The sequence below is a fragment of the Mustela nivalis genome (genome assembly GCF_964662115.1).
Source record: "Mustela nivalis genome assembly, chromosome: 15".
NCBI classification, from domain to species: Eukaryota; Metazoa; Chordata; class Mammalia; order Carnivora; family Mustelidae; genus Mustela; species Mustela nivalis.
In genome coordinates, this window is record NC_139034.1 from 15274112 (window position 1) to 15562469 (window position 288358).

General features: G+C 42.9%; 2 protein-coding genes, 3 long non-coding RNA genes and 1 pseudogene across 11 annotated transcripts in view; 3 read left to right on the forward strand and 3 right to left on the reverse strand.

The window, feature by feature from the left end:
- Positions 1-29676: 29676 nt before the first annotated feature.
- LOC309848959 lies at positions 29677-30746 on the reverse strand. The gene is made up of 2 exons (XR_014303375.1): positions 30650-30746; positions 29677-30000 (listed from the first exon to the last, which is right to left on the reverse strand). It is a non-coding gene; the product is annotated as an uncharacterized lncRNA (long non-coding RNA).
- An 80686-nt stretch (positions 30747-111432) lies between these two features.
- LOC309848957 lies at positions 111433-120035 on the forward strand. Its single transcript, XR_014303373.1, has 2 exons — positions 111433-115399; positions 115608-120035. It is a non-coding gene; the product is annotated as an uncharacterized lncRNA (long non-coding RNA).
- Positions 119234-238738, reverse strand: KATNAL1 (katanin catalytic subunit A1 like 1). Of its 6 annotated transcripts, none has more exons than XM_082700977.1 (11): positions 238720-238738; positions 182348-182523; positions 179984-180144; positions 156655-156823; positions 148587-148714; positions 147888-147993; positions 143333-143491; positions 141971-142097; positions 139628-139762; positions 124664-124790; positions 119234-123027 (listed from the first exon to the last, which is right to left on the reverse strand). In XM_082700977.1, the coding sequence occupies exons 2-11, from the start codon at positions 182507-182509 to the stop codon at positions 122829-122831; spliced, it is 1473 nt and encodes a 490-aa protein (XP_082557103.1). In that variant the 5' UTR covers positions 182510-182523; positions 238720-238738; the 3' UTR covers positions 119234-122828. The 6 variants fall into 6 exon arrangements, with proteins under 6 accessions (XP_082557103.1, XP_082557098.1, XP_082557099.1 ...); XM_082700972.1 differs by lacking the exon at positions 238720-238738 and adding an exon at positions 203092-204632; XM_082700973.1 differs by lacking the exon at positions 238720-238738 and adding an exon at positions 202716-202912.
- On the forward strand, positions 166236-167503 carry LOC309848955 (heterogeneous nuclear ribonucleoprotein A1 pseudogene; annotated as a pseudogene). The gene has a single exon. The product of its transcript is annotated as a heterogeneous nuclear ribonucleoprotein A1 pseudogene (transcript).
- Positions 238739-245706: 6968 nt separating the features above from the next.
- On the forward strand, positions 245707-259500 carry LOC309848934 (uncharacterized protein; the record flags this gene model as incomplete). Its single annotated transcript, XM_082700948.1, has 4 exons — positions 245707-245712; positions 248898-249044; positions 253948-254048; positions 259106-259500. The coding sequence occupies 4 exons, from the start codon at positions 245707-245709 to the stop codon at positions 259287-259289; spliced, it is 438 nt and encodes a 145-aa protein (XP_082557074.1). The 3' UTR covers positions 259290-259500.
- Positions 259501-285058: 25558 nt separating this feature from the next.
- The window catches only part of LOC309849258, a 4312-nt gene continuing 1012 nt past the window's right edge, over positions 285059-288358 (reverse strand). Inside the window, exon 2 of the long non-coding RNA XR_014303620.1 lies at positions 285059-285391. This is a non-coding gene — a long non-coding RNA (uncharacterized lncRNA). The remainder of the gene's footprint in view (positions 285392-288358) is intronic.

Sequence of the window (288358 nt, forward strand, 5' to 3'; positions counted from 1 at the left end):
AGGAATTAAGGAAACAAAGCCAAATTCAGTTTATATCCTTAGACTTGTAGTAATATCTATGATACATCATCAAATGAAAAAACAAGTTAGAGAGTCATATGTTTGGTATGATTCCACTTCAGTAAATAGGAATAAACAAAAACCCCAGCATACGTGTAGATTTGCCTTATATGCGCTTGCATGAGCAGCGATTTACAGAGATGTGTAAACTTTGGATGTGTCGGGAGAGCAGGAGTGGAAGTTAGTAATCGTGAGCTCTCTTCCGATATCAGTGTGCTGTATCTTCATAATCTAAAAAAGACAATCAAAAAAATTTCCAGGAAAAGAAAAGGTTCTTTGAAATTCTCAATGCTCTTTCACACATGATCACCTTTGTACCTCCTAACTGTGTCAGAAAAATCAACACTGTTATCTCCTTTTTACTGTTAAGGCAGCAGAGTCAAAATTCAAACCGCTTTGCCCAGGACCACAGGACTGTTCATGGTGGGAGCCCATCCCCCGCCCCCAAGCTTCTTGATCCTTGCGCAGAGGTCTGGGCAGACCTTCCTCCCTCCCTCCCCCATGCCCCCCCCCCACTTCCCAGTGCATACAGAAGGAGAAAAGGAGCAGCGACACCAGAAAGCAACCGAAGGTGTCCTTCCAGGCAAGTAATGAGCTGAGCCTGTAACAGCAAACATCTCTGAGTGTGCAATTATCAGTGTTTACCATACATATCTAAGAAGGCTATTTGCCTACCCTTGCTTGAAATAGTCAGCATTTGTCAGTAATCTTATCACATCATCTGGAGCCTTCAGTGCTAACTCACGAGGTTACTCTAGGTCACATGGCCAAAAGAATGTTCATAAACATCATCTACCGAGGGAGAGGGTGTGGTGCCTAACGTGTCCCTCCTCGGTATCAACCAGGTGCCTTTCCTCGGCCCTTTCTGCTGGCTCCACAAAGAAGGGCGTTGCGCAGGAGCCCAGGCGAGTCCTTGCTTGCCCGGAATCCTCCTAGGGGCATGGATTTGTGTATTGTTCCTTTGCCATATCAGCGTCTGTAACCAACACACCCCGTGCTTGCTTAAGAGAGCTCCGAGTCCCTGAGAGGTGAGGAGTGTGCACATTGTGCAAGGGCCAAGTGAATCGAGGTGGGAGCTCCAGCCAGCACCCCGCCAACTGGCGCCAACACACCCGTCCTACCGTCCTTAATGGCACTCAGCCCGCTCTCGTCTCTACTGGCATGGTTCATATTTCGGAAATGGATCAGGAGCTGTTTGGAGATTCAGAACTGTTCTTGCCAGATCTCCATGGATTCAGGTGCGTTTGACCAAGACCAATGAGTTTTAGGGGATCCAGTCGTGATGTGCAGAGGAGCAGAAGACTGGACCCAAAGCCAGTGGGCCTGCGGACAGACCTGGCTCTGCAAGTGACTGTGGCATCTCCAAGTCAGAACTTCTTCAAGGGTCAGTGTCTCCAGTATGGGACTGTTAGACCTGTCATGTCTCTGCCGGTGGATCACTGTGAGACTCAAACTAGAAAATGGCTGAGGAAATTTACAAGACTGTGTGTAAAGCACTTTAGATGCAGGAGGTATAGTTATTGATCTGCTGTGTCATAAAAAATGAGAAGTCTCTTCTGCAGAGTTTCTTACTTTCATGCACATATGGAAAATGTGTGTGTGTGTGTGTGTGTGCGCACACGTGCGTATAAAAAACATGGCTTCAATTTGAAGTCGTTCGTGGCTAATCCAAGTTCCTGGTAAACCTTTTTATAATGTTAAATGAAATTTCCTCAAGGGAGTCTGTTGAAAGTACAAGGGCAAAAAAAAAAAAAAAAAAAAAAAAGGCAATGTTTGCCATCAACAAATAGGAATTTTAAAAAGATGCTTTCTTCCCAATCGTAGTTATATCTCCTTGGCACTATGCAAAGAGCCTTATTTTAACAATGTTTTCTCCTTGTTTCTTAAATGGGAGCTTTGGGAACCAGTTCAGTACAACGTGTGGCTTGAAACTTTTAAAATGCAAATAAGTGTTTCAATTCAAAATACAGAATATTTTTCCAAATTTAAATGGTATCCACTTTGAATTTTTAGAAAGCAATCTGGCAAAGATTATCCAAATTAAAAATAATAATCTCCTTGGATATAAATGTGACAGAGCACGTAATAAAGCTAATATTGTCTGAATGTTTTCCTATGCGCACAGCTACGTGTTTCACATGGACTGGCTCATTTAATCCTTGCAACTCAATGAGTAGGTATATCCCCACCCTACCCCCACCTCCCTGGCCATTTTGCAAATGTGGAAAACTGAGTGTGTTTACTTTCACCAAGTTAAGATCTCACTTTTCCCCCAAATGCATTCATAGAACCCTCACAGTTACAGTGGATAACAAACTTAGAACACCACAAGCCCTGACAGATGGGCAGAGAATGTGGGAAGAACCCTCTTTCCTATATGCCAGGCGCGGTGCTAGACCCTTGTCACATAGTGTCCCCACCACCTTACTACTTCTGGAGGAGAACAGGAGACTCAGAGAGGTGGCAAATTCCTATTTGTCGAGATTGTTCTTGGCTGCCAGGCCTTATGCGAGGTGCTTTTCAGTAGTTTTCTCAATTAAACATGAACAGGCTATTCATAGATAAGGAAAGTAAAAAAATAAATAAATAAAAATTGTGGAAACAAACATGGGGGAAATGAACATCTCTAGAAATACCGAATTACAACTAAGAGCATGAATGAGATACGAATTACACCTATCACATTAGCCAAACAAAGTTGGCGATGGTAGTAACTTCGTGGGGAAGCTAATTTATCTATATCTTGCTAGTGACGTTTTTAGGATCAAACACTAAGTGAAGCAGCAGAATACAGATGTGTGTGTACTCTAAGATTATCCGTGGACATGAGGGGAATACAGCAAGATGAACAAAGCTGTGTGGTAGAGTGGAATGAAAATTTTAACCTCTTCAATTGTCTTTTCTATTTAAAACGTTGTTTTTCCAATACACAAAATTTGGAGGAAAGGGGACTTTGTTGTCACATTGTACCACTTTATAGAAGACGTTTGCACTTCTTTTTTTTTTTTTTTTCTTAAGATTTTTATTTATTTGACAGGCAGAGAGGCAGGCAGAGAGAGGGGAAAGGAAGCAGGCTCCCTGCTGAGCAGAGAGCCTGATGTGGGGCTCGATCCCAGGACCCTGGGATCATGACCTGAGCTGAAGGCAGAGGCTTTAACCCACTGAGCCACCCAGGTGCCCCAAGACATTTGCACTTCTGACACAAATAAATCACAGATATCACCAATACGTGATGAAATAAAGTCAAGATGTGGTCATTTTGAACTTCTACCTTCACTGAGATATTAAAATTAAGCTCTGTAGAATTTGATGATCTTCCCTCAAACCCTTCCTTTCCTTGAAGCCCAAGCATGGACTTCCTTGTCAGAGTCACATGGTTGCCTGTGGAGACAAAATGAGCACCTGTTGGTTCATTTTATAAGAATCTCATAAAATGAAAATGTCTGTATTATTTATATAAAAAGACCATGAGGTGTTTTACTACAGAACTTTGGACACCAAATGTGTGATGTGTTCCCCAACGCACACAAACCCTCCGGTTCTCTGGACACCAGCTGGGTGATCCACAATTCCATTCATTTCATACAATAACTACCTCTGCTCAGCACAGATCTCACTGGTGAAGGGCTCAGTCCCACAAGACTATCCCCACTTCAGGCACCAGTCACAAGTCCCAGATGGCCACCTGTACTTCTGACCCGCTGGCTATCCATCGGGCATTCCCATGGCCTCCTCCTTAGGTTCAATGACTTGCTAGATCAGCTTCAAAAACACATGAATATGTTTTATATACTATTACTGGTTTATTATAAAGAATAAAAATGAATAGCCAGATGAAGAGATACATAGGGTGGGGTCTGGTAGAGTCCTGAGCCACGAAGTTTCTATTCCCATAGTTCTTCACATTCCCAGCACGTGGATGCATTCACCAACCTAGAAGCTCTTGAAATCCCATTGGTAAGGGGGTCCTGTGGATGTTTCATTGTTTAAACCATTGGCCTTTGGTGGCTGAACTCAACTTCCAGCTCCTCTCCCCTCCCTGGAGGTTGGGCACTGGGGCTGAAAGACTCAACCCTCTCATCATCCCTGGTCTTTCTGGTCACCAGTCCCCATCCTGGAACTACCCAGGATCCCCACCCCCCCTCAGTCACCAATCATCTCATTAGCACATGAAAAACACTCGTATGCAAAACCAAATATATCTATTTCTCACTGTGTTACATACCAAAGACTCAGCACTAAGGAAAATGGGTAGACCTCAGAATCCAAAGCTGGAGCAGATGAGTCTCTAGGGTCCTTTCTAGATCTTCAGGATGGGTATGTTGGCCACCAGTATTGAGTTATGGGCTTACTTGCAGGCAGCAGTTCTCACTATGGGTCTCTGGGTCAGCTGCAAAAGCCTCACCTGGGAACTTCTTAGAAATGATCATCTCAAGCCCCATCCACAATGTCATGAATCATAAACTCTGAGGGTAGAGCACTGTGTCTCTGAATGAGATCTCCAAGTGCTTCTGATACGAGCTAAAGGTCAAGAACAGGGCTCTGAGGCAGTGCTTCTCCAACTTCAATGTGCATGGGAATCACCTAAGGATCTGGTTAAAATGCAGGTTCTGATTTGGTAGATCTGAAGGGACGATCCAGAGAGAAAGCATTTCCAACAACCTCTCGAGATACCCTGTGCTCTTCTCTACCCTGTGGGACCACACTTAGAGGAGCAAGATTCTACTAGAGCTGTGTGCCCCTAGATGAGCTTCAAATGGGTTCCAGGTTGCTCAGATATTGGTCATCCTCTCTCTATGTCCTTGCTACTCAGTGTGGCTCAGGACTAGTCAGCTGCGCATCCCCTGAAGCTTGTTAGAAAAGCAGAATCTCAGCACCACTCCAGACCCACTGAACCAAATCTGTATTTTAATAAGATCCTCAGGACTGGCTCAGTCAATCAGGCCGTGCTCATCATGAAGTCTGCTTGAGATGCTCTCTCTCCCTTTCCCTATGCCCTTCTCCCATGAACCCCTTTGTCTCTCTAAAATAAACTAAATATAATCTTTAAAAAAAAAACAAGATCCTCTAACTTGTTTGCAATATTAAAGTTTGAGAAGTACTTCTGGGACTTGGATGCCAATGTCACTGAACCAGCCACCAGCACAGGGGGTCTAAGACTCTACCCAGGTGTGGACTGACAATGTCACTGTCTTCCACGCTTGAAAAAGGCTGGTGGCTTGGGTCTAAGAGTTGAAAAGCTAGGGTCTCACCAGACCGAATAGCAGATAGGAGGCTCTAGATCGAGGATGAGGGGTAGCGGTCATGCAGAAATATTTTTAAATGTGAGAGCTTCAAGAAATAAGGACACTTCCCTCCCCTCCCCTGCTAAAACAACTGTTGTTGGGGCCCCTGGGTGGCTCAGTGGGTTAAAGCCTCTGCTTTCGGCTCAGGTCATGATCCCAGGGACCTGGGATCGAGCCCCGTATCGGGCTCTCTGCTTGGCAGGGGGCCTGCTTCCCTTCCTCTCTCTCTGTGATCTCTTCCCTTCCTCTCTCCTACTGTGATCTCTCTCTGTCAAATAAATAAATAAAAAATCTTTAAAAAACAAAACAAAAACAAAAAACTGTTGTTGATAGTTTTGCCAAGCAGTACAACTTTACCACAGAGGGGTGGGTGGCAAATGCTGAGGTTACATTTATCCCCTCCTAAACCTGCCCTCCCACTCGTGTTTCTGCTCCAGAAACAAAGGAAGAAAAGAGAAATGTATGATAAAGAAAGGGTATTCATTAGAGCATTTTAGAGCAATTGCCTACAGTCTTAGTTTCCTATGGCTGCTATCACAAATCGCCACAATCTTTGTAGGTTAAAACAAAACAGATCTATCGTCTGACCATTCAGGAGGTCGGAAGTCAGAAATTTAGTTTCTCTGGACTAAATGAAAGGGTAGGCAGGCTAGTGTTCCTTCTGCAGGCTCTGGGAGAAAATACATGCCCTTGCCTTTTCCAACTTCTAGAGGCCGCCCATATTCCTTGCCTTGTGACCCCTTTCTCCTTCAAGGCTGGTAGTGTAACATTTTTGAAACTTCTTCTGTCTCTCCAGCGGTGCTTCTGTTCTCACCTCTCCTCTGATTCTGACTCTGTTGCCTCCTTCTTTTCCATATAAGGACCCATGTGATGACACTGGGCGTACCCAGATAACCCAGGATACTCACCCCATTTCCAGATCTCTAACTTAATCACATCTGCAACGTCCCTTTGCCATGTAAGGGACCATATTCACAAGTTCCAGGGATTGGGAGGTGGGCATTACTCTGTCTCCCACACCCACTTTTTAAAGTTCCCCCAATGAGGCTAGTCGGGAGGGATGCCGTCTTGCCAGCGTCTGTGCTGCTGTGGTCTCTCTTTATGTTGGTGACAAGAACATCTATGTCACTGCCTCATTCCGAACTGCCAACGGTGCGGTATTTCATGTGTCAGACGCCCTGCTGTCAGCAGGACTCAGCTGAAGTTATTTATAGTGCCAATGGCTTGCCTTTTGCATTAATGTAGCCTGTTTGCAGTAAATGAATTAAGATGGGAGCTGCTCAGAGCCAAGCTGGGGAGTCTCTTCTGTTCCGTGGGACCTTGAGGCTCACAGTGAGGATTGAATGAGACTCAAAGGGTTATTTTTATTTATCCAGCCCAGCTGCCCCCACGTCAACCCCAATTATATCTGAAATACACTTATCTCATGAAACCTCCACTGAGGACTGCCTTTCCCTTCCTGCTCTAAATGATCAGAGCCAGTGAAGGGCCTTGGGCAGGTGAATGGCCTCAAATCCTCACTGCTATGTAGGAGTAGGTCAACAAGACTTCTGCTGCTCATAGGGCTGTGGGCTTAAGCAGGAAACCTGGGAATTCAGAGACCCTTCTGACCCCTGGCTCTTCTTCACTGATGCTCATGGAGTTTCTTCTGGAAACCACAAGGGATGATGGAGGTTCTCCTTGCAGTGGGACTAGAGAATTTCTTGTGTGTCCCTATGCATCTGGACATGCTAGAGGCTCGGGACAGGACAAGAAAAGCCTTGGTTCCCCCCCCCCCCAGGAGCTTGCTTAGAATGAGGAAGAAACAGTAATGCTGGAGACTGGCAGGTGTCACATTATAATTAAGGGGCTTTAAGGGGACAGAACAGAAACCCCAGTCTGGCCTGGGAAACAGCCCTTGAGAATGAGGAGTTAATCCGGAGGAGGCAGGGGTTCGGGAGTCAGGGAGAGAGGCAGGACACACAGTGAGCATTAGGTAGTTGCTGATATGCGTATTTGTGTTGTTATGACTATTATTTTACTCTTGCACTCCTGCTACCTCCAAAGGCAGCTGTAATCATAATGACATTTAGCACTCAACCTAGCACTTACCACGTGGCATGTGCCAAGGACGTTCCACCCGTCAACTCATGTAATACTCACGACCACCTGATAAAGTAGTGACAGTCATTATATGGGGAGGGAACCAAAGCACAGAGGGTGTAAAGCAAAGATGACGTGGCTGGAAGTAGTGGAGCCAGGAGGCCCTTGCTCAAAGTCCAATGGCAGACCCTGGACTTACATTAGGAGACGCTCTGAGTGCCGGGTACCTGGTTCCACAGCAAACAGGGGCCAGGTGAGGTGAGTAGCAGCACCGTACTAGACAAAGGACTCTAGCTAGATTCTCCCAACCGAGAGCTCTGGGCCTTTGGAAGTTGACAGGATGTGGGTCTCCAGATGAGGGAGAGGGCAGAGACGAGCGCCTCATTAGCTGCTCTCTACCACCATTTGTGAATGACTCCACACAGTCACAGGGAACCAAAGCTCCCAGCAGAGACAATAGCCCAAATTTAGTCCACAGATCTTGGAAGCCTGAGGACGTTCATCCTTCCAGAGCCTGCCCCTGTGTGGAGCCGCAGTTGCTTCCATCACATACGTGGGACCCAAGGACTCCCTGCGTTCTGAGGCCCACAAGTCCATATCAGATGGCTCAAATGGCTTTAATGGAGGATGTGGGTTGGGGGGACAAACACCAACACCAAGGCCGGAGTCTCAGGAAACATCCATGGATGCCCATAACACGAGCCCATATAGCTCCCTTCTGCCCCCTCTGTTATGAACCACCACCTACTACGGCCACTCTTTCAGCCCCAGTGGGTCCAGTACAACTTGGCAACAGTTCTGTTCTTCTTTCTTCCAACAGTCCACCTGAGGACCCACAGAACTCCACCTCACTCCTTCGGTCTTTTCACTGGATGGTGATGAGTCATGCGAGCGCTCTGGTCTTCCAGTCCACATGCTCCCAAAATAAACACAAGTGATTTGCGGAAGCACTTCTGGCTTGTTCCCAACAACCTGTGTGTTGCTAACAACTGGGGCCCAGCCATGCAGGTGCAGCCAGACCGGGGAGGAAGCCAGGAGCACTTGAGGCTGTTCAAGGCATCCCTCCCACAGTCAAGTCTTCCCCTTCCCTGACCGACAAAAGATTCCTGACAGTATCCGAGGGAAAACTAGGTACCTGGGGCAAATTATTCCAAGTGCCCTTCTAAGTAGCACTAGCTTTTCTTTTCTTCTCTCAGGTATTTTTCATTTTCCAGATCATACTTCAAGGCCAGAGACAACTGAATTGATCAGATTCTTCAGTTCTTTGCTGTCATCAGCAGCTGTGGTTAAGAGGTGACAGGTTCAGATCCTGGTTCTACCACTTTGTGGCCATGTGGCCTTGGCCAGCATGCTCAACCTTTCTGTTAACTAGGAGTAAAAATGATGCCTGCCACCATTATTCTGTCATGACAAAAAAACAAACAAAACAACAACAACAACAACAACAAAAACACAAAAAAGCCCACCTGAGTAATTGTATGTAAAACCCTGAGGCCTGTGGTTGATGCATTGTAGATGCAATGTGATTCCTGTGTTATTATTATTATGGTTTATTTTATTTTTCCCCCTTTTCCCTGACCTGTACTTCCTTTCCCCTCCCTGGAAAACCCATCTAAAGTTTGTGACACATGACCCACCCATGTGACACATGACCCAGGCTTTTCAAAGTCAGAATATATCCCAAGCCACAAGTTACAGCTAACAGATTATGATGACTTGTTAACAATTCTCACAAGTGCTTTATGAATTATGACCAGCTACAGTGATCACCACTCTGTCCTAACTGTGTCATTTACCCATAAAATAAATTTTTTGTAGGCAGATACTTTTTTCTTTCCTTCTTTCTTTCTTTTTTTTTTTTTACTGATGATGTACACATCTAGATTCTTAGTTGTAAGCAACAGAAATTGATACTGGTTGAGGACCTCACAGAGTGCCCAGCAGTGGCTAGGGAGAGGTGCTCCTTTAAGCCATGCCTTCTTACAGGGGCTAAGGCTGAAAAAGCCTCTATCGTCTTCAACGTATGGCTTCTGAGGCCAGCCAGGGCACCCACATCCAGAACATGGGGAGAAAGTGAAAGAGAGAAATGCCATGGCCAGACCAGAGAGAAGTGAAAGATGAGAGGTGCCATGGCCAGACCTGGAAGTGGCCCCACACCATTGACTAGAATTCAGTCTCCCAGTCCAACTGCAATGGAGGCATGATATGTGTTCTGGCCATGTGCCTCGGGGAGAAAAGGAAATAGGGTTAGTGAGTAGCTAGCAGTCTCTGCTAAAGAAAGCAAACATTTGGTCCTCACAGTCACTGTGGCAGAAAACAGGCTCTCCCTCCCACCCAGACCCATATGGGAAGGAATTCTGCAAAATTATAGAGGCTTCCAATGCTTAGCCATCAAAAAAAGATGATGAACGGTTAAAACAGGCATGACAAGAGAAACTCAGTGTTTCTCTTGAGGTTGCAAACAAGACGGTTGGCTGGGCTAAATTCATCTGAAGACTTGATTGGGGCTGAAGAGTCCATTTCTTTGGTGGTAGGGGAGGGGAGGTTGCATAAGTTCCTCAGACAAATATTCCACCAAGTGTTCCTCAATTCTCTGTTTAAACAATGTTGTGTCTATAACTTTAATCACTCAGTGGCTGGGGGGGGGGGTCCTTCTGGGTATTAAAATTTTATACACAGCTGCTACAAAATGATTCAGGATTTCCAGTGGAAATCTGGGATCTCCAAGATTGTCCCTATTCTGGCACGATTGATGCCTTTTCCAGCAGGCAATGAAGAGGTTCAGCAACTGTTCCCTTTCAGTAGAAGAAAAACTGAACCCCAGCAAAGTTCATGTTTATATTTTAGGCACCCATGTGCTATGATGGAGAAGACATGAGGTCTAGAATCAGATGGGGCTGGAGGTTGTGGGATGTGGTGTAAAGGATGGACCAATGTCTGAAACTACCCATGGAGAAAATGAAAGGGCCTTCCTTGGACAGGCATTCTGAGTTGTTAAAAGCAGCATTCCGGGGGATATCTTTGGGAAACTAATGGAAAGGCTGAATGTCAGATGAGAGTGGATGGCTCCGGTATCTTCTAAGGAACTAGTTTTTATGGGGCCCAGCTGTGTCCATTCTTAACCAGGGGGCCTGCCTTCCAAGAGGCCCCCTTTAGGGCTTGGGCAAGAAACTTACTAGTGCCCCTTCAGCTCCACTCCCCAGTTGCCCACTCTGTTCTGACTCCTCAGAGGCAAACTGTACATTCTGCACAGTGGGCTCCCTTGCCCTCTGGCTTCTAGGTGGATTCAGCCCATGGGAGATAAGAGGATAGAGGAGGGCAAAGCCCAAGTATTTATGTCCCCACTTCCTTCCCTGTCAGGTCACAGGAGGACCGCTGAGAGTCATAGCACCTGCCAGGTGGCTGTGTCCTACAATGGCTACCATTCTACTCCCCAGGTCCAGGAAACCATGCCCTCCCCTCACCACTCCAGATGTTGGCTCCCACTGTTGTTAGCCCCCAAATACTTTACCATCCCCTGCTGGTTTTTCATGACCTTGCCCACACCACCTTTGATTAATCCCTTCATGAAACTTTCCTTGGTCTGCCCTGGTGCCATTTCCCCCCACCAGGACACAGGCTGTGCAGGAAACACCTTATCTTTGATTTGACTACACAATTCCTGTCCCACTATCATGGGACAAATTCACTGTACCTGGTTGCTAGGCTGTGAACCACTCCAACACTTCTTGACTTCATTCAGATGAGTTTTGAGTGGCATGCACCCTCAAGGGGAGCTTTCTCGTAGAACATGTGTGCTAGGCTTTCTTATCCACAGCGGACAAAGAAGTTAGTATGTCTAAACAATCTTCAAAGACAGCGAAGGTAAGTTTTCTATATAATGATGACACCTGCCTTTGTAGCAGGAGCTTCTCATTCATTCATTCATTCATTCATTCAATTATCCTATTTAAGCACCTACCATGTGCCAGTCATTATTCTAGGTGCTGGAAATACAACAGTAAGCAAACCTCCAAATGTCTGATTTCATATAGTTTGCATTCTCCTTTGATTTGGGGGACCTCTCCTGATGCAGTTTCATTGCTTTCAGAAATTTTTAAAAATGATATTAAAGTTCAAAATCAGTGCGATCAAGAGGCACCTCCTGTTATGAACCCCACACGTGTACTGGAATCTAGAACATGCATCTAATTGATTACGGACTCACAGTATGAGGAGCGGGCAGCAGCCCACTCTTTCTTCTGGCTCTGATTCTGCTGATTAAACATAAATTTCTGAGGAGTGACTGGTGGTGTCAATGAAAGCCGGCCTTCGTTCATTTCCAAATGTACCAAATATTGCCCTTGCAGAGCAGACAGTGCGTTAATTTCTTTCTTCATTCATGCAATCATCCATACCTTCAGAGCACCTCTGACATGGCTGTAGAGACACGACTGCCACCTCCATGATGCTTTCACAGGACGGAGGATACCTGTCTTGACCAACATCCAGGTTCCTCTCACTATCAGCAAGATGATCTCTTTGTTCAGCGCCCCGCCCCCCCCCCTCCCACGACCCTCATCCTGTTCATTTTGTTAAGAGGATGGAGGTGCTCAGCTTAGGAAGGCCATGGTGTAAAATGAAGCAAGCCCACAGGAGCAGGCCAAAGGCTCCTGCAAACATGGAATCTCTATCTCCAGCAGAACCTGTATTTAATTCATTTCCATGAGACTTCCCGAGTCAGATCCTGTGAATTTGAAAAGTGACTCCCCAACTTGCTCATTATATCACTTTGGACTGTTTTTATGTTTCAGCTCCCAAAATTCCCAATTTTCCTTCCCTGTAGAATGGGCATGATGATAATCCTGAATTTGTAAGGTTTAATATGTGGCATGTAGAAAGCCCCCAGCAAGGGCCAGCCATGTAACAGGCACATAGACAGATATTGTCGCCATTATCTCTTCTAGTTTTAGGAGCCTTGCTCGTGATAGAATTGTGAAACAGGCCAGCACTATCTCATTTTAAACTCAAGGATCACAAAGTGCTTCACCTCCATGGGGCTGGCTAAGAGAATGCAGGATAAATGGGGCCCAGAGTCCTACAACAAGATCCAACCCCTGCGCCTTGCCCAGATCAACTTCCTCTGGCTTTAAGTGACTTTAAAAAAGATGAACAGGTCAGAGCCATAATTAGAAGTGACTGAGGATCAAGAGTGAACCAGCAAGCTTTTGCTGATCAATAGCTCCCGCTTATTTCAAAGAGAGGAAAAAAGAACCTTGAAAGGTGTTCTGGATTGGAAGTGTATCTGGAGACCTCAGCCAGAGTGCTGAGTGGGTGCTGAGTAGCAGTTCTGTACTCAGAACAGGAACGGCCCACCCCCACCCCACCCACCCCGCCCCCAGGGAGAAGTTACCATCAGTGAAACCTCTCCTTACTGGGAACTCTCCGGCTTTGCCCAGCCACCAGCCACCAGCCACGCTGGGTCCAGCAGTCCTTTCTGTTCTGGAAACTGAGCCTCTCTGACATGACATAAAACTTTTTTTTTTTTTTTTTAATCTTTCCTCCTAGAAAGTTACTTTGCAACCAAACAAATGTCCTGTCCAAACCTACCATCCTCACAGCCTATATTAGTACCCTTGGGATTAAAAGAAAAAAAAAAGTTTCCAGAAGCACAGAAAACCCAATGATAGGAGTTCCTAATACTAAACTAATGCACATGCCAAGAAACCACAGGCACGCACACACCCTCTCAGAGGAGCCCGCCTGCTGTCCTAACGTCTACAAATGTGCATGAATATTTTTGTTTGTGTTCTGCATTTAGGCTTTGTTCTAGTTTTCAGTTGGCAGTGGGTTTCAGTTCACTTCTTTCTTTATCTGTCCTCCAACGCAGGAGCAAGAGTTACTTGAAAGGGAGAGACGGACAGCTCTCAAATCTTTATCTTAAAAACTGAACTTTTTCAAGGTTGCTTTTAAGTAGATTTTCATTATAAACGCTCTGGCACACACAAATACACTCATCGAATCAGTTGCTTTTCAGTAAAACCTGCGGCAGAGGTGACGCCCTCCAGCACGCCTCTGCACCTTGTAGCCCCGCCCCCAGTTTGTAAATTGGTGCCATGTGCCCAGGGCTGGCCAATGAAATGTGAGCAGAAGCCTCACCTTTCATTTCTGGGATGAGATCGTTAACAATTGGTGTGATTCCTCCCTTTTTTCTTCCCTGCCCTGGAGGCCTCCATCTCTCTCATTTTCTGCAGGTGGTGTAGCTGTGAGATGGAGAAGGGCCAGCTGACCCATATCAGATGTTGTGAGAGATAAGAAATCTGAGACGTGAAGGCTGGTTTATTGTGGCTGCTAGTTTCGGAAGCCAGGCTAATATCAGATCGGATTTCACATTTCGCATTCATTAGAGGTAGATTACTCATTTTCAGCCTATTTCGTGTACTTAGAAGTGGGTCGTTGGTACAGCTTTATTATGCCAAGTTCATTTCTCAAGCTTGTATGTAACCCCTGCTGTCAACCCGGCACTTTGGGCCTGGGTCAGGGAGATGAGGGAACTCCCCTCCCGCCTAAAGGATTGTGCAGTCTGTGGGGGTGAGACAAACACAGCCCGAGAGCACTCCTGAACACACCTGTCTAGGTGGTGTGAGCAAAATAATGATCTCCTAGGAATCGTCTCAAAACGCTTGTTTTAGCAAATTCCCAACAGTCACAGGTGCTGATGGGAAATCCAAGAATCAAAGCCCACACTTTCTTTGATGAGACTTAATTGGACAGATACTTCATTGAGTCACATTCTATTAGGCTACTAATTGATCCTTTATCCTTTATCTAATGAGCACCTACTGACCCAGGACCACCCCATGTGTGAGAAAGACCCCCATCCCAGAAGACACACAGTTAAAGTACTATAATCGAGTTCAAGTACTGTAATAAACAAACTCACAGGAAAGTATTCATTCTTTTAAGTTATAAAATAAAAAAGCAGGTTTGAAGGGTCATTTTGTACCCACTAGGTTGTAAAAAGATGTTTTTATCTAAAACATCTCTATTCATTTGCTTGGGCTGCCAAAACAAAGCACGACAGACTGGGTGGTTTAAACAACAGAAATATACTGTCTCCCAGTTCTGGAGGCCGGAAGTCCAAGATCAAGGTGTGGGGAGGATTCGTTCCTTCTGAGGGGTGTGAGGGAACATCCGTTCCAAGCTTCTCTCCCAGCTCCTCGTGATTTGCTGAAATCTTTGTTGCTTTTTGGCATCTAGATGTTTCACCCTGATTTCTACCTTTTTCTTCATGTGACATCCTCCCTGCATGTCTAGGTCTAAATTTCCCCTTTTCAGAAGGACACCCGTCATGCTGGCTTAAGGGTGACCCTAGTCCAGCCTGACCTCGTCTTCACTCGATCATCTACAAAGACCCTACTTCCAAATGAGGTAATATTCACAGGTCCTGTGGGTTAAGCCCCCCCCTTTTAAGATTTTATTTATTTATTTGACAAAGAGATCACAAGTAGGCAGAAAGGCAGGCAGAGAAAGAGGGGGAAACAGGTTCCCTGCTGAGCAGAGAGCCCGATGTGGGGCTCCATCCCAGAACCCGGAGATCATAACCCAAGCCAAAGGCAGAGACTTAACCCACTGAGCCACCCAGGTGCCCCGAGGTTTCCCCTTTTTTAAGGGCACATAATTCAACCTGTAGCAATACTCAGCACTGGCAAGGTTGGGGCAAAACTGGTTGGCATCTCCAGTGATGTTCATAGCAGTGAAAGTAGCTATAAAATGTCAGGGAAGCCTATGGTAATGTGCGGCAGTAACTATCCAGAGGAATAGCCTCTGGGCTACAGATTTTGTTCTGAGGCATGTGTCTTACACCTGCTGGGTAGGTCAGACCTGAGAATTCTCCTTCCCAGGAGTATACAGAAGTGAGTAGAAAGCACCCAAGGCTAGAGGTTACAAAATGTTTTCTGGATCCAAGTCACTTTAATTAGATTTAAATATATTTATATAGTATAGTCACCATTTATATCCCTCTGACCTCCAAATGTTCATTTTCTTCTGCGTTTAAACTTTGGTGGGAAAGTTTGAAAAGATCTGTCTTTGGGAAATAATTAACAAAAACTGAAGTTAGCTACTACGTACCAAGGTGATTGTTGCAGCATAGTTGCTATTCCCAAACTAAAAACAAAAAGCCATTATTTATTCAGCTAGTATTTACTGAGTGTCTTCTGACTATAGGGCATTGTGTTAGGGGCTGGGAATGCAATGGTAAAAAAACAAAATTATTCTAGTCCCTATTATTCTAGTCCCTGTTTGCAAAGAGCTTACAATACCAATTGGTGAAAGTTTTAATAAATTATGTTCTTAACATGCTGGCGTAACATTCAGGCATTAAATGGTAATTTTAAAAGATGCAAATGCTATTTAAAATGTATAAAGATTAATTCTGAATGGCTTATACTTTATAACTAGTTACAACATGCATGTTTGGGACTTTTGTCGATTTTGTTCACTTCTGTATTGAGCACACAGTACATGCTCAATAAAAATTCAGTGAAATGAATGAATGTATTGAGGACCAGAAGATCATTTGCAAAATTAAAAAACTAAAACAAAACAACAAGAAAGACCACTACTGTACTTGGGTAATGAAATCATGAATGTTTCCAACAATTTCTTTTATATATAGTTTTTGCTACAGTTTGTTGGAAGATATGTTAATAAATTTATTTTTTTAAGATCTTATTTATTTATTTATTTTTGAATGAGAGAGAGAGAGAGAGAGAGAGAGAGAGATACCATGAGTGGGGGCGGGGCAGGGGAGGGTGGGCAGAGGAAAGGGAAGAAGCAGGCTCTCCACTGAGAAGGGAGCCTGACCGACGCAGGGCTCAATGCCAGGACCCTGGGATCATGACCTGAGCCAAAGGCAGATGCTTAAGTGATAGAGCCACTCAGACACTCCAAGACTATGTTAATAAATTTAAAAAGAGAGTCCTAGGTGCTTCTAGAATTTATATCCCAAGGGAATAAGAATCTTAAAAAGAACTTTGACTCTGAGATGTCTCCAAGGCTGAGAGACTATGTGACTTGGTTCTCTTTTGACCACAATATTCTTCAGTCATGCCAGGCCTACAGGCTCTGGATGGGTAGCAGGCTACTGCAAAGGTCCAAGTGAAACCTGGTGAGGGTCCAAACTGAGAAGATAATGGGGTGGGAAGGAGGAACTGATTTGGGGGAATTTCTCATTTTCTATGCCCAATTCCTCCAAGCCAGCTTCCCGAATGTTGCGCTGGTTGCTGGCTCCTTTCCTTCCTGCTCTTCTAGAAGAAATGTGGGACACGTTATCCACATTTGGGTGACTTCTAGATAAGTTTAGAAAAGCTTATTTTGGACGAGATCTGTTATAGGTAATCAGCTGAGACAGGAAGACAAAATTTCTACCTATCTTGGTAAAATATGTCCATGCAAATAAAATTTTAAATGAACTCTTGATATCTAATGGGCCTTTGCAAGTCCCTTGACTGATTTGATCTGACAGCTCCCTGCCCCTAACTCCTCCAACATTCACATAACCAATCTGGCCCCAAGCCCTATAGGTTTCTACCTAAATATGTATGTGTCAAATCCTTCCACTCTTTCCACCCTATAGCTATCATCTGAGTCCAATGCCCCAAAATCTCTTGCCTGCTTTCCTCCAGTTCCTTGTAACTGGTCTCATCGTTTCTACCCTTGGCCTTCCTGATGCATCCTCTACACAAGAGCCAAAAAAGATTAAAAGCACAACTCAGATCATGTCACTCCTGCTTCAAGTCACACCTAATTCACTCAGGATAAAATATAGAATCCTTAACATGAACTGCAAACTTCCCATATGCTGCCCCTGCTTGTCTCTCCAATCCTTCTCTTTGCAATACCCTCACTCACTTCATGGACTACATTGGCCTTTCAAGCTCTCAAATGAGTCAAGTTGTTTCATGCCTCAGGGCCTTTGCACATGCTGTCCTTCCTTCTTGGAATGTTCTCCTCTCCACTCTTTGCCTAATTAACAGCTTTTCATATCTTAGCTCTCAGCTTAGCATCATCTTCTTAGAAGGGTCTTTTGTAAGCTCTTCACACAGTTAGAAACCCCTGCTATGTTCTCCAATAATATTCATCTCTTTTCTCTCACACAGTTATTAAATATATAAATTTCTTATTAATCTGTGTGATTACTGGCTACAGGCTTAATGTCGGCCTCTCCCTTCAGGGCAGATACCATGCCTATTTGCTCACGATTGTATGCCTACCCCGTGTCCTGCAAGTCACCTGGTTCATGGTGAGCCCTCAACACACATTTGCTGAATGAATGATTTAAATGAAAAAACCCAGATATCAGTTAAACAACAAGAAGTATTTCCTGGTTATATAATTAATCTGTAGAATCCAATTTAATTCAAGAATTGCATAAAGAAGAGTAGCTGAAACATATAATAATTCTTTTGCTAACATGAAGGATGCATTCCAAGGACATACTTCTTGGTCTGACAGTTTATTTCCAGAGGTAGAAATAGAGCAGGCAATCAGATGTGGCCCAGGGTGCCAGAGAACGGATTGTCTTGGAAACATCATTAAATATTTTATAAATTAGGCAATTTCAGGCTATGAGAGGATAAAGACGTACTCAGTTTGAGTTAATGGAGGTCTATCAGCTAGGACTTTTAATATAGTATGTGACAGACTCATCTCAAACTGCCTTAAACAACAGAAAGGATTTATTGGCTTCATAACTAGAGACGAGGTTGTCTTTCTTCAGGAGAGCTTTGATGCTGGGCCTAGAGATATCACAAAAGTCCCAGTGCCTCTTTGTCTCTGACCTACCGTCCACGCATTGCTTTGTCCTTAGGTTGTACACCGTCTTCTTAGGTTCTCACTTCATGAAAGCAAAAGGGCTGCGGCTGTCCAGACCTCATGTGCTCACACATCTGAGCTACAGAAGAGAGTGGCTTTCTTCCAGAAGTTTCTGTAGAGATGCTCAAACCTGACTGATTGGCTGAATCACAATGACAAGCTGATTCCTAGCACTCTACCCCAGCACCTCCATCCCAAACTCAATATACCTACTGGACAGTCTGAAAATTGTAATTAAAAAAAAACTTTATAGAAGCCTATAAAGAGAAACAAAATTTGTTCCATAATGCTACCTTCCAGAAGACACTTCACTGAAGTTTTCCAGGAAAAGTAATCAATACACAAATGAAGAAAATCAAACAGAACAGAATGAAATGTTAAAATGTCTCTTCCCATCCTTTCCTCCAAAAGGTCGATATCTATCATCACAATTTAGTTTTTGATCTCTTTCTTTTTTATTAAGTGGGCTCCGTGCCTGATGTGGGGCTTGAACCCACAACCCTGAGATCAAGAGTTGCATGCTCTACCGAGTGAGTGAGCCAGGTAGCCCTTTGCCCCAAAGTTATCACTATTTTTTTTTTTAAAGATTTTGTTTTAATTTATTTATTCGACAGAGAGAGATCACAAGTAGGCAGAGAGGCAGGCAGAGAGAGAGAGAGGAGGAAGCAGGCTCCCCGCTGAGCACAGAGCCCGATGCGGGACTCGATCCCAGGACCCTGAGATCATGACCTGAGCCGAAGGCAGCGGCTTAACCCACTGAGCCACCCAGGCGCCCCAAAGTTATCACTATTATCAGTTTCTTGTATATTTTCCATTACAAAAGAATCTGTGCATTTACCAAAATATATAATGTATCATTTTTGAAATTTTATACAAAAGGATCACACTGCTTACACTTTCCTGTTTCTTGCTTTTTTCCTACTAGAAAATATCTCAGAGACTGTGCTCTACTAGCAAATGGAGTTCCTTTTAAACCTTTTTAGAAGATGTGAGATTGTAACCAGTTTATTTCAGTCTTTCTGTCACGATGGACATTTCAGCTGTTTGTTACACTAACAATGCTGCAGTGAACATCCCTCTTCAACCATCTTGACCTTCTTTTGTGGCTGATGGCACAGAGCCTGCTCCTAGCAGCGGGATTGCTGGGTCAAGTGTTGTGCACATTTAATGAACGTCGATGCATGTTGTGATGTTGAGTCTGCCGTCCACTCTATTCCCATCTGAAACTTCACAAATGCTGCCTTTCCATACCTGTGGGCACTTATGATGATACTGGGAGGAGAAGGTTCTAGGAATCTATGTTTTTACCTGATCATTGGGGGATTCTGGAGCGCAGGCAGGTGTGCGAGCTACCACCCTGCCTGACCACAGGTGCCACCAGAGTTGTAATCATTGTCTTTCCCTCCGACACTATTAAGGGATAGCCCTTCCCCCACACTCTTTTTTTTTTTAAGATTTTATTTATTTATTTGACAGAGAGAGAGATCACAAGTAGGCAGAGAGGCAGGCAGAGAGGGAAGGAGGGAGGTTCCCTGCTGAGCAGAGAGCCCGATGCAGGGCTCGATTCCAGGACCCTGAGACTGTAACCTGAGCCCAAGGCAGAGGCTTTTTAACCCACTGAGCCACCCAGGTGCCCCATTCCCCCACACTCTTACCAGGAGTGGGCATTTTTAAACTTTGGAATTTTTGTCCATCAAATCCATGAAAAAATGGTCTGATGTTGTTCTGATTTGCATTTCCTTACTTCTGAGTAAGACTGAACCAATTCTTCACACGTTTTTTGGTCGTTGGTAATTTTTTTTCTTCCTCTGCCAGTTTGGATCCTCGGCCCAGCAGTTATTAGGTTGTTTGTGTTATATATGGGAGCTCATTGCAATTTAAAGAAATGTGTGCTCGTGCATCTGTGTTCCAAATATTTTTTCTCTTGTTTATTATTTATTTGTACTGGTTCATGGGTCTTGGTTTGGGTTGGTTGGTTTGTTTTCTAGCCATAAGGAAGGTTTTTGTTTTGTTCTGTTTTCATGTGGTCAAATTTTAAAATCTCTTCCCTTTACAGTTCTCTGGAAGAATCTATTTTTAAAAAGCTCCCAGGTAATTCTACCAAGTTTGTGAGTTATAGCCTTACTGGATGTAAATAAGGAACATGATATAGCCCCTTCCTTTAGGAGGTTTGCAACCATGTGGGAGAGAGAGGTCTGTGTGTAAATGAGAATGTAGGGTAAAGGGCACAGCATGAGAAGTTTCAGACGAGCCATACACTAGCCTGCTGATGACGCCTGCCCAGGCCACCATCCCCTCCTGGGAGGATCTCTTCCACGGATCTTTGAGGAGGGTGGGAGGTTCTGTAAGGTAAAAGGAGGCAGAGAAAAGCCAGCTACATAGAGTGGCTGATCTGTCCTAGAAGGGGGCAGGGCAAGGGAAGGCCAAAGAGAGGAAGGGGACCCAGATGAAAATACTCTCACAATGGATTAAAGACCTAAATGTAAGACCATTCTGAAACCATAAAAACTCCTAATTGGAAACATAGGCAGCAAACTCTTGGATACCAGTCTTGGCAGGGTTTTCTTTTTTGTTGTTGTTTTTTTTTTGGGGGGGGGGGTGTTTGGGTTTTTTTGTTTGTTTGTTTGTTTGCTTGTTTGTTTTGATAAGTTTCCTCAGGCAAGGGCAACAAGAGCAAAAATAAATAATCAGCACTATATCAAACTGAAAATCTTAGCTTTTACAGGAAGGATACCATTGGCAAAATGAGAAAGCAACCTACCATTTACGAATGCTATATCTGATAAAGGGTTAATATCCAAAATATATAAGGAACTCTACAACTCAGAAACAACATCATCAACAACAACAAAATCCAATTTAAAAATTTGGGGAGGGGACCTGAGTAGACATTTTTACAAGAAAAAGACAAATGGCTCAACATCACTCACCATCAGGAAGGTATAAATCAAAACCACAAGGAGATTTCATCTCACACCTGTCAGAATGGCTAGTATGAAAAAGACAAGAAACAACTGATGTTGGCAAGGATGTGGAGGATTGGGAACCCTTGTGCACTGTTGGTGGGAATGCAAACTGGTCCGGGCGCTCTGGAAAACAGTATGGAAGTCCTCAAGAAGTTAAAAATAGAGCTACCCTACGACCCAGCAATTGCACTACTAGGTATTTACCCAAAGAACACAGAAATACTAATTCAAAGGGATACAGGCACCCTGATGTTTGTAACAGTGTTATTTACAATAGCCAAATTATGGAAACAGCCCAAGTGTCCACTGACTGATGAATGGATAAAAAAAGATGTGATGTATATATGCAATGGAATATTATTTGACCATTTACAAAAATGAAACCTTTCCATTTGTGACGTGTATGGACCGAGAGGGTACTAGAGGGTACGAAACCACAGTGAAGGGGCACCTGGGTGGCTCAGTTGGTTGGGTGACAGCCTTCAGCTCAGGTCATGATCCCGCAGTCCTGGGTTCCTTCTGACTGTCCCCATGCTCTCTTTCTCATTCTCTCTCTTTCAAATAAATAAAATCTTTTTTAAAAAAATAAATAAATACGTAATAAAAACAAAAGCAAAAAACTACAGTGAAATAAACCAAAGCCAAATACTGTATGATTTCATACAGATCTTATATAATGGGATATTTTAAAAATGAATAAATAAAACAAAACAGGCTCATAAATGCAGATAACAAACTGGTGGTTGCCATGGGAGAGGGGAGTAGGGAGGATGGGTAAAATAGGAAATGGCAATTAAGAGGCTAAACTTCCTAGGGTGCCTGGGCAACTCAGTTGGTAAAGCGCCCAACTCTTGATTTTGGCTCAGGTCACAATCTCAAGCTCAGGTCCTGATCTCAAGGTTGTGAGATCAAGTCCCGAATGAGGCTCCATGGTGGGTGTGGAGCCTGCTTGGGATTCTCTCTCTCCCTCTTCCTCTGTCTCTACCCTCCCCCCCAAACAAAAAGAGATACAAACTTCCATTTTTAAAATACATAAGTCATGGGATGCAAAGTACAGTGTAGGGAATATAGTTAATAATATTATAATAATTTGCATGGTAACAGATGGTGACTACAGTTACTACAGGCAGCATTTCATAATGTATATAAATCAGTACATTGTATATCTGAAACTGATATAATATTGTACGTCAACTTCTACTTCAATAACAAAAAAAGATGTATCTAGAATCTTAATCAAAGACATGCTTTTAGTTTAAATTTCTCAGATGATATTATTAAGAAAAGAAAGTCCTTTAGTCAGAATTGAGTAGGAGGCAATGAATAGTGTCCCAGTATTTGAACAAATCTGGCGGCCCGGCACATAATAGGTGAATGAATGTTAATAAATGTAAAAAAACAAAAGATGAAACCAAAAAAGCACATGCGAATGAGTATGCAACAATGAATAACAGATCGCTCAGGATTTTGAAACCAGTAAGTAAAATTATCGTACACTGTTTTAATTGTGGTGACTCACGCAATTTGGGTATAATTAGCCTTTTATTCTTACTCATATTTTAATTTTGAAACACATATGCAAATTTATGCTAATGAGATAGCTAAGCAAATTATCCACTGCATTTGTGGAAGCATTCCAGCAAATTTTAAAATGGGATCAGAGTTCTGACGGAGAGTTCCAGAAACGCACTTAGAAACAATGGGCAGAATCCCCTAAATACAGTGAACGTGGCCCTAGAGACACAGCTCTTTGGAGAGCTTTCATGAACATGTGTTGAGAGGTTCAGAGGGAAATGAATATTTCCCCTCAGATCCTTCTGAGCCTTCTGGATTCCGATCAAAGCCCACATCTCTGGGTCTGCCTGGGATACAAGCAGGAGGCTTGTGGGCTAAAGCTCCCCAGGGTGTGGGCTAAGCCAGATCTCTATTCCCAGGCTCTACAGAAAGACAAGGAAAGTTATGGATGCTGTCCAAACTGTTAATTATCATGCGTTTCCTTACGCTGTTATTTCCATAATCCAACTGAAACCACGGTCCGTGTGGTTCAGTTTCAGCCCGATGTTGGAATGAGGGAACACCATCCCCAGAGTGATTTCAAGGTAACTGGAAGTTCTTTCTCTGTGTTTCTTAAACACAATAACAGAGACCACAGCACTAATTCTTAAGATCTCCTCTTTTCCATCTAGTTCCCTCATACTCCAGCATCTCTTTCCTCAAAACCTCCCGATAGGCTGAGCAAGCAGAGAGGCGCTTAGATGATGGCAGAATTCTTCCTGGTGGACAGGGCTGACCGGGGAGAGGCACCTGCCCAGCAAAGCCCTCTGAGACTGTCAAGGGCAGAGACAACCTGGGACACCCAGGCAGAGTTCACTTTCATCCCATCTTCACTGGTTCCTTTCAGGAGTGTGTCAGACCATGAGTCTCCGCTGCTGAGGGACCGGCTGTCTCTGAAGGGAGCTCTAGTCCTTGCCTACTGGGTTGGTTAGAGGTGTGCTGTCTTGGAAAGCAACAGGTTGGATAGCTGTGCGGTGCCCTGTGCTCAGCTCCAGTGATGAGATCTTTCTGTCACCGGACGTGTCAAGAATCATCAGATAGAAGTGAATGTCAAGGTCATAAACACAAGCATCTCCGGCAGATGATGCCTGCATTTACGACCTTGACATTGTTACTAATGGGAAATACACCCTCTGTCCCTAGCTCAGGGCCACAACAGAGTTTCCTTTAGCTTGAGGCCCTTCCTGCCAGCCACCCCCACCACTGCCACCTTCCGCCTTGTGTCCCTCCTCCCCACTATGCGCCATGAAAACCATTTTCTGTTGAGCCACTCAGGGAGGGCTCAATAAACCCAGAATCCATCTTTTAAATGCATGGTCAGGCTTTAAATCCAGGCATTGACTCCTACCATTACCCGACTTCCCCCAGATCATCCTTACCCTCTATCAGTGTTTCCTGGGTCTGTTTTATAGAGCTGGGTGCACAGAAAGGAAGCCCTAAGGAAATAAGGAAGGTGAAAGGGGGTGTGAAGAGTCTACTTCCCTCTCACCAGGGATCTGATCTCACCAGAATTGCTTTTTCCTCAAAGACAAACTACTCTGGCCTGGCTTCCCATATTGATCTAATCAAGAGTCCAAACACAATTTCGGGACTGTCAAAACAAGACCCGCAGACCTGACACAGACAATTAACATAAGTCAAGGCAACCCACTCGCCACATCCCGTCTCTCCCAGATGTCTCATCAAGGCTCTCGCCAAACCCGGGCCCTGCCCCGGGCTGAGCGATTTGCCGCAAGCAGGTTGTTGTGCTGGGGACTCCTGACACGATGCTGGAAGCTGTAATTACCCAGTGTATAATTTGGTTGCTAAATGGATTGTTTACAAAGGTGTGCGTGATGAAATCGCAGGCATGGCAGGGCACAGAGACGAAGACGGCTGGGAGGAGGCAGGCAGGCAGTCATTAGCAGCCGTGCCTCCCTCACTGCTCCCACGTGCCACTGCAGACTCGGACCTCTCTGAGTCACTTGGGCCTTGGGCTCCATGACGTTTGGAAACACCTGGACTTCCTCCCTCAGGTGTCATCAGGGAACAAACCTCTGTGGAAGCAGATTCCCCTCAGCACTGCATGAGAGAGGCAGCTTTGTTAAACCACAGCATCACCCGCCACCTGCCCCAACCCCCCTGCCCAAGATTAGCCTGGAAGGAAGGTGAGGACAGCGGAAGCCCCAGTGGTCCAACAGACCCAGAGAAGAGGTCCTTCTGAGGCTAACCTGGGGGGTCCTTACAGAGGGATCAGGTCTGAAGCATGAGCTACTTGGATTGTTACCCACAACTGAAGTAATGCGATTGGAGACTGTCCCACTTCAGGCAACCCAAGAAGGGGAGAAGTAGGCATTATCTTCTCAGCACAGGGACTGAGATGTTAAAGACTTTCTGCGATCAGAAAACTGACCTGTCCAAACCAAGATGACATTCAATAGGGACAAGGAGAGGTGGCTCTTTTGGGGAACGTGCAAAAGGCTAGAGACGCAAAATGTGAATAATGGGTTAAACATAAAAAGGCCTGGGAGGTCAGAGCGTAGATCAAGCCGCAGTAGATTTAATAAGGAAATGCTAGCATAAAATGAAATAAAGAAAAATCCCAACGTAATTAAGCTATGTGCATATGTGTCAAAAGAATTTAAGAATGAAAGATTTTACCATGAAATAATCCTCCTAGTGTTAAGAATTTTAATTTCGGAAAGGCATGGGGAAATTAGAGAGGATCTGGGAAGAAGAAACCAACAAAGACACGGACGGGAAATCAGACTGATGAAGGGAAAAAGATAAAGAAGTCAAAAGCGCTCACTCTGCACAAAAGCAGGTGAGCAAGGGTTCGGTCCTTGTAAAACTCTGGTGGCCTCAGAAATTCTAGGCACAGTGTGCTGAGTTCTCTCTCACCCGGGTCTTTCTGGAATTTATCTCAGGCGATTTAGTTAATAAAACACTGGGTTAATATTAACACAAGTCTCATCTGCAAATCCATCCCACTCCCCTGTACAAAACCCACAAAAAGGCTACTGCCTCAACAGCTTTTCCATTGCATGGGGGAATGACCACCATCTAGCCCTGCCCTGTGTGGGCTCAGCCCACAGGGCCTGGGTGCCGACTCTGAGCTTGGGATCCAGAACCTTCCAGCCCTTTTCTGATGAGGTGGGCAGTTTGAGTCCAGTCTAGCCCCTCACAGGAGCCGAGGTCCCCAAGGGTCCAACCACTGCCAGCAGGAAAGAAGCAGACCAGCCACCCAGATTTTTCTCTCCTACAGTTAGTGGCTAAGCCCAGCTGGAAGTAAGAGGGCAAGCAAGCTGAAAAGACACAGTCCACAGAGCACAGCCTCCAGGACACTGAGCAGGGCAGAGAATGGAAAGGGAGTTGGGGGGCAATAGGAGATCACCCAGCCCCCCCCCCCCAAAAAAGGGGGGTGGAGAGAGTCAGGATTGAAAGTAACTGGAGCAGCCATCCAGCTTTTCTCAACTAACACAGGAACGCAGAACGCTTGGTGTGGCAAAGCAAGCCCCAACCAGACTTTCAACTCAGGCTCCATAGAAAAGTGGAGGAGGAGACTATGTTCGGGAGATGCACAAACTACCTCCTGCACCTGCGCTGCCATCCCCCACCAAGACCTGAGGACACCGCGCTGTAATCCACAGCCACCCACCCGCCATAGCCCAGGAGAACAAACGAATGAGAATCCGAGCGAATCATCTCTCTACCAATATCCCGACACTCCGCACCCCGCAGGCCCGACGCGCGCACCTATATAGCTCCGTGGCACGTGGCCCGGAGAATCCGACATAATAAGTATTCCATTTCAACTCCCTCCCTCTGGATGCCTCCTCTTTTTCTGATCTTATGCTATAAAACTCAATGAATTCAGCCCTCCTCTTGCAGACAAGCCAGGGCATTCAGCGGAGAAGGGAACCCACAGGGGCAGGCTGCACCCGGGAGGCAGGGAGGAAAGAGGGGGTGCGTGCAGTCCCAGAGAGACTAACATTTCTGGTGCCTAACATTTCTGGTGGAGCCAGAAGGGCTCCGAATATTAATAGTGACCATTTCAGCTTTGCTTAAGTATGATCCCTAGATCACGCACAGCTGCTTACCACCAAAAACAAACAAACAAACATTAAAAAACAAAAAACAAACAAAAAAACAAAAAAACAAAACAGGACTTTCCCCTTAGCGCCAGAGCAGGCAGTTTCATTTTGATTGAAGAAAGCCAGCTTCAAGTACGACTGAATGTTTTCTTCATTCACACCAAATCAAGGAGCCTTCACTATGCTTTGCGGACATTTTGTCTCCTCCTGCCCCTGCCCAGGGCGCCATCTAGCGTCCTTCAGCCTGTACTACGCTCTCCAGCCCATTTCTTGAAAAAAGCCCTTTCTTGTAAAGGACTGGTTTCATAGAAAATCATGAGACTTCATAGGGGGAAAAAATTGGCCTCTGTGATAGACATTTTTCAAAAGTGGTTGAGCAATAAAGACTTCCCATTTATTGGATTTCACACGTGATTTTGCTTGAGCCAAACCAAAGACTCATGACTCTTAAAAATAATGAATAGTCAGAGTACAGAGTGTTTGGGCAAGTTTCTCACGGCGGTTTTTAGGAAAGAGGTCTATGTGAGCACATAAAAAGCTGACTGGTCTGCATATTGGGTTAGCAGTGCACATTTTCCAGAGTGGGACCTCTTACAGCTAAAACTTATTTGAGCCCCCTTATGGGGTGAATTGTGCCCCCCCACTGAAAAAAGTACCTCAGAATGTAACTCCTAGTACCTCAGAATGTAACCATACTAGGAGATGAGGCAATTAAGTTAAAACGAGGTCTTTCGGGGGGGGGGGGGGGCGCTAATCCAGTCTGCTTTACAGTGGTGTCCTTATAAGAAGAGGAAATTTAGACAGGGTCTGCGCAGGCACAATGGGAAGGAGGCCATCTGCAAGCTAAGGGGAGAGTTCTGGTGAGAAACCCACCCCTTGATACCTTGCCCTTGGTCCAGCCTCCAGGACTGCAAGAAAACGAATTTCTCTTTTTAAGCCTTAAAGAAGAGATATTTTGTTATGACAGACCTAGCCAACTAATACAGTCCCTCTAAGTGTTTTTCCCAACGAAGTGGGCAAGTGTCAGGGCACTGGAGGAAAACCTGGTCACACTGAAGGTAAGAGGGTCTGATGCACACTCTGCCTCTCTTCCTTTAAACACAATGCATCCTGACCCCAGAGGTGCTGCACAGCAGCTCCTGGGACCCTCAGTGCTGAAACCTCACCCCTCCCAGTAGGGGAGCTATATATTCACAGTTCAACCTGACCGAGAACCAGGATCTGGGATGAAAGTTTAGGGGAAGCAGCAGCCTCACTCCGTGGAGGGACTCAGGGGCAGATCTGCCTTTGACCAGCTATGAGGTGGGTAAGCGCTGGCGATTTACAGCACCTCTGTGAGCCCTGATTTTGTCCTCTGTAAAATGAGGGCGATCGCGTTGCTAGGAAAATTAAACGTGTTCGCACATTTGGGAAGAGGCTTAGCACAGCGCCGGGCACGCAACTGCTCAGTACACCTTCACTAACCACTCCTAAGTGGGGACCGGGACAACAGAATTCCCAAACTTCTAAGGGGACGGTGTGCAGAACCCCGCGCTCCCCCTCATCTTGGAGGGAGAGGGGAAGAGGTGCTGCTTATGCGGTTGTGGACATTTCAATACCCCTGTTCTCTCCCTGGGCCGCAGTTCCCAAAGGACCGATGTCCCAGATAAAAGCCAGGTTTAGAAAATCGCTTACAATGACTTTCGATTTCCATAACCCCAATTAAAAAAAAATAGATCGGCTATTGAGGATGGGAACCTTTGGCTAGAAATTTGAAACAATTTTTTAAGGCGTAGAAGCACGAGGACGGCAGCGGATGGACAAGGAAAGGCTACGTGCTGCGAGGAGCCAGACTCCTTGGAACCGCAGCGCCGACTCAGCCATTTCCCGGGGAGATCAATCCTTCTGGCAAGGCCATTTCCTCCGCGCGCGCTCCGGCAGAGGGCGGAGGGCCGCCACGCGGCCGCAAGAGCCATTAGTGACTCTGGGCGACCCGTTCGCGCAGCGCAGCCGTGGGCGCGCACCGCCACCCATCTCTGGCCGGCTCCAATCGCGGAGCCTGGGCTGCACGCAGCCCTGTCGCCCGTCGCCGGGCTCGGCTGCGGGTCCCGGGAAAGCCGAGGCAGGCGACGGCCGTGCTTTGCCCTTGTGAGCTGGAGTCCCCTTGCAATGCGTTAAATGCGCACGGCGCGTCCCTGCGCCGGCTGCTGCCGCATCCAGGTGCTGAACCGCCCCCATCCCCACCCCACACCGGCCCGCCCCGCCCCCCACCCCGCTCTGTTCCCCCTAGACAGAAAGCAGGGCTCCGCCTGGCGGACACCAGCTCCCTCAAGTTTCCAAGGCTCTTGCGCGTTTTCTTTAGTGGTGGGGGTGGGTTTGAGGTGGGGCGTGGGGGGGGGGGAGTCCTAGCTTCAAATACACGCGACCCCCCCACACACACCCCAGGTGAGTTTTTTTCCATTGGTGTCTCAGAGGTCTCTGTGGCAAGATTCCCACAGGCTAAGGAGTAAAAATCAGAAATGCAATAAAAACACAGAAAGAGTAAGGCCAGGGCAGTGGGGCTTTGCAACTCAAAGCAACGCAATGCTGTGAACCACATCGCAAGGGCACACTTAGTATTTCATCTGTACTCATCTGCCCGTGGCAAACGGAGCGGGGCTGGCTCTTCTGGAATCACAGATGCTTTGGTCAGGAGTACATGCCTTGCAAAGGAGGCCGGTTTTCTTAAATATACTGAATATATAACACCCACACTCACAAAGCCTTCTGTAAAAGAAATGGGTACTGTAGGGTCAATGAATAAGAAAGGCAAAGCACGAACCCATTACAAGTGTTTATTTTGCCGGCTTGATGGAAACAGAAATGATAAGTAAAATACCTGTGCACAAACATCTAGAACAGTTTACAACTCGAAAGGGCACGTCTTATGCGGGCTCGTATTGTACTCCCTTAATAGAAAACAAGTATGTGGAAAGTGTCTAAGAATTTCACCCAAACTGAAGCTAGGCCTTTCGTCCCTGTAATGTGGGGCCACTCCTATAATTTGCTTTGCGAGAGGCGGTCGGTGCTGGTATTGGCTGCCGGAGTCTCGCAGAAGCGAAGGAGCAGCGAGCAAGCTGACGTTTTGGAACGGTACCTCGGACACTGGAAGAAGAAGAGAAGGAAGCAAAAGGTGAGACATGTCTATAATCAGTTACTTTGCAAATTAAATTGACAGACATCACCCTTTCAGACCAAATCAACAAGGTCAGGATGTCTCTCTGGTCCTGGGGTCCTCAACCCTCAGGAACAAGTAGGGACAAGAGAAGCTGTAAGGGATAAAAAGTATCCTGGGAGGCCCAGAGCCAGGGCTGCATGGGAGGAAGTGGGGGGAGGGGCAGTTGACAAGGTCAAACGGCCTTATGCTATTCGGGGGAACTGCCATCCTAGGTGTACAGGTTTTCCTCCCAGCCCTCAAGGTCAGAGCCTAGGCTACAGACTTCTTGCACTCTGTTGCTTACCTGGGAAAGACAGCCCTAGGGTCAGAGTCAGGAGAATCAGGAGCATGGATGGTTGAAATGGATGTAGGGAGTAGAACCTCAATGATGGGGGGAGGGAGTGCTCTTCGATCTACACATTTTGGATATAAAATCGTCTATACTATGCTTTAGCCTTTACCTTAAGCCTTTAACTTAAGTCATGGAGTATTTACAATGTGTTTTACTTTGAGGAGTTGTGAGATAGTCAGAAGGCAAAGAACTAAAAAAGAAGGAACTTACTACCTGTATATTAGTAATGAAATATATTTTCTCACCTAAGTGATGCTATGTAACACCAAAGACAGCCAACATCTTTCCATTATTATGTAGCAAATATTAAGCACCTGCTGTGACCAAACAGTCTTGGAGGATGTCCTGGAAGTTCTGACATGGTTATTTATATGAAGATATAATGGAACCATACTTTCCATCAGTGGTTCTCAAAATGTGGTTCCCAGACCAGCAACATCAGCATCACTTGGGAACTCATTAGACAGGCAAGTTTTCAGGCCTCTCTGGACCCACTGAGTCAGAATTTCTGAAGGTGGGGCCCAGCACTTTGTGTTTTAATAAGCCCTCCTGGTGATTCTGAGGCCTCTTGAAACTCGAGACCCTCTGGTCTATGTAACACCTGCCTTTTGGTGTCAAGTATTTAACTTCGGTTTGAAATTCAGCATAATTCCCTACATAATGGACTTAAACCAGAATTTGGAATATGGGAGCTAAAACTTGATAAACACACAGTCATCATTCCCATCTGCTACCCGGTGCGAGAGGCCTCACATAAATCAGCAGAAAACCTATGAGAAGGGACAGATAGGATGACAGGGAAAGGAATGGGCTTCATGGAACTGGGACAATACATGTCCCATGGCATGCCGCAGGGCTCTGCTTCCTGGGAGGCTCACAGAATACCTCGATCACCGTTAAAACTAAACAAGCACTTACCAAACTTAAAATTTACAGATTTTCAATTAAGTGGGCAGAAATCCCGAGAGCTTGATGAATAGCTCTAAGAAGATATCAAAAGTATTGGAACAATGGTTTACAGCTAAAAGCATGTCATTTATTTGGGATAATGCACTGTAATCAAGACCAAGGGATAGACAGCTCCAGAGCAAATTAATTAAGTTCTCAGTGTAAAAGTCAGTAGTATGCTGGAATCACAAGACAGGCTAAGGAGATGCTAGGCTCTCTTAAACAGAGTGTTTTTTTTAAGGGGAGTGTGATACAGTGAAAACAGCCTCTCCCCAAAGATAGCCCCGTTGTTATCCCTAGAACCAGTGAATGTTACCTGACACGGGAGCAAGGTGTCTTTTGGGTGTAATTAAGTTCAGGATCTTGAGGTGGAGAAATGTTCCTGAATTATCCAGGGTCATCCTAAATACCATCACAAGCATTCTTCCAAGAAGGAGGCAAAACGAAATGTGGCTGCACACGAAATTTAAGGTGATGTGAAGAGAGAACAAGAGAACCGAAGATGCTGGCCGAAGATTGGAGCACAGTGACCACAAGCCAAGGGAGGCCAGTAGCCACCAGAAGCTGGAAAAGGCAAAGGACGTATTCTCATGCAGAGTCTCTGGAGGGAGCACAGCCAGGCTGATGCCTTGGTTTTGGCCCGGTGATACTGATTCTGAATTTCTGGCCTCCAGAACCATGAGACTAAAAAAAATTCTGTTGTTTTAAGCCACAGTTTGTGGCGATTCATTATGGCAGCTTCAAGAAACTAATAGAGAAAGAAGAGACTTCTGTTTCTTTCTTCACTTAGCAATGGTGCCTTTGGTTCTGGGCACCACCATTAGGAGACAACATTTACCGAGAGAAGCATTAATAGTGTTCTGAAGTTGTTCCTCTGGTTTCTCTTGATTCCAAGAGGGAGAGTGAAGACTGATAGTTGTAATCTGTGTGGTGACAAATTTCAGCTTGAAAAAAGGAAGCACTATCAGGACAGAGAGGGAACGAACAGCCTCACAAGGTAGTGAGTCCACTGTACCTGGAGGTATTCAAGAAACTGAGCAGCTGCTTCTTAGGATGGTGAATGTTGTCAAAAGAATTCAAGCCCCAGAGGCAGAGTGGAGTCAATGTTGTGTTAAGTCCCCTTTAAATCCAGACATTCTGGGTCTGGGTGATTTTACAGCAATTCTCTGCTCTCACTGGAGCCAAGGCAGACAGGAAGAAAGAAGGTACAAAAAGGTTGTAAAAGTCTGAGTGTGCAATGATTAAACCCAGGCACGGATGTGGCTTTGGAGATGGAGAGGAAGGAATGCATTTTTAAAAAGGTTTCAGAGGCTTAAGTAATCAGTCTTTGGCAGCAGCTCGAATTTGGAGAAAGAAGAGTATTTATTAAATGCCTACCAAGGCCACTGACCCTGGAGCCATGGGCGAAATAAACACAGATGGACACGTGTCCCCAGGGAGAGTGCAGAACCCAGGTGAAATAATTAGGGGGTAGGGTTCTAAGAACGAAGTGACGTTGATGTGGGTGCATGTGTGAAAAGGAACGGACCAGAGAAGATTCCATTCATCGGAAGTTTTGGGGTTTTGGGGGGAAGTGGCTTTTGAAGGATGGCCAGGTCTCGTTCAGAAAAGAGGAAAGAGGAAAATGTGAAGGTGGAGGCGTAGACGGGGCGAGTGGGTGTTCTGTGCTATAGCAACCCAACCAACCCGTTGGGCGTGTGAGGAAACCAAGGGGGAAGGGTCTGGAGCCTGCTGGATAAGGAGCCCAGACTCCAAGGTGAGGCTTGCAGCAAAGGCTGCATTTCCAGCAGCGACAGGGAGGTCATGGAGGTGCAAAGCAGCCACGTTCAGCTGTTGTCACGTTCAATTTGAATGAGGTTGCAAGGTCTCCAGAGAGGACCTTGGTGGCCCAGCTTAGGGAAAGTACTTCTTAAACAAAACTCAGAAGTGCAAAGCAAAGGCAAAGGCTTAATGGATTTGAATCCATCAAAATGAAAGGGTTCTTTGTTTTTTTTTCTTTTTGAAGATTATTTATTTATTTTAGAGAGAAAGAGCATGAGTGGAGGGATGGACAGAGAGGAGAAAATCTCGAGTAGATTCCCCACTAAGCAAGCCCAACGTGGCACTCTCAGGATCCCATGACCCTGAGATCAGGACCTGAGCTGAAACTTTTAAAAAATGGATGCTTAACTGACAGAGCCCCCCAGGAGACCTAAAATGAAAGGGTTCTCTTCAGAGAACGACTGGATTATCCTAGGACAGATTGGGAGAAGACGCTTGCAATATCCAAAGTGCCTAGGGACCAGGATCTAGAATAAACAAGACGCCTGCAAATCACCAGAAAAGTTAGAAACCCCCTCTCCTTGATGAACAAAGGATCAGAAGAAGCATTTCACAAAAAGGAAGCCCTCCTGAATAACGGGTGTGAAGAGATGTTCAAACTCATCAGTAGTTAGAGAAATAGAAATTAAAATAACTGAGTTGGGCGCCTGGGTGGCTCAGAGAGTTAAGCCTCTGCCTTCGGCTCAGGTCATGATCTCTGGGTCCTGGGATCGAGTCCCGCATCGGGCTCTCTGCTCAGCAGGGGCTTGCTTCCTCCTCTCTCTCTCTCTGCCTGCCTCTCTACCTGCTTGTGATCTCTGTCTGTCAAATAAATAAATAAAATCTTTTACAATAACTGAGTTATCACTGACACCCATCTAATCAGTGAAAATTAGGAAGCTGGGTAACGCCAAGTGGTGGTGGGGATGTGGGGATAGTGGGATTCCTGGGCCTGCCAGAGGCGTGTGGACTGGAGCAGCCAGTCCAAAGAGCAGGACTCTGTGGGATTCCATATATGTGTGCGCTATGACCCAACAATGTCACCCCAGGCAGGTTCCCCAGAGAAGTCCTCCTGCAGCCCTATAGGGCCATGCATGAAGATGCTGGCTGCCATTGTTTGTAGAAGCAGGTGTCCTTTTAGTGGGTGGTGGTGGATGGGTACACATGGAGGAGGCATGCTTTGAAACTCTCTGCCAGAGTCAGAAAGAATAGATGAAATGTACACATAGCAACATGAGTAGAGCTTTTAAAATACAGTGTGCGTCGAGAAGACAAGAGACAATGAGGGCTATAGGACATTCATGTACATGTAATATTATGTGAATATTAGACACCGCATGTCTGATAGGGGACATGCTAATGACATATATGGGTCACATTGAAATGGTTTCCTCTAAGAGAAAAGAAAATGGAAGCCAAGAAGAGAAAGGCAAGATTGAATGAGTGAGCTAGGGGCTCTGCAGGAACTGATGAAGTGTCCAGTGAGGAATGTGAATTAATCCAACCCTCTGCTTCTGAGGGCAAAATAAAGAGATCTCTTAAGCATTATATCAATTACTAATGCAATTCTAGACCTGAATATTGAACAGATGACTTATGAGCATTAGCGGAGAAAGTGGTACCAAGAGAAGCCCATTATGGGCTATAAAATAGAAGTCGTGACACACATTTTTTTAAATGTGTAAAGCTACCTAGTAGATCAAGGGATGCCACTAGACATAGCACTGCTCTTTCCAGAAAAGCATTGTCATTATTCTTGTGGAAAGGGAAAAGAAGTGTGGACAGCATAAATATTGGTGTGTTGTTTGAGCTAGTTGAGCAATGAAATCCAGCAGAGCTTGGTTAACAGTAGAGCTTGGTTAACCAGTAGTGTTTGGTTAATCAACTTAATTCAGTCTTGAGCTGTGATTCTTAAGTTTTTGGGTTGTTACTCTTTGAGCACCTTATCAAAATTCTGGCTCCTCTTCTCAGAAACATGTACTTGAACATATACAAAATTTTAAATTCAGTATTGTGTTTTGGGGCAGTGTGAGTCCTTGGAGCCATGGATCTCAGGCTGAGAACGAGGTTCAACAAAGTTTGTAGCCAGGGATAGCCACCACTGAGACCTGAATAAGAACTGCACAATGATATCTGTGCTTTTAAAAATATCCCCAGGTTGTCTTGGTATATACCCATAGCTAAAGCAGTAGATCAAAAGTTGCTGATCCTTGGAATCATCTAAGGACCTTTTATAGAAGACAGATGTCCAGGTGTTATTGTTCAGGGATTCTGCTATATCAAGGTCTAGCAATCTGTGTGTTTTTCCTTTTCTCCAGGTTGATGCAGGCGTGGGACCTAAACTGGTCAATCACAATCCTTCCTGAGGGTGTTTCTAACTAGGAGTAGTGTGGGAGATAGTGGTCCACATCTACAATCAACCCCACTGATGCTCTTCCTGGATCTTGTCACCAGCAGGTGCACCCATCCCTTACCTGTTGCAGGTGCTTCTCCTAAAGCTTACACTCATGATTTCAGGAGACTTTCTCTGGCTTGTGGCAGCCCCTCTACCAGAGACTCCTGGGGAAATCCATGGTCCACCCTTGGAGGGTGATGACTCGAAGACAAATAGCCCGAGTTTGAGACCTGGATCCATCACTCATTGGCTCTTGGACTTTGGGCTGAATACTTAACCTTTCTGTGCTTGGATATTCTGAATTATGAATTTGAGATCAAAGCAATGAACTCAGAGCCTAACACACAGAAGAACTCAACAAATGGCAGGATTATTATATCTAAATCTTATCATTATAAAATCATATAGGATGATATTGGGAATTGGAGGTCTTGGGGTGTAAAATACAAGTCTCTGGGAAAGGAGACGAGCCCTCTTCAAGTGTGTGAAAGGAGAGTGAATGAGAGGGAAATTAGATACATGTAGACAATCACCAGAAAGCAAGCTACCTAGACCCAAAGGATGTGAGTTACAAGAAGCAGCATTCACATAAATATACCCAGAAATGTGATAGGCTCTTGCAAGAGATTAGGAGGGGAAAAAAAGTGATAAGGAGCTCCCAGCCCCTGGAAGTGTTTAAGCAGAGGTTGAGTTGAGCCGTTTTCAATGAGATGATTATTTAGACAAGTAGGACTGGCCTTTGATGTCTCTTCTAGTTTAAAAAACTTAAGATCAGTTAACCAGCTCTAGAATCTTAGGTTGCTTAGAGTTAACTTACATTGCCTTTGTGTTTAGTGCTTGCTCAAAATAAATAAATAAATTTAACTAATTAATTAATTAATTAATTAAGGAAACTCAGTAATTGGGCAAGCAATATACCAAGCTAGGTATATAAATGTATAGGAAGATCTCAGCATTACTTACACCAGGTAATCAGAACAACCTACATATCTACGGTAGGGGATTAGTTAAATAAATTATACCTGTCTCTCTTGGTACATTCATATAACAGGGTAATCTATAGCCATTAAACATGATACTGATAAACATCAAAAATAATCAGGTAGATTCAGGGTGATGTCTACAATGTTTAATAACCAGGCTAGGGGGTAGAATTGATGACCAAACAGAATAGATCCGGCCGCATCCTGAAGGCTCTGCCATAATGGACCAGCAGAGTATCAGTCCCATGTAAGATCTGTGTCCACGGGCACCTGGGTGGCTCAGTCGGTTAAGGGTCTGCCTTCTGCTCAGGTCATGATCCCAGAGTCCTGGGATGGAGCCCCGAGTCAGGCTCTCTGCTCAGCAGGGAATTTGCTTCTCTCTTGCCATCTGTCCTTCTGCCTATTTGTACGCAATCTCTCTCTCTCAAATAAAAAGAAAAAAAAAAAACTAAAAAAAAAAAACCAACAACTGTGACATTCATGCAAGATCATGAATAAAGGGGATTCTGAGAGGAAGTTCATCCAAAATCAATGGTGGGTGTGAAACTTAGGGTAATTTTTTAAACTTTCTTCTTTACATTTTCTATAGTGCTTAAATCTTTAAAATGAGAATGCTTTGTTTGGATTTAAAAAATTAAATGTTCATTTATAGAGTGAAGGTAAAATCAATGAGCAGACTTTCCTGAAAGGGTTCTGGAGCTTCCTGTCAGTTTGAAGGACCCTCTTTCACAGCATAGTAAGGAACCCCGTTCTTTCTTATTTTAGTCAGGTTACCTGTGACTATCATTTTCTCTTTTGATGTTCATATTATCCCTGATTTGGCCATTGGGAGCCCCTTCAACCTGCCCCCTGTTTTCTAGAAGCCAAGATTTGGGTGTTAAGTGTGCTCTTGGCTATTTGAGTGACAGTCCCAGTGGACAAAGCTGGGGAATATATGTGTGCATATGGATGGACATATGGATAGGGACATACACATGTACAGCTCCATTTATTTCTAGATCTATCTATCCACTGAAAACCAAGTTCCAACACCTCCAATTCTGGGTTCAAATACCTCCAATTCTAAACCAGCTAGAATTTCCAGTTTTCTCCCTCTCCATATTTGTACCTTCTTTCCCTGACAGCGCAAAACTTGCATCTCATTATCCTTAATATGGGCACTAATCTGACCAATCTCCCTGTACGTGGCCTGCCTCCTCTCTCTACTCTACCCTCCCCCCACAGCTCACCACTTCACCCACTTTCCCTTAGTGACCTTTGCCTTCCCCCCCTTTCTTTGGCTTTGTCCCCACCTCACTGGGTCAACCAATCACCTCACTGGTTGCTCCTAAGCTAGCAAAGAGAGCTTAAAACAATAAATAACTCTTGAAACAGTCCATGTGTTTCCACTTTAACTCCTACTTTTCCTATTTTAACACCATAGTTCCTTCCAGCTTGTGGCATAAGATGTTGAGAAATTCAGGCACCTGGGTGGCCCGGTCGGTTAAGCACCTGCCTTCGGCTCAGGTCATGATCCCAGGTCCTGGGACCCAGTCCTACATCAGGCTTCCTGCTCAGCGGGGATCTGCTTCTCCCTCTGCCCCTCCCCCTGCTCATGCTCTCTCTCTCACACAAATAAATAAATCTTTAAAAAAAAAAAAAAAAGATGTTGAGAAATTCCCCACTTCTGCATTCACACATACAGATCAGCACATGACCTACACAAGGTAGGTAAGTTCATAATTGCCAACCCTAACCCCCTTGGACCCCCAGTTTCAGGACGTGACTGCGTCCTTGATGCCGCCATGTGAATGCTCTGTAAGCATCTTAACTGAACACAGCCAGGGAGACCATTAATCCCATGCGTGTCCTTCCATGGGCTTCCTGGTCTCATTTCATGGAACCTCCAGGCACTCAGTTTCTCATTTCGAAAACCCAGGAGTTACTCTTGATTATTCTTTCCTCAGTGCCTATTTCCACACCTAACACATGGACTCTACCTCCCCCAATACTCCAAATCCATCATTGACTTAGACCCTCATTGCCTGGTCTTGGTCACCATCACTCACCCTTGAACCACCGATCAACTCCCAGATGGTCCTCCTGGTGCCAGCCCCCCTCCCTGGGTGGGTTGTATCATTGTTCACAGTCGCTACACGCCCCTGCCCCATCACCTTTGGCCTGGGTGGGAGAATTGCCTTGGCCTATGGATGTGAGCAGAAGCGGAAGCATGAGCGTGGGTGGGGCTGGGCTCCAGGTGTCTTCTGTGGGGGCGCCAGGCCCCCATGTCCCCTAGGGGATGTCTCCTTCAGCCTGGTCCCACAGTGAGAAGGAGCCAGGCTAGAGCGGTGGCCTCTGGGATGTGATCGAGAGCCAAGTGTCTTCATGGGGAGCAAGAACAACTTGGGGGGTCCTACCTTACCGTGGCGGAGCTTACTAATACGTTCCCTGAAATCTGTTCTGCTCAGCCACCACAGATTGTCTTTCAAAAAAAAATAATAATAATGGAAAAAAAAAAAAATGAAGTCACTCACAGTGATTTCACTCAGTCCCTGACCCTCCAGGGGTTTGCCAGAGTCCTGTGAGTGAAATCTCAGCCCCTGAGAGTTACAGAGCCCCCAGCTCTGGGCCTCCCTCCCCACCTGCAGCCAGAGGTCTCTCCTCTGCTCCTGGTGCTCCCTGAGCAATTTCCAGCCTCCCATCCCTGACCTTGGCTTTCCCTTTGCCTGGAGGAAGCCCCCTGGTCCCCACAAGAAGGACTCCTTCTCTCAGGATTTAGATCTCAGACTGAACATGGCTCCTTCAGACCCTGGGCAAGGAAGCACCCCCCGCCATCACGCCCTCCTCCCTCCGCGATGTGCGCGGCTCTCGCGACACAGCCCAGTGTTGCCAGGTCTCTCTGCTGTGTACCTCTTCCCACTGGAAGGAAACCCCATGAGTGCAGAGACCTGTCTGTCCTGGCGCTCACGGGCCTGCAGCTAGACCTGAGCCACACCCGGAGCTGAACAGATACTTAAGAAATGGAAGAAGGAGGTGTGTTCAGGTTTTTAAAAGTAAATCCTGTCCTTCACCCAGTGAGATACAGTGATGGTCTTTAGGAGGGAAGACCAGAGGACAGAAGTTTGAGGACCAGGCGGAATAAAGCATCCCAGCCTCTGGGAATTGTGGGGGCTGTTGTGGAAACCCTTTGTGGGGGGTGGGGGGAGACTGATTCTGGCCCCAGCTCTGCCAGCCCGTGGCTCTAAGATGGTAGCATGGTACCCACTTCTCTCAATCCTGATCATCTTTTCCTGAAAATGTGGATTTTTTTTTTTAATAAAAAGAAAAATGATCTCTAAAACCTTTTCTGGTTTTGTAATGCTGAGTGCATTTCACACCCAGGTCAACCAAATCCCTTTCGGAAAGGAGGTGGTTGAAAGTCGCCAACTGCTAAGTTTGCTCTTTCCCCAGAAAGAGAGTAAAAACTATGAGCCCCTGAAGATAAATGAAAAGCAACCAGAAGCCAGATGAAGTTGATTAACACCAGGTCATTTTTGGGGTGTAGAGGACCCTTCTGGGTACGGCAGGCAAAGAACCACCTGGATTCCAAGCTCCGCTGAGCACCCTGGGTCAGTTAGCACATGCTTCTGATCTTCGGTTTATTGATAAAATAGGGCTGACACTGCCAATTTCATGGGAATGTTATGAAGATTAATAAAAAAAAAAACCAAACACTAACATTTATTGAGTGCTTCGTATGAGCCAGCCTCTATGCTAAGTTATTTACACGCATTCACTTATTTCTTTCCATAGTCCTGTAAGGTTGGAACCATTCTACATTATTTGATCCTTCTACTTGATCAACGGGGAAACTGAGGCATCACGTGAACTTGCGGCTTGCCCCGGGCCCCACAGCCCCTGAGCCATAACCTGCACGACTCCTGTCTCTTATCTTCCGAGGCAGGAATCTGTCTGCTCTGTTCACTTACGTGACAGGACCAGCAGAGCCTGGCGTGGAACACACTCCATAAATATTCATTTGATACTTCCTGTCCACTTTTCAGCAGTGCATTAACTTGGTCCTCCAGAGAAATGCTTTTCTGACTTCCATAAATGAATGCTGGGAGCCAACTGCTCTGGAGAGTCACTTCACCCTAAGCTCTGGGTGAGGTGTGTGCATGCGCATGTGCACATCTGTGTGTGTGTGTGTGCACGCAAGCATGTATGTGTTAAACTTCCATTTTTAAATTTTTTAAATTTTTAAAAATTTTTAAAACTGTGTGTGTGGTGTGTGTGTGTGTGTGTGTGTGTGTTTTGTGTGTGTGTTCCAGCAGCTTTCTGTTGCCAGTTGTTTCGATCAGCCCCAGGTCATGCCCGAGGAGGATGCTGTGTTCCCTGTGCAAACACAGCTCAGCTCAGAGAAGGGCTGTGGGGTGGATAAAAGGTGCTGGCCGCCTGTGAGTCATTCTAATAGGGTTGGCAAGGCTAAGTCACAGCAAAGTGAGGCCATGAGCAGAACAATAAAACGACTTTTGAAAGCAGGCAGAAATGTATCTAGCTTTTGTGTCTCTGAGCTGTAGTGTACGGAATGTTCCCAGAGCTCAGGAATTGGAAGGATCTGAGACGCACAAAAATTCTGATTGCATATTTTTTAAAAAGTAAGTTTGGTGAGTCTCAAGGCTAGGCATACTACATAATTAACTCTGCTGAAACGTTTTACTGATTATTCTAAAAATTTATTATCCAAAGCTTTTCATTTTTTTAATTAAAGAAAAATCTCTTAAGGAAAAATAGGTTTCTTGTCCGGGTCTTGTTTTTCCCATACCTCCCTACATGTAGTCAGGAGATGGGTGAGTGGAAGAGATGGTAGAAACTTCGATACCTCCCTAGTATAACAAGGGAGCTCAGATCTCAAGATGCTAACTTTTGGCCAAAGGCACACAGTGGGGTGAAAGGAAGCCAATTTCTCGCTATCCTTAATCATAGCCTCTCAGGTTTGCAGGACTGTAAAGACCAAATTAGTCCAACCAACCCCAAGTTCATGTCTCCTTGGCAGCCCAAGAACCCTCTGGGCTTGTTTGTCCAGTCTGGGAGCTCACGAGCCCTCAGGGCACCTGTCCATCTTTACGGAGTTTTGAGTATTTAAAAGTGTTTTTATTGACCAGAATTCGACCCAGTGTGACTTCACTGTATCAATGTCTCTTCTTTGCCTGCTGCTGGGACCTCTAGGTGTCTAGTGTCTCCGGGAGTCTTGGGCTACCTCTGGACTAAAGGCCAGGCCCAGACGAGGCAGTGAAACCCACCCCGATTTCCCTGCCAGCCCTTGCGGACGCCTGTGCAGCTCCCCGCTGATAACCTTCGAAAACACCATTATCACCAGAGCTTGTCCCTCATTTCCGCTACAGGGTGACATTTCTGAAGTCTGGGCAGAAGCAACAACACAGGAGGAGAACGCTGTCTGCCCTCCCCGCCTGCTGCGTCGACATGCAGCATGGTGAGGCTCCCGGCTCCCGGCTGTGCTCCCGGAAGGTTCCTTCCTGCATAACCACAAGCTGAGAATCCACCCAACCCATAAATCACAGCCTGCAGAAGGCTGAAAACACTCCCCGAGAGCTTCTGCGCAGCACTCAGGCTCAAGAACTCCTTGTCAAGGTCTTGACAGCTTACGCTTTTCAAAGCCAGATCAGAACCCTGTGAGACGCTGAAGCCTTGCTGATCTTTTCTGGGCAGCCGGAGTGTACACAGGGGTCAGCGCCAGCTGTCAGGCGAGTGCAGGAGCAAAGCCAGGTGGAAGGACACAGAACTATGGGGAGGAAGAAGGTCATCATTAAGCAGACCGTATCTGAAGTCAGGCGGTAATTGGCACCATTTTTTAATTAGAGTGCCCGTCTCTCTGCTAAGCGTCGTATGCGTGTTATCTCATTAAATGGCAATGAATCTTCCCTAGGACCTTTAAGGAAGCTATTGTCATTCTATTTTACGGAGAGGAACTGGAGGCACAGGGGGATGGAATCATTAGGAAAGGTCATGTCATTAGGGAAGGGCTGAGACAGGATTCAAACTTAGCTTCTCTAAATTGAGAATTCCGAACCACTGCCCTGTTTGGCTCCTTCCTGTGCAGACCCTCTCTGAAGCCAAGGGAGGGGGCCTCTCCCTCCTGCCATCCCCTGAGAACGCTGGGCTTGCAAGCCCCCAGCACCAGAACGTGCAGCCGTCTCTCATTCCCAGCCCGAGGATCAGAGGCTGCTTCAGGCTGGGACTCCGTTTATGGTTTATGGAGCAAAAGGCCAAGTCCGATGGCAGGCCTAAAGCATTCCCTCTCTTGACACTCCACCCACATCGGGGATCAAGGGCCTGCGGTCGGTCACAAGGGACAAGCGATCTCAGAGAGTACTCAAATCACGTCTGGAACCTCTAGGTAGTTTAAGGGCCTTTAGGATGAACGCGTTCCTCCAAGCAAAATGCTCAAGCACTACGGATTATAGCGAGGCTGCCCCCAGCGGAAATCCCGCTGCACGTGAAAGCCACTTCCTGAACGTGGGGGACTGGCCGCGGGCGCCCAGAGTGATGCCAATCTGTCCAGGGCAGCTGCGGGACCCCGTGCACCCCGGGGGCGAGACCGGATGTAGAAGTCATCCCGCGCTTGTGACAATCCCGCTGGCGGCTGCTGAAGATGTTCAGCATTGTTCTTTATGGCCCACGGAGCACAGTCTGGATGCCTTAACACAGCCCACATGGCCTTTTTACAACCCGCTTTACTAGCTTTGTTCTCTATCTGACTCACACACCCTCCCTTCTCTCCTTTCACATCAAACCCTTCACTCTCCAAGACCTGCCAAGTCCTTCCAAGATCTGAGCTTTAACACATGCTGCTGGCCTTCTCCGGCTCAGAATGCCTACTTATTCTCCAAGATGCCTTGCAGATGCCCCTCCTCCCCAAAACGTTCCCTGGTCCCCAAGAAATACTTCTTATGTTCACATAGTCAATCATTCGAACATCTCTGCGTTCTACCCACAAATGCACTGGGCTCTTATTACGCCTTTATAGATCTCTTCCCTGTTAGACCTCAACCTTCTCAAGGCAACAGTTGTCTAAATAATGACAATGGGAACTGTAAGTAGTTGCCTCTGGCATGGCTCATGGCTTGGTAGGACATCTTCATGACTATTGGGAAAGCACCAAACAGTGGGGCTCTGGTGTCTCACTTGGCTGGTGCTTATGGCCCGTGTTTGGGGGCGTCTAAGTCCATTCCGTTTGCTGACGATCTCCACCAATCCTGCAGTTGTCACTTTTCCTCTTTTCGAGTCATTCTCCTTCCTTCCCCATGCTATTGGTCTGTCTTCCCAAAGCTGTCATTTTTCACTCATGTCCTGTTTGATCCCTCTCCCAGGGTTGGATCGCTAACTCCACGTCGGACTTCTTCTACACCGTGCGGCCACTTTTAATTGCTTAAAACCTTGAAAGCTCTGATTCAATAACTCTAGACAGGAATACAATTCTTCCAAAGAATCGTTAAGAGTTATTATGATATCGACATTTTATTCATCACTGACATAATCTCCAATTCTAGGGAGCCTAATCCTAGGAGCTCAGCCCTAGCTGGTCCTCAGGGAGACAACCTAAGCATCACGGTCCAGGTGGGTATTGTCATCGGTATCGAGTTTCATAGACACAGGACATAGGTACAGCATGCAGGTACGCTGATAATGCACGGAGTCCGCAAGAGGACTGCTAGCCTCCATCTGGGGGCTTCCCAGAGTCACAGAAGCCCAAGTCTCGCGATAACCTCCGCAGACGCTGTCAGGACCAGAAAGCCCCAAGAGCTTGTCCACACGCACCCCACCCTCCCTTTACCCCAGAGCCTGGCATGGCGTTCCTTCAACAGATCGTTTCCTATGGAGGGTGGAAGAATTTATGATCGAGCTGAGCAAATGAATGCATGACAGCCCCATCCGTGTCAACAAGACATGGATTCCTGGGGACCGATGCAAACGCGGTGGCCACTGGCATGTGGGATGGGGTTAGGGGGGGTGACAGTAAGATAATATAACTAATGGTGTCCAGGAGCCAGGGTAATCTGACCCTTCCCAGACCCGGAAGAGATATGAAGTCTAAAGCAGGATTCTAAGAAAATCTGACATGTAAGAAGAGGAAGCTAAGAATTTATTTCAAGAAACTCAAGAATAAGCTCTTGAGTTCTTAGGTAATATATACATGTTTGATATGTGCATGGACATTATATTTATGGGTGCACATACGCAATGTAAAATAAACCTATGCACGGTAGGGAACACGTGCTCAGAAATGTTTAATGACAGGGAATCATACTCAGAACAGTCTGGAGACTACTGACTTGGGAGGAGTGGCCAATCTGACTTACGTTGGTGACGTTGGAAGGCACCGGCCTGGTGGAAGACTCCAGTCCCCCTGAAATGGTCACAGACTACCCTGTAGCAGAGTGGGATAAAAGTGTCACTCCAGAGGCACCTGGGTGGCTCAGTAGGTTGGGCATCTATCTGCCTTTGGCTCAGGTCATTATCTTAGGGTACTGAGACTGAGCCTCACATCGGGCTCCCTGCTTGGTGGGAAGCCTGCTTCTCCCTGTCCCACTCCCCCTGCTTGTGTTCCCTCTCTCGCTGTCTCTCTCTGTGTGTCAAATAAATAAAATCTTAAAAAAAAAAAAAAAAGTCACTCCAGAAAAGAATCATCTCTCTAAGGACCCGGACCACGTATAGCAATTGAGAAACTATCCTAGATTTTTCAGCCAACAGAAACCCAATCCCTGTGTACATAGGCCTCTCTGACCCATAGAACTAATAGTGGTCAGACCTTATTGATCAAGATTGATCACCATTTACCTTGGCGACCATCACCTCTTCGAAGGCTACATTGGATTCCCACTATCCTGATTTTATTGAAATGGAATAGGTTCAGAGAGGCTAAAGAAATGGCAGAAGTCCCAGCTGGGAACGGCCACGCCAAGACTCTGACCAAGGCCCATCTGACTCCAAAGTCCACACTCTTTCCACCATAATGCCCTGATAATGCCTGGGATGGCCCACACACATGAAGGAAACCCTCTCCCAAGACCTCAGGGACTCGCCCCCCCGGGTCAGACTCTTCTGTTTGCAGATGTGACTTTGCAGAGCTGAGCTGAGGCTTTCCTCAGGTCAGTGTGGCACACGTTCTGGGCACCCTTTGCAATGTAAATTATTTAACATGATCAGGATAAAAGCCAGATGTTAAAAACCTTGATCTGAATTCGGAAACCAGGCACGAGAAGTAATTCAATGTTCTCCATGGACTTGCAGCCCTCAGGGCTGTGCCAACCCCTTGGACCCAAACTGGAAAAGCAGACTTCTACCAGAAAATTAAAACTTAACCAAACATATCTATAAACGGGAATGCACACACCCTCTTATCAAATATCAGTTATTAATAAACATCTTGGCTTGTGTGTTGGAGAAGAAATCATTGTTTCTCTGTTATATGAAAATAAATGATCAGTTCTAAAAATCCAGAGCTCTGGTGCTTTGAGTTTTGAAAGTTACTGACACTTTTCTATTTCCTCACCTACAACCTTTTTGTTATCTTCTGATATGAAATTATTATCCAACACATATTAACTTTCAACTGGCATTCATAGCATCAATAGTTGGAATTGGCAAGACTGGGGATGTAAGGCACTAGGAAAGAAAATCAATCAAAGAGAAAAGGGGAGAGGAAAATCAGAGCTCTTAAAACCTAAAGACTTGCAAACCATCTACCAGGCCAAATTCCCCCTTGGGGGATGTTGCGGGTGGGGGGGACAAGTTCTCTCAGCCCAGGCGTGGCATTACCGCATATGGCCAGCAGAGGGCGGCTCCTCCTTGTTTAAGGCAGAAAGCCTTGCGCCTGGAGCTGCGGTTTTCCCAGAGAAGGCAGCTTTAAAGGAACTTGTCTAAGCAGAGATCTTCCCACCACGAATTATAAATGAGTCTCCTCTTAAACTTGACCTCTGCTGAAAGGACAAGAAAGGGCTGGTGAAGAACCAAAGCCCTTGTCCAGGTTCTAGGCACACGCATTCATTCGTTAACTCTTGCTGAGTACCCATGAGATCTGGACGTGCGGCGCGTAAAGATGAATGAAGCTCCTCCTTGCTCCTGAGTTCTGTGTGCGGTGGGGCAGAGGTCCACGGAGTCCGGAGACCGGGCAAACAGGGGCGTCAGAGGCTTTTTTTTTTTTTTTTTAATTTTATTTATTTGATAGGGAGAGACACAGCGAGAGAAGGAACACAGGCAGGGGGAATGGGAAAGTCAGAAGCAGGCTTCCCGCCAACCAGGGAGCCCGATGCGGGGCTCGATCTCACAACCTTGAGATCATGACCTGAGCCGAAGGCAGACGCTTAAGGACTGAGCCACGCAGGGGCTTCCCGTCAGAGGCTTTTTTAACGGCATGCGTATCCATCCGCTCCTAGGGTAAGCCATGCCTTCGGTAAGACCCTAGTGGTCTTCCTCCCAGGACCCCCAACAATCTCGCCACCCACCCCTTCCCCCAGATTTCTGCTTTTCCCTCCACCCCAATGTCCTCCCTGCCACCAGAACCTATTTCCTTTTCTTTTATTTATTTATTTGACAGAGAGAGATCACAAGTAGGCAGAGAGGCAGGCAGAGAGAGAGAGAGAGAGAGGAGGAAGCAGGCTCCGTGCTGAGCAGAGAGCCTGATGCGGGACTTGATCCCAGGACCCTGAGATCATGACATGAGCCGAAGGCAGCGGCTTAACCCACTGAGCCACCCAGGCGCCCCGAACCTATTTTCAATAGAGTCACCGTGTGTGGTTTTTTGGTAAACCTTTCTTCTCTCCTCCTGTCCCCTAGCTTCCTTTCCCACTGGGAGGGTGTTTGCCTTACTTCCACTTCTCTTCTTTGGCCACCTGAAGCGTGGCTGTCACCAGGCCAGACCGCAGCCTGGCGCAGGCAGGTTTGCTCTGAGGCTTAGGTGCACCTTCTCAACCCACTTGGGCCTCCCACGTGTCCCTCGCGTTCCTCTGTTGGCTGCGAGCCAAGCGCCACCTCTTCTTGTTTCACCACTCTTTGCACAGGTCCCCGTTAAGGCACGTGGCCTGATGGTTCCTGGGCCCACATTCAGATCCTAGAGAAGCAGCTGATCCTCATCTTCCTTATGAAGCAGAAAGTCAGATTCATGCCGCTGCACCTCCTACCTGTGAGGTCCCAGCAGCAGGGTAGCAAAGGCTGTCTTTGCTTTGAGAGTCAGCCCCTACTGACTGCCTTTCTCTTTTATCCCCCAGGCAAGGTGCACGTGCCTGAAAGAACCGAAGAGCGCATGCCTGAAACAAGCATGCCCCGCCCACCCAGGGCACCTCTGGAGCCCCGTGAGGTGGTCTCCCCGTCCCCTGGTCAAGGATCTGTACCCTAGTAGGTGTCCCTGGAGAACTGGGACTTTTCTGTTGCAGTTTTTGTTTTGTTTTATTTTTTAAAAAAAATTTGTCAGAGAGAGCTTGAGCACAAGCTGGGGGAGCAGCAGGCAGAGAAAGAAGAAGGCTCCCCAGTGAGCAGGGAGCCCCATGTGGGGCTCGAGTCCAGGACTCAGGGATTATGACCCGACCGGAAGGCAGATAGCCGACTGAGCCACCCACCCAGGCATCCCAGCAAGGGACTGATGTAACCAAAGAGGTTAATTCACTTCCTTGGATCACCTGAATATAACCAATGTAATGATATCCAGGCCTTTTTTGGCTCCAGATCCGGGGCTGGTCTTACCATATTCCATCCCTGGTGGATTATTTATTCAATGTTTTAGGTTGACTCGTCCTCTTTGGGGGGGGGGGGGGTGGAAGAGTAGGAGAAAATAGGAAATACCAGGCTTGTTATGAAGCCAGAAATCTAAATATAGCTTCTGTAAAGAGCAGCAGACTCAATTGTGGTTTCTCTGTATCTTGAAAAAGCCGCAGTTAATGACCAAAGCAGGCCCTGCTGTATCTAGGCTGGTGACCAGCGACCAGGCCCTGGCGGCATGGTAACCGGGATCACAGCGCCTCCCGAGGACCGCAGCGCCTCCCGAGGGCCGCAGCGCCTCCCGAGGACCGCGCTCCCACCACCGCAGAGGCTCCTCCCAGCCACTCTCTCCAGTAGAAGTGGGGAGGAGCGGGGTCCCTGCAGCATCCTGGGTTCCTCTGGGGGCCTCAGTTTCGTTGGCATCAGCAGAGAGGGCCGGGGGCGGAAGGTCAGCCCATGAGGATATTCTGAAGGACTGATCACAAGTACTCCAGCTGATGGCCCGAGGAAGCGGGTCGCTACCGCACTTCAGCTGTAAGAGGGAAAAATCCCGAGGCACTTCTCTGAGCCATTTACTGAGTGAAGAGGTTTCCTGCTATCCTTGTAGGAAATCACTGGGACTCTGTCAGAGTCCTCCTTGTATCACCAAGGAAGTGGAGGCTTCAGGAGGTTAAGTATCTTGCCCGAATTTGCAAAAACAGTTAAGTTGCAGAAGCTGAATTTAAACGTAGATGTAACTCTTCCAGACCCCTGCTGTTGCCTGAACCACTAATGCTGGGCTGCTTCAGCCATAAGACTAGACAGTAAGAACCAATGTGACCTCAGTCAAGGAGAGAGAATTCCCTCCTCTGGAGGGTCAACAAGACTTAAAGCAGCTCCTGGAGGGAGATACCAAAGCATTTTCTAAGACACTGGTTAGCCCCCTGGAAGAAGGGCCTTGGACACATTTGCCCTTTGAGCTGAGCACCCGCCTCAATAGACGTTTAACTGAGCACCTACTATATGCCAGGAACAGCCGAGAACAAGTTCTTACTCTGGTAATGTTCCAGAAGAGGAGCAGAGAGTAAGTCAGTGAATAAATGAACAAGACAGATCCAGTAAGCGGGCAATGCTGTGAGAAGAGGGTGACATGGCAGCCCTGGGGTGGCAGTGGGGGGAACCTTGGGTTGGAGAGTGAAGTGTCGGCTTTCTGGGGAAGGGCTTTGGATCTGAGTCTGAATTTACTGTTCAGAAGGTGACTTAGGAAGGATCCACTGTTCATCATTTGGGGACAGGTCCTTTCTAGCCAAAGGACCAGCCAAGACCACCCTCCCCCACCAAGAGGGAACAGGCTTAAAGTTGGGGTAACAGGGTCTGATTGGAGTTTGGGGGAAGAGGGGGCACAGAGAGGCAGGGGAGGGAGCCCCGGGGGTCATGGGTGCTGTGGACAGCAGCACATGAAGAGCAGATGGGGGCTGCCCTCAGGAGCCAGACACTGCGGGAAACACTCCCCTTTACACAAGCTGCCCATAGATGGGGCTCCCACTTCAGTCCCAGGAAAGAGCCAAGGGGAGGTTCCCCACTGGCCCCTGCACCCAAGAGGGACCTTGATGAGACTGGGAAGAAGGGACAATGGCCCTGTACAGCTTTGTCCTCACCCTTGCCCTCCCCCATCCTGATCTACCTCTGGGATGCCTCTGTCCTCAGAGAGAGCATGTTCCACTCGGTTCTTGTCCCTCCTGGGCGGGCTCTGCCCCCCGGGGTTGATGCCACATGGAGGACTGTGCCCAAGGCCCAGATCTGAGCCAGTGCTAACTCGGGAGAGAAGCTGGGCCAAGCCCGTTCTCCAGCTCGTAGTCTGGAAGCTACGTCTGCCTGACGTTGCGTCTGGAGGGCAGGACAGAGGAGTCAGTTGTGGGACCCTAAGCACTCCCCAGAATGGACAGAGATGGGATCACCCTGGACGGGGAGCCAGCCGGGCCCCACTGATTGGTTCTGGTTGTGAGGGATGAGGGGTGAGGGGCTTAAGGATGCCTTTGAGGGTCCTGACCTAACCAAGCAGGTAGCTGGTGAGACAGGGAAGAGTTGGGGGCAGTGGGATGGGGGGGGCCCATCTGGAGAATTCAGGAGTTCTCTTTATTTGAGTGTGTGGTGCCTGTCGATCTCCAAGGGGAAAGATCAACTGCGCAGTTGGAGAAAATACTCCAGGAGAGATGGCTGAGGCCTGCCAACCTTCCCCCCACAGTGCCACAGAGGCCATGGGTGACACCCCTCCCCCCAACTGCCACTGCTGTCCTTTCTGCCCTCAACTCTCCCTCCCAGAGGACAGCCACGAGTTGCACAAGGGCATGGGGTATCTCCAAACTGCATTGTCCTATGAAGCTCAATTAGAAAGTAATTGATTTTTTTTAAAGCTATTGGGTACTATTATAGAGGAACCAGCCTGATCAGGGGATGTTGGGCCCAGCAAAGCCTGGCTGTGCTGTCCTGTTATGTCTTCCCGATGCTCTTGTCTGGGGTCCCTCCCTTCATGATGTAGTGAGCAAGCTGGAGGACATTAGGTTAAGCATTTACAGTGAATCAGGCCCTATGCCCAGCACTTCATTTCTTTTTTCTCATCCTCCCAGAGACTCTGGGAGGTGAGTAGTACTCTTGCTCCCATTCCAAAGATGAGGTCACTGAGGCCTGGGGATGTTAGTGAGTAACTAGCCCAATGTCACACAGATAATAAGAGACAGAGATGGGATTCAAATCCAAGTCTCTTGACCCCAATGTCATTGCTTCCGACCCTACAGTCCACAGCATGACAGCCTTCCCACTCAGATCTGGGCCCCCCAAGGCCTCTGAAGCAGCCCCAAAGAGAATGGCCCCAGAACCATAAGGAATTGCCTCAACATCTATTCCCAGTCTGTCCTTCCTAGGTGAGGCAACCTCCCCTCCCCTGCCCAATGCCACCAGCACATAGAGAAATCAATTTTTCCCATGTGCAAGTTTCTGTTCTCACAAGGCAATGTGTCTACACTGGCTTCCCAATTCCCAGGCCAGGTAGTCCTTGCTCCTGCCTTCATTTTGCCTGGTACATGGTTCTAGAAGGTGGGGAGAAGCCACAAAGGCAGTGAGTGAGTAGAAGCCCAGGAGCGTGAGAGCAGAGAGCAGAGCCTTGGCCACTGCCCCAAGCACACCTTTCCTTGACATGTTCCTTCCAGAGCCCAAGTGGGAGATGACATCAAGACCACGATGGGGCGGAGGGGGGTAAGCAGGGGCTCCAACCAGAATCCATAATCTGGTTCTGTCCCGTACTAGCTGATGACCAGAATCAGATCACCGGAGTCCCTGAGCCTCAGGTTTTCCCATCTGTATAATGGGAGCATCTAGTTTTGTAGTGTTATTGTGAAATTAGTGATAATGAATGTTGAGACACTGTCAGACAGATCCCAGACCTTCAAAATATGGGTTGTGCTTAAGAGAGTGAATTCTGGAGCTGGGCACTTAGATTCTGATTCCAGTAAGTTACGTAATACGTTTAAACTTGGTTACCTCAAAGGTAGAATGACAATGGCACTAGTTCCTATCTTAGAGAGTGGCTGTTAGGATTAAATGAGGCACATGAACAGCTTAACATGGAGCCTGGCAATAAGCTGTAGGTATTACCACCATGATCATTTTTCAAAAATTACTGAAAAGCCTAGAAGCAATGACAGCTTAGTAGCAATAAACATATTGGCACCCAAGTACTATTTTCTAAATACCACTTCCTACAAAGGACACCAGAGCTCCTTCTGGATTGGGGGCAACAAATGTATCAGGTGTGCTTTGGTGGAGATACATCCGTTTGCTGGAGATATGTCAAAAGTACATAGAGGCCCATTTGAAGGAACTCCCACTGACCAAATCTTCTGTAGCATTCTCGAGTAGTTTCCATGAGAGCAGAAGGGAAGGAAGCTCTCTGGGCAAAAGGCTGAGCTGGTAAAGGGCGAGACCAGAAGCCAGCAGATAGGCAGGCATGCCCAGGGCTCACCCGGCATTGGTTCCGCCTTCTGATTTGACAACACTCACCTGTACACAGTCACATTATTCAAAGTCGGGGAGGTCAACCCCCTTGGCCTTCTCTTTCCCCTTCTCAGAGCTCCTCTTCCACCCACGGTAGCAGTAGGTGGTCTCCACCCCTCACTCAGCCCAAGTTCTTCCGCTGAATTCTTTCTGTCCCGAAACTGGCCCTTAAGTTCCATATCACTACTCTTCCCCCTTTCCCTCTGGGCTGCCCCATCTTGGTCTCCTCTGCTCGCAGCTCTTATTGAAAATGCTCCCCGCAAATCTTGACATTTTCCAAGGACCAGATCTGGGGGTACCATCTTCTCATTCTATAAACTCTCCTTGGGCACCGTATCTTCAGACAGCCCCCTGTGTGCTGTCTACCCTCAAATCTGCGTCTGCAGGCTCAGTCGGTGTCCCAGCTTCCAGGCGTGGGTTCTCAGCTCCCCACCGAACGCATCCATTTACATGCTCTCCAATCACCCCCACTCCAACATACCCCAAATTAATGAGGCACGCTGCCCATAACCTCTCCCATCCTTTCCTGGTGAATGGTTACTCTAGCCGGTCTCCTGAAATCCAGGAGTCATCTTCCCTCCTCCACCTCACCATGCTCGAAACCCCATCAGTCACCTAAATCTTGTTTATTCCCCCTCCTGAATACTTCTCACATTCATCTCTCCTTTCCTTGCCCACTGCCCTAGGGCAGACTCTAGCCAGTTTCTCTGTGGGTTACTGAAGTAGTTTACAACAGCCTACAGGCTTTCAGTCTTGGTTCCTGCAAAATAGCTGCCCGTGCAGCGATCTTAAGACTACAGACCTGACCCTATGGCTTTGCCGTGGAGTGTGAGATCTTCCTGTACTTAGATTCAGGATCTGGTATTTCTCTCATTCTGGTCATAATGGACAATTCACAAAACTCCAATGTCATATTGTGATTTATAGGAAGAAGTATATATTTGGTTTTTGTCCATTCCTGACAGAATTCTTAGACCTTTGGAATTTCCTAAATAAGGAGCGTGATTAAACATGTCTTTTGTTATGTTAATAGCGTGACATTTGGAAAGCCCTAGGTCAACTAAGGGTAGCGGCTGGCCCTCAGAGGAACTAAGTCTGTGACTATAGAGTTGGAAATTTCAGTCCCACCCGCAACCTCTGGGGAGGGCAGAGGGCCTGGAGGTTGACTCAGTCACCAGTGGTCAGTGATTTAACCAATCATGCCTGCCAATGATTTCACTGAAAACGCTTATGTAATGAAACTGCCATAAAAACCCAATTGGATAGGCTTTGGAAAGCCTCTAGGTTGGGGAGTCAGAATGTATCCACGTGGGACGCCTGGGTGGCTCAGTGGGTTAAGCCTCTGCCTTCAGCTCAGGTCATGATCCCAGGACCCTGGGATCGAGCCCCACATGGGGCTCTCTGCTAGGCAGGGAGCCCCTCTCTCTCTGCCTGCCTGTCTGCCTACTTGTGATCTCTCGCTGTCAAATAAATAAATAAAATCTTTAAAAAAAATTGTATGCACGTGATGCCATGTCAGGACCCAAACTCCACAGGGAGTCCTTCGTTCAGGATCACCTATGTATGTCTTCATCTGATTGATAGATCATATCCTTTAATATCCTTTCTGATATCGAGTAATCTAATGAGCAAACCCATTTGCTGAGCTCTGTAAGGCATTCTAGAAAATTAATTGAACCCAAGGAGGGGATCAAGGGAACCTCTGATTTACAGCCAGTGAATCAGAAGCACAAGGAACAACCTGAACTTGGGACTGGTGTCTGAAGAGGGTGGAGGTCTTGTGGGACGGAGCCCAGAGCCTGTGGGACCCGATGCCATCTCCGGGTAGATAGTGTCAGCTTTGAGTTGACTATAGGACACCCAGGTGCCATCGGAGAATTGCTTGGGGTGGGGGAAACGCCCCTGCACGTGCACTGGAATCAGTGACAGAATCTCGCACAAACGTTCCTTGTTCTCTCTTGCTCCCCCGCCCCCAGCTCTGCCTGTTGGCTTCTGTCTACAGAGCTCATGGCCGCAAGGATGCCTACTCGTCCTTCCAGACCCAGCACATGCATCCTGCCCCGACCGCATCCAAGCCAGCTGGACCCTCTCTGCAGTGCTCCCATGGAAATCTGGATGTAACTCTGGTACATCCCGTACTGTGCTGTTTTCGAAGAATTTGCTCATACGTCCGTTTCCCCTCCCTGGGCTCCCTGGAAGCAGGGACGGTATCTTACTCACTCTCTCCAGGGTCTATCATTCACTGTGCTTGGCTTTGTAAATATTTAATTGTTTCAAGAAATTAGTCTCCAAAAACAGTGGAGTCCGAACATTCCAACCTGCGGCGTGCCTCGTCAAACACGCCCCTTTTCACTTGAAGAAACCGTGAACCGCAGCTGTAGGCGGCTGGCCCGCAGGGACACCGCTCATCGTGGCTCCAACTGGGATCACCTTCTCCCTCGAACCTGGAAAGTCGAGTGTGTAGATAAACAAAAGTTTGTGTGTGTGGCAGTTCCGGGCTTGCGCACACGGCAAGCGTGAGCATCTCACAGCTGTGGAGATACCTGGATTTCCGGGAAGCGCAGGTGACACGTCACATTCCCCATCTTTGGCAGCAGGTGCGCTCACACCAGGCTGGGGCTGGTGTCCGACTTTTGCCCTGGCCTGATTTCTTTCACACCTTTGCTTCTAGCGTGTCGCTGGCTGGCATGTGTGAGGAAGCGTGTGCTCACATGTGACATCTTCCGCCAGGCTCAGAGGGCATCTCGAGGGCAGACGTTCCTTTTGATCACTGTTTTATATTCTCTCGGCCTTATCAGGGTTATTAAGCCGTTTGGTATCCCAGGCAACCCGAAAGCAGCTCCCTGATGTTTTAACCCCAAAATGGCAGTTCCGGGGGTGGGGGGAAGAGCTCAGTCTTCACTAGCTGCTGCTATTGCAGGCTCTGCCTTTCAGGGGACCACTCTGCAAGCGACTGGGTGATGTCCATGTTCGGCCGGGGCTCTGGGTAGGGGGAGGAAGGGAAGGGCTAAGGAGGAGAACACCAGCTATGTAAGACTAGATTCTCTTTTTCTAGCAATGAAAATAGATGTTTGGGGTCTGAAACCCCAGCTGAATGCTTCTGCGGGGATATCCGCACGCTTCTCCATTAGCCCAAATGCAAGTTAATCTTGAAGCTGCTTAGCCAAAGAGCCAGGGGGTACAGTCACTGCTTTCTTGGAATGTTCAGAGAATCGCCCAAGCCCCTTTCCGGAGGTCAACATCACACCGCTGCCCTTGGCACAGAGCCACAGGGCTGTTCCCCACTCTGCTGCTGCAGCCTCTTTCCCTGGCTTCTTTTGAAACCTTGCCTTTGAATTCAGGCTCAGGATTCCTACACGTCCCCAGGTCGAGAACACCAGAAGTTATGATTTGATAAGGCCTCTAGTCATAAAACACGGGGCCACTTGCATGCGGCCGCCCGGCTCCTCACGTGACAAGTAACAAAGCGCGCTGCCAAGCATGTGTCTCCATGAGTCATTAAACTCTTCCCCCCGGAGGACCACGGGTGCTGCCTGCCAGGTCTGTACAAACGCAGAGTGGAAGGAAAAGGATGTTCTGAGCCTCTGGGGCCAGCAGGGCCTTTGATAAACAGCCACGTTCTTCAGGCCAGAGAGCGGCCTACGGATTCTTTGCTGTGTAACAGGTCATCAGCAGGGAGCTGTGTGGCGCCCAGCAGTCCACCCAACGCAGCAACTTGTCCAAACAGAGCTGCTGCCGTGCAGCCTCCCAGGGGTGGCTCCCAGCAGCGCTGCTGCGGACAAGGTCCCCTGCAAGATTTCTTATGCTGCCATGCTCCCTGGCCAGGGCTGTGGGGCTCAGATGTTTCCCTTGCTTTGGTCCCCCCACCCCTCAGCATATTTTGCAGGATCCAGAAAGGCTTCACTCTGTTACTTCTGGGGAGTCTGCGCTCTCCTTGAGCCCTCTCGGTGGCCTGCAGTCCTCCCCCCCCCCCTTCTCTGCTTAGGCTCCCCTCCTGTGGTGTCTAGGGCTATTGTCCTGGAGGTTCTGACCCAGCGTCAAGGGCACCGGTCCCTGTTGCAGTTGTGGAGGGCACTCATTCTCTCGACAGATTCTTGAGGGGTGCCTGGGTGCCTCCGTTGGCTAAGTGTCCCACTCTAGGTTTCAGCCCAGATCATGATCTCATGGGTCATGGCATCAAGAGCTCAGCGGGGAGTCTGCTTGAGATTCTGTGGTCAACAGTCTCAGAGTCTCTGCTCCTTCCGTGTTCACTCTCTCTCAAATAAATAAATACATCTTTTTTTAAAAAATGCAGACTCCAGGCACCTGGGTGGCTCAGTGGGTTAAAGCCTTTGCTTTCAGCTCAGGTCATGATCCCGGGGTCCTGGGATCGAGCCCCGCATTGGGCTCTCTGCTCAGCGGAGAGCCTGCTTCCCCCTCTCTCTCTCTGCCTGCCTCTCTGCCTATTTGTGATCTCTGTCAAATAAATAAATAAAGCCTTTTTTAAAAAATGCAGATTCCTGACCCCAACACCAGACTCCATGGATTTGAATCCCTGGGGGTGAGTTCTAGAAACCTGCAATTTGTACGCTTTCTAGGTCATCCTCAGGCATGCTAAAATTTCATGTCCACTGTTCAGTGCATCTCACAGAAATTAGAAGAAATCTCTGAGACTGTTGACCACAGAATATACCAGAACTAACACTAATTAGCGAGATGGGAGGAGATGGGCTTTAGCAGATGGTTGGTTGAGATATCCAGTCATGCTTCTTACAAAACATCTGACCTGGTCTTGAGGAAGTAGCCCAAGACCTTTAAAGGCCGGTTTGCTGAGTTTTGGTCACCAAGTAAAAATCAGTAGTCATGGGAGCAAAATAGCCTTTTCCACTTCAGTGAAGGCAGGGGGCAGCCTCGGAGAAGGGGAAAGGCCACCGGTGACAGGGGAGGGGAGTGACACCCCAGAAGCGCTAACCACCTCCAAGGGACACTCCAAGAAATGAAGATGAGGTAGAAAAATGAAGAAGGGATGAAACTCCAAGCACCAGGACGTTCACGGGACTTGAGGTTCAGGAAACAAAAACGTTTGAGTGGATTCCCAATGGGGACAGAGCTGCCATTTGTTGTGGGGGCTGAGGGCACAGTCACAATGATGGTGGGTTGTTAGCAGCATTTAGAAACCAGTGATGCCGGGCTTCCTGAAATGTGAGAGACAGTCTTCCACAGTGAAGAATTTTCTCGAGTCCCTCAGCAGATTGATGCTTGTGATTTTTCTGAGTTTATAAACAAACTTTATTTTACATAATTTACAAAAACATACATGAAATATTTTTTGACCTGCTAAAATACTCAGTTGGACCTCAAACAATGCAGGGTTTGACATGCAGTCAACAATCTGTGTGTTACATTTGACTCCCCAAAACTTACCTACTAATAGCCTACTGTTGGCCGAAAGCCTTACCAATAGCGTGAACAGTCCATTAATATATAGTTTGTATGTTATAAGTATTACAAATATTGTATTCTTAACAATAAAGTAAACTGGAGAAAAGAAAATGTTACTAAGAAAACCATAAGGAAGAAGAGATGTATTTACAGGCCTTACTACAGTATTTAGCATATTTATGAAAAAAAATCTGCATCTACATGAACCCACGAAGTTCCAACCCATGTTGTCCAAGAGTCACCTGTATAGTGAAATTTTCAGGAAGAAAACGATCAAGTTTTTTCCAGAACTCTGCCAAGGGTTGGCCACAATTTCAGAATACAGGTCAGTCCCAGCAGCTCTAGTCAGAGAATGTGCCTTGCCACTGGAAGGAGTTCGTTTGCACCTGCTGTGATTTTATGTAGACCTTCCAGCCCGTGAGCCCCTTGTCAGATCTTCTAGGGGAGACATGACTGAGCAGTGCCGTCTTTTTAAATGTCATCTTTTGTTATAAGTTACTTGCCGTTTAGTTTTTCTTTGGTGTTACATTATATGGATTTTTTAAAATTTCATGAACTTAAGTTCAGGAGAATAAAGAGAAATTACCAAATATTTGTCCCAACAGGGGCTGCTGGGTGTGATGGGGAGATAGGCGCCAGCGGACAGTGCCCAGGGCCTGTCTGCAGTGCCAGCGAGGGCTCTGGTCCCTGGGCTGCCTTCAGGGCTCCCTCTCATTCCATTTCCAGGGACTTGCCGGGACCAGCTGGCTGCTTCCAGTTGACTCTCTAGGTCCTTGGCACAAATCCAACTCTCGAAACGTCCGCCGATCCCCATAGAGCATGCGGCTCCCCTTGTTGTGGGCACAGACTCTCTGAGGAGGGTCCTTGACAATTTAGTCATTTAGTCACCAGGGACATTCCACCACTCTTGCCTTACTCCTGCTTTGGCTCAGGGACATTTCAATATGGACAGAAACCATCAAGTATTCAATATTATTATTATCAAGTACCACATGAACCAGACCTTCTATACCCATGTCTGCACCTCACTGATTCTCACGGTGTGCAAACCCCCCCACCCTCCAGGACATGAGGTGCTCCAGGGTCAGAGATGGCTTGAAGGTCAGGAAGACAGGCTGTGCCAATTTCTTGGTCATAAATATCTGTTTTTACAACGTTCTTGTGGGTCTTTCTGTATAGAAGAGCTATGCCAGATGACCTAATTAAAGTCCCTTTCTGGGTATTACATTTCACCCCAAACCCAGAGGAAATGGGGCTAAGAAATGGAACACACCAGTGAGTACCACCTTGGCTGAGCCCAGATGAGCCCTAAAAGTCCCAACACGGGGGAAGGGACGGGCTCTTCCGGTCTGTCTCTGACTCTTCCTTTGCCTTTGGATAATGGTGAAGGCCAAGGGACGCTGGGTGAGACTTGACAACTCAGTGGATCCTCCCCGGCTGCATGTTGGAATCCTCTAGAAGAGTATGGACACCTGGGTCCCACTGCAAAGATTCTGAGTCCGCTGGTCTGTGGTGCAGCCTGGGCACTGGTGCGTTCAGGCTCGGTCAGCACCGTCCGCTGCAGCTGCTCTCACCAGCTCCTTCCAGCGCGTCTTTATTCTGGCCTCTCCCATTTCTTCTAGCTCCAGGGAGAAGGCTTGGGTGATTAACTGCCAAGCAAAACCATTCATTACCCCCTTAATAAGATGAATTTGTGTCACCAACAATAAGTCATCCTGTCTCAGCCCCTCTTCTGCTCCTGAAAAATCTCCATGCATCATTCCCTCTCCTCCCTTCAAACTGATATTCTGATAAATCCTCATTTTTGGAAAGACATCTTGGCCACCAGAAGGGATTTGGGGGATTGGAGGGCACGGGGTGCTGTTGGGGAGAGAACTAATGGCCACAACATCAAATTTAACCCAAGGAGATTTTTGCAGAACCGCAGGCCGCTGGTCCAGATCCTGGCTCTGGGCAGGACAGCCCTCCAGGGCCCAGGGCAGAAGATGGGTATCTGTGTTTGTAGCGTCTAAGAAAGGCACTGCTTCAACTCTTAAGAAAATTGACATTTGGGGCGCCTGGGTGGCTCAGTGGGTTAAGCCACTGCCTTCGGCTCAGGTCATGATCTCAGGGTCCTGGGATCGAGTCCCACATCGGGCTCTCTGCTCAGCAGGGAGCCTGCTTCCTCCTCTCTCTCTCTGCCTGCCTCTCTGCCTACTTGTGATCTCTCTCTGTCAAATAAATAAAAATCTTTAAAAAAAAAAAATTGACATTTGTGATGGGACAACTTGAGTGTCTTCTCTTTAGGATCATAGACATCTACCCAGCTATAACCTAAAGTTTCTGCCCTCCCCTTGTTTTGTGTTCAGTGTCGATTAAAAACAATTATAACACCTATTATGGAGTGGATTATGACCCCCCAAAATAGATATGTTCAAGTCCTAAACCCCAGGGCTTCTGAATGTGACCTTATTTGGAAATAAGATCATTACAAATGTAATTAGTTCAATTCAGATATGGTCATTGAAGTGATCTGATATGACTATGTCCTTATGAAGAAGATGGGACTCGCACGAGGGCGGCCAGCGACACCAGGACCTAAGAGAGAGGGATAGACAGATGCTCCCCTGGAGCCTTCCAGAGAGCATGGTCCTGCAGACACCCTATTCTCCAGAACTGTAAGAGAACACATTTCTCTTGTTTTAATCCAGCCCGGTCATGAGAACCTGTTACACTAGCCCTGAGGAATGGATCCAAGCCAAGATGTAAATCCCACTTTAGTTTGTTGAAAAGAGGCAAGAGGTTGTGATAGTTACAAGCATGGGCTTTGGGGTCAAGCAACCCTAGGTCCACTCCCTCCTATGACTGGCTGTGCGACTTGGGTAAATAATTTAATAGCTCTGGGGCTCAGCGTTCTCATCTGTATGATGGGGATACTAACACCTGATTTCACAGAGCTGAAACTTGAAACAAATCAAGTCTGAGAAGTACTTACCCAGGACCTACAAGCACCCCCCAAGCACTGACACAAGAGACAGAGGAGCTTGGAGTGGAGAACTGGGGGGTTCTACACCCACCCATGTGTATGCATTGTGGTTGAGGCCCAGGCTCTGTGGGGCAGGCTGTCTGTCTGCATAATGGAAGGCAGAGGCCAGACCAGGTCGCTGCCTCCCCAGGACGCTGTCAGGGTGAAAGAGATGATGCATGGAAGCCCGTGGTGGGAGCCGCCACGTTAGCATCAAATTGCCAGTGTTATCTTTCCATCCATTCATCACTAATGATTTTAGGGTTTCCGTAGGATGGTTTGCAGCTCAATGCACAGTGGGTGTGCTGGCCCTCAGTTCACACCCCAGGCATCTGGCTGTCACGCAGCAACAGCAAACCCATTCACTTGGGTCTTACTGCTTAATTATTGCAAATTGGCATGGCTTCCAGTGCCTTGAGAGCCCTTGGACACGCACCATACGTTCTGGGCAGGAAGGCTCTCCTGGCACAGGGATGCTGCCTGTCACTCCTGCAGCTCCGGTCTGCTAAGTGCTGGATCCTCTCCAAACTCCCGGGTCCAAACACACAGGAAGCAAGAGCCTGGGACTCAGAGATGCCAGGGCCACGCGCACCCGGGACCAGCTTATCAGCCTCACGTCCAGCACTTGTCACCACTGGCAATTTCCAGCCTGGCAGCAGAAAGAGGCAAGGGGTGGGGAGCCAGGCAGTGGTCTCCTATTTCACATATAAGCGGAATGCGCACAAAATACATAGAACCCAGCAGTCCTTAACTCCCCAGGCCCATGTGAAGAGCTATGTCACTGCTTGTCTTGGTTGTCCCCTAACTATGGGTGCAGAATGAAGGAGAGCTTGACCAGAACCTACATCACTCATTCCTTCCTTCCTTCAATCAACTCGCATTTCCTGAGCTCAGCCCTGGTGATACAGAAGTGATCAAGGATGGAGGCTTCTAGAACCTCGATCAGCAAGCTCCGGAATGAAGAGTCAGCCCCCAAGCTCAGATGTGGGGCCAGCTTCCTGGAACCTCCCTGTGCACAAGGAGGAGCCTTGGCTCAGGCACCTCAGGAGGCTCAGAGGCTCGGCGGGAAGCTGTTCCCGGGAGTGGCCTGTTCACAACACCCATTTCAACAAGTGTTTAGCAAGCCTCCATGACGGGTTGGGCACCATCTGGGGGAGCTTGAGTTTCATCGACAAATTTTAAAAAGAGCTCAGGCCTCATGGAACTTAGACTGAGACCCCAGGAAATCTGAAATCTGCAACTTGAATATTTTCTGCTCCTTCTTGACCTGGGAATATTCCAGTGAGACTGGGGTTCTGTGAGACCTGGCTTCTTCTGCCTCACAAATTGACCATGGGGCCAACCACACTCTCTGCCCTGTTCCTGAGGACACTGTTTCCCTCATCTATGAGCAGCCCAGGCTTGGTCAGAGGGGAGAAACACAACATGCTCATTCTTTCATAGAGCCCGGTCACTTAAGCCAGAGCCCACAGACCCCCACAGAAGGTTCTCTTGAAGAGCTATCGTCCAGTGTGGGTGAGGCAGGCCTGTGGCAAAGGCAGGCTTGTGGCAACAAGACCCCGTCCTGGAAAGACAGGAGGGACCGCTGATGGCCTGACAGCAGCACGACCTAGAAGATCCTCTCGGGGAAGGTGACCTGATGGTGACTGGGCAGAGGCCCAGGAGGAAGGAGGCAGTGCCCTGTCAGGGAGAGCCAGGTCTGTCCAAGCTGGCATTGCCCATCCTGGTGTTGAGGGTCAGGGCCCATTCGGGAAGCCTCGATCTTTGGGTGTGATCAAAGGAAGATTCCTTCCCCGAGAATAAAAATGGAAAGAGCAGGCAGATGAAATTTCAGGTGAATCGGGAACTAAAGACTAAGCATCTAATTCATGGTAGCTTAACCTGGGCACTCTGGACATGTCAGGCCAGATCATTAACTTTCTGTTGTGGGGAGCTGTCCTGCCCATTGTGAGCCATTTAGCCGCCTCCTTGGCCTCTCTACCTGCTAGATGATGGTAACATTGCCCACCTCAGCCTTGGCAACCGAGAATGTCTCTAGATAATGCCCAAAGTCCCCTGGGGGCAGAATCCGTCCTGGCTGAGGACCGCAGATCCAGCTGTTTCCTGGAGCAATCTCCCCCCCCCCCCATATCCGCTCGGCCTACTCTTAGGTCAGCTCCCTCTTCCCGGTTTGTCCAGAACTTTCTGGCGTTTAGCACGGCAACTCCCACGTTCCACCAGCATCTGGAAACTGGGACAGTTGGTCAGTGTGTAAGCTCCTCCCCTTCCTTCCATAGGAGGCCTGCCCTGCCCCGGCCTCAGACACTGCCACCCCGTACCGCCCTGCCCCCACCCCTCTTGTTCTGTTCGGCCATCCACTCCCTTCGCCCCAGAGCTCTTACCACCTTCTACCATACCGTTTAACGTAGGGTGGCCTTCACTGTCTGCCTCTCCCCTGCAGCCCTCTTCCCACCCCCACCGTAAGCTAGTTGAGGGTCAGATCTTTGCTTCCTTCACTGGTGTTTCCCACGTGCCTCCAACCGTGCCTGGCACACCATAGATGCTCAGGGACTATGGCTGCAGGACAGTCAGGAATCCAGACACACTAGGGGCATCTGTGACCTCTGTAATTTCTCCTCTGCTTGTTATTCTCACTTTCCTTGCATGTCATGTGGCAGTGCTTAGCAAGAAAAGCTTTCCTATGAACAGGGACTGGGGGTATGTCCTTGGGGACAGCAAAGACTATGTCTGTCTGCTGGGAGGAGGGGTGGGGGAAGGGAGACTGCCCTGGAGAGGCCGAGAGCCCACCTCCCAGCATCTGGGCGGGATTCACACTCCAAAGCCTGACAGGGTGCCTAGCACATAGCAGATTCTCCACAAATATCTCCCAGATTGAGCATGGACAAGGAAATATACAGTTTGGGGGTAAAGAGCCAGGGGTCATGCTGCACTGGGTTCCAATCCTGGCACTGCCGCAGGTCTAGATCTGTCTGACCTGGGTCAACTCCCTTCCCCTCTCTAGGCCCACATGTCCCCACCTGTTAGATGGAGACAAAAATGATACTCACCTTGTCAGCATCACCGCCTCGCCGTCATGAGGATTATGAATGGAAGTCCTTCAGCCTGGTGCCTGGTACAAAATACTCTGTAAATGGAAGCTGATATGGGATTTCTTCCCAGGAGAGTGACAAGAGGTACTGAATTTTTTTTTTTTTGCCTACTTCCACATAGCCAATCATCCTAACTCAGCAACTGCAAAACAGCAGCGATCATTTATTTCCAGCTGTCACAGTCTCTGTGGGTAAGAAATGCAAGAACGGCTTGGCTCTGGGTTCTGGCTGTCACAGGAGGCTGCAGTCAGATACCGGCCAGGACTGTGGTCTCCTCGGAAGCCTCCCCTCAGATTGGAGGCTCCTATTCCAGGGTGGTTCGGTCATGGCTGACGAGCTGACTGACGAGCTGTCAGTGAGGCCTCAGTTCTTCGCCATGTGGCTACCTGAGCAGACGCAAGACATACTGGGGGCTTTCCTCAGAGCGATTCATCCAAGAGAACAAAATAGAAGCTTCCACACCTTCTCAGTCTCATCTTGGAAGTCACCCATCATCGGCTCTGCCATGCTGTTGGTCTCACAGACCAGCCCTGACTCAGCGTGGAAAGACTCAACACAAGCGTGAATACCAGGAGGCAGGGGCCGTTGGTGGCCATCTTGGAGGCTGGCTCCCCCAGATACCACAGGCTATTATCTTGGAATTGGGAGTTGCTTCACCCACACCTCGATAATCAGGTTTCATTTCTACCTCACCTGCTCATCTGCAAAAAAGAAGGTATTAGGATGGTGGATGATTTTTACTTTTCTCCTTGGGCTTTGCCATATTCTTTGCATTTACCACAAAGAGCGTGCAGTTGTTTAGAAATGAGAGAAAAACGGGAAAAAATATAAACCTCACCCAGTTTGTAACTGTCACCATGGCTGGTCCAAACAGGGGTCCTACCCAGAAGATATGCTGAGGACAGGCTGAGGTGCACCTGACGGACACTCCCCACGAGCTTCCTCCCAGTTTGTTGAGGGACTCAATGAGCTATCTATGAAATGGGGTGCTAACTTCTACGTGGAGTTGTTTGCAAGGATCAGGGAGACATTCTGGACAGATGGTTGAAATCTAGGGAGGGAAAAAAGTCACTGAAAGGCCAGATGGCCAATGACAAAGAGGCAGAGAAGGACCTTGTTATGAGGATAACACTGACTGACAACCCCCCCCCCCAAAACCAAGTTGTCACCTGTCCCGCCTGAACAATTACACCCATTCTCTTTAATGGATATGCCAGAGGGCACCTGACTTTCAGGCTTGTATGTAATTATTATTCTCACTATGATTCTAATTAGTAATATCTGATGGATTCTGGACTTAATTCTTTTGCTACCATATAACAAGCAAAGTTCCTGGCAGCTAGCTGGTAGCGGACAGAAATTCTAATTTTTCGTGAGCGACCACTGATTGTCAAACCCATCAACACCACTGAAATCCTGAGATTCACCAGGCCTGACTGTAATAAGCATTTTCCCCATTTCTTTTCCTCTCCCTCTCTAGAAACAGCTTCTCCGTGCAAATTGTCATGACAACCTGAAGAGAGGACACACAGCAGCAAGCCGAGCGCGGGGACAGAGGGTCCGTGCGTCACGATGAAAGGGAGCCGGCCAGTCTGTCCTCACTTTGCAGAGAGCTCAGCAGTATAAAACCACAGCGGATTTTGAAGGTCACACTTGGTCTTTAAATGGAAAGTGGGGTTAGGGGCTTCACCGTGCAGCGGCTTCTGGGCCTGCAGTGAGGCATGGAGGCTGAGCCGACTGTCGGGCTCAGAGCCTGCATGGGGCTCTTACGACCTGCCGGCTCCCCCCGACCCGCACAGTGGGTTTATGGTTTAATTGTGCTTGACCACTGAGCGAAGCTTTGTGCAAAGAGATAGGGAAGCGGCTCCCCTTTGATTCCTCCTACCCAGAGCCATTGGAGAAAGGAGGTTGTTTATCACAGAAGAGCTGTGAAGAGCTTCTCAGAAAGCCCCATGGGCTATTTTTGGGTAGCGGATTTCTGCGTGGCATGGAAGAAGAGAGTGTCAGCCCAGAGCAGGGAGATGGAGCGCCGGCCGGCCGTCTTCTCTCTCTGGCTGCTTGGGCAATCCCCTTAACTTCTAGACTCTGTCACTGTCCATAAAATGGAGTGTCCCCTGCCAGAAGGCAGAAGGCTCATTAAATGCTCTCCAGAGGTCCCTGGGACTAGCAGATTCCTGACCCCAGGAACTTGGCTTGTGCAGTGGAAAGAACGGGGCCTCTGGTGTCAGCACGAGCTGGGTCTGAATCCCAGATCTGCCACCTACACCCCTGTGTGACCTTCAGCAAGGGACAGAAAATTCTCCCAAATGCAATCTGCTCACAATCCCAGTTTCCAAGGCTAAAAACCCAAGAGTCCTTTTCCCTCCCAGCACCCTCAGCCCATCCCAAATCGGTCAGCAGGTCCACTTTGCTTCCCCAAACATCCCTCTAGGCTGCCCACTTCCTTGCATCTCCCCCATTGCCACCGTGGGCCAGGCACCAGCACCCTAGCCTAGAGGTCCCCACCAGCCACCCAGCTGGCCTCTCAGCTGCCACTCTCGCCCTCACTGCTCCTTTTCCATGCAATAGAGTGAGCCTTGGAAGCACCAGGTTGCCACTGGTCTGCCTCAAATCCTTCAGTTAGTGGCTTCATGCTTAACACTTGGCAGGAACTGTTCTAAATGCTTTACCTACTTTAACTCATATAATCCCCATAAGCAACTCTACAGGGTAAGATAGCTACACCATAGATATATAGAAAAATACATAGATAAGCTATCCCCATTTTACAGAGGAGGAAATTGAGGCCAAGAGAGATTAAATTAAGATTCTTGCCCCAAATCACAGAAGAGTGAGGGGCAAAGCCCAGATCTGAACCTAGGCAGTCTGACCCTGAATCCACACATTTACCTCCACACTGGATTACTACAGACCCCACACCAGCTCCTGCAAGATCCTCACCCATCTCAGGTCTCCTGCTCCTCCTTGTCTGCATGTTCCACTCACCCAGGGCCTTCTGAAGACAGGCTGAGCACATGCTGACCCCAGGGCCTTTGCACATGCTGTCCCTCCGCCTACGTCCTTCTCTCATCTGCCACCTGGCTGAATCCTCCCCCTTTGCCTCCTCTGCCTGAACATTACCTCCTCTTAGAGGACACCCTGGCCACCTAGTGTAGGTTGTAAAGCCCTGGTTGTAAGAAGAGAAGGATTTGTCAGTTCCCTGGTGTGGTCAGTCTCTCCCCTCCCCCCCCCGCCCCCACCCCTTTAGTCTAAGATCTATGAACACCTGCTCAGGTCTGTTTCCTTCATCACCATTCATGCTGGTGCTTGTGGCCTCACAAGAGTTCAGTACAAGGCCAGATGAGAGCTTGATGACCCACCTCTACTGCAGGGTGGGGTGTCTTTCAGCCTGGGGAGTGCGTGGGTGCTGGTGGAGGGCCACCTGGCATAAAGTAGCAGTGGGCTAGAGAACAGGAAGCACACTCAAATACTCCTGGCCAGGTGGTGACTGACCTGAAGTGGGGAGCGAGGGAGGCTGAATTGTCCAGGATGACCCCCGGTTTTCAGGCTGGTGCGCTGGATAAAAATGAAGGGGGGACACGGTCCTGCTCCACAAAGGGTAGTGTCTGGGGAAAGGGACGATAGCCAAACCTAAATGACTAAAGTCCCAGGCAACTGATAATAAGTGTCATTAACGGGCAAAAGGGGGGAGGGGGCAAAAATACTACTGGAACTTGAAAGAGGCTGAGATTGTTTCTGCTTGGGATGACCAGAGCCGGAACGGGCCACGGGAGCAAATACCAAAACACAGTGAGCGGAGGACACAGCAAAATTGTCTCTCCTCCCTAAAACAATTAGATTTTTCTTAACCCAGTTTGACTTCAGGAATCCCAATGTGAAAATAGTGACATTTGGCTGTCTGTTGCGGGTGAGTTCAGGGGCGCCCCCTTAAGGGTGAAGCAAGAACTGGGAGGGGCCGTCCCTGTGGCTGGCTACCTGAGCAGCAGGGAGGGGTCCGCTGTGGGAAGAACCAGCCTGAGCCTGAGAGTAACAGGGGCCTTGCCTTGAACCTCACCACCGTCTCCCCACAAAAAGGTGAGGGACATTCTGGATCAGAGCTTGTAGGCACTTTCCCATGTGGCCCACTAGCTCAGGGAATGGGAACTTCCTAGACTTTCATCCATGGCCCGGGAAAACGGAATTTTAACTAGCGGGCCCATACCTACCAAGGAGGCCTCATTGTCACCCGTCCTGTCTGGTATGGAGGACAATCCATCATTCCATCCTCTGGGCTCAGTATCCACACACCCTGTCCAGTTGATAATACCACCTTCATGGGACCTGGCGTGGTCCAAAAAGAGAGGAAAAAAAAAAAAAAAACCCAAACAAAACATGCTTTGGTGAGTGCTGTGAAGTGTGTAAACCTGGCGATTCACAGACCTGTACCCCTGGGGATAAAAATATATGTTTATAAAAAATAAAAAATTAAAAAACAAAACAAAAAACACACGCACATCAGCCTAGCCCCAGGAAACCTCGTGTGTGGCTCTCCGTTACCTCCAGTACCTTGGACATGTAGCTATCCTCTCTGGGACGAGCCTTTCCAACTTTCAGGTAAGAAGATTAGATTAGAATGGCACTTGTCTAACATTTTTTTAAGTGGGGACCTTTTTTAAATTAAAAAAAAAAAAGGAACAAATATTTAAAAAATTGAAATCTTAAGGGAACTTCAACATCACGAGCATTTAACAATGAAACACCACTGCTGAAATAGGGACAGGCCAGCCTGAGCCCACACCTGACTCCCTGTCCCCCAGCCCCCCACACACCCACCGTGCCAAAAAATGTGCAGGGCCGAGGAGCCCGCCAGAAACTCCCTTCCCCAGATGCTCATTAGGAACACCCTGTAGCTCCAGGTGACTTCCCTTGAGCAGCGTTCTTGGGACTCTAGGTCTCCCCTGGACCCTCTGGAGACGCCATCTGCCGAGCTGACATAGCAAGAGGTGTGAAGACATCTGGGAGATCTCTGTGGTCCCTAAGGGCGTGGTAATGCTGTTTGCTTTCCACGCAGTCCTCCCGGGAGGCCACCGAACCCAGGCCACGTACAGGCAACTGTCACTAAGCATGACCAGTGGTCAGGGAGTTGATACTTTCAGTTGCAACCAAATGGTGTGCAAAGTTGTCCCCATAGATGCAGGGCGCTCTGAGCTGCTTAAATACAGAGCCCGAGTGCAGAGCCTGATCAATGAGTGTTTGCTTTGGCAAATCTTAAGCCAGGCACTGATGCTAAAATCAGACTTGAGTATCACCTTGAGCCAGTCCCCTGCAAACATTCATGGACATGAACATCTCAGGGGAAATGGTACAACATTGTGGTTTCAAAGCCCAGCCAATAAAGTCGGATAGACTCACATCCAATCCCCCAACCTGTTTTCTCATCTGTAAAATGGGAAAAGCAACAAAGACACCACAGAGCTGTTGTTTGGAATAAATGAGAGAGCATCTGCTCCCGTTACCATTATTATTCATGTCACTTGGATCTGTTTCCAAGTAGTGTCCCCCTACGGAGGCATCACACACCGAGGGCACACATCGCTGCAGAAAACACTGGAGAAGCGGCCCAGCCATTCCTTAACCTGGATCTAATATCCACCTGTCTGTCTGTTTTAAATACTAAGTACTCTGAATATAAAATTATAGAGATAATCTGAGGTTCTCTAGATGATACTATCTGCCTGCCTCCAGATAAGATTTTTTGCTTTCAGTAGGCATGTGGGCCAGGGCCAGATTATCTTAATCCACCCTCCATGAGCTGGTTCAAAGCTAGTTTCAGTTTCTGTGAAGGCTGGTCTGTTTCTGAATCATCGCTATGCCTGGGGCATTAGTAACCCCTCAGTTGCCCCAACCAAAAGCCTGAAGTGTGCACCAAACTCCCTGCTCCTTGGCAGGCTCCGAAGGCAGTGCTTGCTTTCCAGCCTTGCAGGACTCCTAAAAATTCTGCTTGGTATCTCAACCTCAACGGACACTTAGAAATTACAAAATGCCTCAGTGGGAAAGGAAAGGGAATGCTGCCCCCTAGAATTCCCTCCTCTCTTTGATTTTGGCTCTTCAAGTCCTAGCTGCCTTGGTAGCTCTCTGATTCCTTCCACAAAGCTTTTTAAAAAATATATTTTATCCACTTTTTCTAGTTGTTCTCAAGGTAGGGGTTGATCCACTGTATTGGAAATAAAAGTCTGTATTTTGATTTTAATGCCTATTTGGGTACTTTTAAAAACTGTCCTGCTTTCTCCTCTGCTTCGTTCATTAAAGACCTCCCTGGGATGGTTGGGGGTAGTGGAAATCCATGCTTTGCGTGCCAGTCTCAGGTCAAATTTCTGAAGAGGCAGAAAGGTACAATGTGAGGTGAGTGCTCAATCAAGGATTCAGGTGGCCTGTTGTCATAAACCAAAGGGGCAAGGCCACAGAAGTCTTGTTCTCTGGAGCTTTCCTCAGCAGCTGAATTCTGAAGGCATTTTTCCTCAGCAAGCTGACAAACTAGGCTGATTAATGATAACTTTTCCTCCAAATAATACAGTTTAGAAACAAGGGAAGAGAGCCACCTCCTGGTAAGAAATATGGTGGTACGTTAGAGACTCAGGGAGATTTGTGGAAGAACCCTGTGGGTCCCCAGGAACCGGGGTCTGAGAAGGGGCTCACACTCAGCAGGCTCCTGTGACTTGACCTTCAGTGAGTGCGGCTTCCATCTTACCCTTTTTATGCCCTGGGTCTCTGAGAAAGGTTTCCACCATGTGGAATCTGAGAAATTGTTCCGTCTGCAAACCACTCAGAGTTCAATGGCCTCATCTAACACACTGAGTCCTCAGCAGATAACCTTCCCAGGACCTTACAAAGCATTCCTGGTAAATCCAGGGCCAAACCTGATTTCTCTGACCCCAATCCAAGCACTTTCTACCACCCCACCCTCTGTCACTTTGAGATTCTGTTTCCCAAAAGATTGTTGCTTGAAAAAACTGTTTATTTTAAGGGCCAGGTCCAGGGCTCTTTTTGTGGGGCTTTGTGGGCTTTTCTCACAAACTCCCCCAGCCCCCAAACTCCCCAGAGAATAAGAATTGGTTATGACTGTTGGCATTTTCCTGACAGGAAACCAAAGGCAGCAAAGCTAACTGGTGCTCTGCCTCAGACCAACCCAGTAGACTGACTCACTGTGTGACATGGACAAGTCCCACCACCTCCCGGGGCCCAGTTCCCTCCTCCATAAAATGAGAAAACCAGAAAACTAAAGACCTTTCTACCTTGTTACAGGAGGCTCTTTGCAGAGTCCCCCGACACCCTTGAGTCACCCTGACTGAAACCACCACGTGATGCTTCCTTCTCTTGGGAAGCTGGTGACATCAACAAACCCAGATTATTGGTCCATTCCGAGAGAGGAGCTTCATTTCCGTCATGAGGAGGAAGAGATCACATCCGTGTTATGAGCTAAATTGTGTCCCCCCAACATTCATATATTGAAGGCCTAACTCCCAATACCTTCGAATGTGACTGTGTATGGAGATAACCTCTGCAAAGATGGAGGTTAATTCAGGTAATGAGATCACGAAGGTAGGTCCTAGTCTGATATGACTGGGGTCCTTATAAGATCCGGACAGCGGTCTACAAGCCAAGCAGGGAAGACTCAGGAGAAACCAAATCTGCTGACACTCTGATCTTGAACTTCTTGATTCCGTAATTCTTGACTCCTTGAACAATAAATGCTTATTGTTCAAGCCACACTGTCGCGGGTACTCCGCCCTGGGCGATGAGTGCGGTTGGTAGATTCCCTGCTTAACGGTCCTACCCCCTCACGTTTGCTCTCCTGACAGTATCTCTCTACCCATGCACTGGAAATTCCTCCCTTGAAATAAGTAAAATAAATAAAGGTGTAATGAGATGATAACAAGGGACCTATCATTTCTGCCCTGGGAAAAGGGTCACAGCAACTCACACACAGCCTCTTGCCGGGAGCGGCACTGGCTGTCCTTGCTAAGGACCGGGCCGAGACGTGCCAACAAATCCTCTGCGATCGCTGCCAGCTCAGGGGTCTAAGACTGCTTGGCTCACTGAAGAGTCTCACTCTTGGCAGAGAGCTGGAGCCATGCAGGTAAGACAGAGGGACAACTCTACATTGCATTTGGTAGGGAAAAAATGGAACGCGAACCCCATAGCGGGTCCCCGCTGTTTGGTGTCCTACAATCCCCGGCTTATTGCAGTAAAATAAACCCGGGTACCATCTGGTACAAGAAGGCGACGTTGGCCACATCTGTCACACACACCCTAAGACACACTGGACCGGGATTACAGACTCAGGGCTAGATGGAGGGAGGCTTTATTGTAATGGGGGAAAAGAATAAAACAAAGGCTTTCAGTCAGAAATATGTATAAAAAACTGCAAAGTCCTCTGCTTAGCCAAGAAATTGTCAATCTGGGATCAATAGCAATGACTGGTATGACGGGGCCCCCCCGGCGCCCCTGTCATCACACAAAGGTCTTCCCCTCCCCTGAGTTCAAAGGCCAGGGAGACAGCATGAGCCGTGAGGCCAAACCTGGCTCTTTGAGCAACAACTATGTAACTCAATCTCTCGGATCCTCAACTTTCCCACCTGCAGAATGGGGAGAAGTATACAGTTCTCACGCCTGTGAAGAGTGAGATTACGCCAGCGAGAACCAGGTGCTCAGAAAGCAGGAGGTAACCTTGTGATTTCTCCGAGTTACAGAGCAAGCGCCTTCCGCTGGTTCCGTAGCTGAACTGGACACGCGGCACGCACGGAAGCACTTGCCCCGCACACCTGACTCCTGATTGCATCCTTGAAAATGGGATCAGGTTTGCTCAGTCTGAACGGGGCTCAAAATAATAGAGAGGCTGTTTTCCCTGGACTCGTGAAGACCAGAGGGCGGGTTTCATCCAGGTTTCAAAATGACTGGGATCCTCTCCATCAATGAGGAGTGCGATTTTAATGAGGCTTGCTGAGAGCCGTCCTAACATGCCCAAGCCCCGCTGGTAACTCTGCCCTAGGAGCGCAAGTCCACTGGCAAATAAACTAAAGGAGGAAGCTTTGGCCCGTAAGCAAGTTTTGCTGAGATCCCGTTCAAGAGCACCTACAGCCCCAAACCCCTAATTAAACAGGAAGGGAAGGTCAGCACAGGGAGAGATACTCTTGTTTTAAAACAGAACTCATTCCTCCTCCATTCTAATTAAGAAACACAGAGAGTTTGTCCTCATGGGTACCGGTGATCTTTACATCATAGTTCGAGATAAGGGTTGCTGAGAAGCTAATGTCCCCTAATCGGTCTCCCACTGTCATCGGGGCTAAAACCAGACAAAACCCAAAATGCCTTGATATGAGCCACAGGAGATGGCTCTCACATGTCATGATCTGAGAAAGCCTGAGAGGATATCCTGCCCTCCCCTATCTCTTCCACGTTTGTGTCAGGCACAGTCCCCAAGAGACTTGTGTCAGAATGTACACAGACTACCAGAGAGAGAGATGTCGGCCCCCGCTCACTGATTACCACGTCTGTCCTGCCAACTCAACTTCAATAGGAGAGAGCTTTGCTCTAATAGGGCAAAGACACTGTCTCACAGAGGCAGGGAAGTCCAGGAAAGATACTAGAAAATAGGGCCACCAGGCCTTGATGGGATGCCTGGCGGATCCCCAGTCTCCCCTTGGGCTCGATCACACAGCCTTGGGGGCTATAGAGACCGGTGGAGTCTTCCTCATTCTTAGAGTCTTTTGACCTCTTCAGCATGGTAACTTCTCCCAGAGCTCTCCAGTCCTCCTTTGCTCATCTTTCAGTGACAGTTCGCGTGACCCTAAAGATAAGGTTGGATGCCGCCTTGCCAATACCCCTGTGCCACACACCAGGAACGCTAATGAAGGCAGATGTACGGCTTTTGTGTCTTTTTATTCCCCAAGAACTATCTAGAAGGGCGACTATTAATTTTTTAATCATGTTAGAATGATATCCCCCTTTATGCTTCATTGCAAGACTTGAATTTTTAAACTCTGAAACGATAGTCCTGAATTTTCTGTTTTGCCACGTGATGTTGAGGAAAGTGATAACATCCACAGTCCGTGAAGCCCCCGTGTTCCCAAGTACCAGGCCTGGCCCCGGGAAAACAGATCTTAGACTCCTCCGTCTTCTCTTGGCCTTTATGGTTCAGGTGAGGAAATGGAAATTACTGAGAAGGATGAACAGTGGATCAAATAGAAAATCGTGGGGTTTTCTGGAAATGGAAAATGCCGGATAGGACACAGACATGTGCCCTCCAGGACCTAGAGCTGAGGGAAATCTGATTGCTGAGGTAATCAGATGGGGAAAGTCTCCTTCCGGAGAGAGAACGGCTTCTAAGGCAGGGAAACTTGATTATCACCTGAAAGAACACATTCGTATCTGAGGAATGAATGTGTCAACCTGAAACGCATGTGGGTTCCCTGAGGAAGACTTGGAAAAATAATCAGAGAGACAGACATGGTAACTGTGAAGGCCATGGTCCCCCCAAAGCAGGGTGTCCGTGCCCTAGTGTGTGCCAACATGACCCCTTGGGTAATGGGGCAAAAATAGAATGTCTATTTATATCTTGTTTATCCTTTACCATTTCTATGTCAGGTATGCTTTCTAAGGTACAAATCTGTTAGCCTGGCAGAAGATGATTTATAAATAATTGAGTAGGTTTATTTGGTATTCATGCTCAAATGTTGTTTCTGGTAAAGCACATGTGATACTACCAGGGTCTGGAGCGCAGTAATATCATTCATATGGGCTGAATATTGCCCCCCAAATTCCTGTGTTAAAGTCCTAACCTCTGAGGTACTCCATGTACCTCAGAATATGACTGGATTTGGAGATAGGGCCTTGAAAGAGGCAAGTAAGATAAAATAAGGTCCTATGGGTGGGTTCTCATCCAGTAAGACTGGTGTCCTTATAAGAAGAGGAAATGGGGCATAGGGGTGACCGTGTGAAGACACAGGAGAGAGGTCTCTGAGGCTGCCAACCCTGCCGACATCTTGAGTTTGGACTTGGTAGCCTCTGGAACCGTGAGGAAATGTTTCTATTGTTTAAGGCCCCCAGTCCGTGGAACTTTATTGGGAACTCTTTTAGCTACAGCAGACTGATACAAGGACCCTCATACTGAAATCTCTCCCATCTGAATCAAATCCTTTCCGCCGTGCAGTCCTGTGGGTTCTCAGACTCCTAGCCTCACTATTTCTCGTCTATCTCATGGTGGAGTTCTTCTGCATGCAGCAAAGACTGTATCAGGAAATGCATCTCCCCTCCCTCATCCGAAAGGACCCCCACCCAGCCTTCTGCTTGCCCCCCCTGCTCTCACACACCCGGCTTTGGAGACCCATTTTCTAGCCCCTTCCAGGACCGAGGCTAGGTCAGTGGCTTAGCTGCTAGCTTACTTCACCAAGTAAGCTAGCAGCTAAGTCAAGACATGTCCAAATCGATCCCTAATTATTCAGTCTATGACCTAAGCAAGCCCATGTCTTCAATGTCTGCCAGTGACCTTAAAGCATTTTCAACCGGGATGCCTCGCTGACTCAGTTGGTGGAGTGTGTGACTCTCGATCTCCGGGTTGTAAGTTTGAGCCCTGCATTGAGCATGGAGATTGCTTAAAAGGGACGCCTGGGTGGCTCAGTTGGTTGGACGACTGCCTTCGGCTCGGGTCATGATCTCGGAGTCCTGGGATCGAGTCCCGCATCGGGCTCCCAGCTCCACAGGGAGTCTGCTTCTCTCTCTGCCCTTCTCCTCACTCATGCTCTCTCTCCCTGTCTCTCTCTCAAATAAATAAATAAAATAAATAAAATCTTTAAAAAAAAAAACGTATAATCTTAAAAACATAAAAACATTTTGATCAACTCCCTCTCTCCTAGAATAAGTATCCATTAGCAGCCTGAGAACAACAAAGATTTAATTGAGATTGTCAGTTGCGAGTGTGAATGTTTTCCTTTCACCTGAGACAGTGGCTGGAGTTCAACTGTCCTGCTACCATAACCCAAATTTTACAACTGGTTGGTTGTTGCACAGTCAAAAACCTTCAGGTTTGGGGCACCTGGGTGGCTCAGTGGGTTAAGCCTCTGCCTTCGGCTCAGGTCATGGTCTCAAGGTCCTGGATGGAGACCCGCATCGGGCTCTCTGCTTGGCAGGGAGCCTGCTTCCTCCTCTCTCTCTGCCTGCCTCTCTGGCTACTTGTGATCTCTCGCTCTGTCAAATAAATAAATAAAATCTTAAAAAAAAACAAAAAAACAAAAAAACACCTTCAGATGGTACAAAATGTCTGCTCCAAATCAGGGTCACAGGTTTGAAAACTAAACGTTGCAAGGAAGTTGTGAGTCTAACCACGCTGCCAAAATCTGCTTCTCTTGGTGTCATTGGCCGCGCACATGCGGACAGTACACTCCGGCAGCTGACCCACAGTACGTGAAAAGACTTGGCAAAAATGAAACAGGAGATATTTTGATCTAAGTTGTGATTTCTGTGCAAGACACAAACTCCAAGAACACAAAATCCTTCCTGGGCGGTGCTGTGGACCTCCCGGGGGCAGCAGACACTGTGGTGAAGAAGGCACACTGGCTGGGAGTGTGTGTGGCCTGAGGTCAGGTATTTAAATCCTTTGGCCTCAGTGGCCCCATCAGTAAAATGGGGCTTACAAAGCTTCCTCACATGGGTGGTGTAAATAAGCACTGCGTTTACTCCTCAAAGCTCAGGAATCAGAAATGGCTTTGGAAAGAACCTGGAAGTTGCCTGACAGATGGGTATGAGCGCATCGTCCCTGTCCTTGTCGCCCCTTGACAAAGTGAGCTGCGGTGGGGGCAGGGAGGTGACCGAAGGCTACCATCGGGCGGGCGGCTCACTTTTCCCTGAGGTGGGAAAAGCGGGTAGGTGGTTCTTCCCTCCACAAGCCCATCATAGGACTTCCTCTTTTCAGAGGAAAGAATGGGGATGATTTCAACAAATAATAACCCAAACGTCTGAATAAAATTTGCAGAAACAATTGATTTTCCTCTCAAGGACTGGAAGTGGCGCGGGCCGTTGAGCAATAAAGGAGCAGCGGTAATTTTCTGCCCCATTTCTACAACAGCAACAAAAACATGACGGCAGGAAACAACGCCAAGTGACAGTCTTCATTTCCTTCCTTGGGGATGGAAAAACACATCTGTTTATTAAGTCTTTAAAAACTGTAACCACAGATTGCAGCAACGAGACAGGGCAGCGAAGAGACGGGCTGGGGGAGCCAAGTGTATGTGGCAAGCGGGTGAGGAGGGGGAGAGGAAGGGGGCTCCCAGGACGGAGGGTGGGGGGCCAGTCCCCAGGAAGGGCGAAGGGCGTGGGGAGCCAAGAGCTGGCCTTTGCGTTGAAAATGCTGCCATGAGTGTGTTTTCCCGGGTGGACCAGCGAGCTCCCTAGAAAGGGGAGATGGATACAAGTGGGGAACGTGTGCTCTCTCTAGCAAGCCATGTGCGTTTCCAGCCTGGGGAGAGCCTGGAGTGATGGATGGCCATTGACCCCGGCTTGGGAGGACTGGAAGGAATCGGTCGTAGCCCCACACCTCCCACCTCTTTCCACCTTGACCAAACATGTAGTGGAGTCTCATTCGTCCTCTGTCCCTGGGCCAGGGCCCTCCATCTGAGTTCATTTTACTGAAAAACTGAGGCTTGCCTATTTAAATTTCACACATTATGTATGTCAAGTTTAACGGGTTTTGTTTTTTGGGGGGGAGGGTGGATATCTTTTCAAAATTACTGTCAGACCTCCCTGCCTTCTCAGCATATCATGAACTCCAGTGAGCGCATTCAGAGGGCAGCGCTGTCACGTGGTGGGCACTGACTGAGCGGGGTCCCACGCTTGCTGCTTTTTATAGATCAAGGTCACCGACGCGAACACTGCTGATGGAGGGAGGCTTCTGCTCAGGAAAAGGGCTGTGCTTTCTGAGTGTGTCTGGTTTCTATCCACCGCCCCCCTTCACCAGTGGTCATTTCGTGACCTCTTCTCTACACTGCCTTGCTCACCCAGGCCTGATGTCCTCCCTGGACAACAGAATGGTTCTTAAAACTGCCTATCAGAGAGTTCCACGGCGGTATCGAATAGGCCACTCGACTAAGCCCCTGCAGACACAGCACCTGCTTGAATTCCCTAAACCTCTTCCTCCCACTCTTCTCCATCTCAGCAAGGGACGCGCCATCCTCCACAGTGGCTGCAGCTCCCAAACACGGAGCTGGCCCTGACAAGTTCCTTTCCTCACTCCCCACCACCAGACCATCAACAAATCCTGTAAGGTCAACCTTCAAAAGCAACTGACTCCTCCTCACCTTCTCCAATGCTACCTCCTCGGTCCAAGCCACCATGTCCTCTCTCCTAGATTCCTGCAAAGTATGCTGCCTGGAGTCCCAGGGTCTGGCCTTGTCTCTCTATTCTCAACACACAAGCCAGAGGAATCCGTTCAGCGATGTCACTCCTCAAAGTCAGTCTGTGTCCTTACTACCTCTCTGACCTCGTCTCTGTATGCTCCCCGCCTCATTCAACTAGCTCCACCCAAAATCCTTGCCCCTTGTTGTTCCTCATGCAAGCCAGACAGCTTCCTGCCTCAAGGCCTTTGCACCTGCTATGCCTTCTGTCCAGATGCCCTTCACTTATATAGGCACATACCGGGGCACCTAGGTGACAGCGTTGGTTGAGCACCTGACTCTTGGTTTTGGCTTAGGTTGTGATCTCAGGGTTGTGAGACTGAGACCCACTTCCAGTTCTGTGCTTGGGACTCTGTCTCCCTCTTCCTCTGCTCCTCCCTTGTGCCCCCAACACTGCTCTCGCGCGCTCTCTCTCAAATACATCTTTAAAAAAAAAGATATGGTCTCAGCCTCAGACCCTTACTCAAATATTACTTTCTAGCAAGTCCCCTTCTTTTTGCTCTCCTTCCTCTGCCTTATTTCAACATTTCTCACCATAAGATACAGTTTGCTTATGTATCTGGTTCATTGTCTATCTCCATCAGCTAGAATATAAGCTCCATGAGAACGGGGATTTCTTTTTTCACTCTTGTTCACTTTCACTCTATCCCTAACCCCTAAAACAGTACCCGGCACATAGCTAGTCATCAGCAAATATTTGTTAGGTGAAGTTTTTTTTTTTTTTTTTTTTTTTTTTTTAACTGTAGTAATTGAGCCTCCTTCCAGAAATACAGGGTAGTGATCATGAGCATGGATTTTGAAGTCAGACAAATAAATGAAGATTCAAAAACAGTTCTCCCCCACTTTAGCTGTGTGCCCTTGGACAAGGGATTGAACTTTTCTAAATGTAGCTTTATCATCTTTAAAACAGATCAGATGTTGTACAAAAACCATGTAAAATACTGAGCACAGAACCTGGCAAACTGTAGCCCTTCGAGTCCTAAGAGCTGTTCTGGGTGTTTCCCCACCTGCTGCTACCATCATGTTGCCTGTTGACCAGGAAACTGCCACCCCCTCTCCCTGAGCCCAGTCTCCCCCCAACCAATGTCTTCTACATACTGCGGCCAGAGTCATCTTCCGAAACAGAAATCTAATCAGTAATATGGACATCAAACATTTTTCTCCTCCAAAAAAGGAATAAAACTGACCATACGTTGTCAAACTCAACTTTGTCAGAACTCTGGAATTAGCCGAAGGCTTGCAGTAATCCAGGAAGCTTTTCTTCAGTCTAAGTGACTAAGTCTTGGTTAGAACAGTGAGGTTTGTGGTACTTTAACTTGCCCTGCTCCACTCTGCCCGTCTCCAGCTCTGCTGTTGCCTTGAAAACCAAACACAGTAAAGCCAGTGGCCTGGCAGCCATCAGAGGGATGGAAATCAGGCGGGAGCTCCTTAAAGCCTCATTCCCAGGGAACTTCCATGATCCGGTCAACCTGGTAGTGCCCTGGAAGACCCCACTTGTGAGATCATCTTTATCTGACCTGACTTGAACTCACTCTATGCAAAAAGCCTTGTCCCCAGGGCTGTCTACCCACCCTCACCAATTAGAGGTAACTTTCACTTTGTGGTGGGTGCTCTGTGGCTGCTGGAGGCGTTGAATGAATAGCAGCGGGGGCACACAAGCCGCTAACCAGAAAGCTTAAAAGGAAAAGCTGAGGGGAGTGCTTCTCCATCGGGGCTTTAAAAGCCTTGGCACGTTCCTGGGCATCTGGACAGCCATGTGCAAGTGCAAGGCAGAGTGTCTGCTCAGAAAAGACCTGAGAAGGCCCTGAGCTCTAACCCCCAGCTGACCTCAAGACTCTGAACAAGCAGGAAGCTGGCCACTGTCTGGCTGAGTTTGGAAGATGTGCCCCAGAGCACACACAGAGCCACACACAGACCAGTGACCAGGAGATATATGGGTCACAGGAGCGGAAGGAGAGTTCTGCCGGTTCACTAAGGACCCCGGAGCAAACTAAGCAAGGGTTTCAGTGGCTAAACATGCCAAAGACGACAGACTTTACAGACTTCATTCAGAAAGGGTATTAAGCAAAACAGCAAACGAGAAAGGCCTTCAGCCATCTGGCCCCTGGCAACCCCTTCTGCCTTCTCTCACACCTTGTAGCCACCCCTCCACCTCACCTTACCTCACTGTTTCTGTTCCACACATACCACCCTCCCACTCACCTCCGGGTCCAGGGACTTGCTGCTCCTCCTGCTCTGGCCTTGCTCCTTGTCACCTCCCCTTCTTGCTCCTAACACCCGTGCATCGGCTGGTCCTCACTCAGATAGCCCACGCTCCTAAGGATGCTTCCCTGGACCTATTCCAACTGTGCTAAGTGTCCCTCCAGAGCGCATGCCCAGCGCCCTGGGCTTAGGCTCTTTATGCTTCAGCTCTGGGGGTAAAAACCCTCACTTATTTGTCTGCTTCTCTTCCCCATCCTGGAAGATGGGTGCTGTGATTCCAAAGGCTTGCCCAGTGCCTCTTCATAGCAGGGCTAGAATGTTTGCTGAATCTGTGACCTCGGGCTAAGACAAGGCACTCCTAAGTTAGCCCTCTTTGCAGGGCCAATTTTGATCATTTTAGCCCAGTCCTGATGAGGACTCCCCTTTAGTACTGACAGTATTAATAATAAAGGGCATCTTTCTTGAGATTTTTTAAAAAAGAGAGAGAGAGAGAGAACGTTGTTCCATTTCAGAGCCGCTTACAGGCAGAACGGGCATGGCTTGTCTTTCCTGTCTTCTGTGTCTTTGAGTCCCCGCCTCCCCTTTGCCCCCAGCAGCCTGGGTCCGCATTGACGCAGGAGATGCTGGGACGTGGAAGGCGCAGGCTCTCATGCAGAGGGAGCTAGGTGTCCCGTGAAGGACAGTGGGGAAGGAAAATGGGCATGAGTCAGGGAGTGAGGGCCCAGTCATGGCTCCAGGATACAGGGGCTGTGTTCACGGGGACAGAGCCCTCCTTGGAGGACAGATCTTTTGTCTAAAGGGAATCACAGAAAGGAGCACCTCCCTGCAGGAGAAACTGGACAAGGCTGGAAGGAAGAACATCTGCCGTGTGGTCAGGCAGCCAGGACTGGCGGGGAGGCCACGGTGTGGCCCTGGGCCTGGGACTCTAGCCCCACAGCCGTTTCACCTCATCTTCCTGCCGCACTGGGTCCTTCATAAATGCCGGGCCAACTGACGAGTCCTCTGGCCACTGGTGAGTGACCAGCATGAAGTTACCAGACTCCACGGGCTCCCCTGCATCCTCCCCATAGGTCTCCCTCTGGGGCCGCACGACATCCATCCATGCTCCTGCACTTGGGGGCTCCAGGCGGCCCAGATGGAGCCCTTTCATCCCAGACACGTAGGTGGGGCCCAAGTAGCCACTGTCAAAAATGGCTCGACCGTGAATTGTGTTCCACAACATTTAAGAACTCCACTCTGCTGTAGAAGCCTACCCCTGTGGTCGTCCGGTGGGGAAGACTTTCTCAAACTAAGAAGTAGGACGAGATTAAAACCCATTGCATTTCATCACTTTAAGGTGGCGTTCTGACCGGACTTGGGAACAAACAGACTTAAAACAGTATTTCACAAGTAGTGAAAATCCTATTATATCCTGAATATTAAGAGCTTTTAACTTTGTCTTTCTTCTCCTCTTGTTAACGAAGAGTGTAGTTTGAGCCTGGGAATAAACTGGGGGGAAGAATGGCGTTCTTTGTTTGCTAATGTGTTTTCCTTTTACTCACTATTGTGAAATGTAATTTCTTAATAGATGATGTTTAATGACCCATATTAACCTCTCTCCAGGCTCTGCTGGGCATGACAAATGTGTAGATTATAACTTTTCAGTTTTCATTGAGAAGATAAAACGTGAATATATTAAATTTGTATTTTAATCATGTTTTTCTACATGAGGCCCTTAATTTTTTAATGTTGTCATTGACAAATACTAGTTACCCATTTTCCAGCCAGTGCTTTCCTTCCCCTTTAGGGCATCATCAACTCAAGGCACAGTCTTGACTTCCCAGCTGCGGGCTCCCTGGGGCTGTCCCAGGTGACAGCGCGAGTATCCAAAGCGGCTCAGGCTCATGTTCCCTTCCACCTTCGAGAACCACAGAGCAGCCCAGCGCTCCGCGGTTCAGGGAATTAAAAGTTGCTACTTTGGAATCAGATGCCTCTGTCTTGAATGAACTCCTCAGGACATGTCAAGGATTGCAAATTCACTTCCTGTCTCGACGACACATCATGGAAAGTTCTGAGCTGTGAAACAGCCTGTCCTTTTATCTTCAAAGCTTGAAAGCTCTTGGATCTAAGAAGGAAATAGCTTATTTGAGTTGAAAAAGACTATTTGATTTGAGGGTGGGTAAACACAGGGTTACCAAAAAAAAAAAAAAACCTAAAACCAAACAACTTTTAGTCTCATAAAAACCCCACATTGTTATAAATCTGCTGGTAACTCAATGCCACCTCCAAACCAGGCATTCTGCTGTTGGAAACTGCAAATCCGGGGTACGAAATAGATGAGTGGGGGATGACAGCTTATGAGAGTTTCTGCTAAAATCGGTTAGGAAAACATATTTTGGGGGGACCTGTGTGGCTCCGTAGTTAAGTGTCTGCCTTCAGCTCAGGTCATGATCCCAGAGTCCTGGGATCGAGCCCTGCATCAGGCTCTCTGCTCAGCAGGAAGCCTGCTTCTCCCTCTCTCACTCCCCCTGCTTGTGCTCCCTCTCTCAGTTTTTCTCTGTCAAACAAATAAATAAAATCTTTTAAAAATTTTTTTAAATTTTTAAAAGTTTAAAAAAAAAAAAAAGGAAAACATTTTGGAATAGGACTGAGAACCATGATATAGTGACGTGGTCCAAGATAATCTCATATGCACACACATGTGTGTGCCCATACACACACGCAGCCCACAGGCACATGCAGTCCACACCCTAGCAGTGTTTGCAAAGGTCACTTGCCGACTAAGCCAACAGGCGTTTTCACTAATCACCAGGGCTGAGGTGGACTCTGACTGATGAGGTTTGACCACAGTGATTTAAGGCACCATTGCTATTATTATCTGCCTATTAAATTGCTAATTGTATGGCCTTGGGCAAGGTGTCCAGACTTGCTGAACCTCAGTTTCTTAATCCATGAAATGGGTTAAATAATTCCTTGTATGCAGGTTGCTAATGAGGATTAGCACTAACACCAGGGAAGCATCTAGCGCAGTCATTGGAACACAGAACCTAATACACACTACTAATCATTACGGCTTTTGTTCTTATTTGTAAGAAGGGTAGGAAGGTAAGGAATTTGAGGAAATGAATGTCAATGTTCTTTTAAAAGGAATGTTCCAGGACTACAGTAGTTTTACTTTAAAATGTTGCCCACAGGGTTCTATCCTTTTAAATTTTTAGGACAGAGGCTCTGTGTGTGTGTGTGTGTGTGTGTGTGTGTGTGTGTAATAAAGCCCACATAAATAGCTATTTCCATATCTTTAAAAATGTGTGAAATTGCATGTTTGAAGGCAAGGATAGGGTTTCTGGTTTCCTGTTCCAAATGTAAGGAACTTGGATGTCCCCACTCTCTCCTAACTACAAGTAAAAAGCTGAACAGACTGAAAAACAAGCAACTCTTCTTGGGTCCATAGAGAGGGGAGGACACAGGGCAGACCGCTATCCCTGTGGCTGGAGAGACATCTGGGCAACCACTGGCTGACCAGAGCGGGGACTCAGGAGCCTGTGCCAGGACTGACGAATTGCTGGAGGCTCCATCCAGATGAGTCTGAGAGTTAAAAACTCCAGGGGAACCTGGTCACAGGGGGCCCCCCCAATATTACCCCTGGTAAACTAAGTTCCCACAGTAAATATTGGAGAGAAATTCCCTTGGGCTTCCAGGAAGTAGGAGGAGGCTAAGGAACCATTCTAAAATATCCCAGAGCTCTGTTTTTCTTTAAAAAAAAAAAAAAAAAAAAAAAACAGCCCTCCGGGGAACTAATTCACCAAAGCCTTCCCTGCTTATTATCAGAGCCTCACTGGTATGGAAAAGGGAAATATCCAACTGCAACCCAGTCCTGCCATTCTGGTCTACCTAAAGGGAAAGGGAAAACTGAGAAACATTTGTAAAGCTCACAGTGCAGAGGGACAGGCTTACTAAGAGACTGAGACCTAAGGACAGGATGACAGAATACCCTCCCTCCCCCACACCGCACCACCACCGCACCAGAGAGCTATTACGGCAGCCTTTTATGCCCGGTACATCATGTTCAGCTATCAAGAAAAATCACGAGGCACACCAAAAGGCAAAGAACACAGTTTGAAGAGAAAGAGCAAGCATCAGAACCAGACATGGCAGGGATGCTGAAAATATCAGCCCGGGAATTTACAACAATTATGAGTAATAATAGGCTGAAGGTTCTAATGGATAAAGCAGACAGCAGGCAGGGACAGACTGGCGATATAAGTAGAGAGATGGAAATCCTAAGAAAGAACTGAAAGGAAATGCTAGACATCAAAACCAGTGATACAGAAATGAAGAATGCCTTTGACGGGCTTATTAGTAGATGGGGCTGGATGAGGAGTGACTGTCTGATCTGGAGGCTATGTCAATAGCATCCTCAGAAACCGAAAAGCAAAAAGAACAAAAACTGAACAAAATAGAGCAGAATATCCAAGGAGTGTGGGAAACTCCAAAAGATGGAACATGTATGTAATGGGAATGGGAAAACAAGAAGGAGAAGACAGAGAGAAACACAAGAAATATTTGAAACAATAATGACTGATAACTTCCCCCAATTAATGTCAGACATCAAACAGATCCAGGAAGCTCAGAGAACACCCAGCAGAATAAATCCAAAAACAAAACAAACAAACAAAAACAACAACAACAAAACCCACCAGACCTCACTTTATCATTTTCAAAGTACAGAAATTCCAAGATCATTTTGTAAAATCCTGAAAGGAGCCAGAGGTTAAAAAACAAAAACAAAACAAACAAACAAACAAACAAAAAACTTACCCATGGGGCACCTAGGTGTCTCAGTCAGTTAAGGATCCGACTCTGGGTTACAGCTCATCTCATCATTTTGGGATCGAGCCCCACGTTGGGCGCTGTGCTCACTGTGGAGTCTGCTTCAGATTCACTCTTTCTCTCTTAAATAAAGTCTTTTTTAAAAAAAATTCTACCTATAGAGGAACAAAGTTAAGAACTGCATCCAACTTCTCCTCAGAAACCAGGCCCCCAAGAAAGTAGAGCAAAATGTTCCAAGTGTTGAGAGGAAAAAAACCTACTACAATTCTGTACCCTGCAAAATTATCTTTCAAAAGCAAGGGGGAAGTGGACTTTCTCAGGCAAATAAACATTCGGGTAATTTGTTGCCAGTAGTCCTGCTTTATAAGAAATGTTAAGGAGGACCTGGGTGGCTCAGTTAAGCATCTGACTCTTGATTTCAACTCAGGTAGTGATCTCAGGGTTCGAGATTGAGGCCCGTGTTGAGCTCCATGCTGGGCCTGGAACTTGCTTAAGATTCTCTCTGCCCCTCCCCCTGCCTTTAAAAAAAAGGGGGGGGGGGTGCGGAATGCTAAAGAAGTTCTCCGAGAGAATGAAAATAATGCAGATCAGAAACTCAGCTCTACATAAAGAAGGAAGAGCCTCAAAAAAAAACAAACAAACAAACAAAAAAAAGAATAAAGGAAGGTAAAATAAAAACTTTTTTCTTATTCTTCATTGATCTAAAAGATTCACAGTTTGGGGCACATGGGTGGCTCAGAGCCTTAAGCCTCTGCCTTCGCTCAGGTCATGATCCCAATGTCCTGGGATCCAGCCCCGCATCAGGCTCTCTGTTCAGCAGGGAGACTGCTGCCCCTCTGCCCCTGCCTGCCTCTCTGCCCGCTTGTGATCTTTGTCTGTCAAATAAATAAATAAAATCTTTAAAAAATTAAAAAATAAAATAAATAAAAGATTAACAGTTGTTCAAAATAATGATAGCAACAATGTATTTGATTGTGTATGCTTATGTATGTGTCTTATGTCTGTGTGTGTGTGTGTATATATATATATCTTAATGTTTGTTTAAATGTTAGTGAAATGAATGATACCAATGATACAAGGGATAGGAGGAAAGAAGTGGGGTTATTTTGTTTTTACAAGGTAGTCACACTACCTGTAAAGTGGTCTACTGTTATCTGAAAGTAAACTTGGATTAGTTATAAATGTATGTTGCAAACTAGGGTAACCACTAAAACATGCTTTTTAAAAAGTGTAATTGATATGTTAAGAAAAGAAAGAAACAGAATCATATTCAATGTTTGATTAAAACCACAGGGCATGGGGCACCTGGGTGGCTCAGTGGCTTAAAGCCTCTGCCTTCGGCTCAGGTCATGATCTCAGGGTCCTGGGATCGATCCCCGAATCGGGCTGTCTGCTCAAGCACGGAGCCTGCTTCCTCCTCTCTCTCTCTCTGCCTGCCTCTCTGCCTACTTGTGATCTCTGTCAAATAAATAAATAAATAAATAAAACACAGGGCAATATGGAGCGCCTGGGTAGCTCAGTCCCTAAGCATCTGCCTTCGGCTCAGGTCATAATCCTAGGGTCCTAGGATCGAGTCCCTCATCGGGCTTGCTGCTCAGTAGGAAGACTGCTTCACCCTCTCCCAGGCCCCCTGCTTGTGTTCCCTCTCTGCCCCCTGCTTGTATTCCCTCTCGCTGTCTCTGTCAAATAAATAAATAAAATCTTAAAAAAAAAAACAACCCACAGATCAAAAGAAACGTGGAAGCCAAAAGTAGGAACAAAGAACCCGAGCAAAAAAATCAAAACAGTAACAAACATTATAGATATTAATCCTACTATATAAATGATCACTTGAATGTCAATGGTCTAAATATGCCAATTAAAACACAGAGATTGTCAGCATGAGACAAAAAACACAACCCAACTATCTGTTGTCTATAGAAATCCACTTTAAATATAAAGACACGGGGCGCCTGGGTGGCTCAGTGGATTAAGCCGCTGCCTTCGGCTCAGGTCATGATTCCAGTGTCCTGGGATCAAGCCCCGCATCGGGCTCTCTGCTCAGCAGGGAGCCTGCTTCCTCCTCTCTCTCTCTGCCTGCCTCTCTGCCTACTTGTGATCTCTCTCTCTGTCAAATAAAATAAATAAAAAAATCTTTAAAAAAAAAAAAAATAAATAAATATAAATACACATATAGATTAAAAGTAAATGGATAGAGAAAAATACAGCACCTTAACACTAATCAGAAGAAAGCTGGAGTACCTAGATGAATTTCAGAGCAGACTTCAAAGTAAAGAAAATTATTGGCCATAAAGAAGGGCATTACATAATGATAAAGTGGTCAATTCTCCAATAAAACATAATAATTTTTAATGTATATGTACTTAACAGAGCACCCAACTCACCTGAGGCAACAATTCATAGACCTCAAGGAGAAATATATGAATCCACTATCATAGTTGGAAATTTCAACCTCTCTCTCTCAGAAATGCACAGATCCACGAGACAGAAATCAGTAAGGACATAGTTGAATTCAACTACACCATCAACCAGCTGGATATAATTGACATCTATAGACTACTTCAGAATACACATTTTTCTCAAGCTTACATGGAACATTCACCAAGATAAACCACATTCTGGGTCATAAAGCACACTTTAACAAACATAAAAGAATATAAATTATACAATATGTACTCTCAGGCCACAATGGAATTACACTAGAAATCAGTAACAGAAAGATAACTAGAAAATCCTAAAATAAAGATTAAACAATACACTTTTAATAATACATGAGTCAAAGAAAACATCTCTGGAGAAGCTTAAAAATAAACTAAATACAAATGAAATAAGAATAAGAACAAAATAAGAATGAAAACACAACTTAGGAAAATTTGTGGGATGTAGTAAAAGCAGTTCTTAGAGGGAAATTTACAACACGGAACGACTCTATTAGAAAAGAAAAAAATCTTGGGGTAACTGCATGGCTTAGTCAGTTAAGCATGAGACCCTTGGTTTTGGCTCAGGTCATGATCTCAGGGTCATGAAATCAAGCCCTGCATTGGGCTCTGTGCTGACTGCAGAGTCTGCTTGAAATTCTTTCCCCCTCCCCCACTCTGCTTCTCCCCTCCCCTCCCCTCTCTCTAAAATAAAATAAATAAATAAAAAATTTTTAAGAAGAATAAGAATGCTCTCCAATAATCTGAATTTTCACCTTTGTAAAGTAGAAAACAGAGCAAATTAAATCCAAAGTAGGCAGAAGAGAGAAATACAACAAAGCAGTAATCAATGAAACCAAAGCTGGTTCTCTGAAAAGATCATAAAATTGATAAACCTCTAGCTAGATTAAGAAAAAAGGAGAGAGGACATGAATTGCTAATATCAGAAATGAAAGAGGGACATCACTACAAATTCCATGGGAATTTAAAAGATAATGAAGGGATACTATGAACCACTCTGGCCACAGATTTGATAACATAGATGAAATGGACCAATCCCTTGAAAGGCACAATTTGCCAAAACTTGTATAAGAAGAAATATATAATCTGAATAGGCTTGTATCTATTAAAGAAACTGTATCAATGATTAATAACCTTCTAAAATAGAAATCACCAGTCCCACATGGGTTCACAGTTGAATCTACCAAACATTTAAGGAATAAATTAGGCTAACTCTCTACAATCTTTTTCAATGGATAGAAGCGGAGGGAATACTTCCTAAATCATTCTATCAGGCCAGCATTTCCCCAATACCAAAACCAGACAAAGACATTTTAAGAAAAGAAGACCATGGGGATGCCTGGGTGGCTCAGTAGGTTAAGCTGCTGCCTTTGGCTCGGGTCATGATCCCAGAGTCCTGGGATCAAGTCCCACATCCAGCTCCTTGCTCAGCAGGAGCCTGCTTCTTTCTCTGCCTCTGCCTGCTTGTGTGTTTTGTTTTCTCTCTCTCTCTCTCTCTCTCTCTTTCTCTCTGACAAAAAAAGAAAATCTTTAAAAAAAAATAAAAGAAGACCACAGATCAATATCTCTTATGACGATAGATGCAAAAATCCTCAGCAAAACATTAGCAAATTGAATTCAAACAAGTAAAAAAGAGTTACATACCATGACCAAGTGGGATTCATCCCAGGTATTCAAGGCTGGTTCAACATTCAAAAATCAATTAATGTAATTCATCACATCGAAAGACTAAAGAAATAAAGTAACATGATCATATCAAATGCAGAAAAAGTATTTTGCAAAATCCAACACTCAATCATGATAAACTCTCAGTAAATTAGGAATAGAGGGGAACTTCTCCAATTTGATAAAGACTTTAGTAATATAATAAGGCAAGGCAAGGCAGGGCAGAGCAGGGGAAAGGGAAGGGAAGGGAAGGAATACAGATTGGGAAGGAAGGCATAAAACTTCACAGATGACACGGTCATCTATCGAGAAAATCTGAAAAAATCAACAAGAAGAATGTCTTTTGAAACTAATATGTTATTATAGTAAGTTTTGAGGATACAAGGCTAATATACAAAAGTTAGTTGTTTTCCTATATACCAACAATGAACAAGTGGAATTCAAAATTAAAAACAATAGCATTTGCATTAACAACAACAAAAAAATGAAAAAAAAAAAAAAACTAACAAAATATATGTAAGATCTATATGAGAAAACCTAAAAACTCTGATGAACAAAATCAAAGAACTTAATGGAGACATATTTCACAGATAGGAAGATTTAATATTGTCAAGATGTCAGTTTTTCCCAACATGACCTCTACATTCAATGCGACCTCAGTCAAAATTTCAGGGAGTTATTTTATGGATATCAACAAACCGAGTCTAAATTTGTATGGAGAGCAAAAGACCCAGATTAGCCAACATGATACTGAAGTAGAAGAACCAAGCTGGAGGACTGATGCTACCTACCTTCAAGACTTACTGCAAACTTCAACAGAGACCAAGACAGTATGGTACTGGTGAAAGAGAAGATGAAAGGTCAATGTAACAGACAGAGAGCCCAGAACTGATCTTTGACAAAGAAGCAAAGGCAATACGATGGAGCAAAAATGTCTTTTCAACAAATGGTGCTGGAACAACTAAACTTCTACGTGCAAAAAAAAAAAAAAAAAGTGAATCTAGATACAGACATTAACACTCTTCGTAAAAATAGATCATAGACCTTAATGGAAAACACAAAACTATAAAACTCTTAGAAGATACCATAGATAAAACCTATATGGCCTTGGGTATGGTGATAGCTTTTTAGATACAACACTAAAGACAGGATCTATCAAAGAAATAACCCGAGCCTCATTAAAATTTAACTTTCTTGAGCCTAGGTGGCTCAGTCAGTTAAGCGTCTGCCTTTGGCTCAGGCCCTGCTCGGGGGAGGGGTGGGGGGGCGGAGCCAGCTTCTCCCACTTCTCCCTCTCCTCCCAACTGCTCGCTCATGCTCTCTGTCCCTATCTTTCTCTCTCTCCCTCTAAGTAAATAAAAATTAAAAAAAAAAAAAGAAAGAAAGAAATGAACTTACCAAGCCATGAGAAGACATGGAGGAACCATGAATGCGTATTACTAAGTGAAAGATGCTAATCTGAAAAGGATATAAACTGTGTAGTTAAGTTTTATGGCATTCTGGAATAGGCAAAACTATGGAGACAGTAAAAAGATCAGTGGTTGCCAGATGTAGGGGAAGGGAGATAGACAGGCAAAACACAAAGGATTTTTAGGACAGTGAAAATACTCTGTAGGATATTTTAATGATGGACATTACGTTGTTAAACATTTGTCCAACACCAAGAGTGAACAATAAGGTAAACTATGGGGTGTGGGTGTGTTTGACATGTCAATGTAGGTTCAACCTTGGTAAAAACTGTGCCATTCTGGTGAGCAATATTGACAATGGCAGAATACATAATGTGTGGAGAGGGAATATTGTGAAATCTCTGTAACTTTCTCTCAATTTTATTGTAATCTATAGCTGCTTCTTAAAAATTGTCTTTAAAAGAAATAAATTAGAATAAAATTTTTAGGGGTACTGGGACTCAGTTAAGGGTCCAACTTTTGATTTTGGCTCAGGTCATGATCTCAGGGTTTGTGAGATCAAGCCCCGTGTTGGGCTCTGTGCTGGGCATGGAACCTGCTTATGATTCTCTCTCTCCACTCCTCCCCCCTCCAAAAATGAATAAATACAATAAAATATTTAAAAGAAAAAGGATCCCTTTTTATAAGAATAAAATAAAAGCCACCGTACAAAATTATTTCTAAAGAAATGTTAACATGCTATGCCACTTATTCCAAAAATAAAATGATAGTCAAAAAATATATAGGAGTCCTTTTTAGAAGTTTTTTTTGTTTGCTTGTTTTAAAAAGACCAACTACAAAGCAATGGAAACTGGAAGAGAGTTTGGTCCAAAACCCTAGATCGAAACAAGCTCACAGAACTAAAGCACAAAAGTTAGCTAAGAACTAAGGTAAAGTAAGCTTCACAAAAGCCGCAGAGCTTTCGTTATTTAGCAAAAGGAAGTCCATTGGTGTTTAAGGACTGGAAGGAACTGATCAGAGACAAACCTTTATGTAATAGTGATTTGATATAACAGTTTCTTACACAGATCATCTTCAGAAGCCAAGGATACAATGGATTTATGGCTCTTTGGTGGCATTTCTCTGGGGAGCTAACACAATATAGCCTGAACGACATCGGCTTTCTGGTGATGGAGTTGACGTGACATGTAAGATATTTATAAGTAAGGCTGACCAAATGAGAGAATGTGAGGGGAGTACAAATGTTCTGGTAGTGTCTGTTGGGTGCTGCGGCCAGGGACAGCTCACTGCGCACACTGGCCTCCAGGCACAGCACCCTCCTTGGTGTCTGGCTTCAGCAATTGCTTTTAATGATCCTTCCTGTGAATTTCTGGCACCTTCTTTCTTGACACTTTCTACGACAGCCTCTTAGCTGGTGAGGTACACTGGCCTTTTATTCCTGTACTAGTTGGCACAAAGGTCGCCCAAAGTTGAAAGAAGTTTCCAGTGTTACCCACGTGTTGCCTGGGCTCAGCATTTAGGTGCACAGTTTAATTAGAGAGTTGGGAGCCATCTCTGGTAATCCTTTGAACCTATGTCCTCACTTGTGGAAGAGAGATAAGAGATGAGCACTGCCCTTGCTTTACCCCCATCCCCCAGAAGAATGTGGAGAGCTTCACATTCTGTCATCTTAATTTAAAAAATGAGAGGTCATTTTTCATTTTGCAAAAATAAAATTATATTACAAATTTGAATCTTCTTTTTCAAGCCACACCTCACTCAGACTCCCTGTGGGGCAGGGAGAGGCACCTTCACCTACGAAAACCACATAAGAAGAAGGGAAGGTTAGTAGGCCCTTAAGCTCTTTTTTGAAACTCATTTTGGTTATTCATTTGTTTAATCATTCAACACGGAGCGAGAGGTAGGTATTCTGACTAGCTTGTTTAAAGGAAGGCTCAGAAGTTTGGGTGGCCATGATTGAAGGAAGCAAAGCTTCAAATTTCCTATGAAAATTATCCTTGCTTAGATGAAAGATCATGTCCTCCCAGGTAGATTAGAAGAAACTCAGGAAGCAGGACTGAGACTTTCCTCAGGAAATAGTTTCTTCGATGCGTCCACACACTAAAGCACACAGTTAAAATCCCACAGTTGTAAGGGTTAGCCTTACAAAGAAAAGGGCTCAAAAAGTTTTAACGTGATTTCTGTCAAATATATGATCTTGAATATCACCTGCTGACCCACCAAGATGAGTGAGTTGTCAAATACACTCCAGGACGTTGACCTGCTCACTGGAGTTTAGTACATGCATCTGGATGCTGAGGAGTGTTGCCAGAAGAACCAAGAGTGTGTAGCAAAATGGCCACAGGACCTGAGCACCGGGCACCTCTTTCTGACTATAACTGGACTCAGGGGCTTTCTGAGAACGGTGCCATCATAACCCACTCACCCTAGCAGAACTTACCCTCATCTGAAGGTGACAGAACATTTTAAAATGATATCAAATCAGAAGTTTAAAAGGAGGACTGAAACACCGTGTTATGCCGGTTAGAGTTGAGATTTGCCCTCTCATTTTGTGCCTTCAAGTGATTCTAGACATAGCAGGTAGTTCTATAAATTTTCAAGAGGAGCATCATACATCCTTCCATAGATAGTTCCTGAGGGAACTACTCCTGTAGAATTAAAGGTAGGCGGTTGACAACATTCTGTGCCTTGTCAAAATCCTTTTTAGCCTGAATCCAATTACGAGGAAATAATCAGACAAGTCTGGACCGAGGGCCCCTCAACAAGTGATCGTCCTGATGTTTGCAACTTTCAAATAGTTCAAGAAAAAAAGTGTGTGTGTGTGCGTGTGTGCGCGCGCGCGCGCATAGACACACATACATATACACACAGATAAAACAAATGTTGAAAACAAGTGGTGAATCTAGGTGAATGGGTTCACTGTATGCTTCCAGCTTTTCTGTGGGTTTGAAAGTTCTTATGATACAAAAGGTGTGGTGGGGTCTCAGGTCTCAGGTTCACTCCACAAGACATTGGTTACACTGAGGATAACTGGGTGGCTGGGGAAGGAGGGACATTTTTTATTGTAGCATAAACCTTTCTGCACCTTTTGAGTTTTGAACAAAAGAAAATGTATTATCTATACCAAAAAATAAGTAACATTTCTATTTGAAAACTTTAAAAAAAAAATAGGAGGTTGATGAATAGTAAGTTGTCCAAGTTGTAATGTTGCCAAAAGCCTGAAATTATTCCTCGGCTTTCTTAAATAAGTGAAACTAAGTGTAGCAATAGTTGATTTTAGAGTAGTTAGGCCTTAGAGCACCTGTTCCTCCTGGACTGTATGAAATCATGAGGCTCCAGCCTGTCATTGACGGAGAAGAGAGCTAGGGCCGTTGACAAGAGCACGAACGTCCCCCCTTTCCCCAAACCAACCTCAATTCTGGAGAACCTGCAGATGTGGCAGGGGAGCGTGCATGGACCTGAAGCAGTAACAGGCAATGGTGAGAAAACCCTGGGGAGGCAGAGGGCTGTTGCTAACCGTGGGCCGGGCTGGGTGTGGGGCCGGCAGCATGCTGCTGCTGTGGGGGGTGTGGGACCGGAGCAGGGGGACGTTCTGGAAGTTTGAGGCTCAGCTGTCGCCGTTCTCCCACACTGCCTTGGCACGGTCAGAGCTCACCCACTGCCACAGAAATAGACAGCCACAGCCCTGGTCTCAAGAATGTCTGCTCCCCACCCCTGCTGACCTGAGGAGCAGATGAAAGGAAGACCAGGGGCCCGACCCCAACACTAGAACCTCACAACCTGCGGGCCCAGCCTCTTCCCAGGCCTGCGTCTGCCTGAGGGCCTACAGATACAGGCCTGAGCAGGGCTGTCGGTGGTCGGGGCAGCACACAGGGAAAACTGGAGGCCACCGTGGATTTGTGGCTTCTTTCTATGTGGGACTCCTTCCCTGCTCTCTGCTTAAGCTCACTGGGAGGAGCACGCGTGAGGGCCTGATTTTTGGCTTCTCCCTCACACACATTACCGGAGAGGGAAGCTACCAGTCTCAGAGAAATATGAGCTCCCAGGCCAAGGGAGTATAGAAATCAGGTGAGCCAGGAACAAGAAGTTATTGAACAGGAAGCATGGAGCAGCCTTTGGTGCCAGACACGCTCAAAGGAGGCAGGGAGCCACTCCAAGGCCCAGAGAGACTCTCAGGACAGCAGTAGGAATTCGGGTGCCCTGAGCTACCTCCCCAGTGTGAGTGACAGAAATCTGGGGAATGATGAGAAATCTACCTTTCCCGATTTAAGGATGTCCATTGCCCCCCTCGACACTCACTTTAAAGAATTAGTTCTTTACCACCCTTCTTATCATCAATAGCTACACACTGTGCATTGCACACTGAGGTGCGGAACCATGTCTACACAGGTCCGTGTTCGTCTCCAGCCTAAAAATTTTCAGTGGCTTTCTATCATCAACCGGAGGAATTCAGAATGACATCCCGGTTCCAAACTACCTTCCCAACTTTGTCTCCTGCCATTCTTCTCTAAATGCCTTATGACCTAACAACACAAAAATGTTCATCCCAGGATGGCAAAGAGGCCGCTTCTCTAGCACCGGTCCTGTGGATCTGTTATTACTGCATGGAACCCTCGGGAGAGGGAACCGGGGAGAGCCTGCTGTGGGTGATTCGCTTGACTGGCATGGGCCCAGGAGGTGGGGGATGGCGGGATGTGCTGTGATTTAATGAGCCTTCCCGGGATATTCTCCATGAAGACCATGGTTTCTCATAATTGCTTGCCTTTCAAAATGCTGCTGGAACTGCCTAGAAGGTTCTTTCCCACTCTGCCCACCAATTAAGCTCCTACTTGTCTTCAAGACTCAACTAAAGAGTAATCTTTCTTAGCATCACCTGTTTTCCCCTTCCAGACCCCAGCCCCTTGCCAGGACAGCTGGCACCTCGCCTTCTCCGCACCGTGGCTGTTGATTACAGGCTCATATCACATGGTACTGGTCGTATTAGTCTACTGATCTTTCTCTCCAGCTGAGGGCTCCTAGAGGGCTGAGACCATGTTTTGCTTTTCTTTGCATCCCCTGTGGGAATGCATGAAGCCTGTCACATAAATACCATTTAATAAATGCGTAATTAATTAATTAAATGTAAGTGTCTAACTAGCTAATTAATTATCGTGGATAATTGTATATTACAAGGATCTGTCCAGGGTGGTTCTTTGGAATTCCTGCCTGGAGGGAGGGTAAAATTCGTTTAGTCTGGCTTATCCTGGAGGTGGGTCAGCATGATTTAATTACAGAGCCTCCAAACACCTGCCTGCTCTCCAGACCGAGGCTTTCCCCCGAAGGGTCGCTTGGTCTCCTTCTTGGCACCTAGACTGCCTGCCTAGCAATGCTGGCCAGTGTCAAGCAGTGAACGTGTCAGACGCTAAAGATATGCTTTTTGAATTTCCTCCTAGACCCAAAGGATGACTTTGTCCTGTGGAGGGAGACGTCATATTCTGAGGGCAGGGGAAAAAAAAAAAAAAAAGTTGGGCTGTTGGACCATCCAAAATGTAAGATTTTCATATAAAACTGAGCTTCTGTGGGCTGGGGCTTCACGCAGAGGCAGCCCAGGACTCCAGGCACCCTCTGCGAGCTCCTCGATCACTTCCCCTATGCTTCTTCACCTTCTCCAGGGGCTTCTTCCACCTGGAATTCTCCATCCCACTCCCTAACCTAACCCTAACCCTCACATCTACCCGCCTTTTAAAACTGAGCTGAGGCATCATCTTCCCGAGGACACTCCTTTGATCCCTCCCGGCCGCCATCGCTGCCAGGCCCCACACAGCACTGGCCCCTCCCTCTGTCTCTCACAGCACCTGTCCCTTGATCGTGCTATTTCTGAGACTGAGTCTGCACAGATCCCAGCTAGGCGGCCAGGACAGGTAGGGACAAAGAGCTGGGCCCTCTCATCATCATCGGCCACAGTTGTAGACAGCAGACCCAGGGGCCGCACAGGCAGGCACGTGTGTGTGGCACCGCAGACTTGGGAAGGGGTGCGGTGCGGTCCTGCTGGGTGCTGACCTGGCATGCAAGCCAGCAAGTGAGGCCCGGGAAGGGGGTGGGGAGCAGTGCTCTCCAGGCAAGGCAGCCACAGGATGTGGCTTTCAGGTCACACTCGGGAATCTGCTGTCAATGGCGGTAGCAGCCTAGGAGCACTTCTTTCTTCCCTTTCTGCTACAGAAAAAAAAACACAACTTGGAGCTCAGGAATACCGCAGAATAATTGAGGTCTTCCTGCAAGGAATGCAGGCATCCTTGGCAGAGTGGAGAGGCCACCACTGGTTAAGACAGAGTGATAACACTCGGCCCCGGGACATCCAAAAGAGATCCGGAGCCCAACGTTGTTACCGGCAGGCCTGCGGCACAGAGGCACTGTTCAAAAGAGCTTTGGAGCTAAGATCTCGAGTCAGTTGACAAACAGGATTAAGACCTAGAAAAAAGGGTACCAGCTTTGTAGGCATTTCTTCCGTCACTGTTCTTCAAGAGGCATCTGCTTTGGGAGTTAATATTAAGTTCACATTTTTTTTGAAAAGAGAACTCTTTTTAAAAATCACAGACAAGAGGGCTGCCTGGGTGGCTCAGCGGGTTAAGCCTCTGCCTTTAGCTCAGGTCATGATCTCAGGGTCCTAGGATCAAGTCCCGCATCGGGCTTTCTGCTAGGCAGGGAGCCTGCTCCTTCCTCTCTCTCTCTACTTGTGATCTCTGTCAAATAAATAAAATCTTAAAAAAAAAAAAATCACAGACAGAAAAGTGTCTCTAATTCCCTCCTCCTCCCTTGAACCTGGTTTTGATTTTAGCCTTCCGGTTCAGGCTGGGTGGCTGGCACACTAAGCACAATGCAATAGCAGCACGCCTAAAATTGCAGAAGCTGGGTTTCCGAAGCTGGCTTAGCTTTGAAAGATTAACTTAGCAAAAGAGCAGATACATTGCCCTGACAATGTGCTAGGCCCTCTTCTAAATGTTTTAGATGAATTCATTGAGTCTTCCCAGCCATCCTGTAAGTTAGCTACTCTGATGATGTCTATTTTCCAGATAAGGAACCAGAGGCAGAGAGAGGTCACAGGCTTGCTTCAGGACTCCGAGCCAGGAAAGAGGAGGTTGGTATTTGCTGCAAGGCCCCAGGATGCACACTTTTAACCACGGTGATATCCCACCCTTAGCATAAAAGCCACTGAGTGAGGTGGGCAGGATACATAGGAGGGTCACCCCTATCACAGGAGGGCTATGGAGAGGCTAAGTTGGATTTGGGGGATGACTATTCATGGATGGGGATGAACGAGGGGGAAGGAATGAGAAGCTGAAGCACCCAGTGGGGGCTCTGGCCCAAGAAGCTATTCCCTGGGTAGGTGATAGGGATCCACATGGATGGTCTGAGAGAATGTCAAGGTCAAAACTGGAGAAATCCAAAACACAAGCAAAAGCTGAGATGAGCCCTAACACTGAGGATATAAATGAGTGTAAAAAGCCAACAAGAGGTCAAGAGACCAGCATGGATAAAAGACAAGGAGATGAGGTCCCATGTGGACAGGCACTGGGGTGGCCCAGTTGGAGCCACCTGGTGTGTGGTTGATGCAGTCACCCGAAGGCCACAGGGTCAGGCTGCAAGGGAGGAGGCAGCCTGTCTCAGGGAGTGCCATGATTGATAAAATGACCGCTGGCACTTGAAGTCTGGCCACCAGTAGTGAAAATGGATCCACAGAAAGAACTAGGATTGGTACCTCAGGAGCAGGAAAGGACTGGGCTGGACCTCTGACTTCCACTGGGCTGGGAGGCCATGGTTCTGGGCTTTTCCCTCAACGGCCCCAAGGGATAATCTCCCTTCTGCAGTCACGGTTGCACGGTGCTTGCTCCGGCCTTACTTGCTGAGGGTGCTGATGACTTAGGGCAAACCTGCCACCATGTCATGTCCTATAAATTCTGGCCGCTAAGCAGATTCTAAGCTATAAAACAAGGGCCCACAAGTCATTAGCAACCTACCAGTGATCCCATAATGTTCCTGTGGAGATTTGCTAAGTACATAATTTCCTTTCCAACTACTTACTGAGCATCACAATGATACAACCAAGAAAGATGTCTATTTATTCCTGGCCGGTCTCCCTCAGATTTACATTCCAATCATGAGATGGGACCTGTCACTGCATTTCAATGCATTACTTAATCAAACAGTATGCTGGTTGACCCCAGGTGTCTTAGAGTTGGGATTATTTATGGATATGGTTTCTTGTGTAAGGTCACTGTGGGGTCTAATCTACATATGCCTCTCAGGAGAGCTGGGAAGTTATTTGCATAAGAACCCCTAGGTTTCCTGGAAGGGTCTACAAAGAGGACATTTAGGACCCAGCTACCCAAGGGGAGACTCTGCAAAAACCCCAAAGGGGAGCACTTCGAGAAAGCAAGCTGTCACACCACCCCAAGGCAAGAGTGAGCCAGCCAACACTCGCTTTGCCTCAGGGGGGCATCTCCATTGGTACGATTTACCATCTACCACCGTAGCACGAATAGCCACAGGCTCTCAGTTCCTCTGAAGTCCTTCCTAGAGATGGGGATGTTCTTGGGAGCCAGACTTCCACTATGTTTGGTTCAAAACATTTCTTAAGCACCTCCTGGGGCGGGGAGGGAGAGGTGGGAAGACAACACCCATAGGTGTGATTCCTGTCTTTAAAGGCTCTTATGGTCCAGTGAGGAAGAGAGGGTGCCATGGTTTATCTTTTATCTTCCTGTTTTCTGTCTTCCTGGTGGCTGGAGCCTTCCATCATTATGTAATTACCTTTTTGTCTCTAGTAATTTTCTTTGCTTTGAAGTCTACTTTAACCAGACGTTAATATAGCCACTCCTGGTTTTTTGTGTTATTACTACTATTATTATTATTAATGTTTGCATGGTATCTGTTTCTATTCTTTTACTTTCAACCTACCTACTGGTTATATTTAAAGTATGTTTCTTGTAAACAACATATGTTGGGCCATTTTTAAAATTCACTCCTTCGATTTCTGTCTTTTGTTGTATTTAGACCATTTACATTTTAGGTTAACTGTTCATGCATCTGAGCTTAAATCAGCCATTTCATTATTTTGTTTGTTTCCTCTTGTGTCTAATTCCACTATTTCTTTTTTCTTACCTTCCCCTGCATTACTTGAGCACATTTTAAGATTCCACCTTGATATATTTGTAACATTTTTAAGTATCCTGTTCTGCATCATTTTCTCAGTGGCCACTATAGATATTACAATACACATACATAACTTATTGCAGTTTACGGTATCAGCATCAACTACTTGTGAGTGATGGACAGAAAACTTCTTTCCATTGTGGTCCCTCTACACTCCCCATTTTTACAATTAACTTTTCTTTTTCTTTATTTTTTAAAGTAGGCTCTCCATCCAGCAGGAGCCCCACAGAGGGCTTGAACTCATGACCTCAAGACCAAGACCTGAGCTGAGATCAAGAGTCAGAAATTTAACTGACTGAGCCACCCAGGTACCCCAAAAATATACTTAAGAATTTTCTCCACATATATTGAACACTACAACAGATGGTGTTAGAATTTCTGCTTGAAACTTCTTATATGTTTAAGAAACTCAAGAGAAGTGAAAGTCTATTTATCCCCCCCTTTTTTAAACTCATTCTAATGTTCTTTCTCCCTTTTCTGATCCAAACTTTCTTCTGTTATCATTTCCTTTATATATGACAGTTTTTTTCTTTCAGTTCTTAAAAAATGCTGTGTCATTTTCTTTTGGCTTTTGGTCTTCATGGCTTCAGATGAGAAATCTGCTGTTATTTGAGTTAGTGTTCTCCTATACATGATGCACTGTTTCTCTCTGGCTGCTTTCAAGATCCTTTTTTTTTTTTTTTTTTTTTTGTCTCTAGTTTATAAAAGTTTAGCAATGATGTGTCTTATCATGAGTTTCACACCGCTTGGGTTTATCCCATTTAGATATCACTCAGAGTCTTGAAACTGTAGATTTATGGCTTAACCCCACTGCTTTCCCAGCAAAAGTGGGACACTAACTCCCACTGGCCCGTTGCTTCCAAGAGCCCCACAGACCCCTGGCAGTGGGGAAGTTGAGGGCTCTTTCACACTGCTTCTTTGCTGCAGGACTGGGGTAGCAGCTCAGCAACTTGCTGGCCATCCTGACACTGGGGAAAAGGAAGAGGGGAATCAGCATGATAACTAGCCTCCTACATCACTCTGCCTCTCTAATTCCAGGTAAGCATCAGGCTCAACTACCTACTGGACTCTACTAATATTACCCAGGGAAATGGGAGCACTGCCTGCTTTCCCTGAGCACAGACTAAAAGACCAGCTACTCATTTGGCCCACAGACCACTTCCTATGGGGAATTATGGCACCACCTCCTTCTACCAAGTCAGAGGTAGAAGATTACAAAGACGCCTGCTTAGCCCTACTGAGCAGGGGGCTGGAGCGCTATTGTCCACTTCTGTGCAGCAGGGGGTTGTGGAAGATCAGCTCCCTGTTCAGCCCTGCTGAAACTCTGGGGGCAGAATTCTTCTACTGGTGTTTGGCTAGAGCAGGGCGAGTATTGCCAAAAAGGATTTCTGTTGCTAGGTGACCCCTTTCTTGGTCTTTTAGCTATGGGGAAGAAGCTTTTCTTTAAGATTCTTTTGCTCTGTGCCTGTTGGAGATTCCAGGTTGGAAGCTTCTGCAGAGCCCTGTCCAAAATATATAGAAAGCAATTTAAAAACCCAGGGACCCACCACTGTGCTGTTCCTCAAGTCCCGAGGCTCCTGGAAGTCTGCCTTCTATGCTCTTTCAGAATCTTCTTACGCTTGTTTGTTTTGTTATGTCCATGGCCCTTTAGTTGTGTGAGCGAGGAGCTGGGAGGAATGGGCTACTTCATCTTGGCTGTAACAGGAAGTTGGACTACACTTGGCATGTTTGGGAGAGGTCAGATAGGCTGCAAGAGGCCTAAAGTTCCCTTTTGGGTTATAGGCAATCAGAGTTCCTTCATGACCAAGTGTGGTGGGGAAGAAAAAGAAGCCAGTGAGATTGCCAAAAGGTTGCTGTGACATGGAAGGACAAGCTTGTATTGCTTTAAAGCCTTTCCCACAAATTAAAACGAAGTAATGATCCAAGAGCCCTGCACGTTGAACCAGTTTCCAAACGTAAACTACAGACTTTACAGAGCACAGCTCCCTTTCCCATGTTGGATGGATACATTTGGTTACTGTTATTTATTATCCAGTAGGCTACCCAAAGTACTTAAAAAAAAAAAAAAAAAAAAAAAAAGAGCCCACCACGAGCACCATAATAAGTAAGACAACATTTCTAGACCCTAAATTCTAACATTTCTTAACTGTGGCTTTTAAGACATTGCCTTCAAAAGCCCGTTACGAAGCGTAACGTACACAAGGCTCTGTGGTTGTGCCCAGGCATGCTGGAGCACCAGGCACGGTTAATTTAAATGGGCTTTCCGGGGAATGTGGTGGGAGAAACCAAATCGAGAAGCTGTCCATTGAAAAGGAAGACTTTGATATGCTGCAAGGAACAGTGACTTTTGTCCCCAATTTCTGACATCTCTTTTAACATGAAGTTTTAAAACATCTGTTTCTGAAGCCGAGCAGGAAATCTCTAAGCAGCCATAATTCTTTGGTTGTGTCACATGGCAACTACAGGCTGTCTGCATTTTTTTTTTTTTAATCCTACCAGGAAATCTTGCTTTTTCCTTTTAAACAAGTTCAAAGCAGAGCATTTAATGGGCATGTAGATGTAGGGAGAGTTTGAGAGGCCACTTTTACAAATGGTGTCAGGAGATGAGTCATGGTCAAGGATGCGATTCTGCTTCTGGCAGGGTTATGAATGGGGCTGCTTTCTTAGCAAGCCAGGGGCAGGAGAGAGACAACCTGATTCTGCGTCAGTGTCACAGAAGAGGCAAATTGCAACTGTTATTTGTCAGGTACCTCTCTTCTGGGCACCTCTTTGAAGCAAGAATGACTGTTCTGGCCCTTTGTTTGAATGAATGGCTTTTGGAACTGTGTTTCCAGTCTCCGTGACAGTGGCTTATATCGCTTCAGTGGCCGTGGATTAGGCAGAGAAGGTGTGTGGGTATGTGTGCTTGTGTTTGCCTACGCAGTTGGCAGGGGGGTGAGGAGAGTGGGGGGAGGGGGGTCAAGGTAGTGTTTTTTTTCCTTGATGAAATATATGAAGTGCCATATGGTAGAGCAACCTGAGAATACCAGGTGTGCACGCATCAGAATCTGATGTGCTGTTACCATGGAGACGTTAGCTCCCTCTGCAATGCAGGGCCTCTGTTCCCACCCAACCCTCCCCGCCCCCCACCAGGAGCATACGTGTCCAATAGGAGCAGGTGCTCTGACATACAAAACAAGTAAACCTTGAAGGCAAGCCTTTAGCAATTGCTGATTTCTTTCTCCTTGATTCTTCCTAGAGTTTTCTCCCTCTCTACTCATGGCTCCTACTTGAGCCCAAGGCCTTGGCAAAATAGTAACAATAGTGTTATTTGTTAAGATGGTACTTTGGGTTATACATATAGTATCTGCCCTTTTAAAAGAGAAAACCAAGGCTTCAAGAGAATAGGAGATTTTATACTGAAGTCTTAAATCTCATAAATAAGCTGTCCAAGATAGAACGTGAACCCAGATCCGTCTGACATCACCCTGTGCACTTAACTTCCTGCCAGTGATGAATTCATTACATCTGGAGTATACCTTTTTAAGGAATCATCAAACTTTTTTGCCCTGGCTGGGCTTTTCTAAGTAAACACCCAATGTACTCAGCGATGGGAAGAGACTAAGAGCTGAGAAGCAAAAGAAAAAGGATATGAAGCTCCTGAGGGTTTTAGAATAGCCAAGTAGTGGCTTACTAACAGGACATGCCACAACCACACTGGGAATGAATAGCTAAGACTTACGGAACATCTGTATGTGTCATTCATTCTTTCATTAAATACATATGAAGTCCAACCTTATGCCAAGCACTGTTCTGAGTCCCGAAGATGCAGCGTGAGCAAAACAAATGGACAAATATCCCTGCTTGGGGGGACTCCCTGGGCTCCCCAGTCTGTGTCTGTGTCAGGCATTTGGCCCTGGGAACTTGGAATGGGGTAAACCACGGTCCTTACCCTGAAGTTTAAGAAGCCAAGACAGAAGCACAAGAACTGAAGTGTAAAGCACTGTGATAGGTCTGGAGAGAGTACGACGTGCTATGAGTGGGGGGTGTGGGTGGTTCTACGGTTTTTCTCACTAGCTTAGATGACTGAGGCCCTCAAGTGATCCCAGATCCACTGACCTGCCTGGAGGTCCTCTCGGGGCCTCATGACAACTTCTAGGAAGTCAGAACCCCTCAGGTAACATCTACTGGTAGAGGCCTTTGTCATGTAGTGACCTTTATACCTGGTCTCCCTAAGTTGTGCAACAAGCAATTGATTAAGTATAGGATTTTACAGTTGTTTCTACCTCATTTCATTTCTTTACATTTCATTTTGCTCATTCCAGCTCTTCTTTCCACCTACTAAGCTCTTTTTAAATGTTTCAATAATCTTTAACATAATCTGTCCTTCCCAGCTTTGGGCCATCTAGAAATTTGATATCTTCAGCTTCAGCTTCTACCAAAACATTGGAGAACAGGGTTATGTACAAGGTCCTTTGGCAAGGTATTAAGCCTTCTTTCTAGTCCAGCATAGATCTACTAATTAATGCCCTTTGACAGAGTCATTCTATTAGCCAAGAACCCATTTAACTATCATTCAGGTTTACTTTTTCTACCTTGTCCCTAAGGACATGGTTGGAGATGTTGCCAAAAGTCTTGGAAAAGATCCTTCTTCCACCCCCAAAGGCACATTATACACACACACACCCCTCTACCTTGATAGAGGGGACATTGCAATTGCTTTAAAATTCCAAATGAAAGACAAGAATACCCAACTATCTGGCTCTAGCCAGCCTAGTAAACTCAGGCCTGTTGTTTACACTTGGGTTTTGTTGCAATGGTGCCAAACTGTCAGTTAAACACAAATGAAATGTTACCAGACAACTGTCCCATTTTGTTTTATTAATTTCTGAGTAGACAGGCATGGTATCAGAGCAACACATAAACAAAGTTCAGTGTTAGCATTAAATAAAACTTAGAGCAAAGCAAATCTAACACATTTTAATGAAATGCACAGCCATGATTGTGCCGACTGGTAATTAAATAGGAATGATAAGACATCCACAAAAATTGCAATAACTTTCTTACACAGTAAAAAAATCCCTGGGGTGAGAGGTAGGTAAAGAGAGGTCCTAAAAAAGGAAGACGGGAAAAGGGAAAGGGAATTAGGACCACCTAGTAAGATCAGGCCTAAGAGTGGGTTTTGCCCTTCTTTAAATCAAGCAATTCCAAGCACTGTAGTGCTTCCAGTCCCTGAAGGTGGCTGAATTTACAAGCTAGGAATTTGGACAGGGAGAGGATAAGAATATGTTTGGTTCTTCAAAAAGAAACCAAAGAATTTAAAAAACCAAATCAACTAAAATCAACCAAAGCTGATTGTAGGAGGATTACTAAGATACAAAGGTGAAAGATCGTGCTTCCTTCAAGAATGGCAAGCAACAAGAGAAAAGCAGGCTTTCCTGTGCAAGAGTTCTTTACCAGCAAAGTGAAGAAATAGATGATTCAATTAAAATCATCCAGGAAGCTTTTTAAAAATTCATACACCTAGATCACTCCAAAGCCCACAAAATCAGGATCTCAAGGGGCGGGGGGTAGTTTAGACACATGTATTTTTAAAAGCTCCCCAAATGGTTCTGAAAATCACCCTAGTTGATTATCTGGAACTTTGATGTGTATCAGTTTTACACCTATGGGTGATTCAGAATTGCTGCTGAAGGAAAGAAAAGATTGCGGAGGGCAAGCCTAGGACGTAAATTACACCAAGTGCCACAAGGTCAATACAAGTAATAAAATGTAGTCAGACTGCTTTCCTACCACCTACCACCTAGCGAAAGGGCACTCAGACTGACAGGGCAGATGTGGTGATGGTTTTGATGCAACATGAACAGGCCGAGTGGGATGTCAAAACATGAGGTTTTAGAAAACCCAAGAGAATTGGGCACTTGAGTCACAGGGATAAAATGCTGTAGGAGGTGAAAGGAAGAGATAGAACAGAAATGGGCCTTTTCAAAATCTAATCAGACTAATCTTGCCTCCAGTCACCACATGCCACAGCAGTTTCCAATTAACTCCCTTTCAGCGGGTCCTTCCTCCTCCTCCCCTTCACTGTCCTACAGGTGGAAACTGTGAGTTCAGGGAGCAGGTGCTCTTTCCACCCTACGTGCCGTTTAACCTCCACCCTACCCGGAGCTTTGTGACCTGCGTTGTCTAAGTCTCCGACAAATGCAAACACACTTAAATTGTTCTGGTCACAGTTCTGAGAGATTTTAGAAGGGCTGACTGAGGTTTGTACAGTCATTCACCTCTAGGTGCTTGCCTGCGGGCTTCCCCTCAGGGAAAGGAGTACACTGTACATGAAAGGCTCCCTGGGGCACACAAGCCATCATCCCACTTATTTGTCATCCTATTCGTCAGCCTCTCATGAAGCAAGCACTTTTGTCTCCCCCATGACCACCCCAGCGCCAAAGGACTGGAAGCATCTATTTTGCCTCTTTCTGTTGTCTCCCAACTACGGTCCTCTGCCCGGGAGCTCTTCCAGTCACTGCCAACTATTTTATCACGTTCTCATTGGTCACTGACCTCAGAACATGAACTCTCTGAAGAGCAGAAGAGGGGTGCTGGGAAAGTCAGTGGCTGAAGAAAAGTCTGCAGTTCCCACAGGCAGTGCTGGGTTATTTTTATCAGGTGAGCGCCACAAGGACATTAGAAGCCTGCGGAATACCACGGCACAGCTCGCCCTGTTTCATGTCTCCGGCATCAGGAGTCACCCACCTACTGTTCCCCCACACAAAGGCTGGAAGGAAACATACCGCGTACTACATACAGGTTTTATTTTAAATCAAATAAGCACAGGGTGCAGACTATTTATAAAACAGAGACACGATCTGCCTTGGCAGGAACTATGACTTACTATAGTGCTGAAGGGCTCCTGGTGCTCTGCTGAGGATATACAATAAATTTAAATAGGTTGCCTCCAACACAAAGGTGGCTGGAAGGAAAATGGATAGAAAACCAAATTAGTTTTCGTTCCAAGATTGACCACTCAGGTTCTGTTTCATTTCTTGGTCTCTCAGATGGGGTACGATTTTAGGAACAATGAAGCTGTTTTCTTTTACAATTAGCAAAGCAGCAATTCCTGTCTAACATTTTTCACAAGTGGATGTTGTGAACAGAATACTGTGGTCAAGTCCTGCCATGTGATCTTGGGCAAATCACCTCAGCAGCCCTCTGTCCTTTGACAAGAAAACTAAGAGAACAAGACAAGGTCTCTAAATGTCCACTCCACCCTAAAGCTGTCTGGCTTCCCAATTCGAAAGCTTCCAAATAAGAAAAAACGAGAATTAAAACGAGGAAGCCAAACTAAATAGTCCAGTCACCCACCATGTTGAGGAAGTGTGAGGTGGACAGTTGCATGGGTGGATGGACGTCACCGGTGGCAGAGTATATCATTCAACCTCTTCTCTGGAAGAGGATTATACATCTCTTCCTCTGCCATGGGACACTTTGTGAAGAGAATAGTATTTGCCAGTTTCACTGACAATGGCTTTGTGACCAATGGAACACAGAATTAATGTGCACACCATCAAAAGTTAAGAACTTCTGAATGCTTCTGAGCCCTCTTGCTCTCTCCCCTATGTCATGAGGATAGGGGGGCAACTGAAGGCATCACGGATGTCAAAATGAAGACAATGCACCGAGCAGAATTGCAGCCAAAGAAGAGCTGCAGATGACATGGCTACATGGACAAGAAATACAAGCCACCAAAATGTTGGGTTGCTTCATTATCTGTCTTACCTAGAGAAAGCTGACTGATCCATCACCCACCACTGGACATATCTGATACAGACTCAAGGTATGACAAGTATTGCTTGGCTATCATGTACTATGAGAATGGAAGCTCCTGGCCATAGTAGCTTTGTAATTCAGGGAGCACCAGGGATGCTGGAGATATAAAGCAATTCAAATATGTAACGCCAGCTGCCTCCCACAGGATTCTGGGGATGACATGACACTTCCATCACAGCTATGCCCTCAACTCACCATATATCTGACTGGAGTCCAATGTGATGGACAGAGACCCTGGTCTTACCATTACCGCCTGATTGCTAAATTCCTTTAGGTCTACGGGAAACCTTGATCCTGGAGCCAAGTCACGGAACCGGTGATCTCTCATGGTAGTTCTCCATTCACAGAGGTCTGTGCTTACATTTTCTGTGGTTGTTTATCTAATGAAAACACAGTCTTTAAAAATTTCTCAAAGAACAAATGGATTCTCTAGCTCAGTATGAGAAACACCGGATTCAATGATCTGTAAGGTCCCTTCCAACTCTGAAATAGATCAATCTTAAAACATTAACTAATCCGGACATAATTTTCCTCACCATTTCACAGGTAAATATCATATCTATTAGTGGCACACATCAACATGATGCAGCAAATTAGGGCAGAAAAACAGGTGAATTTTCCAAATGAATGGACAGCATATTTTAGGTAAAATGAACATGGTTCTAAGGGAAACCTGTCCTTACTAAATCAGACTTTGTTCAGGAAGTAATGTGTTTGTTACTTTGAGAAAAAAAATCAGAACTAATTAGATTTACAATCTGTGAAGATAGCCAAAATAAAGAGCTCAAATCTATTTTTTTATTCCTATATAGCCTGAGGGCAATAGCCAAAAGAAATTACTATTAAGTGTGAGTAATGCAAAATAGATTGTGTGCGAATTTCAATCTGAAATGTGTGAATTTAATATACAACTGTAAATTAAGAAGCGCCTTTTGATTTACAAAGTAGGCTTCGTTCATATGTAGAAAAAATTCTAACCTACAGACACCTCCAAGACAGACTAACAGACTGCACGTAAACCTGGAAAAATAAGGGGGGGATTCTATAGCCCTAGGAAGAAGCCACCAGGACTGCAGAGCTGTGCCACAGCCGCGACACATCTGCATCAGACGGCCAGGAGAGGAGCTCTGTTGCTGGGTCTCCACAGCCAGCTGTGGCCAGGGCAGCCACCATCCCGGTAGAGAACGCAGGCAAAGCTGTTTATCAACACCACAGTAACTGGGAATTACAATCAGATGCCTTGAAGCCACATGGAAATAAAAGAAAATGAAATTTGTGTTTACCGAGGCCATGTCCGGAGACTAGACACCCAGTTTTGCTCTAGGCTTTCTGCTTAGGAGCGGATTTCAAATCCAAGCTTTGCCACCAACCTGCAGTGAACATGTTTGTTCGCAGCCATGTTCCTCACGACGGTTTTGCTTACAGGGTCACAGTGAGGAAAGGAGACCTTCTGGTAGGATTACAGGTTCTCCTGGCCCACTGGGGATGGGAGAACCTACAAAATGCCAAGTACAGGAAGCAACGATTACACCACTCCCTACTCTCACAGAGCTCACCATGAGTGAGGAAACAGCGGTGTTAAAGAACTTGCTCTAATAAAAGGCAAGCCATCACTCAGATACAGGTCACCAGGAAGGAGATGACGGCTAGGTCTACCTGGTTAGTGTTCCTGCCCTCGCCACTTGCCAAATTCCTCTTCATGCTTCAGAACATGGCTGACCTCATGTCCTCTGTGAAGCCTTCTTTGTCCTTTTCCTCCTCCACACCACTTCTCAGCCACATACTCACTGTTACTGCTGCATAGTATTGTGTGATGGTTTGTTTCCAGGCTTTCTCTAGCAGGACAAATTCCTTAAAGCAGGGGTTCTAACTAGAATCTGCTGGGCATTCAGTAAGTTGAATGACTTAATAAAGGTCTAAATAGACCTACAAAAATAAGCTTTGCACAAGATTCAAATTAGAATAGATCAAAAAAGTAAGTCTTGGCTAGATCCTCCAGAGCCCCCTCCTGAATAATTCCTCATGCATTACAAAGAAAACCTTGGAAAGTTCCACTCTATGGAACCTGAGACCCTCTGACATCATGTAACACTTTTCCTCCTTGTGAAAAGCAATTGGGGCTAACATATGATATCTCCAGTCTGCGATTCTTAAGCAAGGTACACAAGGATCTGTGTGATCCTCTAGAAGGTGTGTATGTATTTGCTATTAGAAAAACAGCATGTAGCTTGTAAATTCCCGATTAAAGAGCCTCTTTGTTGAGAAATCATGCTTGCTTTTCTGTTTCTGTTGTAGAAGGGAGAAATGCTATCATGTGCTGACGCAAGAGAGCTCTAATTGGGTGCTGCCACTAAAACCCAGTTTTTGGATCAGGAAAGGTATTAAAAGAAGTGAGAACAGAACCCTCACTTCCTCTTGCCCCTACCACGTTTGCTAGAAAATAGCTGAACAGTTCTCACAAATGCCTGGCAAACACTTCTATGTACAAATGTCTATAGGCACTAGGAAGGCCGTGCCAATTCTGGGGATCAGAACCCTTTGGACAATTAAAGAATCCCACTTTTGGCAAAAGGCTGAAAGCAGTGTGGGCACTGCCTAGATAGAGCTCAGGCTGTATTTGTCAGGGAATAAAAGGGTGGTGCAACACTTTGGTCTATTTCCGGTGTCCTCAGATTTCTACTACACTGCAATAAAAGTACTGGAGTAAAGTCTAGCTCAGAAAAGACAGTGGCCCTAATTTTGACAGATCCCCAACAGCCATTCACCCTGAGTCAAAAAATGGCTCAATGCAAATCAAACTGCCCTGTTCTTTATGACTAGCAAGGGTTAGGAATAGGATTCATCACCACATCTCCCTATTTCAGAGGGACTGACGAGAGCTAGACCAGGAATCCAGAGCTGCTTCACTTGCACAAATAAAGTAAACTGGCTCTCTCAGGGGGTGTGCCAAGGAAGACTCGATCTGTAGTGTTCGCTGTATAAAGATGCCCACTGAGGACGATTCCAAGCCAGCTGGCTCTGGGAAAGCCTGTTACATGCCACCTTAGCTCACGGTTACTGAGGAATCATTGCAGTGCCTGAAACTGACAAGCACTTGAAATTCAGTATCTCATTTCATCTCCCTAGTGGTCCTGCCTTATTATCACCTCCATTTTCAGGTGGGATAGCAGAGGCACAGAGAGGATAAGTAACCTGCCCACCGTCCGGCAGTTTGGAAGTGACGGAGCTGGGGCTAGAACCCAGGTTTCTGGCGCCAGAGCTGACGTTCTCACAGTGCCATTAACGCCTCTTGTGATCCAACCAACAGACTTCCTGTGTAAATGGCTACTAGATCTCCAGCCAGACAGCAGGAGTGAGGCTTGGACCAGAGTATACATAGTGTAAATAAGACCAAACATTTGTGGTTCATGGCAGGCTTCAGCTAGTCACAAAATCCACGAGGATTCCTTCCCTTTGAAAACTCCATACGCTCCTTCCTGGAGTCTCCCTTTCTAGTCTGCCTCTCAGACCTTAACATTTTGCTATTAGTAACTACGGCTGCTTGACTCTCGCTTCTCCCTTCAACAGTTCTGTTCACATTTAACTGAAGAGTCCTTCTCCTCCTCCGCAAGCAAGGAGAGGCCAGCCCGGAGCAGCAGGGCCTTAGGCATCTCCGAGCCAATGAAAGAGAAGGGTGACAATAGGCATGTCTGCAGAAGATTTTAACAGAAGCCGCAGAAATGGTTGTGGATGTCAGCACAGGGAGCCCTGACAAGTGAAAAGGAAGAAATGACAGTGACATTCACATCGTATCTATAAGTCAGGAATTACTTTAAGACTAAGAAGAGGAAAACTCACAACAGAAATTACACCTGTCCCAAGGCATTCGAGGACCATCACGACCAGAATCAGGAAAACTGTCGGTGGGACTGGCTGAGAAGTGGAACTCCTGGGCACCTGTGGGTCAGGGAGGCAGGCCAGCGGAAGACCCAGTTCCTGACCTCAAGCAGGGGTTTCCACTGTTCCAGGATTTTGTTGCCAAAAACTGTGAGTCTCTTACTAAAAACTCTAATATCTGCAACTTAACCTTGAAATAAATTTCCTATTTCTTTAAAAACCTTCATAGGCTTAGCCAAAGGTAAATGAAAACTTCTGCATAATTAGCGAGCATGATTTTTTAATCATTATTAATAGAGCTCAAGACTTATAACTGCAGCCAGTGATTTATTTCTTCCATTTGGATCTATATACACTTTTGTAAAGTCACTTTTTCACCACAACAGTCATGAAACTAAGCACTGAAATACACTGAATCACTGTGCCCAGTGAGGAGGCCCTGGCTCAGAAAAAAAACAGATAATATTTAATCTCATGTCTCTCAGTACAAATATTCTTTGTAATTTTGGGAGGGCATTTCGTACCAATAAAATTATCTGTCAGTGTTTTCACATTTATAGCCTCTAAATTTTCTAACTTTGTGAATATGGTTATAAATTATATGTAAATATTACTACTATAAATTACAAATATTCTACAAAATATCAATAGCATCAGGGTGGAAAACTCCCAAACATCTTATTGACGGAGCGGTATCATCCCAGAAGTCTGCAGAACACTCCTGCAGGTTACCAGTGACGATGACCCGCACAACCCTGCCCTAGGAGCCGAATGAAATGAGGTCGAGTCCTGCCTGACTTAAAGGGCTTTTGGGAGATAGAAGAGCAGGTGCTAACTTGATTTCTATAAATAGAAATTTTTTAAAAACTACCTTAAAAATCTTGTAAGCGTATTTCCTTTGTAAAGTAAAGTAAAATTATCATATGGAAAAATACAAGATAAAGGGTAAAAGCATCCTCTCATGCAAGAGATTTTACATTTGGATTTGAATTTTTTAAAAATTAAGTGTTAATTCTTAAAAGGAATTCATCAGTCATAAAAATTTTTCCTAAAGTATTTAAGAGTTCATTTACAGCACAAACTAGCAAAATGTATAAGAAATCAGTGTGCTTGGAAAGTACAGAAAGATATTTTGTTTTCATCCCACATTAAACAATTCAGGGGAGAAAATGAACAGTCTCCATGAAGCACAGGAACTAAAGAGGCTATTTCTTGTGATTAGCAAATGTGTACTGCGCACAACTCTCTAATGAGAACCCAGGAAAACAGTGCCTTTCTTTTCATGTATTTCTGAACGAAGCCTCTAGCTGCCTTGAGCAACCTTCCATCCATCCCTTCGTTGCTATGTTGCAGCAAATCTCTTCCAGAGTCACTCTGGTATATGACATGCTGTCCAATTAGTTGGCAATGTATTTCCTTTTACCTTCACTGCAATGACCTTACTTTTTCTAAGAAGATTTCATACAATCAGCCTGCTGAATTAAAACTACACAAAAAGCTGTGCTCACAGACCAACTGCTAGGCAACACAAACCTGTTGAACTAAATCTCCAGTGAGAAACATTTTTTTTTTAAGATTTTATTTATTTATTTGACAGAGAGAGATGACAAGCAGGCAGAGAGGCAGGCAGAGAGAGAGGAGGAAGCAGGTTCCCTGCTGAGCAGAGAGCCCGATGTGGGGCTCGATCCCAGGACCCTGAGATCATGACCTGAGCCGAAGGCAGAGGCTTAACCCACTGAGCCACCCAGGCGCCCCAGTGAGAAACATTTTTGAAGAGAAATGAGAACAATTACAGGTGTTTCCCAATAAATTATTAATTTAATCCAGAATACAGTAATGTCTTGCTGGAATTTGTAAGCATAGGTAAAAACAAAAAAGATAATCTGTAAGAATTTAAGCATTTTATGAATGTATACATGCATAGTTGAGTATGTATGCATATTCATCATGTACGTGACAAATGCCCCCCCCAAGCAGTTAACTTCGCTTGATTTCTGATCAATCCCCTTTTGTCACTGGTGCTATGAACTTGGGAAGGTAGTACAGTTCACTGTGTTTGAGATATCACACTTATTTATTACAAGCTCTTTGCAGAGACCTGCTTTGAAGAGAAACAAATGAACCAAGTTCTTTCAGTAAAAGCAGGATAACTTATTACACTAAATTCAGAACTAGCTTAGATTTTGAAATATGGGCTCTGCATTGTAAACCGAACTAAAATATTTCATCCACATTTATCTTTGGAGGAAAAAAGTTTAGATTGGGGAAAAGGCTTTTAAAAAAGGCTGACGGAATTCATGACAAGGGTTCCAAAGGCTGCTTGGAAATCAAATTGTTCTTAAAAAAATAACTTTGATGAGTTAAGTGCAAATGAATCAGAAACATATGGATTAAATTTCCCTTAAAATACACAAGGGCTTAAAAATTAGAGGAAATATGCTTGGTAAAGTACATTTGAGAAATGTTACAAAACATATTACAAAATGTTTGAAAAACAGCTTGAGGTATTTTACAAATTGCAAACGAAGCTTGATTCATCCATCTAATTACATAATAATTACTAACACTATAGTTTAGGATTTATGTTCTGTAATACAGTAGTCATACCATGATTAGTTATTTGTCTAAAAAAGTTATTAAAGATGTGCTAACTGAAAGCATTTTGAACATTCAGAACTAAACTCAGCTCTAGGGTAACACTTCAAATATAGACAATGAACCCAGGGCCAAGTACATGGGTGGTGGCTCTACTGGTAATTGACAGTGACCATACATACAGCTAGTGACTCTGGAGCTGTCATCCAGTGGGCAGAGTGCTGTTGGGGATATTCTTAATAAAAATAACTGATAGAGCTTTATGTCACTTAAGCTGGTGGTCTAAATACAATTCATGGAAACTTTCAGAATGACTGGTTCCTATAAAAAAGTCTGTCCTGCAAAACAGGTATGTATTCACAGTCTGATATAGCTCTGACAGTGACATTCCCCAATTCATTTTAGTTTTAGAACACAAGAGCCTATAAGTCTCCTGGTTTAAAAAAAAAAAAAAAAAAAAAAAAGGGCATTACAGTTTGGGCACCTGGGTGGCTCAGTCAGTTGAGCAGCTGGGTTCTGGTTTCAGCTTGGGTCATGATCTCAGAGTCCTGGGATGGAGCCCCACATTGGAGTCTGTGCTTAGTGGGAAGTCTATAGGGGGAGAGCAGTTCTCTCTCTCCTTCTGCCCCTCCCCCTCAACTCTCTCTCTAAAGTAAATAAATCAATCTTTCCCAAAAAAAGCATTCAGAAAAGAGAAGGTAAGAATCATTAATAACCTCAGAAAAATGAGTGAATATAACTTTTATTTCAAGATTTGAGTCCTTTTGCATTTATATTGTTTAAAAGTAATCTTGGGATACAGCAAACAAAGGAATAGGCTCTGGAACTAAACTGACCTAATTCCACTCTTCCTTCCACTGCTTAGGGGACAAATGACTGTAACAAGTCTCTTTATAAACCTCAATTTCCTCTTCTGCAAAAAGAGAGTAATGGTATATCTTCTAGCTAATGTACAGATTTAATAAAACAATAAAGGTAAAGTATCTAACATACAGCAAACATTACAAATGTTAGTTTCAACCCATGATTTCAATTTATTTTATATATCTTATTAACAATCACCATCTTGGGTGAATAGGCTTTATTGGTATCAGAGGCTTAAAGGTCCTTAAGATATGTTTTTGCTGTCTGGCTTACTTTCTTTAAAGCCTATCTGCAGCATTTTTCAAGATCAAAAATAGATACAAGTCTGGGGCACCTGGGTGGCTCAGTGGGTTAAAGCCTCTGCCTTCAGCTCAGGTCATGATCTCAGGGTCTTGGGATCGAGCCCCGCATCGGGCTCTCTGCTCAGCAGGGAATCTGCTTCCTCCTCTCTCTCTGCCTGCCTCTCTGCCTACTTGTCATCTCTGTCTGTCAAATAAATAAATAAAATCTTGAAAAAAAAAATAGATACAGGTCTCATTTCCTAATCCAAAATGTGATCTTGAAAACACATCATAAAATTTCCCTGGCTCTTTCACCTAGAAGATAAGAGGACTGCACCATATCATTTGCTCCCAATTTCCTTTGCTCTGGGTTGCTGCTGAGCACCTCTCAAAACTTACATGAGAGGTCCAGAGAAGACCTTGGAAAAATTAGAACTAAAGAAGAGCTCACCATAAACTTTTCTGATCAGAAAGAGGATAAGAAGTAGCCACTGGAGACACTGCTCCTGTCCCTTGATTCCTTTCCCATGTGTCCCGGTTTGGATCCTGGTTTGCCAGGAGCAGCGGTGGCGAGTAAGCAGCCTGGGCACATCCAGGGTCAATCCCTGTGTCTGCTGGGCCAGTTGCAGCAGCCTGAGGTCATGTCCAGCCAGGGAGGGAGGGAAGTACGCTGGCCCTAGCCTCCAAGATCTGAGCCTGGTAGCTCATGCTTGCCCTTTCTGGCTATCCATTTGCAAGGCAGGGGCTGGCGCATGGAATTAAATTGATGCTAGGTGCTTTGCGGCTATAAATATTATATGACAACACGACAATATAATCAAGTACAAACATCGACTTCACACTTGAGTCTACCAGGAACAGGTCTGGGAACCAAAGATAAAGCTAAGAAGGCCACAGCCTAGAGAAAGGACACAAAGCACTAAAGCTTAAAGACTGTACAGCTCCCTACTACTCTTTATCCCCATAGGACTGTACTCCTAATTTACCTGTATTCTAACAAGCCATTTAATGACTGCTTCACTGGGTTCACTACAGACTGGAGGTAGGAACTGGAAGAGGAATAAAGGTGGTCAGTCTGATAACAGAATGGTAAAGATGCTATAAGAGCAAACACCAAAACTCAAAGACCATGTAGTGACAGGCAGCAAAGCCCTGTTCCCCGCCTTCCCATCCCCTAACTCCACTAGCTGCAGAGGGTAGCATATTTTAAGGATAACCCTGAATCATGAAGAAAAGTTTAAGCTCAAATTCTCTATTTTACCAAGTCAGAGAAGGAGTATGACACATTCTAGCAAGGTTTCAATAAAAGCCAACTAAAAATAGATGAGCATATGAAAAGATGCTCAACATGTCATTACAGAACTGGAAATTTAAAAAGCAATGTTATGCCAGTACACACTTATTAGAGTGGCAAAATCAAAACCCTGACAACACCAAATGCTGGAGAGGATGTGGGGCAACAGGAACACTCGTTCATTGCTGGTGGGAATGCAAAATGGTACAACTACTGTGGAATATGGTTCACAGTTTCTTACAAAATTAAACACACTCTTCCAATATATTTTAGCAATCACATTCCTAGATATTTACTCAAATGAGCTGCAAACTTATGACCACACAAAAAACTGCACATGAACGTTTACAGCACTTCATAGCAATTTCTAAAACTTGTAAGCAACCAAAATGTCCTTCAAACAGACTTGAATATCACGTAACAGACAAAAAGAAATGAACTATTAAGCTTCAAAAAGACATGGAGGAAACTTAAGTGCAAACTGTTAAGTAACAGTAGGATTCCAACTATATAACATTTTTTAAATGGCAATTACAGAGAGAGTCTTCACTGCTCGTCGAGGGTTTGTGGGAGGAGGAAAGATGAAGAGTCAGAGACAGGAGGATGTTGGGGGCACTGGAACTATTCTGTATGATCCAGTAATGGTAGATATACGACACAGTCCTTTTATCAAAACCCTCTGAACTGTACAACACAGAGTGAACCTTAATGTAAACTATGTACTTTGTAATAATGTAATAATAATGTACCAATAGTATTTCAAGTATAACAAGTATACTACACTAAAGCAAGATGTTAATAAAAGGGACTTGGAAGCGCTGTGGAGGGGAGCAGAGGAGGGAGGAAGAACTCTCCTCGCTGTTGAATTTTTCTGTAAATATAAAATGCTCAAAAAATAAAGTCTATGAATTAAAAAAAAAAAGTTCTGGGTGATTCATAAAATAAGATACAGTCATCTGGAAAATTCACCATATGGAACATCCATTTTACAATGGTGTTATACAAATAAGGCAAGTGTATTTACTAAACCCATTAGAATTAATTAAAAAGCCACTCTTAGATTACCTCCATCAAACTTGAAATTATCATGGCAAACACAAAAGGTCAAGTTTACAATGTGATTTTTTTAAGAACGGAAACTCTGGGAAACGTCATTCCTTACCAGTGAGGAGTTTGTTACTCTTACTGGTGGCAATAAGTGGACCAGTGACTATAGATCAAATAGGAACCACAAAGAGAACAGCAACAAGCAACACTCTAGAAATTTATTATCAAATCAAAACCTATGCACAAAGACAACTAAGCTCAGGAGACTAGCAAAGTAACAGCGCAAAATGTAAGGAAAAGCACGTTGAAGAAATACAATTTAGAAACGTCTTTTTCTTTGAATTAGGTTCAAAATACTGAGACAAACACTGAAACAAAACTCATAGCCATATACAAACCATCCTAACACGTAATGATCTGCTGGAAACCATGCACAAAATGGTAACTCAAGGCGACTCCCTGTTGCCGTACCAACACATGAATAGACCTGCGTCCATTTCTGTGTGTTTTCATAAAACACGTGGGTTCTTAGAGAATGGACACTGGAACAGTTAGATTCCAAGGTTTTTACTGTTATTAAAATAGTCTGCATTTATGAAGCTATGGGAAAGAAGGGGACATGTGTCATGTCTGAAACTGCTCCTTGAAACTAAACACATCCGAATAATGAAGCCACACCAAAAAGAGAAAGAATTATCCAGAGATTTCACAGAGGCTTAATTTGGAATATATAGCTTTGCAAAGGCAAATATTTTAAATCTCAAGATTTAAAAAAAAAAAAAAAAAAAAACGTAGTGGAGGGAGGGCAAGAGGAGAGAGAAGGAAGTGCTTGAACAAATCTGCATAGATGCTGAACGGAGTTTAAATATGGTTTCAGTTCACTTCCTCCTAAAACTATGCCTGGTTAACTGAGGTAGACTCTGGAAAAAACAAGTGCAAAGATTCAAGTTGCCCAAAGGGCAATATTTAGTCATTTCAGAGGTTGTAAAATGAAAGTGCATTTTATGAGCACAAAATCAAGTGGGAAGCTTTTTACAGGAAAAATACCTCTATACTAATTCCCTATTTGTTGTGCTGAATTTCCGAACGTATAAAACCACACTGCCGGTGACAAAGCAGTATCCAGGTTATTTATAGACATACATGAAATAAGGCTGATCAAGAAGTGAGAACGGTAAAATAAAAATAAATGACATTACCTTATTAGTTTTCCTTTTTTTTTAAATTAACAAGTCACTTGGAAATTCAGAAATACCACTGACTTAAAGAGCTGTCTAGAGCCAAAACACCTAGTAAACATTTCAAGAATTACTGTTAATTTGCATTTGCTTAAAAATGTACCTATTATCTTAGGAATTTTATTTTTAAAGTACTCATACCATTCCTGCATTAAGAAACAATATTAAAAAGCAAACATCCTTTAAGAATTAAATAAATAAAGCCCAATTTGAAAGTATAAATAAGTAAATATAATAATTATAATAGAGTTTTTAGCTTTTTCTGAAAAAATAATTAGTGGAGATGAGAATATAACATTCGGGGTTCAAATATTTTTATTCCCTAATAAGTCCTCCAACTGTAATTCCTATTCTTCTCTATTGTGACAGATTTTTAGATTCACATAAATATTATGTGCATCACAGATTAAGTGATATGTTAAAAAAAATAATACAATCAAAATAGTTAAGAAACAAAAGACACAAAAAAATGTTTCAAAAAAATGTTTCATTCAAGTTAATGTGGCCATTTCTTGGAAAACGCCAGCAAATATCCTCAACATTTTAGGCCTATCACACAGGATTAAGATGATTTATCACTAAGATAAAAGAAAGAGTGGGGATCTACTATTACACCAAAAGGATTTAATAATCAAGATAATACTGAAGGAGCCGAAGCCCACACAATATGAAATACCTGCCTAAGTCTATATATATCCTCCACCCTAGCTGGAGGAGAGAGAAACCTAACTACGCCAACTGGCTACCATTTTACAATTCTCATCAGAGATTCAACAGTATAAAGTATAAAGAACTTCCAATGCAGGAGTTCACATGAACTCAAGCTGTACAAAACCTCAGGATTATCAGTAATTTTGTGTTCAACAGAGTCAGGCTACATACAGCCAAGTGCAAGAGTGACATTTATGTTGCACATTGGTGCTGCACACACACATCCTTACTTGAAGAACCTGTATGTTTGTTGATAGTAGATTCACCAGATATATGTATGCTCACTTTTTGAGTAATTAGTGGTTTCACCCTATACTCTGACAGTCAAATAGCACATCAGAAAAACTGCAATCTCAGGAGCTCAGCTGAAGCCCCTAATTATGCAGCTCGACCTCAACACATTTCCTCTTCCAAGCTCTCTTCCTTTTTCTGGAGACAGAGGTCCAAGCCCAAAGTGTGTTTTGATCATGCTAGAATGGCTACAGCGCTACTAACTGGAAGAAGAAAGTCTGTGATGCCATCATCTAGTTTGCTGCTTGGATTTCTAGAAGGTTTCAGCCTACATTTAAAAGCCATTTGTCTAGTACATTTCATCAACACTAAGTACTTTTAAAAAAATAGAGTGATAATAAGAGCAAAATGTCTCCCATAATTACACGTGCACACGTTTACAATAAACATGAAGTTTGGGAAATGGTTTGTGAAAATCGCCAGATCAATAATAATTCCATTGTTCAAACAAACTTATTTTAAAACAGATTTAAAGGAGAAAGAGAGAAAAACCTATATATATTATCTTTCAAAGCACACACAGATTACCGTGCCTCTCCTTTTAAAATGTGAACTCATTTCATTAGTTGGAGCCAGAAGCCACACAGTGTAATTATAGAAAGTGCCCAGTCAGAATTGCCCAGCCAGTCCAACTCTGTAAGCCACAGAACTCCCACCCGAGGGTCTTGTACACTGTAAGCAACCAATGCAAGCCTGCTAAACAAAGGAGCTATCTGATCACATATTTGTAAGACAGAATTGTACAAAACTCGGTCCTAACCTCACTGTGCTGCAGAGCCCAAAACACTCATGGTTTCAGATGAAGGAACTGAATCTTTCTAATCTGATAATGCAACATAGAAAAAAACAAAAACAAAAACAAAGAAGACAATAATTTTCTCATTCTGGGTAAGGCAACACACTGTCTTGCGATAAAGACAGCGTACGACAGTAAAGGTTGGACAGAACACCCGAGCAATCTCCTCAGGATCCTTTAAGGGGTTAAGAAACACAAAGCATTCGCCACCCACTGACAGAGCAAAATGAGAAACAACGGAAATCAAAAATTTTAAAAGTGCACCTGGTTCACCAACATACCAAAGATAAGCTTCTAGGAAGCTTGAGTGTCCAAATACTACTTAACTGATAATTTTTTTAAAATCACAATTACCATATTATCCATGAAGAATTTTAGAAGAAGAAATACATGCCAACACAAATAACACAAGACCTAGAAAAAGAGTCTAACAAGTTTTAGTGATCAAAACACAGGTTTTAATAGCTGCCCTTAGGACTTCAGGGAAAAAAAATGTTACTGGATGGTAACAGTCTGCAAGATTATCTTAGTGTGATCATTTATTTCTTTATTTAAAAAGTTAATGAATGAAAGAAAACTTACTTCAATTTTTAAAATGAATTCATTCAATTAAAATAAAATCATGATGCCCTATGATTTTAACTCTCATAAACTATGCCCCAGAAGGAAGGAGGGGTGATTTATTGCATTATATAAAATCCTGGAGTTTAGAGTCAGACTTCAGTTATCTGAAAATTATACAACTCCTAACAGGGGAAACAAATGTCTTAAAGCAAGATACTAAGAGTTTTTTTGTTAAGTGTCTAAAAAGTTCTATTATTTTTAGTTTTAAACCAGGGGGTGCTCTCCAAAACTGAGAATTCAAGATAGCATCAAATGCAAATTTTAAAAAGCATCACCATTAAAGCAAAGGTTGCCCAATCCAAATGGGATAAATGTAATTTAAAAAAACAAGTATGAGGATGCTCTACTTGTGATTAGATAGAAGCCATCTACTTTTTCTGGCCTCTTTTTATTGTCTAATTCCTGTTGAACTCAATGTGCAATCAGACTTCTATGTACAAGTTCTCAACCTAGACAAGGAATAATTTAAAAATTTTAAAATGAACATCACTCATTATGCATAAGGCTATTTTGTTAAACCAGCTGTCCAGAAAACTATAAAGATATTGTTTGTTTTGCATTAGCCACAAGAGAGTGGACTTCCTTAGAATACCAAAGTATTTATTTAGAATATGAAAGTCAAGTTCAGCAAAAATCAAACATTGTTAGAGCTGAGGAAAATAAAAGGCTTATCTATTTGCACATACTGAACGGAAAGTGAAAACAAATCTAGAATTCAAGAATGAAGAAGTGCTTCTTGTGCAATCATAATATTCTCCCCACCCTTCCAACATAAGTGCCAGCAAAAAATACTAAAGACCAGAGAAACAACCTGACAAAACACTTCGAAGACCACATGCCATGAGGACATCATGAAGCTGAGTAAAGGATTCGATAGTTAATAGAAGAAATGGTGGGAGAACAGAAGGTAAGAATTCAACTATAGGATAGACTGTGACAGGAAGAGTTGAATTCTAAAGGTTTAACAAATTATTTAATTCAAAACCATCATTTTTAACAATAATTAATTTGACACAAACCAAGTTCTAAGGTTAAAAGTCAACATACATGGGTCCCTCACGCTCAGAGCGAAGAATAGAAAAAAAAAAAAAATCAAACCAACAAATGCAACTGAAAGAGAGGTCTTCTAACCCTTTTGTAAACAAGCTTCTACATGAGCACACTGATCGCTCTTTGGCCTCCTGACATGCTGCCTTTTTTTTTTTTTTTTTTTTTTTGCACGTGCAATATCAATGCGTGAAAACGTGGCATTACCAGCACAAAGCCAGGTGAGGGAGACTATCAGGCTCCCTGTGCAAGCTTTTCTTCTTTCCCAACTATATATATATTCTTTGTGGTTTTAAGTTTTTTGCCTTTAAGGGAAGCACCTCTCCAATGAAAAGTTCTAAACCTGTTTTTTAAAAAAAACTACAGGGAATTTCTTCACATTTTATAAATAAAAATACCAGAAATGAAAGAACTGACAGAAATTCAAGCAGATCCAAATTCAACCATCCATTTTTCATACTTCTCCAAGTCTGCAGCAGAGACAGACTTGGCAATTTTCTTAAGAGCCAATTCAAAGTCTCCTTTGGTAACAGGCATCTGAAGCTCCTCTTTAGAAAGTGCACGGATCTCTTCTGGACCTAAGCCATTGATTCGCCGTCTCATTGCCATTAAAGAGGCATCCCTAAAAACATACAAAATCCATGAATCCACACTGATGCAAATGTTTTAAACATTGTCAATTGTAACAAAGTTAAGAGAAAACATTCAAAAGATCATTTCATGTGTTTTTATGGTGCTGTGCAGAATTTCCCACTTTAGAGATATTCTGAAAGGTTAAAACAGGATGCAAATGACTTAAACATAAAATGTACTATTAATGAATCCTAAAAGTCGAGGTTGGACTCCAATAGTACTGAATTTTCTTTTCCCCACTTGCTCTTCAAAGGCAGCCAAGAAAGTTAGGAAACAGAAGTAGAGTTTTGAAATACGGAATTGCACACTTGAAAACAAACACATGGCTAATATTAAGATAATTCAAATCTTATAATAGTTTGTCTACAACCTAATTAGAGGAGGTAAAGCCAGGAAACTCCTTCTCTGGAACATGAATGTATCTGCATCAGGTAGATGTGCAGGCCCCCACCTGGGGCTCTGGTGGACAACTAAAGGGATTAAACCAGGTTTCTCCAGATCCTATTTTCAGTTCCATTCCGATCAGCTGTATATAATTATGAAGGTCTGGAAGAACTGGACAATTAATGCTCACAAAAAAGCTCTTAGGAAGCCAACCCAACCAAAACTTCAAATTTTATATGTATTTTACACAGTGGAACTATTGGGAGCTTGTGTGCCACTAAACTTACATGTATGTAAGAAAAATACTAGTACAAAAAGTGAGAACCAACAGATACTACAGTTTTAAAGAAAGGCTATTGCTGTCAATTGAAGTATAGTTAAGATGGGAAAAAAGAAAATCCTTATTGAGTGAGGTGAATTGTCTACAAAATATGATGTCACTACAGTGAAAGGGAAATATAGAATATATTTTATACACATAAAATGTGTATTTCCTAGCTTCAACTGATACAACTTTGCTTGCTCATCTGCATGTGGTAAAATAATAACCAAAACTAATATTATTTTATGTTGATACAACTAGGCTATAATTTAGGGCTAAACTGACCTTAGCTTGTCAAAGTCATTGTTACCAAATTCAGTATAATTTCTCAAAAACCAAAGGATAGATCAGAGAAAGACAAAATTTATCTTTGGTTTCACTCATATGTATATATATAAATATAAAAAATAATGCAGAGGATCACAGGGGAAGGGAGGGAAAACTGAATGGTAAGTAACAGAGAGGGAGACAACCCAGCAGAGATTCTTAACTCTAGGAAACAAACAGAGTTGCTGGAGGGGAGGCAGTGGGAGGATGGGGTTATCAGTGATAGGCATTAAGGAGGTCACATGATGTGATGAGCACTGGGCGTTATACACAACTGATGAATTATTAAACTCTGTATCTGAACTAAAGATGTATATCTTTAGTTAGTACTATATGTTGGCTAATTGAATTTAAATTGAAAAAAATCAGAGGAACATAAAAGGTGACCATATTGCTATACAATCATTCTTCTAACAATGACCCATGAAGTTATGTAGAAAAGAAACAAGACAAATGAGAAATCATTTCAAGGAAATGGGTCGCTGCTTTCATGTGAAGAGCTAGGAACGATACTAACTTGAAGATCAATCCTCCTGCCAAATCTATACCTAATATCTAAGGTCACAGCTCATTAAAAAAAAAAAAAAAATACCTGCAAACATTAGTTATATCAGCACCAGAATAGCCCTCAATCTTCTCTGCTATATCTTCCAATTCAATGTCAGGATCCAGTTCAACCTCACGAAGATTGATCTTCAGCAGCTCGGTTCTTCCTTTTGCTGTAGAAGATTTTTTTGTTAGTGTTGGAGGTTTTACTTTACAAATCATCTTGATGAGAAATCACGTATTAACATTCAGTAAAAGAAAGAGGAGTCAGTATCTTGAGTCCACCTAATATTTCCAACTCAGGGCATGACTCAGAATTACTGAATTTCCTAAGTGCCTTGGCTGCAATAACTAGAAATTGAAACAAAACTCAAAGAGTTTTCCTTATAGATTGTGAAGATACTTGCTGTGAAAACAAACGGTCTCTAGTCCTTTATGAAAAATAAAATCATTAATATTCAAGTATCAAATTGCTTTTAGTAAAAAGCAACATTTAGTCTAGTTTTATAAAATTAGATTGCATGGAGTGTAACTCCTATGAATCATTTTGCTCACCTTTAAAAGTGATATAGAAAGATTTCCTAGGATACAGGAAATCAGCACTTGGCATGAAACACATATTAATGTTTTTTTTTTTTTACTTGGAGAGCCAGCCCACAGACATTTGCTGTTCCAATACGACTGAAATGGTGTATTGTACTGTGTAAACGCAAATGAAATACAGAATTACTTAAAATAACCAATCATGCTTGCTGTCTTACTATCAGTGTTAATATCATATTTCTATTTAATACAGCACACTAGGATAATGCAAACTTAGGTTGCATCTGGCTTTCTATTAATTTTCTGACATGCAAAATGAAATGTAATTTTCCCCCAACTTATTTTGAAAAATCTTAAATCTACAGGTTAAAAAAAAAATTAGTCAACAACCATTTACCTTCCATTTAGACTCATCATTTGTCAATATTTTGCCATTATCAATCCCTTCACCTCTCCTCCCTCCTCCTCTTTTTTTGAATTTAGAGCTAACTATAGGAACTGCAACACTTCACCTTAAATTCTTCAGCATGTACCTTCTAAGAACAAAGATATCCATACAATTATTATACTTACCAGCAAATTCAACCCTGGTACATTAGAATCATCTAATACACAATCCAGATTAACATGTCCCCATTTTCCCCAGGAAACTTTCTTAAAATCCGTCATACACTGCATTTAGTTATAATATCTCTTTAGTATTCTTTAATCTAAAACAGTTCCCCAAAGTTTGTTTTATCTTTTCTGACACTGACAATTCCCCAGATGATCATACAGAGTTCAAAGCATTCTAGTAAAGATCCCAAAAGGTCTGTTTGTGGATCTGAACAGGCAGATATTAAAATGTTTATGGAAATGGAAAGAATCAAGGCTAACCAAGACACACAGGAAAAACAACAATAAGGTGGGAGGAACTGCCCTATCAGGATTTAAGACTTATTACAAAGTAATAAGATTCAAATCAATGTACTATTCTTGCAGAGATAGACAAATAGATCGATGATACAGAACAGGGGGCCCAGAAGCAGATCAAAGCATATACTATGGCAGCCATTTAAGACATGTGGTTCAAGCAGTAGGAGAAAATGCCAGAACAGCTACTGCCTACTGGGTAAAAAAATGAAATTGCATCCTGCCTCATACCATACATAAAAAATCGGTGCCAGGGGCGCCTGGGTGGGTCAGTCGTTAAGCGTCTGCTTTGGCTCAGGTTGTGATCCCAGGGTCCTGGGATCAAGGCCCACATCCGGCTCCCTGCTCAGTGGGAAGCCTGTTTCTCCCTCTCCCACTCCCCTGCTTGTGCTTCCCCTCTCTCTTTCTCTCTGTCAAATAAATAAATGAAAAATCTTTTTTAAAAAAATTAGTGCCAGATATATTACTACTCTAAATATAAGATGTAGGGGCACCTGGGTGGCTCAGTGGTTAAAGCCTCTGCCTTCGGCTCAGGTCATGATCTCAGGGTCCTGGGATGGAGCCTCACATCGGGCTCTCTGCTCAGTAGGGAGCCTGCCTCCTCCTCCTCCTCTCTCTTTCTGCCTGCCTCTCTGCCTACTTATGATCTGTCTGTCAAATAAATAAAAATCTTTAAAAAAATATATAAGATGCAAAATTACAAACATTTTAGAAGATAAAACAAGGAATATATTAATGAATATTCTTAAGATATATAAGATAGATAGATAAATATCTCTATATATATTCAAGAAGCTGCCCACAAAGGAAAAGACTGACAAATGTACCACATTAAAATTAGGAACCCCAATTCACCAAGACTGTAAACAGAGTGAAACACAATAGCTGGAGTTTGACAAGATATTTACAACATATATTGCAAAGTATTTATATCCAGAATATTTAAAGAACTCCTACAAATATAAAGGTCAGACCACCTAACAGAAAAATGGGCAAAAGATATGAACAGATATTTGTTATGTATCTTTTCCTTTAGTAGCCATTTGATTTTGTTACAATCCAAATGGCTACCATAGGAAAAGATATTCAAATTATTTAATAAAGAAGGAAATAAAAATTAAACCACAATGAGATAGCACTGCACACCAAGAGACTGGTATATGAATTAAAAAGTCTAAGGTTTTGGAAAAATGTGAAGCAACGGAAACTCTATCTTGCTGGCTGGAGTACAGTGTGTAACAACCACCTGGGAAGACAGACTGGATTTATCTCTTATTGTTCCAGCTATGCAACATGACCAGCAACTCACTGCATGGATGGAATGCTCCATCTCCCTAAAGAAACTCAGGCATTTTTGCCATTATATGAGTATAAAAATATTCATAGCAGTACTATTCATAATTGCCTAGAATTAAAACAATTAAACTGTCCACCAAATAATATGATGGGTAACTATGGTATAATGACATAATGGATATTATAGGCTGAACTGTGTCTCCTCCAACCCCCCGAAGTTTTATGTTAAGTTCTAACTTCTAATAATTCAGAATGTAACTGTATTTGAAGACAGTGCCTTTAAGAGGTGATTAATGTAAAATGAGGTCATATGGGTGGGCCCTAATCCAGTCTGACTGATATCTTTACAAGAGCAGGAGGTTAGGACACACATACAGAACACGACTACATCAAGACACTGGGAGAAAATGACTTTCTATAAGCCAAGGAAAGAGGCCCTAGAATGAAACAACACCGTGCTTGAGCTTGGACTTCTAGACTGAGAAAATAAATTTTTGTTGTTTAAGCCACCCAGTCTGTGGTACTCTGTAATGGCAGCCCTAACTGACCAATACAATGGAATGATAGATAATACAGCAACAAAAATGAACAGCACCTAGGTTTCATAATATGGATGAATCTTAAAAATGTACTTGAACAAAAGAAGTGAAATACGGATAAATACAATTGGTGTGATTCAACTTAAGTTTTAAAAAAGATAAAACTTTGTTTGGGGATACATTATTAGGTGAAAAAATTAAAAGATAAAAATAAATTATTTCCAAAAAAGGACTAACAGTGATTACCACCAGGGGGCAGGAAGGGAGCGATGCTGGGAAGAATATACTGGGAGCTTCTGAGGTCAGATAATGCTCCATTTCTGGTCCTAGAAAGTAGTTACATGGTTGTTTGCCAATTATTGGATAGAATGAACTAAATTTTAATACATGGTTCTATAACAAGTTATAGTTCTCACTCACACACGCAAAGTAAGACAAAGCAAAGCAATGCAAGGAGAGGCCACAGTGGGAAGAGAAACAAGCAGGGTTATCTGAGATAGCCAGAAAAAAACGAAAGAGTAGGAGTCGGAAATCTTTACCTCTAGATTTCCTTCATCTTGGGAGCTCCTTATCCTTGATCATCCCCAGCCAACAGGCCCACCTTAGAGTTCACTATGGTATAGAGACATAGAAGTCCTGCACTCAGATGGTCAGCAAGAGGGGTGTGGGAAAAACAAGGGGAGGACAGGAAGCCCCTAGGTCTGCTGCTACAGAAAGTGGCTGTGCTCCTGATGCCTCAGTAAGAACTCTGATTGTAACCCAAGTGCGATTTCATAGTGCTCCACACATAGATCAATGTTAGCAAACAAATATCACTTTGCTCTTAGTCCTAATGCTAAGAGTATCACCGTATTTGTAAATCGAAATGTTTTACTGCAGCCTGCCCTAAGAACTCAAACACCAAGTTCAATATAATGTATTATCCCACAGAAACAAAGTTCCAGTCAGTCACCTTAAATGAACTTTGGAGCATAAGCCTGCTCAAAGTGAGGGTGTAGTGCTACTGAAGCCTAGTAGGAAGCATCCTGTTCCCTAGTCACTGTAATTTGGGGGAAAATAACTTGTGATTCTGGTTGTATCAGTGGTTTGTTAGAAGATTCCAAGTAGGATTTATCGACTCTATAAAACTGAATGATATTGTTGAAGGATTTAACAAGAAATTAATATGTTAATAAAGAACTGCAAATGCCACATAACCAAGTCAGTACACATTCTAAATTTAAATAAACATCGTTAAAAGGATTATACACTTTTTATATTAACAATTCTTCTTAAGCACACTTGGCAGTCCAGTGAAGAAGATAGCGGGTATGTGCTCTGGGGCCAGACTGTCTGGGCTCACAGCCCTGCTCTGCCTTGCTGGTGGGATACTTAACCCCTCAGTGCCTCAGCTTCCTCACATGTCAGATAAAGATACGAAGAGAATCTACTGCATAAGATTGCTGCGTGGGTTAAATAAGTTAATACATGTAAGGACTGGCCCACAGCACTCAAAAAAGTGTTCATTGCGGTGCCTCCCCACCCCACGCCAGCACCACCAGTGGTTAGCCAACAAACTAGATTAAAGGGAGACACAGAAAACCCAGATCCCTTTTATTAAGGACCATGTGAGACACGGCTGGGAGACATAAGGGAGACAGGCCAGGCCAAAGAAGCCTTCACAGAATTAGCATGCTTTAATGTCAACTTTGAAATATCAATAAACGTTTCCTAAATTTGTATTTATTTAAGTAATCTCTACACCCAATGTGGGGCTCAAACTCACAACCCCAAGATCAAGGGTCATATTCTCTTCTCACTGAGCCAGCCAGGCACCCCACTGGATTTTTTTTTTCTTCTTTTTAAGTAAGCTCCACGGCCCAAGATGGGGCTCAAACACACACCCCAAGATCAAGAGCCGCATGTTCTACTGACTGAGCCAGGCAGGGGCCCCAGTAAAGTTTAAATAGAGGCAAAGAGAGAGAGAACAATCAGAAATGGGAGTACCATAAATAAGGACATGGAAGTAAGAAGCAGCATGCATATACCAGAGTCGCTGCGGGGAGTAAGTAGAAAAGTACAAAGGAGGGCTGAGAAAGGCAAATAGACACAATTAAGAAGGATAAGGTGTGGACCTACAACTTAAACAAAGAAAAGGGGAAAAAAAAAAAAAGGCACTCTGACCCTGATGTGATAGGAAATGAGTCTAAGAGACTCTATGACACTTCAGTGATTTAGGGAGGTTATTCTAAAAGCAAAATATAATTAAATGAAAGGGGCTGAAAAAGGACTACATTAAGCTGAGCCTGCTGCTGTAATTTAGATGCATAAAGGAAGAAGAGACTTAGTGTGAGGCCAGGCTCTAGCTGCGCCTGTTTTTTTGCCATTTGTTAACTATGGCAGATTGTATTTACCAGGACGGCTGCAACAGTCTCTCTCATCCCACACGTGCTTCTACAATGTGGTCTCGCCACTCTCCCACCCAGAGGTAGTCTCTTGAAAATGGTAGGACTGTCAATGTTGCAACCCAGGGTACAGCAGAAGTGACACTACTAAGGCTAGGTTATAAAAAGGGATGCCCCTACCACCTATTCCAGTGGAACATCTGGAGCCCTGAACTACTACGTATGTATGAACTCTGACTATCTGAAAACCCACCACGCCTGGAGCAGCCAAGGCTGCATGGAATGGCCGCAAGGAAGAAAGTGCTCCAGAAGACAAGCTCTGGCTGAGGCATCAGGGGTGCCTTTAGTTTTATCTATTCTCATTTTTATACTTCCTTCCTTTTCCAACTAAAAATTTATTTTCATGGATTGCTTTGGTTCATAAAATGTCCTTCAAACTTTTTTTTTACTTTCATATAATCTTTCTTTCCATTAATTTTACCCTAGATTTCTAAATCATTCCTTCAGGCCTTTCATTTTTCTGAGGGTTATTGTTTTATCTATTCCAGACCCTTCTGTCTTACCAAATGCACCAGCTCTTGTGAGCTGTCTATTCATTTTCAAGTAACCACACCTTTGTTTCTGTTTTTCTCTGAAAATTAGTGAAAATCTAACTTAAAAGCACTTTGGCCAGAATTTATTATTCCTCATTTTCCACTGCAAAATACCATGGACTAGGGCAGGTGGGGGGGTTGTTAAACAGGTGATAGGGATTAAGGAGTGTACTTGTTGTAATGAGCACTGGCTGTTGTATGTAAGTGTTGAATCACTATGTTGGACACCTGAAAGTAGTATTACATTGCACTGGAATTTATGCTGTACTAGAATAAACTAACTGGAATTTTGAATTAAAAAACTTGAAAAGAAAAAGTACCATGGAGAACACTAAGATCAAATGACACTGTTTTCCCTACAGTTAGGTTAAGTGTATGCCTACCTTCCAACTAACTGCACCCGGAGCTATCTAAGGACAAGGCTTGTACATCACTTATATTCCTACAGTGCCTAATAAGTGCCTAACAGTAGAGAGCTAGATAAATACCTATTGAACTAATACAGATGAAAGAAAAAGCTAGACAGAGTGGAGTTCTAATTATGATAACCTGTTTGGATACACATTAGGAGAAAGCAATTTCTCAAGTCCCATGGTCACAAGGTACACACCTTCAGACTAATAATGAGCAAAGAGAAGCACCCAAAAGTGATTACCTATAATGGACATAATGTTTTCATAAGGGAAAACAAGTTTAGAAGAAAGCCCTTCAGTCAGCCAAATCTGTTTTCTTCTCCAATATTTCAAAGAAAGCTAAATTCCTACCTTTGTATCACAAAGCATGTCTTTCCCTCCAATACCTAAGCTCTCCTCAGCAGTTTATTAAACTGCTATCATCGACTATTTTTCCAGTTACTTTTTTCCCTCCCTGTTATGGTGAATTAAAGTTCACAATACCAAAGTTTAAATGATGTAAGTTCAAGTAGTAAAACTTTTATTTTCCCCCATTAGTATTAATTTCTTATTTATAATCATTGTACACAGTAGTAAAATTAAAACCGATTTCATAGATATATACCAGACAGAATACAGATATTTGGTTTAGAAAACAAGGAAGAAAAAAAGGAGGGGAAACAAAAGAAAGGAAAGAAACATTAAATCAGAAGTGGTAACAAACTACTCAAATTTCAAACCTTCATGTGGCTAATATGAAAGCAAGCCAGGCAATAAGGAGCTGCTTCTGGGGGTTAGAATATTCCAGGATAGCTTAAAGCTTCTAAACTGAATCACTTTCATTACTGCTTTAAATAAGTTTATTAATATTGTAAGGCCAATCAAAATTTCAGCACTGTTTTAAGAAAAATAACATTTTTCAAGTAATGAGATTTTGAGAATTAATGGAAAGACAATACAAGACAACCTATGAGCTAGAAATCTACCAATTAATTTTATCACAGAGCCTTGAGATATAGTCATGAAAGTGACTAAGGAATATGTTTTAAAAATTAAGTTTTGGGGTCTTTGGGGGGCTCAGTTGGTTGAGTATCTGCCTTCGTCTCAGGTCATGATCTCATGACCCTGGGATAGAGACCTGCATCGGGCTCCCTGCTCACTGGGGAGCCTGCTCCCTCTCCCTCTGCTGCTCCCCCTGCTTGTGCTCTCTCTGTCAAATAAAGAAACATCTTTAAAAAAAGAAAAAAAGTCACAGGTAAGGCTTCCATTTCTGGCCATCACAAAAAACTGGTACCAGACTTTCTTCGGTAAACACATAAAACAAAAGAGGCAACTGTTTTCATGCATTAGCCAACAGACAGCAAATAACTGTAAAGTAGCTTTTTCTTAAGTTCTACCAATAATACGAGTGCCTGACAGAACAAAATTCAATACCTTTCAAAGGAAAACAACATAATCCAGACTGCCTACAATGTGCAGCATATAATAAAAACTACTGGACTCATCAAGAAACAGAAAAATGTGATCCATAATTAAGAAAATGAAAAAGCAGCCAATAGAAATTGATGTTCCAGATTTAAGAATCAGCTGAAATAAACTATAAAGTCATATATCAATTATTTATTTCTGAATAAGTTATTACACTAAAACTTATTGGCTTAACATAATAATTTATCATCTTCATTGTTACTGTGTGCATCGGGAATTTGGGAGAAGCTTAGCTAGAACGCTCTCACTTAGGGTCTATGATGGCTAATTTTATGTGAACTTGGCTGGGCCACAGTACCCATACATTTGATCAAACATTATTCTAGATGTTTCTATAGGAATGTTTTTGTATGAGATTAATATTTAAATCCATAGACTCAGTAAAGCAGACAGCTCTCCATAATGTGGGAGGCCTCATCTGATCAGCTGAAGGCCAAAGCAGAACGAAAGCCAGGTCTGCCCAGAACAAGAGGGAATCCTGCCCAAAGAGGACCCTTGGACTTGCATTGTGACACCAATGCCTCCCTGGGTCTCCAGCCTGCCAGCCTACCCTGCAGATTTTAGACCTGCCAGTCTCTGTAATTTCATGAGCTAATCCATTCAAATAAATTTGTCTCTATATACATGCTCTACGAGTTCTGTTTCTCTGGAGAACCCTGACTAATGCAGGGTCTGTCATGAAATTTTAGTCAATGTACAAGTTAGGCCTACAGTCCTCCAAAAGTATATAACTCACGTAACAGGTAAGTTGGTTCCATTGGCTGCTAGTGGGAGACTTTCGTTTCTTCCCATCTGGGCTTCTCCATAGGCTATTTGTCCTCATGGTATGGCAGCTGGCTTCCTCAAAAGCATGTAATCTAAGAGAGGGAGAGCCAGGCAGGAACTATCCTTTTTATGATTTAGCCTCAGAAGTCACTTATAGCATCATTCTCCCATATTCTATTCCTTAGAAACAAATCACTAAGTCCAGTACATTGTCAGGGGGAGGGGAACTAAGCTCCAACTTTTGATAGGAAAAATCTCCAAGAATTACAGGAAAAGATAGACAAAACGGATAAAGAGCTGGGGAATCCCAGCAAAGCAACAGAAACTATATTAAATAGCCAAATTAAATAGCTAGATTTGCAAAATATGTTTGAAATGAAAAATACATTGGTTGAGATTAAAAGTAGATTAAGAAATGGCAGAAGAAAGTGTCAATGAACATGAAGATAAATGAACAGAAATTACCCAACCTGAAGAATTAGAAAAAAGACTGAAAAAAATGTAATAGAGTCCAGTGACCTGTGCAACAATATCAAAAGTCCAACATACGTGCAGGATAAATAAAAAAGGAAAATTTTACAGAGTACATCATAGTAAAACTGCTGAAGACAAAAAGATAAACAGAATATCTTAACAACCACAGAGATGGGGTGCCTGGTGGCTCAGTCAATGAACCATCCAACTCTTGATTTCAGCTTAGGTCATGATCTCAGCCCCTCACTGGGCTCTGCGATGGCTGTGGAGTGTGCTTAAGATTCTCTCTCTTTCTCCTTCTGCCCCTCCCTGCCTAAAACAAAAACAAAACAAAGAAACAAAAAAAACCCCGGAGAGGACAACCACTCAAAAAAATTCCAACCTACTTTCTATAAACATATACTACTACATGACCCAGTTATCTGACTCCTAGGTATTTATCCAGGAGAACTGAAAACATATGTTCACACAAAGAATTGAACATGAATGTTGACAGCAGATTTATAACAGTCCCAAAGAATGCCCCAAAGAAGAATGGGCTGCAAAGGGACACAAGAAATCATTTCAGGATGAAAGATATATCCTGCATTCTGACTGTGGTATGGTTTCATGGCTTGTATGTCAAAATCAGCAAATTTTAAGTGGATAAAGCTTACTATAGATAAATCATTTTTCAATGAAGTTGATTTTAAAAAACAATAGCTAGAAAGGAAGAGATACATTACATACAATGGTGTGAATGACAGTGGACCTCTCATCAGAAACCAGTGGAGGCCAGATGACAAAGTGACATCTTTATAAGTAATGAAAGAAAAAACGAAACAAAAAGCTTTTTCTAACCTGGATTTATTAAAAATATCCTTCAGAAAAAAGGGTGAAAGAAAGACACTTCATATAACAAAAACTGAACTTGATGCTGGCAGATCTTAACTAGAAGAAATATTAAAGGAACTCTTCTAGAAAAATGGGAGATGAACCCAGATGGAAATCTGGACCTTAAGATAGAAAAACAGAACGGTGCGGGTATTAAATATGTAGGCAAACAGAAAACACTACTTTTTTGTGCCCTCTTGGTTGAAGTTTAAACTGACAATTTAAATCTCATTATATTGTGGGATCTATATGAATGTAGGTATAAAACACATGACAAAATAGCACAAAGGCTTGGTGGGAGGTGGCAAACAGTTCTTATATTTTACATGAAATAGTACACTTTAAGTCAACTGTGAAAAGTTACAGATGCATACTGTTAATTCCTAGATCAACTGTTAAAAAAAAAAAAGGTATGGGTAAAAATTCATTAAAGGAATTAAAGTGGATACTAAAGTGGATACTAAAAAATAGTGAATTATCAAAAGAAATTAGGAAAAGAGGTACAGAGAAACAAAAGGGAAAATAACAAGATGGCACATTTAAACACCCCCATATCAATGATTACATTGTATTTAAATGGACTAAATATGCCAACTAAAAAGAAGAAATAAACGGATAAATAGCCAGACCCAATTATATGCTATCTACAAGAACTGCACTGCAAATTTAAGGACAGGGTGAAAACTCAAGGAAGAAAGCAGATATATAAAGCAAACGATAAGCAAAAGAAAGATGGTGAGGCTATGGTAACATCAAAAGTAAACATCAAGTCAAAGAGTCTAACCAGAGATAAAGACATTTCATAATGGTAGAAGGACAAAGAAGATATACCAGTAACTTTATGTACCTAATGAACTTCAAAATGCATAAAGCAAACACTGACAGAATTAAAGAAAACAATAAACAAATTCACAATAATACCTGAAGAGTTTAACAACCCACTCTCTGTAATTGGTTAAAAAAAAGAACAACAGAAAAAAAAAAAATAAGTAAAAATCTGAAAGATTTGAATACTATCACACGAACTTGATCTGACCAACAACTATAGAATATTATAATCAACAAGTACAGAATAAACATGCACCAAAAAAGACTATATGCTGAATAATAAATTCAATAAAATTTAAAAACTGACATTCTACAGAGTAGTCCCTGACTAGAATGGAATTAAGTTAGAAATTTAAAAAAGGAAAATTAGATTTCTAATTGAATAGTAAAGAAATTATGCTATAGCAAAATCTATGGGATAAAGCCAAAGCAGTGCATAAAGAGAAATTTACAGCTTTAGATGTTTATATTTAAAAAAAGAAGAAGAAAGCTTTAAAATCAATAGTATAAGCTTCTAACTTCAGAAAAAGGAAAGATTATACTCAAAGTATAACAGAGAAATAATAAAAATAAGAGAAAAAAATGTCAATGAAATAGGCAACAGATGGGGCACCTGAGAGGCTCAGATGTTTAAGCCTCTGCCTTCAGCTCAGGTCATGATCCCAGGGTCCTGGGATTAAACCCCACATGGGGCTCCCTGCTCAGAGGAGAGCCTGTTTCTCCCTTGCCTTCTACTACTACCCCAGCTTGTGCTCTCTTGCTCTGTCAAATAATAAATAAAATCTTAAAAAAAAAAAAAAGAAAGAAAGAAATAGGCAACAGAAAAATTACAAAGCAAAAAACTGGGTTTTTGAAAAGATTAATAATATTGACAAATCTCTAGGAAGATGATCAAGAATAATAGAGATAAAATACAAATGACCAATTTTAGGAATAAAACAGAGGCTTTACTGTAGATTCTATAGAGAAGAAGAAAATAAAGTATGTAGATTTGTAGTATGTCAACTTAAGCTGTAATTTCACTTCCCAGCATTCACATGGCATAGCTCAGGTTCAGTGTGGACCACATGTCATTATGGGTGAAATTTGAACAGCAGAAATGAATCAACTCAGAAAGTTCAGCACATGAAGTGCATTTGCAGCTCAAGCATACTGTCACTTATCTTCTGGCTTAGACTGCCAGTATGGAGAAGGTTCTGCCAGATTTCCTCCTTCAACTTTTTTGACTCCTTAGCCATGTGTATATTTAATGCTGTTATAATTGGACACCTCAATCCTCAACGTTGGGAGTCTCAGAAGCCCAATATGAGTTCCAGTCTATCTTCATGGGGTTCCAGCTCATCCCCACAGGTTAAATAATTTGTCCTTGTTTCCACCACTTCATCTTTCTTCCTGATTGCCCTCACTATGGACTTCAGGCTCCAGAACCAGACAGGAAATCAACAGCCTCACATAAACCCTTTAGTCCGCTTGTATGTTTCTATTAGGTCAAATCCCAATTTGAAACTTAGAAGAAATGGACAAATTCTTTGAAAGACAAAGCTTACTTAAGGAAAAACAGAGTGGCACCTGGACAGTGCAGTTGGTTAAGTACCCAACTCTTGGTTTTGGCTCAGGTCCTGATCTCAGGGTCATGAAACTGAACTACACATCAGGCTCTGCACTCAGCAGGGAGTCCGCTTGGAGTTTCTGTCTCCCTCTGCCCCTCCTACCCCTGCTCTGTCTGTCTCTCTCTCTAAATCAAATAAATAAATCTTAAAAAAAAAAGAAAAGAAAAGAAAAAATAGGGGTGCCTTGGGCGGCTCAGTCATTGAGCATCTGCCTTAGGCTCAGGTCATGACCCCAGGGTTCTGGGATTGAGCCCTGCATCAGGTCCCTGCTCAGTGGGAAGCCTGCTTCTCCCTCTCCCACCCCCCACTCCACCTGCTTGTGTTCCCTCTCTCACTGTCTCTCTGCCAAATAAACAAATGAAAAATCTTGAGGGGGAAAAAAAAAGAGGAAGAAAAAAATAGATAACCTGATTAGATAGCCCTATACTTTTTTAAAATCAATGGAACAGAACAGAGAACTGAGAAATAGAACACACACATACACAGCAAAATAATTTTCAACAAAGGTGCCAAAATAACTCAATGGAAAAAGAAAACTCCTTTTAACAAGTAGTGCTCGAACAACTCTCCCTCTCTCTCTCTCTCTATATATATATATACGTGTATGTGTGTATATATATATATGGAAAAAAATGAAGTTCAATCTCTGATACTACATACACAAAATTACTTCAAGATGGATCATAGATTTAACTATAGCTTCTACAAGAAAAACAGGAGAAAACCTTTGCCATTTGGGGTAAGCAAAGATTTCCTAAGACACTAGAAGTGCTATACATAAAAGAAAAACTTGACAAGAGAACATCACCAAAATTAAAACTTTTGCTTATCAATAGACTTCATAAAGAAAATTGAAAGGCAAACCAAACTGGAGGAAAATAGTCACAATGCATGTACCTGATGAAGAATTATACAGCATTAATAAACCAATTGAAAACTGAGCAAAGGACCTGAAAAGACATTGCACAAAAGATATACCAATGACCAAGAGGTACACAAAAAGGCACTCCACACCATCAGTCACCAGCGAAATGCAATTTAAAGACATAATGAGATAGTATTTCAGACTTAGTAGTATTGACTATACCAAGTGTTGGCAAAGATATGAAAATACTGGAATTCTCATTTGTTTATGGTGAAAGTGTAAAATGGTACAACCATTTAGGAAAACACTTTGGGTACCCAAGGACCCACTCATTCTATTCTTAGCCATATTACCCAAAAGAATAGAAAACATTCATCCATAAAAAGATTTGTACAAGAATATTTATAGCTTCATTCATAATAGCCCCAAACTAGAAATAACTCCAATGTACATCAAAAAAGAAATAAATCGTAACATAATCCTATCAAGAATAAACTACCAATCATGTAACCATATGGATGAGTCTCAAAACATTATGTTGAGTGAAAGTAACAGACACACGAGAGTACAAATGTTATGATTCCATTTATATGAAATTTAATAATAGGTAAAACTATGTGATAAAAATCAGGAAAGGTAATACTTATTGAGGGTTTGAATTAACTGGTAGGAGGCACATAGAAACTTCCTTGGGTCAGAATATCTTACATCTTGAGTAAGGTATTGATTAAACAGGGATATTCACTTGTCAAAACTCACCAAATTACACACTTAATGGTTATCCATTCAATTCCATGTATATTTTATTTCAATATGAAAAGAAAAGTAGTCACTTATGAAAAGTTCAAATCATCGATAGGATGAAGTTATATTTTTCAAAGCAGTGTATTTTTAAGAAAATCCCAAGAGATCTTTATTTTTAGTCACTTAAGATTCAATGAGGACTTTATGGGACCCCTGGGTGGTTCAGCCAGTTAAGCGGCTGCCCTCAGCTCAGGTCATGATCCTAAGGTCCTGGGATCAAGTCTCACATCCGGCTCCTTGCTCAGCAGGAAGCCTGCTTCTCCCTCAGCCTGCCACTTCCCCCCAGGCTTGTGTTCACTTTCTGATTCAAAAAAAAAAAAAAATTGAGGACTTTAAATATAAAAGTAAAACTTTAGACATCCTATCAAACTTATTAACATGAATACTGCTCTGAATGGAAGAACTGCTCTGAAATGTAAGGAACTTCAGTGGAGTACTACTGTGGCCTCTCTTCTGATCTACTACAAATTGTTTTGTGATGCCATAAACTTTAAGCATGCCAAAGGATTAAAAGAATTTAATTAAATTTAATTAAAAGGATTTAATAATGCCAAAGGATTAAAAACTTACAGAAACAGAAAAAGGTAACAGGAAGTAAAAGAAAAAACCCAACATATAGATATAGTAAAAGGAAGGCATCATACCTGTTGGGAGAGGTATATATATCCTTTTTTCTAGTCTCCTTCTCAGAGCTTCATCAATGTCCCATGGGAAATTAGTAGCAGCCAATACCATAACCATTTTGGAAGGATCATCATTCTCTAAAGCTCCTCCAACTCCTATACACAATAAAGGGGAAAGAAGGCATTTTTTTTTTTACAGTCCTTTATTCTCTCATTCAACATTTTTAAACATCTGCCAGAGGCTTTGTCATATGCTCAATGATGAAAATAATGCAGTCCTTCTGACCTCTGTATGGTGGCAGAACCAGACACATCAACAGATGACTATAAACAAGGAGATAATAGAATTCATATAATCTATTACGGGAGTCTAATCCAGTAAGAAAAACCTTTTTTTTTCCTGTAAGAAAATGAGTGTATAGTTGCTCTGAAAAAAAAAAAAAAAAAAAAAAAGGCATGGGAGGATCATGCTGTTTTATTCCTTTTCCAAATCATGAAGTCCCTCAAAAAATTTTTATTTTAGTTGTTAGTCTAATTTATTTTCTCAAGAAGGAAGAACAGAAGAAGGTTCACATTTGCTAATGTACTAGCATACAATCATAATATGGCAGGACATACTGCAATAATTTTACCCTTCATACTTCTAAGTGACTTGGAAAAAATAAACAAAAATCTGAGAAAGAACATAATAATCAGTCACTACTGAAAATATCTTTTCTTTTTATACCAAATCAAACACAAATACCTTGAGTCTACTTTTTCAGAATTAAAGTTTTAGAATAAAAAGTTTCAGGTTACACAATGGGAACTCCAGAAAATGTGCAGTAACAACAAGAACAACAACAAACACATAAAAAACTCAAAAACTTTATTGCTAAGAGTTTCTAGTTGTGGCCTGGCTTAACGAGGTAGTGAATTTAAAGCAATCCAGTTCAATACTGTATTTCCTTAACAAATTATTACCACACTCCTGTTTCAGTCATTATCACAAAAAATCAAGCTATCCAATTAATAATCAACAGTCACAAACACCCCTGGATGAAATTCAGCTAAATTTATAGTCAGTGATATTTTTGAAACATCTAATGTGTTTCTCCTCTAGATCCCTCCCCCAAAGTATAACATAGTCACTTTTTTCTCTCATACTTTAGCATAAACTAACATGATAAACTCATGGAGGGCAAGGACTCCTATTACTCTGTTTCACACATGCCTACAGTGCCTGGCAATGTGTACAAAACATGGTAAGTATTCAGTAAGTATCCCCAGTTGCTGTAGAACCATAGCTATTTCCAAACAACACATTCTGGATTTTTTTTTAACACATTTTACATTTGCCACACAATTACCAGAGTAATAAACCTCTAAAGGCAATTCTGACCCACCACTCTCTTCCTTCATTGCCATTTCTTAGTCTGAATAACGTCTGCCAAAGTTTCGAAGCCCAACTCGGCTGTTTCCTTCCATGACTCCCTTAATTTGGGTGGTATGTCTCCTCCCGTGTTTTCACCACACCTAGATTAGTTCTACCACACAATTTTAAAATGCATTATTGTTAAGTTGCCTGCTTCCCAACTAGATCAGTGGTTCTACTCTTTGGCTTCAGGATTTGTTTGTACTCTTAAAAAAAAAATTATGAGCTCCAAAGAGCTTCTGTGTGTGTGGAATAATTCATCTATCAATATTTACCATTAGAAATTAAAACTGAGAATTTTTAAATGTATTAATCCATTTTAAAGTAACAAATCTATTCTTTGTTAATTTAATATAAATAACATTTTATGAAAAATAACGATTTTCAAAACCAAAAAAACAAATTTAGTAAGAAGAATGGCATCTTCTTACATTTGTAAATCTCCTTAATGTCTGACTCAACAGAGAACAGCTGGATTCTCCTATCTGCTGCTGCTTTCCATCTATTATGACAACCCAAATGTCTTCCAGCCTCTGAAACACTCCACTGTATTCTCATGAGACACTGAGAGTGAAAAAGGGCAAATAATGTCTTGATTTTATCATGAAAATGGTTTAGCCTTCACAAACCTTTTAAAAGGGCCGTAAAGACCCCTGGGGCCCTGGACCACATCTCTGAAACCTCTACAGTCCTAGTAAGATCCTTACCGGCCATGACATTCCTTTTCTTTGTAACCTCGGAACCTGAAATGGCATGTGATTCATAACACATTTGCAGTAAATGCTATCTGAGTGCATGAGCAAACTGAACAAGCAGGTGGAGAACAAATGATTACAAATAAATTCAGGCTGCCTTCCAGTCCACTCACTGAGAATTTCCACAGTATGAATTGACCCAAAATTCACAAAGGAAATGAAACAGTTTGGGGACAGTAATTAAATATCAATTACCATCCATCTGAATGAGCAGTTCAGACTTGACTCTGCGACTTGCCTCATGTTCATCAGAGGTTCCTCTTCGACTACAGATAGAATCTATCTCATCGATGAAGATCGTGGTCGGCGCATAAAATCTGGCCTTTGTAAAAAACATTTTAAAGCAACCATTCAATGAACTCATAAAATAATCTGAATTTTTAATGTCATTTCCTCCTCCTAAAATAATGCTTTAAAAAAAGAGCAGAAATTTCTTACTGCTTTATTGCCACCGTTTGACTACTGACAAAGATTAAATCGTTTATATCAGAAAATGGAAATTTCAAAGAATAAAAGTTAGATGGTTGGTGAAGGTGGGGGACAGATACATGGGGATTCTTAGTACTATTTTTGTACTAACTTTTGTGTTTGAAAATCTCCGTAATATAAATCTTCTTAAAGATAAATTATCAATCTCCATCTTCAAATATATATTCTTAAATAACTACTGCAAGTCCCTTCTGAAAAAAGAACAAACTTTTATGACAGATAAACTTCTGATTTTTAAATTAAATACTAAAATACACCCTGCTCAACCAGCTCATTAGAAATCCAGAAATATCAGGAAGCCTGGGTGGCTCAATTGTTAAGCTTCTGCCTTAGGCTCAGGTCATGATCCCAGGGTCCTGGGATCAAGCTCTGCACCAGGCTCCCTGCTCAATGGGAAGCCTGCTTCACCCTCTCCCACTCCCCCTGCGTATGTTTCCTCTCTCACTGTGTCTCTCTCTGTCAAAGAAATAAATAAAATCTTAAAAAAGAAAGAAAGAAAAAGAAAGAAAGAAAGAAAGAAAGGAAGAAAGAAAGAAAGAAAGAAAGAAAGAAAGAAAGAAAGAAAGAAAGAAAGAAAGAAAGAAAGATAGATCGATCCAGAAAAATCAAACCACATATATTTCTAAAGTGTCTTCTACCCTTTCTGGATAGGATGCCAAAGGGCTTTCTCGTACCTCAAAGAGAAAGATACACTGAAAACACATCAACTACTCCACAAAACCCACCACTCCATACCTTACTCATGTGTCAAGATGGAACTATTCAACTACATCTCCATTTGCCCTTTTAAAAACAGGGCACCCTGGGGCACCTGGGTGGCTCACTGAGTTAAGCCTCTGCCTTCAGCTCAGGGTCCTGGGATCATGCCCCGCATTGGGCTTCCTGCTCAGCAGGGAGCCTGCTCTCCCCACCCACCCTCTCCCTGCCTCTCTGCCTACCTGTGATCTCTCTCTGTCAAATAAATAAATAAAAATCTTTAAAAACAGACTCCCTAGACGAATGGATGTAAAAGGGATATCATTTGCCTACACAATCAGTTCTTTGAAATCTGAATATATCATCACTCACCATTTCAAACAATAGACGGACTAACTTCTCAGATTCACCTCTGTATTTAGATGTCAGTGTAGAAGAGGAAACATTGAAGAATGTTGTGCCACATTCAGTGGCAACAGCTTTAGCTAGCATAGTCTTACCGGTGCCTGGGGGTCCAACCATCAGTACACCCTGAAATTTCAAAAGATGTATTAAATGTTTTAGCAGATTAAAAAGCATTCTTATATGGTATCATCAGCTATTGATGTACATAAAAATTTTCCCATCAAAAGATTAACTCAACTGTCATAGTAAAATCACAGTGTATTTGACATAAGTATCATTTCATAGATTTAAATGACTGATTTCACAAAATGTCTCAAATCAGAGGCACTTAGAGGCAGGCTAACAAAAGAGCCAGGCAATAAGAAATCTTCTGATACACTGAGAAAGAACCTACCCAATTTTCTTAAAGTTGGAAGAACGTAAGTATGTGTAGTCTTGAGCATGGCTTAACAGTGACTACTCTGTTTAAACATAATGAAAATAAGATATTTTCTACCACATATTCCTTGACCTCCTAAGGTACAAAACCTGCCTTCTACAACACATAATACACAGTTTTAATCAAAAAGTAGAGATCTGGGACACCTGGGTGGCTCAGTTGGTTAAACTGCTGCCTTCCACTCAGGTCATGACCCCAGGGTCCTGGGATCGAGTCCCACAAAGGGTTCCTTGCTCAGCAGGGAGCCTGCTTCTCTCTCCCCCCTGCCTGCTTGTGCGCTCACATGCGTGCTTTTCCTCTCTCTGACAAAATAAATAAATAAATAAAATCTTTAAAAAAAAAAAAAAAAAAGGAGAGATCCACCTATTAGTTAATAAGGTAACTAAAATCCAGTGGCAATTCAAGCATAATCAATTCAGCTAGCATTTTATCAGCTTAATGTGCTAGACAATTAACAGTTCATATAAAATAGTTACTGATGAAAGAACTACTAAACACAAACTAAAAACTAAATCTTAGTTACCTCTTACCTTTGGCAACATACAAAATTCTTCTGTAAAAATAAATCAATAAGGAGTAAAAGTTATTCAAGAACACCAGTCCTCTGGTGTTGAAGGCTACTGGATATTCAATACTCAGTATTTTCTTCTTCCAATGGAAATTCAAATACATAGTTAACACTACATTTCTTTTGTATATTGGTTGATGATCTTTAAAAGAATTCTGTCCCATTTATTAATTTAATTTAATAAGCTCCTGGGGATTTAAATTTTGAAAACTATGCACACATAAAGTTTCCAAATTCAGAAACTGTCCAAACCCTTTCCTATTGTGAAAATTAAAGGAAAACGCCTTTAAAATAGAGCTGCAAGGCCAGAAGGGGGAGCTCTTGTGTCCTACAACTCTTAGTCAATTGCAAACCCTACTGGATGAGACCAGCCTTACAAGTCTACATACACAACATTAGATACTTTACCAGCCAGGCATGAGGAAGAAAGGTTTTTCTCCTCCCTGTGGCAACAATGAGAGAGTGTCAAAACCAATGGGAGAGTGTCAAAACCCAGCCAATGAAAAACCACTATACTGTAACCTCAGACTTTACTCCAATAGATTTTTTCTTTTATTACATCCCTCCTAATTTCCCCTTTCCTCTATAAAAATCTTCTTCTTTGCTCTCCAAACTTACGTGTGGTTCTGCCATAGCCTGTGTCCCAAATTGCAATTCTCTGCTATTCCTAAATAAACCCATTTTTTGGTGATAAAATAACCAACAGATTTATTCTTAAAGTTAACACTAGGTATAGAATTCTGACACCTAGAAAGAGGATTTGAAACACTACTTATATAAAAAATTTTTTGCTTTCCAAGGAATTTGTAGCTGTGCATGAGATGGATATTTTGAAAACTGTACAAACAACTATGGTATAAGCACAGCTATAGCAAAATTCATTATTTCTCTAAAGTCCCTTTTGAATGCCCTCTCCGTTTCTGTAATGTCTTTCATGTGGCCACCTCCAGTAAGAGTTAATTTCCAACATCTCCTCTATTTCCTGTATCTACTTCTCTACTGGCTCCTTCCCTCAGTATATAAACATACTTAAATCTGTCCTGTTTAAAAAAGAAAAAAATCCTTTGCTTGACCTTACAAACCCTTTAGCTACTATCTACTTCTTCCCTCCTCAGCCAATCTTCTTAAATTGTTCATGCTCACTATTTTTTCTTTATGAGCTACAATCTGACTTCTGTCTCCACTAATTAACTAAAGTGACCTAATTTACTAATCCAGTGGTCAGTTTTCAACTTTTATCTTCTGTCCTTCTCCCTGACCTCTGATGGTGCTGATACCTGAGGTTCATTCCCTTCTTCCTGAAAGTCTTCACCCTCTATTAGTTCTAGAAGACTGTTCTTCCCTGACACTCCTCCTACTTAGGACTCTCTTCCAGTGCCTTTCAGTTTTCCTACTTCCCTGCCTCTATATTCTCAAAGCAACCAAGCTTCTTGCTCTTTTTCCTTTATGGACCTCCTTGAACAATCTCATCTACACCCATATTATTATTTTAATTTAAATTCAAATTCTATCCTAAGCTCCAGAACTCTACTTCCAATTATTGCTGAGTATTTATCTAAACATATTTTGTTTCTATTTAAACCTGCTCATCTTCTCAATTTCCAGTATCAGTTCACAGTTCACAGTACTGTAAATTAAAGAATTTGGCTGTTCTTTTCCCCCAGTTCCTCGGAGGTAGATTATAAATCCTTGGAATTTTCAAAGTGACAGGAGTGCTCTGTTGTTCACTTGAACCATGAATTTTATGCTGAGGTACTCATGGTGGGCCCCTGTATAGTTTATGCTAAGGAGATGATTCAAGATGGTAGCTGGCCTTCCCAGAAAAACCAACCATGGGATTAGAGGGACCTTGAGCTGTACAAGATCAACTAGACCTAGAGAAAGAAGGGAGACTGGAGACTGAGACACATGGGCAGTGATTCAATCAGTCATGCCTATGTGGTGAAACCTCAATAAAAGCCCTGAACACTGGAGCTGGAGTGAGCTTCCCTGTTAGCACTATTCTATGTACTGTCACACACCCACAGCATCCTAATTCTATGGGCAGAAAACAGAAGCTTCACTTTCAGCCTCCTTGCAGATCTTACCCTATGCATTTCTTCCTGGGGCTAGTTCTGATTTGCCTCCTTTTGCTACGTTAAACCTGTTATTCTAAGTACAATGCTTTCTTAAGTTCTGTAAGTCATTCCAGAAAATTACCTAAGGGGGCCCCCAAATTTATAGCCAGCTGGCCAGAAGTGAGGGTGACCTGGGGATGCCCAAGTTTGCATGTGGCACCTGAAAGGAGGGTAGTCCCACAGAAAAGTGCCTTCAATGTGTAAGTTTTGGCTCAGTTTGGGGTTGCTGGAGTCAGAAGTAATTGCATACTCCTTCAATTCAAGACTGGAATTTGAGAGTCATACAACTCGCACCCTCTCTCTATGAACATTCAGTCATAAGTTATCATTTACCTTTTAAACATCCCTCACAAATCCACCCATTTTTCATAATCAAACAACAAATGCCTTTGTGCAAGTCCTGTTGTTCAGCTTGGCTACTGCGGCCAACATGATTTTTTACATGTGCAAATCACCTTCCTGGTAAAGACTTACAGGGCTCATCATGATAGGGGGATTACACCCACAATGCTGTCTTAAAACTCCTATAAATAGCTATTTTAAGACTTTTTTCTCTCTTTTAAGTATTGTTTTTAAAGTTATAATACAGAGGAAATGTACGGTAATATATTACCAAAATTAGATAAATCTATACCAGTCTATAAAAGTGTTTAACTTATTGAAGACAATCAAAATGCCATGAGTATTCCAAGCTATTTGTGTAAATATAAAATCTCTCCTCCTCTTTACTTTTAGGCATGTCAAAAGAGGAAGAGATACTGAGAAGAGAAACAAACCTTCCTAGCTAATTCAGAAGGGCAGAGTAAGATCATGGGTTTTACTTAACTCTACTGAGCAGACTAAAGGAAGCCTTTGCCTGTGACTGAGACCAAAAAAGTTCCAGGCAGCCATTGTTAGAAGGGGATTTTAATATGCTAAAATAAAAACAATGGATTTAGGAATAGCCCTGAGCAGGCTTTTTACCCTAAAGTAGAGGGCAGGTCTAAGAATAATACCAAACCTAAACAAAAGTGATCAAAAAAATTAATTAGTGAGAAATGTGCCAACTTTCAGAAATGTATTTATTTGATCAAATACTTATTCTATAAGACTATCTACTATTTAATTTGCTTGTTAACTTATTTGCAGAAACAGACATCTAGAAAATTTTTAAAGCTAATCCCTAGCCCAGCAATCCTGAGGGCAGTGACTTAATTAAAGACTGTAGTTTCAACACTCTGTTCCTCTGAGAAGCAACACACCTCAACTACAAATTCAAATCCAGGTGTTAAGAGGGTACATAAACCTCCTCCAACCTTTACCAACTTGGTTAACAAACACACAAAGTAACCACAGTGATGCCGTTCATTATCATGCAAGCATCATCTTTAAACCAATTTTATTTTAATAAATGCTCACCTTCCATGGCCGTCTAATCCCTTTGAAAAAGTCAGGCATCCACATAGGGAGAACAACAGCTTCCCTCAGCAACTTCTTAGCTTCTTCCAGATCTGCTATGTCATCCCTTTGCAAGAGAACAAAGTTTCATGTTTATTCATGGACACCTTGACTTACGGTCAATACTAATTTTTTAAAATAATTTTTTATGAAATTAGTATATTAAGAACACTATTTTAACTAATATTGCATAAAATGATCAGTGAAAATATATTGTAGTTAATTAATTAGGACATGCTCGTTTGTTTTTAAGATTTTATTCATCAGAGAGAAAGAGCACAAGTAGGGAGAGCAGCAGTCAGAGCCGGCAAAGGCTGGTAAATGGGAGAAGCAGGCTCCCTGCTGAGCAAGGAGCCCCGATGTAGAACTCGATCCCAGGACATGACCTGAGTTGAAGACAGACACTTAACCCACTGAGCCACCCAGGTGTCCCTAATTAGGACATGTTATTGAATTAACAATCTTTGTCAGTTATGTCAACATCAAGTTAACATGTAAAATGACTTGGTTAGCTTTTGAAAGAAGAACTGTCCTGTCAATTCTACACATGCATTTATTATGGATGAAGGCACAGTCATAGATAGTAAGAAGAGACTAACATTAGACCAACCAATAACTTGTTTTCTCTGCTGCTTTAATTCAAGAACTTAAAAGACTTACCAATGAATGCTAGGATTCCTGGATACAATGTCTCTCTCAAGAGCTTCCACCAGATCCTTATCATACCCAGCACCATCAAATTTAGGAATTTCACCATCACTTGCACCATCTTGCATATTCTTCCTTCCCTGGAGACAGATATAAAAAAAGTACTAGTTAATAAGAAGATAATTTTAATTAACATCATTGAGCTTTCAAGATATTAAAATGTAATAATTTCAAAGTAACTTTTCATTATTTTAAGACACTGTTTTGTGATTATCCAAATGCCATATCTGTTTATTTCATCAGAAACAGATGAACTTTATTACACACTTCTTTACATTTACATCCTTGGGGGTACAGTTTCAAGTAAAACTAAAATGATCCTTGCTAGATACTTCTAAGTTTGTGGATGTGGGGAATTTCCAGTGCCACCAAAGAATATACAGAATATTAACGGAGAGGAAGAAACAACATTAACTTACTGAGAACCTACTACATGGCAATAAATCACAAATATGTTATCTCATTTAATACTCACAACAAGGTAAGTATTATTATCCTTATCTTTTTTTACAAATAAGGAACTGGAACTCAGGTAAAATACCCTAATCAAGTTTAAAATTATTAAATGTCAGTCAGAGTAGAGATTTTAATGCAGCTCTTTCTGACTTCTCGAACATATGCCCTTTGCACAACATCAGACCACCTCACGCCTGAGTCAGCTTAAAGCTCTTAAGAGCTTTACAAACTATGAATCCTATGAAATTATGAAAGCCAAGAAAGAGGCTACAGATGAGGAAAGCCTTGGGACTCTGATCTGCATCTTACAAAGCCTTTTTTCCCTGTTACTCTTAGCACCTCCCAGGATTTCCTCCCAGTAAAGTCCTTGGACCACATCACAAAGTCACAATAATGATAATGGTAAAAGGACCTTTTTAAGTAGTATTATTAAGACCACTAAAGCAATATACTTTACCCCAAATTCTTTATTTAATAATATGGTGGCTTTAAAAAAGAATTACATGCTCTGGTTTCTGTGGGGTTCTGCCAAGATTTATTCAGCTTTGAAGGGCTTTAAATGAAATGCTCTCAGTTGCTAGAGATAGTTCAACCACTGGAACTACTTCAGGGGACAGAGCCAAATACCTTTCTAGAGTTTCAGCCCCATAGTTACTGTCTAATACAAAAATGAAAGGGAAAGTAGTCAAAAAATGTGTGAATTTCCTAAGCTTAAATCTGAAGAGAGAACAGAATGAACCTCTCCTACCACACTTCATCTGAGATTAAGCATAAGCTTGATCATAAGTGCTGACAGGGGACTAAATGGCTCCCCTTGGGCAAATGCTTGAGTTCATTAAGCCACTAGGTAAATGACCAAACAGTACTCTTGGTGACTTGACCCAAAAAACAAATAATTTACTGTATCTGGGTAGCACGGTGACAATATTAAGCTAAATTTTCATAAAGATTCTTATATTTCAGATGATAGATACCAATATTGACACTATAGAGTATATTTGTGGCATACTTACCATGACAAACATAAATATTTAAAATAAGCTCAGCCTAGAATCACACTTTCTAACACAGGTAGGACAAGGCTACGAAGTGACATTCAAACAAATCACTGGCAATTCCCTGTAATCATTTTTAAAACTCTTCTAGAAGTAAATCAACTAAAGAATGCAACAGCAACTGATATATCTGGGACTTATTAACATGCCATGATAGGACAGTCATTGTAATTTGAGATTTATAAAATTGTTTAAAAATATAAGCAGACATCCATTTTAGTATGAATTCCCAAGTGGTAGAGAAGACATGATAAACACTGCCAAGAGAAAGAAAAAGCTGTACACTTACCTCAAAGTAGTAAGAACCAGAGGATTTAAGAATAATTATGTGAGCATCTGTCTAATACATTTCATTCTGTTAGGTTTTATCAGTGAATGAAAATACACTATCTGCCCTCACTGAGCATCTAGTCTAGCAGGGGAAACAAGTAACATGTAAACAAAACAAAAACACACATAATCATAAACTGTCAAATGCTATGAAAAAAACTGAGTGGTCCATGTGGCTAAGAATTGAACAAATAAAACAGACTGGAGAGACAGGCAGAGGCCAGCTCACCCTGGCCCCTATAGGCCACAGTGAGGAGTCTGGATTTTATTCTAAATGTACTGGGAAAATATCTGAAATATGTTAAATAGGGAATGACAGGATCCGATTTAAATCTTTAAATGACCCTTCTACCACCTACCATGTGGAAAAAGGATGGAATAGAAGCAGAAGCAGAGAAAGAAAAACCTGTGTTACAGTACTCAAGGTCAAGCCTTTCAATACACAGAAGAGGAAATGTGGGGTAAGCCAGGCAAATGACTTCCCTAGAATCCAAAGTTTATCAAAGACAGAGTTGAGATTTGAATATAAATTAAGTACTCCAAAAAAGATTCTAAGAACTCTTCCAAGTCAAAATGGTGAGGTTATTAAAAAACAAATTTAGATAAACTAAAAATAAGTAATTTGGTGACATTGGGAAATCAATAAAATGGGTGATCATTATCTTTTGTAACAAATACTCAAACTAGAATAGGGATAACAAATAGAGGTTACTGTGGTTTCAGTTAATGAGCTAGATTAACTGTAATACCTAAAAGAGACTTCGTTTTCAAGCAATAAAGATAACCTTACCCAGATTATTACCTGAACAGTTTCTAGTAATAATAATAATGATAGCTACAGTAACACTGAAATGATCTTAAAAAAAAAGTCTTTGCTTAGATTTTCACATTAATTGACAAAGGTCAACATAGCAAGAATTTGATATTTAGCATAAAGTCTAACAGACCTTTTTCCTCATTAAAGCAAATATTTTAGCATCTTTTTACTAACATCTAAATTACCCTTATCAAGAAAGGTTTATTAATGATCTTTCATTAGTATTGGCTAATAATACTTGAGGCTAAAATTAGTGACTAACATATTATATAAAGTCAATTAATGACACAATTTGGCCTAAAGTGCAAATAATGGTTTTTACATTTTACTGCATGTCTTCTCACATTGGCAGATTAAGTAGAAGACAGTCAGTTACTAGCTCTGGGTCTTGCATTTCAAGTGACAAATGAATTGCACCCAAAAAGAATATCCAGGGCAATGAAAATTCAAAAACCACATCATATAGAGGAGGATCAGGGACACTAGAGACATCTAATGGAGCCACATGACCAACTGACCTATTTACCTCTATTTCCTCTATATTCGTCCAAAAGAAAGAACCAGGACAAATTGAAAGTAACAAAAGATATAAATTTCAGATCAACAAAATAATTTTCTAACAATGAGTTCTAACAAAGGGATCATTGCTCTTGTTAGGTTGTGAGCTACCCAACATCAGAATTACTAATTAGTAATTAAAAACAAAAAACAAAAACACTGGTCCACAATCACAGGGATATCCAAGCTCATCTGAACTCTGAGCTCCACATCACGACGTTCATAGCTTGAAATGGGTCACAAAAATATTTGTATCACAGAAATCAGCTGATAGTACAAATCAGGGCTTGATTTATTACTTTACTAATGGCCTAGACTTAAGAAAATAATGGGGAAAACAATAATGCAAATGAAACTTAAAAGTATGCCATTTCTACAGCTGTTACATTGTAAACAGCATAAAAATTAATGAAATATTTTTCCATTATTTGAAAACTATTAACTGTTTCATCAAAGTTGCCCAAATAATCAGTGAATGAGTGAACTACCAACATGTATTTCTACTGTTTTACTTTCATCTTACTCATTAACAGAAAAAAAAAAATACCAACCAACATTCTTGTCAGAACTACATTTTTATTCATTTGTTAACTGCAACCACCATAGGTTGGCTACAGATAAAAAGAGCTGAGCAAAAGTCAGCAAAGGCATCCTGTGAGAGTCTATTCACTCTACAGAATTTACAGTAAAGAGTACTATATATTTAATTATTTGTAAATTATGTGCTACACATCCTTTATGTCAGTCAGATTTACAATAAATGTGTGAATGTGTATATACACATTTTTTCAGAAAACTAGTTATTGAACATTTAACAATACACTGCTAATTAGATGATCATTATTCATTAAATAGACCCCATAAGACAGTATCCATTTCTTCATAAGAAAAAGAAAAATTTTTCTGAAGTCACTGTTCATTTGTATAATCACTTATCAACAGTTCTCAATCCAGTTTACAACATCTCTTCACATCAGACATCCCTAGACTTAACTCAGTGATGAGAAGCAAAGTATTCAATAAGAGCCATTTGTTACATGCAATTCAATGAAATGAAGTCCTTTAAGTTTAATAACTTTAAATCAATTCTATTAATATAATTTACCATCCTTTAATCTGAATTCTATTTAAAAGCATATGTAGCTTTAATCATGAGACCGTAATAGAAGCACTGCTCATTTTGCTAAGAGTTAATTAACCATGAAGTCATAGTCTTAAAAATACTTGAGAATCAGAGTTTTAGGAATTAAATTTATTTTTGGTGGTAACACAGAAACATTTCCTCTGCTACCTAGTATTTTTTTTTTTTATTTTTAGACCATCCTTTTTCAATATAAAAAAATACATTTGTTATTTCTATACTGACTAGAGGCTTAAATAGTTAAATAGTAATACATCAAATTTTCTCAGGTACATTCAAATAAGACTGAAAAATACAGCAAAGTCAATTGATTTATCTCACTCCCACTCATCAATAAGAAAATAACCAACATGAAGCTAGAATCACATTTTTTTGAAGTCTATGTTCCCTGTACCAGCAAGTCTGACTAACACTAAGTATGCACATAATAAAGGTGTGTTAAGTAAATAAGGTAACAAACTGGCTTTTTGAGGACTCTGTAAACCTCAGAGAGAGAAAAACGGTAAGAGTTGAACAACAGATCACTATACGAAGTGGTTGTTACTTATTGAAAAACACTATTTTTAAGCTTGGACCCACCCGAAGCTTGTCAACAGTTAAAAAAAAAAAAAAAGAGGGGAGAAAAGATTTAATCACTCCCAGAAAATGAACTGGAACTCTTACAAGAAACAGGTATTCATGATGCATTAAAATAAGATAGTATGCATTTTCAAATAAGAGACTATATAGCATACTGGTTAAAAGCTCAGGTGTTAAAGAATTTAACTCCTAGTTCCCCCACCTACTTGTGTATGACTCTGTGCCTCAATTTCTTCAAACGCAGAACAGGGAAAATACTGTTGAGGTCACAGGAATTTATAGAAATTAAATAAGCCAATATACATACATGACTTCAAAATGGGGCTAGTACAGGTTAAGTGTACTCAAGAACGAGTAACATCTGCTACTGCTATTATTAGTGGCCCCATCACATAGTTTGCAACACTAAATTTAAAAATCCAAAGATACTGAGACTCTTGGGCAAGATATGTAATTTCTCCTGTCCTTACTTTTTTTTTTTTTACACCTATAAAGTTAAGCGGTTTGAATACAGCAGCAATTTTCAAACATTTGACCAGGACACAATATAATAAATTCACTTGACATGAGCTACTATATACTAATATAATTATGATTTAGTTTTTTATATATATTCATATAACTCAGTATTTTTTTTTCTCAAAATAAGTGTCCTTACTATCACTAGAGCATTCTGAATTTTCTAGTCTATTCTTTTTATTTTTTTTTTTAAGGTGGTTGCAATACACAAAACTAATTTTTAAAACACAACAGGGACTACAATATCTCTGAGGACCCTGCCAATACAAGGTTCTCATTTTCAAATTATTATTCAAAGGCCATGGATATCTAGCAGTTTCACCTAAACCCCCTCAAACCCTATCATAGCCTTCAGTGAATTTTAAGGACACTAGTATTCTAACGGGCATTTGAGTGCTTACAACAATAATAACTCAACCAAGTACACTTTTCAAAATCTAATAAACTTTGCATGAGTTTGTTTTTCTAAATTGTAGTCCCTTTTGTGTCCAGAGTGACTCAGAAAACATCTTTTATCTTCAAACAACTGCAGACTTGGTTTTGTTTTTTTTGTTTTGTTTTTTTTTCTCAAATAAAGGACTTACTTTCCAGTGACATTCTCAGTACTTAGATGTCAACGAAAGAATAAGAGTTAGAAAATTACTTGGAACTTTTTAAGAGACAATTTGCAATCTCCAGAAAAATGTGACATTCAACAAATGCTGCCTCATTGCTTTGTTCTTTGCTTACGAATCACTCAACATTTAGTTAATTGTTCTGGGACTCCTTTCTAATCCAATCCATATTTTTAATCTAGTTTGGCAGGGTTAACTACATAATATGAAAAAAAAAACCCTAAAAGAGAGAAAAGATCTGGGCACAAATTCATATTCCATTTCAAGCTCCATCCCTTACTCTCTTGACCTTGGGCCAGGTACTTCAGCTCTCTACCTCTGTTTCTTCATTTATAAGATGACTACCTACTTCATGGGACTGTTCCCAAATTACCGTCTAATCACTCCGAATGGTGCTTAGCAGGGAAGCATCCAATAAACCATGACCAAGATTATTCTATTGTGTTATGTTAAATTAAGGTAAAGACTAAAAGTTCCCCACCCTGTTCTAAAATTTACCTAAAAGCTACCAGCAGAGTAAGCGCTGAACTTCAGCCCCTACTTTATGCTTTAAAATGCAAACCAAGGTCAGCTGACAAAAATGAAGAACAAGGGAAGAAACAAAGATGACACATAAGGTAGAGATTTTTAAGTATCTATTCGGTGGGTTTTGATAATGGTAGAAAACCAGTTCAATTTCACCAGCAGGAATCATTCATTCATTCATTAGTGCCCCCTCACGAATCCCAACAAGTATCAAAGATGGAATCACTCACTGCTTTATGGTATAATAGCTCTGGCAAATTACAAAAAAAAAAAAGGTAGAATCAAAAGAAGTAGAATCTACCTTTGAATCTAGCTCATGAATAGAAATACTCAAAAAACACCACTTTTATTCTACCACAGATTAAATATGCACAAGGCCGAGGAAGGTGGTCTATGCAGAGTCCTGATCTAATGACTGGAATTATACAGGGCAAAAATATTCAAACATAGTGTCTAATTTTGGATAACAACTTGCTATTAGTGTTGTTATATTTTCATTATAAATGTCATGGCATCAACATGAGGACATATCCTGAACCTCTGGCTAGGAAAATTTAAAACTTCTTGGTGGCAATTCAATAATTATCATCATCCATATATGATGGTCACAATGAAAACGGGAAATGCTATCACTAAACATCTAATTTTGTCTTTTCACTAAAATTAAGGCTAAAAGATGGGTCCGGTCATCCCGGCTGGCTCCCTCCTCTGTAAGATTATCTAAAGTCCATTTTAAGGGCAGGACAGAATTTCCACCTAGCACTATGTTCATTCACCTATCAATTTTCCAAATAAAGTAAATGTACACAGTGAACCCCAACCAAGGAAAATTCTCTCATTAAGAGAAAAAAAAATCGGGCGCCTGGGTGGCTCAGTGGGTTAAGCCGCTGCCTTCGGCTCAGGTCATGATCTCAGGGTCCTGGGGTCGAGTCCCGCATCGGGCTCTCTGCTCAGCAGGGAGCCTGCTTCCTCCTCTCTCTCTCTCTGCCTGCCTCTCTGCCTACTTGTGATCTCTCTCTGTCAAGTAAATAAATAAAATCTTTAAAAAAAAAAAATTAAAAAAAAAAAAAGAGAAAAAAAAATCTATACCCTTGGAAGAATTTCCCCTACAATATTTTTCATTTATTGCTCATTTTAATTTAGAATACTTGTTAAAATATATTTTGTTTTAAAACTATTTTGAATATTTCTTTCCAAGATCCATTTTACTAAAGATCTGTGCATTTGTTTTTCTAAATGTACTTCTGAGGTTATCAGCATTGCAGAATGGCCTTCAAAATGCAAAGACTGCCTAGGTTTTTGAGGCAGGTAGATTTTTTAATATCTTCCATGTCAAAAGAGGGGTACTCTGAAAAGCCAAAAGAAATTATAATATGCACCAAAAGTCATGGGCTTCAAGGGAATGAGTTAACAAAGAAAGTCTTGCCTTATCATCTCTTCCTCTTGCTCTACAATCTTTGTCTCTACTTGTAGAGGGTTTTTCACCCTTGGATATAGGATGTGCTCGGCCTACAGGTCCCCGGGCTCCTACTCCCGGCATTTCTTTCCTCAGAGGTCTTACTTCTCGATTGGGACGCCTTATCTGAGGTGGAGCTCTGACAAGAAAAAATTAAAATGAAAATTAATCAAAGGCAAAAGTATTTCAAATACTTTAGTCAACAGAACTATTAAATCAAGAAGCCCTAAATGTCAGTGGTTCCCCTTTTGCCAATTCATGGCTACAACTATTAGGTCAGTTTTTAGAAGTATTTTTCAAAAAAAAAAAAAAAAAGTGCTCTTCTGTAAAATATACCAGTTCACAAAATTTTTAAACACATATAAATATGTATAACAGCAATTACTTTGTCAAAAATAACTACTAATCACCAATAGAGGGCAATACAGACTATTTCCATCTAATACAGTATAATGGAAAGCCAAATTACTTATTCATTACTGTCCTAGGCCAAAATTAACTAAAAAAAAAAAAAAAAGCTTTTGAAAATAATATTAAATGTCAACTACACTTCAGTTTTTACAAAAGCATTAAAAGCTGAAAGGACAAGAATTCAAAATACATCTATCTGCAGAGTTTACTAATTTATTTACAATCAAAATTATTTCCTCTGCTTCTGTATTGGAAAATCCAACATTTCAGTCATCAAATTGTAAGCAGTAGGGCTAAACAATGAAATCTTGCTATATACAAATGAATTTATGTGTGAAAATGTTCTTCATGCTTTGATGGTGTCAAAAATAAAAAAATCACAGGATCATTCAAATTATATATGTGCATGTGCATGTGATTTAAGAACTTTGAGAACTATGTATAGTGAAGGATATTAACTAGATTTGTGGTGGTTTTCACAATATATAAAAACCCTGAATCATCATGCTGTATACCTGAAACTAATAAAATGTTGTATGCCAAATATAACTCAATTTTTTAAAAGTTACAATACATAAATGTAACAATGTACACAATGTACACAAAGTGGTACATTTTATTTCATGTAATATGAAATATGTTAAAAGCAAAATTCTGAGATTTCTGAGCACAGTACTTCAGGTCTCGCTTTGGGTATTTGGTGGGGGTGGGGGGACACTATATGCTCTGGGCCTAATCTTTGTTCTTCCTTGGACTGTCTCTGCCTCTGTTTTCCTATTTTTACTCTCTCTACCATTCTGCCTTTATATCTGTAGCCCTTCAGATCCCATACACATAGTCCTTTTTTTACCCATATGCCATATCTATTATTATCCCTTTCCAACTCCATGCTTTTAATTCATCTAACTCATCATGGAGTCTCTCTTCCTGATAGCAGAAGTGACACCTGTATGTAACTCAGAATCCAGCTAAACAGGAAAAGAAGATGAAAAGCCAGGAAGGATGCAAACTCAAGGCCACAAAGGTGAAAGACCGCTGACATACTGCAGGTCTAGTAAAGGATCTTCAGCCTGTTGGAATTAGACCACTACATGAAACGGCTAAGGGTAAGGGAAGCTGGTGAAAACTGGATGTCTACTAGGTTATTACATGTCAACATTGGAGCTCTTGGAGTTCAGTCCAGCTAAACATCAGGAGGTATATGGCCACTAGTTTGCTAGGCCCTGGGAGGAGACCAAGATGAATAAGCAGTCTTGTGAAAAAAATCACAGAAAAGGAACTGGAGAAGAGTATATAGTACAATGGCTACAAGGCATTTTCAAATATAAAGATATTATCTTGGTATTAATTCTAGTGCATGATTAGTAGTCTCTTAAGCATCTGCCAATAAAATAAAAATGTGATGAGACTGATTTAAAAAAACAAAAATGGTACATGCTCTGATCCTACTATTTCACTTCAACCACTATTTTTCAACTGAACTTCTATTCCATTTTGATGAAGGTGTGTAAAGTAGTAGAGCAGAACTTTACTTTTATTTTTATATATTTGGGCAGACATACATGACTTTCCTGAATCAGACCCACCGGTAAGGTCCAAAGACAATAAAATGAGAGCAACAATCTCCAGCACGCAGAACACACGTCAAGTTTACCCTTCTGTTAGCAGCTGTGCCTGCTATTCAAATACTCTGTCATTGTCTGTGGGCCTGCTTTCTAGCTACACTGCAGGCCTGAAGCTTCTGCTCCCTGACAGCAACCCCATCCCTTCCAGCTGCGTGCTTGTCCCCCTAGGCCTCACTGCTTAGGGCAGAAGGGTGGAGAATCCCAAAATGCCTCTTCGGCCACCTCAGCTTGTGCTCTCCCCACCCAGGCCTGCTTTTTGACAGTTACTTTGAGTTCCACTGTAGTCCATTTTGCACATGCATCCGGTTCAGGAAAGCGGTGCTGGGAGAATTATTATTTCAAATCTCTTGCACTGGCGGCATTCCAAGTGCTTGCTGCTGCTGCCCTTGTCCTGCCACTCAACATTCTGACAGGCTCATAAATGCTCTGCATTGCTCCAGAAGCCAGGTGTGCCTAGTGGCAAGTCGCACATCTCACGAAAGTGTGCCTACTCTGTGAGTCTTCAGTTCCATCTCGCTGCAGGTTGACATTGTATTTGTAACAGACTCTGTCAACTTCCCAAAGGACATCCTTGATTCTGCTCTGTACTTCCCCCATTAGCGCGTCACTGCACAATGTCATGCTTCAATTTAAGGACTCAGTGACAGCTTCCAGGCTGGGTAAAAAAATAAGTCTCACGGCTTCTTTTACTGGCCTCTTTTGAAAGAGAGAGACAGTAAGGTTACACAGCCTCATCAACCTCTGCCCTGAAGGTCAAAGAGAAGATGGCACAGTACTAGCTCCCAGTATTCCAAATGTAGAAAACAGCTGGGAGATACACAGATCAAACACTGGGTGATCTATACTGTGCCCAGTTCTCCACTATTTCCCTCTAGGAATGGGAAGAAATAGGCCTTTTTCTATCCTAATTTCCTCCAAAATCCAGTATTTGCCCCTTTCTAAGCCATATTAATTATCACTATTCTATGTAAATGTTCTTATCAGCACTGCTTGTAATAGCCAGTACCTGAAAATAACCCAAAGTCCAGTATCAGAACAGATACATAAATTATTATATATTCCCATAATGGATACAATATACATGCGAACATGACTTATAGCTACATGGAACAACAGATGAATCTCCTGACCCTAGTATTAAATGAAGAAGTAAGTTCAAAGGACACAGAGTAAGCAACATAGGATACCATTTGGGGACACAAATATATGTACTAAAAGTAAAGAGAGGCAAGGAAATAATAAATCCCAAGTTCAGCACAGTGTCTTACTCTGAGAGTGGAACAGGATGCAGAAAATCTCATAAAGGGTCTTCAGAGGTAGGAGTACAGTTCTTTATCTTACACTCTTTGGTAGATACATAGAAGCTACTGCATTGTGTGATTCCTTACATAAATTTTAATTATTCATATTATCTACTCAGAAGTTAATATAACTTTAAATGTGATTACACCACAACAACACTAAGTAAAAGATCTGAGCACCTAAAAAGTGAAATTACATGGGCATCTGGGTGGCTCAGTCCTTAAGCATCTGCCTTCAGCTCAGGTCATGGTCCCAAGGCTCTGGGAGCCAGCCCTGCCATCAGGCTCCCTGCTCTGTGGGAAACCTGCTTCTCCCTCTCCCACCGGCTCTGCCGTGTTCCCTCTCTGCCCGTGTCTCTGTCAAACAAATAAATAAAAATCTTAAGGAAAAAAAAAAAGTGGAATTACAGAATTCTACAAAGTTTTTGGCATGTTCCAGAAATACACATGTCCTAGTGACATGGGCTCAGAGTCTCCATCCTTAGTTGACCTACTGGATTACTGCCTGGCAAATCTGCATAAAACATCAGGCAACAGAGAGAGAACTATCTGTATTATAGCACCACTCTTGTGAAATCAAAAATCAAATTTCAAACCAGAAATCAAAGGGGAAAAAACCTCGTTCAAAGAGGCCCTTCATTCCACACCATGTTAAGACACTAACACAATTTTCTCCAATTTTTATATAGGCTCCTTCTTAAGATTCCTATCTAATGAGCTCTATTTCTTCTAGCATTCTGTTTAATGATTATTCTCCTTTTTTTGTTTATACAATGTTAGAATTCTATGTAAGTAATTTAGAACACGTCCTAGGTATGTCCAAGAACATAAGCCAGATTGCTGGAAGTTAACTTCTGGAAAAGAGAGAACAAAAAATCTTATTTTGCTATTATATTAGTCTATAACCTACAACTCCAGGATTAAATAAACAGAGAAACATGTCTTTCCCTGTCTAATAAAAAAATAAAAAAACATAAGCTCCAATTAGTTCTTAATAATACTTTTGCTGTAAGAACTTGGGAGCAAATATATGAGACTTCTGAGTCTAAGAGAAGTTATTTGTTAAGAAATCAAGAGGCAAAAAACAAAGCTTAAATAGAAATGAGAGGACCTAGGATTTGAAGTTAAATATTAATGATTAAGAATTTTAATGTGCACTCTCATCAAATACATGATTGCTATTTTTTCAAATCAGTAAAGTTATTATTTACCTAATAATAAGTATAGGAACTGTGCTGGATGTTATATTGACATAAAAACACTGCAAACACAATTCCTACCTTCACATAGAACAGCATGGTGAACTGAGGTCAGCATTAGACTTACAATCCAAAAACCTGGATGCCTTTTTACTCCCAGGTCCACCAATCACTGATTATATAAGCCTGTCACTTAACATCTATAAGCCTCACGTTCTTCCTTTGTAGGTGGATGACAACACTTCATAAAATTTGTAAATCTATTTTTCACTGATATAACAAGATATATTTAGTAAAATGTACATATATTACACAACTCAGTAAGTTTTAATACCATATAACCACCTGTAGATAAAGACATAGAACATTTCCCAATAACCCTGAAAGCTTTTTCATGGTTCCTCTTAGCCAGTATCAGCCAGTAAGGTCAACACTATTCTGACATTATCATATATTAGGTTTGCCTATTTCAGTTTCAGAAAAAATGGAATCCTACAGTACATACTTTGTGCTTGGTTTCTTTCTTTCAACATGACCTATGAAATTCATCCATGTTCCTGCATGTAGCATGAGTTTATCTTTCTTCAATGACAGGCAGTAGTCTATGGTTTTAAATATAATGACAACTTATCTATTCTACCATTGATGAGCATTTGAGCTGCTTTCCATTTGAAGGTATTATTAAAGCTTATATGAATATGGGGATTATGTTCATGGTAAACATAAGCATTCATTTCTTTGGACTTATGTACTCAGGAATAGAATTGCTGGATCACAGGGTATATGTAAGATTAGCTTTAGTAAATATAGCCACACAGTTTTCCAAAGTGGTGATGCCATTCCACACTCGCATCCACAGTGTATGGGAGTACCAGTTGCTCCATCCTAGCCATGCTGATGGGGATGTACTGGTATCTCACTGTTCCTGTACTCTGTCTTTCCTGAATGACTATGGATGTTGGGCACCTTCTCAACAATACTTATTGGCCACATAAACATGGTCTTTTGCAGAGTAACTTTCCAGGCCCTAGTCCACTTCTTTTTTTTTTTTTTTTTTTTTTCAATCAGTTGTCTGGCTTTTCTTATTGACTATCATTCTTTATATATTCTAGATACAAGGCCTTTGTCAGATATATGCATTGCAAATATCTTCTCCTAGTATATGGCTTGCCTTTTCACTCTCTTAATGGTGTGTCCCCTCATGAAGAGAAGTTCATAGTTTTAGAATTCTGATTTATCAGTCTTTTGTATTTAACACCCTAGTGTCTAGTTCAATAAACTTTTGCTACCCCCAGATCATGATAATATCCTTCCATGTTTTCTTCTGGAAACACATACTTACTACCTTTTACATTTTAGGTAATGCTCTATTTCAAATTAATTTTTCTATATGGTGTGAGGTAGGAGGGGTCAGGACCCCCCATAAATATTAATTAACCCAGAAGCATTTAGTGACAGGACTCACCTTCCCCTACTGAATAGGACATCTTCTCCATAAATCAAGAGACATCACAGAAGCTAACCTTTAATGATAAGTTCTAGTTCTAAAAAAGAACTTTAGAAATTTTAGTTTTTTGTGATCAGACTAAAAACAAATATTTTATTATGATATATCCAGAAGTCTGTTCAAAATACTGATTTTTTTCAATTAATACCTGAAATCTTAATGAATGCAAGACTGTATGCTACCCAGTATGAAGTCCACATTAAGTCTTCCCTCATTATCTAACAAATAATCACATCCAGAAATACATTGAATGCTATAGGTCATGCTGATATGAGTTGTTTTGTATTTTCTGTACAAGTGTAATTTCTGTACTCTTTAGAAACTTACTTTGATTTTTAAATAATTCAACTTGTTAAAGTTTTTAAAAAATGGAAAAATTCAGTTATTTCTTAAAACTTTTAAATACAGCTTATAAAACTTTTCCTATGCACAAAAGTGGCAGATTTTAGAAGCCATTTTTAAGGTGCTTTTGCATAATGTTTAATATCATTTCATACCTGGTTAATTAAATGCCACCAAAATTTTTACCTACATTTATAAATGTAATATATTTTATTTTCCTCTTAGTTCCTCAACTGTCTTACTCAATAAAGCATATTAATTTACATATAAGTACTTTTATAAACCTAGTAAATTGGCCTTACAAGTAAGATAAGCCTAAACTTCTCCTAACACTTCCCAAAAGTACTTAACATAAATTAGGTAACAACAACAAAAAAAATCACAGATCTCCATTATTCCATAATACGTTCTAAATTGGAATTGCATGCTTATCATCCTCACTAGCCACAACAGATATGCACATATTCCTTAACAGGAAAATATTATTATTGCAACTTTGATTCTCTTAGACATTATATTCTTGGTTCTAAATCTTCCTGGAGTTGAAAGATGCTTAGCCACTACAGAAGACAATTATCCAAGTTAACCAAAGTAACATTTAACCAGAAATTTCAGCTGGTGTGAGATCTGGAGCTACGGACATTCTCACACCAGATATTATACAATCCCATTTAATATCATGGGGGTTGCCGTCTTAACATATTGGTATTATCTACAACCAGATATAATAATGAAACTGTCAGCAATTTTGATGGGATACACTAAACCTTATTTAAAGCTGCTAGCCACTTCAAAGGCAGGGGAGTGGGGATGATAAAATTACTAAGTCATTAGTCTAATGGTAGAATTCCATCACTCTCAGGAAGGTTAATTACTTGATTGTAACCTGCTCTTCTTTATCTAAAGATAGACAAGCCTTGTGTTTTCCATGTAACTCTAAAGACTTTTAACTTGAAAACCATAAAATATTTTCTGCCTAACTCTAAAGACCTTAAAACTAGAATAGACAATGGCATTCCTATAGGGTATAAGGGCCACACAACTTCTACAAATATTAAAATACCAGTTGAGGGCACCTGGGTGGCTCAGTGGGTTAAAGCCTCTGCCTTTGGCTCAGGTCATGATCCCAGGGTCTGGGATCGAGCCCCACAACGGGCCCCCTGCTCGGTGGGGAGCCTGCTTCCTCCTCTCTCTCTCTGCCTGCCTCTCTGCCTACTTGTGATCTCTCTCTGTTAAATAAATAAATAAAATCTTTTAAAAAAAAAGTTGAACTTTTCATATCTCATAGTTCTTTGTCTAGCATATAGTCAAGTTCTAAGATTATTCCTTCTTTTTTTTTTTAAGATTTTATTTATTTATTTTTCAGAAAGAGAGAGAAAAAGCAAACACATGCAGGGGGAGCAGCAGAGACAGATGAAGCAACAGACTCTCCACAGAGCAGGGACCCCGATCCAGGACTCACACCCAGAACCCAGAGATCATGACCTGAGCCGAAAGCGGACCCTTAACAAACTGAGCCATCCAGGCTTCCCTCAAGTTCTAAGATTATTCTTATTCTGAAAACACACAGACACAAGAACAAATGAAATAGCCCCTGCATCCAAGAAGCTTAAAATTTAGCTAAAAACATATCCATATTATACTGGACAACCCCTTCTGTCCACACATAAACCCTACAACTAAAGCCTTGCTGAGGAGTTCCTCACTAAGCTAGAAAAAGGAGTCCTCAAAGCCAACAAACTGTAAGATAAGACCTTCCAGAACTTATGATAATAGAAATATTATAGGAATTCTGGATAAAATGTAACAAATACCCTTCTATATACATAGGTAAGCTTACCAGAGGGTAAGAGAAATACCTAATGGCCAAAATATAAATAAAAGAACGCTGATGGCATGGCAGTCCTTTGGGATTTCCAGGCCTCACACCCCTAAGGGCTTGAGATTTAATGACCACACGGGAAGAATTGAGACAAGGCCTTAGCCCCAAACCAATCAAAGAAGTTGGAACTAAACTGTCACACACAGGGACGCCTGAGTGGCTCAGTTGGTTAAGCAGCTGCCTTCGGCTCAGGTCATGATCCCAGCATCCTGGGATCGAGTCCCACATCAGGCTCCTTGCTCCGCAGGGAGCCTGCTTCTCCCTCTGACTCTGCCTTCCACTCTGTCTGCCTGTGCTCGCTCTCACTCTCTCTCTCTTACAAATAAATAAATAAAATCTTTAAAAAAAAATAAAATAAAATAAAAAAATAAATAAACTGTCACACACAGCCAGCACTATCAAAGAATTACAACCTCACTGAAAGGGTTGAATTTAAAACACACATGTGGAAGAAACAAGTACCTCTGTTTATGTGGGCCTATCATCCATTATTTGTGAAGTTAGGCCAGTGTCTCCCCTTAAAATAGTAACCAAGGGCTTGCTGTCATGTGATAGGAGATTCAGTTTTATACCACCTTAGGCAAAGAAATTTACCCAACAGTGGTCCTGGGCAAGTGATATCCCAGGGCACCTGATTGAAGCAAACACAGACCCTCTCAGGAGTAACACCCCTCTAATGAGACCTTAGAATGACTAAAACCTTGAAGAGACATTTTTAACTTTACCACAAACAAGAGCCAGCACAAATTTTAAAAAATAAATAAATAAAAATAACTCCCACTAATTTCTGATAATAGAACTATTAGTTATAGTATATAAAATGAATGCTTAGATGGTTTTTAAAAGCATGAAGAATTTGAAAAAACAAAAGCGCAAGTCTTAAGTAGTATGAATAAAAATAAATCCACAGTTAGAGAAGTCATCACAAAACTGTTTAACACCAAAGACAAAAACACAATCAGGAAAACAATGGGAGACAAAAAACCAGCAACCTACATACAGTTAGACTGATGATATAAGCCGGAAGACAATAATAATACTATTACTAGGGTCATCTTCAAAACATAGAGAACAAATAACTGCCAAGCTAATGTTTAAATTATCATTTAATTTAATTAGATTTAATTTAACTAGATTAAATTATCATTTAAAAGTGAAAGGAAGATAATGGTATTTTGAGACAAAAAATTGAGGGTTTACCAAGAGAGATGTGTGTAAGAACTACTAAAGGATAGACTTCAGCAAAAATGAAACTGAATCTAGAAAAGAGTGAAATGTAGGCCGCCGAGTAAGCATCGTTAAAGTCTCCCCTCCCACCGCCGTCATGTCTAAGTCAGAGTCTCCCAAAGAGCCTGAACAGCTGCGGAAGCTCTTCATCGGAGGTCTGAGCTTTGAAACAACCGATGAGAGTCTGAGGAGCCATTTTGAGCAATGGGGAACACTTACGGACTGTGTGGTAATGAGAGATCCGAACACCAAGCGCTCCAGAGGCTTTGGGTTTGTCACCTATGCCACTGTGGAGGAGGTGGATGCAGCCATGAATGCAAGGCCACACAAGGTGGATGGAAGAGTTGTGGAACCAAAGAGGGCTGTCTCAAGAGAAGATTCTCAAAGACCTGGTGCCCACTTAACTGTGAAAAAGATTTTTGTTGGTGGCATTAAAGAAGACACTGAAGAACATCATCTAAGAGATTATTTCAAACAGTATGAGAAAATCGAAGTGATTGAGATCATGACTGACCGAGGCAGTGGCAAAAAGAGGGGTTTTGCTTTTGTAACATTTGATGACCATGATTCTGTAGACAAGATTGTCATTCAAAAATACCATACTGTGAATGGCCACAACTGTGAAGTAAGGAAAGCACTCTCTAAGCAAGAGATGGCTAGTGCTTCATCCAGCCAAAGAAGTCGAAGTAGTTCTGGAAACTTTGGTGGTGGTCGTGGAGGTGATTTTGGTGGGAATGACAACTTTGGTCATGGAGGAAACTTCAGTGGTCGAGGTGGCTTTGGTGGCAGTCGAGGTGGTGGTGGATATGGTGGCAGTGGGGATGGCTATAACGGATTTGGTAATGATGGTGGTTATGGAGGCGGCGGCCCTGGTTACTCTGGAGGAAGCAGAGGCTATGGAAGTGGTGGACAGGGTTATGGAAACCAGGGCAGTGGCTATGGCGGGAGTGGCAGCTATGACAGCTTTAACAACGGAGGAGGCGGAGGCGGCTATGGCGGTGGTAGTGGAAGCAACTTTGGAGGTGGCGGAAGCTATAATGATTTTGGCAATTACAACAATCAATCCTCAAATTTTGGACCCATGAAAGGAGGCAATTTGGGAGGCAAAAGCTCTGGCCCTTATGGTGGTGGAGGCCAATACTTCGCCAAACCACGAAACCAAGGTGGCTATGGTGATGGTGGTTCCAGCAGCAGCAGCAGCTATGGCAGTGGCAGAAGGTTTTAATTTCTGCCAGGAAACAAAGCTTAGCAGGAGAGGAGAGCCAGAGAAGTGACAGGGAAGCTACAGGTTACAACAGATTTGTGAACTCAGCCAAGCACAGTGGTAGCAGGGCCTAGCTGCTACAAAGAAGACATGTTTTAGACAATACTCATGTGTATAGGCAAAAAAACTCGAGGACTGTATTTGTGACTAATTGTATAACAGGTTATTTTACTTTCTGTTCTGTGGAAAGTATAAAGCATTCCAACAAAGGGTTTTAATGTAGATTTTTTTTTTTTGCACCCATGCTGTTGATTGCTAAATGTAATAGTCTGATCATGACGCTGAATAAATGTGTCTTTTAAAAAAAAAAAAAGAGTGAAATGTAAAGAAATAGTGAACAAAATTAGTAAACATGAATAAATCTAAAAAAGTATTTTATTCATTCATTCAACAAGTATTTATTGAATGCCTACATTGTGCTGAGCACTATTCTTGGTGTTGAGGATACAGCAGTAAAAAAGCCAAGGCCCTGATCTTACCAAGCTTCCAATGTAGTAAGTAAACAATAAACACAGATTAAATTATCAGGCAGCAGCAAGTACTATGAAGAAAAATAAAGCAGAGTAAGGGAGCAGAGTGATGACAAGTGAGGGGGTAAATTATTTTTTAAATTTTCTGAGTACAGCTGACATATAACATTACATTAGTTTCACAGGTACAACACTGTGATTCAACATCTCTATACATAATGCTGTGCTCACAGGTGTAGCTTCCATCTGTCAGAGCCATTACGACACCACCGATTCTATTCCTTGTGCTTTATTACACTTCATCCTTATGACTTACTCACTCTATAAATGGAAGCCTATACCTCCAACTACCCTTTCCCCATTTTGCCCATCCCCCTTGGGGGATAAGTATTATAAATAAGGTGGTCAGGTAAGATTTTCTAGGTGACATGTGAACAAAGACCTAAATAAGGTGAGGACATCAATCATCTAAATACCTAGTGGGGATGAGGTAAGGGCTAGGGGAATGGGCAATGAAAACTACAGATATTTTTTGAGCACATACTATGTGCCTGGCTGTTCTTTACACTTTACTTGTATTCAATCATACAGTTCTAAAATAAACCCATGAGGTAACTGCAGCATTGATCCCCAATTTACAGAGGAAGAAAATGAGAGAAAGACTGAATGTCACAGACACTAAGTGACAAATTTAGGATGAACCCTCAAAGTCTGGCTAATTATCAAGCTCCTGGCAAAGGAAACAGCCTTCCTAGAATCTGAGCTCCTGGAGGGCAGGAATCTTCCCCCTACTTTTTGCATCCAATAGGGCCAAGTATACAGTGGGTGCTGGGTATGTTGAATTGAACTGAATACAGACAGAGCAGAGGGACAGGGACTAGAGAACAAGAAGTCAGCAATAAGAGAAAGAGAAGAGGCAACAATCGAAAAAGAAAAAGAGGAAGGAAAAAGAAATACTGTAATGTCACAAAAGCCCTAAGAAGAAAGTTCCAAGGTAGAAAGATGGTAACCATTACCAAATGTTACAAAAGTTAAATACATTAAGTCTTGAGAAAGGCATTCTATTATTAAATTAGGAAGCGATCTTTGAGAATTCAGTTCTAATACCGCAATGATGGAGATCCAAGATTTCTAGTTATTCCAGAAAGCACAGCTGTGAAAGGTGATACAGGTACAGTACACATGACAGCAGTTTGCCAAAGGAGCAAAGAGGGGGGCTGACAGCAGCTCAAGTGCAGCAAGGCAAAGACTTTTCCCCGAAATTTAAAAGTAAAGTGTTAGGATTTCATTCTGACTTACCACTATCTTGTTCCCATTGCTTAGAAATTTTAATTCATTAGAGATAAACTATCTTTCAGTTGTCTGTTCTGTAACATAAAAAAAAAAAAAATGGTAGAAATACCAAGTTTTTAGGCACTTATTCTAATAAATGTCTAGAATTCCAAAATAAAGATTTCAGATGAGTGACTGAGTTCTACAACATAAGACAAATGCTCCCTAGAGAAACTTACACAAAAGAAACAAAATAATGAAAGGACTTCCCACTCTTAGGATTTTAACCCTGGAAAACATCTGCTCCTTCTGACCTTACTCTCAAATGATCTTGCCTGCTTTTTCCCCCCTCACTGAAATAACCAGAAGAGAACTTCCAAAGGCTCCCCTCTGTACCTAGTCTCTTCTCTACACCCACACGCTGTGTTAACTAGGGGCCTTCCCTCCAGTTACTTTGAATCAGATGCTCTTGTACACTAGACCGGCTCTTCCCTGTCCACTCCAGCACATTGCCCTTGATGTCTTCCCCTCCATCCCTGGCATCAACAGTTTCCCCCTTCCCTGCCAGATGCTCACCAGCCTACAATCACCCTGCCAGTCCTCTCCCCTCTAAAATAACAAATCTTGACTCTGTCTTCCACAACTACCACTCAATTTCTCTACTCCCCTTGTCAGTAATATTCAGTGAAGTGTTACATGTACTCATTGTTTTCAATTCGTCTCTTCCCATTCTCTGAACCCACTCTACTATTCAACACCACTCCACGAAAACTATTTATCACAGTCACTAATGAGCTCCGTGTTGCCAAATTCAATACAATTTTCAAATTCTTATCTTTACCTACATGCAAAATTTGATGACGTTGCTTAATAGAATAAAAACCTCAATTTCTTCTAAAATAAAAAAGATAATTACAGTATCTGTTTTAGAGGATGGTTGTGAGAATTAAGAAATAAAGCATGTAAAGAATTTGTTAGCACAGTACCTGATTTACAATTAGGAACTCAATAAATGTCAGTGTGGTTAATCAACACTGCTAGCTGCATTCTACCCACAATCTAAAAATAAAGCCCACTCTAGCCTCCAGAAACAGAATTTTGGAAGAGAAAGAACTCTAGAAGGTTTTTTAAAAATGAGTATAATCTCAACCTGCCAATCATATTAGACAAATAACCGGTTTCACCATATAAAGAATGACATTAAAATGTCCTTCTTAAAATTCCTTACTTGCTGATGATTCCTAAATAACTAACACTAACTCCAATCTCTCCCAAGTTCTGGTTCTCATTTCCAGTTCCTATTAAACAGTTGATCTAAAAATTTTAATCATCTACTCCAATTTTTCCCTCAATCTCTATATTTCATTAATCACAAAATCCTATCCATTTTATCTCACTAATGGCATTCACATTCATTTTCAAGACCATATGCCTAAGAGGGCAAGGACTGTGTCTTATTCTGAATCCTACCATATCCCCAGCATAGTACCGGCATAATATATGACACAGTACTAGGCATATAATAGATGCCGGCATCCTAGTTCAAGCTTTCCAGGATGCCTGCATTATTTCCTCTTACTGGTTTCTGGAGGCCAAGGTCTATGGGGGGTGTCTATTACATTCATACTTTCCACAAGGCCAAAGATCATGCCTAGCATATGATGTATGTTCATAAAAATATATGTTGGCTATATCAATGATACAGTGTTTTTCTTCCTAAGACTTCAAAACAATTTTACAAAACAATCTCATCATAATATACATTTTATAGGGGGAACAATGAGGTGAGGAGAAGGGAATTTAATGTGAAGGACTACTCAACTAGTGGTGGAACTGTTAAAAACAAAAACACATACAGAATACTTGGCTCTCCTGCCTCTTAATCCCAAGAAAATAACAGCAAGAGCCTGGATGAAATGCCAGTAAGAATGAGATGGTAGCCTACTCTCTACTGGTACTTGACGCTGGCTTTACTTGATCTTTTTCCACTACAAACTGGGACTTAAAATACTAGCAGTAACTTATTTGGGTACCCAAAGAAACAAAGCAACAACTTTAATAACCAAGTCAATAAGAATTTCCTCTTTGCTGAAATTCTAGAGAATAGCACAAATTGGATTAAAAACAATCTTACTATTTCTATATACAGAGAAATACAATATGCCATTTACCTTGGTTCCAGATAAAAGAACATTGGAGGGCCTAGTATAGCTCTATTTTACCTATACAGAATAAGCCAAATGACTAATTTCAGGGCTCCTATTCTTACTGCCATCTGTTCCAAAAGCTGTAACTTAAAAAGACCTAACATATTTATTTTTTAAGTTGAATAAAGAACGGTTTATTGAATACATGCTATTTCAAATATTGCTCCAATGCAGGAAATCTGTTCTACTGCTTCAGATCTCATGAAGAAAGACCTCTTTCAAATGGTCTCTTTTAAAGAGAATTCAACTGCGTACCTGGGTAGCTCAGTCAGTTAAGCATCTGCCTCGGCTGAGGTCATGATCACAGGATCAAGTCCCACATGGGGTTACCTGCTCTTCACATGGGGTTCTTCACATGGGGTTCCCCAGACTCAGTAGGGGGTCTGCTTCTTCCTTTCCCTCTGCCCCTCCCCACTGTTCATTCTCTCTCTCTCAAATAAATAAAATTTAAAAAATAAATAAAGGGAATGCACTTAATAAACTTAATGGAAAATAAGTAATTTAATACAAAGTACCCTTTAACTTAGGACACTAAGAATGATCTGGAAGCTTCACCTCTCTGGAGTTTAATTCTAATATTGCCACTATCTCCCATCATGAACCATTTGTAGCTCAATTTCCTCACATTTAAGACAATGAATCTAATTCATTTTCAAAGATTGTTTTGATTTATCCAAGCAGCTGCTGGTGATTTAAAACAGGATGGTGATTAAACTCAGCAGAGGCATGACATATAAGGTATAACTTGAAACAATGTGGCAAACCACTGCCTGAAACCACAGTCTACAGATTACCTTGGTGTGAAGAAATAGGGATAGAGCAGTTTTGTGTTAAAAGTCCATTAAGTGCCTGCGCCTGAGTGGCTCAGTGGTTTAGAGCCTCTGCCTTCAGCTCATGTCATGATCCCAGGGCCCTGGGATTGAGCCCCACATCAGGCTCTCTGCTCAGCAGCGAGTCGGCTTCCCCTTTTCTCTCTCTCTCTCTCTCTGCCTACCTCTCTGCCTACTTGTGATCTCCACCAAACAAATAAATTAAAAATCTTAAAAAAAAAAAAAAAAAGAAAGGTCCATTAAGTGAAAAGGACAGACCCAGAAGCAGGGCTACCAAGTTAGTAGCTAATGCTGAATATATCAAACACATCCCAGAAACTTAATACAAAACAACGTAAGTTATATTTTCTTACTGATTCACACTGTAATTTCAGTGTGGTGTTTCAAAGAAGAAAAATTAACTATATTTAAAATATCAATACTTATTTCATTATTTGCAGCTTCTTTACTCTCTTACAATCTCTAACAAAAATTTAACCAAGTAGATAACAGATCTATATGTGTACTAGGATATATAGATATATATTAAAACCCACAGATACCACTGAATGTATGTAGGAAAGTAATGCAGCAAAATGTACATCAATAAGCTGAGGGGCGCCTGTGTGGCTCAGTGGGCTGGAGCCTCTGCCTTCGGCTCGGGTCATGATCCCAGGGTCCTGGGATCGAGCCCCACATAAGACTCTCTGCTCAGCGGGGAGCCTGCTTCCCCACCCCCTGCCTGCCTTTCTGCCTACTTGTGATCTCTGTCTGTCAGATTTTTTAAATCTTTAAAAAAAAAATAAGTTGAGAAGATTTGGGTTCAAATTCTGGTTCTGTCACTTGTTCAGATGACTTTGGGAAAATAAACTCTATAAAACTTCAATCTTGGGTGCCTGGGTGGCTCAGTAGGTTAAGCCGCTGCCTTCGGCTCAGGTCATGATCCCAGGGTCCTTGGATTGCATCCCGCATCGGGCTCTCTGCTCAGCAGGGAGTCTGCTTCCTCCTCTCTCTCTCTCTCTGCCTGCCTCTCTGTGCCTACTTGTGATCTCTCTCTGTCAAATAAATAAATAAAATCTTTAAAAAAAAAAAAAAACTTCAATCTTGTCAGGTGCAAATGGGGTTCATAATAGTAAGTTAGCAATAGTAATATGGGCAAACAATAATAGTAGCTATTTCGTGGCATCACTGTAAGTTTAAATAGGATAATGCTTATAAAAATATGATTAGTGATCAATAATTAGTTGTCATCCCTTCCCTGAAAATGACTACCAACTTCACAAGACCTGGACAATTAAAAAATCTTCTCTGCTAGAGTTATTACAAATGTTTCAGAAAACAAAGGATTTATGCAGAATGAGCAGGGAGGAAAATTATCCTTTTTTAATTCTGTTATTCCCCTATTATTTATCTGAAAAAAAAATGGTAGTGCTTTATTCCAGAGTTGACCATTCATTTTAATTATTCATTACATGTCATTTACTGTCTTATACATTAAACTCTTCTAATTAATTCCATGAGGTACAGATTATCATTTTACAGATAACAAAAACTAGTATCGGGAGAGATTAATAACTCGTTCAAGATCCAGAAGCAAATAAGTGGCAAGAACAGAATTCAAACTTGGATCTCATAGATTAAGTGTCTTCCCATTGAACTAAGAATATCTAAGGAATATATACTTACTAATCACTATCTCTAGGTGAAAATTTCATTATGTTTTGTTTTATGTGACCTGTAGAAGACACAAACTGGTAAAAGGAGAAAAATATCATACAACTCTAACCTCCCAAAACTTTCGACACTGAACTTACAATCTTAGTATTTATTTATTAGCCCATGCATACTCAATGTATTACACAGAATTCCTTCACTAGTAGAACCTTGTGAAGTTGTTAGGTGTTTTTCCATGGTTGTTGATGATATACACCGGAATGGGACTCTTTGTCTTCGCCCCCACCAGACAATATACAGTCTTGGATTTGCTTTTTATTCTGATCCATAGAAAAAAAAACATACTATAGGGCACCTGGGTGACTCAGTTGGTTAAGCGACTGTCTTCAACTCAGGTCATGATCCTGGAGTCCCGGGATCGAGTCCCACATCGGGCTCCCTGCTAGGCAGGGAGTCTGCTTCTCCCTCTGTCCCTCCCCCCTCTCATGCTCTCTCATTCTCTCTCAAATAAATAAATAAATAAATTTTAAAAATCTTTAAAAAAAAACATACTATATATATAGTATGTAACAGCCACATACAGGGAAAACTTTTTTTAATTTAGTACAGAGAAAGGAGGTTCAGAGAAATACATTCTGGTCCATTCATCTGTTGCTTTCATTAAAACACAAGCAAAAATAAGTAAGATCTGTGTTATAAACAGCTAAGGGAGGACAAATAAAAGGAAATAATGGGCTAATGTTTCTCTAATAAGAGAAGTTTTCAGGTAAGTATTCATCAATGGGCAAATGCCAGCCACACTTTTTTATTCAGTTAGAGCCACAAATATTAGAGTTACTATCTGTGGCCACTGCTTTTTGAAATACATCATGGTGCTCTAGCAATTCAGAACAGATATTTCCTATATTTTAAATTATTCCCAGGACTAAATGACTTCACTGGAAAATTCTACCAAACATTTAAAGAAGAGTTAACACAAATCCTTCCCAAATTCTAGGGGCGCCTGGGTGGCTCAGTGGGTTAAGCCGCTGCCTTCGGCTCAGGTCATGATCTCAGGGTCCTGGGATCGAGTCCCGCATCGGGCTCTCTGCTCGGCAGGGAGCCTGCTTCCTTCTCTCTCTCTCTCTGCCTGCCTCTCCATCTACTTGTGATTTCTCTCTGTCAAATGAATAAATAAAATCTTAAAAAAAAAAAAATCCTTCCCAAATTCTTTCAAAAAAATTTTAAAAAAGAGATCGCTTCTAAACTCATTTTACAAGGCCAGCATCACCTGATACCAAAGCCAAGAAAACTACAGACTGATATCCCTAAGGAATAAAAAAAAAAAAATTAGGATTTTGTTTATTTGAGAGAGATCAGATGAACAGGGGAGGGAAGGCATGAGGGGTAGAGGGATAGGAAGAAACAGACACCCCATTGAGCAGGGAGCCTGAATGAGCCACCCAGATACCCCAGGAATATGAAAATTCTTAACAAAGTTTTAGCAAAATACTCCCATTGAATATGAATTCAACAATACATTCAAAGGATTATACACCATGACCAAATGGGATTTATGTCTAGAACATCAGGGTAGTTCAACACACAGAAATCAATAAATGTGATACATTAACAGAATGAAAAATAAAAATCATATCAACATATAAATAGGTGCAAACAAACAACAACAACAAAAAAACTCCACAAACTGGATATAGAAGGAACATACCTCAACATAATAAAGGCCACACACAATTAAGCTCACAACTAACATCATACTTAAAAGTGAAAACGGAATGTTTTTGCTCTAAGATCAGGAATAAGGCAAGGCTGCCCACACTCATCATTCTTACTCAACATAGTATTGGAAGTTCCTGCTAGCACAATTAGGCAAGACAAAAAAAATAAAAGGCATCCAAATCAGAAATGAAGAAGCAAAAGTTGTCAATATTTGCAGATGATATTATCTTACACATAAAAAGCCCTAGAGACTCAACCAAAATTCTCTTAGAACTAATCAACAAATTCAGAAAAGTTGCAGGATATAAAATCAACATACAGAAGTCAGTTGTGTTTCTATACACTAATAGGGAAACCTCTAAAAAGAAAGACAACAATCCCATTCACAATAGCATCAAAAACAATAAAATATTTAAGAATACATCTAACAAAAGAAGTGAAAGAATACTTTGAATACTATAAAACTTTAATGAGAGAAATTAAAGAAAACACAAATGGAAAGATATCCCATGTTCATGGATCAGAAGATTAATATTTTTTTAAAAGATTTTATTTATTTATTTGACAGAGAGATCACAAATAGGCAGAGAGACAGATGAGAAGCAGGCTCCCTGCTGAGCAGAGAGCCCCATGCGGGACTCCATCCCAGGCTCCTGGGATCATGACCTGAGCCGAAGGCAGAGGCTTAATCCACTGAGCCACCCAGGCGCCCCCAGAAGATTAATATTGATAAAATGTCATCTACACATTCAACACAACAATCCCTATCAAAATTCCAATGGCATTCTACACAGAAATCAACAACAACAACAACAAAAAAAACCTCTAAAATTTGTATGGATCCACAAAACCCCAAATAGCCAAAACAATCAAAAGAACAAAGCCAGAGGCATCACACTTCCTGATTTCAAACTATACTACAAAGCTTTAGTAATTAAAACAAGATAGTACTAGCATAAATACACACATGGACACCAATGGAAGAGAATAGAGAATGAAGAAATAAACCCTTGTATTTATAGTCAACTAACAGTTGACAAGAGAGCCAAAAATACTCGATGGGAAAAGAATTGTCTTTTCAACAAATAGTGCTGAGAAAATTGGATACCCACAGCAGAAAAATAAAATTGGATCCCTATCTTACACCATTTCATAAAAATGAACTTAAACTGAATTTAAAAGACTTAAACATAAGACTTGATGTCATAAAACTCTAAGAAGAAAAAACACGGAAAGAAACTCCTTGACATTGGTCTTGGCAATGATATTTTGGATATGATATCAAAAGCACAAGCAACAAAAGCAAAAATCAAGTGAGTCTACAGCAAAATAAAAAGTTTCTGCAGAGCAAAAGAAATAAATCAAAAAATGAAAAGGCAACCTTATGAATGGGAAAAAAATATCTGCAAAACATTTATCAGATAAGGGAGTTAACATACAAAATATATAAAGAACCCATACAACAACAACAAAATCCAATTAAAAAATGGGCAGAGGGGGCACTTGGGTGACTCAGTGGGTTGGGCCTCTGCCTTCAGCTCAGGTCATGGTCTCAGGGTCCTAGGATCAAGCCCTGCATCAGGCTCTCTGCTCAGCATGGAGCCTGCTTCCCCCTCTCTCTCTGCTTGCCTCTCAGCCTGCTTGTGATCTCTCTCTGTGTGTCAAATAAATGAATAAAATCTTAAAAAAAAAATGGGCAGAGGAACCAAATAGATATTTTTCCAAAGGAGACATCTAAAATGGCCCACAGGTACAGAAAAAAAAAAAACTCTCAACATTACTAAACATCAAGGAAATGAAAAAAAAAAAAAAAAAGGAAAGGAAAAAGAAAATGCAAATCAAAACCACTATGAGATACCATGTCACGCCTGTTGGAATGGCTATCATCAAGAAGACAAGAAGAAAGTGTTGGCAAGAATGTGGAAAAAAGAGAACACTTTTTCACTCTTACTGGGAATGTAAACTGGTTCAGCCACTATGGAAAACAGCATGGAGGTTTATTAAAAAAAATTAAAACATGGGCGCCTGGGTGGCTCAGTGGGTTAAGCCGCTGCCTTCGGCTCAGGTCATGATCTCAGGGTCCTGGGATGGAGGCCCGCATCGGGCTCTCTGCTCAGCAGGGAACCTGCTTCCCTCTCTCTCTCTCTGCCTGCCTCTCTGCCTACTTGTAATCTCTCTGTCAAATAAATAAATAAAATCTTAAAAAAAAAAAAAAAAGAACTATCAAATGATTTATCAATGCCACTGTTGGCTATATATCCAAAGGAAAACATGATATGGAAGAGATACATGCACTCCCATATTCACTGCAGCATTGCGCACAATAGCCAAAATATGAAAACAATTTAAGTGTCTATCAACAGATGGATGAATAAAGTGGTAAAACACAACATACAGTGTCCATCAACAGATGAATGAACATACATTTATGTAAATGTAATGGAATACTATTCACTCATGAGAAAGAAAAAATCCTCCCATCTTCAACAACATGGATGGACCTTGATGGCATTATGCTAAGTGAGATAAGTCAAACAGAGACAAATACTATAGGATATCACTTATAGGATCTCACTTATATGTAGAATCTAAAAAAACCAAAATTGTAACAACAGAATTAAATATCAGGGGCTGAGGAGAATTGGGAAGATGTTTAAGAGTACAAAGCTGCAATTAGTAGATAAGTCCTGGAAATCTAACACACAGCACAGAGATCATACACAACAATAATACACTGTATTTTAACTTTCAAAGGTGGTAAGAGTCTAGATCTTAATTGTTCCCACCAGAAAAAAAAAAAAAAAAAGATAATTACATGACATAATGGAAGTGTTAGCTAATACTTCCATGGTAATCAAACTACCATAAATGTATATATATCTCGAATCAATACACTCTACATCTTAACTCACATAATATTATATGTCAGCTATATCTAAATAAAGTTATTACAAGCTTTTAGCTGTAAACTAGAAGTATACTTCTGAATTAATGACTTTCAGAAAAAAACAGGTATTTTATCACACAAAATTTTCAAGTTCTGATAAATCAAAATGGCATCATTTACTTTGGAACTTCCATGGTAACAACCCTTTGACTCCTGAAATGTTGCCTTTTAAGAAGATAATGGTTACCTTAATGCAAAACACCTGAAAGTGGTTACATCTGTGAAAAGGGCTGTATTGTTGTAGACCTTAGAATCATAATCCAGTGTTTTTATAATGAGAATCATAAAACTATCCGTAACTCAATGGAAAAAACCCTGAAGGAATAAATTAGCCAATTTTCACAGTTCTTTAAATGCTTTTAAAAAACTTCAAGAGAGCAACAAGTTAAACACATGATCACAGCTACTGACTAAAGAAAAATTTATTTTCTATGATGCAACACTCTGGCCACAATACCACTTCACAATTAAGGAGACCGAAAGCCAGAAAGCCCTAAAGTCGGATCCCGGCCTACCCTAACTTATAGGTCAGGGTCTGTCAGGCCTCAGTTTCCTCATTTTGAAAATAATGGAATTATTCATTCAATGTTCACTGTATGCCTACTATGTGCCAAACATTGTGTTAGCAATAAAATTTGTTATTTGTTATTTGTTTTGTTTTGAGAAAATAAAAACATGGCCCTTGCTCTAGCAAAGCTCCTCATTTTTTGAACAAAGAAATGCAACATGGTAACTGCTATGCACAAAACTCTGTGTTTGAGCAAACTGAGAAAGGGTGCAGAGAAAATACAGTTCAGATGAGAATGGAACAAGGAATATGAATATGAGTAGCCCAGATGGGGATCATGGGAATCCCCTTAACAAAGAATAGACGGTGCAAAAACAAAAAAGACAGGAAAAAAACGAGAGACAGGTTTAATGTAGATGACACATAGGCTGCACTACAGGGAAATAAACTTGGAACCTGATATGACACACTAGGGAATCTGACCTTTAACTTTTAAGGAATGAAAAGGTTCCTTCTACACTAGGACTCTGGAAACTGGCTGTAGGCCCGACCAGATGAATTCAATCTGTCCACCATTTCATCTAAAATTGTCGGAATCTTTTAAAGCAAAAAGTTTTAAAGCAAAAAAGCCATCCATGTTTTGATGCTGACAGAAAATCTAAAAGACCTCACATAACTGATAAATTTTAGGACTAGCAGCAGATTTCTATTATGACTTACAGCAGTAAAAATTCTAAAAAATACATGACAAATGATTTACTTTTGTATCAAAAATAAACTCTGCAAACTATCACTGTGAAAACTAAACAAGTATTAAATTTGAATACCCCCCAAATATTTTTTCATACTTCATTCAAATAAAGCTTCATTCTCTTCACTCTGAATATCAAAATTAACTATAAAAGCACCTAAAGAGAATATAAAGTCCCATTTACCTGTGTTCTGCAGGTACAGGTGGCGGCCAAACAGCAGGATCTCTAAATGGTTCATCTTGACAAGACACAGGGAAATCTGGGGGCTTGTCAATTTTAAAACTTTCCAAAGTGCTGACAATACTTTTAACTTGTTCATATTCTTCCAATAATTCCTGCCGAACCTTAAAGAAAATAACCTCTATGCTGTAAACTGTTTAAAGTTTATATGAAGGTCAAGTAATAAATTGCTATAGAATGCTAGTTTCCTTGGGGTGCCAGGGTTGTGCCATCGGTTGAGTGGCCCACTCTTGGTTTTGGCATAGGTTCTGATCTCAGGGTCATGAGCCTGAGCCCATTGTCAGGCTGTGTCAGTGCAGAGTCTGCTTGAGATTCTCCCTCTCCTTCTGCCCCTCCCACCTGCACACACCGGCACACTCTCTCTTTCCACCTCTCATAACTAAGTCTTTAAAAAAAAAAAAAGGGGGTGCCTGGGTGGCTCAGGTGGTTGGGCCGCTGCCTTCGGCTCAGGTCATGATCTCAGGGTCCTGGGATCGAGTCCCACATCGGGCTCTCTGCTCAGCATGGGGCCTACTTCCCTTCCTCTCTCTGTGATCTCTTCCCTTCCTCTCTCCTACTGTGATCTCTCTCTGTCAAATAAATAAATAAAATCTTTAAAAAAAAAAAAAAAGAATGCACATTTTCTCAATGTCACTCAAACTATACAAAATGAGTCATTACAACATATTTAAAAAACAAAGAACTATTTAAAATAATATAGATAGGAGGGTAGGAACTGGGTTGAAAAAACACATTACATACTTGTTTGCAGGCGAAGTGTGTTTTTCAAAATGGAACTCTTATTTCTACTAATGAATGTGATGACCATTAATATAATTTAAAACCAGTAACTAGGTCAGTAACAAGTTAACCATTCCAAGAAATCTAAAGTGTTATGCTAAATCCTTTTACTATATTTATAAATAGCTTTCAAAAAATTATCAGCCAGAATTTTCACCAGCATTTCCTACTCCTAATATCATTAAGTATGAAATGCCTGTCATAAGCATCTGAAAACCTTAGGTGCTGGAATACTAAGCATTACCAATTTCCAACTTTTATTTAAATTCTCCTTCATCTAAAATCTGAATTCTTCTGGACTTGTTTAAATTCTTTCAAGTGTTGTATAAAGTTCATTTTGAGTTCACAGGCAAGATTTTTTCCATATTTAAGAAACTTCACTGAGTACCTACTATGTGGAAATTCTTGTGTTTTCAAACTTTGAGATGAAACTAATTTTCAAAGGCAAACAGATAATGGATTGAAAATTACATTTATAAATTCATTTGAACAATTCTGTTTTTAACCAGAAAGCACACTTTACTGTAAAGCAGAGAAAAGAAAAATCTAGGTAAAATTCAACTGCTAATATATGTAATTATATACTTGGAGAAATGAAATTAGAGAACCTAATGGAAATAAATATAGTAGAAATATCCAAATAGAAATGGTCAATATTTAACACAATTGAGAAACTCTCCAAAATATTTCCAAGCTAATAAACCACTCTTGCCTGTGGCTAGTATGTAGGACAGAAAAAAAACACACAATTAAAAATTCAACTCGAGTTAAAGCAAGTATATTGTTCTCACTCAAAATAATTTGGTAATGCTTAAGTTGGAAAATAAGCCAAATTTACCCTGAAAACTTAGTGAAACATCAATTTCTGACATGGAAAAATTAAAAGAAACGCTTGAAAGGCATTAGGACATTAAGTGGAAACTTCAAAGAAATGCTTGACTTTGTACTTTTAATTTTAAAAGGATTTTAAGTTTTAAGAATAAGTGGGGAAATTCTAATTCAAGTTTTTATTAACTGTACTAGTATATAATCAAGTTGTACAGTCAAGAGACACAGCAAATATATTAGTTTTATTAGATTATTGACTCCTTTGTATTTGTAGGAAGTCTTTCAAAAGAAGAGGAAACTCTCTTAAAGGAAAAGTTTTATGAAATGGGTCAAAACTACATGTAAAAATGAAAGGGAAAAGGGCAAGCAGAAATAGCTTAGATCAAAAATTTGTAATTACACACAACTACGTGACTGATCATGAAAATTTAAAAAACTGAAAGAAGATTCAATTAGAATTAAATACCTTCAAGATATGTCTCATGAAAGCTATGAAAAATATATAAAATATTAACTGAGCAAGACAAAATTATTCAGAGTACATTTTAAATATATATATACTTATATATATATTAATATATTTCAGTATTTGGACAAATAAGAACTATTTACAAAACCTCCAACTAATTTTCCAACTCTAGGCTCTCAAGTATATTGAAGGACTGCCCTCACTCACTGAAATACTGCAATGTGTCTTACCTGTTGCCATTTGCCTTTGACAGCCGGGTCTCTGACTGACAGGCAATGTCTCTGAATCTGCTGTATCACCCCCTGGTAATACACCATTGATGAGTCATAGTTTCCAAGAAGTGCATATTCTCTTCCTTTCTTTGCATTGTCACAAATCTCAGCCAAATTCATCTTTCTCCAGAGACCTACACAGAATACATAATGTCTTCTTACTAAGTTTTCGGCACCAACTTCAGAACATTTTTTCTTATTCTTTAAAATATCTGCTTGAAACTACTTTCAAAGTCAAAATGGTTCTCTTTCTTTGAGGTTATCTGAATGCATTTTATAATACTGAACAAAGTTTCTAATTTTGGAAGTACAAAGGATATCATAAAAGAACACCTAAGGAGATAACACAGAGAGAAATTACACAGCTCTGAACTATTGGCTTATGTTAAAGGTACATAAATTGGACACTAGTTCTCCTTGCCCATTTACAATTACCGTTAGTTGTAATAACAATAAAGATGAACTTGATCATATTCAATTTCTTCCTGATAATTTAGTAATAAATATGTGAATGTCACATATTTTTTCCACTGAAAAAACTGCAGAAATTAGTTCTAAAACATTTTGGCCCCCAAAACCAGAAGTCCTACTTAAATACATTTTAAAGGAACAGCCTATAGTTGTCCATGCATAATTTATATGTATTTAATTGTCCCACACAACTTAAATCTAAGCAAAAAACCAAGAAATTAAACTACCTGAGCCCTTTTTGCTCCTCAATTTGTAATATTCTATGATTTTGTCTATAGTTTTCTGTCTGTGCAAATAACTGTCATCAATCTTTTCCCTTCGACAGATGCTAGGAAGAGTTATCATCTGAACCTCCGGTTTCCACCAAGGCTGTCGAGCCCAGTAATTCTGACTTTTCTTCCTGACTTCCCGACCCATTCAAGAATCATCCAAGGCTCCTACGCAAATATACTTTCTGTCCAAGACTACAAGGAATAGGAAGTTCAGAGATACAGTAGAATAACATCCAGGAAGAGCCCAAATTGCCCTACTCTTACTGTATAGAACAGTAAACCAATGAATCCACTTAGTAGAGAAAATCAAAGTATTTCTCCATGCCTAACCCAGTCAAGAAATGAATAGATATTTCTCCAAAGACATACAAATGGACAAAAGACATAGGAAAAAATGCTCAACATCACCCAGCATCAGGGACATACAAATCAAAACCACAATAAGATACCACTTTGCGGGGGTACCTGGGTAGCTCAGAGGGTTAAGCCTCTGCCTTTGGCTCAGGTCAAGATCTCAGGATCCTGGGATCAAGCCCCACATCCAGCTCTCCACTCAGCATGGAGCCTGCTTCCCCCCTCTCTCTGCCTGCCTCTCTGCCTTCTTGTGATCTCTGTGTCAAATAAAATCTTAAAAAAAAAAAAAAAAAGATACCACTTTGCACCTGTCAGAATGGTGAAAATTAACAAACCAGAAAACAACAAATGTTGGCGAAGATGCAAAGACAGGGAAACCCTCTTACACTACTGGTGGGAATGCAAACTGGTACAGCCACTCTGGAAAACAGTATGGAGGTCCCTCAAAAAGCTAAAAATAGAACTACCCTACAACCCAGCAATTGCACTACTAGGTATATACCCCAAAGATAGACATATAGTGATCCAAAGGGGCACACGCAACCCAGTGTTTATAGCTGCAATGTCCATAATAGCCAAACTATGCAAAGTGCCCAGACATCCACTGACAGATGAACAGATAAAGAAGATGTGGTATAAATACACAATGGAGTATTACTCAACCATCAAAAAAAATGAAACCTTGCCATTTGCAATGATGTGGCTGGAACTAGAGGGTATTATGCTAAGCAGTGTAAGTCAATCAGAGAAAGACAGTTCTATGAATTCACTCACATGTGGAATTTAAGAAACAAAACAGAGGAGCATAGATGAAGACAGTGAAAAATAAATCAAGAGGAAATCAGAGAGGGAGACAAACCTAAGAGGCTCTTAACCAAAGGAAATGGAGGGTTGCTGGTAGGGGAAGGGGAGTAGGAGGATGAGGTAACAGGGTGATGGGCATTAAGAACAGCATATGATGTAATGAGCACTGGGTGTGATATACAACTGAGGAATTACTGAACTCTATCTCTAAAACTATACACTATGTATAAATTAATTGAATTTAAATTTTTTTAAAGATTTTATTTATTTATTTGACAGAGAGAAATCACAAGTAGACAGAGAGGCAGGCAGAGAGAGAGAGAGGAGGAAGCAGGCTACCCGCTGAGCAGAGAGCCCGATGCGGGACTCGATCCCAGGACCCTGAGATCATGACCTGAGCCAAAGGCAGTGGCTTAACCCACTGAGCCACCCAGGCACCCTAATTGAATTTAAATTTAAAAAATATTTCTTCATGCCTTTCTAAAAGAATTATATTTTACTTAGCTCTTTCTCTCTACCTCTTCTCTATTCTTAAGCAGTTCAAAAACTCTTCCTCAAAATTAAGCACATCCAGTTCTAGGCATTTCCAAAGGACTCTACTATATTCTTAAAAATAAAACTGTTTCCTTTATGTTTTTTGACATATAATTTGTCCCTTCACCCAGCATAAGTTCCTGGAAGAAAGCATCTATGTTATTTGAGAATCAAACCGCAGCGAAGGGTACACTACTTTTGCAGTTAGAAACTAAAGCATTCAGTAGATTTACCCACATGGAAATCATGGAAAACCTCCTGTTCAAATCAGAACAGTAACACCAAGCAATAAAGTCTTATTACAGAGAATGAGCTGTAATTAATAAATCCAGTAGACACAAAGCTGTTTCATGTATTATTTTCTTGTAAAGTCACTGTGACACAAAACATTAATTCTGCTAATATGTGCACGTACACAACTACGCAGGATAAAAATATATTGACATAAAGCAGGGGTTTTTTAAGATTTTATTTGACAGAGAGTGAGAGCACAAGCTGAGGGAGCAGCAGGCAGAGCAGGGAGAGGGTGAAGAATGTTTCCCACTCAGCAGGGAGCCTGACGCAGGACTTGATCCCAGGACCCTAGGATCATGACCTAAGGCCAAGGCACCCCAGCAAATTCTTTCTACAAAGGGTCAGACAGTAATTATTTTAGGCTTTAAGGGCCAACAGGTAAAGTTTAGGACATTATATAAATAATTAAATAATGAGAAAATTTTCCATAATTTTTATTGATAAAATTTAAAACATTATAGTAATAACTGCTGAGTACAACTTTTTTAAAACCCATCTCCTCCTAAGAATGAAGCTCTTTTGTGGAGGAGGATAATATTCCACTTAGTTGAGATTCAAAATTTGTGTTCCCTATCGAGGAGATCAATTGCAGGGGTGCCTGGGTGGCTCAGTCAGTTAAGCATCTGCCTTTAGCTCAGGTCATGAGCCCAGGGTCCTGGGACTGAGACCAGACCAGCACAGGGTTCCCTGCTCAGTGGAGAATCTGCTTCTCCCTCTCCTTTTGCCCCTCCCTGAACCCTTGTGCACTCTCTTGTGCGCGCTCTCTTTCTCATTCTCTCTCCCTCCCTCTCTCTCTCTCTCTCTCTTGCATTCTTGCTCTACTCAAATAAATAAAATCTTTTTTTTTAATCAATTGCAAACATTCATATGGTAGTGCTGCTTTTCAATAAGATTTTATGTATTTCATGTTTGAAAATGTCTTTTTACCTAGAAAGGTGCCACTGCATACATATGATTTCAATGTTCATTGTTTGGAAGATATCTACGGACTTTATTCTTAATATTTGTCTTTCAGCATGTCCTTACATTGCAGATTAATCACTTCCAATTAAAGGTTAAGGTACAAATTAAATGGATTTTGTAAAATGGTAATTTCCTTTGCATTTGCATCAAAGTCTCTCAGAGGCTGCTGAATGGGGCTCAGAAAAGATCTCCAGAAAATCTGAGTGACACCACTTCTTTACCTTCACTTCTGATGGCATGGAGAGAGCTACACAAAACAGCTTAACATTACTTGTGATTTAAACAACACTAGTTGGCATCGAAACAACTTTTAGTTTTCCACATCACCACTGTTTTGCTGGCAATTTTAGGTTGAGTACATTAAGAAACATGATCGAGTCTGCAGCAAAAACTGATTTCCAAAGCCATTCAATGTTCAGTAACAGTGGTTGAGAGCAGCTCCTCTCATTCAGAAAAACCTCAATTCAGCCCTAAGCTCAAAAGACTAAATTAAAACTTTACCACTACTAAGCCACTGAACTGCAGTGTAGAAGAGCAAGTCAGGCTACTCAGCTTCTATTTCTGATAAAAATTCATGGAGCTGACAAAGATTAAGTCCACAAGAGCAACACTCTTGAATCTTGAGGCATGACAAGTTCTATATTGCATAATATATTCAAATATTATCTGCAAAATACCTGCTGATAAATAAAATTAAAAAAAAAACAGATTTTTAACCACTTTACAGTTTTGTAAATTCATTCACCTAAGCCTTTTTCTGCTCTACATGTATTTTTGCCACCATCAGTTGGCAACCCTGGCAGATTCCACCTCAGGTCATACACAATTAGTGTTTCTGAACTTTCTGTAAGTATTTTTGTTTGTAATTATTCCATGGACACTGTTTTTAAAACTAGTTCTTCAAAAACTTCAAACTTAGAATTGACTTCTTGAATAACACTTGAGCTGTACTGGTAACCTCTGTCAATCCAGAAAAGCCAAGGAAAACCACTCAAAATCCTCTGCTTTGTTTTTTAATTGATTATCAATGTTCTCAACTCTTCCAGCAACTGTTCTCGCCAAAAGGCTAATAGCTTTAAACAAGTTTATTTTCTCCAGACACATTTCTTTGGCCACTACAATCAAACAGGATTTAGTTAAGGCACCATCAGTAAACAACTTCCTTACTTGGTTAACAAATGAGACACTCAGAAACTTAACCTCAGTGCAGCCTGATTTTCATTGTTAATAATTTTGAGAAGAAATTCTGCTATGGTAAGATTCCTTTTTAAATTTTCTAATTTTTCCAAACATTATTTTCCTGTGAGAAGGGAATACTTTGATGAGTGATTAGTCTGGTAATATCAGTGTGTACTGTGTATCTTTTAGCACAGCTATGGTATCACTGCATAATAATCAATACTCTGTCACCTAATTTGACAATCCATACTCTAAGGTACTCTAGAAATATAATATACCAAGTCCATTTTTCTCTCATCTTTTCTTGTTTCAACGTGATAGGTAAAGTCCTGATAATAAAGTAAATGGTCACCGAATAGTGATATGCAAATTACTTAAAAGAGATTATAGTGCACCAAGCAGCAGTACAAAAACATTAAGAATGTTGCAAAATCTCTGTCCCAACTACTCAAACTCACAAAAGTTGCCATAAGTAATATGTGTGGCTGTGTTCCAATAAACCTTTATTAATGGACACTGATAACTGAATTTCACTTAAGTTCTACATGTCACAAAATAGTATTCTTTTGACTTTAACCACTAAAAGAATGTAAAAACCATTCTCAGTTCATAGGCCAGTCAAAAAAGTGGCTGGCTAGATTTGGTCCCCAGATTCTTATTTGCTGACTCCTGCTTTCAGCTTCTATCTTAAGAATCTGGGAAGGGGTGCCCACGTGGCTCAGATGGTTGAGCCTGTGCCTTCCACTCAGCACAGGATCTCCAGGTCCTGGAACTGGCCCACATAAGGCTCTCCACTCAGCAGGAAGCCTGGTTCTCCCTCCCATTCTGCCTTTCCACTCCCCTCTTGCTCGTGCTGTCTCTCTCAAATAAATAAAGTTCCTTTTAAAAATTTAAAAAAAAAAAAAATCTGGGAAAATGCAAGCAAACTAAACCCAAAAGAAGTAGAACATAATAAATTTAAAAACAGAAATCAGAAGAATAGAAAATTTCAAACTAGCCAAGCTGGTTCTTTAGAAATGTCATTAAAATGAATATACCTCTAGTAATATTGACCAGGAAAGGGAAAGAGAAAACACAAATTAACAAAATCAGAAATGAAGGAGGGGTTAGCATTACAAACTTTAGAGATATTAAAAGGCAAAAGAGGACTTAATAAAATGTGCAAATTCTATAAAGGTCACAAAATACCAAAGCTTACTCAAGAAGAAATGGAGTCATTAATCTGAATAGTCCTATATCAATCAATGATAAGCAACTTATAATTTTTTTAAAAGATTTTATCTATTTATTTGACAGAGAGAGATCACAAGTAGGCAGAGAGGCAAGCAGAGAGAGAAAGAGGAGGAAGCAGGCTCCCCGCTGAGCAGAGAGCCCAACCCCAGGACCCTGAGATCATAACCTGAGCCCAAGGCAGAGGCTTAACCCACTGAGCCACCCAGGCACCCCACAACTTATAATTTAAAATCTTCCCATCAAAACAAGTAAACTCTCCAGATTCAAATGGTATCACTAATGAATTCTCCCAAAGCATTTAAGGAAAAAATAAAACCACTTCTACACAAACTCTCAGAAAAAAAAGAAGAGGAAGAAAAACAACCAAGTTGTATTTTAAGGCCAATATTATCCAGCTACCAAAACCAGACATTATATAAAAGAAATTTACACACAAGTACCACTCAGGAAGATAGATAGAAAAATCTTTAAATGTTAGGTAGTCAAATGCAGTAATATATAAAAAAAAGTAATGCATTATGACCAAAGAGGTGTTTATATCAAAAATTCAAGGTGTTTTTTTTTCCAAAGTGGTTTACATTTTAAAAAGTCAATAGAATTTTAGAAGACTAGAAATGAAATATATGATTCTCAAAAATACATAAAAAGCTTTGACAAAATCAACACCATTCATAAGAACTCAGCAAAATAAGAAGAGAATTTCCTCAACCCAGTAAAGAGTATCAGTGAAATACCCACAGCTAAAATCATATTTACTGTGAAAGAGTGAATGCTCTTCCCCAATATCAAGAAAGAACAAGGCTTGTCGCTGGACATTTTCCAGAGACTCCCTTTGAAGCCACTTTTGCCCGTAAAGGAGATATTGTCACCGTGGATTCCTTCAATGCCCTCATTTTCATATTCAGAGTCATTACTTGGTGTGTAATAAACTAGTGTTTGGAACTGAAAAAAAAAAAAAAGAAAGAACAAGGCTCATATATTTGCTCTTATCCCTTCTATTCAACATTAAAACTAGAAGTTCTAACTACCGCAATCAAGTAAGAAAAAAAAAATAAAAGGCCTAGGGATGGGAAAAGAAATTGCTTTTATTCATATACAATATGATTACTAATGGAGAAAATCCTAGAAAATCTACAAGTTACTAGAACTAATAAGTGAGTTTTATAACTCAAAATTTATTTTGTAACTCAAAAGCTATTATGTTGTAGGACACAAAGTCAATATTTTAAAAATCAACTGCAAAAAATCAACTGCATTTATACTTATTAATAATAAATAACTGAAAGCAAAAATGAAAACATTAAAAATCATTAAATACTCAGGGATAAGTTTAAACAAAATACATGCAAGATCTGAATATTGAAAACAACCAAAAATTTCTAAGGGAAGTTAAAGATGACCTAAATTAGTGGATATACAGGCATAAGCATGCTTATAAACTGATACATTCAACAGGGTAAGATGTCAAATCTCTTGAAAGTGATCTATAGAGTCAATACAATCCCAAATAAAATTCCAGCAGCCTTTCTTGTAAAAACTGACAAGCTGATTTCACAATTTATATGGAAATACAAAGGGCACTGAATAGCCAAAACAGTTTACCGAAGTAAGACAACTTACAGTATCTGATTCCCAAGACTTACTATAAAGTTGCAATAATCAAGACAGTGTAGTTTTGGCATACAAAGACTCACAGACCAATGGAACAAATTAGACCATTCAAAAATAGATCCATAATAGGGGTGCCTGGGTGGCTCAATGGGTTAAAGCCTCTGCTTTCGGCTCGGGTTATGATCCCGGGGTTCTTGGATGGAGCCCTGCATCCAGCTCTCTGCTCAGCGGGGAGCCTGCTTCCTCCTCTCTCTCTCTGCCTGCCTCTCCACCTACTTGTGATTTCTGTCAAATAAATGAATAAAATCTTTAAAAAAAAAATCCATAATATATGGCCAATTAATTTCTCATAAAGTTGTCACAGCAAGTCAACAAGGACAATTTTTTTCCCAAACAAAGGGTATGGAAACAACCATAAATCCATATGCAAAAAGAACCTGAACCTCAACTCTTAATATCAGATACAAAAATTATCTCAAAATGAATTACTGGGGCACCTGGGTGGCTCAGTGGATTAAGCCGCTGCCTTCGGCTCAGGTCATGATCTCAGGGTCCTGGGATCGAGTCCCGCATCGGGCTCTCTGCTCAGCAGGGAGCTTGCTTCTCTCTCTCTCTCTCTCTCTCTCTCTCTCTCTGGCTGCCTCTCTGTCTACTTGTGATTTCTCCCTGTCAAATAAATAAATCTTTGAAAAAAAAAAAAATGAATTACTGACCAAAACATAAGTTAAAACTATAAAAGTTTCAGAAGACAACCCAAGGCATAGGGAGGGAGGGGGCACCAGTTCCTCAAGCCCCAGTTGCCATAAGGCAATGCACAATGGACTGGCTGATACCCTCATATACAGTAGGTTGCATTACAGGAGAGGAATCCTCAGTTTAGGGAAGCCAATCTATTATACGGAACCTATCCTTTGTTCCAAGAAGATACTATCGGTTTCTTCCAAGACTATAAGCAAGCCTAACCTTTGCTCTGAAAGAAGACACTCTACCTACTTTTCAAAACTGTTAACTTGGTATCAGTTTCACCCTGAGGAGTCCCTTTGCCTCTTCTATGTTGATTGATTAATTGATTGATTGATTGATTTTTATTTAATTATTTTGGTCTATGTCTTTCTCTTTCTTGGTTGCTCCCTTACTTTTATGAAACACATTTTCCATATATGAGAGGTAGAGTTTTTGAGACTTTATTCTACCTTTATTTTACCTTCATAGTTTATTGGTAGTTTAGCTACTGAATGCTAGTTTGCAAATAATTTTCCTTCACAATTTTGAAGATACTGCTCTACTACCTTCTAGGTTTCAATTAAGTTCAGAAGACTGGCACCATTGAAATTCCTGACCCTTTATGTATCACCTGTTTTGTTCCCCTTTCTGAAAGTCTGTGGGATCTTCTCTTTCACACAGGCTTTCAAAAATTGTTGATGATGTATTTGAAATGGTCTATTTGGGACTCTTTCAATCTAGAAATTAATGTCTTTAATTTTAGGAAAATGTCTGAATTATCCCATTGATGATTTCTTTCCATTTTTTCTGTTTTTTTCTGGAACACCTTTCATTCAGATGTTGGACCCTAGGTTGGTCCTCCCATTTTCTTACCCTTTCTCTCTTATTTTCCATCTCTTTGTCCTCTGGCTCTACTTCCTTCAAGATTTTCTCCAATTTATATTCTGATTTTTCTCTAGAGTATTTTTTCCTTTTGCATTTTCTTATTGAAGTATATAACTTATATAGTAGTACAAAAGTCTTAAATGTACAGCTCAATGAATTTTAACACTAGGGCATCCAGGTAACACCCACATCACAACACAGATCATTTACAGCATTCCAAAAGGATCCTTGATGAGTTTTGCCTGCTTTTTAAATTTTTTTTAAGATTTATTGATTTATCTGAGAGATAGAGAACACATGCACAAGTGAGGGGGGGCAGAGGAAGAGGGAGAGAGAATTTCAAACAGATTCCAGGCTGAGTGCAGAACCCCAAAGAGGACAAGATCCCACAATCCTGATATCACAACCTGGGCTGAAACCAAGTGTCAGATGCTTAACTGACTATGTCACCCAGGTACCCCTTACCTGAGTTTTAAAAATCAGTTTTATTGAGCTATAACTTTTATTAAGTTGTAGGATTTGATTTCTTTTGAAAAATGTATAGTTGCATATCCACCACCACTGTGACATGTAAAACATTACCATCACCCCAGAAAACTCCTTCCTGCCACTCTGCAGTCAGTCTCTACCCCCATGATGTATTCTTCTGTTCACATACCATAGTTTTGTCTATTCTAGAATGTGACATGAATAGATCACTCAGTGTGTATTCTGGTGTTTGGCTTCTTTCATTAAGAAAATGCTTCTGAGATTCAACCATGTTGTTGCATGTTTTTGCAGCTGAGCAGTACCTCATTATATGGAAATGTTAAAATTTGTTTATTTGTTCATCATTTCTCCATAGGCACTTTTCAAGGAAAAAAAAAGTACAGCATATATTCTTTTCCCAAACCTCACAGAATTTGAGGTTAGATCTAAAACTTCAAGATACAAAAAAAGATACAATCTACCATAAGACAGAGTCAAATGGTATAATGTATAATGTTATCTAAAGCACATAACCTATTATTTACTATAAAATAAGTATATTTAAAAGCATAGAAAACACATTAAAAAATTAATAGGCAGATACAAAAAAGATTCAAAACTTGTAGCATTAAAAAAAAAAGTCATTGAAATTAAAGGCTCAATGAACTAATAAGCAAATAGCAGATTTGACACAGATGAAAAAAAGAATCAAGGAACCAGAAGACAGAGCTAAAGAAATTGTCCAGAATGCAGCTTTTAGAGACAAAGTTAAGTAAGCAAAGGTAAGAAATGCAGAATAGAAAGAGATGGTCCATGATATGTCTAGTATGAATTCCAGAAGGAAAAAAAGAGAAAATACCCAGGCGATAATGACTAAGAAATTTCCAAAATCTAGGGACAATAATAACTATTTAAATAAATAAAGATAAGTCCACACCTAGAGACAAGGTAGTAAATCTAAAGAATGTTAAAAGCAATAGAAACAAATACTACAATACCTTTAAAAAAAAAAAAAAAAGAAGACAGCTAACTTTTCAAAAGTTAGGTTTCAGTGGAAACCTAGAGTCAGTGAAATTATACCTTCCAAGTGCTAAAGGCGGGTGGGGGTGGGGAAACTGCAACACTGAATAGTATACCAAACTAAACTATGCAAGTATGAAGGCAATATAAAAATTTCAAGCAGAAAAAACGGATTATAAATGTAGGCACCACAAAGTTTTAGTTGTGGCCTCAGGCAAACGTGTAATTTCTCTAGGCCTTAGTTCTTTATCTATACAATAGGGAAAACAATATTTATCATCATAAAGTTAAAAACTAAATGTGATGTTAGGGGCGCCTGGGTGGCTCAGTGGGTTGGGCCGCTACCTTCGGCTCAGGTCATGATCTCAGGGTCCTGGGATCGAGTCCCATGTCGGGCTCTCTGCTCGGCAGGGAGCCTGCTTCCCTCTCTCTCTCTGCCTGCCTCTCCATCTACTTGTGATCTCTCTGTCAAATAAATAAATAAATAATCTTTTAAAAAAAAAAAGTGATCTTAGCATAAAGAACAGTGAATCAATGTAAGCTATTATCTTTATTCCACACTCAACATTAATATAGAGGTTTAGAGCAGCTAATTTTCCTCAAAAATAACAAGAAATCAACTGACCCAGTTTTCATTATAAACGCCTACAAGCGCCTGGGTGGCTCAGTAGGTTAAGTGGCTGCCTTCCGCTCAGGGCTCAGGTTGTGATTGCTCAGCAAGGTGCCTGCTTCTCCCCCTCCCCCCACCCCATTCACACTCTCTCTCGAGCATGCTCTTTCTCAAATAAATATTAAAAAATAATAAGAAATAAACTCCTAGAAGCTGTACCATAATTTTAGTTACTCTTAACCATAATCTTGAAATATAGAGGGTTTCTAAAAAATCTCCTTTACTATAAATTAGAAGTTTCTAGGACTTTTTTTTCCCAAAAATTTTATTTATTTGACAGAGAGAGAGAACACAAACAGGGGAGAGGGGGAGATGGCAGAGCCTGAGCCATGGCTGATCCCAGGACCCCGGGATCATGACCTGAGCCGAAGGCCGATGCTCAACAGAGCCACTCAGGTGCCCCGAGAAGTTTCTAGGACTTAAAATGTCAGGTTACATCTAAAAAAAAAGGCATGAACTGTTTTAAGCAATGTCATGCTTGACAATACTTCTCTTATTCTGAGATTAACACGTATTCAAAAATGGATTCAGCACCTTCTTACAGTATTTACTGCTGAACTGATCCAGTAATATTGCCCTATACAGAACAATCCAACTAGTATCTTCAAGGAGAGTTCTTTGCTCAGAGCTCCATGCTCAGAATGAGAAGAGCTCTGTTCAAGTTCATGCTCAGACCAAGAAGAAAGAATATTGTTTCATTTGGTCCTACATAATTATGACTTATCTCTTTAAGACTCATAATTAACCCTAACGAATCAAATAAAATCCTGGTTCCAATCTCTCTTCAGCTACATTACATCTACAGCCACACTTTCTTCTCTTTTGAACTACCATTCTCCCACAATACACACACACACACACACTCACACAGAGCTTTCTCTCCCAACAAACTTGGATTTTTACCTTATACCAAGACTAAGGCACATGTTCGGGAAAACAAAAACTAGCGTATACTGAGAAGCCTAAACTGCTTAAGATGTCACAAATAATTCTTTTGTCTCCACAGTTGTGGTTTTAAAATGAGAAAGAAAACGTTTTTCAAACTAATTTTTTAGAATGAGCGAGTGATATCTAATTCAGTTATAATGTATGTGAAGCTTTAAAAAATATTGCTTTAAGCTATTTTCATTTTCACACTTCCATAATTCTCTCAGAATATTCCTTTTCCTTCTAGGAGTTGCAAATTCCTTAAATATTTATTTCAAAAACACTGAAGCAGCCTCAACTACAGCGATGTGAACAAAATAATACAAGTTGGAACTGTGGTAGCAAAACAACAAATCAGACTTGATTTTAAGCATTTTGTATCATGTTGAATTCTACCAATGTTCAGCCTCTACATACTTAAAAAAAAGTTTATTGAAATCGCCAAAGTCCAGTCTATTTCATACAATGACTGCTATAAATCCAAGTAATTAAAAAAACACATAACCACAACTGCTCAAATTACCGCATTTTGAACTATGTTTTAATAGCAATAAATTAACCCACTATGTGAATACTAGTCACCAAAACAGTTTATTTTGAAAGCCACAATACCTCCCATTTCTTCATAAAGGGTTATATGCTCAAGGACTGTAGCTGGCCATGAATAATGGAGAATAGGACTTCATCACAAACTCAGAGACAACAGGAAAGTGCCTGTAGCAACCAAGTCTTTTCATGTGTTTCCTTACCTAAGCTCACTTCTGAAATGCTTAGGGAACAGACAAATGACCGTCCATACAAAATAAAAGAATCTAAAGCGATCATTCTAAGAGTTTAAGTTTCTAAAGAAGTAGCCACAACAGTAATTTCTGCCCAGGTACTCAATTCTTTACAACACTGAGGCAGCTGACAATGTCTATACCTGCCATTCTGTGTCAAGATGGCAGCTTAAACAATATATTTTATCTTAAGTACTTATGTACCCTTTTAACATAGAAATAACATTCACTGAATGTTTATTCCACGTGAGGAAATATGATAAAAATGGCTGTCTAGTCATTATCTCCTTTAATCCTCATCACACTAGTAAATAAAAATGGTTACCCCCATTTAATAGAAGAGGAGGCTGAAGCTTTAAAGAATTTAAACACCCAGCCTGGATTTACACCTGGATGTGTCTAAACTCAGAGCCTGCACTGTTGGGTCATTATACTCTACCGCTCAAATTCCTTCAAAATACATTAACTCCTTCAAAGTTATATAGCTAACCCAAAAATAAATAAAAGGCTAGCTAGTAGAGATGAAATACTAGATTTTATTCCAATTGCCTATATAATTACATACTACTGTCTTAACTTCAAGGTATTTGAAAGATATTACATGAAACCTTTCAAAACCCTGTCTGCATCACATTACTTTACCAAGTAGTCTTTAATCAATTAATATTATCATATCTATTCACTCATACATTCATCATCCATTCTATACTATTTAGCAAACACCTACCCCATTTAGCAAACACCCATGTATATGGAAGGCCCATATTCACCAAGAAAAATGGAAGAGGGGAAAATCATCAGAAAGGAAAAGATACTTAAGTTTTAAGACACTCACGCGTACAGAGAAATCAAAGAGAATGAAAGAACATGCTACTGAAATAAATGAAATGAAGCTGAAATTATACAGACATGATTATAAGTTACAGAAGCATTTATAAAAAATATCTTCATACCCAAAAAATTAGAAAGAATAATAATTTCAAACTAAAGCTCACTTGTAAAAAATAATGAAATCTTGCCATTTGAAACGACATGAGTATGCTGAGCGAAATAAGTCAAAGACAAATACCATGACTTCACTCATAGATGGAATTCAAGAGACAAAAAACAAGCAAAGGGGAAAAAAGCTGAGGGGGAGGCAAAGGAAGAAACAGACTCTTCCTACAGAGAACAAACTGATGGACACCAGATGGGAGGATGGGGGAAACAGGTGAAGGAGATTATGAAATGCACTTGTGTGAAGCACCGGTTATTGTGTGGAAGTGTTGAATCACTACTGTACACCTGAAACTCAGAACACATTATATGTTAACTATTGGAATTTATTTTTTTTAAGATTTTTATTTATTTATTTGAAAGAGAGAAAGAGCAGGAGCGGGGTGAGTGGCAAAGGAAGCAGATTCCTGCTGAGCAGGGAGCCTGATGAGGGGGCTCAATTCCAAGATTCCAGGATCATGACCTGAGCCAACTGCAGACACCTAACAGACTCAGCCACCCAGGTGCCCCTAACTAACTGGAATTTAAATAAAAACTTAAAAAATAAAAGTCAGTTTTTAACAGGCTGCTTAACAGGAGCTTTTAGTCAATAATTATTAATGGACAACTAGTAATTAAATTACAAAGTTGGAAAGGGACTTAAAAGGTCATTTATTCCATCTCTGTACCTTCAAATAGGGCCATAATCAAACCATCCATAGCAAAAGAAACAAAGACATCTAGTGGACATTAAACAGCTCGCCTTGGAAAACACTCCTTTTGGGTTTTTTTTTTTTTTTCCACTCCTCTCACAATCTATGCCTTAAATTTTTCTAGCTAATGCCTGTATATACCTAAGTTACTAAGTACTCTAAGTACTAAGGCAGTATTTCACTAGGCCTACCATATATGAGAAAAGTTATCTAGGAGAAAAAAGTGTTTGAAATAATGCTGAGTACATTAAAATATACATATTTCCATTTTATAAACTGAGGTTCAAAATCAGTGACATCATAATATAAATCAGTCCAGAAAGGAGGTATAGTCAAAGAAATTTAGGCTACTGGAATCTCATATCATGCAGCAGAATTCCAAATTTCTCTGAAGACGAAACCAAGGCAAAGATGTTAATATTATTAATGGTCTACAAAAAAAAAAAAAAAAAAAAAAAAAAAAAAACATTTTACGGCATTTAAGGAAACCTCACTTAAAAGAGTAATTGATGGGGCGCCTGGGTAGCTCAGTGGGTTAAGCCGCTGCCTTCGGCTCAGGTCATGATCTCAGGGTCCTGGGATCGAGTCTCGCATTGGGCTCTCTGCTCAGCAGGGAACCTGCTTCCTCCCCTCTCTCTCTCTGCCTGCCTCTCTGCCTACTTGTGATCTCTCTCTGTCAAATAAATAAATAAAATCTTTAAAAAAAAATAAAAAGAGTAATTGATGAATCCTTTTATAGAACAAATCATTATTTTGTAATATACCTACTGCCTTGAACTACCTGCTTAATATGATCAGGTAGTCACAGAACAAGGTCTCTCGTCAAACAGAAATGACAACCCTGGCACATTGTTGCTATGGGGGAGGGAGGGAAGAGAAAGGTATTCAGTCACTGGGCACTTACGGTTTACCTCTGTTAAACTGCCTATCCCTCCCAAAAATCTTATAAATAGTAATTATTACTATCTTTTTTTTTTTTTTTTTTTTTTTTAGTAAGGAGACAGGTTGGGAAACTTGCCTGTGATTATATAGAAAATAAACTGTAGTTCCAGAATTGACAACAGATGTATCTGACCCCTTCCACTCTACCATAGTCAGTAAACGTTCCTTGGAGCAATGTTCTCTATAAAAGAATACCACTGTGCATGTTGAGAAAATAAAGTACAAAGTACTAATCCAAAGGATCCATAGGAGCTTTCTAATTTTACTGTGATATTTATACAAAATAGATAATAATTATCAGTTAAATGAATAAATATAAAGTTGTTTAAGAATACTCAATCATAAGTTCTTGGCCTGGATTCTCTTCTCTTTAGTAACACATTAAGCTATAGGTTTCCTTAGTATTTTAAGCTCTCCCATAGTAAATCGAAGTTTCAGGGGGTGGCGGGAATCACACAACCTTGTGTTTTGCGGTCATTGAAAATTACTGAGTTCTAATCTCTGCTTGACAAAACCATTCTTAACCCATCCTAGCTTTCTACAGTGGCTATTCCAAATCTCCACCATTCTCCTTTCTTAAACCCAATCTCCTCTCATCAACTGACCTTGATTCCTATCAACCTTTCAGAGATCATAAGTTTGAACTCTCTAACTTATAAATTATCTATATTCTCACTTCTCTCCTTTTCAGTGCCTTTCTCCTCCTGTCTACATCAGCACACTGCCTAGGATCACAGTGGGCACTTAGTTGATACTTACACAATATAACTAATTCTAGACTAATTCTTCCACCCTCCTCATCCCATCCTTCCCTAAATGTTCAGAGTCCTTTATCAGCTATCTCCTCTCTTTATTTTCTACATCTGCAAACATTGCCTCTTTATTGCCTCTTTCCCTAATAGTTTATCAGTCTTTAAAAAAACAAAAACAGAAACAGAAAACCTACAAACCCTTTTTAGTTACTGCCTCATCTGTTTCTTTTCTTCAGAGTCAAACTTCTTTAAAAAGAGAAGTATGCCTGGAAGTTTCAGAGTAAGGAAGTACTGTTAAGTAATAGCATAATATCATAGGGTTTTAATTCTTTTTTAAAAATTTATTTAAGTAATCTCTAAACCCAATCATGGGGCTCGAACTCACAACCCCAAGATGCAGAGTTGCTCACTCTACTGACTGAGCCAGCCAGGCACCCCAAGAACCCTTAATTTTCAAGATACATACTGAAATTATAGATAAAAAGATATAATATCTGAGTTTAGCTTTAAGATAATCCATTTGCGGGAAGGAGTAACAGATGAAACAAAATTGGTTATGTGCTCATTCTTCAAGGAAACTGACAACTACATGGGGAGCTCATTATTTTATTTTCTTTTGTATATATATTATCAAGGAAAATTTTTAAACTTTTTAAACTTGTTTTTCACGTAGCCTCTGCTTGCATTTCTCTTCATTTTTGCAAATTAGTTTAGAAATACTTTACAGCCACCAAATCCACTGGACATGTTTCAATCTTTACCTTACTTGCCCTCTCCGAGACACAAGATACTCCATTCCTGCTTCTTTTTTTCCTCTCCTTTGTCATTTGTTAATGCATGCTCACTCTGATTCTTCTTCTCTGCCTCCCAACCCCTCAGTCTCATTTGTAGGCGCTTTTCTCACTTCCTTTCAAACATGGTCCCATTCTCCTGCCCCAACACACACGCGTGGGCACACATGCACACACACCCAAAATGCTGTTCCTTCCTAAGAGTTCCATATTAAAACTTTCCCTTTTTCATTTCCACACATTTCTCCAATGTGAGCTGATCCCCTCTCTCCTGTAATTTCAATTTACACACATGCAAATCCCCACCCCCAACCGTGAAAGCTCTCCTGAGCTCCAGATCCAAACACATCCTTACCTCAGTATCCCACAGGAATTTTAAATAAATGCTCAGAACTGAACAGACCTTTATCTTTAACTCCAACAAAACCCTGCTTTTCCTCCTCTCAAATAAATGGTTTCACTATCCTCACAAACATCCTAGCCAGAAAATTAGAAATCATTTGTTTTAGGGTTCCAAAACTTTCTAGCCCCCAGCTAAAGTCCTATCAATTTTATCCCTTAAATCCTTCTACAATCCCTGTCTACTATAACCTCAACTGCTTAGTTCAGATGTATCTTCATTTTTCTATTGTACATTTTTTTTCCCCTAAAACTGGTTTCCCTACACCACTCTATTCTCCCCTCTCCAAACTTCAGCCGGAGTTACCGTTCTAAAATACAAACCCAATTAACACTACAGTTGAAATTCTTCGATGGTTGCCCTATGTTGGGGAAAAAAAAAAATCATGGTACCGAGTTCTCTTCTAACCTCTCCCCCAACTACATTGCAAGTACTCTAGGATTCAGGCATCAGAATGACCTAGGATTCTCCAAACACAAAACTCTGGAATCTATCCTTTGCTTTTGTTGTGCCATGTGCCTAAAATCACTTTCCTCAGGGGCACCTAGATGGCTCAGTGGGTTAAGCCTCTGCCTTCAGCTCTGGTCATGATCTCAGGGTATTCTGATCAAGCATGGCATCAGGCTCTCTGCTCAGCAGGGAGCCTGCCCCCCCCACCCCGCCTCTCTGCCTACTTGTGATCTCTGTCAAATAAATAAATCTTTTTTAAAAAAATCACTTTCCTCACCTTCTCTCCCATTGAAACGTTAGTCAACTTACTTAGCTGAAGTCAAATGTCACATCATATTAGAAACTTCCCCCAATCTCCTTAGACAGGTCAAGAGAATGGCATCAGTGGCTGAGATCATGACTTAAATTAGACCCACCTGGGTTGTAATCCCAGGTTCAAACCTTATCAGCTATGACTCTCAACAAGATCTCTAAGTCTGTTTCTTCAACTCTAAGTAACAGTAGTTAGGGATTTTTATGAGGATTACATAATGGGCTACATGCAAAATACCGTACGGTGCCTCCCTGAAATAAAGTATTCAATAAATATTACTGTTATATTACTGTTTATTTCCATTCCGGGCTCCTTTAGCAACTTGCACCTATCCCTATCATACTATTATGAAAACATGACTGTTTGCTCAGGCAGAACACAGACTATCTTCTATTATATTTTTATTACCACTACGAGGCATAACACCTACAATATCATAGGTTCTTAACAAATCTTGAATAAACAAATAATATGCTTCCAACCCCTGTACTATATGCCATTAAGGCCTCAATTTTTTTTTTCCTAAGGGTCTTTTTAAATTTACTTTCCAACTCCTTGTACAAAAATGGTACTTGAAGTAAAATTTACAAGTCAGCCTCATTGTAATAGAGAAAAGGGGGATTTTGTAGTGGCCTTGTGTTGTCTTCTTATTTAAAAAACACAGACAGGGGTGCCTGGGTGGTATAGTCAGCTAAGCATCTGACTCTTGGTTTCAGCTCTGGTTGTGATTTCAGAATCCTGAGATAAAGCCAGCAGTCTGCTTAAGAGTCTCTCTCCCTCCCTCCCTCTCTCTGCCCCTTCCCTTCCCCCTCTCTAATTAAAAAAAAAAAAAACAAAACAAAACACAAAACAAAACAAAACAAAAAAACTAACACACACAAAACCCACTGTCCTATCAACAATTTTTCTAGATATTATATAAAATACTTAATTTCTAGGACGGTTATCTCCCTGTTGAAAAAATTCTAAAGGGTAATTAAGGCAGGTTTTCTAAATCTGTGTTGGCTTCCTTACCACCAGGACCTGAGCAAACTCTAAGGACTAAGGTGTACTGCAGAATAATTTTTTTTAAAGTAGAACATAGCATTTTTCATTCTGAAAATATGCTCCTGAATAATTCTGAAAACAATGAAATACCAAAGAAAATAATTACTACTACCCACTGCTAAAAATAAAAAAAGACAACTCTGTGCTTTAAAAATCACTAGTAAAAAAAATAATAACTAGTAAGTTAAAGTTAAACTAATCGGCAAAATAGAATCAAAATATGTGTAGGCAATATTCAAGCTAGTAAGTGGGGGTGTAGGGGTACTCATTTTGCAAACTTGAACCTCAATAAATAAAATGCAAAAGGAAAAACGGTTAAAAAAAAAAGCAGCTACTATGTAATAGCATGGTCTCTACTTCTACACTTGTCTACACTTGATCTTTAAGCATTAACGCCCTTTGAGTAATTATTAATGGGTTTAATATGCAAACACCTGAGCTACTTAAGAATAAATATAATTAAATACCTAGAAATAAACGTATTAGGGAAAGGAGGAAGGCTAGTTTAACAAAAAAGAAAAAAAAAAAAAAAAACAGTTTCTCGGGTCTCACATCAAATGCGTGCCATACATACGGTTCGGCACCCAGAGGCAGCAACCTGGGAGGGTCAGAGACGCCGCAGGCCCGAAGCCCTGCAGCTGGGGCCGCTGCTCATCCCCGAGACCAGGCGGGGCGGTGGCCCAGCCCCGTCGGGGTGGGGCCGAGCGCAGTTAGCCGGGGCGGGCCAAACGGTAGGGCGGGAAGCCCAAGTCTCACCTCCACTTCCCTTTCCCAGCGCAGAGCCCAGTTCCGCGACCACCCAAGAGCCCCTGCACCACAAAGACAGATTTTTCTCTCGCCCGGTCCGCTTAAAGTTTATCGGTCTTTCCCAACGGTCAGGGCCGCCGGGCTTTGTAGTTCGCCGGTCCGGGCCATCCCACCAAGGCCGCAAGCCTGTAGAGCCGCTAAACTACAATCCCCATAATGCCCCGCGAGCCTCGCGCTCCCACTGTTCTCTACTTCCCCTCACGGCGCCCCAGGATGCGTGCGGCCGCACGGCCGCGGCAGCGGGAGACCGGGTGTGGCTGTCAACTTGAACACCCCATCACCTGCTCTCCTGCTTGCGCCCGTCTCCCTCTGATCCATTACTTACGTGCCGCAGGTCGGCCCGCCGTTGGTGAGGCGGTCCGGGTGGGGGTGGGGCACCGGCCGCCGCCGCCGCCGCCACTGAGTCCGTTAGTTCCTGACGTGCGTGAAGAGGTGGCGGCGGCGGCGTACGGTTGCCATGGCAGCCGCAGGCCGAGCGAGCGGTGGGGGGAGCGCGGAGGCGCTAAGTCACTAGGGGGAGGAGCCTGGGAACCCCACCCGGGTAAGGGGGAAGGGAGGCGTAAGGGTGCGTCTGGAAGAGGGAGACGGTGACATTGCGGAGGACGAGTGACTAACAGAACTCGGGTACTGCCCACTGAGCCCTGCCGCGGCAGCGTCCAATCCGGTTGGCAGGACGCGTGTCCTGTGCCTTCGGCTGAGCGCGTTGGTGCCCGCTCTATTCTGAGAGGTTGCCTATGGCGTCAGAGGAAGGAGCGCCTGAGCGGCTCAGCGCCCGGCTCTTTAAAGGTCGTCGGATCCGGCCCCTCCCCCGCCGCCTCTGCGGGCATCCCCCGCTGGTTCTGGAACCGGAACCACCGTTTCTGGGGTTTTCACCAGGAAAACCGAATTTGCAATCTTTCACACCTTTCTGCCACTTTCTGAGGAGTGGGATGGAAAGGAATCCTTTAGTAAGGCGTATGCGTACAGCCTAAAGGGTTATTAAGGACGTTTGAGAACTTGTAAGTGGCACTGATTTCGGCTGAATTTTCGATGTGTCATACTTCGGAAGTAACCGTTTATGGACTCTTCCCGAGACCCGTCTCAGATGCAGTGCCACAGAGACGGGTTGAGCGCGTGGGCGTCTAAAACCCGCTTCTCGGTTCACGTCCTGCCCTTACACTGGGTAGCTGTTAACCAGGGGCAGTTTACGGACACGCTCTGATGCCCAACACGCTGACCTGCAAAATGGAGACGATGTCCGGCGCACCGTGCGCGTGAGAAATCAAGGCACTGAGACTGGTGGAGCGCTGTACAACAAAGACTGGCATTCGGTTATCTATTCCTTCGTGATAAGAGTCAGGAGTGGTAGCCTGGAGGGGAGGGTGGGTGTGACTGAGAGGGAGTTTTCTGTAGTGATGGAAAAGCTCGACCTCCTGCTTAGGGTTTGGGTTATCGACGTATGTGCATCTGCCAAAACTCATGGAATGGTGCGTGTAAAATCTGTACCTTTCACTGTGAGTAAATGAACCTCAAGAAAAGAACATAAAAATAATTTCAGCCTTAGCAACTTTCAAATACACAATACGGTGTTGTTAAATTTAGTCACCAGGCTGTACATTTCATCCCCCAGACTTACTTATTCTGAAACAGAAATTGTGTACGGGGCACCAGGGTGGCTCCATCGTTAAGCATCTGCCTTTGGCTCAGGTCATGGTCCCAGGGTCCTGGGATGGAGACCCTCATCTGGCTCCCTGCTGGGGTGGGGAGGGAAGCCTGCTTTTCCCTCTCTCACTTGCCCCACTTGTGTTCCAGGTCTCAGCTGTCTCTCTCTGTGTCACAATCAGTAAATAAATCAGTAAATCAGTAAATAAAATATTTTAAAAGAAAATATGTACCCTTTGACTCCCTTCATCACCCATTTCACTCCACTACTCCCACCCCCTACCTCTGGCAACCACCAATCTGTTCTCTGCATCTGTGAGGCTATAATTAGAAATGTAGACCCTAATAGAGACCACAGAGATGTTGTCCAATCTCCAGGTTTTGCAGATGTGGAAAATGAGACCTAGAGATTTAAGTAAATAGAGGAAGTGGGGGGGGGGGATTACTCTGTCGTTTTCTACCAATAAATGTCTCTTGAGAAATTGTGATTGAAAATAGCAAGCTACTTATGTGTATGTCATCCAGTTCTCAGTCTGGGTCACCTTGTCCACAGAAATCTTTTTGAAATAGACTCCAGTCCCTTTCCCACCTCCTATGGAAAGGCCAATGTTCTCTCCAAGACTGTACATTCCCCCCACCACCAGAGTGGGAGGGAGGCGGTTACAATCTCAGGGTCATTTCTGGCTCTGAGGTCTTGTTTTTCTCTGAACACATGGACTCTCTCATATCTCACCTTTTGCAACTCTTTTCTCTCCTGCTACACACAGCTTGGAAATCAAACCCTTTTCTTTGGTTGTTTGTATAGCAGGCTCCTCTGAAGGTTTGGAGCAACTGGAGGTTTGTTTTTTTGTTTTGTTTTGTTTTGTTTTTTTAAAGATTCCATTTATCTACTTGACACAGAGAGATCACAAGTAGGCAGAGAGGCAGGCAGAGAGAGAGGGAGAGGGGAGGAAGCAGGCTCCCCACCGAGCAGAGAGCCCGATGCTGGGCTCCATCCCAGAACCCCGGGATCACGACCTGAGCCGAAGGCAGAGGCCCCAACCCCCTGAGCTACCCAGGTGCCCCTGAAGCAACTGGAGTTTTAAATAAAGGCTGACAATAACCTAACGCTAGGACTCCCTGGTCTTGGAAGGCCTTCAGTATCCCCATGGCATTGGTATCCACCAGCTCCTTTTTTTTTCCCCCCCCAGCAGAAAACTGCAACTCTGCACTAACCATCATCTCCCTGGTCCCATCTCTCTCTTCCTCTTTTCTCTCTTTACACAGTACTTTTAGTTATATCTGTCTCCTAATCTTTACCTTCAGGACTACTTTCCATTCTTAAACTGTTCATCAAAGTATTTTCCTACACAAAGTACTTGCCCCAAAAGGAACTCTAGTGCTGGCTTTTAAAATCATATGTTTCAGCTCAGAATATATCCACACATTCTATTTGATTCAGCCCAAAGTATACTCAGTAAATATTGAGCTTATGCATATGACCTGTCTAAGATACCGGCACAATGGTTTCAATTATAAAAACTATTCAGTATAAATGAGGAAGCATTCGACAGTAGCTGGAACCCGACGTCTAAGAGAAAGAAAAACTAAAGTCTCTGTGATCATAGGTAATACTGTGCAGAAGTAATCACAGCCTTCAAGCAATAAAATCCAGAACCAAATCTGAGTCAATACTTAATAGCAATAATGACATCCTTAAAGAAGCAACACCTGGACTTGTCACCTCTAGCAAACTGATCACAACTCTGCATACATAATGAGCATATAAATAGTCTCCTTTACTCCTGGAGAAGATGATACTGATCTGCTATCAGCTGAACACATGTTTTTGTAGTAGGGTTGATAGGTTCACCTGATCCATCTATCCCTCATCTAATTTCCCTTGTGACCAGTCACTTGCACTTAGAAGGCAGCTGGCCAGGGTTGCAGTGCAGACTACAGCCATGAAGAAGTCTGCAAATCCAAGGCCCCAGTGCATAACCCTCCTTGTTTTTTGAAGTCAGGCTCCCAGAGAAGCAGCTCAGCAGGACAAACCACTTAATGAGAATGATGACAGCAGCGAAAGGCAACAGCTGCCTTCAAGCAGGCTGAAGGAAAATGGTCACACAAAGGAAGACCGTGAGCTACGGAAGCAAGGCCTTAGGAAACCGAGGCCAGTTGGGAAGGAATGAGGACCGGCAATTGTTTCTTGTTTTCACAGGAGACTTTGGGTCAGTTCAAGTAATAAATACCCTGTGCAAATCTGAAAGTAATAACAGATGCATCTACATAGACAGTATGGTCATGAGCCATTGCCCTCATTGTCAAAGAGAACATCTAGGGGCGCCTGGGTGGCTCAGTTTGTTAAGCATTTGCCTTCGGCTCAGGTCATGATCTCAGTGTCCTAGGATGGAGTCCCACATCGGGCTCCCTGCTCAGCGGGGAGTCTGCCTCTCTTCCCTCTCCCTCTGCCCTCCCCCCCCACCTTGTGCTCACACTCCTTCTCTCTAAAGTAAATAAAAATCTTTTAAAAAAAAGAGAGAGAGAGAGAGACTTAGCACATCTGGTTCAGAGTTTGACATTTTTCTTCAGCTCTCAGGCTTGGCCGCTCCAGCCTTTGACTTCGCTGGCCACCCTCCTTAGTGGTTCCCGACCTTGGCTCTCCCCCAAGCCTGCTTTGCTGTGTTTATTCTTTAGCTCTTCTACCTGCTCCTTACTTGTGGAAATAGCTCCCAACATTCAGTCAACACACCCTCTCCATTTACAGGGTTTCATCTCTCAGCCTTGGCTGATGCTCAGATTTCCCTTACTAGTTCTGATCCCCAAACTGCAGTACAGCCCCGAGCATGCTGGGCAGGTCCTTAACCTCGCTCTGTAGAATGTTGTCTTCACCTGGGATGTTATACCCCTACCCTAAATTCTACCTATTCTGCAAAAACTAACTCGGGCCTCGGCAGGAAGCCTCTCCTGATCATTCCTGCTCACAATCCTATCATTTTGCTCTGTACTTACAAAATTTCCTGCCTTTATCACCCACTTAGACAACTAGCTGTAATGGCCTAGTAGCAGCTATCGTGTTGTTTACTCATTGGCTCTTGTCTTTTCTCCTCACTGGATTTCAAGCTCCTCTAATGTACATTTCTGGGTATTTCCAAACACTTCTTTATAATACCTTTCATCTAAGGACACAGTATTTTTGACTGATGGCTCCTTAACTTTTCTCCTGAGTTAAACCTTCTCCTTTCTCATAGCTCTCCCCCTTCTAGTGCTATGAAGAACATTTACAGCCTCCTACTATGAATATCCCTGAAGCTATGGGAAAGTATGGGCCCCCATGTGTATTCAGTGGATGGGTTTCTTGAGAGGCAGTTCCTCTAAGACTCTTTTGGTATGGAAGGAGTTCAGAAGGTGAATGGCACTGAATTCCAATGCTCAAAGTCACTACTAGGTCCTAGAGCAAAGTTTAGTAGGTCATGAAATCAATTTCATGCATCCTATCCAGCTTTCTAATGTTTAAAATGGGCTTGGGTAAGATAGAGTAGGGTAGGGCAGAAGCAAACAGAAGCCCTAGGAACGACATGCAGAGTGTATGCACATAGTTCTGGCCAAGTACTAGACAGCAGTCAATGAACTTCCTGCTTCAAACCTACCCTCTCTTTACTGCTTTGTGTTGGTGGAGCTGGAACTAGGCAACCCACATTTCTCCTTTGTCGGCGAGCTCCTGGGTACACTAGGAAAGAGCACGAGGCTGGAAGAGGAGGAAGCCACTAGTTCACAGGGTTGCTTCCTGTTAGTCTACTATCAGCATCACCCCAGCGATGGCCTTTTAGCCTGGTGGCAGTGATTTCTGTCTCCAGCTTCTAGTGGCACTTCCAGAATCAGCCTCAGGATACCTTTCCTCCCTCCACCCAGATTTACCTGCATGAGTCACATGTGCCTTTCTTCAAAGGTCTGGAGTCCGCATCCCTGGTGCTTCTCCTTAGGCTGCTGGGTTCTAAGAACCCCACCCTCCTCTCCACTCTTTGATCTCTGGCCCCAGAGGCAGTTGCTACTTTGCAGTCATTACTGACATGTTCCTCCAGCATTCTTTTTCAATTCTTACAGCCCTCCAACATCTATTTAATTCCCTCTGCTAAATTCTTTCTCTTGAAATACTTCCTCTGGTTTCTTTTTGTAAAGATTTTATTTATTTATTTGCCAGAGAGAGCGCTTGAGAGTGCCTGAGCACAAGCAGGGGAGTGGCAGGCAGAGGGAGAAGCGGGCTCTGCACTGAGCAGGACTTGGGACTTGATCCCAAGACCCTGGGACTACAACCTGCAACCAGAGCTAGATGCAGATGCTTAACTGAATGAGCCGCCCAGGCGTCCCTACTTCTCTGGTTTCTTTTCTCCTAACTGGTGGACCCTGACAAATTCCTGCTGTGAATTTTCAGTCCAGAAGGTTTAAGATGCCTTAAGTGCCAAGGGGCCAACCTAACCCTGTCCGGGGGGGCGGGGGGGCTCTGTATCTCAGGTGTGCAAAGAGCAGAGACACAAGGAGGTGGCTGTCACTGTCAGACCCCAGGCCTATCTAGCATGACCTGTAAAAATCATTGCCAATGAGCCGACAGCTGTCTCCCACAGTTTGGCGGGATCCCTGACTTTCATCTGGAATCCGACCTCTCGGATATGTAGAAACCCAGCTTTTTAACTTGCTGCCCTTTTACTCTTTTTTGCGAGTGGCAGAAGGCAGAAGTTACTGGGGAAAAAAGCAAGGAAGTGTACCAGACCTGATAAAGTGGGACTTAGCGAATCGAAGAAAAGGATGAAAAAGATAGATTTCCAGTGTGCACTTTTTCTCTCTGATGATGCCTTTTCTCATAGGTGACAGGAGGAGGTAATAGACAAGAGAAGGAAAGGAAGAAACTTATCCCGATGTTTCCACCAAATCCAGCCCAAATGAGTCTTTTGCTCTCTTTTATTCATGAACTTACTTACATACTTCTGCTTCAGTGCTCCCATTAGAAGGGAGACACTCTTTAAAGACCAGAGCTATTAGACCGGCCTCACTTAATCACATATCTTTAATGAAAAGAACTGCTCTACATTTGGGGAATTCAAAATATTTCTTATGTACGCCAAAATAAACACAGAACCTCTTGGCAGTCGCCTGTGGGGATTCTCCCTGCTTAGGGTTTTTGTATTTCTTTATGCTAATTTAGAAATATGAACAGAAAACCCAGGACTCGAGGCTGTTAAGTGGATTTGTAACACTCTGGAGTGTCATGGGTACGTAACTCAATGAATGAATGTATAGTCCTCTGTGATAGCTGGAGTAATAGTATTTTCATTGAGAACTGCAGTCAGTCACTGTGTATACTCTGCAAGCTGCTAATACATTAGCAACGCGTCTTTCACCTAACTGTTTTAGGACCTTACATTTAGTAGAGGAATACAGAACCAAATGTGAATTACTCCGGCGAATGTTGGCAAATGACTTCGTTTGTGACGCGCAGAACATTTTCTAGCGAACTGAGAAGAAGCATGTCACCTTGTGATTTTGCCACTGAAACACGTTACAATGTAGGTGGCGTGTCACAGAGGAAAAGCAGCTTGTGATCAGGTTTTCTATTTGTAGAAAGCAGGGTTGTGCCAAGCAACCCAACCACAAAGCATTTTAAGTCTGAATGAAGAAAGGAGCGGTGCAGCTGGGATCCCATCTCCCCTTCCAAGAAGATATCAGCCACCTAGAGACCTATAGTTCCTGGTCCTAGAATCCTTCTCTTGCCTGCCTTTTTTTTTTCTCCCCTGTGTCCTGTTTTAGTCCGGCCTATAGGGAATTGAAAGTGATGGGGTGATGGGTTTGGGAGATAAATTCTATTTCTTCTCTTCCCTCTTGTTTTTCTGTTAGATTTTAGGTCTTCTTTGTGATTTATGTGCGTAGATGATGACTTACATGAATCATTCCTAAATGGTTAACTATTCAAGCAAACCATTCATCATCTAGTTCTCTGTGATATCCTCACCTTGCGTTTGCCAGGCTGCCTCCCTCCTTTCTCAAATCCCACTGCAAAGTCCACGTTTCCAAAAAACCCTCCCTGACAGCAGCAATGAAGACTTCTAACAGCTCTTATTCATCGTCATCTCTGTCCCTTTTCCCCAGCTCTCCAGTTGCCTGTTCTCACCATCTGACAGTGAAATCACAATGAAATAAAGGACAGCAATCATGTAAGTTTTCTGCTCTTTCTTCCCTCTTGATCTGTGCCTGAATTTATGCCTTCGTGATGAATAGGCATGTTGTTGGTTTTTTTAAACATTACAATATACATGAAAATTGGAGTTGTCCACTCATACCTCAGAGATACTGTGGGCTGTTTCCAGAACATCACAATAGGATGAATATCACAGTAAAGCAAATCAAATTAATTTTTTGGTTCCCCAGTACATATAAAAGTTATGTGTACACTCTACTATAATCTTTTAACTGTGCAGTAGCATTATGTCTAAAAAACAATGTACTGGGGCACCTGGCTGGCTTATTGGAGTGCTACTCTTGATCTCGGGGTTGTGAGTTCGAGCCCCGTGTTATGTTATAAAGATTACTTTAAATTAAAAAAAAAAAAAAGAAAGAAAGAAAAATCTTAAAAATAAAAATACTTTTAGAAAATAAAAATACCTTAATACAAAGCTTAATACAAAGAGCCTTATTGCTGAAAGATGAGTTTTCAGCTGGTGGAGGATCTTGCCTCACTGTTGATGGTGGCTGACCAATCAGGGTGGTGGTTGCTGAAGGTTGGGATGGCTGTGCCAATTTCTCAAAATAAAACAACAAGGAGGTTTACTCATGTTTATACCTGTAGAGCTAATTCATTCATTTTAACTGTTACACCCATATAATACAGTTCATCCATTTCCCATTGATGGACATTTCATTTCCAACTTTCATGTCTGATGAGTCTGGGCTACTATAAGAAAAACATCATAGGCTGGATGGCTTATAAACAGAAATTTATTTCTGACTTTTCTGAAGCCTGAATAGTTCAAGATCAAGTCACTGGCAGATTCGATGTCTAGTAAGAGCCAGCTTCCTTTTTGATTGACAATGGTCTTCTGTGTCCTCTCCTGGCAAAAGGGGAGAGGAAGCTCCATGAGCTCTTTTATAAGGACACTAATCCCACTCGTGAATGCTCCACCCTCATGACCTTACCTCCCAGAGATCCCACCTCTAAATACCATCACTCTTGGTGGTAGGGTTTGAACATTAGAATTTGGAGGGGATATAAACATTCAGTCTGCAGAATTCTACCCTTGGCCCCTCAGAATCCATGTCCGTCTCATATGTCATCAACTCTAATGTCCAAAGTCTCATCTAAATATCATCTAAATCAGTCATGAGTGACACTCGATATTCATCCTGAGGCAAATCCCTCTCCAGCTGTGAGCCCATGAAACCAAACGTGCCATGTGCTTCCAAAACAAAAATGGTGGGGCAGGCCTAAAGCTAACTTTCCCATTGCAAAAGGGAGAGACAAGAAGGAAGAAAGGAGGGCGATCCAGAGTTAAGTTCAAAACCCAAGGAGGCAAATTCTACTAAACCTTAAGACCGGAGAACATTCCTCTTTGACTTGAAGCTCTGCGCTCCAGGTACACTAGGGTAAGAGTCCCACCGTCCATACACACTGGGCTGGCGGGCCTGCTCTCCCAGCTTTGTTGAGCAGAAATTGGGCCCCAAATCTCCCAACAGCCCTGGCCCCATGGCTTTGGGTGGTCTCATCTGCCATTGCGCACCTGGGTACCACTCTTATGGCTCCAGGGTCCCATACTTTGAAATTTAAGAGAAGGCAGTCATGTCCCCAGGGATTGTTCTCTCTGTAGGCCGTGCAGATACCACCAGAATTTGCTGCCTGCACTCTCTTGGGGGGCAACCACTGTAGCTGCGTTGCATCTGGGCCCACTGGCTCCTCCTATGGAGCAGCCTAGGAGCGGTGGGGGGAGGGGGGTGGTAGGAGGTGTGGTTTTGCTTGTGCAGTGTAAGGGGAGGCAGTGCCCAGCAGCCCACATTGAGCTAGAAGTGCCAGCAACTTTTGAAACTGCTCTTCCCTGCCCTCCCGCTTGGGCCTCTGTGGGAATGGTAGGCCTAATGATCTTTAAATCACTCTGAGAGGAATGCTCGGTCATTCCTCCATTGTTTTGGGGAATACCAATGGGCTTCTGATGATGAGGCTGTGACTCATCAAATGGTCACTTAGCTACACCCTTAGTGTTCTCTCCCAAACAGGCTTTCTCCTTCCTTTCAACTGGGACAGACGGAGATTTTTCCAAATATTTAAATTCTGGTTCCTTTTTGATTAACAACTCCATCTTTAAGTCATTTCTCTCTTCTTGAATTTTACTGTAAGGAGTCAGGAATTGTTTCTGCTAAATATCCAATTTCATTGACAGTGTGAACAGATTTCAATCTCAAATGGAACCAGAGGATATGAAATGGAGAATCTCAAAAATGTGCCCTCAGGGGTGCCTGGGTAGCTTGGTTGGTTAAGCATCTGTCTTCTGCTCAAGTCATGGTCCCAGGATCCTGGAATCAAACCTCGCCTCCCTTCTAGGACTCCCTGCTCGGGAAGTCTGCTTCTCCCTTTGCCTTTCCCCCTGCTCATGCTCTCTCTCAAATAAATAAATAAAACCTTATTTAAAAAAAAAAAAAAAAAAGAATGAATCCTCAGGAGAATAGAACTTAAGAACCAAGAGACTGATTTCCACCAAATGCCTCATTTACCCAAGACCAAGACTTAGTGCCTGACCAGTGAACATGCAAAAAAAAACTCTCCCCATCCTGAAGCCAATAAACTCACTGCTTGGAATCTGGCTCAAATTTCCCTTCATTGCATTCCTTGCCCATAAATATTCGTCCCAGACACTGAATGGACTGACCTGTAGCTTGCCATTTCCCAAGTTGTATTCTTCTGCTATTCCTGGATAAACTCCATTTTAGGTCATTTGAACTTACCTCAGTTTACCACTTTATTTAGGTTAACATTTGCTTGTTCTAACTTCCACCAAATATTGGAATATGAACACAATTCAGTTGTTTTCTGCTTTATAAAGGATGGCCATCCTTCTATTCTCCAATAAAATGTTCCTCATTTCCATCCAAGACCTCATCAGAATGGCCTCTACCATCCTGGTTCCACCACCATTCCATTCAGGATTACTTAAGAAGATTGAGGCTTTCCCTAAAACTCTCGTCTTTTTGAGCTCTCACCAGAATCACCATTAATGGTCTGTTCATAGCAATGTCAGCCTTTTCTAGCATGCACCTCAAAACTCTTCCAACCTCTACCCATTACCCAGTTCCAAAGCCACTCCACATTTTTTTTTTTTTTTTTTTTTGGCAGAGAGAGAGCTTGCACACAAGTACAGGGAGTGGCAAGCAGAGGAAGAGGGAGAAACAGGCTCCCCGCTAAGTAGGAAGGCATATGTAGCGCTCATCCCAGGACCTTGGGATCATGACCTAGCCAAAGACAGATGCCTGACCAACTGAACCACCCAGGCACCCCACCACTCCACATTTTTTTAAACACTTTTTTTTTTTTTTAATTTGAGAGAGACTAAGAGAGAGGGAGAGGAAGGGAGAGGGAGAGGGAGAGAGAATCTGAAGCAAACTCCAAGCTGAATGCAGACCCCAACGTGGGGCTTGATCTCACAACACTGAGATCATGACCTGAGCCAAAACCAAGAGTCAGAAAACCAACTAAGCCACCCAGGTGCCCTCCCTGCCATTCCACATTTTTAAGAGTTTGTTAAAGCAATGCCATACTCCTGGTACTTGTACAATGAATATTCTTGGAGGTTACTTTGTACATATGTGTAAAAGGTTTAGTAGGGGGCTCAGTGGGTTAAGCCTCTGCCTTCAGCTTGGGTCATGATCTCAGGGTCCTGGGATCTAGCCCTGAGTCGGGCTCTCTGCACAGCAGGGAGCCTGCTTCCCCCTCTCTCTCTGTCTGCCTCTCTGCCTACTTATGATCTCTCTCTCTGTCAAATAAATAAATAAAATCTTAAAAAAAAAAAAGGTTTAGTAGGATTTATACCAAGAAGGAGAATGACACATAGCAAAGCATGTTCATCTCCAATTTTCTTAGATTTTACAAATTATTTCCTAAATTGGTTGTATCCATTTACATTCAAAACAGCAGAACAAGAGAATTTCTATGTCACCATATCTTGGAATTATCCAACATTTTAGTTTTTGCTGATCTAACAAGTACGAAAGTATTAAGGTATATTTGAGTTTAATATGGGTTTCACTATATGAGTATTGTCAAGCCAAGAAAATTAAGCAGAATCCAAGGAAGCAGAGGAAGTCAGATATAAATTAAATAGTATATTAGTTCTCTATTATAATAAATTACCTCAATCTTACAGGTGCAAAGACAATAGACTTTTCTTTTTTTTTGGCTTGATCCCAGGACTCTGGGATCATGACATGAGCTGAAGGCAGAGGCTTTAACCCACTGAGCCACCCAGGCACCCTGACAATAAACTTTTCTTATCTCAGTTTCTGAGGGTCAGGAATCCAGGCACAGTTCACCTGCATTCTCCACTTCAGGGTGTCTCTGAAGCTGCAATCAAGATGTTGGCCAGGGCTGGAGTCTCATCTGAGAGCTTGACTGGGAAGAACCCACTTTCAAGCTCCCATGGTAGTTGGCAGGATTCAGCTCTTTTCAGGCAGCTGGACAGAGGGCCTTCATTCCTTGTTGATTGTCAGCTGCCTTCGGTTCTGTTATCGGAACCTCTTCACAGATCAGTTCATAAGATGCCAACTCACTTCATCAAAATCGGCAAAGGTGAGACTGTGATAGCGAAACTTGATAGAATCTTGATAGAATTGATAGAATCTTCAGTAATCTATTCTTCAGTATAGAATCTTTAGTAATAAACTTGATAGAATTAAAACTTGATAGAGTCTTCAGTAATCTATTTATGAATAATAATATTCATGGATAGTATCTAGTAATCTGTTCATCTTGCATATTCTACTGGTTAGAAGCAAGTCACAGATCCCACGAATACTCGAGGGAGAGGGATTACCGAGAAGTGTGACTATCAGGAGGTGGGGATGATTACGAGCCATCTTAGAGTCCATCTGGCATAGGCAGGCATAGGAATTAAGAATATTGGTTAGCCCGTCATTACAAGCCCAAATAATAGTGGACTCAATTAGCCTAAAGATGTATTTCTCTCTCATTTGGAAGTCTGGATAGGCAGTGCAGGGATGGTACCACCGTCCCTCGTCATCACCAGGGACCCATGCTCCCTCTATCTCATTCATCCGTCATTCGAAACAAAATATTGGAATATGAACACATAATGGCTCCTACCTCATCCTACTGGACAGCTGCTCTAGCACTTGCCACCATGCTGTACTCCAGCCACTGAAATCCATTCTACCTACTGCAGCCAGAATAACTGTGCTAAGATGAAAATCTAATCATGTCATTCCTCTGAGTAAATACCAATGGCACTTCCAGCCTCCAGTAGAGGTTCTCCAACTTTTTTTTTTTTATCATAAACCTCTGTAGTCAGTACAGGCATACATATATATGTACACACCACAGACACACACACATACATACTCTCAAATGTAGATCTCAAACACATGCAAGTTTCTGAAATAAAACTCACTCTCACTACTTCTCTACTATTCCCTTTTTCTTTTATATGAATTCACAAACTATTAATAAATGTGGGAAAACATTGGCCTACAGGATATAATTCAGGGTATATGGTGACCTGATGGTGCTCGTTTTTGCTTCCTCTCTTCTCTCCAAACTCCTCATGGTCCCAGATCTTGGTGCCTATATGCCTCCTGCTTCTGCCTATAACCATTCTCCCCAACTGTCCTTCTCACCTCACCAGTTCCTCCTTGCTTTTCAAGAATCAGCTCAAGCTTTCCCTCTGGAACTCATTGCCTTGTCCCAGTCCCTTTCCTGGAGCCCCACAAACTCTCACTTCTCCTGCTTCCAGTCATCCGCTTTCATCTCTGCTTCCCACTAAATCAGTGCCCCTGAGGATGGGAACTCTGACTAAGGTCATGTATCCTCAGCCTTTGCAGACTACCTGACATAAAGTCGAGACCTAATAAATGTTTCTTCTATGAATAAATAAATGAATGAGTGTCATAGGAAAAGAAGTTCCTGACAACATTTACTGAAATCTATTGTATGTAGAGCGTTGTGCTAGAGAGAATCATGAAAACAAAGGCAGAAGTTGACAGTGATACATTTTTACAAAGGCATAAAGGACCTGTTATCATAAATAAGGAGCGCTTTTACAACTACAACTAAGTGCCATCGGGTGTCTCACTGACAGTGGACTGAATGATGTTAAGTGGGATTGAAAGAACTCATTTCTTGCATCCCTTCTCTTAACTGATTCCCTATTTCATCTCTGATGAGAGAAACCTCAGACATCCCTCAGACATCTCTCTCCTAATCTGGGTCTACTCTCCAACAGTGAGGCCCAGCGTAGAGCAGAGGGACAGAGCTGTTCAACTGATTTTTGATCAAGTATCCCACGTGACTCATTCAGGGCCTTCCAAAACAGGCCCAGGGAGCCAAAATGAGGTAATGTGACATGTCACAGACTTCAGGGGCAGCTGCTGCAGACGCCATCATGAACCAGAAAATTCTGGAGTTCAGCAGGAAGGGAAGTGTGAATTCAAAATGGATTCAGTGTCTCACTTTCAGACACTTCTTTGACTCTGGGAAACCCAGTCTTCTCAGGTCAATTCTGTTATCCTGGCTGGTAAATTCACTTTTAAACCAGGCCAAAAATATATGCAGACCATATTGGAAAGAATAAAATACTACGAGGCAACAAATTACACGCTATGGTGTTAATTTAAAATCCCAAATTCTTGGGTCGCCTGGGTGGCTCAGTCATTAAGAGTCTGCGTTAGGCTCAGGTCATGACCCCCAGGTGCTGGGATTGAGCCCCACCTTGGGCTCCCTGTTCAGTGGGGAGCCTGCTTCTCCCTCTCCAACTCCTCTTCATTGTGTTGCTGCTCTTACCATCTCTCTTTCTGTCAAATAAATAAATAAAACCTTTAAAAATAAAATCAAATCCCAGATGCTAGAAAACAGCATTAGAAATAACCTGACCTCTCTCAAACTAATGCTTTCTCCCTCTAGTTCATATTAATAGCAGTGGCTTATATTGATACTGAGTTTTATCTTCTTTTTTCTTTTTAAGACTTTATTTACTTATTTGACAGAGATCACAAGTAGGCAGAGCAGCAGGCAGAGAGAGAGGGGGAAGCAGGCTCCCAGCTGAGCGGAGAGCCAGTTATGGGGCTTTATCCCAGGACTGTGAGATCATGACCTGAGCTGAAGGCAGAGGCTTAACCCACTGAGCCACCCAGGTGCCCCTGAGTTTCATTGTCTATAAGAAGCATTATGTTGTTTGTTCCCAGAGCAGCCCTATAAGGTAGGTAAGAATATTATTCCCATTTTACGGATGAGATTACTGAGAAGTTAACTGACTGCCTATGGGTCACACAGTAAGTAACTAGAATTGTATGGGATTCTAATATGCGATTGATTTATTGCAAGGGAACAGCAATCAGAAATCTGGATTCTAACCCCAATGCTGCTAACATCTTAGCTGTGTCCTCTTGGACCTATCATTCATCCTTTCTGAGCTATATCTCCTCACCTATAAAAAATGAGCATAGTAATACCTTCCCTAACTGCTTCACAGGATGCTTAAGGGGACAGAACCCCAGGGTCTGTGTGAAAGTCCTTTGTAACTGGGATGCTAATACACAGATGTCTGATCTTAGCCATCTTTTTTAGCAAAATAATGAGAAGACTTGTTATCATCTTTTTACTTTGAGGACGTGTTTCACTGCAGTCATTCTGTAATTTTGCGAATATTTTTGCCTCTGTGATACCCCCGTTGTTACCATCTCTACAGCAGGCCAGTGAAGGAGAAGGAAGCTCTTTCTTCTCACAGAGAACTTAGAGCAGCAGATTCTCAATGTTAGAGCGTGTTAACCTCACCTGGACTACTTTAAATACATGGGTGTCTAGACCCCACTGGGACCAATTAAAATTTCAGTGGGGGTGGGTGGGGATGGGGAAGGGCCCAGGCATCCATTTTTTTTTTTTTTTTTATGTTCCCCAAGTGATTCTAATTTGAGGCTAAGATTGAGGATGCCCACTGTAGAAACTTCAGGTTTGTTCCAGAAGGCAGGTATATAAGCAGAGTATGTCTGAGGTCTCCTGGGAAAGAGGTCCAGGCGTTGGACCCTAAACCACAAAGATCCTAAAGTCCTTGCTTTGCATCCATAGCCAACCTCCTTTCTGGAGCTAGTATCAGCGGAAAGCGCGGGCAGTATGTGTATGAGGGAAAAGATGGTGAACCTGGAGGAGAAGCCCGAGCAGCACCGAGTCCTGCCCTGGTCACTGTTTCTCTACAAAGATCCGCTTCTCAAAACATTCTGCTGTAAGTTCCTACATCATCGGGATTACAAAATTGTATACCTTTATAAAAAACCAACCAACCAACGAAACAAACAAACAAACTCAGAAGCATGAAATCTGTAAGCGGCCAATCCTGTAATTTTTCCCACTGATGACAAGGAAAGAATCTTCCATTTAATTCCAGTGCTCTTGCAAATAGTGCTCCATTTGTTTCATTTTAGGGTTAACCAAATAAGCAAACTTTACCTTTATAGTGAGCAATATTTCATGTCTATTAAAAGTACTTAGTTTCCAATAAAAATATAGGTTTAGCTATGGACTCAAATTTCTTAAAGAAGTCGTTATTGGAAGAAAATATCCAGCAAAAATCCAGACCTTTGACTTTACATCTTCATTGGAAACAAAGTGACAGTTCCTGCACTACTCACCTCTGAACTCCTTCTCATACCAGAAATGAAGAAACAAACTAAATAAAAGGAATTGATTTTTCCGGATCCCTCTTTAGATCTGGGCATCACCAGAAAGGGACATTCTCTTACACTGGTCCCATTAGAAATTATCTGGGGATGAATTACATTGTCTCATTTGATCAGCTTCCTCCCAAGACTGGAAACAATTTGGTGGGAGTAAACTCTTGTTATAAGACCTGGAGAGTTAGATAATGAAGATGTTTATCTTTCATCTGAGAAGAGTTTATAGTCCACAGCATAGCCTGGAGACAAATATCCAGCCTCTGGGACCCCACAAAGGCAATAATTAGGCAGCATTTTATTGTGATGCAATGGGTTTCCAAAAGATGGAGCTAGACTACTCTTAGGGGCCTTGCAACCAAATTGGCTTCCCGGAGAGCCAACAGAAGAAAGTTGGCAACCTAAAAATATTTAAAGAGCTTAGGACCCCCAAGGGAGAATTTCCAACTATTGAAGGGGAAAAGACTAAGCATTTGCTAAGTCCAAGAAGGAGATTTTTAATGAAAAACTCAGCAAAATGCACAGACTTTGGGTAAGGATCTTAAAAAAATAATAATTAAGGTCATGCCTATCATAATCAAACTGGAGACTTTCCATTTTCCTTATAATAACATAAGAAACAGCATCTAAAAATAGGCCCTGCAGATAATGAACTCTTGTCTCTCCCGAGTTCGTTAGGCTGTAACACCTTCATTATACAGAAGATAGGTTCCATCTCACCATCTGTCAGGCATAAATCCCTACATGGTCTTCAAGATCTCTTTCTCTGGCCTTTAATTATTACAATTCTGCTACTTATTTCTCAACAGGGTCTACATCTCACATGTTCCTTCTACAAATGATACATAGTGTGCGCTGTGGGTAGGCTCTTGGGTACCAGGCCCAGCTGCCTAACCGAAGCTGTCTGACCTTGGCTCTGACTTCACCTTCTTGTGCCTTGGTTTCCTAGGCTGGATAATGGGAATAATCATAGTACCAGCCAGACCCACAGAGCCTGACCCACACACAGTCAGAACTCCAAAAATATTCGCTATAATTATCACTGTATATAGCATCTCCCTCAGTGCCTATAAAAATATTTAGTATATTTTAAAAATAAAAAACAAGGGACACCTAGGTGACTCAGTGTGTTGAAGCCTCTGCCTTCGGCTCAGGTCATGATCCCAGGGTCTTGGAATCGAGCCCCACATCTGGCTCTCTACTCTGCGGGGAGCCTGCTTCCTCCCCTCTCTCTGCCTGCCTCTCTGCCTGCTTGTGATCGCTCTCTTTGTGTGAAATAAATAAAAAATCTTAAACAAACAGACAAAACAAACAAAAAAAGACAGCTTCATGTGAGCAGAAAACAGAAGAAAGGAGAACAGTTGGATGGCTTTTAGTAATAATCTAGGTATGAGGTGATAAGGTCCTGGACCAAGGTGAGGACATTGGGAACAAGAAGTGACAGGTGGGAAAGGCATGACAAAGATTTGGCCCCCTCGCTCCATTCTCATAGCCCAAATTCTCCCTAGACTAATCCTCTGATGTCTGAGCACATTGGGCCCAATTCAGCACGGGATGCATTCCTGAGGTTTTGAGGGTGTTTGGGCTCTGCTGCTTCCTCCCAGCCCCCTTCTTAGATGCTAGAGGACAGAGTCCCCACAGGCTTCCAGGAAGCTCTTCCGATGTCCTGGTGTACTACCTCATCCCAATTCCCGTTTGCTCTCTCTTGCCTTTCCATCCTGTGTCCAATAGATTCCAGGCAGTAAGATAAAATCATATTCGTTTCTCATTCCCTCTGAAGGTCATATAGTATTCCCAATTGTGTAGGGCTTTTTAAATTATTTTTTATTTGCAATAATGAATATTTGTAAATTAATAAGTCATTGGTAACTTAGTACATAGTTCATTTTACCCTGTACAGAGGGTTTTACCCTAGTTCATTTTACCCTAGTACATAGGGTTTAAAAGGTTAGGATAGAATGCTTTTTAAGTAAATGAAATAGACTCTACCTTAAAATCTTACACATACACACACAAATTAATGATTTGATTAATGATTCCTTGATAAAGTTGAAAAGAAAAAAACAGTCTTATTGAACATATAGAACAGCAACAATTGCAGATTGAAGGTCAAGTAAAAAAAGCTTAACTGGGGCGCCTTAAGCCTGTGCCTTCCGCTCAGGTCATGATCTCAGGGTCCTGGGATCAAGCCCTGCATCAGGCTCTCTGCTCAGAGGGGGGCCTGCTTCCCCCTCTTTCTCTCTGCCTGCCCCTCTGCCTACTTGTGATCTCTCTCTCTCTCTGTCCAATAAATCAATAAAATCTTACACATACACACACAAAAGTTTAACTGTTACTTTAGTCCCACAACATTCACTATTGGTTTAGAAGACTGTATCATTTATTATGTGTAGGATAAAATATCTCACATTGTATTAGGGATAATTTCTTATGCTAAATTAACAAAATGTAAAAACCAGAGCAACCAACCTCTTATTTCTATGAGTATCAGGACACAAAATTGCAATCATCTGCTTTTGCTTAACACCTCTTTGGAGGAGACACAGTTGTGCCCTGGATAGTAATTGAAAGCAATGATTAGTCTTGATAATCCCTTGAAATGCCTTTCAACTCAGCAAGTAACACATGGATTAGTGTTTTCTGTGTTGAATTTAATGATGGGGATAGTGACACATAGAGCAGCCCCACTTGGAGTGGGTGGTCTCCTGTTGGGCAGCCTCAGCGTCATCTGGGGACTTGTGTGACAACTAACTAGAGGTACAGATGCTCAAGCCCCACCTGACACTTTCGGAACCAGTGCGGGACCAGACTGCTGGTCCAGATCCAGCAGTCATGTGTTACATCAGGAGTGGAGAAGCTGTGTGTGTGTGTGTGTGCGTGTGTGTGTGTGTGTGTGTGTGTGTAAGCCATGGCCCACAGAGCAGGTGGGAAGCAGAAACATAACGAAGAACCACGTGGCTAAATATAAAATAAGTGTCGTTGTTTCATAGATATATTTTTATAGTTCCATAAAATATATAGATATGTTATAGATATATGTTTTCTAGTTATATCTCTCTCCATATATATACAAGATAGAATATCTTCTAATTATTTTTAAGTTTTAGAACTTACTATTTCCAGTCAATGTTCAACAACACTTACATACCTCAAGTACTATCTTCTGGCAATTTCCAGGAAGAGAGGGAAGAAGCAAGAGCGAGTGGGAAGACCTAATTATATACTGGCCCAAGCACCAAGAAACACACACCTCGCTCTTCTACTAACACTGCACTCACTTGGGGGAGTGAGAGGACGCTTCAGATTAAAAATGGTTGAAACCGACTTTACCATAAATTGGCATTTTTAGCTGCATCTCAAAAAGCACACATCTTCCCGAGATGCTTTGCTCCTGGAATCTCATCCCGGTGCAAACTCTCACCTCCCACCCAGTGCAGGAGGAGTCCTGCAGCCTCTGCTGTGGTATCTGTGGTCGTCAGGCAGGCAGGCAGGCGGGCTTACGTGCAGCCCGTTTTCCACAGAGTCTATGGCCACCTCACGCCCACATGCATTCTGTTCGTGAGGGCTCTCCTGCCTCATGGCTGCCTTGCTCTGTCACACCTCAGTGTCTTTGCTTGTGCCTTTCTTCTACCCGAAATTCCCACCTGCCACTTGTCTACCAGGCCAAACCTTCCCCTCCCCCCTCACCATGGGGTCTCAGTTCAAATGCTTTGCACTCTGGAAGCTCTTCCAGAACCCCCCAGACAGATTAAGGGTTTCTCCTAGACTACACACACACACACACACACACACACACACCCCTTTGTACACTTAAGCCATTATCCCTTAAGCCATTATATTTTCTCTCGTTGCGTATGTTTATACTCAAATTCAACTCTCCATTGGACTACATCTGGAAAGGACAGGAATGATGTCTTACCTTTGCATTCTCAGCAGCTGGCTTATGGCCCTGTAACAAAGTATTATTTAAACTGAATACATCACATAAACGATCAAATGAGTGAATGGATGAGTGAATGAATGAATTATATCTAAACAAAGTTGCACAGGAGCTTAGAAATGGCTGCTAACACTACTGACTGGCCACACTGAAGAGAGAGCATTCGGGCTGGGTGTTAAAGGACAAATCTGATTTTATGAGGCAGGAGAAGGAGAGAAGAACTAAAAACAGAAAGATGGCAGGAACACAAAGTCATGGGGATGAGGAAATACAATGGCCTTCCCAGACAGCGGCTAATACCACAGGTCCAGTAGCAGACAGACGTTAAGGGGGAAGAAGCCGGGGCTGACGCCAGGGCCAGGGTAACGTGCTGAGGAATTAGTTTAGGCCTTATTCTGGGGCCTAATAAGGAACCGTGAAGGAACCCTGAATAGGGAAGGCATGCGCTCAGATATGTGACTTGACGGGAGCTGGGTTGGGAGGAAATTGTTGCAGTCCAGGCAATTACAGTAATAGCCTGAGAAAACCCAGCGACAGTGGAACAGAGAAAACAAAGGAAATCTGAGAAGCATTTGGGAAATAGGATCAGGAGGACTTGGCAACCAGATGAATGTGGGAAGTGAGGAACCCACGCAGCTGAAGACTGAGCTAAACTTTCTGACCTGGTGGCTGAGCTGAGGCTCAGACACGGCCACCCAAGAGAGCTATCGTGTCCTCACGAGCTCTGAGAGAGAAAGGATCTTAGCGTGTGCCCTACGCCGTATTAACTGGTCACTCAGAGGTACTGAGTGAACATTCGTGGAGAGAATTAATGTTTCTTAGACTCACCAAATATATAAAAAAAGGGAAATATTCTAATACTTAAACGTCTCTATCAGATTCCTAGATTCTTAGCATGTTTTGCAACCACAGATGGATTCACAAATGACTCAGCTTGGGCACCCACCAGGCTGACCCCTGCCACTCTGTAAGCAGCAATCTCCTTTACGGCTGCGTGCCCTGGGGGACAACTGGCAAGTGGTTGGTATTTTTACTTTTTTCGAGGGAGTGCTATGACGGTTTTAGTCCTCTGAAAATAAATCCAAAACAATAAGCCCGACTGAATGCTTTTCCTCCAGTAGAAGAAAAGAAAGCAAACCTACTACAGGTAAATTGAAATCCTCCAATAGACCCATAACGCATAGCTGAGACATTCTCGGGATAATGGCTTAGTCAGACCCGGGCTACAAATCTTTACATTTCTTCATTCACCTTGGCAGGACTAATGAGATTTTATGGCTGCCAGGATGTTTATCCCTTGGGTGACATTGGCAAGAACTATATCTTTATTAGTTAAGACTTTTCTGCACTGCAGCTTTTTTTCGCACCGAAGACTGCCTCAGCCTAGATCATCACACGTGCAACATGTAAGAACCTCATTTCTTCATATAAACATGCCACTGTCCCCTTCTGCTGTTTGGCTCCGATCACTCTTTCCTAAAGTCATATTACTCCATAAAAGGGCTGGTGGAAGAAATGGATATAAGGAAGAGAGAAGAAAAGAAAGTTTCAAAGAGACCTACAAAGAGATTTGGGGCTGAGAGCAACACATCTAGAATATTTGATGTGCCCAAAGACCAGTAGGAATAGAGCTGCAGACCCACTGTTACCTGCAGTACCGTAATTGCTGAACCGGGGAGAGGGCTGTGCTCCCACCAGCAGTGACTAGAGATAAGAGCCTGGTGACCTCCACCATAGTCTAGGACAAGGATTTGACCCCTTTTGTATTGCCTATAATAGCCAGCGACATCTTTTTTCAGCACTTAATTAGCACCATAAACACACAAACATAAAAACTCACATATTTGACAAGTACCATCATAAATGCTGATCATGACATATCCATTCTACTTTTGTAGCTAGGAAAGTGTCCCCAGTCCTAAGCCCAGAGGATATTGGAGAAATGGCTCAGCGGAAGTCAGTGCACAGGTTCTATTTCTGGGTAAGATGGGGTAAGCACACTCCATCCTATTTCTCCCATTGAATACAGCTATAAGAGCTGCGTTCAATGCAGAGCTATTATTGGAGAACTTTTTTAAAGAGTAAAAAGTGTCAGCTCAATTGGGGAAGAAAACAAGAGTTCAAAGAACCTTTAAATTGCCTGTGGATTTACCTTGTTTTCCTTTTAGTGATCCCTGCACAGGAGTCAAGGCCATCCGAAACCCAGAAGTGAGAACCACTGTGAACAGAGCTCTAGCAGAAGCCTGCTAGGTCAGTGTCAGGATATGAGAAGGAAGTCTTCCGGCAGTGAGGGCAGCAGCATGGAAGTTCCACAGCATAGAAAATGCTAAGGAAGGGGAATCTTCCTCTTTAGTTTAAGGAGGAATGGTCCCAAAACCCTTTTTCCTTCTGTGGGTGCACTTACCCCTTGGCCCGGGCCATGGGCAGAGTCACAGGAATTATGCAAAAGAGCAGGGTAAATGAGACCCTAGACTTCTGGATGGATGAACAAAAAGGAGAATACCCAGGAAAAACTGGAATATACCAGAGCGATCAGGGAGAGAAAGGAGGTTGGGAAAACAAACCCATGAAGTTCTTTGCTAATTTGGGGGTCTCACCCCAAGCTCTGCATGCTTAAATTTGACCACAAACAGCAGAAAGAGTTTGAGGACTGAGCTAACACATACATCACCATCTGGACCCCAGACCAACCATGAGATGGTGAGCATTCAGGAAAAATCTAAATAGCGCTGCAAAGACTTTGCCAATGGAACTGACATTGGAACCACAACCCACAGAAATCTGGTCAGAACTTGCAGCCTAAGCACAATGATGTCAATTGTCTGCTTTAAAAAAAAAAAAACACAAAAAAAAACAAAAAACGAAAAAATCAACATGCTCTATGGATTTAAACAAGATCCGGTTTCTCATAACATAATATTCAAAATGCCCATGATATGCAATGTTATATTTATTTAGTTTAAGATTGTATCTTTAAATTTTTATTGCCATTTATGGATTCAGTTGGGAGCCATTTTAAATTTACTAATACTTATTTTAAAGCTTCTATTGAATAGGGATGCCTGGCTGGTTCCGTTCATGGAGTGTGCCACTCTCGATCTTGGGGTTGTGAACATCAGGCTCCCTGCTCAGCAGGGAGTCTGCTTCTCCCTCTGGCCCTCTCACCTCTCATACTCACTTCTCTCTCTCTCTCTCTCAAATAAATAAATGAAATCTTTAAAAAAAAATGTGGGTTGGAAACTAGTGAATGGATGTGTACATGGCTGAATACATGATCTAGGTGACTGCTCCAGGCAAAAATTCCTGCAAACCCATCAGATGGCCATGCTCTGCCCTGGTCAGCTGGGTCTGTTGCCACTGAAGGCAATGGACTATGGTGATCCAATGGGAAGGCAGAAGTATTGGACCACAGCTCACCAGCTGCAGGATGGATTTGCATGAGCCTTCCATCCCTACGTTAAGCAGAAGGAAGGAATTAAGCAACAGGAAACAGCACAGTGAAATGCACTACGATCAATGTGCAAGCCTAAACATCCTTTAGAATATCTTCTGTTCCCTCATGTTCCTTCAAAGAGCTGCCTGTGCATGGGTGGTTCAGTGGTAGAATTCTCGCCTGCCAAAGAGCTGCCTGACTTCAAATACGTTTAAGAAACACTCTCTACCCTGTCTCCTTCTTAAAGATGTACCATGTATATTTACTTGATTAACACTTCTGAGAAGTCCCATAGTAAAGAAATATGCTTAACTTTTTAAAAGATTTAATTGAGGTATAATTAGCATATGCACAGTCCATTAAGTGTTCAGTTCAGTGAGTACTGAGAGTTGAATACTCAATCTACCACCACCCAAAGCAAAATATAGAAAACATTTTCAACACCCCAGGAAATTTCGCTATTCCTGCAAATCCCCCGTCAAGCAACAGCTAGTGTCTGACTTCTCATCACTATAGTCTGGTTTTGCTACGTCTTAGACAACAAAAAAACTGAATCATGTATGGATTTTCTGGTGGTGGGTGGAGGGAGTGCTGTCTGACTTCTTTTGCTCAACATGAGACTTTTTTTTTCAGTATGAGAGTTTTGAGTTTCATCAATGTTGTTGTGTATATCAGTAGTTCATTCATTTTTTTAATTGATGAGCCATATTCCATTTGTGTGTGTGTATACACATCTCGTGATTTGTTTACCCATTATCCTTTCAATGGACATTTGGGTTGTTTCCAAGTTTTGACTACCATGAATAAGACAGGTATGAACGCGCTTGTGCACGTTCTTTTGTAGACATATATTTTCATTTTTCTTGGGTAAATGTTTAAGAGATGAACTGTTGGGCCAGAGGGCAGACATACTGAACTTTATAAAAACTGCCAAATGGTTCTCTAAAGTGGTTGCACCTGTTTGACTTTTTCAACTTGGTACTTTCTGTATTCATCTGACCACAGAACACGAGCCCCCTACACACACACACACACACACACACACACACACACACCCCAACGTCTATAAAATGAGCAGGTAGGGTTAGATAGATTTTCAGATTCCTCCTAGCTTTATGCAATGAGAAAATGGCCATGCCATTCAGACGTAAAGTCGTTTTGTGTTCTCTGTATCTATCTTGTAGGCAAAAGTCAATGAGGTGAAACCCAGGATGGCCAGAATTTAAAAGCTTGGGAATAGAAAGAGAGAAGACAGCACTGAATGAATCCAGTGAGTAGGGAAAAGGTGCTGGCAGGCAGTCATCTGGACAGAGGTATAAAAAAGAGATTTTTAAGTGAGAGAGTCTCTGAAATACTGAGGTTAGAACAGTTAAAGCAGACCCAATAGTGTACAGAGACTTCTATATTGTTTAAGAAACTTCTCTGGTCCAAGAACATCACTGATAGCAAGATATTAAGAAAACTCTTCAACATTACTTTAGAAAGGGTCAGAGACAGGTGCCCTTGTTTCCAACCTGCCAGGTTTATACCTGTTGCTACCCATTTGGAGAGTAAAGTCGTCATCCCAGCCAAAGAACTCAGGAAGACTCTTTGCCTCTTTAATTCCAACCCTCACTGCCCACATGTCACCTCCTCCTACATTCTACTCACTTCTTCACTGAACTTGTCTTTGGAAATGATCGGAGTCATACGAGTGCTCCTAAAACACTACCATTGTCTCGTGAATTTCCTCCACCTCCCACATCACGACTTTCCCTTATAGCTTTCTCTGAAGGACCAGAATTGCACCCACTGGGGGGAACAGTCCCCTTCTCTACTGTGAACTCAATGACCCTCCTCTTCATCAGCCTTCACTCTCATCTTCCACCATTGGACAGATGATTTCCTGAGATTCCTTCCACATTTAACATCTTATATCATTCGATGTTCCCCATTCATTTATTCCCTCTGCTTAAAATAGGCACATACCAACCCAAATTGACATTGACTCTACATGTCCTTTCCCTTCTAATACAACCTCTTAAGGTGTCCAGTACAAGTCAATTCGCTTCTAGATAATTTCCAAGATATACTTTATTTCTGTATGCCAAGAAGCAGTGTTCTTAATAAGGTCCCTAAAGACCCACTCATTTCAAATCTGATGACTATTTCCCTTCCCTCTTCCTCATTGCCCTTTATCTGACGATGTGTGTGTCTGCGTGTGCGCACAAACGTGCATCCGCATGCCATTTATTGGTCCTTAACCTTGTGATGCCTAGGAAGCTATTAAAATGAAGTATGTTCAGTATACTGAGTAGCATATATGTTCTATTCTACATAGCATAGTCTACACAGAGTATTAGTCTGGTCAAAAAACCGGAGACTGGAAGGCTTATACAATAGATATTTATTTGCTCACAGTTCCAGAGGCCAAGAAGTTGAAGTTCAAGGGGCCACCAGGGCTGGGGACTGATGAGAGTTAGGGGTCCACCCTTGGGACCTCTTTTAACCTTAATTACCTCCAAGGCCCCATTTTCACCTATAGTCATGTCTGGGTTTAGGACTTTAAAATATGAATTTGGAGAGACACAGTTCTGTCCATAACAATAGGATGGAAAGGATACATGAAATAAATAGAGTGGCAAGGCAAAAAATAAAGGTCACAACTCAAGGCAGAATGCTAGCTGTTGTCTGTAGAAACAAGGAACAGACAGCAAATACCAGGTTTTATTTATTTATTTATTTATTTATTTATTTATTTACTTACTTACTTATTTTAGAGAGGTAGTTGAGGGGGAGGAGTAGAGGGAGGGGAAATTAGAGAATCCCAAACCGACTTCCAGCAAGTACAGAGTCCAAGGCAAGGCTGGAGCCCATGACCCCAAGATCATAACCTGAGACAAAATCAAGAGTCGATGTCCAACCTACGGAGCCACCCAGCTATCCCTGATCTATTTATATTTTAAATAAGCTCTTCTTCTAGCCAATATACTGATACCTTGTTTACTCACCCTCAGTGGCCATCATTAAAGACAATGATTTTTTTTTTAAGATTATTTATTTATTTATTTAAAAGGGTCTGTGAGAGAGAGAGAACACCAGCAAGGGGGAGCCGCAGAGGGAGAGGGAGAAGCAGGTTCCCTGCTGAGCAGAGATTTTCTTTTTCCGTGGTGCAGGGCTGGATCCCAGGTTCCTGAGATCATGACCTGAGCCACCCAGGCAGCCCACACACAATGATACAAATCTTACAAGCACAACTCCATTTTACAAAAAGGGCTGGCTCAGTCAATATTTTCTTTTTTTTTTTTTCCGTAGTCAATATTTTCATTCAGTACCACCTGTGATGGCAGGGAAAATGGGGCTTTAACGTGAAACACGAAAGGGCACAGAATTCATTAATGGCTCTGATTTCCACTTTCTGGCATTGATTAGAGACATTTGCTTAAGAACCAGTCATTCTGAAACAATTGGGGGAAATTGGTTGTGTCTCAGAGAATGTTGAAGAATTATTGTTAATTTTATTGAATCTGATAATGATATTGTGGTTATGAAAGAAAACAGAGAAACATATAGAACTACTTAAGGGTCTACTTAAGGGTCTACTTAAGGGTAAAAACGAAGCAGGAAGAAGATGAGGGGAAAGAGGAGGAGGAAAGAGAAAGGAAAATATGAAGCACATTTAGCAAAACATTCATAACTTGAACTGGGAGAAGGGTACATGAAGTTCATTATACATCATGCCTACTTCTGGGCAAATTTGAAAAATCTTCATTAGAAAGTATTTTCGGGGGCATCTGGGTGGCTCAGATGGTTAAGCATCTGCCTTCAGTTTAGGTCATGATCCCAGATCCTAGGATTGAGTCCCACATTGGGGTCGTGGCTCAGCGGGGAGTCTGCTTCTCCCTTTCCCCTGCTCATGCTCGTTCTCTCTGTGTCTTAACTGAATAAATAAAATCTTTATTTAAAAAAGAAAGAAAGAAAGAATTTTCAGGGCATCTGGGTGGTTCAGTCCGTTAAGCGTCTGCCTTCAGTTCAGGTCATGATCTCAGGATCCTGGGATGGAGTCCTACATCAAGCTCCTTGCTCAGTGGGGAGTCTGCTTCTCCCTCTCCCTCTGTGTGTTCTCGTTCTCTTTCAAATAAATAAATAAATAAATAAATCTAAAAAGAAGTGTTTTTAAAAATTATACTGGTGAACACTTACTCAATGCCTAAAATGGGAGTCAGCTGGCTGCCTGCCATTAGGAGTAGATCCAACTTTTGTGATGCCTGAAACTTTTACAATCTGGGGGAGCCCTTTTGAAGAAAAATCATGAATACAAAATTCTCTTGGAAGAGGCCTGTGTAGTGAGAGGTCCACATGCTTGAATTCCATCAGATGCATGGTAAACTCTTCTCCATGTGCCATGGGTTAGGTTTGGCTGGCCCATTGATTTCCCCTTATTATATTATTATGAACATTTCAAACATAAGCAAAAATCAGAGGTGATTCAAAGACCTTCTCTGCACTTGTTGCCCAGCTTCCACAGCCATTTGTCTTTAGTGAGTCTTCCCCCCCATCTCGTCCACTCCCCTCTATACAGACTGTGTTATCCTGAAGCAAATCTCTAGTATCATTTTATCTCTAAATTATGTCAGTATGCATCTCTAAAAGATAAGGATCCTTTCAAAAACTGAACCACAATATCATTATTGCACCTTAAACAATAATTCCCTAATCAAGTCAGTTCAAATTTCTCTCACTGTCTCAAATATTTTTTTTATAGTTTGCTTGAATAAGGAACCAAATAAAGCATATATGACAATTGGTCTCTTTTAAGGTATAGGTTTGTCCTTCACATGTTTTCTTCCCCTCACAATTGATTTGTTGAAAGAACAGGGTCCTTTAGTCCACTAGGGTTTCCCACAGTCTGGATCTCACCGAGAGCATTCCTGTGGTAACATTTCACATGTTCCCCTATCTCCTTCTTTCCTGTAAACTGCTACTTAGAGCCAGAAGTTTGATCAGATTCGAGTTTGCTTTTTTGACAATAATTCCTCCAGAGAGTGGACTTTATCAGGAGGCACAAGATAAAGTGCAAGCGGGTGCCTGTGTGTGTGTGTGTGTGTGTGTGTGTTGACAGTACTAGTAGCTGTTGCCATAAAACCCTTTGTTTCCCAATGTTTGCTTGGTTGTTATTTAAAAGTGAGTGCCTGGAGGCAGGTGTTGTCTACCGGAGGGGTGCTGCTCTATCTTGACCCCAGGCCCACTCCACACTTCCGGGCTGACCTGGCAGGCTCCCAAAGGTCCTGAACCATTGGAAAGATTAGGCCTGGCATCCTCGCAAAGATAAACAAGGCGCAAAGCCTTGTCTTAAAGGAGTTCATAGTCTGGGTTTTGTAAACACATGAAAATAACAATAAAAGAGGCGTACGGTCATTAAGTGGTACAAGTGACTTGTGCAGTGTTCCCCCTGGGAGTGCCCAGGGGACAAGACCCATCAGCCGGGAGAGTCAGGCAAGGACTTTAATCCAAACACGGATTTTCTCCCGCTGAAGCAGTCCTGGTTACAAGCCGGCATCCACCCGTGTCCACCTGCACTTCCTGTCCCAAGACGTCCTGTCCATTCTTCTCCACTGTGTGTGTTGGGCCAAGGCTTTCATAGCCAAATTTCTGGCTCCCTCCTGGTTCCATGCCACCTGGTGGTATGACCACAAGTTACAACACATTTTCCCACTGAAGAAGGGGGAAGAGATCAGCCATTTTCTGCATTGGGAAGTGTAGAAACAAGGCAACTTGTTGCATGCCTACTCTCTTCCAGGCACAGAGCTGGGCACATACCCGCATGTTATCTCATTCCTAGCCCCCACAGCACTGAATACCTAGGTACTCACCCAGTGTCCACATTTGCCTCCTTTCTCTCTGACAGATTCCCAATTTTAATCGCGGTGGCAAAGGGCCTACTAACACTTGCCTCCTCAAACTCTCTCAGAGCTAAGAGTGACCGTGTGGAATGATGCTCACCAATGGGTTCTAGCTGCAAGCTGGCTAGGGATCTCTGGGCAAGCTTTTGGGGCTTCTCTTTCTTCCTTTCCTTACTTCACTTTCCTGCCTGGAATGGAGAGTTCAGTGGGAGGCAGAGCAGACATCTTGGGACCACCAGGAGACCCTGATGAGGACAGAAGCCTCACACAGAGGAATCACACAGCAGGATCGAAGAGGTTATCCTCCTGATGTCACTCTATCTCCCCACAATACCTACTTCTAGAATTCCCAGGAAGTGTGAGAAAAGAAAGCCTTACATGGTTAGACCATCATAATCAGCTCTTACATGATGTCCAAGTATAATCTATCAGATAGCTGCTGTTATTACTATGGTAATTCTATTCATGTCTTAAGATACCGAAGTTCAGGTAGGTTAAGAAACTCGGTAGAGTTTACATAGCCAAAATTGGACACAGCTGACATTCGACACTTATTATCTGTACTCTGCCACCTAATTACAGAAGACAGAAATCTTTTGCTCTTCCATGATACCTCTCAACAGGCAAGCCAGAGCCTTTTCCTCAAAATTTGAAAGCCTGGTAGAATGAACACTTTTCCCTTCTCCCAGTGTCTGTCTGTCTTCTCTCCAATACTGTGTCAGCATATTCCTCGACTAGTCAGAGCTTACACTGCTGGCAATGAGGACATTGCCCCTTCCTTTCCAGAGACCCGTGGTAGCTCCTGGACATCCCTTCTCCCCTCCTGTCTACCACATTGCTCATTTCCTACAGTGGAGAGCTCTCAGAACATTCCTGTTAAAACACAGCTATCCTGACCTGGGATTCCCCCACTGGGTGCTGCACAAAATCCTAGTCTCACAGGAAGTTACTGGATTTAATTAAGACTAAGAAGCACATTCTTTCATGTTTTAATGTCTCCAAGAAATTGGAATGTTTGTTACAGTCAGTGTATCTTGTAATCATCCTTGACCATTTTTTCCCTTGCTTTAATGTTTCTGAAATCATAATGTGACTTAAAGGTCCTGGCATTTTAGTTTTGTTGGAATAGGTGCTTGAAAATAAAACAGTTCAGTAGTCAAGTAAGTTTAGAAAACTTCGTAATCAAATAAACTAAATTAAACAGAAGTTTTTAATGATGGCCTTCCCAGAGACTTTAATATGCTAAAGTGCTTTTTAAGAGATTTGCTAAAATTTTTGGACCATGGGATCCTTTTTTCTTGGATGGCACCTTATAGTACTAGTGTTATATGGAATATACGTTTGGAAACACCGTATTAGACCATTATATTCTGAATTAATTCATCAGATTTGCTAGCCAACTGTCCTCCTCAAGAGAATTTTGAGAAAGCCTGGTCAGAAAATAAGTAAACTGTGAAACTGGCAAGGCTGAAGCACGGCCATTTAGCAAAGGAGTCAAAGACCTCATAGAAGCATCATTCACCTGAGTAAGGTGATGGAAAACAGAGCAGATCCCTTCAGGGGGAATTTTGGGGATGTGGCGGGGCAAGGGGGTGCTAGGATGCTGAATTTCACTACCTGATTCTCTATTGGCAGTCAAGTCTGCTTCTCTTCATCTGGTCCCAAAAGGCAGAAGTTGGGCTAGAGTCATCCCCCCCCCCCTAATTCCTGGATAGAGCCTTAGAACAAAATCACTGGTCTCAGAGATATGAATAACCCTGTAATGCTGGAAAGATGAGACCCCAAACTTCAGATAGTACTTTGTACATTCCTGGGTAATTCCCATGCACAGACAAAATTGAGGGCCATACATTTAAGGAACTGGCTTGAGTAAGCAGTGTCTAAACTGCAGCGGCTCGGGAAAGAGTAGCTTTTGCAATAACCTACACCCCAGGCGACACAGGATAAAGGTGGTGAAGCTAGAAAATGGGAGATGAAGCAAGAACTATTTTTGAGCAAAAATCTCAGGGGAGGATCTTAACAGAACTCAGATCTGGAGAAGGCTGAAAGAATATTGTGCCACTGAGAAACACAGCAGTGATGGGAGGAGTGGGGGTCCTGGGTCCCCAGAGGAAGATGATTACTTGAGTTTACGCGTAGAGCTACAGTTTTTGGCCTCATGTCCAAGTGGAAATGTCCAGGATGGCAGCTGGAGATGGGGACTGGTTCTCAGAGGGCAGAGTTACAAATTTTGAAGTCATTTGTACCCAGATGGTGTTTGGAGCCTTAGGAGTTTAAAAGTTTCCCAGCGTGTGATGTTGCCCAGGGTATGGCTTGTTTATAACTGTTGAAAGTCCACATGAATGACTTGAAGTTCAAGTTCCACCTCTGCTGCACACCAGCTATGTGACCTTGCAGGAGGTGTCTACCTCCTGAGCCTCAGTTTCCTTACCTCGGAAAACGGAAAGTATCATAGCAATCTCTCTGAGCTCTTGGGAGTAAGAAGCGAGCACATCCCTGTAAAGCTCCTGGTGTACTGCCTAGTGCTAAGTACGGCCTCTAGTCTGGAGTCTTGGCAGGTCTCTGATTTCCCTAGCTCCCTCCTCCTACCCCTGCAGCTCTCAAACAAGCCACAGCATGAGTCCACTCCCCAGGTAGTGAATGAGTCCGACAATAGCATACAATCAATTTGCACTCACCTCAATGGTATGTGAAGATCAAATCTTGGCGGACCAATTCAGTTTTCTTTGATGAAGAGATACACCATGTAGATAAAGAATGAGTGAGAGATATAATCTCTCTGTGCTCGAGTATGACCTCAGATTCCATTGCCAGTGACTTTTTTTTTTACCAATGAGCTAGAAAGAAAGAAGACAGACTTATTTCGTAGGTGAAGGCACCAAGAGCTGAATAATATCACCCAAAAGGTGGCATATCCATGAGTCAGCCTCAACCTGGAAGGATCCCGCATGATCCTGCTCGTGTCAGAGCGGGAGCCGGTGCGGAGCTTCACTATCTTTACTCCAGCGATGTAACTGAGGACTTCCTCAAAAAATCACTGAAGACACCGAGTTGCGAGGCATTAGTAAGAGGGTAGGATTAGAATCAAAATACCATTAGTTGACCAAAGAAATAGTTCATAATGCAGGCAAGTTTTGATAGGAACAAGTGTAACGTATTTTGAAAGCAACTATATAGACAGAAAGAAAGATATATATATTGACTAGTTCACAGCATTACCCACCAGTTTCACCCAGAGCTGTAGGCAGGTAAGCAATGCTGAAGCATGGTAGGGGTGACTGGGTGCCCCTGATGAGCTTAACACACACAAAAGAAGGCAGTAAGGTAGAAGAAAAGAGAAGGAAAAGCAGGATGAGAAAGAGAGAAAGGGAGAAATGATAGGTAAGTGTGATGCTGAAATTGCTGTGCTACATATTAGGAGTGGGAAATCCTAGTTAATTGGAATTACCTAGAGCACAGAGTGTGTTCTAGGCACTGTATTCAGAATCCTGCCGTCATAGATTGTTCTTTTTCTGCCTGACTTATAAATGTTGAAGAGCCTACTACAAGTCGTTAGATGTCTTCTCTTTCTATCTGCACTCACTCCTTTGGCAATGTCATCCACCACCAAGACTTTCCATACCACCATCTGCTGGTAACTCACAATTCAGACCTCCATCCCAGACTGGGGTGACCAGTTGTCTACTTGTCCCCTCAACAAATCACAAACTTGGTTCATGTGAAGTGAAATCTTGAGTCTTTCTTCCGTCCAGATTTGCCTGTTCTCCAGTCTTTCTCAGCAGCGTACACAGCACCAAACAGCTCACACAGAGGACTTGTCCTTGGTTCCTGCATCCCATGCCCTATTGCTTCTAATTCTCCAGAATTAGAATTAGATCTCACAGCTGAAAAACAGCAGGAGCTAATTATTTCATATCCTAAAGACTACTGCAAATGACCAAGACCAGAACAGACCCCTCCCTCCTTCCTGCCCGATGCCTTCTCCTGTCCCTTACTCCTGACTTCCAAATATGACCTTGCCTGAACCAGCCCTATCCTGATCAACCCCACAACAAGAAGACTGGGGAAGAGAAGACAGTCTTCGGTGTCTACTGCCTTGGGAGTGAGGACCGCAAATATCCATGAAGAGAGATTACTGACCCTCCCTTTGGGAAAGAGAGGAAATGGATTCCAAAGTGATGGGAGGCTCTACAATAGAGGCCAGTGAATTTTCTCTGTGAAGGGCCAGATCATAAATATTGTAGGATTTCCTGGCCATCCGGTCTCTGTCCCAAATGCTCAACACGATCATCTATGGCATGAAAGTGGCCATAGACAGTGACAAATGAGACATACATGAACGAGCAAGGCTGTTTTCCAATAAAACTATTTATGGACACTTAAATGTGAAACCATGTGATTTTCACATCTTTTCACTTTTTTCAACCACTTAGAAAGTAAAAAACACAGCAACAAAAAATTCTTAGCTCACAGGCTATACAAAAACAGGCAGTGTGCCAGGTTTGGCCTCTTTTCCATTATTTGCCAACCCTGAACCCAAGAAAGACACTGTGGGGACCTACCAGAAGGGAACACCTCACCCCCAGAAGACACAGCTGATGAACTGTGGACTGCAAGCCTGTCCTGGGTGGAACAGAGTAAGGGAAGGGGCCAAGGAGGTATTTTCTTCTGGAAGCTAGGAGCAGAATGCTGGGCCTGCTTCTTAGCTGGGGTCTCTGAAGGCAAGACCCTTAGTGAAGGCTTACCTGCCCCAAGAGGAAGAGAACTGATTTTACTTGTAACTCTCCCTCGAAAATGCTCCGTTTTTATAAAATGGTGTCTCCTAAATTTCAGCTCTGTCTGCCGTACACTTAAAACATAGCAACATGGTTACAGATGATTTATTGGGAAGGAGAGCTTTTGCATGGGTTTTTGGAGGATTCATTTTTAAGTTTCTACTATTGTTGGTGTAATTTTTTTTTTTAAGTATTCAAATGAAAGAAGGTTAAGCACCGATATGCGTTAACAAGCGCAGCTGCAGAATGCCTATCCTGAGAGCTTTACAACCATGACCAACAAGCATCTGTTTCGGAGGTTTGAAGGAGAGCTCAGCCTGCCTCCAGAGGCTAGGTGGGATAACCACCTGGAGTTTACCCTGTTGCCATAATTCTAGGGTACAAAAAGAGACAGAGGCCCACAGTGAAGAGGGGATAGAAAGAGCAGCTCTTCTTTCCTTTTCTCTGACAGCAGAGACAGTGAAGACTAACTCTCCAAATCCCCGCGTAACAGCAAATACCCAGCAAAAGAAGTTTCCTTTGAAATTACATCTATCAGCAGAAGAGAGCCACAAAATCTGCATTTTATTGCTAAAATAATGCCAGTTTTCTGAGCTGCCATTACAACTAAAGATTTTTGAAGAGGAAAAAGAAAAAAGCCGAGAGGGCTGGGTACAACAGGTCCTGATGTTTTCCCCTGTAAAGGGGGTGGGTGTCATTGAAAAATTGTCCCCATCCTCTCGGCCTGAAGTCCCTGGGAAGACACAGACAGACTTTCTCAGGTCACAGGCTTTCTCTGCATCAGGTGGCCACTGAGTCTCTCTGCTCAGGATCTGTAAGGACATTTTCTCTCCACCTGAGTTTTCCCTAGCACTAGAGAATCCGGACATCCACGTGTAACTGGCAAATTGTGTTGGTGTGGCTACAGGGGGCAAGTTTCAGGGCAGTCTGCTCTTCCTGGGCTGATTTCAAATCACTGGATTAATAAGAGCCAACACTAAATTTTTGCCCCCCGTTGCACCGTATCATCAATTCTTAAAAATAACATAGGGACAGATAATATAGAAGATGCTCTACTTTCCAAAATTTTTTTTCTGGCTTTCACCTTTTGATGTCCAATTTTGTCTCTGCCATGCGCGGCAGAAGTTTTGCAACTGGGATATTTTTCACACTATGTCATTATCAGTCAAGCTGTCCTTAAGTCGGCTGGATGACCATCCAGCTGAGGAAAGAGTCTTCGTTCCCTTGACTCCCTTCTGTCCTGGACAGAATCGTGTGGTTTCCATTTGCGAGAAACACACTTGCGGATATTGTCTCTTAGCTGAATGTCCTTCTCTCTGCTGTAGGATCAATAATTATGAAAAGATAAATACAGTAAAAGAGCAGCATCACTTACATGACCCTCCCGGCTCGCTAGGCTCCTACTTCACACCTGCTGCCAAGCACACTCGCTCCGCTCCCCCAACAACGGCACAAGCAGGCATTACTCATCCATTTTCACAGCTATGTAAACTCAACTGTAGGAAGTTAAATAACTTGTCTGGGCTCATACTTCTGGTATGAAGTGGAGGCTGGCTTCAAGCCCAGCTACATTCGCCTCCAGCGCCTCTTTCTTTCCAATCTTCCACAACGCCTCCCTAAGCAACTACCAGGGGCTGACCGAGCAATTTCTGTGGCTGTCCCTCGAGCACATTTGTTTGTCTCTTTGTAGGAACCTCTCTCCCCACCTCTTCTGAAATTGTTACCTTTCTTTGTAATCGCATAAGGGTGAATTTAAAGAAAAATTTCAAACAGTGTCACTCTCTTTTACAACTGGTTTCAGCTTTTCTTCTGATCTTCATATATGGGGATGGAACTAGCATATTGATTTTTTGTTTATTTATTTACTTGACAGAGAGAGATCACAAGTAGGCAGAGCGGCAGGCAGAGAGAGAGGGAAGCAGGCTCCCTGCTGAGCAGAGAGCCCCATGTGGGACTCGATCCCAGGACCCTGAGACCGTGACCTGAGCCAAAGACAAAGGCTTAATCCACTGAGCCACCCAGGGGCCCCCAGCATATCATTTTAAATGCTAAAAATTGTATACCTTTCTTTTTGCACTTAATGATACACTTGAACATATTCCTATGTTTGCACATCATCATTATAATTACTGATTTAACAACCACATAAAATTCCATCAGGTTGACATACCTCAATTTCTTGAACCATTTCTCCTATGCCAAATTGTTTATAACGTTTCCCTAATATAAGTAATGTCACAACAAACTTCTATTTAAACGATTTTATTTTTACGTGATTTCTACACCCAAGGTGGGGCTCAAACCCACGACCCTGAGATCAAGGGTTGCACGATCGACCGACTGAGCCACCCATGTGTCTCTACAATAAACTTTTTCACATATGTATGCTTTTTCCTTTTACTGGGAATTTTCTTTAGGCTAAATTCCTAAAAGTATAATTACAGGACTAAAGGGTTTGACTGTTTTATGTGTGACCCCTATTCCTAAATCTTGAGCATGTGATTTTCAACCTTCTCCTCCTTTTATAAGCATAATCTGCAAAAGCCAGATTCAATTTGTAGCTTCATTTCCCTCACGTTTGATTGGGCACTGGGGTCAAGTGGAACAGCTCACACTCAAACTGCTGCCAGTTACCGAATGTAAGCTGGACTTCCTCAAAAATTCTTGTGTTTCCCATTCAAATACTAGGCCAGAAAGATATAAAATAATTTCATGTGTTAGCAAGGGTATGAAGAAATAAACACACCAATAAATTTCACTGACTATAAACTGGTATATTCTCTAAAAGGCAGTTTGGCAATATATAGAAAAGGCTCTATAAATGCATATATGCCTAATTTATCCTAAAGGGGGAAAGTCAATGATAGGTACAAATATTTAGCTGTAAGCTATATCTATAGCATTTCTTTTTATTTTTTAATTTAAATTCTAGTTAGTTGACCTACAGTTCAATACTGGTTTCAGGAGTAGAGTTCAGTGGTTCATCATTCACGTAGAACACCCAGTGTTCATCACAACAAGTGCCCTCCTTAATGACCATCTCCCATCTAGCCCACGCCCCACCCACCTTCCTCCACGAACCCTCAATTTTTTCTCTATCATTAAGAGTCTGTCATGATTTGTTTCCCCCGTCTCTCTTTTTTCCCCTTCCAAATGTTCATCTGTTTTGCTTCTTCAGTTCCACATATCAGTGAAATCATATGGTATTCATCTTTCTCTGACTGACTTATTTCGCTCAGCATAATATCTTTTAGCTCTATCTACATCATTGCAAATGGAAAGATTTCATTCTTTTGATGGCTGAGTAATATTTCATTTTATATATATATATATATATGTATGTATGTATATATATATATATATATATATATATATATATATATAATGTAGGATCAATAATTATGAAAAGATAAATATAGGAAAAGAGCAGCATCACTTACATGACCCTCCCGGGGTCATGTATATATATATACATATATACACAGATAATGTATATATATATATACACACATATACACATAAAATGTGTGTATATATACACATACACATAAAATGTATATATATATACATATATACACATATATACATAAAATGTGTGTGTATATACACATATACACATATAATGTGTATATGTATATATATATACACATATATACACATAAAATGTGTGTGTATATACACATATACACATAAAATGTGTATATATATACACATATACATACATGACCCCGGGAGGGTCATATAAGTGATGCTGCTCTTTTCCTGTATTTCTTTTCATAATTATATATATATACATATATATATATGTATATATATATATCTCACATCTCCTTTATCCATTCATCAGTTGATGGGCATTTGGGCTCTTTCCATAGTTTGGCTATTGTTAATAACGCTGCTGTAAACACTGGGGTGCTTGTACCCCTTTGAGTCTGTATTTGTGTATCCTTTGGGTAACTATTTAGGAGTGCTATTGCTGGATCATAAGGTTGTTTTATTTTCAGCTTTTTGAGGAACCTCCGTACTGTTCTCCAGAGTGACCGCACCAGTTTGCATTCCCACCGACAGTGCAAGAGGGTTCCCCTTTCTCCACATCCTTGCCAACACCTGTTGTCTCCTGTGTTGTTAATTTTAGCCATTCTGACCCGTGTGGCATGGTATCTCATCGTGGTTTTGATTCGTATTTCCCTGATGAGTGATTCTGAATATATTTTCCTATGTCTGTTAGCCAGTTGTGTGTATTCTTTGGAAAAATGTCTATTCATATCTTCTGCTCATTTCTTAATTGGATTTTTTTGGTTTTGGAGTGTTGAGTTTAATAAGTTCTTTATTGATTTTGGATACTTCCCCTTTATCAGATATGTCATTTGCAAATAGGCTGCCTTTTAGTTTTGTTCATTGTTTCCTTCAATGTGCAGAATCTATAGCAGAATCTATTCCTTATAATAGCAAAAATGGAAATAAGTGTATGTCCAAAAAAACTGGAATTGGCTTAAAAAGTTATGACATATCTGTATAATAGGGTACTATGCAGCCATTTAGAATTATAATCAGATGTGGGGTGCCTCAATGGCTCAGTCAATAGATTGTGCAACTCTTGATCTGGGGGTTGTAAGTTTGAGCCCCACACTGGATGTAGAGATTCCTTAAAAATTTTTTTAATAAATAAATAAATAAATAAATAAAATTATAATTGTGCATGATATAATACATTAATGACACAAACTCAGGCTCATAATATACCTAATGAAGAAACAAGTCACAAAAATGGAACTTACTATATTACCTATTTATGTGAAATAGATTGATAAAAATAGCTATAGAAACACTCCAGTTGTTAGTAGTATTTCTACCCAGAAAGTGTTTAATGATTTTGCCTTTTTATTTTTTACACTACAGATATTATTGCTTTTGTAATTTAAAAAAAAAAAAAAAAAGGTGGACCTTTTTTTCTTATTTAGACCACTTTCTGAAGCTGCATCTATACAAAAAATTTTTCCCTACTCCATCCAGCTGGGACAAGGACAAAAAGAAGTGTCTGCATCATCCTCTAGATTCTATGTGTGTTTCATCGTCCATACATGCAAATATCAAGGAAATAGCCAAGGGATTAGAAATGTATGATGCTGAATGTAAGGGAAATCCCCTTCAATATCTCATTCAAAATAACAGTACCCCCAGTCCAGCCAAAGAAGTGAAGGTGACTCAACCTCTCTACCAGAGACTGGGACACTTCTCCCTGCAGAAGTAATGGGGTGGGGGGAAGTAAGGATAGCAAGGAAGAGACACCACCTGCCCTTCCCATGTTAGTTACCTATTGCTGTGTGACAAGCTACCCTCAGACTCATTAGCTTAAAAAAGCAAACACGTGTGACCTCACAGTTTCTGTGAATCATGGATCTGGGAGCTTCTGACTCAGATCACTCATGAGATGGCAGTCAAGCAAGGACCGCAGTCATCTGAGGGCTCGACTGTGGCTGGAGATTCTATCCCAAGCACACTCACAGTTGGTAGCGGTCTCAATAGCTACCGGGTAGGGGCCTTTTTTGTTTTTTTTGTTTTTGTTTTTGTTTTTGGTTATTGATTATTAGTTATTATAACCAGAGTCTTGCTCTGGTTATAATCCTACAGGAACAGGGTTGGCCCAATATAGCTTACTACTCAGTTACAGGGAAGTGAGGGGGATTTCAGTCCCTCAAGGCCTAACATCAGGGTTAGAAAGCCTCAAGGTCACCCTCACCTGCTTCAGGCCTCACATATGCCTTCAATCCTGGGCTGCTGCTCCCTGCAGGACAGGCTGTGCCTCTTTCCTGCCTCATCCCACACACTTGCCCCAAGGCTGCCCCACATTCACATCTTCTGCCATGGCTTCCTCTTCACCTCCTTTTCCATCTCTTATTTCCAACAAAAGTTACAATCTCCATATGCCAATCCCCAAATTCTAGACCATGATCAAAGGTATCAAGTAAAATGAAAGGTAGAATTTTTAGAAGAATTAGTGTGGCCATTGAGAGTCTTTTAGTGACTCGAATGTAAGATTGCTGTATACTCTCAGGGCTTACAGCTGAGTATTTACTACCTTTGTTAGCAAATAAATGCATTAAGAGTTGGAGGATACATTTAAGCCTACTGGCCCCAGTTTGGCAAAGTAAAATTCAGCAACTCTCTGATGTTTCCCCCATCCCTGCCCCATCAAAAACAAACAAACAAACAAACAAAAAACCCAAAAACAAAAACAAAAAAAATATCTGACCTGTGAAATTGTGCAGTCTGGGGACCCACAGGTGGGGCCAGTGGTGCTATTGTGTTGTTTGTACCGTTGGTACCATGACTATTCTTCTGCCCTGATATCAGAGGACCAAGTAATGCATACCAACTCTAAGATGTCCACATCAGGAGGCTTGAGCCACGTAAGAAATAACAGAGAAGAATCTTATGTATTAGTTACAAAATGTTTCTAGAAGTAGAAGATTTATAATGGTGAAGAAGACTTCTTAAAGTTCTGGAAAAGTCCGAGGGACCCGGTGGTATCCTATACAGGTTAATATGGTAAAGTCTATGTTAACATGACAGGTAAACACTATATGGGTCAGGACTCTCCCAGTGGCCAAGTGACAAAAGCTTAACTCATATTAGCATAGATAAGGATGCAGGGACTGGGAGGCAAGGATTTGAATGCCATCAGAATTCTTTCTCCCCATCTTTGTCTCTGCTCTTCTGTATTTTTGGATTCATTCTCTCCTACAGAGAGCTTTCTTCACACAACAATAGACATGGGAGCCCACCTCACTGAGTTCACAGTCAAAAGACTCTATGGCCAGAGAAGAAAGGGTTCTGTGAGGTCCTGTGAGGAATGTCCCACATTAGGACTCTGTCAGGTGACGGGTCCCTCTCTACACCAATCATTATAGCCAAGAGGTCAGCTGTGTTTACTTGATTCCCTAAGCTTCACTTCCTCATCTGTAAAACAGGGATATTATTAACACCAACCACAAATTGTTGCTGTGAAGATTAAAATAATTCGCATGAGATAGTGCATATAAAGTACTAAATTCTGTATCCGGCTCAAAAGTCTATTGCCTATTTTGGCAATCATTAATGTTCTGTGATCAGCTCAACATGGAGACCAAACCACAATATCTGGTCTTCTATGCTTGCCAACACTCTCTGATTCCTACAGCCAGACTGGAGTTGTGTCAAATAATGAACATAACATACTATAAAACCACACATTCAGGAAGGTGTGGGAGGGTCAGCAACGGCTGAAACCAGAAACACTTAATTTAGGACTTAAAGGAACCTCCATGATATCTCACCTAATACAATTGTACCCTCATCTGGTTAGATAGAGGCAGAAAATATAAATCAGGGCCCAAATCCTGTTGCTATGACAATCTAGTTTTAGCAGTTGTGGATTTGCTTTTGTTTCTTCCATCTGTAAAATGGGGATAATGATATTCCCCTTCTATTCCCACCCTGGGGTGTGGAGGGACTTAATGAGGAGCTGTTGGTAAGCTGCTTTGAGCTCCGCTAATGAAGCTCTGGGCAAGCACTCACATTACTACATGGGCCCTTCATGGCCATGTGTGTTTGGCGTAAGAAGTGGGTTGGCTTTACTTTAAAGAGCTGCCAAGAAATATAGCCTAAATGGTCTTCTTCAAAACTGAAATTAGAACAGAAAGGTTGGCCCAGTTACTGCCTTCTCCTAGTGAGACCTCATGCCTCATCGTGTTGATATCACTTCCTTATGAGCACCACACATGGGTACCACAGACCTACCATCACCTTGTTTTATTTTCGCTCTTCTTTTTATCCTCAGATCAAGTACCATCTCATTCCACTGGGGCGTCATTCTCTCTTCACCACAGATGGAAGGTACGGTTGGATAATGTAAATTCTGGATGGATGACCATTGTGCCAATATTACACGAATCATTTGTCAATCATATCTCAATGAAACTGGGGGGAACCCCAAAATAGGAGGAAAGGAAATTACATACTGTAGAGAGGTAAATGGAAAAACAGATTTTTAATACTGTACTGAAATGACAATTAAATCTTTAAAAAGGCATTACCCCAGTGGTATACCAGGGCTGGGCTGGTAGGGTCATGTGAAAACTGTGAAATTTTTAGGAGTTTTTTGAACTAGCTATTAAATACAGCCATTTTAAAAACTAAATTATATGCCCCTGCCATTTTTTAGAAGTATATTAAAAACAAAGCTCATAAATTCTCAAAACTTATCATTTACAATAATTTGACAATTACATTTTCAAATGAGGTCCATTTATGGCCATTGTAGCTCCATGGAGGAAATGTAGTCCCCGACTTCGGATGTTTTGTTTGAAGACTTTTTGACTTCATGACGGTACGAAAGCAATTCTCGTTTAATAGAAGCCAGACTTCAAATTCTGAATTGTGATCTCTTCCTGGGGAGTGATATGCCGGCAGTAAGATCCTCTCTGTGGTGCTGGGTGGCAGCTGAAGCTTTCAGTCAACCATGTGAGAATGAGGGTCAACAACCCACCCGCTGACAACTATTCTGTCCTCAGAACGACCACGCTGATTTTCACTTTCAGTACAGTATTCAATAAATTACATGATATATTCAACATTTTATTATAAAATTGGCCCTGTGTTCAATGATTTTGCCCACTGTAGGCTACTAGAAGAGCACATTTCAGGTAGGCAAGGCTAAGCTATGAGGATCAGGAGGTTAGGTGTCTTAAATATATTTTCAACTTACAGTATTTTCAACTTACAATGGATTTATCAGGCTGTAACCCCATTGTAAGCCAAGGAAGAGCTGTATTATATAATAATGTGCCACTTTGCATTTCTTCCCATCTGCATGTTCAGTGATGTCCTTTCAGTAGCTTGAAATTAGCCACAGTAGGAGTATTTATACCACAGAAACTGGACTGCTACAAATCAGGCGCTCCCCTTCCCCCAAGAGCCAGTTGCCAAACATTTACTAGCACACCCTGTCTAGACCCATAAGGACAAAGCAAAGACAGGAACGAAAACAACAGCAAACGAAAAATGTCAACAATATTCTGGAAACTAAAAAAAAGCAGATGAATAAGATGTAATTAATTTAGCAGAGAAGGTAAAGCCAAAACCTAGCCCACAGAAAAGGAAGGCTGCGAGAAGCAAGCCAGCTACACCACAGAACCTTAGAAACTGAAATTGATTCCCTCTGTGCAGAGCACTGGTGCAGGTGTGCTGAAATTTGTGCAAGAAGCAAAGAGACTCCCCACATTCCTTCCTGTACCTGTGCACCCAGGCCACCGTCCCTGCCTAGCCCTGGGAGAAAAGGGTGGATCAGAGATCATCCGGGCAGTGGGCACAACTGAGAGCTAGCATGTGACACATGACTGAAATGGGATTCAATGAGTCTGCATTTTGGATGGCAGGATCCCACAGTCCCCTTCACCCTCTTGGCTCCCAGAACACTGGCAACGAGGCGTATACCCCACAGGCAGAAAAACAGATGATTCAGTTGTAGGGAAGCGGACTATTCCAAGAGAAAAGACTTCCAGAGACTGACCCAGCAGGACCCCAGTGGGATATCCAGATCACTGCAGAAACACGGACAGGGAGCCCACTGGTCAACAAGCTTCACCCATGCACACAGCCCTTCAGTGCAGTAGAAAATGGCCTGACATTAGAGGAAAGCCTCTAACATGAAGAAAAAATCTTTCCAAGGTCGAATAATATATCCAGACAAGCTATCAAGGGCAAGAGCGGCATAAAGACATTTACAAGCTCTCCCACCATTTACCTGCCATAGGCCTTTCTCGGGAAGCTATTGGAGATGTGCTCCATCAAAGAACCAACCAAGAAAGAAGACAGGAGCTCCAGATAATAGGGGATGCAATGTAGAAAAGAAGGCAAGAGAAAGCCCAGGATGATCCTGAAGGGAGGCTCTGAGATTGCTAAGTAGAGTGGGCCTGGTGGAACCAATGCTGAGTTTAGAGAAGGAAGACAGCTCACCAAGACATTACCAATGTGTCCACTACACTTGGGAGAGCTTGGGGATCAATTACTCATTAATATCCCTCCAAAATTACACAATTAAGTAGACAAGGCAATCACTGGCTCCAAGGGGACAAAGATGTCCCAGAGCAGACATATGGTTATAGTACACTGTGAACGATAGTCACATAGTTAAAATAATGCAAATACTGAACAGTGATTTAATCAGAAACTTCGAGGTCCCCTAATTCATAATATTCTACGATGTACATATTTTTCACATTTTAACACCTTGAAAATCAAACTGAATCTTGTAGTCAGCATGAATAAGAAAGCGTTGAATCATAGTGTACTTGAAAGCACTTTCTTTCTTTTGTGGTGATTCATCAATAATGCTACATCCTGGAGTGCCTGGGTGGCTCAGTGGGTTAAGCCTCTGCTTCCAGCTCAGGTCATGATCTCAGGGTCCTGGGATTGAGGTCAGCAGGAAGCCTGCCCCCCACCCCCTGTGCCCACCCCATCCCCCGCTTGCCTCTCTGCCTACTTGTGACTTCTCACTCTGTCAAATAAATAAATAAAATCTTAAAAAAAATTTTTTTTAAATGCTTCATCCTATAATGGGTGGTAGCTAAGATGGGAAGAAATATAGAACCTCTGTCCCAAAGTGAGGGAGGAGTGTCAGTAGCTGTATGGGGGGTGGGGGTGGGAAGAGCAAAACCCTCACCCTAACTCTTCCACAGCAATGTCAGTAAGTGAGTTCTAAAACTATATTATCCAGAGTAATCGCTGCAAGCAGCCGGAGTACAACTAAACTCATAGATAGCCGCGAATCAGTAACTAGAGATAGGAATGGACAGGCCAGGGCGCCTGGGTGGCTCAGTGGGATAAGCATCTGCTTGGGTCATGATCCTAGAGTCCTGAGACGGAGTCCCGCATCTGGATCCCTGATTGGTGGGGAACCCGCATCTTCTTCTCCCTCTGCCTGCTGCTCCAATGCTTGTGCTCTCTCTCTCTCTCAAACAAATAAATTAAAAAAAAAAAATTTTTTTTTTAATTAAAAAAAAGAAAAAAAAAAAAAGAACAGGCCAGAAGGCTACTGTGTTGTGATTTCTTTGGAAGTCCTGTAAACATGTGACTGCTTAAATTCTTCAGATTATATATGTACGTATTGAAAGGGAAAATAATATGTATAGAATAAAAGTAATAAAACGAAGCTCTCTACTTCAAGCCTCCCGGGGGCAGAAGTTTTCAGACTGTTACAATCCAAAGGGATCTTTATGGTCTCCCTTTCAGGACAAAGGCTCCAAGGCGTCCCCTCACTCTCGTGATCCGGGCTGGTCTTCAGTGGCCCGGGCTCCCGGTGGGGGGTGGAGGAGCGCACCTTGGTTTTGGGTGCTTCTTTGGGCAACTCGGCCGCCGGATTCTTCATTCTCAGGAGATGAGACAGCCGGCCTGGGGGGAAAGTAGAAACCGCGGCGCACAAGACACGTTTTTCAAACGCTCGTGTTACCCCGAGCTCTCTAGAATGAGAAAGGAAGCTGGCGGTTTGGCAGGTGTGGAAACCCTTTCCCACAGACATCTGTCGGCGGTTCTGGAAGCCTAGCCGCCCCCTCCCCCCGCCCCCACCCGGCCACCCCGCTCTTTACAGAGGAAGAGCCCCGGATTCCCGAGGAGACGAGGCATCCGTTCCGCCGGCGCGTTCCAGCCCCCTGGCAGCAGAGGGTGAGAAAGCCCGGAGAAAGCAAGCCTCGTCCTGGCAAAGCGAGATGCGCTGGCACTTCGGGTGTCAGACCTCCCCGGGAACGTCCTCGGGCAGACGGGCGTCCGCCTGCACCCCCGGGATGGTCGGGCACCACGTGACTCTGCACGAGAGCGAACTCTCATCTACAGTTCTGCCCCCCTCGGGGGGAGGGGGCTGCCCGTGGGACTAAGCACTTAGGGGGCGCAGGCCGGTGGGAGAGGCTCCCAGGACCCTCCCCCCATCCCCCCCATCACCCCCCCACCCCGTCCCCGCTCCGAGCCCGCCCAACCCCCACCGCCCGCGGGCAGCTCGGAGCCTCGTGTATGGATGGGAACAAGTCCGCACTGGTGGGTAAACAGCCACAGCCCCCGCCCCTCCCCTGGGTCCCCCCCACACCTCCCCGCCGTCCCGCAGCCCAGCAGAGGGCCTCCAGGAGCTGGCTCTGGAGATGAGGCTCTGATTGGCCAGACCCGCTTGTTAAATATTTTAAATATCACTCCCTGCCCCCGGATCCATCCGTGAGAGGCCAGTAAGCTGACTTCCTGCCGAAGCCCCTCCACCTTCCTCTCCCTGCCTCGTTCGCTCCCTCGCCCAGATTTTGTTAGAACACCAAGGGAGTGTCGCTGGCAGCCGAATGTCTTTTTTTTCTGTGTGCAAGAGGAGAAGCCCTTTCCTCATTCCCTGGGGGACCCTGGTGTTCCAGACTGCAAGGAAATTTTCCTCCGTGCCTCTTCCTTTTACTTCCCTAACTTGTTTATCCTGATGAAATTAGGTTAAAATGGCTAGGGAGAGCATCCTAAAGGGGGGAAATAAAGTTACTATAGGCAGACGTGCAGCCTGAGGGCCATGTGTGCTGAGAAACAGCCAGGGCCTGGGTGATGTGCACACCCCCAGCTTGCTGGAGGCTTCTGAATATCCACATTCTTCAATCCTGGCTGCCAGAGGCCCTCTTTCCCTCTTCCTTCCGGGTTTCCAACCCCTGCAGGAGAGGGATCCCGTAGGCCGCTGGTCTGGCCCTGGGCACAGACCCCTGGCCCCAAGGATGTTCTGGCTCCCTTTATAGAGCTGTGGGGAGGAGACTTGTGTTTCCCCTGGAGGTAGGAAGCTGAAGGAGAGGCAAGTTCAGGTGTCACTAATGCAATCAAAGAAGGGCCACTTCCCCCACAAACAAGCCTTCGGCACTCCTCAGACTGCATCATAATCTGGAAGCAGTCCATTCTGTTGCATCTATCTCTTTAGAAAACATTCTCATCTCTCAAAATTGTAAGACTCGGGACAATGGAGCAAATAGTCTCTTTGGCTTTTGTTTCTGTTTTGCTTGTTTGGTTTGTTTTTAGATGAAATCAAAGGCAGGCTGCAGAGTGGAAAGGGTCAGCCCAGGAAGGATGCAGAGTAAATCCTTAATCCCTCTGGCTGTCATCTCTTCCTGAAATGAGAAAAATACTTACTGCCTGCCTACCTCAAAGAGTTGCCATGAGTAACAAATTTAATCCAGCTGCAAAAGGCCTTAAAAAGTATATAAAGGAGCCATGTGAGTTTAAGCGGCACTGGTTTTCTCTTTTATTCCAGCAAATGCGTGACCGCATATAGGGGACACTCGTGCAGTAAAGTCAGGGCAATACCCACTTGGCAAAGCTTGCCTCTGCACACTCAACCTTGGTTCCCTCCTGGTCCACACCCACGTGAGGTCCTTCCCTCCCCAGATAACCCACTCTGAGATATTGTCACCAGATAGCCACTATGCTCCCACTGGGTGCTTAGGACAGCGTCTCCCCGGGGCAGGGGTGCATGTCTGTGAGGCCTCCTTCCCAAGTGTGCGGGCTTCGTTGCATCAAACCGCACAATCCTGCTAGCTTAGCTGGAGGTTCTGGATCCGCCGGAGGAAGGGGTAAGACCAGATGACCAGGGGCGCAACAGGTGTAAAGAAGCACTGGTTTAACCTGTAGGAGAGGCCATCCATCAGTTTAAGAGGCCCTGGAAGAAGTCCGGAAAGGCCTGCTGTAGTGGGAAAAAAACTAAAGTATTTTGCACAGCTTTAAGAGGTAGAACCAGGAGGTCCTGTGCTAGGATTTAAGAGGTCAGATTATTTTAAGCCATCTTTATCATTTTCAAGTGTACAATTCAGTACTGTTAAATATATTCACACTGTTATACGACAGATCTCTAGAGCCTTTTCATCTCGCAGAACTGAAACTCTATACCCACTAAACACAAATTTCCGGAGCACCTGGGGAGCTCAGGTCATGATCTTGGGGTCCTGGGATCAAGTCCCATACCAGGCTCCCTACTCACTTCACATGAGTAGAATCACACCGTGTCTGTCCTTTTGTGACTTCTTTCACCAAGCATAATATGCTCACATCCACCCACGTTGTAGCATGTGACAGGATTTCCTTCTCTTTTAAGGCTGCATAATATTTCATTATGTGCATATATCACATTTCATTCATTTCATTTATTCATTGACATGTGGGTAATTACCCCCTGTTGGTTATTGTGAATGAAGGTCTAATGAACATAGATGTACAACTCTCTCTCTGAAATCCTGCTTTGAATTCTTTTGGATACATACCCAGAAAGTGGGATTGCTAGATCATATGGTAATTTTATTTTTAATTTTTTAAGGAACTTCCATACTGTTTTCCATATGGCTGTGCCGTTTTACATTCATACCAACAGTGCACGAGAGTTCCAATTTTTCTGCATCCTTGCCAACAATTGTTCTTTTCTTTTCTTTGGATAGTGGTCATTCTAATGGGCATGAGGTGATGGCTCATGGTAATTTTGACCTACATATTTTTGATGATTAGTGATATTGAACACGTTTTTATATGCTTGTGGCCACCTGAATATCTTCTTTGGAAAATAGCCTATTTGGGTCCTTTGCCCATTTTTTAATCGGGTTATTTGGGGGTTTTGTTGTTGATTTATAGACATTCGTTTATATGTTCTGGTTATTAACCCCTTATCATATATATGATTTGCCAATATTTTCTCCCATTCCGTAGGTTGCCTTTCCACTATGTTGATTGTTTCCTTTGATGCAAAGAAGATTTTAAGCTGGATGTAGTCTCATTTGTCTATTTTTGTTTTTGCTGCCTAAGAAGACATATTTTTTAAAAGATTTTATTAATTTGAGAGAGAGACACAGCATGAGAGAGAACACAAGCAGGGGGAGAAGAAGAGGGAGAAGCAGGCTTCCCACCGAGTAGTGAGCCCAATGTGGGGCTCAGTCCCAGGATCCTGGGATCATGAGCCCAGCCAAAGGCAGATGCCCAATGACTGAGCCACACAGGCATCCCAGAAGACATATTTTTAAAGACGTTTTTTAAATGATGTATTTATAGGGCAAAAAATTTCGAAAGAAAAAGGGGGTTGGGTAGAGAGAGACAGTGAAAGAGATGTATATATACATATAAACATACCTAGGTATATTCATAAATATATGCACGTAAAATTCTCATGTCTACTGGAGACCCAGTCTCACAGTTTTCTTTCCCAGAGGCAAGCACAGTTGCCAGTATCTTTCCAGATAAAACCTAAATATACATACGTGTGTATCCTTTTTTTTTGATTCTATAAACCTGATACACATTACTGAGCCACATTCTTTTTTTCACAAATCCACAGGGCCGGGGCAGAAGAGTCCATGTAAAGACTTCCCTGTCAGTACGTGAAAATAGTTGAATTTTTTTAACAGCTGCCTGATATTCCACAGAACAGATACTCCATAATTTGTTTAATCAGTCCCCTGGTTAAACATTTAAATGACCTCCAGCCCTTTGCTGTAGTGAATATCTTCGCACACACGTCTTTGAGCCCAGGGACTATATCTATAGATACAGTTATTGTAATATATGTTATATATATTTATAGATAGAGGGATAGATAAACAATATAGATATTGTTAAAAGTGGAATTGCTGGTCAAAGGCTCTGTGCATTTTCAATTTTGATAGATAGAGCCACATAGAGGGTTGATTTTACCCCAAAGTAAGGAGGGATTTTGTCAACCAAGACTGTCCAAAGTGTGTGCTCGTTTATGAGGTTGTAAGTGTCTGAAAAAAATCAGGACCAGGTTACAAATCAACTTGTCAAGGACACCACTGGATATATTCAAGCATTGTAAACTCATTGACCACAAAATTCCTTCCAACACCGACAGGGTGGCTTTCTAGTAATAGGAATGGCCCAAGAGACTCAACATAATTTTGTTGCATACTGGTCAATGGTAAAGCATGATGTTGGCTTGACATTGGCATTGGGAGATCCACGAAGGATGCACATTAATGCAACACATGGCAAAAGACATCCTTGAGTGAAGCAGTTCTCTAAGTTAAGGGCTCCCCATGGTACGTTTGTACCTGTGGCCCTCAAGCAAGTGGTTAGAAAAGATACTTGGAGGAGCTCCTTCTTGTCCTTTCTATCCATCATCACTCCCACTGGACACATCCAGAACACCACATATGGAAAAGCACTCTTTAGCAGAGGTCGCCAGAGTGCTGTTTTGTTGACAGCCATAGGTCGGGGTCCACAAAAGTAGGGCCATGACACACTGGTGTGTTGTAATGTGACGGGGAGTGTACTTACTACTCTTGCTAATTAAAGATCCATGGTTTCTCAGGGATGGCAAGTTCCCTGCCTTATGTCCACTCATTTAATTTCCAGCAGTTGATTTTTTTAGAAGCTCTTTCCTATAGACACAGAACTGAAATATCTTCTCTTATTGGTTTTAGTTCTTCCTTTTGGAGCCTCCAAATACAAAATTTTTCTTCTTCTTCATTCCAGACCTTCCAGAACAGCCAGTAGAGGCGCAGTCCGTCTTCTCCTCCTTGGGTTCCTTCCCCTCGTCTTCCAACCATTTCTTATGTGTCATGTTTTCCAGATGTTCACTGTCTTAATTGCTCTTTTTGAACACCTCCCAAGCAGTCAAAGGCCTCCGACAGCGTGCTTCCCAGAACTGGGCCTGATCCTGGCCAGGGAAGGGTAAGATGGAATCATTTCCTTGTTTTTCTACACTTTGTTATAACAGTGGACATGCCAGAGATCTTTGCTTTGGCCTGTTATACAGGCCTTTCCACTTTGGGGGTTTTTATAAAAGCACCCTGATTTCCTTTAGGGAATTTACCCTCCCCCCATTCTGAGAAGTCTTGAGGGCCTGTCAAAGATTCTCCCTGAGCCCCTCCTACTGGGAGGATACTGGCGCTTAGAACCCAATCTGGGCCATGCAGACTGGTTCCTAGGGTTTGGAGTCTTTGAGAGAAGGAGAGAAAACACTGCAGCTTAGAAGTTCTGATGGGGGAACAGAGAGTCTGTCCATTCATTCTTGCTAACAGCCTTCTTTCTTCCTGAGGCCGGGCTCCTCAGCCTCCACCATTACTCCAGACCTTTCCAAAGTCCTCTTCCAAGTAAGTGCACCAGAATCTCTTTCAACTGCTTGTCACCAAAAAACTCAGACACCATCAGAATTTACCTTGTTCTGCCCCAGTCCTGGTGGGGGCCTCACTGTGGGCCTCACAGACTCCTAAATCTGTTCCATAGGCTGTTTGCATTCAGGACACTCTGACACTAAGTGAGTTTGGTTCTTCCCCCACACCAAACAGCTCTCCACTTCTCCAGACACCAACTAGGTGTTCTATGATTTAATTCTAACACTGTTTCTCCGGAATTACTATGGAGCTCCCAACCTCAGGGTTCAGTCCCATAAAGCTGTCCCCACGTCAGCAACCAATGGCACATCCTGGGGCCCTCCCAGTGGCTGTAGAGTTGAGAGGTTCCTGCAACTCCCTTCTCAGTTTCAAGAATTTTCTGTAACAGCTCACAGAACTCAGGTTTATTGTGAAAGGCATTATAAAGGATACAAATGAACAGTCAAATGGAAGTGATGCATAGAGCAGGGTATTGAATGGAAGGAGGCCAGGGTTGTGAGTCTTCTACACCCTGGGTGTGCCACCCGCCCGCACTCTGATGTGTACACTGACCAGGAAGCTCTCTGAACACCGTTGTTTATGAAGGGTTGCATTACTAAGGATGACTGATTAAATCATTGGCCATTGGCGATTACTTCCACCTCTAGTACCTCTCCCCTCCCAGGTCCGGGGATTGAGCTGAAAGTTCCAATCATTTTATCACAGAGTTGGTTCCTTCCGGCAAACAGCCCCCAGCCAGAAGCCATGAAGTCACTTCATTAGCTGTAAGCTCAGGTGTGGTTGAAAGGGGCTTGTTATGAATAACAAAAGAAGCTCCTGGCACTCCTATCATTCAAGAAATTCCAAGGGTTTAAGAAGACTCTGTTCCAAGAACCAGGCTTGAAGACCACATATACATTTCATATTAGATCACGCTCTCACACACAAGGGCAGCTCATTTTGTACTGGGGAAGTTGCTCTGGGACAAAAACACAGCCTTTGAGGACCCTCTGATCTCTCTTACTTGTTCCCTTCTATCAAAAGATAACTGCATGTTGATTTGGCTATTTTACCACCAGTCTTTGGCAAAAATGTGAAGCAGCTAATTATAGCCCCTGTGTGTTGGCTACTTGCTCCACGCCACCTCTCTGGAAACTCAGCACTCATGGAGGTTTTCCAGATGGCCGATAAGTCACCGCCCGAGGTTCAAACCCAAACCTCCCTCTGAAGCTGGGGAGAGATAATGAGATTCCTTTGTGATTCACAGCCCATGGGGACTCAGGAGAGAAAGATGTGTGTCCAACTGTTGCCAAGAATATGGGAGGAAAGGGGCAAAGAAGCAATCAGAAGACGCCACCTACTCATTAAGAGTGATACAGCTAGAAATGGAATCATGGAATCACCCGAATGTTGAGGCGCAGGTTGAAGGCATCCGATTACCAGTGAGGCAAAGACCTAGGTGGGGAAGGCTGCTCCCAGCCAGGTGTCCTTCAGCATCCTGAGCACCGGACATCAACACAGTGATGCCCACCCCACATGCTAGCATCCCCGTCTCACTGCACTCTCTTTCCTACTCAGAGGTTGTAGGAAAGACCCCCTCCCCTGCATCCTCACCGTTGCCTCCTCACCCCACTTTCCCCTCCTGGCTCCAGCAGGGACAGCTCTTCGGGAGGGAATTAACAGCATAAGGAATCCGACATGCCCAGAGAAAAGACAAACATTGTGGGAAAATGTAAGTTATATTAAGATAAATTTAGATATGGCTTTTACTGGAGGGTTTTTTTTTTCCCTCACCCAGATTTGGTAGCTCTAAGATCCTAATTTTATAACCTTGGTCATGGGGAGAACCTCGACTGATTCCTATCACTTTAAACAGCCTTTTATAGCCTCAGCATCTAGAGTACATTTCCTCTTCTTTTTCAACATATCACATTTCTTGGCAGAGCCATCTAGCAGAAAGCACCAAAAATTTTATAATGAGGATCAAATCAAAATTTCACACATCAGATTTGTCTTGTAGATTGTTTCTTCCTGCTACATCTTTCCCTATTCTAACTTTATTTTAGTGGCCGACAATTTTAAATTTCATCTCGGCATGGTTCAATCATCTTCTAGGTTTTTGTTGCCAAAGGGCATTTGCTCTTTGCACTGACTTTAAAGTTGCTACATTGAAAGACTCTGCCAGTGTAATCACTCAGGAGCTCGGCTGTGTTCGGACAGTTGTCACTTCCCACTCGAATTCCGGTGGGGGGGGTGAACTCCGCAATGGCTACCACTCTCTTCCGGTCTCAGTTTAACTTGGCTTCTCGCTAAGATTTTTCCATTTTAAAATGTGTGCTTGCTCTTGATCCCAATGTAAAGGTCGTTGGGGATTGCCTTTAAGGAGTCAAGATCAAGTTCAAACCCAAAATACCACAAGGCACTCTGCAGGGGCCACAGAAGGACCCTCTCTCTTAACGACCCCACCAGGCCAGGAGGCCCAAGTGGCCTTTGCCTCTTCAGCTGAGTCACCATGGTCCCCCAAACATGCTTTTTTTCCCCCCTGAAAACACTCTCCTGGCTCTGCTCAGTGACTAACTCCATCACGAATGTGACCCAGTTTGTTTGGCAAGATGTGATTTTTTTTTTTTTACTCACGCTGCTTTTCCTGGTCACGACTCTCTCGCAGGCATTCAGCGACTCCCTCTCGGCACCCGGCTCGCCTTGCTGCCCAGCTGGATGGATGGCTTTCTCCCCAGCTGTTCCCTTTGCAGCCCACCCTCCTCTCCCCGGCAAATCCATATTCCATTTGCTTTTCTGAAGCATTTGGATACCTCCAGAGTCTCCTTAAAATAGACAGATAAACACTAATCTCCAAGTGAAGTTGCAGGGCAGAGCCCACAGATTTGTACCAGCTCAGTAATTCGCTCTGGAAGGCAGCTGGAGGAAAAGCAGAACAAGTCACTGTGTACACGGCACTTTGTCATTTACAAAGCATATTTAACTCACGTGGTCTCATTTAATAATATATGTGATCACTCATGGCGCAGGTGTAAGTGGTCCTTCTATTTTTCAGGGAGGAAACCAAGGCTCAGAGAGATGGACTTGTCTGCACAGAAAGGAAGAGGGCCAGCTCTTGAACCTGACCTTTTAAAAACTGCTGTATAATTTACATTCAACAACCGGTGCAGATCATCGTTGTTGTTTGCTGAATTTTGACAGATGTATATGCATGTAACGACCTCCCAAAAAAGATACAGAACATCTCAATGGCGCCTCAGTGGCACAGTTAAGTGTTCAACTGTTGATTTCAGCTCAGGGTCGTAAGTTCAAGCCACAGGTTGGGTTCTGTGCTGGGTGTGGAGCCTACTTCAAAACAAAACATTTTTATCACCAGAAAATCCCCTCGGGCCCTTTCCCAGAAAACCCTCAAGGCCCTTCCGATTTCTGCACCAGAGATTAGTTTGCCTTGAACCTCAGTCTTCTGACTCTCAGCTCTGCACCCCATCACACCATGTGACCCCTTTGACATTACCGGAATGGACCCTACGGATCGCACCTGGCTGAATTTTATGGACACAGGACTCTGGGAAGCCGGGTCATGGTCTTTCAGCTGAAAAAGCTGGTTGGACCTCAAGTCTTGCAGTTTCTGGAATGTGTGGAGAACGATCCCCAAACTCCATAATGATCCCATCTCTCAAGCATACCATGCAGTTAAACTCACCGCCCTCGGGCCTCAACAGTACTTCTGGGACACAGGATTACTGAAGGAAAACTGTTCTAAGGTGTAAGGGAGAGGGATGGAATCCAGGTTTGGGTTGAAAACACCAGCCTCCAGCCCACATTTCTAGGACCGCCCCTCCTCAGCCTTGACCTCCCCCACAGTATCTGCGGCCACCAGCTACACGCAACACGCTGAATTCTCACACCAGACTCTTCACTTGACTTTTCATGCCCGTCAGGCACACGTAACCTGTAAACGAGGAGTTCTGCAACTGAAGGCCTCCATTTTAGGGGGGAAAAAAAGACAAAAGAAAAAAATAATAAAAGCCATTTCTCTGGCTTCCAAGGATAAACGGTAAATGGTGTTAATTGCTGAGTCACGTTCAGGAGCGTCCCACTGGGCTTTCATTAATGAAGGGATTCATAATACAATTAACCTTATCTGCTTATCTGCCCACACTTTTGTGCCAAACTCTGTTCACTCTAGCAGGTTAACTGGTTCCTCCTGGATCTTGTTTATACACAGCAGAGTACTGGTGAATGTTTAACGGGCTGATTCTCGGGGAGGGGGAAGAAGCCCTCATTTGCTCTGGATGGTGAGAGATTCGTGGGTGGTCCTGTCCCCTTTGCCTGCTCTCCCACATTCTCCCATAGTGGTGTTCCCTTTTCAAAAAATGTTATACAGGTGAGAGTTTGCAAGGTGTTCCTTTTGCTCCTGGGTTGGAATCTCCCACTCAACCTGCAAAGTCACTCTGAAGTCCACAATACACATAAACTAGCCTGAGATGAATTCCCACCCACCCCCATTCCGGGGAAGCCGAATGGCCAGCCTCCACCTTTCCTTTCTTGCCTCGGTTAACAGCCAGCCTTTAAAGGCTTTCAGAATCTAACCATCCAGCTTGTTTTCTTGCCTTCTTTTGTTTTTCTCTTTAGAAGACTAGCTGCAGAACAGCACCAGCGTGCCATCATTTCCTGCTCCCAGATGAACATCACCAGCCATGCACCGAGGAAAAGGATGTCAGGAAGGGGCAGTGGCCTCAACAGGAGCCAGGAGCACATTCTAGGGCTAATCCATCTTGGGGAGGCCCGCCCCTCTGCCGTCACAGTCCTCATCTAGAAAGCCAAGAATGGAGAAGGGAGGCCGGGAAGTTTGCAGGTTCATCAGCAAGGAGTCCCATGGTGGAGAGATGGCTTTTGTTTTTTACTTTGGGCCAGCCTGGGAGGGGGCTCCTCGCTCTGCCTGCATTTACTGCTCAGCACTGTTCTCTTCAACTGCGTTAATTAGCGCTCACCACATCTTATGCCTTTGCTCCTTCTTCCCCCAGAACTTGACCTGATTCCGCAGGACCTCTCCCAAATTCGTCTTCATTTCCTTTCTGCTCTCGCTCTCTGCTTTCTGCCCTGAGTTCTGATTTCTGCCCCTCAAGGGCTGGCATGACATTTTTTAAGCCCTCTGATGACTTCAGACATTTCAAATAATTACCCAAGCTTCCTGTCTTGGTCAGCTCAGGCTCTTTCCTGCTGTATGTTTCTCAGATTCCTCATACACCACTTTGCTGACTGCAAGGCAGAGATTCCAAGACTTCGGAGAAGAGGTCCCCGCCCTTGGTGACTTTGTAATCTAGGAGAGGGAATGAGAATACTATCTCCGCTACATTGACGACTTTCTTTCAGGTGGTTTCTCTCCTGGGCCTCAGGATAATCCTTGATAGACAGTAAAGGGATTCTCATTTTACATATGCGGTGACTGAGGCTCAGAGAGGTTAAGGAGCTCACCAAGGTCACACAGTTGGTAAACGGTGATGGTAATTATGATTTGAAGGTTCTAGTTCAAATGATTCCAAAACCCAAGCCCCTTACCACAGAGGGACAGAGTAAGTACCCAAATAAAAATAATACAAGGGAGAAAGTGCCGATGGCAAAACGAAGCCAAATTTAAGGGTTGGGTGATTTTAGAAGTTGGAGATAGGAATCAGAGGCGCTTCTTGAAGATCTTTTCTTTGTGTAGTGAGCTCCCTGGCCCTGAAGGTACTCAAGCAGAAATCGGAGCCATGGTGAGCGGTGCTCTGTGCCTGTATCTGGAGGAGGTCTCTCTCCATTGTGACACCTTTGTCCTTGGTATAATATGCCTTTAGCAAACGGCCTGTGAGCAGAGCCTAGAAGCAAGGCTTTTTGGTGGTATAGACTAAGGAGAGAACATGTTCAGGGTAGAGAGAACCCAGGGACCAAGTCTCCAGAGCTAGAACACACAGGGGCTGCTTTTCATTGTGAGCAGGGTTCTCAGATTCCATAAAGCTCACCCATTACTTGAGCCAAGAATATACATATATATTTATATTTATATTAACACAGTTGCTGTTTGACAGTTAAAAAAGAAATAAATGCCATTGAAGTCAGTGGTTCTCAAGGATTTATTCCGTAAGCTGGACTCAGGGGTTCTACACTCAAAATTCAACAATTGCAGTTATCACCAGTTTTTGGGGGGGATGAAATTATGCTGTTGTCCCAAAGGTACCACAACTTCAATGTGCTCAACTGAAATTCGTCTCCTAGATTTTTCTTAAGATTTTAGCAACTGTTACCACTTGTCTGCCAGTGAACACTTATATGATAAAACAAATAAGTGAGCACAGCTAACAAAAATTAGCAGAAAAACACAGAAATCACCAATTAGGCTTGGTGTGACAGCTTGATTTTTTTTCACGGACAGTTGGTGGTAATTTTAGATTGCATACATATATTTTAGAGTCATACTTTCCGCCCGTAAAATTGTCTGAAACCATTTAATAAAAATAAATATGTCAATATTTCGTGGTGTTCTAGAACAAGTACCATGGCTTCAGGGACTCCCCCTAGCCTTCCTGATAATGCCGGGAGGCTAAGTGATGATTCCGTAATTATTTTACTGCAAGGTGAGCATTAAAGTGTAGCCATTCTCAGTGGTGGGGTTGTACTCCTGTTAGGGTGGAGAACATTTTGAAGTGTTGGTGGAAAACAGTTCAATTTAGGGGCACAAAGTAGAAGGAGGGTCCCGAGACTTCTTTCCAGTTAGTCCAGTGTCCCCTAGAGCAGGGGTTCTCTGCCTGGGAGGGATCACCACCAGGAGTTTTTTCAAAATGGGCCCAGGCTACGCCTCACCTGAGTAAGCCCCCAATCCCAAGCCCATCACACAAGCCTACGACCTGTGAGACTCTCAGCTCTGGTAGGAGGAGGAGAGCACGCACAATGTGAAAAGGCCTGGTGGGCGATTTCCTCCCTTCACCTGCCCAGAACCTCTGCCTAGACACCAATGACCAGAGCATTTCATGATGTTTCACCATGTTTAAATGTTTCCATTTTATTTTTTATTTTATTTATTTATTTATTTTTTAAAGATTTTATTTATTTATCAGAGAGAGAGGGGGAGAGAGCGAGCACAGGCAGACAGAATGGCAGGCAGAGGCAGAAGCAGGCTCCCCGCTGAGCAAGGAGCCCGATGTGGGACTCGATCCCAGGACGCTGGGATCATGACCTGAGCCGAAGGCAGCTGCTTAACCAACTGAGCCACCCAGGCGTCCCAAATGTTTCCATTTTAAAGAGCCCTCTTGGCTGGCAGAGGACTGCGACTCCCCTCTCCTCCCCAAGCCTGCACCTTCTCCCCAGCCTTGCACCAGAACCAGCATTGGGACACAACGTACCGAGCCCTGAAACAGGCCCGCCGTCCCCGAGTCTCCTGTGAAGCTGGCGCAGGCTGCTGCATCTCTGCCCACTGGAGTCTGCTCTGTTCTGGAGCCCTTGAGCTTCCCAGCAACGGTTGCCTTGAGCAGCTGCCACCCCAGGCTCAGGCTGCCAGCAACACCACAGTCCTTTCTCAGAGCCCTGGTCTGTTCCCAGCTGAGCCCGTCTCTTCTCCAGGGTTTCAGCAACACACTAGATGCTCATGACGTTAGCACAGGCCTCTGGAACGGCCTCCAGGACCCTCTCTAAATATCCATCAGGCAGCTCCAATTCAACCTTTTCAAAGCTGACTTCATCATCTCCTGTTCTAACCCAGCTCTTCTCCTATAACAGCCACCCAAGCTAGAAACCTGGGAGCCATCACCAAATTCCTTTTTCTTCCAACCCTCCATCCATAGCCAATCAAACATCATCAAGTCCTGCTTGGTTGGTTTACCTGACAGCATCCCAGTCCTGCCTCAAGCCCTCCTCCTGTCTGAATTCACTGCAGCAGGTCTCTGGCTCAGCCTCTTCTCCCCCAAACTCTATTCTCCATACTATGGTCGGGCGGATCTACTTACAAAGCCACTCATATATCTAGGGATCCATCGTTGCTGGTGAGCCTCATGAAGCCTGAGCTCCTTCCCATATTACGCATGACCCTGTCCCCCACTTTTATCCCCTACCCTGCCTTACCTATAGTTTAAGCCCCATCAAGACAAAACTCCTCATCTCTTGCCCCCCTGCTCCCTTCCACCTCTTTCTGCCTCGGAGGCTGACCTTAGGTAGTTCTCACCAGCAGCCTCTGATCCCACCACCTCACTCCCAAAGTGAGGGTCCTTCCCAAAGGTCCCACGATCCCTTCTGTTTGCCCCCGGATTACCCTATCGCTTTATATTTTCTGTTTATGTGTCTGTATCTTCCAACGAGCGTTTGTGGCTTGAGGGCAGGGACTGGGTTTTCTACTATCTTTCAGTTGCCAACCCCTAAAACAGTGCTCGGCCAGTCAGGGAGCTGAGTTACACAGAGGGTATAAATTAAAAGCGAGCTTTAGCATACGAATGTCAGCATCTCTAGCCTTCCAAGGGCAAATGCCAGAGTCACAGTGACCCCAAACCTACGTATGCATGGGCATCTCTTCACTATTAAAGTATCTCCCAGAGTCTCTAAAACAGGAGTCTGGGGGAGGACTCACACGGCCTTCTCTCGGTCAGCCCTGATCATCCTTCTCGGTCTCCAACTTCCAATGTGCCTGAGACACTCAATGGACCCAGGAGCCCCTCCCGAGCTCTCCTTCCCAAGACCGGAAGTCACCTAAGGTTCTCCGTGCACACAGAGCAAGAGTCTCCTTCTTGTCACAGCAGCCCCATCAAGATCCACCCCTCCCTCACGGCCCCCTCAGTGCCCTGCCACTGGCTTGGCCCAATTTGGCCACAACATGGCAGCATCTTACCATTCCCACGCTGATGCTGCCCTGACAACTTACCACACTTCTCTTCCCTCCAACTTCCCGAGGCCACAGAGAAGGGAGCTCCCTTTGAGAAGTAAACAGTACTTTTAGGCCTTTAAAGGGTCGCTTGTGACACTTAGCATAACATCCAGAGAGGAGAAACATGGCTTCTGGTATGAGAAATTGGCTGCTGATCTTTACTGGGTAATTACCAAGCACACGGCACTCACCAGCTATATTACGAAAGGCAGTTTAATGTCGCCAGAAAACACGGGCTCTACAGTCAAGCTTGGTTTCAAATCCCAGGTCTGCCCCTTCATAGTTGTGTGACCTTTGACAAGTTACTGGTTATGACTTTCTGGGCCTCAACTTCCCATCTGTAAAACCAGGGTGATAAGCAACCCTACCTCCGCCACAAGGCTGCCCTGAAGGGTAAATGACTTCGTGAAGGAGCAGCGTGGGCGCGTGGTGGAGGTGGTCATTCACGGTGTGTGGCTGACACTCATGTGCATCGTGGACTCCTCACAGCTACCTTCTTCTACAGATGAGGACACTGAGGCCTGAGGGACGAACCAGACCAGGGCCCAGCATCCCCAGCAACCACGTCCCAGAGCACGCGGGCTGTGCCCTGTCTGGACCCCCTCCCTCCACTCCCAAGGGTTAAACCGAGCAAGATACTCCGCATCCTTGTCTAGATAATGCTTATCTTTCTAGTAGGAAACATGCCCTAAGCGAATTCAAAAGTAGGAAATGTCTCAGACTAAAATACCGTTCTTTTTATGAGAAACAAAAGCAAACAAACATCCTTGCCAATGAACACCTGAGCAAGCCACTCCATTAACAGGAAATGGTGGCAGAGCAAGAGCTCAGGGTTCCAAGTTTTGATGCGGAGTTTTCAACAGACACGGCCGCTAGACCCTGGGAATACCAGAGAGCTGCGCGCGCACCGCACACAGCCGGTGGCTGCAGACGGGGCACCCGTGTCTCCAGCTGCCAAAGGTCGCCTGGCAGGAAGCACGTTGGTGCCCTGGCGGTTTCTTGGACCATGTGACCTAACTGCCAGGTTATACTTCTGCAATTCCAACCCCCGGGGACCAGCCTGAAACAGACTGTTGGTTGCTGTAATTTAGAAAGGCTAAGGCAGTAGCTCTGGTCCAAGGGAAAACTTGGGAAGGAAAAGTTTACTTTCGTTCAGGTCTCGCAGTGACAAACAGCATGATACACAAAAATGTTGTGGCTGGATGCTTACTGAGGCAAGGGGAGCTTTGCAAGATACATGGGGCCCGTTGAGCATTGCCAGTCAGTTATAAATTATGAGTCGTCTTTCGGTTGTTGTCCCTTTACGCCTCTTGTTTTGAACAGGTCGAGCAAATAACTCTCAGTCTGCCAGCTGGGGAGTTCCAAGCATACCACGGAGCATCCGGACACACCTTTGCCTACTGTTGTGTGTGGCTGCAGGTTCCCAAGAGACGTTCAGTTAGGATTCGACCTCAAACCTTCCTTCCCCTAACTGCATGCTTTGGTGTCGATTGGGAGGCTTTGTTCGGTGTTCAAGGATGGTTACTTCATTAACACTCATTAGATCCCCCTTTTTAAAAAAGATCTTATTTATTTATTTGAGAGAGAGATTGTGCAAACATGTGTGCGGATCGGCGGGGGGAACAGTCTCCCCACTGAGCAGGGAGCCCGATGTGGGGCTCGATCGCAGGACCCTGGGATCACGACCTGAGCTGAAAGCAGACGGTTAACCACTGAGCCACCCAGGCACCCCTAGATCCCATTTTTTTGGACGTATCACCAGTCACTGAGATGAATGGGGTCCATTCTTTTTTTTTTTTTTTATTCATTTGACAGATCACAAGCAGGCAGAGAGGCAGGCGGGGGGCGGGGGGAGCAGGCTCCCTGCTGAGCAGAGAGCCCGATTCAGGGCTCCATCCCAGGACCCTGGGATCGTGACCTGAGCTAAAGGCAGAGGCTTTAACCCACTGAGCCACCCAGGTGATTGTGGGCCATTCTTAAAATGCAGTTGTATTTGTGTTTGGAAAAGCTTAATGATACACTCAAGAATTCAGTATTAGAAGTCGTTGGCTTCCAGAAAGAACATTCTACTACAAAGATACGTTTGAAGAAAAGAACTAGTGGCAGCAATCCACGGTGTGCTGCTGTGTTTATGGGATAATCATGACACCTGCTAACCGAGGCTTCTGTGAGATTTCAGTCTTTGGTGTGAGATAAACACACACACACACACATACACACACACACACACACACACACACACACACACATACACAACACACACATCCCAACGGTAAGCATAGATGCTGTGCAGCTGAAAATCTCAGTCCTTCACAATGCAAAAGACACTCGAGTGATCTGAGACTCAGTGAGAGTCCACTTCTTCCAACATGAATCTTTTTAAAATTCCCAACAGTCCATTTTTAGTTCAGCTGGGGTCTTTGTCATTAAACATTATATTCATCTTAATTAGGAAAAAGCAAGTCTCTCTCAAACTAAGACTATGTCTTCCCTTCAAGTTCACCCAACTCTGAGAAACATACCATTTGATTGTTTTTATTTTCATTTCCCTTCCTTAAATGCATATTGGCCAGAACGTTCCTGTTCTTGAAGCCAGTCGGTTGAGCAATTATCCGGTCGGACCACCTTTACACCACATTTCTTTCTCTTTGTTGCATCTCTCCCATAAAAATATAGTATTAAATATTTCATAACGTGCGGGGTTGGTGCCTGGCAAAGTGGCCAAGCCAGAGAGCTGTTTTGAGCCCTTGCCTGGCTAACTGTGCAGTACTGGAACGGCCGTGCAAGGCCTCCCCCCATCCCCCGCCCTGGTAGGCTGTGCAAGTTAACAGCAAATAAATACCCCCAAATTGCTTTCTATCCCAGGGAGTCAGGGAAGCAAAGACACCTGCCCTTGTTCTGCTCTTATTTACAGCCCGTACTAGTTTATCTCAGATAGAATTTTCTTAGAAAAGATGGGACAACTACATAAACTCTGGTACCAAAAATAGCCCACAGGAAATCAGAATTACTAAGAATAGGCCATGATTTTGTTCAAAGAAAATGTGGCCCAAAACACGACCATCCACCCAGCTGCATAAGCCAGGAGCTCTGAAGTCACCCATGGCCTTGCACCTTGGCTTTATCCCTGCATCCAGTCAGCCACGAGTCCCAAAGCCGTGGCCTGGCCGGCAAAGGCCCGCCCATGGTGCTTTCTGCCCTTCTTCCAGGGTCTTACCACCACGAGGGCATCCCTGTGACTAAAGCCATCTCACTGTCTGAGATCAGGTGTAGGGGATGGCTTGCCCCCTTGACGATGAGATCCTGGAGGGCAGGTGCTGTCCGTCTCAAATCTGTGTCTCCTGCACCAAACGGGGAAGTGCTCACTTACAAAATGAATGCACACTATAAAAAAATGGTTTTTATACCCTGCCTTGTTCTAGACAAGACTCGAGATGGCCAACAAGTAGAATTTACAGACACAGTCTCTGTCGCACGAAGACCGTCCACATCCCGAGACGGTACACGTGTTCGTGACCATAGGCAGACAAGCTCTAAGCAGGGACCATCCTCCATGCCCCTCACTAAAAATAGTACTAATAGCTGCCATTTGACAATACGCACCAAGTACTTCATATCACATCCTCACAAGTCTCCAAGGCAGAGTTTTCTCTTTCGACAGGTGAAGACGCCGAGTCAAGGAAAGGTTAAGAAACATGTCCAGAGAGGGGCGCCTGCATGGCTCGGTCCCTTAAGCGTCTGCCTTTGGCTCAGGTCATGATCTCAGGGTCCTGGAATCAAGCCATCCTCGGGGATGTCTGCTTTTCCCTCTCCCTCAGCCCTTCCCCCAGTTTGTGCGCGTTCTCTCTCTTTCTCTCAAATAAATAAATAAAATCTAAAAAGAATTTTTAAAAAAGGAAGAAAGGAAGAAAAAAGGAATGTATCCAGACTCACACAATGTGTCAATAGACAAAAAGAGCCGGGCCTGGAGACCTTCTCTTTCCAAATCCTACGCTCCTTCCGCTGTGTCATGACGCCTCTCTGTTTAAAGCTTGGCTTCTGACACTCTGGGCGCTGCCAAATTTTTAAAACAGTTTGCTTATGTCATGGTCGGCAAAGGCTGTGGGTGGCACTGCAGTGTGGCTTTGAAGGAAGAAACTGGAACTGAGGCGGGGAGGAAGTATCGCCTGAACTCTGATCACACCGGTCCCCTCACCCCAGTCGCATTGCTCCGGGGCGGGAGGACCCTGCAAGCCTCTGAAGCTGTCTAAATGTCACCTTGACCTGAACTAGTGGGGGTGAGCAGGCAGCTTGGCTGTTTGCATCTATTGCCTACAGGGGATCCACTGGAAACCACTGTAAGAGCTGTGAGCCCCTGGGAGAGGGGGGGTTCCTCTAAACTGCTTTACAACTCATTCGTGGAAGGCTGTCAGATCTTCCTTCCAGGAATGACCTCCATCTCAGAGCCTCTCAAGGCAGAGGGGCCACACCTGGGTTCCAGTCTCTGCAGATGAGCACTGGGAGGGGAGCACTGGGAAAAGACACAGTGACCCAGACCCCAGGTGAGCCTGAGTGGCCCACTCTGTGCCAGGTCCCAGGGCTCAGGCACTGTACCAGAAAGCAAGGTGAAAAATACAATCTACAGGGGCACCTGGGGGGCTCAGTCAGTTAAGCATCTGCCTTCAGCTCAGGTCATGAGCTTAGGGTCCTCGGATCAAGCCCTACCTCCCACTCCCAGCTCAGCGATGAGTCTGCTTCTCCCTCTCCCTCTGCCCCACTCCCCACCTTATGCTCTCTCTCAAAAAATTTTTTTAAATCTTAAAAAATATATATGTGTATATATAATCTACAACAGATGCCTCACTCAAAACCACTCCAATCTCTCCTAGCAAGACTTCCCAGACACTAAAGTCTGGAATGCTGAGTCTTCGTCTTCCACACTCCCTGACCCTAGGGATTCCACAAGTAACCAACCGTAGGTAGGTTATGAAAATAGCAGCCTACCCCAGACAGATGCTCTGGTGCCAGGTGCAGTGTAGACACCATCAGTGTTTCCCCACACTGCCCCTCTGGCTACAGATCACGAAGGCAGGCTGGTCCGAGGCCCCAGAGGGGGTCCTGCAGGATGGAAGTCAGACACAAGCCAGCAGGAAGTGAGAGCGGTTTATTGAAGACAAAGAGAGAGTAGATACAGCAGAATGTCTGCCGGATTCAGAAAGGAAAAGGAGAGCGACAGTCTTGTCTTTGCTTGGGGTCTGGGGTTTTTACCGAGAATTGTGGTCCGGGGCACATGTCTCCCAGGCCCCCGGGAACAGAGAGGCTTGTTTAGGGGTCCTCTATATGTCACTTACGCCCTGAAGCCAGGGGCCTGGGTGAGTCTTGGAAAACCTTCCTGTGGACTCTGCCCAGTCACTCTTTACATAGCATCTACAGTGCTGGAAGTCTCCAAAGAAATCATGAACTCCTTGACCTTCACAGGGAGGACATACATGATCTCTCCTGTAAGATGTGTGTAAGGCAGGGGCACGGGTCCTAGCAAGAACAGAAGCAAGAAAAGGAGCAAAAAGAGCAGTTTTTCCTGGGGTCGCTGTAGTTGCCCTCTATCACACAGAGGTGGAGATGCTTGGGACTGTCTCCAGCAGGAGCGAAAAGTTGAGCACCAACGTTGAGCCAGTTGCTGACCTCCTGGGTACAGAGCGGCATCCTGGCTGTGCAGCAGAGAAAGGGTGACTTGCGGCCTGACAGTGGAAGCAGCAGGTGCAGGAAGGAACTGGCCAAGCCAGTTTTGCAGTGTGACTCTGGGATGCCCAGCCTGGAGCCTCTGTCTTGAGCCCTCGTCACCACTCTATAACCCAGCAGTTCCCAAAGGGCAGCCTCTGGCCCAGCTGTATCAGCAAGCACTTGGGAACTTGTTAGAAATGCCAATTCTCAGATCCCGCACTGGGTCCCCTGAATCAGGAACTCTGGGGCGGGGCCCAGTAATCTCCACTTTAACAAACCTTTCTGCAGATTTTGACACGTGCTAAAGGCAACAGCCTATAATAAATCCATTCCCACTAAAAGTAACGAGAACAGAACTTGCTGTGTGTAACTTAAACCCAACCAGATCATCACAATCCATGGTGCAGACACCCAGTTATCACAAAATGGCGTGATGTTCTGCATAAGAACAAAACAGGGCACTTCCCTCAGTCAAGAATGGTGAACTCCTGGGGTGCCTGGGTGGCTCAGTGGGTTAAGCCACTGCCTTCAGCTCAGGTCATGAACCTGGAGTTCTGTCCCATACCGGGCTTCCCTTTTCTGCAGGGAGCCTGCTTCTCCCTCTCCTTCTGCCTCTCCCTCTGCTTGTGCTCTCTCTCCCTCTCTGTCGAATAAATAAATAAAATCTTTAAAAAGAAAAAAAAAAAGAATCATCTCCCAACTATTCTTATTACAGATCCTTCCCCTCAAATTTTTGAACATGTATCCTCAATAGTTACACTGATTTCTGAATTTTATATATACTCTGTCAATGTCCAAAACACATATAGGGGCACCTGAGTGGGTCAGTGGGTTAAAGCCTCTGCCTTTGGCTCAGGTCATAATCCCAGGGTCCTGGGATCGAGTCCTGCATCAGGCTCTCTGCTCAGCAGGGAGCCTGCTTCCCTTCCTCTCTCTCTCTCTCTCTCTCTCTCTCTCTGCCTACTTGTGATCTCTGTCTGTCAAATAAATAAAAATAAATAAATAAATAAATAAATAAAATAAAACACATATAAATAAAACCTTAACAGACGAAATGTCTAAAAATGAACATAAATAGAAGTTCTAATGCTTTCTAATATCCCCGGGGTGGTACTTCAGTGATTACTGGTCTAGAATGTAGGGAGGCCTTCTAGCAGAATAGCAAAACTGAAGAAATTGAAATGATGGTGCAGGATATGTTTGTGGAACCATAAGGAGGTAAGCAAGAGTGACTGGAAAGAAGGGGGGGGGGTAATCGGAGATGATAAGGGGACAATGACGACAGTGATGAGCACAGTAGTAATTATTATCGAGCAACTAACCTGGGCATTTTGTTCAGGAAACAGGGTGAAGTAGAATTTTTACCCCCATTTTTCAGGTTGGGAAACTGAGGTTCAAATGTCTCCAGTCTAGTAAGTGGCACAGCTGTGTTTTGAAAACAAAATCTGAGTCTTTTGACTGTCAGTTTCTGGCTTGGGCCCCTGTATGGTTAGAAGAGCTGTTTGCTGGGGCAGAGCATTCCAGAGGACAGGCAGGATTGGAGGGAAGATGATAGATGTTTGTTTGTTTGTTTGTTTGATGGTTGAGATGTCCATGAGATATCCCAATGGAGCTTTCTAATACACAGCTTAATATATGAATCTGCAAAATATAAGTCTGGCTGCAGATAAACATTTTGGAGAACTGCTTACAATAGTTGAAAACATTTGTTTTGGAAGGACCACTTTGATGGAAAGGAGCAAGTAGAAAGGCAAGGAGGAAGAGATGAGGGAGGTAATGAGTGGAGCAAACTCTCTGATGAGCTAGGAGGGTAGAGGATGGATGGTCCTAACAGGATCTTTAGGTCTGGACAGGAGGCAGGACAGACAGCCCCGAGCTTGAACCCTAGCTCCAACTCCTACTAGCTACCCCACCAAGGAAAGCACAAAGAACTTCTCCGCCTTCAGTTCCTCCTCCATCAAAGGAGGACGAGGACACTATCTCTACGAGATAGAGATCTTCGGGCAGAATAAATGAGAAAATGGTATAAAAGTGTACAGTGTTGGGCCCATAGAAACAACTCAGTATTTGTAACTAAAATTCTCTGGCCATTATGATAATCAGTATTGTTCTCCAAGCTAGGAGGGAAGCAAGTAAGGATTAGTGCAAATGTAGAAAACCTTGTCGCTGAGGGAGTGTAATAGTTACGGAAGTTCTCAGCTGATGACCTCTACTTTTGGGCCAAGCAGAGGATAAAGTCCAGAACTAAGAGGGAGTTAGAGAAGTAGAGGTAAGGATAGGGGCTTGAGCAGGAGTGCACAAATCTGTAAGAGTCACCTTGAGATTCAGAGAGGAAATTAAGCCCAACCAAAAGGATCTCTGAGTGGCAATGAGAGCGTTAATGATTAGGCCATTTACAAAGGACATTCAGAAGAACAAAGTTGGAGAGCTACCACTTCCTAATTTTGAGACTTACTGTAAAGCAACAGCAACCAACACGGTATGCTATTGACATAAAGACAGACAAAAATATCAGTAGAATAGAATAAAATGTCCGAAAAGAAACTCATACATAGGACAACTGACTTAGGACAATGATGCAAAGGCAATTCACCAGAAAAGGAACAATCTTTTTAAAATGATACTGACACAATTCAACACCCACATGCAAAAAAACAAAAATAAGAATTTTGATTCATACCTCATCCCACATGGAAACATTAACTCACAACGGGCTATAATCCCAAACATAAAACCTAAAACCGTGACCCTTTTTGAAGAAAACCTTGGTGACAGGATTAGGCAAAGATTTCTTAGATGTGACACCAAAAGTACAATCTATAAAAGGAAAGGTTGATAAATCGGATTTCATCAAAATTAAAAACTCTGCTCTTTGAAAGATGCTAGTGAGAGAACAGAAACACAAGTCACAGGCTAGAAAAAAATATTGGCCAAGTCTGTATCTGATAAAAGACCTGCATCCAGAATACATAATGAACTCTCAAAACTCAGTAGTAAGAAAACAAATGACCGAGTTAAAAAATAGGCAAAAAGATCCGAGCAGATCTGTCTTCTAAAAAAAAAAGATACTCAACATCATTAGGGACATGCAAACTGACATCACGATGCTCTGCCACGACGCTCCTATTAGGATGGCTAAACTCAAAAGCTCAACTCTTCCAAGTATTGGCAAAGACGGAGAGCAGCCGGAACTCTTATAGGCTGGGTGACGTCGCAACATGGTAGAGCTGATGGGGGAGTGGAAGGACAGGCTGAAGGCAAAGCCTAAGGGGACACCCTGCACCATTCCCCAACCCCACTCCTGGGTGGGATGCATGTGACATTCTTCCAGGAATCTCCCAACTACCTTAATGTTAATAATGCCTTGCTAGAGGGGAAAAACAACCTCTTGACACTGGCAAGGCCTCCTTGGTAACTTGTAGGTCTTCTTTAGCATTTGAAAGTTCTTTGAAAACCTCCCTTTTCCTTACTCCCCCAACCCTATAGTATATAACCTGCCACTCCGCACAACCCTAGTGCTCAGATCTTTCTGCTGGTGTCTAGTCTGTGTGGCTTAATAAGCCACCATTTTGCACTAAAGACGTCTCAAGAATTCTTTCTCGGTCATCGGCTCCGGACCTCACCTCACCAAACTTCACATATATTCCAAAACCATGTCACAGCCATTTTGGGGAAAAGTCTGGCAATTTTTAAAAGTTAAACACACCTTCCATATGATCCAACCATTTCACTTCTGTGTATTTTCCTGAAGGATAAGAAAGCATATGTCTACAGAAAGACTTGTACACGTGTGTTTATAGCAGTTCTGTGTGGAATCTCAAACAACTGTACACCAGAAGATGGATTAAATTGAGTGAAAAGGGAGAAAAAAACCCACTGTGGGCAAAAACAATAACTCAGTCAACTGAAGTCCAGGTCAGTTTCTCAAGATCCCTATTTTAGGGCATTCTAATAATTAAGAAATTAAACCCCCATTGGAAAACAACAGGGACCCTTGCTATCATCAGAAAAACTGCCATAATTACTTTCCTAGGCTTAAAGAAACGTGGATAACACAGTAAGTAAGGACGATGTGGTACTTAATCCCTTACATCATTAACCAATGAAAACATCTCATACTAGAAAGAAAAGGAAACGGGCCTTAAAGAGTCCTTTCCCACGTGAATGGATGGACTGTGGCGAATGCATACCATAGAACACTACTGTTGATATACAGACAGAACCACCTGGATGAATCTCCAGGTAATTAAAGTGAAAGCAGTTAGGGTGCCTGGGTGGCTCAGTGGGTTAAGCGTCTGCCTTCGGCTCAGGTCATGATCTCAGGGTCCTGGGATGGAGGTTCTCTGCTCAGGAGGGAGCCTGCTTTCCCCACCCCACTCTCTGCCTGCCTCTCTGCCTAATTGTGATCTCTCTCTCTCTCTGTCAAATAAATAAAATCTTTAAAAAAACTAAATAAAGTGGGACGCCTGGGTGGCTCAGTGGGTTAAGCCGCTGCCTTCGGCTCAGGTCATGATCTCAGGGTCCTGGGATCAAGTCCCGCATCGGGCTCTCTGCTCAGCAGGGAGCCTGCTTCCTCCTCTCTCTCTCTGCCTGCCTCTCTGCCTACTTGTAATCTCTCTGTCAAATAAATAAATAAAATCTTTAAAAAAAAAAAATAAATATAGTGAAAGCAATTAGACAAAAAAGAATGCATACTATATGATTCCATTCATATAATGCTATATGATTCCATTCATATAAAACTCTAGAAGAGGCAGATTAATCTCTAGCGACAGAACTCAGATTCAGTGGCAGCCCAGAAAATGGGGAAGGCAAAGGGGAGAACAGACAGAGTAAAAGGAAGCTCAGGGAAGCTTTTCAAGATGACAGTTTTCTTACCTTGATGGGGCTGATGGTTTTATGAGTGTAGAGAGATGTCAACATTGATCAGATTGTACACTTAAAGTATGTACCGATTATTGGATGTGAATTATCACTCGGTTAAGCTGTGAAAAAGAAAACAAGTAGATTCACTTCACATGGTGATTTTTAAAAAATAGGTGCCTGTTAACTTTTGTGAATGGATTGATTAGAATCGCAGCACAGTCATGATTCAACTGTGCCCCATCTGCTAGGGCTGCCTCGAGAAAGAGCCAGAGACTGGGTGGCTTCAGAAAGCAACAGAGATTTACTGCCTTATACCTCTGGAGGCTAGAAGTCCAAGATCAAGATGTCAACAGGGTTGGTTTCTCCTATAATCTGTCTCTTGACTTGTAGATGGCACCGCCATGGTCTTCCCTCTGTCCATGTGCCTGTGTCTTAGTATATCCTTTTCTTAGGAGGACACGAGTCATATGGGATGAGACCCACCCCAAAAGGCTTCCTTTTACCTTAATCACCTCTTTAAAATCCTTGTCTCCAAATACAATCACATTCTGAGGTGTTGCGGGTTTGGGATTTCGACATGAGGAGGGTGGTGGGGGCAGGAAAGGAATGGCACACTTCAGCCCATAATAAACACTATTTTCCATTTATGGTACAGTACTTAGCACACCGCTTGTTTAGATGTAGCCTAATTTCTTTGAGACTATTCTGGTTACATGAATTGCATGATTATTAGAAGAGAGAATTTCTTGAATTAGCTGTTTTACTGAACTACCAAATACTGTACCTGAGTCCTAAAATACCCACAGACAGAAGAGATAAACCGGCAGAAGGCAACGTGCTCTTTTGTGAGATGGTCAGGGAGGAACACATTTGGAGACATAAAGGAAGGCCTGGAAGTTGTTCATTCAAACAAGAGGCAATAGGAATGGGGAAAGAGAGAATCACAAAGTAGCTTTTTCTTTATCCTCAGATCTGTCTTACCGTCACCTGCTTGGCTGGACCCCAGTGGACGGAGGGTCCCCTCTGGCCCTCAAAAGGAAGTCCTGACTTTACAATTTAAACAAATGGCCAAGTTTGCAAGCAGAACTCCTTTCTTGCTGTGGAGTCAAATTGGCAGCTGCTGCCTTTGTGAACCCCCCTTTCTGTTGATGCCAAGGGCAGGAAATTCAAGCCAGAGTTAGGTGGGTGGGGCGATCAGGTGTGATGGAAAGCAGGATGCTCATGGGACACCCACCTGCCTGCTGAGTGGGGCCCAAGTGGGGGCCTTTGAAAAGCCCCAAGCTGCTAGTTCACACACTGACTTGCAAGTGGTTTTGTTCGGATAATCAAACAAAGCTCAATTTAGAATTTGCATGGGTTTCTAATTCCAAAGCACTCTTGCTGTGCCTGTGATGGCCACTTCCTCTATGGGCTGAGACCCTTGGACTGCATGTGGGGGTGGGGGTTGCTCGGGGACGTGCTGGGAAATGTGCAAGTGTCTTCATGGGGGCTTGAACCCAAATGCTTGTGAGGTGTTGACATGGGTGAGAGATACAGTGAGAGAAACAGCATCCTTTTGGCTGTTATGTATGTACCCTTACGTTGTACTACAACTACAAGAATCCTGACCATTTTCTGAAGTTTTCTTTAAAAGAAAAGGTAAATTAACTGTATTTAGTTAAACGTTTAACCATCTTCCCATACTTTACTGAAACACCGATGTGGAAGGTTGGGAGGCTCAGAGGACGCCCCTGTACCAACAATTTGGGAAAGTCACCGTGCCCTCTGCGGCCTCTCACGAGGAACTGTTCTTTGATTTCTATCTAAACCCGACAGAGTAAATTAGGAGGTAGAAACCTTCCTGGTGTTTGAGCTGGACACGAGACCAAGCAGACAACTAGAGGATTATGATTACTGTGGATTTTCATTTTATTAATAATTATGGTGACCATTTATTGACTATCTACTCTGTACCAAGCACTCCTCTAGACTATAATTTATATGATTTCATTCTCACCATGTTAAGAAGTGGACAATAATATTCACCATTTTACATTAAGAAAATGAGGCTCAGGGAAATTCCTTGCCCCAGGACACACAAATCTTAAGCAGGGAAGTTGGATTTGGAGTTAGATTCGTCTGATTTCAAAGCCCACCCCCTTTTCACCACCTCTTGCTTTTCTGGAAGACAGCTCTAAAATATATTTGGGACTGTGCTTGAGTGTTATTTGGTGAGTTATCTTCGTATGTCTATTTAGATCATAGCCTCCTTAATATGAAAAGATTGAGTCCTCTTCTGGCTTAGGGCTTAGCAGAATATACAATTTTAATACATTCAAAATGTTACTTGAAGGTCTGTACCTGACAGACCTTCTTCTTCCTAATACTCATCCAAGTATTGTGCCAACGTCCAGCTCCTGGTTTTGACAACGCACTGTTGTCTTTAAGACTATTGTTGGGGGAAGCTGAGTGAAGGCCACATGGGAACCCTCTGTACTATTTTTTGGAATTTTCGTGACTCTTAAACTAGTTTAGAATAAAAGGTTTTTTTAATGTTATTTCATAATGATCATAAGGGGCACCGTGCTGGTACAATAGAAACAGAATTAGGCAACTCAGGTCCCGGGTTTGAAAGCTGTTCTTCTCTAACTAGCTATGTGGTATAAGTCCCCTGTTCACCAGAGGCCCAGCAACCATGGCATCCAAGTCCCATTTTAATGTTAAGAGTTATGATTTCTGATATTTAAAAAAAAAAAAATACATTCTAGGCTTCCTTTTTAGCATGCAAGAGTGAATATCCCATCTAACTTGCTTCCTCCCAAAATACACTAAAACTACAATAAAGAGATTGTTTAGGGATGCCTGGGTGGCTCACTCAGTTAAGTAACTGCCTTCAGCTCAGGCCATGATCCTGGAGTCCGGGGATTGGATCCCACATCTGGCTCCCTGCTCAGTGGGGAGTCTGCTTCTCCCTCTGACCTCTCCCTTCTCATGCGCACACTTTCTCTCTGTCTCTCTCCCAAATAAATAAAATAAAATAAATTTTTTAAAAAAGAGAGAGATTGTTTAAAGACTCACACCACCACCACCCCCGCCCCCAGGCAGGCGGGACAAGAGAGGAGAAAATAGCAACAACATGCAAGAAGCTAGGAAGCAGGTGAAAAAGGACTCACCAGCAGTGAGTTGGCAGTAGATGAAGCAAAGAATGAACTCGTTTCACAATAGAGAATCTTCAAAACCTCAGAAGCCAACAGCGCCAGGTTCCTTTGGAAATGGAGGCACAAACAGGGTGGCTAAAATGAGGACTGGCTGAAAGTTCCCCGAGCCACAGATGTCTAGCTCCCTGTCCCCGCTCTACACGGGGAGATAGCTTTTACCCCATCTAACCACAGTCTAGAGATTTCACCCTCCTAGGAGTGTAAAATAGAAGTCTGTGAACTTGGATGCACCGTATCAAAACCTAGAAGATCCCACGACATTACACACAATGAGTGCCCGGTGCTGAAACCTCCAGCTCTCTTCCTGCAACTTAGCTCCTGGAACTCTGGCCGCCAGACGTTAAGCTTCCAAGCAGGAGACTAAACTTCTGCTCTGGAGAATCTGACCAGTCCCAGAGAAACCACCCAAAGATACTGAAATTAGGGAATGCCCAACAAAGAGCTCGCCCAGCCAGCTCACCCCACAGTGAAGCTCACAGTCAGCAAACCCCTTCCTTTATAAAGCCTTTACAAAGCCTTCCAAGTTAGCCCGTCAGTTCTCAACTCTATCATGGACATACCCATACCACAAACAAAAGCAAAAGGCAACCTGGAGTCTGTGCAGGGAGAAGAAATCTTTCCCCCAAATCATTACTATCGTCAAAGAGATGAGAGAAGATCTAAGCAAAAAATACCAGAATGCTATAAAAAAAGAAGAAGGGAAAGGGTATCTGGGAGCCTCGGTCGGGTTAGTGTCCAACTCTTGATTTTGGCTCAGGTCATGAACTCAGGGTTGTGAGACTGAGCCCCACATCAGGCTCTGGGCACAGTGGGGAGTCTGCATGAGGACTCCCTCTCCCCATCTCCCTCTCCCCCACTCCATCTCTCTCTCTCTCTCTCAAAAAAAAAAAAAAAAAAACCAAGAAAGAAAGAAAGAGAAGACACGTAGAGAACAACAGCCAAGAGAGTTCTTAGGAACTAAAAACATGACTGCACAGATGACCAATTAAATAGAGAGACTGGAAAATAAAGTTGATGGTAAGTATCCCAGAAACTCTAGCAAAAAGATGAAGAGATGGAAAATGAAGGAGCAGAGGAAAATAGAGAATGAGTCCAAGAAGTCTGACATTTAAATAACAGGAGAAATCTCAGAAAGAAGAGAGAAAGCGAAGGAAGAATCATTGACAAAATTATTCAAGTAGTTGCCCCAGAACAGGACATGCCATTCCAGAATGAAAGGGTCCACCAAGTACCCAACAGAATGGATGGAAATTGTCCAAGGGTGTCATTGGGCAATTTCTAACCACTGGGGAGCCCCTGGGAACAAAACATCATCCTACGAGTTTCCATGAAGATGAAACAGATCAATTACAAGGATCAGGAAACACACTGACTTCAGACTTCTAAAAGCAAAAGGACCAAGGACAGAGGTCTGGTTCTGGGTATGATGGTGAGCACACACTCTGCCTGTGGACTTGAAATGCCAATTGAATATTACCTCCACCTTAAAAGACCACCAGAGACGTGAGTCAAAGCCAATCAGCAAGGGTCGTTTATTGCAGGTTCCAACCTGGCCCTCTGCGCCACTCGTTGCCGATAACGCCGAGAGGTCCAGAGCTGGGTTGGTGCAGGATTTTTATAGACAGATACAAACAAGTTTCGGGTGGGGCTGAGCTGATTGATTGATAGTTTGAACAGGCATACTTGGCGTCAGTGGATTGGGTCAGGGGACCCCGCGGCGAAAGCAGACAAAGCAATCTTACAGAAGCAGAACTGGCCGGTTAGCCCACACATGCGAAAAAAGCACTACCAGGATATTGAAGGCCTGGTTACTTATCAAGTAAAGACAATTGGGAGTCTCCTGGTGGAATGTTACATTCCTGCTATCAAGCATCCTTGTTAATTAGATTTAGGTTTAAAAGAAATTTAACTTTATTTACTTTTCCTTCTACCTCCGCCTCCTTCCGTTTTCATGGAGGGGAGGGTGACATTAGGGCTTGAGGAACTGAGTTCTGTGTCCCTGGAAATTGGGCTATTGATAAGGTAACTTCTTTGTTGTAAATCTCAAGGACACTTGCAAACCAAGGGAGACTCCTACCTTGCAGGACTGTGATCTCTGCAAGTTAACTATTTATCGTTTTATGGCAGTAAGGGGCCTGAGGAATGCTACACATATGGAGGGGAGCGGGTGAAGGGGGGTGGTGCAAGGCGCCAGCCTTTGCTTTGTCCTCAGCCAGCCTCCTGCTCCTTCCGACTCTGCCATGGACTGCCTTTATAGAACCTGGACAGAACGATGTAGCATCTATTTGGGGAATCAGAAAAGTAAACAGCAGCAAGCAGATCAAGAAAGGAGACCAGATTCCAGAGTACCACCAAATCAGCAGTATGAGCAACGTTTTTTCTTCTGGAAGACCCAGCCGTGACTCAAGTCAGTGTGACAGCAATGGCAGTAGCTGCCTGAGGTTCCTGATAAGTAAAATATTATTCAGCAAGAAGAAGGAACAAATCATTGGTTCATGCAGTAGAATGGCTGACCTTTAGATGCATTTTGCTAAATGAAATAAGCCAGATCCAAAAGATTATAGAATTCCATTCATTGCATTTTCTGGAAGAGGCACACTACAGTGACAGAAAACAGATCAGTGATTGCCAGGGGATGAAGTTCAGGGAGGGGCTGACGGCATGAGGGAAATTTTGTGGTAGAATTATTCTGTGTCATGCCTGGTGGTGGATATGCAACTCTGTGTCTTTGTCAAAACCCACAGTGTCTCTCTCTCTCTCTCAAACAAATAGACAAAATCTTTAAAAAGTGGGGGAGGGTGGCGTCTGGGTGGTTCAGTCGGTTAAGCATCAGCCTTTGGCTCAAGTCATGATCTCAGGGTCCTGGGATCAAGAAGTGGGGAGTCTGCTTCTCTCTCTGCCCTTCCCCACCCCACTCGTGTACTCTCTCTCTCTCAAACAAATAAATAAAATCTTAAAAACAACAACAACAACAACAACAAAACCCACAGACTCATACCCCACAAAGTGTGAAGTTTGTTGTATGTAAATTTTAAAAAGCCAAATGAATCAGGGTATGGGAGGGAGCGCAAAAGGAAGACACACCATAACAAATTAACCTGAGTGTATTACAAATGAATAACGTAACCACACTGAAAGGGGTGAAGACAAGAACTTTGGAACTTTGAAGACAGTATTTTAACAGGATACTTTAAGGCTTAAGACTAAAAAGAACTCTACGCAAATACTGCATTCTAGTCCGTAAACTCGTTTCTCTGAAGACTGTGGGTAAGCAATTTTCAGATTACTTTACGCGCACGCTAGGGTTGAAGAGAGCAGAGAATACGGTGTTGATCACGAGAACCAGGCTTTTCACCGTATGAGGAAGAAGCTGCAGATAACAGAAAGTACAAAGCCTGGAACAAACCCTGTGGTGCGGGGTTGTAGTCAGGGGCCTCAGTACAAATGCTCATGTTCTTTTAAATCTGTATCCAGTTTGGGACGCCTGGGTGGCTCAGTTGGTTAAGCAGCTGCCTTTGGCTCAGGTCATGATCCCAGTGTCCTGGGATCGAGTCCCACATCGGGCTCCTTGCTTGGTGGGGAGCCTGCTTCTCCCTCTGCCTCTGCCTCTGCCTGCCTCTCTGTCTGCCTGTGCTCGCTCGCTCTCTATCCCTGACAAATAGATAAATAAAATCTTAAAAAAAAAAAAATAAAAAAAAAAATCTGTATCCAGTTCAACAGATGAAGAAATAAACAAATATGTGTATATACTTGGCTTATCATACATACGTATATTTCCTAGCTCTGCCTGTTTAAGGCCTAGAAACCATGACACCCCAATATCAGTGAGCCCACCTAGTGTCCAGATGTTGGTCTTTATATTTTATATTTTTTTTTTAGAAAATTGGAGGATTTATTTATTTTAGTTTAGTTTTAGATTTTATTTATTTATTTGACACAGAGAGACACAGCAACAGAGGGAACACAAGCAGGGGAGTGGGAGGGAGAAGGAGGCTTCCTGCCAAGCAGGGAGCCCGATGTGGGGCTCAATCCCCGGATCCCAGGATTAATACCTGAATCAAAGGCAGACGCTTAATGACTGAGCCACCCAGGCACCCCTCGCCCCCGCCCAAGATGTTGGTCTTTAAATATTGTGATCTATTAAAGGGCCCGAGGGCTCTTTGAGATGTGGCTGATCCAGCTTAGAGAGCGAAGACATGAGGTATGTTATGATGCCAGAACGTAAGACAGTGCCCAAAGAAGGATGAAGGCACAGGATTCAAAGAACACAGGAACCACCCTGAAGGTGCTTCCAATGGCCGAGGCTCGAACAGTCTGAGGTACAATATAAATGATAATATAATTAGATTAGAGCCCATAGAATAAAATAAATACCCATGAGTTCATACTAATATAAATACACGGCTCAGTGGCTTAAGCCTTTGCTAAGGTCATGATCTCAGGGTCGTGGGATCAAGGCCTGCGTCAAGATCTCCGCTCAGCAGGGAGCCTGCTTCCCCCTCTCTCTCTGCCTGCCTCTCTGCCTACCTGTAATCTCTCTGTCAAATAAATAAAGTCTTTTAAAAAAAAAATACACATGAATGTATGAATAAATGAATGAATGAGGGAGAAAGGGGTAGCTCTTCCTTACAGAAGAATTCCAATTAACAATTGTAGAGGAAATGAGGAAAATACAGAATTGCCATTATAACACCATAGAAATCATTGCTGCAGGCAAGATTCTCCAGCAGAGGCCACAGTTAGTGGGCGAAAATTTGAGAAGAAACAGCATATTTGTACGAGCTAACAGTATCTCCCTCAAGATATTTATTAACTAAGAAAAGGAAAAAGAGTAACTTTACAGCAGAGAAACCCAGCCCGTTAGTCTAGCGATTGAGGTAAAACATCACCAGTTCTAGGAATCGACATCATGAACCTCTTGGTCTGATGCACTGAGAAGTGCCTGTCACTTCTGTGGTGTCCTTGCTAAAAATTCATGAGAAATCGACAGGCAAACCCAAATGGAGGAACATTCTACAAAATAACTGACTGGTATTTTTTTTTTTCCCCAATAGTGACAAAATCATGAACAACAAGGAAGGACGGAGGAACTGTCACAGATTGGAGGAAACTAAGCAGAAATAATTAAATGCAATGTGGGATGCTGGGAAGGGGGCATTAGTGAAAAAACTGACGACAAACTCCATATAAACTTATACTTTAGTTCATAGTACCAATTTCTTGGTTTTGATCATTGTACTATGATTATAAAAGATATAAATATTAGGGGCAGCTGGGTGAGAGAGAAATGAAAATCCTCTATACTATTTTTACATTTCTCTACATCTAAATAACTGCAAAATAAAAGGATTTTTTGGCGGGGTGGGCACCTGGGTGGCTCAGTCATGAAGTATCTGTCTTCAGCTCAGGTCATGATCCCAGGGTCCTGGGATCTAGCCCCACTTCAGGATCCCTGCTCGGCGGGAAGCCTGCTTCTTCCTCTCCCTCTCCCACTTCTCCTGCTTGAGTTCCCTCTCTCTTTGTGTCTCTCTCTATCAAATAAATAAGTAAAATCTTTAAAGAAATAAAATTAAATTTAAAAAAGTTTTTTTGGGGCGTCTGGGAGGCTCAGTGGGTTAAGGCTCTGCCTTCAGCTCAGGTCATGATCTCAGAGTCCTGGGATCAAGCCCCACATCAGGCTCTCTGCACAGCAGGGAGCCTGCTTCCCCCTCTCTCTCTGCCTGCCTCTCTGCCTACTTGTGATCCTGCTCTCTCTGTCAAATAAATAAATTTTTTTTAAAAAATAAATAAATAAATAAGGTGTTTTAAAAGTTCATACTATGGGGCTCCCGGCTGCTTAGTCAGAAGAACACGCGACCCTTGATCTTGGGGTCAAGATTCTCAAGCCCCATGTGGGTTGTAGAGAGTACATAAATTAAAAACAAACAAACAAACAAACAAACAAACACTTTGGGCCTGGGCGCCTGGGTGGCTCAGTGGGTTAAGCTGCTGCCTTCGGCTCAGGTCATGATCTCAGGGTCCTGGGATCGAGTCCCACGTCGGGCTCTCTGCTCAGCAGGGAATCTGCTTCCTCCTCTCTCTCTCTCTGCCTGCATCTCTGCCTACTTGTGATCTCTCTCTGTCAAATAAATAATAAATAAAATCTTAAAAAAAAAACAAAAACAAAAAACAAAACAAAACTTTGGGCCTGCCTGGGTGGCTCAGTGGTTAATCTCCTGACTCTTGATTTTAACCGAGGTCATGACATCAGGGTCCTGAAATCCAACCCCAAATGGAGCCCTGCATCTACTCTGCACTGGGCATGGAGCCTGCTTAAGATTTTCTCTTGCCCTCTCCCTCTGCCCCACCCCCCAAAAAATAAATTTAAAAAAGTAAGAGATAATAAAAAAACTTTAAAAACTATATACTATGTTAAAGATGTCATTTTACATCCTCAGCTGACCTCAGCTAGCTTCTAAGGTTAATTCAGTAATGATGCAATCCAATGGTGGATTCTGAGTCCGGTCCTGGGCCAGCTGACTGGCCAATTCTCTTTGCTCATTTTTCTGCATCGGCCAATAGGTTTGGCTAGAATTCCAAGGCCTTGGACTTTCCTGGACTAGAAAATGTTAGAGGAAAGGGAAGCAAATAGCCCCTAGGATGGAAGCTGCTTTCCTGTATGCCTCTTTTTAAAAAAAAAAAATTTTTAAGGGGCGCCTGGGTGGCTCAGTTAGTTAAGTGTCTGCCTTTGGTTCAGGTCATGATCCCAGGGTGCTGGGATCGAGCTCCGCATCCGGATCCCCGCTCAGGGGGAGGCTGCTTCTCCCTCTGTCCCTACCCCTGCTCATGCTCTCACTGTCTCTCTTTCTCTCTCCCAAATAAATAAATAAAATATTTTTTAAATAAATAAGTTTTTTAAAGATATTTATTTATTTATTTGAGAGAGAGAGAGAGCGCGCCCACAGGAGCAAGGGGAGAGGCAGAGGGAGACAAGCAGACTCCCTGCTGAGCAGGGAGCCCATTCCCAGGACGCTGAGATCTTAACCCGAGCTGAAATCACAAGTGAGACGCTCACCCCACCGAGCCCCCCAGGCCCCCCATTCCTGCGCACGTCTAAGCTGTTTTCCGCTCCCGCTCTGCAGGGCTCCTGCCTCCAAGGAAGCTACTCCTTTATTAGGTCCAGAAGATTGCGGAAGAATCTAGTCTTGGTTGTAGCTATACTATCTGTTATGCCCTCGGAATTTTAAAACCCATCCGCATGTTTACAAATCTGAGCTTACGTGTAACCTGTGTGGGGCAATAAGGAAGCAGCGGGCAGGCAGCTGCAAGACTCTTCATGTCCAGAAGCTCCTCCGTGTGGAAGCAGGTCAGGTCCTGAAAGGCTGTTCCGAGCGCGCTGTTTGTCATCCCATTTGCCAAGGAGGGGTTTCCACTGGCAGCCCTCAGACGGATGTCCATCAAACAGGAGTGTTTTAAAACCGAGCCCATGCTTCTCCTCTTCACTGATACATGCTTTCTTGGGCATATTTCCCCCAGAAAATCTGTTTTGTTTTCTCGTGCTGTAAACACAGAGAGAGAGTATCTGCGACTAGTGTAAGACTGTCCTTCACTTATCTCCAACACCCTGCTGCACTTTGAAGTCAGGAGCATTCAAAGGGGGTCTTGTACAGAGGAAATAGCCATGGCCTGCAGCAAGCACGCCATGCCATCAGCTCTCCTGCCTCTGTGTCTTCAAATTCCTGGCGGGCTCTTGATGGAGGCTGGTGGGCTCCTTGTTGGCGCGAGCTTCCGAGCCGTGACACTCTGAACCTTTGCCTTTCTGTCTATGGCTTGTCCTCCCTCTTGCTGATATTGACCAAAGCAGCAAGGCAGCTTTATCTATATTATTCAATTACCCTTTGTCCTTTCAAACCTTCTCTAATGTTGAATGACTCAGTCCATACACAAGGGCAACATTCATGAGTTTTCACTGATTTCCATTTATTTTTTGAAATTATCTCTTGTTTGGAATTGAATATATTAGTAAACCTTTGCACAGACACGATGTGGTTAAAAAATGTTTGCAAAACACCTCAGGCTGTGCATGAGCGGAGCAAGCACACTGTAGACCAAGAGGCTCATGGCCAAGAATCCTCAAGGGGCTTCAGTGGTGAGCCGAACTCTCTCAGGACAGCAGAGCTTTGTTGAAAACCATCGAAGGTCTCAAGGAGAGGGTGTCTGTATTTCCCATAAAGAGCAAGAAGGATGATCTCCGGGTCATGAGTTCGAGCCCCATGTTGGGTGCAGAGCCTCCTTAAAATAAAAAAATAATATTAAAAAACAAGAGCAAGGAAGACACTCTAAAGTTGCTATTAGTACACTGTTTCCAGAATCAACCAAGCAGGGGGTTGACACCATTATCTGGAGAATCTGGGCAGAGATCTACCTATCTACATTAAAACAAAACAATCGTCATCATCGTTATTATCAAAGACTGGTCTGGAAATTTAAAAGTGGGTCCCATTGAAAAGTGGGCCACATGAAGCTCAGGTATCACCTCATGGAATTTTTTAAACAAGCCTATGACATGGATATTCTCATTCCCATATCACAGATAAGGAAAGCGAGACGTGGGTAGGTAAAGTCACTTATCCAAAGTCCCACTGCTAGTGAGAACAAACATGGGATTCAAACCGAGGTCCCTGACCACAGTACCAACCCCCGAGCTGCCCTTTCCAGGTAACCACCTCAACCTCAGGCTGACTGTCTGGAGAAATGAGCACGCTTCTATCCTCACAGGTTTTACCTTTTCCCCCACCATACTCTCATGCAGGAGGGCCGCGCCATGAGCATTAGAACATTCCCTTAGAACATTCCCACCGTGAGTCACCTCCCCATGAGAGCCAAATACCACCCTGTCTCCTGTCCCCACACAACTGGAAGCTGCTGGTGGCCATCTGTTGACAGGGCTCAGGAAGTGGTTCTCAAGCCCAGGGGCAATGTCCACCCCTCCACCACCACCTCCCCACCCCTGGACACTTGGCAATGGGTGAAGATATTATTGATGACCACAGCTAGGGGCGGAATGGGCAGGCAGAGGCAGTGTTAAATAACATTCAAGGATGCTACCAAATATCCTACAAGGCACGGGCCAACTGGCCCCCCACCCCGCCCCCAGCACCAATCCAGCCCCAGGTGTCCGCAGTATAGAAGGAGAGAGATCCTGAGCTAAAAGAATCAGCAATGCTCTGAAGCCCCCTGCCCCAGCCCGGCCTGGGATGAAAAAAGTCACTGCTACTGCGGTCGGGAAAGTGGATCAGCTGGGTGATCTCCGTCTGCAGGAGAGACACTAAGCCTGCACTTGGGCTTTTTTCCATCCAGCTAATGAGTGCATTTGTGGATTGTCTGAACTGACAGCCTCCTTTCCCCGCCATAAACAGCACGTTGGCAAGCCACTCCAAACTCAAGATACTGTCCTGACAAGCTAGGCCGGTGATTCAACAAGGTGACTCTTCTGGCTGTGCAGAAGAAAGGCGGGTGGCAGATTTTATCGGCAGTCCCTGGGGCAGCACGTGAGGAGTGCTGTGTGGCATCGCCAAGGTTATGGGAGCGTGGACAGGTAAGGCAAGGAGAGAATATTAGCATCGGAGGAAAAGAGAGGAACTTTAAAGCTGGTCAAGGAATCCCGTTGGCTCTACTCCCTAATTATTTTAGCAGGCGGTGGGATCACGCTCTGCAAGAAAGGATGTAAAGAAAGGGGAGCTATAACCGGATACCGCTGCAAATAAAGTCAGCCCCACCATGGAAACAAAAACAAGACGTGTGCTGCATTCTCTTCATGAGAAGTTTAAGGTCAGAGTGCTGTCGCGGAAGAACCAGCCTGGGGAGTCAGCCAGCCCCGTTTGGGTTCCGAGTTCTTGCTTTGAAATGCTGTGGCCATATGACTGCAGGCAGAAAACCCTTTCCCTTGCGCCTGGGTGTCTCAGCGATGCAGCAGGACTCATCATGACAGCCATTCCACAGGGCCGTTCTGGGATGTACAGGGGTGTGATGTGTGTGACCAAAGCCACAGAAAACACGCGGAAAAAATACACATGGAATAAATGCCCTGAGCCAGCTCCTCCCCTCCTCTCTTCCCTCGCACGTGTGGAGAGGGAGAAGGGTTTTCCCTGAGAGCCTGGTTGGGTGAAGGAAGCAGGCAAGGGACTGAGTCAGAGCGAACAGAAGCTTTTTATTAATGGAATTTACTTTGACAAGTCATTCCCACGAGATGTCCAGATAAGCAAGCTTGCCGCAAACAAGGATCTTTGATTCTGGGACTCAGAAAATGACTCCCTGAGATGTATATATTATACACCCGGGGTCACCAGAAACACATTTACTTTGAAGCTGATAAAAAGGAAGCTGCAAGCCTCTCACCCACGCAGGAGCCCCAGCAACACATTCATGACCATTTGCTTTTGTAAACTTGGCGGTGGTAAGAGACTCTGACCTTGATTGCTTTGATTGCTTAAGACTGCTGCCTCTTTCTACTCTGACTTCCTTTTGGCCACATTCCCCCTCCTTCTGGGTGACTCTGCAGCAGCCATGGGCATTTTGGGGATCAAGCTAAGAGGAGCTGGAGTCAGAGATACCCTTACTTTGGGTTACGAGATATTCATAAATTTATAAGCTATACTGACAGGTTAGTTACTCCTGGCTGTTCTCAAGTGGGGAAGGTTTTCAGCAATATTCATGGATTGGCCCACTGGGCTGACCCACCCGGCGTGGAGATACAAAGGCTCAGATCCAGAGGTCGTATGGAAATGATGAGTGTGCTCCGCCATGTCTGGCACCAGAGGTAATGTGGGCCAGTGGAGGAAAATCAAGATGTGGGATAGACACAGCCAGAACAGACTAATCAGAAGCTGGCCTGGGAAGAATTCTTCCAACCATCAAATTTGCACAAATAACTATAGGCACATTTAAAATGGGTAACTGGTCAGGATGAGTTTGAGACCGCCTAAGAAACATGCCCCCCAAAATAGAGGACAAAAAGGCTATTAGAGATGTGCTACGCGAACAATATGTATTATGCTGAATTTGGGGGTACTTTAACACCTAATTTTGTGTATGTAATTTTCTATCCTCTTCAAAAGGGCCTCTCGAGCCCCACAAAACCTGGGTCCATCCCTTAAAGTCACATACTTTTATCTTTTCCAATAAGGTAGAGTGGGGGAACAGAGACGCTGAACTCCCTAACAAACCAAATTTCCTGAGATAGTTGTATTTCAGAGAGTG

Excerpts from the sequence above, each read along its gene's own strand:
- KATNAL1 (XM_082700977.1), bottom strand. The coding sequence starts at position 182,509 with ATGAATTTGGCTGAGATTTGTGACAATGCAAAGAAAGGAAGAGAATAT. Across the intron at positions 156,824-179,983 it reads CCTGTACCTGCAGAACACAG|AGCTCCACCTCAGATAAGGC; the intron begins GTAAATGGGACT and ends TTTTCTTGTCAG. Across the intron at positions 143,492-147,887 it reads GGATTAGACGGCCATGGAAG|GGTGTACTGATGGTTGGACC; the intron begins GTGAGCATTTAT and ends TTGAAATTTCAG.